The sequence below is a fragment of the Molossus molossus genome, unplaced genomic scaffold, assembly GCF_014108415.1.
Source record: "Molossus molossus isolate mMolMol1 unplaced genomic scaffold, mMolMol1.p scaffold_m16_p_1, whole genome shotgun sequence".
Lineage (NCBI taxonomy): Eukaryota > Metazoa > Chordata > Mammalia > Chiroptera > Molossidae > Molossus > Molossus molossus.
In genome coordinates this window covers 172,537,373-172,781,165 of record NW_023425344.1, presented here as the reverse complement: position 1 = coordinate 172,781,165, position 243,793 = coordinate 172,537,373, and the positions used below count along the sequence as shown (strand labels likewise).

Below are 243,793 nucleotides of genomic sequence, written 5' to 3'. Positions count from 1 at the left end.
AACCACAAAAATTATTTTAACTGCAGCCTAATTTTTCCCATGGTACTTGCTAGTGAATGTATCCAGAATCAGCTTGAAAAGCTTTAAGCAGTTAAAGAAATAGGAAAAAACACACACACACAAAACCAACACTTTGTCGACACTGAAATATCGATAAGTGCCTTAAAACCTCTTTAGATATAGCTATGCAAGTTTTGTACGTTTATGTTCCATTCGATAGCCGTGTTGATCTTCTGTCTTACTTTAAGAAACTGCACTGGGAGGTTATTCACGTAATTTTTTCAGGAACAGCTTGTCAATTGCTGTTATTAGAAGGAAAGTACTGTAATGAAAAAATCTCAATCTCACGCCAAATTGAGTAATGCTTTCTGGTCCCTCGTGAGTAGTGGAGCTGCTCTGTGTAGGTGAATCTTAAATAAGACCAAGTGCCCACTGCAATAAAGTAACCCGTGCCAGTCTGTGCCTCGTGTTCTACGTCTCTCCTGGATCAGCCCACAACCACACTGACCGCGGGGAAGAGGGACAGGAGACAAACGGCTTAAAACCCCCGCACAAAGAAGCAAAAACCTCCGTAGACCAGCATTTCTTTATTTTAGCCAAACGCGTGCCCTGTGCTGTCCTGCGGGTGGCACTGGCTATGCTGAGAACAAGCGCCACACGGCTCCGCCCTCTGGTGTCCGATGACTCAGCTGTGCATATGGTCAAAGGCAGAGGTAGGCGCTGGCTGCGGTCAGCCCGATGGGACGCGCTGGCTGGGGGCATGCATGTGAACCAGCTGTTCTTCCAGGGCATCCTGACTCATGAGGCAACCAAAATTGGCTTCAGGCACTTTTTTTCCATTTTCCTTCTCTTCTCTTGTTAGGAAATCATGCTGTCCAACCAGTCTTCAAGCTCTTCCTCAGTAACGGTTTTTGATGTGCTGGGTTGCTCAGATTCCGCGGTCTCTTCTTCCGTCGCAGGTGGTTTTGCAAGAACTAGAGAAATAAATAAATGCAATGTTACAGCTTCACGTTAGTCCCGAGCCTGAGGGGGAAGCTTCCCTGGGGTTTGTCCTATGACATAATTCAGCCATAATTATAATTACTTTGCTTACAGCAAGGAGAAACATTCTATTACTGTTCCTACTCCCTAAGATACAATCATATCTAAACAAATTAATACATAGGGTAGAAACTGGCTCCTCGATTCTCAAGTTGAATTTCACAGTTCACTCGTTTTTCAAAAAGACCAACAGCTCAGTTTTCCTTTTACTATTGTAACCAGCCTGGAAAGTCATTAAAGGTTCTTGGCTGCAGAACAGGGCGAGCCAGTCACCCTAGGCTGCCCTAGCAAATGGGACCCCTTCTCCCAGAATAGCACAGATGAGGCGTGTTCTTCTCTTGTCTAAAATAAAATCAAAATAGCCAGCAAGACGTAGGCGAGTTAGTTAACTGGGCTGTGCAGACAGTCGATTAAAACATCTACTGCACGTGCCTTTTCGTGGCGCGAGTTCAATCCGCAGCCCCAGGTTGAACCCTGCCACCAGGCAGGGAGCCCCTTGGGAAGCCCAGGGCAGCCAGTGAGAGGAGCCTCGTCAGAAAGGGCCGCTCAGGGCAGCGGAGATGTGAGCACAGATGTCGGTGGACCAGGCCAGGTCGATGGCAGACACCAAGGAGATGTGTCCGGGTCGGGCACTGTTTTCACAAAAGCACCAGGATCGAGGAGGAGGAACACAATGAAAACCATACCTTTTTCTTCTTGAGCCGCCGCCTCCTCTTTCTCAGATTCCAGGTCCTGGGGTGTCTGGTCTGGTAAGATGTTATCTCCCACTTTTACAGGCGCATCTAAATTAAGCAGCAGGTCTAATTCTTCTTCCAAAGGGTCTGCCGCTGAGTGCGGTGGGGAAGCGGGCTTCTGGGAACCCTCTGCAGGGCCCCGTCTTGGGCTGTCTTTACTCGGGTACATGGGGCAGCCAGCAGACCTCAGCTCGGACCCCTTTCCTCCAGGCCCCAGCGGCCCTTGTAACTGCATGCCTAGTCCCTTGCCTTCATCGCTTCTCTTTGGCTTCACCTGAGGAAGCTCTACAGGCAGGGCGGTCTGAAAGAGAAACATAGTAACAGCTGGAAATATGAGTCCTGCCACCTTTGCTTCAGCAGAAACAAAAGCTAAGGAAGCCACCAGCTTCCTTCGAGTTGGAATAGGAAACAGTTCAGACAGGAGTTTACAAAGGGTCTCTGGTTCTGGCCTGAAACGGGGGACTCGGAGCACCCAGCTTCCCGATTGGGGTAAAGGAGGAGAACTCCACAGGGCTGCACCCCCCACTCGACCCACCTCGGCCCTCTGCTAACTCGGAGTTGAAATCAAAAGGGCCATGTCTGCGATCAGGCCTGAGAAATGACAGGGCCATAGGTCTACCTGAATGTGTACATAAAACTGTGATGAGACTTATTTAAACCTCTGCAAAAGGACTGAGAAGTAACTAGCAAATCAGACCTGCTGATATAAAGGTGAAGGGGCAAGTTCACCAAGAAGAAAGGAAAGACGGACTCTCAGCGTTGAGTAAAAAGCACCAGACAGGAAAGAAAATATGCCCTCTGATTGCATCTGTAAACAGGCAAAACCGGAGCGTAGGGTTCGCAGTCCGGACAGTGGTTTTAGGGAAATGGGGACTCGGAGTGGCGGGAGAGGGGTGGCTTCTGTAGTGCTGGCCACCTCCTGACTCGGGTGCCAAGCCCCGGCTGTAACTACTATCTGTGCATGTGCTTTTCTGCAGTTGGGTTATAACTGAACAAAAGGTGGATCTCCCCAGGTGATGGCAACGCAGATCTAGGCTGAGAACCACTGCGCGGGGGGGGGGGCCTGGAGGACCGGCGTGGCATCAGAGTGGACAGGTTTGGAATGAAGTTCAGCTACTGTTGGCGGCACCGCCCCCGACTTGTACAGTTAAGCATCCTGAGCAGGTCCAACTTGCTAATAACTCTTCGGAGCTTTGAAGACAGTACGACCACACACACAGACTCAAATGTTCGCATCGCCCGGGCGGAGCCGGGGTCCTCTCACCTCGTCCTGGAACCCTTTTGTGGCCGGTGTCTGGCATTGGTTTTGTTTCTCACCTCCCCGGGGCGAGGGGGTTCTGTGCAGACGCAGCTGAGAGGAACTGCTGTCTGCCAGGCACAGAGGGCCGCAGGGGACTGTCCCACGGTTTAGCCAGGTGTTCAAAATCACCACAGTCACTACATACACCTTTACCCTGAGGCCTACCGCCAACACAGCCTTCGCTTTCAGATGCTCACACTTCTGGTTCGCTCCTGAGTCCTGGCCCCCATCACCTTCACCTCAGTGGTCCCCTGATGTGTTCGTTAACAATTCTGCACCGAGTGGAACCAAACATGTCAGAACCGTGAACCCCAGGGGCCCAGCAGGGAAGGCAGCACTCTCCCCGCCACTGGGACACCCCAAAGCCCCCCGTTCCTAAAGAAGCCTCGGGAGGGTCCCCGGCAGAGGCCAGCGCCAACCTCCCCACTGCCCTGGCCCCAGCTGTCCTGCAGCCCCGAATTCTACTTGCTACACTAAAGGTGAGACCAGCAAGTGCAGGGAAAACGGCGTCACATTCAACTGCAGGACAAAGTTGATCATTTTGGCTGCTGGGATTCTATTTAAAATTAGTATTGCCCAGGATTTCACTTAAAAAAAAAAAATTTGATCAAGTCACAATTATATTTTGAAGTTCCTTATAGTACAGTCCTTGGGCTGTTTCCTCTCAATTGCCACCTTGCATGAAGAGCTCCCAGATGTCTATTTCCAGCCCTTAATTCTGAACTATAAATTTCTACATCTATTTGACTATATTTTCACTCTGATATCTCAGAAGCACAAACCCATAATGTCCAACCCTCACTCCTCCTGGACCCCCTGCCACTGAGTTGCACACAGGCTGGAAAACCTAGAACACTTCTTTGCCTGCTCTTGCTCCATTTCTGCCGTCCAGCAAGTCCTCTCAGAAAAGCCCAGTTCTGTGCCGTGTCTACTGCCATCGCCCTAGTCCCGCCCACAGCATTACCCACCTGGACTGGAGCCGCAGCGCCCCAGCTTGCATCCCCTCACATCCCCCCTCACTTGCTCTCCTGTCGACAGTGCGGTTTACCAGTAAACCCACCCACCAACCCCACAGCCCACTCTCCACCCAACCCCACAGCCCACTCTCCACCCAAGGCCAGCACGCTCTCACTGTTGTTGGCGGTAGCTGTGTTATTGACACAGATCTGAGTGGGTCCTTCTTGCAATTCCAGCGCTATCTGTCCCTTCTCCAGAAAAGCCATTCCCCACACCCCAGAGCATGTCAGGCTCACCGCTGTCGTCCCATAACACACCGTGCTCCTTCAGAGCAACTGCCACAGTGTCCACACCTGTGTGACAGTCGATCAACGCCCATCCTTCCCAGCAGACTGCGCTCCACGAGGGCAGGGGCCACAGCTGTCCACTCGGCTGCTGTGTCCTTAGCACCCAACGTAAGTACTGGGAGGACTACACCAGGCAGACTTTATACTTTTACATACAAGTCATTCAACTCCATTACATTTGATTCTTTAAAATGTTTCAAATATAATAGGGGAGTGAGGGGGGGACCTTGAAACCAATTCATTCATTCTCCCTTAAAACTTTACAAAATGCTATCTGATACAAAACCCTCAGCTTTATGAAAGGAAAAGCTGAGTCTGAGACATCCTGCCAAGGGTTACTTCTCTGTCTCTCCTCTTCTGCCCTAACCCACACCAGCCTGAAGATGTCTTTAGGGTTTTACCTGGACCAGTTCAGCAGCAACATTGAGTCGGAGTGAGAGAGGCAGTTCTTGAAGGGCTTGAACCAGTGACTCACAGTCCACGTAAAATGCTGAATCCTATAAATAAATAAATGAAATTAGTTAATTAAGAAAGAGACATAGATCATACATACACATATGACATGTATTTCTGGTGATGATTACATGTGACCTAGAAATAAAAGAGCGGAACACAAAAGTAACCATGAATAAATCATCCCCTGGAGTGACATTTAACTGGGAGTAGGTCGGAGCATTAAGCACGCTCGGTACGGTCACATCTACATCTCCGCATTAAGATGAGCCGAACCCAGACCACCTCCTCGAGCCGTAGTTCACGCTGTCAGAGCAGCACGGGAACTGGGAACGGGACACTCTGGGACTTACTGGCAAACTGAAAGAAAAATACAAGCTCAGTGAAATGTAAGCGGACCCCCCCCCCCAAATCCAGGCGGCCAACCTGGGGGAGGAGGGAAGCGCCGTCTGGGCAGTGAGGGGATGGCGCACTGAGGGAGCCTGTGGGTGCCTGCTAACGAGAAGGCAGAGGACAGAAACGTCCCTCCAGCCCGTCCGCTGTGTAAGGCCTGCACTAACAGCGCCCTTGGACTCCCTCCCCGTTCACGGAGGTGGTCATATCCATGCAGTGACCTCCCACATGCAGTGTTGGAAAAAACAGTCCACGTGATCACATGGCTTAACACAGCTGCTCTCGCTGCCCTGGCCACCCAAGAGGAGGAGAAACTAAGAGGTTTCTGTAATGACCTCACATTAGAGAACATTACTGACCACCTCATCCACCAAGGACAGCCACGGGCCCAGCAAGAACCATGTCTTATTCTATAATCACTGGCTTCAAGTTAGAAGAAAATCCAGGGCCCACCTATCGAGTCTCATCTCGACCCCACCGCAGGAATGTCTCGGGCAGATGAGTCCTGGAAAAAAGGAACGTGCATCTAAACAGAAAAGTGTCCAGGGAGGGTAGCCCAGCGCTGTCAGTAAAGTGAGAAGTCCAGCGGGCGGCCGGCCTTTCCTCCGCCCCGCACTCCGCCCTCAGTGCTGTGACCAGGCCCAGCACGGCCAAGGCTTTGTTCTCAAGTTTGGAGAAGCTCTCAACCCCTTCGTCAGGCGTGATCCTGAATGCTCATCACATGGGTGAGTCACCAGATTACAGACAGGAAACCTCACCCTTCCCATGGCCAAGGGGTCTGCAAAGTCAAACATGGAGACCCCTGCAAACGAGCTAGAGCCTGCTCTCTGCGAACTGTTGCTGTCGGCTCTCCAGAGAACCGCTGTGCCGTGTGGGGGTCTAACAGTACCCACCATTCCTCTGTCCTTGTTTGCCTCGTGTGCAACATGACGAGGTACATCATAGACGATGGAGAGTCTGTGAGACTGACCACACAGAGGCTTGGGGAAGGGCCAGGCTGTGCTTGTGAGCTGCGTTCTGAATGACGGGCATCCGGCTGCATTTGCTACTGGGATGTCTCCTTCCCACCATCATCCAAGGCCCGGCTGACACATGGAGCCACCCAGTGCTCCTTGCCTCCTTGCGGGAGTCCCAGAGCCTGCCATCAAATGCCACTTTGTAAGACTTGCCTCTCTTCATCACCAGTCTGCCTCCTCCTACGTGGCTAAAGCTGAAGTCCTCAGATATAAAGGGAGCTGAAGTGAACTGTCTGTAATAGTAAATTGTAAATTTTAAAATAGGTATAATTGGCTCTGGCTGGTTTGGCTCAGCGGTTAGAGAGTCGGCCCGTGGTCCAGAGAGACCCAGGTTCGGTTCCCGCTAAGGGCATATACACCTCGGTTGCAGTTTGTCCCCAGCCCTGGTTGGGGTGGCGTGGGTGGCAGCCACTCCACGCGTCTCTCTCATGTCGATGTTTCTCTCTCTCTCTCTCTCTCTCTTCCTCCCTCTCTCCCTCCCACTCTATCTGAAGATGAATGCAAAAATGTCCTCGGGTGAGGACCAAAAAAAAAAAGTATAATTGGAGTAACAGCCATGAATTAGCTTTTTGCTACATGTCTTTAAAAAACTGACAGGATGCCCTGGCCAGTTTGGCTCAGTGGTTAGAGCGTCAGCCTGCGGTCCGGAGAGACCCGGGTTCGGTTCCCGCTAAGGGCACGTACTTCGGTTGCAGTTTGTCCCCGGCCCTGGTTGGTCGTGCGGGTGGCAGCCATTCGATGTGTCCCTTCATGTCGATGTTTCTCACTCTCTCTCCCTTCCTCTCTCTCCCTCCCACTCTATCTGTACAAAAAATGGAAAAATATCCTCGGGTGAGGATAAAAAAAAAAAAAACTGACAGGTTGTTTTGGCCTGGAGAGCCCAGTCCCCATGTCACTTGGCCCACTGTGATGGTCACTGACCGGTTGCACAGCCCGGTCAGCACGCTGGGCCCCCGAGGCCTCTCTGTGCCACCCTCGCTGGTAGAGGGGAGCCGCCTGAACTGTCGGACACAGCCCCCCACTGCCTCTCTGCCTCCAGGGTGCACAGAGGTCTGGGTGTGAGGGTCTGCCATCCTGCAGGCCCCTCTCTGTCCAGAAACCTCAGCAGGCACTGCATCTCTGAGTCTGCATAAAGGTACACTACTTGGTGAGAAAAGAACCTGCTAGAAACTCCATTTTGCAGCTTCAAAAAGCCCAGAACTGCTCTGTCCCTTTCCGGGGAGCAGCCACTGTAGCCTTTACTCAGGAGCTACAGCACCAGCTTCACTCACGTGGGACTCAGGGCCCACGGCCACTTGCCTGGCCAGGCAACACTTGCAAACAGCGGGGGTGCTTTTCTTTCGTTTCTTTCTTTCTTTCTTTCTTTCTTTTTTGCTATTTATCTTCAGACAGAGTGGGAAGGAGAGAGAGAGAGAAACATCGAGGTGAGAGAGATACATCGACTGGTTGCCTCCTGCATGACCCCGACCAGGGCCATTAATGAACCACAACCGAAGTACATGCCCTTGACCAGAATCAAACCCGAGACTCTTTGGTCCACGGGCCAACACTCTAACCGCTGAGCCAAACCAGCCAGGGCTGGGATGATTTTCAAGACAGAGTCTCGGGCCCCACTCAGAGGTGGACCCGGGAGTCTACACCGTCAGAAGCCAGGCATTCAGACACCACTGCGTCTCACCCAGCACTCGACGCTGCTCAAGGACACTCTGCTGAATAAATAAGTCACCATGCCAACAAAAATGAAAAATGGAATGAAAAATAAAGGCAAGTTTTAAAAAAACTGATCTATTGCCCAGCCAGTATGGCTCAGTGGATTGAGCATCGTCCCATGGACTGAGAGGTCCTGGTTTGATTCCCGGTCAGGGCACATGCCCAGGTTATGGGCTCGACCCCCAGTAGGGGGCGTGCAGGAGGCAGCCGATTGATGTTTCTCTCTCACATCGATGTTTCTCTCTCTCTCTCCCTTCCTCTCACTCTAAAAAACCAATTAAAACATTAAAAAGAATAGATCTATTTTTTTCACCCAAAAAAGTTCTCCTCCTTCCCTCCCCTCCACATACGTCCCTGCACTGTCCAAAGGAAAGATGTGACAAGCCCACAATGGACTTAAGGGCCAACTCCCTGTAGGAACAGGAGCCAACAGGGCTAAAGCCCACACCCTCGCTGCCAGGCTACGCCTCTGTCAGCCGCACGAGGACCACAAAGAGACGAAGGTAGCCAGCGGGACGGCTGGGACCCTCTCCAGAGGATGTCCTCTGAGGACCTGACAAGTCCCACTATCGATTCCTCCTTCTTCCTCTTTCTCTTTATTGTCTGTGTCACTGGTTGCACTGGGGATGGAGGGAGCAGGGGGGCGGGGGGGGTGGACATGTATGTATGTATGTATGTATGTATAAATTCCTGTCTTTTTCTCTCTCTCAAGTATGCAAGAAGAAAGAGGATTTCAGTGGGACAGAAAGCAGTTTTGATGGGGAAATGATAAATTCGGTTTTCGATATGTCCTACTAGTCAGGACCTCCACTCAAAGGTTCAACATCAAACTCGCCCTCTTTCTCCTTCTTTTGCTCTGTTATCGGCATCACTACTCACCTGGTCACCCGCCAGGAAGCTCAGCAGCTACTGCAAACCTCCCCTGTCCTCGTGTCTCACACTTGGTTAGTGACACGCTACACTGTCCCCTGCTGAAGTCCCATCCATCTGAACCCCTTTTCCACCCTCCGCCTCATGTGGCCAGGCCCTCATCCTGCCCCAGCCCCCACATAACCTCCTCCCTAACTTCCCAGCCTCCAGCCCAGCTGAGGGCAAACCCTTTCCCAATGCTGAGGGCAAATCTAGCCATTCCCATTGTCTGACTAAACGAGACTTTCGTTAACAAATAATAGTCATAAGAGTTCATTCTGAGTGTTTCATGCATGTCAGGAACCGTGCTGAAATGCTTTTATTATTGGATTTAATCCTCCATACGGCTCCAAGTCACATTTTATCATCAGTTCCGTTTTACAGATGAGAAAACAAGAGGAGGAAAGGCGTTTTCCCGAGTAGTAGAACGAGGATTCGCACTCAGGTTGGTCTCCCCAGAGGCTATGCTCTCCCCCACAGGCTAAACTGCCGGGAGGAGAAAATGGAGACAGAACTGCTGGTACTAACCAGCCCAGACCTGCCCGAGGCCACCGGCTCCGGCAAAACGATGCTCCAGGTCACCCCTCGGGTCTCCTGTTACTGCTTCCCCCCAACAGGACCGACCAGACCACACTCACCACACAAACCCACTTGGATGCTCTTCCTCCCAGGACACCACTCTCCGCCACGTCCTGCCCACAGCCGGTCTCTCACAGAATTACGTGAATTCATTTATTCCACCCCTTATTGTATGTTGTACTCTTTTTCATTTGTTACATAAATATGCACTGATCATCTACTATATGTTAGCCACTAAGGGGAGGCGTTTAGGGCGATCAACAAGCACGGTCTCTGTCTTACTCATCTTTGAATGAGCTGCATCCAATAAAATACTGAGTAAATAACAGGTGCTCAGTGTTTTGAGGAGTGAAGAACCTTAAAATTTTTTGAAACTCTCATAGGAATTGAAATTTTCTCTGACTGCCAATATGGTTCAAAAGGAGTTGAGCCCCGGTCAGTATGACTCAGCTGGAGCGATGTTCCAGGCACCAAAGGTGTTGGGTTCCATTCCCAGTCAGGGCGCAGACCCAGGTTGTAGGTGTGATCCCGTCAGGGCACATGCGGGAGACAACTGATCGATGTTTCTCTCACCTCTCTCTTCTCTCTCCCCCACCCCTCCTCTCTCTAAAACCAGTTTTTAAAAAACAATAAAGGAGTTGAAATGTGAGTTGCTTGGGTTTCACCCTTTTTGTCAATGACCTCGGTTTGTCTGTTTTCAACATGTCCTAGGATTCTAAACTCTATCTCAGGCATATGCCCAAAGAGATTTGGGCAAAGACAAACATGTTTCATTCCCAACTCTTTGTATCATCCATACTCTTTGTATCATCCATACTCTTTTTTTTTTTTTTTTTTTTTTAATCCTCACCCAAGGACATTTTTCCATTTTTTGTTCAGATAGAGTGGGAGGAAGAGAGAGAGAGAGAGAAACATTGACGTGAAAGGGACACATCGAGTGGCTGCCACCCGCACGACCAACCAGGGCTGGGGACAAACTGCAACTGAGGCACATGCCCTTAGCGGAAACTGAACCCAGGTCTCTCTGGACCGCAGGCCGATGCTCTAACCGCTGAGCCAAACGGGCCAGGGCTGTATCATACATACCCTTTGCAAAGTGACAGGCAGTCCTTTTCAAGTAGCTCCGTCTGCTCAGTTCATATAGGATGATGTTCATCTCAAACAAGTAAATATACCACTACCCAGAGATAAAACAAGTCACCTAGAGTGTGTGTACGGAGCTGGTAGCAGAGTGGGGAGGACGGTGCCTTACCTCTGGGCCAGCTGCTCAGCCGCCTGTCTGAGGCTGCGGGCAGACTGTCTAATCACTGTATCAGACTGTGTGCCCTGGCCCTGGAATCAGGGAGCATATGACAAATCACCAACAATTCTCTGTGCATTTTAAAGGGGTGAAAAATACCTATCATCTCTCATATAAAAAGAATCAGTGATATCGTGCTTGAAAAATAATTAATGCTCTTTAGGAAGAAAATGTGGCATGAACACAAAGCAAATAAAATATGTGGGCTTTATGGCGTCACTGAAAGACATCTATGATACTCGTTCTTGTTTTATAGCTTTATTCTCCTAATTCTGGAAGAAGGGTTACTTAAACCTATAAAGGATTCTTCTTGACACCAAAAGCAATGTGGCAAAAAAATTAATTTTCAACCCTAAGAATTTTCACAGAAATGGAAAAGAGGGAAGTCCAAATGGCAAAGAAATCCACTTGAAACCATGAATCTAAACTTTCTACCTTGCAACCTAGTCTGTGTGAGCGAGTCAGACAGGTGGGCAGGGTCGAAGGTGAAGTTGAGCTACAAGCATCTGTAAACTTAAGCTCCCCGAAAATGTTATGAGCAGTTTAGGCAACTGAGACTAACTAGACATGAATTACTAACCTTTTTTCTAGGCACAGACTCTATCTCAACAATAACATCAGAGCTGTTCGTCTCCGACCTGGAGAGGAGTCAATTCCCCCCGCATTCAAGACGAACCATCTTACCTGCTTTGGACATGAAGCTTCACCATCCCAGTCTTTCTCCTCAGCAAACCGGAACTGTGAGAAGGAGTCCCCTAGAAGCAAGAAATAACACAACTTTATGCAAAAGCCAAAGGAAAACACTCAGTTGTCTAAACTCCCCTTTTGGAAGAAAACTGCCATTTCTCAAGAGCTAGCCATCCTGAATTCAGAGGTATCCTTCAGTGGAAGGTCCCGGTCTCCACATCATTACACAGCCATCTGTCCTGGTGGGCCCCGGAAAATACTGTTGGCAGCCACACTTACTGTCCCAAGCAACTCTCATAAGCCCCCGTCCCACGTGCTCCTTGAGAGACGAGGGAACCGTTCAGGCTATCTACCCATATTTAGCATGTTTTCATCTCCTCCGCTCATGGTGTGCAAGGAAACTAATATTTATGATTCCGGGGGTGGGCACAGCAGAAAAGGAAGAAGAACGGGACCGGCGGAAAACAGTTCTAGCCTGATCCACAGTATGACAGACTTAAAATATCTCGTGGAGGAGAGGTCATGAACCTCTACCATCACTCCGAAAATCATCTGCTTAGAATGTCAAATGCAAGGTAAAACTCAAAGAACGTGTCTTAGGTTAGTTCATGTGACCCATGCATGGTACACCGCTCTGAGCCCTGGGAATCAAGGAACATGATCATGTATGATCAATAAAAGGAGGCATGAAAGACAATCCTGTACAGCAAGTTATGATACAGGCTTGTTTTGTGTGTATACTTATCTGATTATCCGCATTAATAACAGCTCATTTATAAATGAAGAATTATTTCTCTGCCTAGCTTTCAGAATCCTCCAAAATGTGATCCTGCCTCATTAACCCACATTTACTTGCTATTTCTTCAGACTTTCTGCTCCACAGTTGGCCTTTTTCACATTGCAATCATACTTCGTATTCCATACTATCCTCATTTCTTTTTTAATCTCTCCCTCTTGTCTGGAAACCCACACACTTCCACCCAATTCTATTCTATTTATATTTCGAGAGCTCAGGTACAGCCCACTTCTCCTGTGATACCTCTCAGGTGATTTAACCATATATCTACTCTTTATTTCTACATTAAAGGAGGGGTAAAGAACTCAAAATTAAAGAGACAAAGATAAATTTAAAGATAAAACCTATACCGCCCTGGCTGGAAGACTCAGTTGGTTGGAGCATCATCCTATACACCAAAAAAAGGTTGCAGGTTTGATTCCTGGTCAGGGCAAATGCCTAGGTTGCAGGTTCAATCCCTGGTCGGAGCGTGTAAGGGAGGCAATCAATTGATGTTTCTCTCACATCAACATTTCTGTCTCTCTCTTTCTCTGTCGCCCCCTTTCTCTCCCTAAAAATTAATAGAAACATATCCTTGGGTGAGGATTTAAAAAAAAGCCCTGGCCAGTTTGGCTCAGCGGTTGGAGCGTCGGCCTACAGACCAGAGAGTCCTGGGTTCGGTTGCCACTAGGAGCACGTACCAAAAAAAAAACAAAAAACCTACACCTGTCTCACTAATTTCAAAACACGTGGATCACAACATTAACAGTTGACAAGATCAAATTCAAGGCAACAAAGATAAAGAACAATATTCTTTATTACGAAAAGAAGTAAAATCACTACTCTTAGTCATTGGTAAATCGATCTGATCCATCAAAAATTATGATATGAAGATTCTGAATAATATAATTAATACGGTCTTGTATATGGATGGGGATGTATGTGCATGTGTGTGTGTGTGTGTGTTGTGACAATACTATGTACTTTATAAAAACCTCAATAAATCCTAAACTGTAACAGTCATACAAATCATACTCACTGCTGAAAAACATCTGTGCCACACACTAGCAAAGAGCGTCTCTTACATACAAAGAGCTTTTGTAAATCAATCAGAATAAAATCACCTAATAGAAAAACAACAAAGAGGTGAGAATAAGAAATATGAATAGCTAATAGATATGAAATAAATAATGAATGAATCAATTAAAAATCAGTCTGGCTACCTGATATCAAACCATATTACAAGGCTACAATAATAAAAACAGCATGGTACTGGCATAAAAACAGACGCATAGATCAATGGAACAAAATAGAGATCCCAGAAATAAACACACATCTTTATGGTCAATTACTTAAGGCAAAGGAAGCAAGAACATACAATGGAGTAAAGATAGTCAATTCAATGGTGTTGGCAAAACTGGACAGATACATGCAGAAAAATGAAATTAGACCACCTTCTTACACCATAAGCAAGAAGAAACTCAAAATGAATGAAAGACTTAAAGGTAAGATTCAAAACCATAAAACTCCTAGCAGAAGACACAGGCAGCAAAATGTCTGACATTTCTTTTAGCAATTTTTTTCTACTATATCTCCTCAGACAAGGGAAACAAAAGAAAAAAACAAAACAAATGGGACTACATTAAATTTAAAATATTTTGCATAGCAAAGAAAACCATCAACAAAATGAAAAGACAACCCCCTGAATGGGAGAACATATTTGCCAATGATACATCCAATAAGGGATTAATATCCAAAATGTATAAAGAACTCAAACTACTCAACACCAAAAAATCCAATTAAAAATGGACAGAGGACCTGAACAGACACTTCTTCAAAGAGAACATACGGTTGGCAATAGACATATGAAAAGATGCTCAACGTCGCTAAGGATCAGAGAAATGCAAGCAAGTAAAACCACAGTGAGATATCACCTCACACTTGTTAGAATGGCTGCATCAGTGAACAAGTGTTGGCGAGGATGTGGAGAAGAGAGAACCCTCGTGCACTCACTGTTAGTGGGAAGGCAGATTGGTGCAGCTACTGTGAAAAACTGTATGGAGGGTCCTCAATAAATTAAAAATGGAACTGCCTTATGACCCAGAGATTCCACTTCTACTATATCTGAAGTGACCCAAAACATTGATTCAAAAAGATATATGCACCCCCATGTTCACTGCAGCACTGTTTATGATAGCCAAGATCTAGAAGCAACCCAAGCGCCCATCAGTAGATGAGTGGATAAAGTTGTGGTACATATACACAATGAAATATTACTCAGCCAAACAAAAAGAATTAAATCATACGGTTTTTGATAACATAGACCTAGAGGGCATTATGTTAATAAATTATACAGAAAAAGGCAAATACCATATGATTTCACTTATGTGTGGAATCTAAAGAATAAAATAAACAAAATAGATGCAGACTCATAGATGAGGAGAAAAGACTGATCGTTGCCAGAGGGTAGGAGGGTTGGGGGATTGGGTGAAAAAGATAAAAGGATTAAGAAGTACAAACTGATAGTTACAAAATAGTCACAGGATGCAAAGTATAGCAAAGGGAATGTAGTCAATAATATTGTAATTAACTACATATGGTGCCAGGTGGGTACTTGAAATATCAAGCAGAGATTACTTCATAGAGTTCTGCTTTTCTAACAACTATACTGTATACCTGAAACTAATACAAATAATATTGAATGTAAATCATATTTGAAAAATGAATTTAAAAAAAAATTGAAAATGGCAATAAAATCAGACATATTCTTAAAAAAATAAATAGGCAGAGGTATGGATGCATGGAACAGAATAACAGAGTTGGGGGGAGGCAGGAAGAGATTAACCAAAGAATATATATATATATATATATATGCGCATAACCCATGGACACAGACAATAGTATGGGGCAGGCTGGGGGGGGGGGGGTTGGGTGGAGAGGGGCAAAAAGGGAGAAAATGGGAGACATCTGTAATACTGTCAACAATCAAATAACATCAATCTGGTAAATTTGTAAAACTTAACCAAGTAGCTGAATGCCTTATTCAGTGTTATCTCTGGCATTCCTGAACTTCTATATTATAAATAATCCTATGACTGCACAAATTAATATTATACATAGTCAGCACAAGATAACAGTAATGCAAACAAGGCATGCTGTACGTATTTAGTACCTGAATATTTACTTTCAGATACAGGTAAGATTCCAACAATGGCTAACTAGCTTGTTGCAAACTAATCCTCTTGCTGCGAACTAGGAACACTAGGCCAAAAAAACCAAACTAAAACAAAAACAAAAAACCCACTATCTTAAGACATTAGAGAACTACCACAGCAGTGGGGGCATGCGGGACAAAGGTCCAGAGAGAGAAGAGAAGAGCAAGGTTAGTCTAACATTCAGAACTGCTTTTCCCTTTGAGGCGTTTGTTAATTTCCAAAGGCGGGGGATGAGAGATGAACAAGTGAACATGAAATAACAAGCAGGTAGGTTGTGAAGCTGCAGAGAACGTGTGCTAGTCTTATGCCTGGATGAACAAAAACTGGAGTTCAGGGCTCGTGGATGAGAAAGAGTCTCAAAAAGTGAGGGCTTTCACGTGGGACCCTTGACACTACATCTTGGAGTAGAAACCATGTAGGAACCGGCCAGCCTCACAAAGTCGGCAGCAAAGCTGTCAATCGGCTCGGTTTCTAATGCTGCCTACAGGGAGCAAAATCCTTCTTAGAGAAAAATGACATTATCCACATCCTAGAATGATCTCTCTCTTTTTTTATACACAGTATCCAAAAGTCATTGAAAACCAGCAGGAGTATCAGGAGATGAGAACAAGTTACTATGAGAAAGGGAAGAAAAACAAGCTCCACAGAAGTTCAGGTATTGGCGTGATCAGACTTGCATTTTGCAATGTAAAAATTTTAAGACTAAGAAAAACTATAAAATCATACACAGTGAGAGCCATGAAATCATCTTTAATTCATAAAGTGCCACATAAAAACACACAAAGAAATAAATCTTTGAGAAAAACGAGATACCTAAAACACATTTGTTTACAGTTATCAAACAACCCTAATAAACACAGCCTCAAGTGGCTGATTTTGAAAAATAAGCTTGTTAAAAGGACTCCTGAGGAACGTCAGCCCCTCCAGTCCTCTCCCTGAACATGAAGGAGTGTTCAGACCCGTCAGAATGATGAATCCGGGAATCAAGAGTGCTCGGGAAATCATGTTACCAGAATTCTTCTTCCTGAACGGTATCACGACTTGCACAAGGACGAACGGTGGCCGCGTTACCAGATGTGCCGCTCCCACGTCTTGTACACCAGACACGTGCACATGCGGACACAGGGGACACATTCTTGAAGTGCGACAGCACAGGACACTAACCCTGCTTCCAACCCTGCTCCTGCTTCACGCCCTTGCTGAGAGTTCTGCTCTCGCACGCCACCGCTGCAGCCGGCAGGGGTGGAGAACAGTGACGGCCAGCTGTTACTGACCACGGAACAAACGGTGACGGGAGTGTGTCTTAGGGGTCATAAGCATTCCAAGTTTTGGTCACACTCGCCAGCTGTATATTCAGAAAGTGATAACAACACAGTGGGTTGAACAGCACCAGGAATCATAAAAGAAATACAGCACTTTCTCCCTTCTTCTTCAGCCGAAGACGAATTCCATGACGTATGAGAGGCTGCAGAAGGGCCTCGCTGTGTCCTATACCATCCTCAGTCAACATGGAGGGGCAGCTAGTGCCTGTGGACAGCTGCCTGAACAACAGCAGTACAAACCCCATAATATTCTACTTTGCAAGTAAGAATACCAAAGTAGCAGGCCTACTAAATCCAATGATTGCTTATTAAGAACATAATTTGCCCGGCCTTTGCGGCTCAGTGGTTGAGTGTCAACCCATGCACCAACAGGTCACCGGTTCAATTCCAGTCAGGGCACATGCCCAGGCTGTGGGCCCGATCCCCATTGGGGGGTTGGGGGGGCATGCAGGAGGAAGCCAATCAGTGTTCTCTCTCATCGATGTTTCTATCTCTCCCTCCCTTTTCCTCTCTCTCTAAAATCAACAAAGAGCCCTGGCCAGTTTGGTTCAGCGGTTAGAGCGTCGGCCCACAGACTGGAGAGACCTGGGTTCGGTTCCTGCTAAGGGCACGTACCTGGGTTTTGGTTCGTCCCCAGCCTCAGTTGTGGTCATGCAGGTGGCAACCACTTGATGTGTCTCTCTCACATCGATGTTTCTCTCTCTCTCTCTCTTCCTCCCTCTCTCCCTCCCACTCTGTCTGAAGATACATGCAAAAAAAAAAGTCCTCAGGTGAGAATATAAATAAATCAATAAAGAAAAAAAAATTTTTGAAGAATATAATTTGTTCACTAGAATATACTAAAAATATAAAATAAAAAGGAAACTGATGTACCATGAGAGTTCACAGTTTTCTTACGCAATAAAAAGTCTCACGTAATCCTATTCCACCACAGTGCTGGGGCAGGTGTGCACGCAATGCACTGAGGTACAGGTACACAGTAACAATGTTGCTCTCTCTTGGAAATCCACCACATTGCTCTAAAGCTACATTTCTAGAGCCAAAATTAATGACAGATTTTTTTTCACTCAACTAACTGTGTGACGCAGCAAAAATGTCCAAAAATGAGATATGTAGGATGGCAGCAGTCTTAAGTGTGCTTCAGAAAATATTCCGAAAGAATGTCTCAAATGGTGCCCAATGCTTCTATTTCTGGGAACCCTTCCACAAAACTCCTGATCCGCAAACAAATCTCCAAGTCTAGGGTTTAGTGAAGAGGTAAGTCTTTACCTGGTCAATGACCTGGTCTTCCCCTCGTTACTACTGGGGGAAGTTTAACTGCGGAGTTCCGCCAGCCGCCCTCTGGCAGAGCTGGGCAAGCATCTCCCTGCCCCCACCTCAGCGCAAAGCCGCTGTTCACTAGCACCGCAGACGGACAGTGGAGCGGCGTGACAGAGTGACAGCAGGAACAGCCCTACAGGTGACCGTGGTGAGAAACGAGAGCGCCTGCACCGCATCAAAATCGAATCTGGCTCCTAAAGGCTTCCCCTTGTATTTCGGATGTTCATTCTACGACAGTAATATTTCACCCTGGCTTCAGCTAAATATGATTTAATGCCTGACCATTTGGCCAAAGTTTGTGTTTGGTGCACCTCGAATTTTCAGTTACTGACATTCTATCAGGCCATTTTAAACATCAGGTAGCTTTATATGTACTGACATGAATACCCTTTATCAACTGCTACATGGAAATAAAATCTAGTTTTAGTACAGTATGAATAAGATATACAGATATATATATATAAACACACACACAAAACAGAAATCACAAAAATACTAATATCTGCATAGAAATAAGATAATTACATACCTATTTTAAGGATTCTCTCTCAAGAGGGTGGAATTAAGGGAGACTTTTCCTTTCTGCTCGTTACATGTCCCAGTTGTTCCTTTCTGAACAATAAGCACCTATCACTTTTGGAACTGAGCCAAACAGAAGGAACTCTAGAAAAAAGCTAAGTTTCCTGAGGGCAGGGACCCTCTCAGAAGGCACTGAAGGCGAAGACCAGAAGATCTCAGAGCTGCAACCACAGATGCCGCCTTCTCTTTCTAGAGCAGTAAGGAACCCGGGTCTGGGGAGGCTCAATGGCCCGAACAAGGCCTCAGCCAGTTAATGGCTAGACACCGAGACCCCTCGGCTCCTGGCACTTATTATATCTACAACTTAATATAGCTCTTTCTACTATTTCCACTAGGCTTCTAGCTCTCTGAATTCCTCAGAACAAAAGCAGATACTCAATAAATAGTTTGTGACATTTGGTATACTAATATTTGATATATTGACAATGTTTGAAGACAGCAAAATTCAAACTCAAAAATAAAGAATTCCTCATTTCAGAAAAAGACTCACTCAGGGTTCCTTTAAATAACTGCTATAGCACTTTTTAGAGCGAGTGTTTTTATAGAATTCTAGGTATTCTAATAACAACAGCATCCGAGAAGTAAATACACTGTCACTGTATTGATAATACCCAGGAGTCTTACTCTGCCTAACTTCTTAAACTGGTCTAACACATGTCTTATGATCAGTGGGCAAAGCAGACCTAAACTTGTCAGAATTCTGCAGTACTGTGCTTTCTAAAAGCTTAGTCATAGATAACACATCTTTGACTTTTAAGCTTACCCTTTTAGCCCCATCAGCAAAAAAGGGCTTTCCGGCCCTGGCCGGTTTGGCTCAGCGGTTAGAGCGCCCGCCTGCGGTCCGGAGAGACCCGGGTTCGGTTCCCGCTAAGGGCATGTACCTTGGTTGCAGTTTGTCCCCGGCCCTGGTTGGTCGTGTGGGTGGCAGCCACTCGATGTGTCCCTTTCACATCGATGTTTCTCTCTCTCTCTCTCCTTCCTCTCTCTTCCTCCCACTCTGTCTGTACAAAAAATGGAAAAATGTCCTCAGGTGAGGATAAAAAAAAGGGGGGGGGGCTTTCCGCCAAGCAAAAGTACTTAACGTGGCCAAACACTCCGGTGGAAGTTCAGGTGGGCTTATAAGGAATAATCTCTATCTGGGCAATTAGAAGCCTGCAAAGACTTTCAGTTTCAATAGTACAGATGTTAGGTCTATCTGAAGAGTGAGGGTGAAAGATGAAAAATGTGGCCCAGCCTACTAATACCTTGTTCCAATAACTGACATCTGTCCCAGGTAATTGGATCTTTTTCTCGTAAAACTGGCCCAGGCCTTTGTGGTGCATTCTTTTGGAAACCAACTCTAGAAAGCAGGAGGAATGTGTCACTAGATCTGGATGAGTACTTCATTTTCCTGGCTTTTTTTTTTTTTTTTCATGATCACCTTCCTTTATTTCCCCCACAGCCCTCAGAAGATGCCCTCAACCAGGACACTGTGTCTCTGGGAAAACACAAACAAACTTCACAGGTTGACAAGTTCACCATCTTCATTAAAAAAGAATATACCCAGTAGTCACCACAATGACTGCTACAGAAAATGAAACATACCCTTGCTTCTCTCTGAATGTCTCAATTGTCATCTGTGAAAGATGGCACAGCTGGAAGGTCAAGGTGGATCCTAAACCCACGGGCTGACACAGACCAATTCAGAGATGATCCCAGTTCTGCCTACAGGACATAAAAAAATTCTTGCCACCCCAACTTCTAGCTTCCATGGGGGGGGGGGGGCGGCTATCTAGATGCAGATGTCAAACACTCCAATATTCACCCTAAAACAAAGTAACAGCTAGTACTTTGTCTTTGTGAGGAAGACTATACAAGCCACTACAGTGATTAATTTAAAAAAAAAAAAAAAAAAAAAGTCAGTTTGAGCCAAAAGAACAAGATAAGTAAGGAAAATCTCTCCTGCTCAACAGTGACTTAGAATTAGCTTTCTCACCAGGCGTGGGGCCCCCAGAGCCCCTGAGCATCAAATATCCACATTGAGCACTACGTAATGGATGTGCCTATCTTCCAAATGTCCCTAAAAAGCTGCTTCCCCATCTGCAAGGATTCTGTAGAAGGAAAAGCCAAACACATCCAGGTACCATGAGAGGGTTCTAGGCTTTATGATAGAAGGTGATGCTGACATTCTAGAATTTAGAATCTAGCTGTTTTCCTCAACATCATTGAATATTCTATGTTAATGCTGTACCCTGTAGACAATCTAGTACAATTTATCAGGTCAATTCTTTCCAGAAACAAGGACAACTCCAAGATGAGAGTAAATGATTAGATAAAGGTGAATAAATAAGATCAATCCTTTCATGGACAATGAAGTCATAAGAGTTAGAACTGGCCTGAAGTAAAATAGAATGTCAGTTAGGATTAGATCTGGCAGCATGAAATGAAGACCTGAAAAATTATGGCTTAAACAAGATAAAAGTTATAGCTCTATCAACTATAAATGTCAGACTTAGGCAGTCTAAGGCTGGTATGGTGGCCCAGGCTCCTCCCAAGTCATTGCTCTGCCATTCCTATGGAGTCATGATCCAAGATGATGACCAGATCTCCTGCTACCCCATCAAAATTCCAGACAGTGAGATAGAAAAAGAGTTGAAGAAAAAGGGGCAAAAGACATGCACCATCTATCTGCATAGTTTTCCCAGAAACTATCATAGAACATTCCCATCCACCTCTCTTTTGGCCAGAGTTGTATCATATCATTCTATCAAGCTACAAGGAATTCAAAATAGTTCATTTCTTCCTAGGAGGCCATATGCCCAGCTAAGAATCAGAAGTTTGAGGAGAAAAAGGATAATAAATATGGGTTGGGGAAGCAACTGCTCTCTATGACATTATCAGAAGGTGCCAGTCAAGAGGTAGTTAATAAAAGCCAGTTTCAAGTGCCCTGGTTGTGCTCACTGAAGTATGAGTTCTCTCCAATTACTTCAATGAAGTACTTGCAACATTCAAACTTCTCAAATTATACTGAAAATTAATTTTAGAGAATATATGCCTTTCAATTTTTCCCCCAATTCTGTTAAGAGGTAAGTGTGGAATAAAATTCTAGGTTCCAGCATAATGCAAGACCGTTTTACCAAAATAAATACTGGTGACTACCTTTCTGAGGTAAAATAGGCACAATGTGAACAGACATACAAGTCCAGGAAGCACAGAGAGTCCCAAGCAAGATGAACTCCAAGAGGCCCACACCAAGACACATCATCATCAAAATGCAAAAGGTTCAAGACAAAGAGAGAATCTTCAAAGCAGCAAGAGAAAAGCAGTTAGTTACCTATAAGGGAGTTCCCATAAGACTGTCAGCTGATTTCTCAAAAGAAACTTTGCAGGCCAGAGGGAGTGGCAAGAAATATTCAGAGTGATGAAAAGCAAGAACCTATAACCAAGATTACTCTATCCTGCAAAGCTGTCATTTAGAATCAAAGGCCATATAAAGAGTTTCCCAGACAAGGAAAAACTAAAGGAGTTCATCACCACCAAACCATTATTATATGAAATGTTGAAGGGTCTCCTTGAAGAAAAAGATCAAAAATATGAATAAACAAAATGGTAATGAATATATATCTATTGACAATTGAATCTACAAACAAAATGAACAAGAAGAACAGAAACATTCTCATAGATACAGAGAACATTTTATTGGCTGCCAGATGGGAGGGGGTTTGGGAGAATGGGTGAAAAAGGTGAAGGGATTAAGAAGTACAAATTAGTTGCTAGACTAACAAACCTCAAGGGAAGGGGGGTTGGGGGGTGGGAAGAAATAAACCAAAGAACTTATATGCATAACCAATGGACACAGACAACAGTGTAGGGAATGGCAGGAGGGGGACGGGAGTGGGGAGGAGGGGGTCAATGGGGGAAAAATGATGAACATTTGTAATACATTCAACAATAAAGATTTAAAAAAATAAAACAGGTACAATGTGAAGATAAATGATAATGACTGCAGGAGTAACCATTCATTTAATTATTAATTTTTACATTCTTTCATACATTTTTCAGCACTAATTGTGCCAAACACTATTGGGTGCTAATAATATAAATAGAAGAGACATTCCCTGTTCTCCTTGCTCTCAGATCCTGAGGTGAATAAGATATGAGACTGAGAGAGAGAGAACAGGCCAACAGCTCGGGTGGGGATGGGGGTGGGGGGTTTTGGTGGGGTGGGTGGAGGGATTGAACAAAAAACAGAGAGAACTCATGGACATGGACAACAGTGTGGTGATTGCGGGTGGGGAGAGGTAGAAGAGGGCAGAGAGGATAAATGGTGATGGGAAAACAATTTAGAAAGAAACAGAAAACTATGGAAAAAAAATTTTTTTTTATCCTCACCCGAGGACATTTTTGCATTTATCTTCAGATAGAGCGGGAGAGAAGAGAGGGAGGGAGAGAGAGAGAAACATCAATGTGAGAGAGACACATCGACTGGTTGCCACCCACACAACCGCAACTGGGACCGGGGACAAATTGCAACTGAGGTACATGCCCTTAGTGGGAACCGAACCCGGGACTCTCTGGTCTGTGGGCTAACCGCTCTAACCACTGAGCCAAACCAGCCAGGGCTGAAATTTTTTTTTTAATTTTAATTCCTTCCCCAAAGCTTCAGAAGGGTTTGTAATCTCTCCCTTTCTGTTTTACACATACATATACACATAATGAGATGCTCGTGGTGTTAATTTATCTAAAACATATTTAGTCCATCTAATAGCTTATTTGTATTTTATTTTTAAGCAATCTATAGCCAAAATGTTGACGTTGCTGGTTATCTCAGTTGCTGAAAACCATCACACAGATAATCAAAGGTTCCAGATCTAACACCTGAAGTAGACTGCCCTCCAACCCCATGGCATCCTGCAGTGATTTACGATTCACTTCCAGAGAGGAGAAAGTCTGATCAAGGTCAACCCGCCACCACCTGGAAAACAGCCTGATATCGGTAGGGTGAAGTTCTCTCCCTCTCTCCCTCTCTCCCTCTCTCTCTCCCTCTCTCTCTCCCTCTCTCTCTCCCTCTCTCTCTCTCTCTCTCTCTCTCACACACACACACACACACACACACACTCTTCAGTGCAGTCCCACTAGAACACTAGCACTGTCTTTTCCAAAGATCACTGGAAAACCCAGCGTCTTGGAACCATGGCAGTCAAACCTGACTGTTCTGGCCTGTCATCCATTCCTCCGCATTATTTCGTTTTCTTTCCTACACTGATTATTTTTTTTGAAAGTCAATCTATCCCTATTACTACTTATGTCTCTCAAACATGGTATTTTCTACCTTAACCTGCCCAATTTTTCTTCTTGCAATTAAAAGGTCTCCATCAGGTTAATGTTAAATAATTAAAATCTCCAAAGGCTGTAATCTCACGAAGAGAAAAACGGCCTGAAGAATGCCCTCCAATTTAGAGAATACTGTGGCGTTTGCTAGAGAAAATCTCTGAACCCCTTTCTATCAGGAATATGAAAATGCTTTCAATTTGTTGTTGACTGGATAACTGTACGCCAGAGTCTCCAAAACTAACGAGTTAAGAAGTCTAACCTGTTGTCTTATCTCTGACTTGTCTCCTTATTTTCTTACTGCACTTTAGCCCAGTTCACCGAAATCCCCTCTCTGATACTTCAGGTCTTCTTCGCATAAAATGCAAATTCACATGCTCGCCGGTAGCTGCTGGCAGCTCTTCTCCCAGCTTCACTCTCACGCCTCAGGTCCTATAAAGCCTCTTTTTCAGAACCACATAAGGATGTTCCTATACTCTTTTTTTTTTTTTATCCTCACCCGAGGACATTTTTCCATTTTTTGTTCAGATAGAGCGGGAGGGAGAGAGAGGAAGAGAGAGAGAGAGAGGAACATCGATGTGAAAGGAACACATCGAGTGGCTGCCACCCGCACGACCAACCAGGGCCGGGGACAAACTGCAACCAAGGTACGTGCCCCTAGCGGGAACCGAACCCGGGTCTCTCCGGACCGCAGGCCGACACTCTAACCGCTGAGCCAAACCGGCCAGGGCGGATGTTCCTATACTCTTCATGAAATCTCCCAGTGGGCAGCTCCAGTAGGCACCCGTGATCCCCAAGCTGAAGACAGGAAACCCTCCATCTGTCTCCTTTCACTGAGGTCAACTCACGCAGGCAACAGGGCGTGCAGACGTAGGTCTTGGTTAACTTCTTCACTTCCCAAAGCCTGCTTGTCTTTGTACAACTCTTGCTTCTAGCTTTTGAGTCCGCCTGGAATTAGCTGGGTAGGGCAGCATGTCTCCACAGAAACCAATGAGCAGAGGCCTCAAGAGCTCCTGGCCCTTCGGGGAGCAGAGGGGCCAGGGCGGCTCAGCACGGTGAGGGGTGAAGGCAAGGTGTGGCTGATGACAAGGCTGGGTCGGATTCAGTGTCACTCAGTGTCCTCATTTAGTTCCCTGCTTACCACCACCTTCCACAATAACATCCGGGCTTAGTGAGACCCATGAGGGCTGGTTCTTATCTGTCAGACACAGTTTGCACGAGTGCCCACACACACTCTAAGTGACGATTACCCCTAAGCTGTTTACAGATTAAATGAGACAACATAAAACAGTAAAAAATAAAACATGAACTCGAGGGGTGCTGTCAAACCGGCACCTTCAAAAACCACGAGGCTGGGAGAGTCAGAAGTCTGTCTGCACACGGGAACGGAGCGCTGCAAACACGTTGCTGTGGCCACGGGCTGTCTGCCCAAGCCATTCTTTTTCTTTTCTTCCTTTCTTTGGGCTGTGAAACAAGAGCCTAAGATAGAAGACGCGACAGGAGAGACTGGGTGGGGAAGGGAGCAGAGGCGGGGCTGCCTGAGAAGCCAGAGGAAAGGGGCCCTGGGGACAGGGTCAGGAGGTTAGCCCAGGACAAGCTGCCGCTGCCCACTGCTCCCTGGTTGCAAGTCTCGTGGGGTCCCGTAGAGTTTAGGAGACACACCCCCATGGGAATGAGGGGGAAGGGAAAGGCGAGGGTGTGCTCCTTAGAGGGAGGGCAAGCCCGTTCTTTTTTTCTTTTCTGGTCTTCCAAATGGGTAAGATTTTGCAATAAAATAACACGGACAATACAACAAACATATTTCCGAGAAGATGATCAGATGCTACAACAGTGACTAGAGTCTCTTACGTAAGAGAGTTAGGCATCAGTGACATACTTGTGTTTTCTAGAATAAGAGTATCCACAAAAATGATATTCTCAAACTAAACCAAGTCTTACCATACCATCCAGCAATCGCACTCCTAGGTATTGACCCATTTAAGCTGCACAAAAACAGCTATGCTACACACGTACAATGGAATATTATTACTCAGCAGTAAAAAGAAATAAGCTACTGAGGCACTACAAGACGCAGATGAGTAAGCGAAAGAAGCTGGTCTGAGAAGGCGACATATTGTCTGATTCCAAACGTACGACATCTGGACAAGGCAAAACTACAGAGATGGGAGCAGTAAAATACCAGCTGTTTCCAGGGGTTTGGAGAGGGAGTAAAAGTAGGTAGAGGTGGAGCACAGGGCATTTTTAACAGTGAAACTATTCTGATGATACTGTGATAGTAAACACAAAACATCATACATTTGTCAAAACCTAGAGAACCTACAACATGAAGAGTGAATTGTAGTGTAGGCAAATTTAAAAGCCAATTTGGATTCTGGCCGGTTTGGCTCAGCAGTTAGAGTGTCGGCCCGTGGACCAGAGAGTCCTGGGTTTGGTCCCCGCTAAGGGCACGTACCTCAGTTGCAGTTTGTCCCTGGCCCCAGCTGGGGTCGTGCAGGTGGCAGTCGACGTGTCTCTCTCACATCCATGTTTTTCTCTCTCTCCTCCTCCCATTCTATCTGAAGATAAATGCAAAAATGTCTTTGGGTGAGGGTACCAGGAAAAACTACAGACTCTGACAAGAGAATCTAACTGTGTTTACAAATGTGTGAAGCAACCTTGCCGAAGGGAGTGGGTGGGAGGGCGGTTGTTGACCTCAGTCACCTTGGAAATGAATGGAGTCTGTAAGACAAAGGCCCCAGAAACCACGCACAGTACTGCACTCTAGACAATGAAACCTTTCCTCGGGGATGGGAATTCTGATACTGCCATCCATGTCTACTGGACTTGAACGTAAAGTAAACCGATGACAGATGTGGGGGCCAGGTTTTTCCCTGTTGAAGTGGGAACTTTAAGGATCAGCAAGGGTGGGAGGCTAGAGGCTAGAACAATCCGCATGGTACTGAGTTAGAGTTGGAGACAGCAGTCAGAACTCACGTTTCACTTAACGTGGACACAGATGGTTACATACAGAAACATTTACACCGGTATGTATGCACATAGGTGATTTCGTTTGCTGTGGCTGCATAACAAATTACCGCAACTGAAACACCAGTGAAACTCTGGAGGCCAGACGTCTGAAATCAGTATGTGGGCTGGGTGGCACTCTGTCCGGAGGCTCCGGAGGAGAGTCCGTTCCCTGCCTCTTCCAGCTTCTGGTGGCTCCAGGTGTCCTTGGCTTGTGGCCGCATCACTCTGATCTCTGCTCCACGGTCACACTGCCTCCTTCTCATTGTATGTCTCTCCTCTGTGTGTCTCTTTACTGAGGACACATGTGATGGTATTTAGGGCCCACCCAGATAATCTAGACTTACCTCCTCATCACAAGATCCTTAAGCATTTCCCCAAATAATGCACACTGACAGGTTCCAGGGATTGGAGGGGAATATCTTTTGCGGGAGAAGGAGGGGCACTTTTGGCTTAGGACACACAGGTTAGTATATACACATATTTCTTTGCTGTCGGCTGAGACGGCCTAAGAGAAACAACACCCTGCTAGCAATATGTATAGCATTGCCTCTTTTTTTTTTTTCTTTTACTTTTTTCAATTAAATTTATAAGGGTGACATTAGTTAATAAAACCATACAGGTTTCAAGTGTACAATGCAATAAAACATCATCTGCACACTGCATTGTGCACTTACCACCCAAAGTCAAGTCTCTTTCATCCCCATTTATCCCCCCATTGCCCACTCCCACCTCCCCCACCCCCTTTCCCTCGGCTTTCACCACACTGTTGTGTCTCTGTGTCATACACACGCATATACACAGGGGTGGGCAAAAGTAGGTACAGTGTGAGTACATGAAACACAGAGTTTATTCTTGTATTATTATGTATTAATATTGTATTTTCCATATGAACTGTAAACCTACTTTTGCCCACCCATGTATATTTTTGCTTAATTCCTTCACCTTTTTCACACAGCCCCCAACCCCCTCCCCTCTGACAGATGTCAGTCTGTTCTATGTATCCACGCTTCTGTTCCTATTTGTTAAATTTCTTTGTTCACTAGATTCCACCTGTGAGATTATACGGTATTTGTCTCTCTGGCTGGCTCATTTCACTTAGCATAATAATCTCCAGGTCTACCCATGCTGTCGCAAAAGGCAGGATTTCCTTCTTTTTTATAGCCTAGTAGTATTCTGGTGGGCACTTGGGATGATATAAATAATGCTGCAATGAACATGGGGGTGAGTATATTCTTTTGAATTAGTGTTTCAGGTTTGCTCGAATATATTCCCAGAAGTGGGATTGCTGAGTCAAAAGGCAATTTTTAATTTTTTTGAAGTAACTCGATATTGTTTTCCACAGTGGCTGCACCAATCTGCATTCCCACCAACAGTGCATGAGGGTTCTTTCTCTCCACATCCTCGTTAACACTTGTTGCTTGTAGATTTATTGATGACAGCCATTTTGACAGGTGTGAGGTGCTATCTCACTGTGGTTTTAATTTGCACTTCCTGATGAATAGAGGTTGGGCATCTTTTGATATGTCTGTTGGCCATCTGTTTGTCCTCTCTGCAGAAGTGTCTATTCAGGTCCTTTGTCCATTTTTTAATTGGGTGGTCTTCTTGGTGTTGAGTTCTATAAATTCTTTATCAGAAGTATCATTGGCAAATATGTTCTCATACAGAGGGTTCCCTCTTCTACCCAAGCCATTCTTCAGAACCTGGAATCCAAATACGAAGCTAAGGAATTTGGGAAGCTATCCTGACAGGTGCTTCGCTCAGGGAAAACTCTCGTGGGAAATCTATGACAAGTTGGACACAGAAATTTCTCTGTGCCTGAGAACTGGCCACTTCCCTAATGAGTTTCCAGAATCAGTCATCTGTACTCTGAAACAGTCCCTGTAGAAGGGCGTGGACAGTGAGAGACAGAATGAAACTGGGGAGACGTATACACCTCCCCTGGTAATGTGATCGGTCCCCATCGCCTGGTTCCAAATGAGTCGAGATCATGTCCAGCCTCCTGATTCTCTGTTCCTCCTCAGAGCTGCCCCCAGACTCAAGCCTCGGGGTCTGGCATCACTCATGCAACTGAACCCCTTCTCATAGACGGTGGCTACTTAAGACACAGTTACGGTGAGCGGCTCCTTTCCTAATCCAGTCCCTAAATATGAACCTGGGCCTGTTCTGACCACATTTACCTTCCAGCCTTCCCAGGTCTGCCATTTTATTTTTTTATTTTTTTTTTAATCCTCACCCGAGGATATTTTTCCATTTTTTGTACAGATAGAGTGGGAGGGGGAGAGAGAGAGAGAGAGAGAGAGAAACATCGACGTGAAGGGACACATCGAGTGGCCGCCACCCGCACGACCAACCAGGGCCGGGGACAAACTGCAACCGAAGTACGTGCCCTTAGCGGGAACCGAACCCGGGTCTCTCCGGACCGCAGGCCGACGCTCTAACCGCTGAGCCAAACCGGCCAGGGCCAGGTCTGCCATTTTATGTTGGCATCTATTCCGTGGCTATCCTCCTCTTCGTGTGGGTGGGCCAGTCTGTATTTTGATGATAGCTTATGAGTGTTCAATGCTTAGATGCAGCTCGATAAAGGAGAAATGCAACGCACATTCAGAAGCCCTAGTATGTGTTATTACTCAACACAATTTGATGAGCACCGTTTGGGTCCTGGCATTACTCATGTGAACGATACATGCTGCTTTCATTGGAAAGTTACAAGTGGCCTAGTACTTGAGAGATCTGTTAGAGAATGTCAGTAGTAAGGATGTTGATTCTCATAATTTACCACTGCCTTAGAGTATGCTTGGCTTTCTAAAGTTTCCATCCCGTCTCTAAAACAGAGTGGTGACTTTTAACAAAATCTAATATACAAAAACACAAGATTGTAAGACAGTAACTTGATAAACTGAACAATAATTTACCAATTTACCAAAAGATTCATTTAGATATTGAGATTCTGTGACATATTTAAAATGTGGCTGAGTTTTCAAAAGCTTTCCTTAGAACTTTTCAGAAGACATTCATTGTTAAATGGTAGGAATGTCAGTGGCTTAGCTATAAAGAAACACCTGTTTGGATGCTCACTCTCAAGTGTACCACCTTTGATGAGCATGTTTGTGTTTTACTGTAAATATTCCCAAAAGAAATATGATGATTTTCATGGGTATTGTCAAAAGTGGCAACATTTGCCCTGGCCAGTTTGGCTCAGCGGTTAGAGTGTCCACCCGCAAACCAGAGGCCTGGGTTCGGTTCCCGCTAAGGGCATGTACCTCAGTTGCAGTTTGTCCGTGGCCCCGGATGGGGTCGTGTGGGTGACAACCAATCGATGTCTCTCTCTCACATTGATGTTTCTCTATCTCTCTCTTTCCCTCCCTCCAGTTCTATCTGAAGATAAATGAAAAAAAAAAAAAAAAAAAATCCTCGAGTGAGGATAAAAAAAGTGGCAACATTTGTCTGGCCGGTGTGGCTCAGTGGTTGAGCATCGACCCATGCACCAAGATGTCACCAGTTTGATTCCTGGTCAGGGCACATGCACAGGTTGGTGGCCCGATCCCCAGTGGGGAGCATGCAGGAGGCGGCCAATCGATGTTTTTTCTCATTGATGTTTCTATCTCTCTCTCCCTCTCCCTTCCTCTCTCTCTAAAATCAATAAAGGGGGAAAAAATTAAAGAAAAAAAAAGTGGCAACATTTTTTTCAAGATTTCCAAGCTCAAAGTAGAATTTGTGCAAGTGAATTATCAAATTAATTGGTGCATCTCTAAGTCTCTGGTGCATCTCTCATGTTTTAGTAGGATGAGGGTAATGTTGGGTTTGCTTTTGCTATTTCAAAGGAAGAATTATCTTTGAAACCTTTTGCCACTATGAGAAACATTGGCTAGGCAAGGTGCCAGTGGAATCTGTTTACCAAATTTCATTTGACAAGTTTTAGCAATCATTTTTTTTTTTTTATCCTCACCCGAGGACACTTTTTCACTTTTTGTTCAGATAGAGAGGGAGGGAGAGGGAGAGAGAGAGAGAGAAACATCGACGTGAAAGGGACACATCGAGTGGCTGCCACCCACACGACCCAACCAGGGCCGGGGACAAACTGCAACCGAGGTACGTGCCCTTAGCGGGAACCGAACCCGGGTCTCTCTGGACTGCAGGCTGACGCTCTAACCGCTGAGCCAAACCGGCCAAGGCAGCGATAATTTTTTTTTTATTATTTTTTTTTTATCCTCACCCGAGGACATTTTTCGATATTTTGTTCAGATAGAGTGAGAGGGATAGAGAGAGAGAGAAACATCGACGTGAAAGCAACACATCGAGTGGTTGCCACCCACACGACCCAACCAGGGCTGGGGACAAACTGCAACCAAGGTACGTGCCCTTAGCGGGAACCGAACCCGGGTCTCTCCGGACCGCAGGCCGACGCTCTAACCGCTGAACTAAACCGGCCAGGGCAATAATTTTTTATATAATTAACCAGTTTTGTTCAGTTTCAGGTTTACTGTGTTTCTGGGAGATGCCACTGGGCAGAATTCAGGAAGTCTACTTTTTTTCTTTTTTTATAATCACTCACCTCTGCAAATTTAGTTCCATCTGAGGCTTTCTGGGTATTAACCAAATAGTGTGTCTTTTTTTTTTTTTTTAAACTTTGGTTTAAGGTCTCTTTTTAATACTATAACAATAATAGTACTATATGTAAAAATGACAGTAATTAAATATTATAAATTAAACAGACTGACAGCTGTCAAAGGGAAGGGGGTTGTGGGGCTGGGTGAAAAAGGTTGAGGGGATTAAGCAAAAACAAAACAAAATTTTTAAAAACCTCACAGACACAGACAACAGCACGGTGACTACCAGAGGGAAGGGGATGGGGGAGGTAAAAGAGGGTAAAGGGGGATAAATGGTGATGGAAGGAGACCTGACTTCGGGTGATGAACACACAATACAATATACAGATGATGTATTATAGAACTGTATGCTTGAAACCTATATAATTTTATTAACCACCGACACCCCAATACAATGTTAAAAAATAAAATAAAATAATAAATGAATATTATCAAATATGCAACTAATATTTAAGTATCTCCATAAAATGTTTTGGGTTTCTCTTGGGGGAGAAGAGGATTGTTTTTTTATAGTTGATGTATTCAAATCATGACCCAAACAAACAGTCCACAGTGCATTTAGTGGGTGTGCCCCTTAAATCTCTTCAGTAGTCACATGTTAAGGAAACTAGGTCATTTAACCATCAGTTTTGCACTTTTTGGATTTTGCTGACTTGCACTCTCATACTGTTGTCTAATCTGTTCTCCCCCCACCCCCACCTCATCCCCCTACGTTTCCTATAAACTGGTAGTTACATCTGGAGGTTTGATCAGATTGAAATTCAATTTTTTGGCTGAATGCTTTTTAAATTAATGAAAATTTATAAGGACAGAATTCAATTTTAGATAAGGTGTAATGCTGACCTTTAGAGTTATCTGGACAGGGGGAAGTATCCCAGACCCAATGTCTGCCTGACATTTTTAGGAAATGAATAGATCCTAAAGTTGCTCATCATCAATATCACTTAGTAGTGAAATTAAAATAAGCTTAAATTATAACAGAGGAAAGTTTTATAAAAGGTGAAGTATTGATAATAATGCACAACCTGTGTGGTCATCAATAATGACATCATATAAAATCCAGGATGGTAACTGAGAAGCTTTTGTAGAATGAGAAAGATTAGATCATGATTACCCAGGAAAATGGTTGTACATATCCAGTTTTGAACCCCTTTTTTTTTCGGGGAAAGGAGATAGCAAGGAAAAGAGATGACAGTCCCTTTCCAAGACATTTTCCTATCTTGGTAATTTAGAAATGGGTACAAAGAAAAGCAGACTCATGTCCAGGGTAAATTTGGAAGAATTCTGTTCTAGGAAATTTCAAAAAGTAGTGCATAATTAAATTGCAGTTTCTCCAGGAGGAATTATAAGACACGTGGGGTTCTTCAGCCCATGCTCTGGGCTGGCTGCTTTGTGGGGCTTATGGAAAGACATGACCCTTGTCCCTGCAAAGCTCACATGCTGAAGGGAAAGGAAGAGAGCACGCACCCACTACACACGGGTCCTCCCAATACACATACAACCCAATGTCTACAGGTTGGGTCCATTCATTTCCTCTGCTGAATACGGGCAGACTCCTTTTCTCCTTCTAATCCAGGGCTTCCAGCCCTAAGGGAGGGGAACCTCAACTCCCTCTACTCCTCGCACCTATTATCTCCAGTGAACTAGACAAAGCGTTCTCTTGTGTTCGCAAGTTCAATTTTCGTGAATGATACTTATTAAGCTTATTTATTTATAGCTGTTGTGATGATGCAGTATTGCTAAAATTGCCTTTAAGCCAGGATTATAACTGAATTGTAAAGTCGTATTTTGTTACAAAATAAAATTTCAATTTTTTTAAACACGTTTTTATTGATTTTTTTGGAGAGGAAGGGAGATAGATAGAAACATCATAGAAACATGTGAGAGAGATACATCAATTGGCTGCCTCCTGCACACTCCCTACTGGGGATTGAGCCAGAAACTTGGGCATGTGCCCTGACCAGGGATCAAACCTGGGACCTAAAATTTCAATTTCTTATCACCCCCTTTTCATGAGTAGATGCTAAGGATTTCTCTTTTCTGGTAGAGAATGAGGAAAAAAATAACTCTTTGAAATGTCAATGTTTCTAAACCCAATATATATTAAACTGTTTAAATATAATAAAGTCTGGCATTGCTTTCCTTTGGCTTCTTTTCTGCAGAGGGCTGTCCTCCTGCCAAATGAGATGCACATCTTTTTTTTTTTAACAGTTGTGACATTCAAAAGTTGATCATTCTATTCATAGATGTAAAGTACTTCAAGGTAACTTACTGTCTCTAGAGGAGATTGGATTATGTAGTTTAGATATATATGTTATTTCTAACTTTAACGTTTTTGGTAAGTCGTGTGATTAATAGGGTTAGCTTTCTCCATTCCTTGGATGGGTTGCTGGGCCTGTGACCAGCTAGTAGCATGAAGACCATAGGAGGTTGGCTTCATAGTGCTGCATCTAAGCAAATACTCATAAACTGCCACAAACGTGTACTAGCCATCTATGCGAAGAAACAAAAAAGCCCTAGACCAAATAAAATGGCAGAGATCAACATTATGCAGAGGGCCACCCATGTAAAGGGAGAGATCCCACATTTAGACTTTCTGAAGTTCTCAACGCAGCTCTACTCATCCGTGGGCGTCACAAAAGGCCACGTGATCTTGCACAGCAAGATCCACGATGACGTGTTTGCTCTGTATCAAGACTATGAAACAAAGCCCAGGGCTCACGTTCAACTGCTCCTGCAACCCAGTCCGGGCAAGAACCCACAGGGACCAGAGTCACTTTCAGCCTTAGAGTCTTTCATGGACACTGTTATTAGCCCCAGGTAACTAGCTGCATAAGTCTTTCCTAAATCAAGAGTGTCAGATCCACAAACCTCAGAGGGAAGTGGGGTGAAGGGGGGAGAGATAAACCAAAGAACTTATGTGCATATATGCATAACCAGTGGACACAGTCAACAGTGCGGTGAAAGGGGAAGGGAGGAGGGGAGGAAAAGGAGGGCATTTGTAATACTTTCAACAATAAAGATCTATTTTTTAAAAAACAGAGAGTGAGATCCAGTGATCACATAATGCTAACACCACTGACAAGGAATAGAGCTACTGGATATAAGAGGAAATTCACGCCCCTGGCCAGTTTGGCTCAGCAGTTAGAGCATCGGCCTACGGTCCAGAGAGACCCGGGTTTGGTTCCCGCTAAGGGTACGTACCTCGGTTGCAGTTTGTCCCCGGCCCTGGTTGGGTCGTGTGGGTGACAGCCACTCAGCGTCCCTTTCACGTCCATGTTTCTCTCTCTCTCTCCCTCCCACTCTACCTGAACAAAAAATGGAAAAATGTCCTCGGGTGAGGATAAAAAAAAAAAAGGAAATTCACAGACTCTACATATAAGACTTTAAGATCCACTTACTTATAATGTTTTAAAAAAACAACAAAGGTTCCCTGACAGATTCAATGACACTGCACTGTGTCACTGAATATACCATGGCACTTTGAAAGGTGAAGGGCTGGGTTTTCTCAAGCATAATCAGGGGTACCAAGGGCAGAAATAAGACAGCCGGAAAGATACCAAATCAGATTCTCAGGCCTAATTTCCAAAGAAAGGGGGAAAAGAGAGGAAAGAAGTGAAGTGAGCCACTGGAGCAAAACTGGGGTCTTTAATTTACAGATAATTATTTTGATAAATTAAAGTATAAGTAGCACTTGTGCTTTTGTGGTGGTTAAATGATCAGGCTCTGAAGCCAAACTACCTGAGTTTGACTCTTGACCCCACTATTAAGTAACTGTGTGTTTTAAAATTGCTTGAACTTTCTGTCAAATGGAGATAAAAACAGTCCCTAGCTTTGCAGGATTATGAGGAGTACATAGATTGCTTTAACAAGTCATTGGCAGGTAGCAAATACTTAGTAATATTTAGCCGTTAACATAACCACCAAGCAAACCGGAAGTAGAAATGACGGTGCCAAAAACTAGTCATGCCAAGGCTCTCCAAAATAAATGTCACTTCATCGAACACTCAGGCTGAGTTCCCTGTACCAATTTTGGAAAGGTATCATAGTGAAGGAAAAAACCTTTTGCCACGGGACCACAGGATTAAATGAAACAGAAAGAGTGATAGTCACGTATTGTGATGAACTGTTTGAAAGCTCACATTTGCTTTTTACTGTAATACATTTCTACTGTAATCTTGAATGAGTAAAAAGATTCAAGTTAGAAATTCTTCCTGAGTAATTAATTGCCTGCAAAGACCAATAATCTACTGCCAAACATCAAGTGCCGGTCTAAATTATGAGGACCATAGAAAGAACTGTCATTCTAAGGCATTCAAAATATTTTTCAAAGCAAAGTAAGCCAGTCAGAGAAAGACAAGTAGCACATGATCTCGCTTATTTATGGAATATAATGAACAAAATAAAATGACGATCAAAATAGATCCAGAGACATGGAAATAGGGAACAGACTGACAAACCTCAGGTAAAGGGGGGTGGGGGTGGGGGGAGATAAATCAGAGAACTTATATACATATATGCGCAATCAATGGACACAGACAATGAGGTGAAGGCAAGAAGTGGGTGGGAGCGTGGAGGAGGGGATGAATGAGGGGAAAAAGGGGGAAACATCTGCAATACTTACAACAATAAAGATTTTTAAAATGTCCAAGAGAACAAAATACTTTTCAGAGTTTGATGTTTAAAATAATCCCTATAAATTGTTCCTTTATCATAAAAAATAAAAATATATAAATACTAAATATTAAATTTCTTCCTAAAAATGTTTTTTCTTTATTGACTTAGAGAAAGAGGAAGAGAGAGGGAGAGATAGAAACATCGATGAGAGAGAACATCGACTGGTCCCCTTCTGCATGCCTCCCACTGGGGATCGGGCCCACAACCTGGGCATGTGCCCTGACTGGGAATTGAACCAGTGATCTCTTGGTGCATGGGTTAGTGCTCAACCACCGAACCACATCAGCTGGGCAACTTCTTTTACTTAGAAATAATTCTACACTAAACAGCAGTATATAATTTATTATCATAAAACATTCTGGAGTAAGAGGGAAAAGACAATCTCAAAATTCACACCCATTAATGTATCAGATGTTCCAATGACCAAATCAACCTCATGTTCACCTTGTTCACCTGTATAGCTCATTGATATTAATAAAACCAAATTTGCCTCAAAATCACATTTTTTTAATGGTACTTAATCATTTGGCTCAGATTTGCTGGGAGTGAGTAGGGGTGACGACCTCAAATAATATAAGGTAACCAAATCTGAATTTAGTTTACTTCTTATTTAGATAAAACTTAATTGATTTAATACGTAGGAAAACTAAAATATCTTCTAAAATAACATATCTAATCTTCCTTCAACAGGAAAGCATTCTTTTTTTTTAATCCTCACCCAAGGATATTTTTCCATTTATCTTCAGATAGAGTAGGAAAGAGGGAGGGAGGAAGAGAGTGTGAGAAACATCAATAGGTTGCCACACGACCCCAACCAGGACCAGGGACAAACCACAACCGAGGTACGTGCCCTTGGCCAGAATCAAACCCAGGACTCTTTGGTCTGCAGGCCGATGTTCTAACCGCTGAGCCAAACCGGCCAGGGCCAGGAAAGCATTTTTAAGTAGAGAATAATTTTTTATAACTTATCTCAGTCACTTCCAGCTACCCCTTCTCAAGCTATAATATCAAGAATGTAACAACAGAAACACGAGAAATTCAGTAGAGGGCTGATTACAAACAAATGAAAACAAAAATTCTTCCACATACTAACAAAAAACAATTAAACAATGGTTGGGGCGGCGGGCAAGAACCCCTTTGTGGCAGCAACAAAAACTTAGAAATGTTGAGACCTATATGAAGAAAACTGTAAAACTATAAAGAAATATTCTTGTTTATTCATTTAACAAACTTTACAAAGAATAAGAATGTATTAAGTGCTGGAAGTATAAAATTATATAGGCATCACTTCTTGGCCTTTTGGCTAAGATCAAGTGTAAAATTATGCCCTTGATGAGTTCACAGTCACATAAATCAGCAATTACACAACATACATAAGTTTGTGTGTGGGGTGGGGGCCGGGGATACTCCCTTCAGGCTGGGGTCCTGTCAGACGAAGGCTCCTGGAAGAGGCGACGCCTGACCTGCGGATGACAAGGAGTTGGCCGGGCAGAGAGCTAGGAGGCTGTAATTAAAGGCAGAGCCAAAGTCAGAAAGTGAGAAAGTGCAGGTATGGTGGGTACCAACCTGCATGCAGTTTGGTGTTACTAGAGCATAAAATTTGAGGACGGAGTATTAAAAGATAAGGAAAAGGTATAAATGGGAAAATATAACATTCCTGGATGAAATCTCACAACTGTAAAAATGTCAATTCTCCCCAAATAAATATTTATATTCAATGCAATTCCAATCACAATCTCAATTTGGGGGAGAGGGGATTTGTGAATTATTCTGTATTTCACCTGCAGGAGTAAATGTGTAAGAACAAACAAGACTTTTCTGAAATACTTTCAATAAAAAGGTAGAACAAGCCCTACCTCCCAAATCAAAATGTCAGACTATAAAGCTGGAATCATTAAACAGTGCAGTCCTGGCAAAGGGATAGGAAAACAGGGCACACATGTCAGAAAGCAACCCAGGCATGCAGCCTGGTATGTGAGGAGGCTGACATTTCAGACCAGTGGGAGAGGAACATCACGGCCAATGGGTGGTCTCGGTGCTACCCATATAGAAGAAAACTTACATTAGGTTTTCACATTTTTTGCTAGACACACACACACACACACACACACACACACACAAAATTTCAGATAAATTTAAAATGTAAATGTAATAATTGAAACTACAAAAATACTAAAACAAACCAGAAGGGAATAGTTTTATTATCCAGAATGAGGTAAGACTTTTCAAAGCAAGACTTTATTGATACTCAGAAAATCAATAAAGAAAAAGATTTAACAGCCCTGGCCAGTTTGGTTCAGTAGTTAGAGCATCAACCTGCGATCCCAAGAGACCCAGGTTCGGTTCCCACTAAGGGCATGTACCTCGGTTGCAGTTTGTCCCCAGCCCTGGTTGGTCGTGTGGGTGGCAGCCACTCGATGTGTCCCTTTCACATCGATATTTCTCTCTCTCTTTCTCTCTCTCTCTCTCTCTCTCTCTCTCTCTCTCTCTCTCTCTCTTCCTCTCTCTCCCTCCCACTCTACCTGAACAAAAAATGGAAAAATGTCCTCGGGTAAGGATTAAAAAAAAGAAAAGAAAAAGATTAACAGATTTTATGACCTAAAATTGAAAATTTTTCTAATCAAAAGACACTACAAAGTTTACAAGAAGACTGACTTGAATTTTTCAAAAGCAACATGGAAAAGACAAAGGGCCAATAGCCTTAATATATCAAGAGCACCGATCAACAACCCAGAGAAGACACCCAACAGAAGAGAACCGAGGACAAAAGATAAGAATAGACAAAGTAAGCTATCAGGAAAATATACTCAAATTTACTAGGTGTCAGAACACTCAAATTTAAGCAATCGTAAGAGACCACTCCACTTTTTGGCCATGAGACACAAAAATTTTAAAGAATGGTAAGTCCAGAGCTAATAAAAATGTAGACAGATGGAACATTAATATATTGTTAGTGGAAATATATATTGAAACAGCTTTTTTGAAATTTTTTCAATTATAGTTTGCATTCAATATTATTTTATATTAGTTTCAGGTGGACAGCATAAGGGCACCGCCTTTTTGGAAAGATAATTGAGCAGTACCTCTCAAAATTGACCAAAGCAAATCTACTTTTAGAACTCAAGGTACATATGCAAGCATTGATTATAAAAATGAAAAACTGGAAATATCCTAAATATTCATTAATAGGAAAAGAGTTAAATAGCTCACAGTATATTCTTAACATAGAATACTACACGGCTATTTAAAAAAGTGAGACCTGTTGTGTAACTAATACAGAGGATGCCTGCATGCCCCTCATTGGGGATCGGGCCCACAACCTGGGCATGTGCCCTGACAGGGAATCAAACCGCCAACCTCTTGGTGCATGGGTCAATGCTCAACCACTGAGCCACACCAGCCAGGCTGCTCTTGCTACTAATGAGCAAGTTTTAGAAATTCATCTCCAAGAAAACTTCAATATATAGGAAGAGGTTCATACAAAACACCAGCCTTGTTTGTATTAGAAAACAGTATTTTCCTGAGGGTTCTATGCGTGTAAACAATTTTTTGCAACAAGAATGATCCGATATACATTCTTTAGAAAACATGTTTTTGTTCTTTGATCACTTCATCTTTCCTGAATAAAAACTGTGGTCACTACCACAAGGAAAACGAAACCGCCAGGAGATGTCCTGGGCATGATGACAGGAAGAGCAGAAAGGGCATGCCCTCCATGGGGTCCTTCCCTCGCTTACGCAGCGCCTCTGACCATCTACCTGCAGCTCACACCAAATGCGCAATGAATTCGAGAGGGAGAAAGTATGGTCACAGTGCTCCATCAGCGACACCAAGGGCTTTCTCAAGGTTTCTCAAACAGAAGAGAGTGGGAAGAAAGAACCACCCTGATGCCCAGAATGTTAAATAGCTCTTCACCAGCTCCTACACACGGAGCACTGGGAAGCGGCTGCTGGATCCTGTCCGATATCCCAAGGCGCTGGCTATGGCAGTGTCCACAGAGCGCCAGGCACCCACAGGTCTTGGCAGGGTCTCACTGCTCTTTGCTCGTAAGCGCTTCCACTCAGGAGAGCTGCAGGCAATCAACTGACACGACCTTCCTCCCAGGGGCAGCCAACACCAAATATCTAACTGAGAGCGAAAGAACACACACAGCTGAATGATGGGGTTTTCCCCCTTGGAAACATTTTTTAAAAAAACAGCAAACCTTCTCCCCCTCTCTTCCTCGGTGCTGCCTACGGAGTTGGCAAAAATCTTCTACTCGGCACCATGGCTGCCCTCAGACCCCTCATGGAACGCAAGATTGTCAAAAAGAGGACCAAGAAGTTCATCCGGCACCAGTCAGACCGATATGTCAAAATTAAGCAGAACTGGTGGAAACCTAGAGGTACTGGCAATAGGGCGCACAGATCTCAATGCCCAACATGGGTTATGGGAGCAACAAGAAAACAAAACACATGCTGCCCAGGGGCTTCCATAAGTTTCTGGTCCACAACGTCAAGGAGCTTGAAGTGCTGCTGATGTGCAACAGACCTCACTGTGCGGAGACTGCTCAGAGCGTCTCCTCAAAGACCCGCAAACCACTGCGGAGAGAGCAGCCCAGCTGTCATCAGAGTCACCAATCCCAATGCCAAGCTGTGCAGCAAAGGAAATGAATAGACAGATTGTGTACACATTGTATTTGTGTTACTAAAACCATAAAATTCTGCCCAAAGAAAAAAAAAACAGCTAATTTGTCAAACGCGAATCCTTCCCTATAGCTGATTCTTCAAGGTTCACACTTCAACATAACACTAAGGTTTCTGCCCCTTTTAATTCTTGATTTATATTTTGGAAACTAAATTACTGGGCTCAAGGATAAAATAAATATACTTTGATACTTTTTGTGTATGCTGTTCTAGTGATCTACTGACTCCAACAGGCAAGTTCATTTGCAATGTGTTCATTCACTTTTTTTTATTCCTCACCAGAGGATATTTTTCTCTTTACCATCAGATAGAGTGGGAGGGAGAGAGAGAGACAGAGACAGAGAGAAATGTCGATAGGATAGAGCCACATTGACTGGCTGCCTGTGTGTCACACGACCCGACCAGGGTCGGGGACAAACCGCAACTGAGGTACATGCCCTTGTCCAGAATCAAACCCACGACTCATTGATCTGTGGGCCTACATTCTAACCGCTCAGCCAAACTGGCCAGAGCTATTCATTCACTTTTACATAAATATTTATTAAGTGCCTACAATGTGCCAGACTAGAAGATGGAGATACAGAAGACTAGACAATGTGGTCTCTTAGAATATATTTTCTACTACTTGTATGTCTATTAAACAGAAAGGGGCACCTATTCCCAAAAGCCCTCTCAATAATTTTTGTACTTAGATTCACAATTTAATAAGAAGTATAAGGCTTCTTATTAAGTATATTTAATTTTTTTCCCTTTATTGATTTTAGAGAGAGAGGAAGGGAGAGGAAGAGAGAGAGAGAAACAGCAATGAGAGAGAATATCAATTGGCCGCCTCCTGCATACCCCCACTGGGGATCGGGTCCACAACCTGGGCATGTGCCCTGACGGAACTGAACTAGTGACCTCTTGGTGCATGGGTTGATGCTCAACAACGGAGCCACATCGGCCAGGCTATTAAGTATATTTAGTAAATATGTATTAAGTATATTAAGTATAAGATTGCTTATTAAAATAGCATAATGGTATTTTGATTTACATTAATTTTTTTTTTATCCTCACCCAAGGACATTTATTTTTGCACTTATCTTTAGATAGAGCAGGAGGAAGAGAGAGAGATACATCGACTGGTTGCTACCCACACAACCCCAACCGGGGCCGGGGACAAACTGCAACCGAGGTGCATGCCCTTAGCGGGAACCGAACCCGGGACTCTCTGGTCTGCAGGCCGACACTCTAATTGCTGAGCCAAACTGGCCATGGCTCAATTTACATTTAATTGCTTATAACTGTCTCCTTTTTCCCACATAATTTTTTCCTAACTGGTATTTCCTCAGATGCTGGTAAGTCCAGTCTGTGTGGCTGAAAGGGGATATCAAGGACTAAACATCTTGGCCGCCGGGTCCTGCAGCACAGCGAGATCCGGAAGCATGCTTTCTTCATTGAAGGCGTGGCTTCATCCTCTCGAACATTTCCAAGGGTTTCAGTGTCACAGCTCTTTCACATTGTATCCAAGTTCTCAGATTCTGCCTCTGGTGGGCAGCCTCTCTGAGTTCATACTTTTTTTTTTAAGTCAGACATGGGTTGTTATAGATGTGTTGTCTTTGAAGCTTAACCTACTGATTTTCCACTGTTGTCCTCCTTTTGCTCATGTTTTCTACCTGACAGACGTTTCTTACACGATACACTATTGTCAAACCATACTGATGATTCCCTGGTGTTGGTCACCATTCTCTCTTAACTGAATGATTGCAACAGTGTCCTAACTGGTTTACCTTCCTCCAGTTTCGTTGTCTCAGGTCCCCAGCAAGTCCCCTAGGTAAGCAGGACAATCCATTCTCTATAGAATATTCAAAGTGATCTTTCAAAAATGCAAATCTGATCCTGTCGCCCCATTATGTAAACCTCTCCTCAACTGCCCTCCACCGATTTTAGACACAGTTTAACATGTATTTCCAGCTAAGCTGGAGTATCAAAAACCCAACTTATCCTCCCACCGGAAACAACAGGAACATCTGGGAGAAGCTAGGCATAGTCCAGCAGACACCCCATGATAAGAAGATAGAACTAAGAACCAAGGAAAGTGAAGGCAAATACAGTCTTCAGGAGAAAATTCCAGAAAGGAGGGAACTTTAGACAGAGGGAACTCTGGAGATCAGAGAGGGTGCCCTCAAGTATTCAGCAGACTCTGATCACTACATACATGTGAGGAACTGAAAAGAACCAAGAAGAGAACCCAAAAGGATTATAGGAACCAGTACCGCGTACTCAAACCAGGGCCAGGAAAGTGTGGTTCCCTCCGGTCAGACTAGAAAACCTCATAATCCATGGAGCCTCATGTACTATTCAAAAGGGTCTCGCTGCAATAGTAGGAATAATGAACTTGAGGCTAAACATTGCTCTGGTCCCTCCCAAGGAATCTCAAAAACAAGACCCCAAAGGATCAAACTGTTTCCAAAAAAAACTTAACTGTATTCCAGAATAAAACTACCAAAGATTTATAGGAATAAAAGAGTATGAAATACCCAAGAAGGTCAAGTTCACAATTTCTGACATGCAATAAAAAAATCACCTGACATGTCAAGATGCAGGAGAATGGTTCTCCCTGGTGAGGGGAATAATCAATTGAAACCAATCCAGAACTGACAGAAATATTAAAATTAGCAGAAAAGGACATTATGGCTTATTAACACAGCTTACATTCCCCCAATACAATCTGGTCCCCAGCTGATGCTGTGGCCCTCGGTTCTCCCCTCAACACTCTATGCTTTGACTCTACTGAATTTGTCTTAGATCTTCAAAAACACCATGCTCTTTCTTGATTTCATTGTTAACTATCTCCCCTGCTTGTCCATCCAGTATGGTATACAGGAAATCTCTCAGGGAAAAAAGTCCTGATTTGATGTGCTTAACAATATCTATAGTGTAAATACTCCCACCATAGCCAATTTCAAGCTAGCAATGGTTTAACAATCACTTGCAAAGTTCCTAAATTTTTAACAATCAACTCTCATGAGTTGCTATAAGCCTGCATTCATTCCTCCCATCACCTGCTTGGACTTCAATCATTCATCGTCGGGTCTCAAGTTCAACATCAATTCTTCTGGGAATCCTTCCATGATCCTTCAAATCTAAGTCAAATGTTCTTGCACTGTGCTCCCATAATATACTGCACTTTTGCCACTAGAGCACTTAAGATATTCTTTATTCTTTTGTTTTGTACCTGTCTGACCCATAAACCCCAAGAAGGTGGGTATTCATTATTGTATCTGCAGAGCATTAGCACAATAGCTAGCACATAACAACCCTCAATGAAAATCAGCTGAATGAACAATAAAAAGGAACATAATGATATACGCAATAACACAGGTGAACCTCAAATGCATTGTACAATGTGAAAGAAGCCAAACACAAAAGACTACGTACTATGAAAATGACAAAACCCACAAATCCGTGGTTGTCAGAGGCTGGGGTAGGGAGGAGAGATTACAATCGGACACAAGGAAACGTTTTGGGATGATGGAAATGTTCTATGTCTTGATATTGTAGAGATGGCCACAAACTGAACACATTTATAAAAACTGTATGCCTAAGAAGGATAACTGCTACTATATATAAGTTATACCTCAAAGACATGAATTTATTTTAAAAACTAGCTGAAGGAATCTGCCAATGCTGAGGAGGTAATGATGAGTCAAATACAGCCCAAACTCAATCAATTCTAGAGCTGCCTTTAACAAAGTACCACAAACTCAGGGGAGCCTACAGCAACAGAAATGTACCCTCTCACTGAACTGGAGGCTAAAATGTCCATATTAAGGTGTAGGCGGGGCCATGCTCTCTGTGGAGGCTCTGGGAGAGGATCCCTCCTGGCCTCTTCCTAGCTTCTGGTGTAGTCACACCACTCCAATCTCTGTCTCTGTGGTCACATGGCCTTCCTCCCCCTATGTCTCTCCTCTGTGTCTCTATGTCCAAATCTCCCTCTTCTTCTAAGGATACCAGTAATTGGATTAGTGTCCACTCTAATCTAGCATGACCTCTTAACTTGATTATATTAGTAAAGACATTGTTTCCAAATAAGGTCATATTCATAAGTACTGGGGGTTAAGGCCCACACATACCCTTTGAAGGAACATAATTCAATCCATAACACACACACACAGAGCCATGAAACAAGGCAAAGACATGACAACACAAAATGAAGCAGAAAGTGCTGTGGTTCAGAAGTTCTAGAGGACTTGAGAGAGGGCTTCATAGTATTTATTTAATCAAAAAACTTTTTCTTCTTTATTGATTTTAGAAAAAGAGAGATAGAAACATTGATGAGCAAGAACATTGCATGCCCCCTACTGGGGATCAGGCCCACAACCTGGGCATGTGCCCTGACCAGGAATCGAACCAGCCACCTCTTGGTGCATGGGTCAGCGCTCAATCACTGAGCCACACCGGCCAAAGTGTTATTTATAAAACAGTATTTGAAATGGTCCTGAATAGACAAGTAGGATTTCGGCCAGTAGATATGAAGAATAGTAGGACATTCTAAGTCGAGGGAAGGGATGTTATAATGTTTGGAGACAGAGGCCAGCAAGAATGGTAAGAGGAAGGAGTCCGATCTGATGAAAGTATTTGCTCTAGGCATGATATACTGGAAATACAGGTGGGAACCAGGTCCAGGAAGCAAGTGGTAAATGTCTACATAAGGAGTCTGTACCTTTGATAGATGTTTTGGGGCCACTGAGAAGGTAACAGTGGTAAAAATTGATCTTTTCTCGCCTCTGCCCAGAAAACACAGTGAAGAGGTTCACATAATATGACAAGGACTTTGCAAATGTAATTCTCCGGACTGTTCACATCACCCAGGTTGCAATCTTCCCTACTGCTCCTGCTAACACGCAGCATCAGAACTGGAAACAGCCCTGGCCAGTTTGGCTCAGCGGTTAAAGCGTCGGCCTGAGGTCCGGAGAGACCCGGGTTCGGTTCCCGCTAAGGGCACGTACTTCGGTTGCAGTTTGTCCCCGGCCCTGGTTGGTCGTGCGGGTGGCAGCCACTCGATGTGTCCCTTCACGTCGATGTTTCTCTCTCTCTCTCCCTTCCTCTCTCTCCCTCCCGCTCTATCTGTACAAAAAATGGAAAAATATCCTCAGGTGAGGATTAAAAAAAAAAAAAAAAAAAAAAAAAAAAAAAAAAAAAAAAGAACTGGAAACAGCTGGAGGGCCCCAAACACCCTGCTACTACGTGGAATCTATGTTATTCATCTGCTGAAATGGTTCCCTCTCAAAAAAGCAATAGTAATTCAAAAGTGTTTATATTTATTTGCTTCAGTAAAAGACTTTTCTATTGTTAAATTGCAAGCTAGAGTACAAAATTTAGGAAGATTCCCAACGTGTAAAGAAACTATTTTCTTAGGTAATGCCTCTCTCCAAAACAGTGTTCCCAGGGTGCAAACCAACACATCCTTTTAGGTTATAAAGCTGAGAATCCTCAAGCTTGAGTTTGGATTATTTCTTACAAATAAGCACACAGAAGAGAGACTCCATCTGCCAGCAATTCTGCTGAAACTCCTGAGAATGCCAAGGCCACAATTACTGCATGTATTCTTGTCCTAGCATCTACGCCCGTGTTTAAGAACCTTCATCCCCATCCACCCCCTTTTTCTTCTCTCTAAGCCCTGTTCTAGGGCTGTGCGATTGTAACTGCTCTATGGAAACGAGTCCTTGAAACCCTTTGGGATCTAGAAGGACACCTCTCCCACAAAGCTACATTGTGTCTGAATGGGCTCACCTGTCTGAGATTACAACTCTAGTGTGGAAAAAGTGGAGTTTCAGAAAAACCTTTCTTTTTTGAACACAAAAAATCAGATTGTGCCCTGGCCGGTTTGGCTCAGCGGTTGGAGCGTCCGCCTGCGGTCCGGAGAGACCCGGGTTCGGTTCCCTCTAAAGGCATGTACCTCGGTTGCAGTTTGTCCCTGACCCTGGTTGGTCGTGCAGGTGGCAGCCACTCAATGTGTCCCTTTCACATCGATGTTTCCCTCTCTCTCTTCCTCTCTCTCCCTCCCACTCTGTCTGTACAAAAAATGGAAAAATGTCCTTGGGTGAGGATTAAAAAAAAAAAATCAGATTGTATAGCCAGATAAGTCCATTAAAATATCATCTTGGTAACATACCACACTATAATTTCCTTAAGGTCTACAACTTGACATTCAACAAGTTTCAATCAGATTCTTTCTAACTCCTGATTGTTCAATTTCATAAGCAGACACCAATCAGCTAATAATCTCCAGTGAGTAGCTCACTGTCTCTTCCTCAGCAGGACCAGGAGATCCCTCGCCTCCCTCTCCCACACAGCCTCCCGGGGTCAGGGCAGAGAGGAGAAGGGAACGGCAAGATGAATGAGTCTGCGCACTGTCCCTCTAACTGTATCTCAAAAGCAAATGTAAATCGTGTAAGGGGAGCCCTCTGTGCTGACACACTACCTAGACTATCCACGATATCTGGGGGGCTTCGGGGATTATCAGATTCAACTGCCTCATTTTACGGACTTAAAAACTGAAGCCCAAATTGGGGAACTGGTTTTCCAATGTCAAACAACTAGTTAGCGGCAAAGAAGAATAAGGACCAAGTTCTTCCAGGTGATGGTCCACAACTTTACCACTGAACCATGGAGGAAAGAAAAACTGGTTATGGACTTGGAATGTCTCCCCAGCGTGGCATCTGGACCACACTGGTCTGGCGCTCCAATAGTCCACGTATCACCGGGATACGCCCCTGCTCGCCCAATGCCAGTTCTCTACTAGACACGAGACTTCGAATGGTGAAACTCGGGGCTGTCACATTCCTCCATTCTCAGAAGCTACTCTGTCTCAAAAGCAGCTACCTGAGGCCAGCCGGCGCGACATGCTCTGGGAATTTTAAGGGGTATCTCAGAGGAAAGCCTGGGGTACCAAGGTCAGTTATTTTGCTTCCAAACTGGACTATGCTTTGTAAATAACATGTTGTTTAAGGGACAGTGTCAACCCTCAGGTTCCATGTTTTTTCATACATTGAAAAACAAAACAAAACTGTTGCTAAGTCAACTCATCAAGAAGGAAGGAAATGTGACCTCACTGGGGCCAGCACACGATACAAGTACTGGTAATCTTTCAAGTAGCTGCCTTGGAGGCACAAATGTCATGTGGCTGGTGGCCTTCATTCCCTCACCTCCATCCCAACAGCCATACACATGTTAAAATTCAGTCTTTCAGAAGAATCAAACAGAGCACAGCTGTTTCTCTGAAAATAATCACACACTAGAAACATCCCCACAGCTGAGTCCTGTGCTACAATGTTGCCAACATCCAAATCAACTCCATAGGGAGCAAAGACAAAGTTACCAAAGGGTGAAAGTGCTAGAAGAAAACATGGGCAAAGCTTACAGTTTATCATCTTGGGGGTGAGGGAGACCTTTATAAAAAACAATACAAACTCCTATAACTGCATAAAATGTCAAGTGTCTGTAGAGCCAAAAACTATGAAGTCGAAAGACAAATGGCACGTAGGAGAAATATTTGCAACCAACAGATAAAGGACTATTGTTTCTCTACCACAATGTACACTTTACAAATCAATATTTTAAAATACGTGTGGTAAATAAAACTTATATAACAAAATTTACCACTTCAATCTCTCTTTTTTTAATCCTCACTGAGGACATTTTTGTATTTATCTTCAGACAGAGCAGCAGGGAGAGAGGGGTAAAGAGAGAAACATCGATGTGAGACACATCAAGTGGTTGTCACCCACAACGGCCCCAATCGGGGCTGGGGACAAACTGCAACCAAAGTACGTGCCCTTAGCGGGAACCAACCCGGGACGCTCTGGTCCATGGGCCGACACTCTAACCGCTGAGCCAAACCAGCCAGGACCACTTCAATCATATTTAAGTGTACAGCTCAGTAGCATTAAGTACGCTCACAACGGGATACAACCACCACCATCATCCATCTCCAGAACTTTTTCATCTCCCCCACATGGAAACTCTGTACCATGAAGCAACCCTCAGCCCGTGGCAACCACCCCTCTACTTTCTGTCTCTCTGAATTTGACTACTCTGCACCGCAGGCCGACGCTCCAACCACTGAGCCAAACCGGCCAGGGCTGAATTTGACTACTCCAGGAACCTCACACTCAGAAATGTATCGTACAAGTGATTTTTTGTGACTGGCTCATTTCCTTTGACATAGTGTCCTCAAGGCTCATCCATCTGTCATATGTGTCAGAACTTGCTTCCTTTTCAAAGCTGAATAATATTCCACTATATGTATAAACCACATAGTGTTGATCCATTCATCCATCAATGAGCGTTGCTGTTTCCTCCTTCTGGCTACTGTAAACAAATCAGTGTTTTAAAAGAGATGTCATCCAGTTAATGGACGAAAGTACAGAAGATCTGAGTTGAGTCTTGGTTCGTGCAGGGGGTTGCTGCTGGGGAAAGGAGAAACCACCCAAGACGACCGGAGTCATGTGGGCCTGAAGTGACAAAATTGGGGATTTGAAGCATGACCAATTGTTTTCCTCACATAATCCTTGCTGAGTTCTAAAGCTGCTTCAGGAAGAAAAGTGTTCCTGTACATTTTTCATATCCCCTGCAGCAGCCTTCTGCCGCTCTGAGCAGCCTGCCCCGGCTGTCCCTCAAATGCTCTCCCTAATTACTAGTTAGTGTTTTGGTGCTTGTGTTTGTTAGTGATCTGGTTACAAAGTTACACAGGTTCTTTTGTGTGTTTTTTTTAAATATTTTTTCTTTATTGATTTGAGAGAGAGAGGGAGAGGGAGAGAGAGATAGAAACATCGATGAGAAAGAACAAGAACATCGACTGGCTGCCTCCTGCATGCCCCCCACTGGGGATCAGGCACACAACCTGGGCATGTGCCCTGACTGGGAATCAAACCAGCGACCTCTTAGTGCATGGGTCAACACTCAACCACTGAGCCACACCAGCTGGGCAACAAAGTTACATAGGTTCTGAAGAGCCAGCTTCAACCCCTATTTTCCCCTTAAAGCCCTATTATTTTACAGTTTGATTCTGCAGAAACCCAGGCTTCTTGGGAAGGCATGTAGTAGAAGCAGCTTTCCTTCCATATGCAGGAACAAAGGTGACATTCTGCGCCCACTACCTTGGAGAGGGTAAGAACTAGGTAAAAGGCTGGCAATTCACAGAATAAGATGAAAATAAAATGTGCAGGGAAAAAAAGAAACATAAGAGCTCTTGTGAATGAACGATTTGCCCATTTGTGATTATAAACTGGTTTTATGCTATATTGATGCATTAAGAGTAACATGGATAAACTGATATGTTACCCTTTCAAGGTTTGAACAAGAAAGCGGGACTTATTCCTGTTAATAATACTGCTTGCTGTAAGATACAAAAATGTCGTGTGCAAAGGTGAGGTCTTAATGGTGAGCACTGCCAACACACGGCTCCCTGGAATCAGCGATTGAGTTTTGGAAGGAAAAGAATTTTGATTGGATGCTAAAGGTGTCAGCTCTATTCCTAACCCTTATCAAGCCACCAGTTAATAAACATCTATGTATTTCATTTTTCAAATGTTCGAAATCAAACCAATTTTGGAATGACTCAAATGACTAAATTCACCAGGTATATAAAACTACAAACACCACAACTGTGCATTTATCTAGGACTTTTTTTACACATTCAAAACATCTACTTGGTAAGCAAGGTGCTGCCTGTTAAAATGAGCCTGTTTTCGGGGTCCCTGTGGCACCTGTGGAAGGCACACATTCATTTCCTGTCTCCCAGATCTGTCAGCGGGGAGCTGGAGGGGGTGTTAAAAACAGACACAGTGGGCAGCTGTGAGGTGTCTCTGAACTCTGCCAGACAATTATTTAGGTACCTACTTAGAAAACACCAGCAGGAAAGAATAAGAGAGAAAGGAAAACAATACAAAGCCCAACCCATTTCTACAGACCCAGCACCTGCAAGGCACTGTCCCTGGTGCTGGAAGAACAGTGGCCACAGAGGCAAAATGTGGGCTAAGTCATTGGGACCTGATGATAGCTCTTCCCGTATTCAAGTACCTCCCATTAGCCCAGGGCTGGAGCGATGGTGGGCACAGGCTTCCTCTCTCACAGAGCACCAGTGGAATTTCTGCTCTGGGATCTAGAAGTGACAGGGAGAAAGACTGCAGCTCATAAAAAACTCGTTATGCCAAGAAGTCTGTCTAATGGGACATGCTGGGGAGGTTGGAACAACAGGCACATTCTGCAGCTGGACCAAGGGTTTACTCCTGCAGGGACAGGCTGCCAAGGGAATCGGAGTTTTCCGAAGTCCAGTTGATAAAAAAGGCAGCTCTGACCTTGAGGCCGGAGACACACTAGTCCACTGCAGACTACTCGCCCCCTCAGCTCTCCCTCTGCCCACTGCTGGGCGACACCAAGGCCATAAACATTCCCTATTAAAATGCTGGGAGCTCTTTGGGAGAAAAGCAACTTTCAACCAACTAATCATTGTGATTCAACAATTAATTAGAAGGGAGAAACTAGCCTGGCCAATGTGGCTCAGTGGTTGAGCATCCACCCATGTAACAAGAGGTTGCCGGTTCAAATCCCAGTCAGGGCGCATGCCCAGATTGTGGGCCAAATCCCCAGTGGGGGGCATGCAGGAGGCAGCCAATTGATATTCTCTCTCCTCGATGTTTCTAGCTCTCTCTCTCCCTCCCCCTTCCTCTCTCTCTAAAATCAATGAAGAAAAAAAATTTTTTTTTAAAGAAAGGAGAAGCTAAAACAATGAGAACAGTTCCAAAACTAAACTGCACTGACTCTAACTCCTTAAAATCTTCTCAAAAATATTTATAAATATTAAATAAATGTTCCTTATTCTTCTCGGGACACACTCCAGCACCTCGACTTTTCTCATCATGCTCAGTATCAAAACCACCAATGTGCCAACGCCACACGGGTTGAACCAATTCCATGGTTACGACTGCTCACCGACCAGCCGGCACCGTGAAGGTCGCAGCAGGCGGGAACAAAGGAGAGAACGCCCACAGCTAGCCAACAAAATCAACAGCACCCCCAGCTATCCCACCAGTGCTTTCATTTCCTTCCTTTTCTTTTTGATGAGTTACATTTAAACGAGAAAATATTTTACATAGCCTTTCACACGGCACTACACACCATTCGTTAAACGTGACTTTTAGAAATAATGCAATGTCTGGAAAAAGAGGTAACGTTTTATTCATTACAACCAGACCAGGTAGGAGGAGAGCTCTTTGTTAAATGCATAAGTTACATTTGAAATCTAAGGCACTTCCAGGGCAAGGGTTTTAACATAAGAATTTCTGAGCCATAAACGGAGAGAGTCGAAAAGCTAAACACAATGGTTAATACTACCATTATTAAGCATATATTATGTAAACATTGACAAGTCACTGTGTATCCATCTAGTTGGCAATATGAAAAAATGGAAATCTAATATGTTATAAATTACACACACCATCGGAATAACAATTAAGATACTTCTTAGCAAACTTCATGTTGTTTACAACTAGCTAGCGACTTACGGTTCCTGTGTTTCTTCTCAGCTACGCACCTAGAGAGAGAGGTTAGCTCAAGGTGTACAAGAACGTTCAGAGAGAGAGAGGAGAGACGAAAGGCAAGTCAGTTCACTATTTTTACCTTGGCCCTTCCAATAACAGAATTTGATGAGGGGAAAGGGAAGAGACTCTAGCCTTCGAGAAAGATGTGTGTCACCTACAGACTCCCTGCATGACGTCAATTCTCTGTGGGTCTTTGGAACAGGCGTGAGGTAACAGAAATCAAAGAGGCATGTTTAAAACATATTTCTACAACTCATTAGCTCTGTGACTTTAGTATAAAGCTACTTAATCTCTCCTTTCTCATATGCAAACTAAGATTTAATACTATCTCCTTCATAGAGCTACTGTTAAGTTTAAGTGAAAGAAGACATGTAAGGCTTTTAGAAGAGGCATAATAAATATTCATGTTCCCTCTGTGTTCTCCCTGTATTACAAAGTCAATACATCATAGTTGGAAGGTATCCTACATCATATGGTAGTTTTTGCTTAATATTAAAAACTATCATTTATGGAACAGTAGTCATTAAAATTAGGTTTATGAGAAGATTTTTTTTAAATGGAGAAATGTAAAAATATTCGTAGAAAAAATTATTTAAATATGGACATCTAAATGAGATTCCTCACAAAACTATTATCTACACTGCCACGGACAAATCTTGGTATAAGGGCAAAAGTACAATCTAAAACATCACCAAGTACAGATTTCCATCATCATGCAACCTAATCCCTCTCAAACAGGGCACTGGGGTGAAGTCCTGCCATGTGAAATGCTTGGCTGTTCTAACCTTAGCTCTCTCCTGGTCTCTATCAAGGAATGAGCTTGCCTTTCACTGCTAACTGAGCAAATCAATCACCACGACCAGACTGCTGACACACGACACTCCCACTGGTGGCAAACGGGGAAAACTGAGTCTCTCCAGGCCATGACTAAAATCCATACTTGGCGAGAACTTTCTAAAATTCATTAGTGAAAATTAATCAGACACTTTCTTATAGACAGGGATATATTATTTAAAGACTATCATGTAAAAGACATCATTTAAAAAAAAAAAAAACCGATAACCTGGCCAGTGTGGCTCAGTGGTTGAGCATCGACCCATGCACCAAGAGATCGCACGTTCAATTGCCAGTCAGGGCACATGCCCAGGTTGTGGGCCTAATCCCCAGTGGGGAGCATGCAGGAGGCAGCCAATTGATATTCTTTCTCATTGATGTTTCTCTCTCTCTCTCTCCCTTCCTCTCTTTCTAAAATCAATAAAGAAAAAAAATTTTTTTAAGCAATATAAAGAGGCTTTAACAAACAATATAACCAGAGAGGGACCAGGCCCAGAGTGGATCTGCCTCAGGCCAGCTGGTAGTGTGTGCGTTCTTGCCCTCAGGCAGGAAAGATTTCACAATGCGAGTCCAGGTGATTTTGAGAGTACGGTTATTAAAGGCGGGGACAGTGAAACAAGGAAGGGCTTAGGGTAGAAGCATCAGCAGGAAAGAGACTAGGTGGAGAGTCAGAGAAAAGGGGGCCTTGGGGACAGGTTCAGGGGGTTAAGCCCCACATGAGCTGCCTCTGCCCATTGCTCTGCTGACTGGAAGTCTCACGGGGACCCTTAGAGGTTAGGAGATACACCCCTGTTGGGGGAGAAGAAGGGGAAGGCAAAGGCAAAGGTGCTGGGTGCTCCCAGGAGGGAAAGCACATGCTGGGTCCTTTGTCTTGATGGTTTTAAAGGCTGGAAGTTTAGGGAAGAATGTCAATAGAATATTCATCAGCTTTTCCAGGTGTGCCCTTTCAGGGTTGTGTTCTCCACTGATTGGTCAGCGCCAGGGTCACTAGTCATTGCAGCTGGTCCTGGCATCACCCACCTGGTTTTGCTGCTTTTCTGGGTCGGAGCTGAAATACAGCTGAGGCCTAGATGGTATCTCTAGGGAGAAAAGGTCAGGGTGTCCAAACCGCATGACCAGCAATGTGAAAGGTCAGGGGGTCTGAAAAAAACCTGCATAACCAGCGATATGCCAAGGGAGGAAAGAGCACCCTGGGGGTGAGGTCCAGCATGAGTTTTGCCCATTGCTAGGCACCCGGGGCTTTCTGTGACTTTCTGTATCTGCCTATAAACTGCTCAGCCAGTCTGTTCACCAGTCTGTTCAACTATCTGTCTCAGTCTCCATTCCACTTGCCAAGGAATTTCCTAGCTTCTTTTTCTTAATTTTTTTTTTTCTTTATTGATTTTAGAAAGGAAAGAAGAAGGAGAGAGGGAAGGGGAGAGAGAGAGAGAGAAACATCGATGAGAGAGAACATCGATTGGCCGCCTCCTGTATGTCCCCCACTGGGGATCGGGCCCACAACCTGGGCATGTGTCCTGACAGGGAATCGAACCAGTGACCTCTTGGTGCATGGGTCGATGCTCAACCACTGAGCCACACTGGCCAGGCTTTCCTAGCTTCTTTTTTTTTTTTTTTAATCCTCACCCAAGGACATTTTTGCATTTATCTTCAGATAGAGCGGGAGGGAGAGAGGGGGGAAGAAAGAGAGAGAGAGAAACATTGATGTGAGAGACACATCAAGTGGTTGCCACCCACATGACCCAAACCAGGACCGGGGACAAACTGCAACCGAGGTACGTGCCCTTAGCGGGAACCGAACCCAAGTCTCTCTGGTCCGCAGGCCGACACTCTTAACCGCTGAGCCAAACCGGCCAGGGCATTTCCTATCTTCTTACTATCCTGTCTCAACAGTAGCCATGGCTACTTTTAAACAAAGTCTGAAACCAAATGTTAGACTTTTAAACTGATTTGGTTTTAAAGAGAGTAGAAATATACATACAAGTTCCAAATAAGACTAATTCTCAAATATTTAACACCACAATTGTTCTCTTAATGAAGAAGATAATAGAGACAACCAAAACATCATTAATTTGGGATTGTGCAGCATATTATGGAACATCAGGGAATTTGGGCAGACTTATAGTCCTAATTATGTTTTGCTTCACCTACTATTAAAATTATCTTGCAGTAAAAAACATTACCCTGCAGTATTTCCTAAGCCTTACGATAGGGTGACTAGCAATACACTGAGTGGCAAATACAATGAACCTGGAATGAGATCTAACGTGGGGGTAACTCTCTCGTATACAAATTACTTACATCCTTAAAGTTTATACATTTCCTGTAAAACTGAAAACCAGCCCACTGAGCCATATTACAATGATCGAGAATAGAATTAGTCTTCATATTTTGAGTGCTTTCTCCATACAATCAGCAACAAAGCAAGAATGCCCTTTCCCCCCCGCTGCTAGAGCACTCACGATGACTAGGACCAGGGGAAGGTATCCCTGGCTCCGGTGAGGGCATCTCAACATCCCAGGCACCGGACAGAAGCTCAGATCTACAGAAATCAAGGAAGAGAGCTGGAAAAGGTAAATATGTGACTAGATCGTAAAGACCACTTTTCCTCTTCCCTCTTAATGTCCTGAGAAGATAGCTGATGTTTAAAGCAAAAATAACAACATTGTGGGGGGGGGGGGGGGGGGCGGGCACAGCATAAGCGGAAGTAAACCATGGCATGCAGAGTGGGGAGGAGGTGAATGAAATTATACTTACATTGAGGAGTGGGAAGGAAATGTCAATTCTCCCTAAGTTAAGTAAGCTTTAATGAAATTCCCCAAGACAGCAATAAGCTCTTTTAGGGTACTTTTATAGCCATTCTTTTTTTTTTTTTTAATTGCATTCACGGGGGTTACACTGGTTAATAAAATTATGTATGTTTCAGGAGTACAATTCTACAACACACCATCTGTACACTGTATTGTGTGTTCACCACCCCAAGTCAAGTCTCCTTCCATCACCATGTTTACCCCATACCCTCCCCCACCTCCCCCCACAACAGTCCTCACACTGATGTTCATATCCATGCTTTTTTTCTCTTTTTTTCCCCTCAGTCCCTCCACAACCCCACACCCAGCCCAGCAACACCCCTCTCCCCGGACAGCTGTCAGCCTGCTCTCTATCTATGAGTCTGTCTCTATTTTGCTTTAAGTTAGTTCCTTTTGTTCATTAGATTCCACATATGAGTGAAATCATGTAGTATGTGTACTTGTCTTTTCTGACTGGCTTATAGTGGTTCTTTATAAAGTTCAAATGTAAAAATAAACAGCTAAGGACATACTGAAAGAGAAGAACCATGAGAAATATTAAAACATATTAAAAAGCTTCTCTGATTAAAACCATGTATAATAGCACATGCACCAGAGATGCCAATGAAACAGAAAGTCCAGAACTATACCCACATCTAGCATATGCTAGAGATATATCTCAAGCTACTGAGACAAAAACAGCCTTTTTAATAAATAGAATTGATTCAACTGGATAGCTATCCGGAAAAAGATAAAATTAGATTCCTCTAACTATGCAGAATAAACCTCAAAGGCATCAGAGATCTAAATGTAAAATAAGAAACTCAACAAGTACTAGAAGAAAATATTGTATAGGTGAATTCCTCTTTAACTTGAGTACAGTATAAGGAAAAGTTTTTATAGTCTGATTTAAAATCTAGATGTAAAAAAAATGATAATTTGGCTAAAAATAAAAACTTCTGCCTAAGCAAAGTCAAAAGACAAACTGCGAGAAAATATTTGCAACAAAGAGGGTAAATATCCTATGCAAAGAGACTTTTTAAATGGCAGAAGAACAAGAACAAAAATCCTACAAGAAAACAGGAGGGAAAAAAAGAAAAGAAAAAAAAAAGGTTCATAAAAAGAGATAAAAATGGCCCTTAAAATATTTTAAAATATTCAATTTGACACACGATAAGAGAAATGCAAACTTGAACCATAATAAAATACTATTTTCCAGGCATCATACTGACAAAGCTTGATAATATACTCTGTCGGCAAAGTTATGAGAAGACGGACACTCGTTCGCTGTTGGGAATGCAAAAGAAGACCACCTCTATGGAAGAAAATTAGCATTATCTAATAACTATGCATGCAATTTTCCTTTGACTTAGCAATCCCACTTCTAGGGATGCACCTGAATATAACCTCCAACAGCAGGAGAGTACCGGTGTACATGGTTATTCATTGCAGTACCATTTATAATTGAACAAAACTGAAAGCCACCTAAATGTCCAAAACAGGACACCAGTTGAGTAAACTATTTTATATCCACTAAGTACTAAGTAGTTATTAACAAGAGCAAAGACTTCCCAGCTGGTGTGGCTCAGTGGTTGAGCATCAACCCATGCACCAAGAGGTCGCCAATTCGATTCTTGGCCAGGGCACATGCCCAGGTTGTGAACCCAAATCCCCAGTGGGGGGCATGCAGGAGGCAGCCAATCAATGTTCTCTTTCATCGATGTTTCTCCCTCTCCCTTCTTCTCTAACTAACATAATTAAAATGTTCACACTGCCGGTGGGGTGGGTCAGAGATGACGGAACATGGCGCCTCTCTGAGGACCCCTGAGTCAAAGCAAGCCCCACAAGCGAGTACGCCAGTGAAGGGAGGGTGGATTGGGAGCAGGCACGTAGGGGGTCCAGAAGATGAGGGAAGTCCCTCTGGTCCCCAAAGTACCCCCACCTTCACTTTCTGGGTCCAGAGGCTCCAGAGAAGACAGCTCACCCCCAGCGCGTGCCAAGGTGGAGTATGTCTACAGCGACAACAGCCTGGACCCCGTTGACGAGGACAGTGATTACCACCAGGAGTCCTACAAGGACAGGCGGCAGTGAGCACACAGGCCAAACAGAAGAGGAGGGATGCTATCAAGAGAGGCTATGATGACCTTCAGACCATCGTCCCCACCTGCCAGCAGTGGGACTTCTTTCTCCATTGGCTCCCAAAAGCTCAGCAAAGCCATCGTTCTACAGAAGACTATTAACTACATCCAGTTTTTGCACAAGAAGAAAAAGCAGGAGGAGGAGGTGTCCACCCTACACAAGGAGGTCATGGCTCTAAAGATCATGAAAGTAAACTATGAACAGATTGTGAAGGCACACCAAGACAACCCCCATGAAGGGGAGGACCAGGTCTCTAACCAGGTCAAGTTCAACGTGTTTCAAGGCATCATGGGGCTCCCTGTTCCAGCCCTTCAATGCTTCCATTTCCATGGACAGTTTTCAGAAGCTGTCAGCCTGTGTCTACAGCTGGATTGAAGAGCACTGTAAGCCTCAGTCCCTACGGGAGATCGTGATTGGTGTCCTGCACCAGCTAAAGAATCAGCTTTACTGAACAGCCAAATAGCCAGTAAGAGGCCTTGCATCTCCTACTCAGTCACAACCACTGGGCTTATGAGATTGGACTGCAACACCATACACCACTCAGCTGGTTTCTCCTTCACGTTTGGTCCCCTAGTTCCCCTCATCCTTAGTGGGGCTGAGGTGTTTGTGAAAGCTTCTGATTAATTTATTATATTGACCATAGAGCTCAAACCTACCCATTATTCCCCCTACAGAAGTCCTCAAATGGGGGTCTGCTCTGGGTACCACCCCCCTTTCAAAATCTCAGATTTTGGCACATGATCTACACATATTTAAAAACTACTGTTTGGCCCTGGCCGGTTTGGCTCAGCGGTTAGAGCGTCGGCCTGTGGTCCGGAGAGACCCGGGTTCGGTTCCCGCTAAGGGCACGTACTTCGGTTGCAGTTTGTCCCCGGCCCTGGTTGGTCATGTGGGTGGCAGCCACTCGATGTGTCCCTTCACGTCGATGTTTCTCTCGCTCTCTCCCTTCCTCTCTCTCCCTCCCACTCTATCTGTACAAAAAATGGAAAAATATCCTCGGGTGAGGATAAAAAAAAACAAAACAAAAAAAAAACTACTGTTTGCCTGTTTTGGTGTCTTGAATGAAAACTGGCCCAAGTTTGGCCATTTTGGCAGTAGTCAGACAGGAAGAAAGCATTAAGAGAAAATACTTTCACAGCTACGAAGGGTGAAAGGCCACTCATGCCTAGTCTGGAGCTGCCTGGTCAGCCCAGGTAAAGCCATGGCTTTCTGGCCAGCTCAGGGCAAGGCTGCTAGGTTCCTGCTCATGCTGTTTACTCCATCACCTCTTTCTCCTCTGCTCTGGACAACAGAGAGAAGCAACCTTCCCCCTACTTCTGCTCTCTCTGTCCCCACAGGCATTGGCATTGCACAGCAAAGTCAAATGTGACACAGCACCACATATTAAAGTTTTTATTTTTCTACAAAAAAAAAAAAAAAAATGTCTATACTACCCAAAGCAATCTATAGATTCAACGCAATTCCTATCAAGATACCAATGGCATATTTCACAGAATTAGAACAAATGTTTCAAAAATTTAAATGGGACCACAAAAGACCTCAAATAACAACAGTGATCTCAAGAAAGAACAAAGTTGGAGGAATCACAGTACCTGATATCAAACTATATGACAAGGCCATAGTAATAAAAACAGTATGGTACTGCCCTGGCCGGTTTGGCTCAGCGGTTGGAGCATCGGCCTGCGGTCCCGAGAGACCCGGGTTCGGTTCCCGCTAAGGTCACGTACCTCGGTTGCAGTTTGTCCCCGGCCCTGGTTGGTTGTGTGGGTGGCAGCCACTCGATGTGTCCCTTTCACATCGATGTTTCTCTCTCTCTCTCTCTCTTCCTCTCTCTCCCTCCCGCTCTAACTGAACAAAAAATGGAAAAAATGTCCTCGGGTGAGGATAAAAAAAACAAAAAACAAAAAAACAGTATGGTACTGGCATAAGAACAGACATATAGATCAATGGAACAGAATAGAGAGCCCAGAAATAAACTCATACCTTTATAGTCAATTAATATTTGACAAAGGAGGCAAAAAACATTCAATGGACTAAGAACAGTATATTCCATAAATGGTGTTAGGAAAATTGGACAACTACATGCAAAAAAATTAAACTAGACTACCTTCTTATACTATAAACAAGAATAAACTCAAAATGGATTGAAGACTTAAATGTCAGACTTAAAACCATAAAAATCCTACAAGCAAACACAGGCAGTAAAATCTCAGACATTTCTCATAGCAATATTTTTTCTACTTTATCTTCTCGGGCAAGGGAAACAAAAGAAAAAAATGAGCAAATGGGACTATATCAAACTAAAGAGTTTTTGCACAGCAAAGGAAACCATCAACAAAATAAAAAGACAACCCAATGAATGGGAGAACATGTTTACCAATGTTCTGATAAGGGGTTAATATCCAAATTGTATAAAGAATTTATACCACTCAACACCAAAAAAACAATCCAATTAAAAAACGGGCAAAAGTCCATCAGTAGATGAGTGGATAAAAAAGCTGTGGTACAGATGAATGGATAAAAAAGCTGTGGTACATATACACAATGGAGTACTATGCAGCTGTAAGAAAGATCTCTTATCCTTTGAGACAACATGGAGGGACCTGGAAAGTATTATCCTAAGTGAAACAAGCCAAACAGAGAAAGACAAGTATGATACGATCTCACTTATTTGTGAAATATAATAAGCATAACAGTCTGAGAAATGGGGTAGTCCCAGAGATGTGGAAGTGGGGTACAGACTGACAATCCCCAGAAGAGGGGGTGGTGGGAGGAGGGAGGAGATAAACCACAGAACTTAAACACATGTATGCATGAACAATGGACATGGACAACAAAGCTGGGGACAGGGCAGGGAGGGAGAGGGAGGGGGGAATCAGTGAGGGAAAACGGAGAAACATTTGTAACAATAATTAATTAATTAATTAATTAATTAATAAAAAGCTGTGGTACATGTACACAATGGAATACTATGCAGCTGTAAGAAAGAAAGATCTCTTACCCTTTGAGAATGACATGGAGGGACCTGGAGAGTATTATGCTAAGCAAAACAAGCCAGTTGGAGAAAGACAAATATCACATGATCTCACTTATTTGTGGAATATAATGATCAAAATAAGCTGACAAACAAAATAGATCCAGAGACATGGAAGCATCAAATAAACTGTTGAATCTCAGAGGGAAGGAGGTTGGGGAGGGGGAGCAGAAAGAGATAAACCAAAGAAATTACATGCATATATGCAGAACCAATGAACACAGACAACAGTGCAGTGAAGGCGGGGAGGGGGGGGGAGGACGTGGTGGCACAGGAGCAGAAAGGAGGAGTCAATGGAAGGAAAAAGGAGGAACATCTGTACTACTTTCAACAATAAAGATAAATTAAATTATTTTAAATGAGCAAAAGACCTGAATATACTCTTCTCCAAAGATGACATACAGACATATGCAAAGATGCTCAACATCACTAATCATCAGAGAAATACAAATTAAAACCACAATGAGATATATCACATGTCTGTCACCTGTCAGAATGGCTGTCATCAATAAATCAACAAACAAAAAGTGCTGGTGAGGATGTGGTAAAAAGGAAACCCTCGTACACTGTTGGTGGGAATGCACATTGATGCAGCCCCTATGGAAAAGAGTATGGAGTTACCTCAAAAATAAAATATGGAACTGCCTTATAACCCAGCAAATCCAGTTCTAAGAAACCTGAAACACTAATTCAAAAAAATATATGCACCCCTATGTTCACTGCAGCGTTATTTACAATTGCTAAGATTTGGAAGCAGCACAAGTGCCCAAGAGCAGATGAGTAGATTAAAAAAGAAAAAAAAAGTTGTGGTACATTTACACAATGGAATTTTACTCGGCAATAAAAAAGAATAAAATCTTACCATTTGTGGACCCAGCGAGTATTCTAGTAAGTGACATAAGTCAGAGAAAAACAAATACCATATGATTTCACATATATGTAGAATCTAAAGAACAAAATAAATGAATAAACAAAATAGAAACAGACTCATAGATTCAGAGAACAGACTGATGGTTGCCAGACAGGAGTGCGGTTGGGAGAATGGTGAAAAAAGTAAAGGGATTAAGTAGAAACTGGCAGTTAAGAAATAGTCACAGGGATGTAAAGTATGGCATAGGGGATATAGTCAATAATATGGTGATAACTATGTATGGTACCAGGTGGGTACTGGAAATATTGGGGGGAACACTTTGTAAAGTATATGACTATTACCACTATGCTGTACACCTGAAACTAATACAAAGTAATATTGAATATAAACTATAATTTAAAAATTTTAAAACTTACACAGTGATAACTATAAGCTCTGAGAGAGTCCCCATTCCTCACTGATTCTCTTTGTCTAAGTGAATATGGATACCATTATTCACGTATCTATTTCCCTCCACTATTTATTGCTCGCTATACCAGGTCTTTTTTTTTTAATCCTCACCCAAGGATATTTTTCCATTGATTTTTTTTTTTTTTTTTTGAGATAGAGTAGAAGAAAGACACATGCATTGGTTGCCTCCCGCATGACCCTGACCAGGGATCAAACCTGCAACCAAGGCATGTGCCCTTGACCGGAAATTGAACCAGCATCTCTTTGGTCCTCAGGCCAATGCTCTAACCACTGAGAAAAACTGGCCAGGGCTCTATACCAGGTCTTTAAGAAAAAATTCCAGAGCATCTTACTTTGTACTTATACTACTTTGGACATTGCTAGTTATTATTTCAAGATATGCTAGCATCAGCACTTTTTCTTGTTGCCACCTTGCTAAGCCTCCTGGGCTCTGATAGGTTAATGAAGGGAAAATCTGTCCTAGCCAGACGGGATCTCCATTATAGAAAATTTGGCTTTGGAGATCAGTGTTCCCTGAGTATACCTTATATTTAGGAAGGATGAATTCCTCTCGTGTCAGAACTCGTCTTCAAATATAGTCAACACCTCTTCAAGGCATAACTAGCCTCCTAAGTAACTCAACCTCTTTCAGATTGACTTTTATTTTAGGACATTTTAAGAAAAATGCTGGCTTTTACATTTCCTATATCAACAACAATGAAAAAAGAATCATCCTATGGAATTATTCTATCAGGATGTACCTAATCTGCCTAGGATACCTATGGTTAACAAATCTGAAAACTTTAAATATATGAAATATAAGCCCTTGAAAATATGTCATATAAACTGGGTAACCAGTTATTCATAAAGCTTGATGTGGGCTAAGACCGAATTCTTGTGGATCTGATTTAACAATCTAACCCTCTGCTATCTCAAAGGCTTTCTCTTCTGAATGGCTTATGCCATGAAATATGTTTTCTGCTTTATGTCTGATACCTTAATATTACTCTCCATTTTTGTTTCTTTTGTCCTGTAAACAAAGCTTAATCAAAGTTTGGTTGGGAATGAATAAGTAAATTAATGTTGAATCTATATCTGCTTTACAGGTATCCTAGGCAGTATCATATATATGTTTAATAAATATTAATTTAAAATAAATCTTATGCTTTCTGAGTTAACCTATGAACACATTTTAAGAATGTAAATTGTATTTTAAAATTAGAGAGTTTTTACAAGATTATGGCAAACTACATTAGAAAGGGCTAAGGTAAAAAGAGTGGGAATGAATTTGATAATTATCATTCTTTGTTCCATTTCAGTGAAACAATCTTATGAGACAGAAAAAAAGAATTAGTAAGGTAAGATTTAGTCAAACATTGTTTTAGCAATTGAAGGAGTACTTGGGAATTTATTCTACCCCTGAAACATGTGTTTAACTTCCATAATGTTAATGATAATTATATGCAACCTCACAATATAACAGTCAAGCAAATGCATTAATGAAGACTAATCACAGTCACTTCATCCAGGCATATTAATTGGTTAACTCTGGGGCTTCCAATTCTGCGTTGTGCCATGGTGACAGGCTGCAATGTCACAACTGCAGAACAGATTGGGAAACGTATTTGGTAAAAGACCCAACAGTAAATATATTAGACTTTGTGGGTCCCTTATCTCTGCTACAGCTACTCAGCTCACTGCTATAGAACAAAAGCACTTGTAGGCAATAAGTAAATAAATGGATGTGGCTGTGTTTCCAATAAAACTTTATTGGGAACAAAAAACAAAAGCAGGCAATTGGCCAGATTTGGCCCTCAGGTGGTAATTTGTAGACGGTGATATAGTGTCTCCATCTCCAATCACTCACTGAATACCTAAAGCACACGGGGCATTCAGAAGACCCATCCTCCAAAAAGTAACAAAAACTGCTTGACACCTGGAACTAATATAAAATAACACTGAATGGAAACTTGAAAACAATTTAAATATATAAATACCTGCTCAATATACTAAAGCAGCACATACTGAGCATAAGTAAGATGAGATAATGTAGGATTAGACAAGTGGAAAGGGGGGTGAAGCAGGGCTCCAGGTGGGGGGAAACAGCCAGGTGAAAATGCAGAAAAAGTTTCCAAGTGACCATCAAAACATGTCACAAAGCTTGAGAAGTGGGCCAGGTGGGAAAGTTCGGGCTAGATGGCAAGGCCACTGGATCTAATGGCCCCGAGAGCTGCGCTGCCCAGCAGAATGCCCGCAGTGACAGCCGGGGCTCACCTCTGGCTGCCCGAGATCGTGGCCAGACGCAGTCTCGTGGGCGCTCACCACCAGCGGGGGGCCTCTCTGCTCAGCAGTGCGGGGGGACCACGTGAGAGAATGCTCGCTGCCTCACCATAGAGCTACCCCAGGGACAGAACATACTGTCACTAGTGTTGTCCGTTCAAAGATCAGGAAGCTCTGACATCTTACAGCTCTTGTGAAGAAAACTTAGGAGAGATGCCTCTAAATTTGGCAACAGAAACGAGACCAACAAGACGGGGATGTGGAGTTGGCAGAGAAGGGGGCCCTGGAAGAGTCCGAGGTGGGGAGGACTTCCGCCGCATGTCTAGGCTGAATGCATTTTGTTTTTAATCCTCACCTGAGGATATTTTTCCATTTTTGTTCAGATTGAGTGTGAGGGAGGGAGAGAGAGAGAGACATCGATGAGAGACACATCAACTGGATGCCCCCTACACGACCCAACCAGGGCCTGGGACGAACCCAACGCAGGTACTCACTGCTCCGCGGGGACACTCCAACCGCTGGGCCAGACCAGCCAGGGCTAGGCTGGATGCACTTTAAGGACTAATAAGCAACACAGGAGTTTGAAGCTGAAACGGGGAAAAGTAAAACAGGCAGAGCACTCACCAAGAAGCAACTGAGGGGAGAGAGGGAAAGCGTCCTGGGTGGGGCTTCAGAACCAGAGGTGGAGGACTGCACACCTGACCCAGTCAATCCTCCTGCTCCGCATATACAGCGCGTGCTTCATCCCCTCAGCACCTGAGTCTCAACTGTGCTCTGTGGCAGACTGCTTCCTACACACATTTTGTTTCCACCCAGGTCTTTATGTGGACTGCTAGTCACTGAGGCATGGAAATGTTAACCCCAGTCACCCAGGAAGGCTAACATCATACTGCCGATGTCCTGACTTCATCATTTGAGTGACTTCAAGCGAATGGCTCAACCCTCTGAGCTGTAAAGTCTTTCAACAGACAGGCCTGCGCCACCCCCAGGTCACAGGAAAACAAGAAAAATCATGTAGGACTGGAGCTGGAGGCAGCCTTGTGAGCCACCAAAGGAAAAAGGGCTGGTTTTCAAGGCTGCTGAATGTACAAATGCTTCAAGGATTTATCAGATTTTTAAGTTTTTTAACAAACCACAAAACTAAAGCAACAATTCTCTACCACCATTACAAAATTAAAATCTGTTTCGGCAAGCAACCTAAATTTGCACACAAAATAGGGGGGAAAAAGCATTGCTGTGATGAATTACTCCTTACTACCCTTTTCAAAGATAGATCAAAACACCCTCCAACAAATGTCATTTAATCTCACTGCTGAAGATTAGCAGCAGGTGATAAATAGGAAACACAGAATCCCTAAATACACAGGGAAGCAGATATCTGAAGTTTAGTCTTCTCATACCTAAGAAGGGAAATTTATTCAGGACAAACAGGAACATAAGACATTAAACTACTAGGGAAGTGAATTAAAAGTATATCATTATGGACTTATGAAAATAAGTACACTCAGTTATAACTGGCATAATTGCTGATATATATATATATATATATATATATATATATATATATCTCCAGTCCTTTCTTCCTAAGTGCTACAAATCAACTGTCTGTCTGAGACCTACCAAAGGAGTCCCATAAACGTATCGCATCTTGAGGAACAGATTAGAAAACTGACCTAATATGACACAGTAAGTCCCCAAGACAACAGAAAAAATTAACAAATACCTTCCATAATTTTACAAATAATCTGCTATCAAATTTTCACTGATACATCACCTAAGGCAACAGAAACAAAGGAGAAAAAGAACACATGGGACTAGATCAAACTCAAAAGCTTTTGCACAGCAAAAGATACAATCATCAGCCCTGGCCAGTTTGGGTCAGCCTGCGGACCAGATACTCCCGGGTTCGGTTCCTGCTAGGGGCATGTACCAAAAAAAAAAAAAAAAAAGATACAATCATCAAAATGGAAAGGCAACCCACTGTATGGGAGAGCATAATTGCCAATGATGTATCAGATAAAGGGTTAATTTCCAATATATATAGAGTGCTCATACAACTCAATAAAAAGAAGACAAAGAACCCAATTAAAAAATGGGCAGAGGAACTAAATAGACACCTCTCCAAACAGGACATACAAATGGCTAAGAGACATATGAAGAAATGCTCGACATCACTAATCATCAGAGAGATGCAAGTTAAAACAGCAATTAGATATAACCTCACACCTGTCAGAATGGCCGCCATCAACAAATCATCAAACAAGTGTTGGCGAGGGTGTGAAGAAAAGGGGACTCTAGTACACTGCTGGTGGGAATGCAGACTGGTGCAGCCACTATGGAAAACAATATGGTGTTACCTCAAAAAATTAAAAATTGAACTTCCATTTGACCCAGTGATTCCACTTCTAGGAATATACCCTAAGAAGCCTGAAACACCAATCAGAAAGAATATATGTACCCCTATGTTTGTAGCAGCATTATTTACAATAGCTAAGATCTGGAAACAGCCTAAATGTCCATCAGTAGACAAATGGATAAAAAAGCAGTGATACATATACATAATGGAGTACTACGCAGCTGTAAGAAAGAAAGATCTCTTATCCTTTGAAACTACATGGAGGGACCTGGAAAGTATCATCCTAAGTGAAACAAGCCAAACAGAGAAAGACAAGTATCATATGATCTCACTTATTTGTGGAATATAATGAACATAACAGTCTGAGGAATGGGATAGTCCCAGAGACATGGAAGTGGGGTACAGACTGACAAGCCCCAGAAGAGGGGAGGGTGGGGGAGAGACAAACCACAGAACTTATATGCATGTATGCATGAACAAAGGTCATGGACAACAAAGCTGGGGACAGGGTGGATAGGGAGGGGGGCAGGGGAATCAATGGGGGAAAAGGAGAAACATCTGTAACAAAAATTAATTAATTAAAAAATAAATAAAAATAAAATAAATAATAATCTGCTATCATTCTGTCCCTCTGTCTGTAGTTTCCTAATCTTCTGGGGGTGAGCAGAACTACATACTTGAGAATATTTTATTGGAGAATAAAGATCTGACTCAGGATAGCCTCTTGATACCCAGCCAATCAAGACAAGGAAGTGAAGCATGACACTAGTACCTTTTTGGGTCCATCTGCAAAAAAGAACCACTAAAGTAATCCCTAAAGACAATTTATTCACTAAATACTAAATTCAATTTAAGCCAAGTAAAAGTCAGGTCCTAGACATAAAAAGACTTTCTACAAAAGAATGTCAGCATGAATAGAATATGCATAACTTATAATCCATAACCCAAAGACTTTAAGCAAAATGCTCCTTCTTCCTTTCATATCAAACAGCCTATACATACTTTCTTGCTAAATGTAAAATACCATGGAAATAGTCACTGTGAATCCAAAATTAAGATCACATTAAATAGGAAATTCTGAATGAAAAGTAATATGTCATTTAAGAAATACTAAGAACTGACGGCATGATAATCATGATAACCATGATTTCATGATTTTTAAACGTCGAGACTGGTAAGAAGGATGGAGATGCAGGAGGGCTGGCCCTGTTCCCATGGGCAGCAGCTGAGATCCCAAAGGAATACCTCAGCTGCAAAGGCTCCCCTTGAGGTCCAGAGCACCAGAGCCAGAAAGAGGCAACCACATAACAGCTGGCTGTGAAAATCAGCAGGGATTCTGTCTGCCAGGGAGAGACCAGACTCTGCTAGAGATGCAGGTGCCCTTTTTGTTTTTTTATCCTCACCTGAGGACAGTTTTTGATATTTTGTTCAGATAGAGTGGGAGGGGAGAGAGAGAGAGAAACATCGACGTGAAAGGGACACATCGAGTGGTCGCCACCCGCACGACCAACCAGGGCTGGGGACAAACTGCAACCGAGGTACGTGCCCTTAGTGGGAACCGAACCCAGGTCTCTCCAGACCACAGGCCGACGCTCTAACCGCTGAGCCAAACCAGCCAGGGCGCAGGTGTCCTCTTAAAAGGCCAACATACAAGATCTTGTGCTCATCCACTCACTCTGGGCTCCAGCAGAGGAAGAGTAGCGTGGACTAGAGTTGCTTGAGGAGAGACTGGGGTTTGTAGCTCTGGGAGAGAGCTGAAGGGTCAGTCACCAGAATCCCTGTGCTGAGTCCCTCTCCCACACCACAGATGCCATCTGTCTTTGCTGGAAGACTCCCTTCCTTACCGCATCATCCTAGGAGAATGCAATAGCGCCACACACTGGACTTTCTGTCACCCTACCCTCCAGCACTTACACCTTGCTGAGGAGTCATCTGCCTAGGCAGGGGTGTAGAGGTCCAGGCAGATTCAATGGATGTCAGTGTCTGAGTTGTGTGGCTCTGGGGTGAGGGCCATTCCTTCCACTTTCCCCCAAGGCTGACTGGCACTTCCCCCTCACGGAACAACCACTAGCCACACCCTCCCAACGCCCAGTGGCCCCACTCTGCTGAGCTCAGGCTAAGTTGTGTAGCTCTAGGATGGGGGCCATTTTTCACTTGTATGCATAACCAATGCAGAGCCCTCCCGTCACACAGTCAAATCTTGGTCTGATTGGGCCTGACAAACTCTGCTGGCCTCACCCTGACAATTTCCTGGGACTGTCCCACCACAGAGGTCTGTGGGCACACACTGGGTGGCAGCTGGACTTGGTATATCCTGGGACTTTTGCCGAGTGGCCTCAGACCAAGCACTGGGAGTGAAATTAAACCTGTATCAATCTGGTGACCACCACTCATCCATACCTGTTGACTCACTGAGAACTTTCCTCATGCAACTCAAGTACTGCCAGAGGCTCTTTCAGTGACTGAGCCTAACAGGTAGCCCACAGGCGGAGGCAGGTAGAGGCAAGCAGAGGTGGATCTTGGGGTGCCTTGGGCCTTTTGCTGACCTGACCTTAGACTCAGTGCTTACAGAAGCCAGCCTTAGTGCACAGCTTGGTCCTTCCCACACACACCCATGCCCAGTAGAGGCAGCCATAAACTGTGGTTTGCTCTATAGCTCCAAACGGGTTGCCCAGGGCTAGTCACAGGCAGCATCCAACATTGACCTGCACCAGAGTCCCTCCCAAGAGGCATTAGAACCAACATACCCAGTGGCCACCTTCAGACAACATCAGAGCAGGATCCAATTAGCTTCACAAGTGGCATATCCACAGGGAGATCTCAGCAGGCACCAGACCCTGCTGTGGTCAGAACCTATAAAGCAGCTCGTACAATGTGGTCAAGGTCAATCCTTACAGCCAACCTAAGGGTTGAACCCATGCACAAACAAGCCAATAGCCATCAAGACTCAATTACAACAGGAGGGATCACATATACCACAAGGGTCATTCCTGGAGCACCTAGCTTAGTTGATCAAGGAGATTATGCCACTTGATCCCACAGGACACCTACTACATAAGGCTACCCTACCACAACTGGAAGACATACCAGATCTACCTAATAAATACAAACAAAATACAAAAGGCAGGCAATGGAGAGACACAGAAACATGCCCCAAATGAAAGAACAGGAGAAATCTCCGGGAAAAAAGAGTTAAATGAAATGGAGGCAAGCATTTTACCAAATGTAGAGTTCAAAATAATGGTTATACGGATATTCAAGGAACTTAGTGAAAACTACAACAGTATACAAAAATAAAACCACAGAAACTGTAAAAAAGGACCAGTCAGCGATGAAGAATATAATATCTAAAATAAAGAATACACTAGAAAAAATAAACAGCAGGACTGATGAAGTAGAGGATTGAATCAGCAATTTAGAAGACTAAGTAACAGAAACACCCAATCAGAACAGCAAAAAAAATAATAATAATTTTTAAAAATGAGAACAGTTTAGAGTTCATCCAAGATCATCCCCCATCTCAAGGTCTATAACCTTAATTACATCGCAAAGTCCCTTTTGCTTTGTAAGGTAACCTGTTCATAGGTTCCAGAGATTAAGGAGAGCACATCTTTGGGGGAGGGGGGGAGGCACAAAAAATAAAAAATAAATTTTAAAAAAATGAGAACAGTTTAAGGGACCTTTGGAACAACATGAAGTATAACAACATTTGCATCATAAGGGTACCAGAAGGAGAGAGAGACAGCAAGGGTTTGAGAACCTACCTGAACAAATAATGACCAAAAACTTCCCTAACCTGGTGGGGAAAGAAGACACATATGTTCAGGAAGCACAAAGAGTCCCAAACAAGATGAACCCCAAAAGTCTCACACCAAGACACAGCATAATTAAAATGGCAAAGGTTAAAGACAAAGCAACAAGAGAAAGACAGTTAGTTAGTCACCTACAAGTGAGTTCCCATAAGACTGTTAGCTGATTTCTCAACAGAAACAGTTAAGGCCAGAAGGGATCAGCGTAAAATATTCAAAGTGATAAAAAGCAAACACTGAAGACCAAAACTACTTTACCTTGCAAAGTATTCATTTAAAATTGAAGGTGAAATAAAGAGTTTCCCAGACAAGAAAAAGCCAAAAGAGTTGTTACCACCAAACCACTATTACAAGAAATGTTAAAGGGAGAAGGGGGGGAGGGGGAAGAAGGGGAGGAGGAGAAGAAGGAGGAGAAAATACACAGGAACATAGTTAAAAGAACAAAATGGCAATAAGAACGTACTTATCAATGATCACTTTAAATGTAAATGGTTTAAATGTTCCAATCAAAAGACATAGGGTGGCTGAATGGATAAGAAAACAAAACCCATTGTATGCTGTCTACAGGAGACCTACCTTAGAACAACAGACACACACAGACTAAAAGTAAAGGGATAGGAAAAGATATTTTATGCAAATGGAAATTTAAAAAAAAACCTGAGGTAGTAATAGATATATCTGACAAAACAGACTTTAAAACAGGTTATAATAAGAGACAAGAAGGGCACTACATAATGATAAAAGGATTAACCCAACAAGAGGATATCACCCTTGTAAGGATTTATGCACCCAACACAGGAGCACCTAAATATGTAAAGCAAATTTTGATGGATATAAAGGGAGTGATCAACAGTAACACAGTCATTATATGAAATTTTAACACCCCATTGATATCAATGAATAGATCTTCCAGACAGAAAGTCAATAAGGGAATGATGGCTTTAATTGAGGCACTAGATCAGATGGATTCATTTGATATCTTCAAAGCATTACACCCCACAGCAGCAGAATATACCTTCTTTCCAAGTGCACATGGAACATTTTCTAGGACAGACTCCATGTTAGGACACAAAACAAGTCTCAACAAATTTAAGACTGAAATCATATCAAGCATCTTCTCTGACCATAATGCTATAAAACTAGAAATCAGTCACAAGAATAAAAACTGAAAAACACACAAAGACATGAAAGCTAAATAACATGCTACTAAACAATGAATGGGTTAACAGTAAAATCAAGGAAGAAATCAAAAGATACCTTGAAACAAATGAAAATTAAAACACAGAAACTCAAAACCTATGGGACACAACGAAAGCTGTCCTAAGAAAGAAATTCATACCATTACAAGCCTGCCTCAAGAAACAATAAAAATCTCAAATAAACAATCTAACCTTATATAAAAAGGAACCAAAAAAAAAAAAAAAAGAACAACAAAGCCCAAAGTGAGTAGAAGGGAAAAAATGATAAAGATCAAAGCAAAAATAAACAAAACAGAGTATAAAAAACAATATAAAAGATCAATGAAACCAAGAGCTGGTTCTTCAAAAAAATGAACAAAATTGACAAACCTTTAGCCAAACTCATCAAGAAAAAAAGAGAGAGGACCCAAACCAATAAAATCAGAAATGAAAAAGAAGTAACAACTGACACCACAGAAATACAAAGGATAAGAAAGCATTATGAACAACAATATGTGCCAACAAATTGGACAATCTGCATGAAATGGATAAATTCCTAGAAACACACAAAAGTCCTGGACTGGGTGGCTTTACAGGTGAGTTTTACCATATAGTCAAAGAAAAACTAACCCCTTTCCTTCTCAAACCATTTCAAAAAATTCAAGAGAAAATAAGACTCACAAGTTCATTTTATGAGGCCAGCATTATCCTTACTGCAAAACCAGATAAAAACACTACAAAGAAAGAACATTTAGCATCTGATGAACACAGATGCTAAAATCCTCAACCCTAGTAAACCGGATCCAGCAATACATTAAAAAGATCACAAACCATGATCAAGTTGGATATATTCTGGGAATTCAAGGTTGGTACAATATCCACAAATTAATAAATGTGATATATCACATTTTCAAAATGGTGAAGGCCTGGGGAGCAGTGGGAGTGGGGTGAAAGGGTCAATGGGGGAAACAAGGGGGACATCTGTAATACTTTCCAACAATAAAGATACATTTTTTTTAAATGAAGAAAAAATCACATGATCATATTGATAAATGCGGGGAAAGCATCTGATAAAATCAAGCACCCATTTATGATAAAAACTCTTAGCAAAGTGGGAATAAAGGGAGCATACCTCAACATAATAAAGGCCTTATATGACAAAACCATAGCCAACATCTCACAAGTTTTATAGTAGCTCTTACTTTCAGGTCTATGATCCACTGCTTTAATAAATTGTGCAAAGTAATAAAAACATTTTTAGACAGGCCAGTTCCCAGAAGAAAATATTTTCACACGTGTAACCAACAAAATTTAACATCTGTCTCTAGAATATACAACAAACTCCTACAACGCTGAACTACTTGCCACACAATTCTACAGAACCTCTCAGCAGTTAACTTAGTAATCAACCTGCCATACTGTTCACTTTTTTAGATTGAGAAGGTGTAAATTATATTTTCAGAGTAAATGATAAGGTAGCTCTAGATGTCTAACCACAAACATCACATTTACCACCAAACTCACAGCATCAGAGGTGCCTGTTTCTGTTACTGACATTCTCTCTCTCCAGCCACGAAAGAGCCTTGAAACCTCCCAGCAGTCTCACTTCTCCCTCTTCTTGACTAAAGTATCACTGAATTTACAACATGGCCTACAGAATTTGATCAAATTTCATAATCAATTATAATTCCTGAATAGCCAGTGTAAAATTACACTATTTGGGGGGATAGGATCAGAGGCTAGAAATCAGTATCAATTGTTATTTATGGAGTAAGCTGCACAACTGAATAAAATATGCTAAAGACCAAGTCCCTACAGAGGTCAACTCTAAGGGAACAATAATGAGGGGGACAGGGGAGAGGGAGAGAGAGGAAGAGAGGGAGGGGAAGGGAGGGAGAGAGAGAGAGAGAGAATCACTGCCACACTGAGAAGTTACAAAATGCACTAGAATTTTTACTAGAAAACAGGGGGCCTGAATACTTGTCTAAACCCTGCCATAAACTAGCTGTGAATTGAGTTATGTAATATTCCTAGTCTTTAGCTTTCTCATCCTTAAAAATATGATGAAATAATTGTTGAAGGTTCTGAAAGCTCTAAAACTCTGTGATTCTATACATCCCTTCCACATGGGGGAAATGTGGTACAGTGGGCTGAAAATAGTAATTTGGACTTAAATGCAGTGTAAATCAGCATCTCAATTTCCTTTCAATAATTTTGAAAAACCATTAAGGCACTTTTTACCTCTTTTCAATATCAAGTAACACCAAGTATGTCAACAAAATAACCTCCTTTTATTTCCCCCTCTAATCAATCAAGTGGGCTCCTCCCTTCTTTCTGAAAGTTTAAATACAGGAGTTAATGATTAGCAGGACAGCTCATCCCCAGCACTGTGTCCCCAAAGACTTTAGTCATAGCTATGAAACTGGGGGGCAGGAGACACATATAACATCTAGTTCAAATGTCCATGCAATGTGTGGGATTCTTATCTATTTGGATGACCATAGGGATTCAACCTCATTTGGACCATAAATCCTTCCTGTGAGCTACAATAAAACTCTGGCTCTAGTAATTCCTAATCCGTCTTTCTACAATTTGTTCTACAGAATATTAGTCCTGCAAGGTGCTCTAAGAAAAAAGAATGCCACCAATGTCAAAAATGCTGGATGCTATACCTCATTCTTGAGCAATTCCCAGTGAACATGGAAATATTAAAGGCTCTGAGAAGCCCTAGAGTATAGAAATCTGATTTATATTGTTTAATCCAGGGTTTCTTGACCCCAGTAACTACAAAACCCTTTCTTCTTCACAGGACGTATTTCAAAACCCTTTCTTCACAGGATATCATATTAACACCCTATAACATTAGTGCTCCAAGGCAGCCATTTTGAAAGTGCTTGCTTAAACATAATGCGACTTTTTTAAAAAAATGTTTTTATTAATTTTTTAGAGAGAGAGAAACATCTCTGTAAGAGAGAAACATCCATCAGCTGCCTCCTGCACGCCCCCTACTGGAGATCAAGCCTGCAACCCTGGGCATGTGGACCTGACTGGGTATTGAACCAGGACCTCTCAGTCCATGGGGTGATGCTCAAATCCACTGAGCCACACCAGCTGGGCATAATGTGATGATATTTAATTCACACATTGCTAAACTGAAACTGATTTGTTTTTTGTTGTTTGTTTTGTTTTCTTGCTCCTGACATTCTATATTACTCAAAAATCTTTTATTAATTTCTAAATATTAATTTTCCAACATCCAATTGTTCAAGGTTAAACAAACAGTATAGCTTTTCCCCTGACTCAAGCACCTGAAAGCAACCAACCAACAAATATGGTTAAGTGTGATAAAAACCATCCCCAGCTCTCTGGTCCAAGTATATAAATCACTATTACCCCTTCAGAACATAACTGATACCATTCTTGCCTGTTGTATTAGTTTTAGTTTTGGTAACGGCACAGTTTACATTAAAAAAACAAAACAGAACTTTCAAGCAAAAGGTAATTAAAATACAGCCAAAGTGGGAACGATTTAAACCACCAGCAGAAGCGAAATTTAAAAACTGAAAATGGATGTCTTAAGATACACCCTATAAAAGGAGAAAATCTATTTAAAAGTAAATAAATAAATAAGACTTATGGGACAACAGGCTATGTCCAGCATTCATATCGAAAATATAAACACTTGAATTAAGATTGACTTCGAGTCACCCATAATGGGGCAATACTTGCAGAAAGCAGAACACTTTGTTAGGTATCTAAATACTTCAGTTTTTCAGCATTTGCTCTCTTGATAGTAAGTGTTCTTTCTTCCTTTTAGTCATGTCAAAGAAAAATAAAATAAAGGAACAGCCTACCCTAAATCACCATCATCAAAAACACTTGTTCCCAATAGATTAGCAAACAAAATCGTGTTTGTCAAGTCTTTTAAAATCCACTCCAGTGATTTTGTGACCCAAATTAATATGGCACTTGAGGACTTACTGTCAGGTCTCGATGAAAATCACAATGAAAATACTGAAACTTGTTCTCATAAAATAAACTCATGATCACTATATCCAGTCACAGAAAAGCAGCAGCACTGAATACTAGGTCTCAAGGTCAAATTCTATGACTGTAAAATTAGGAGATTGTATTTTTCTTTACATTGATGCGCATTCTTCCTGCCGTCAATTCCTTTTCCATTGTCCTTCAAGCTCACTTCTGGGTATATATCTAAAAGAACTAAAATCCAGAACTCCAAAAGATATTAGCACTCCTGTGTTCATAGCAGCACCATTCACAATTGTCAGGAGGTGGAAGCAACCCAAATGTCTATTGTCAAATGAATGGATAAGTAAAATGTGATATATACATACAATGAAATAATATTCAGTCGTAAGAAGGAAAGAGATCCCGTCACATGCTACAACATGGATGAACCTTAAGGACATTCTGCCAAATGAAATACGCCAATTGCAAAAACACATACTGCATGATTCCAATTATATGAGGTTATCTAAAGCAGTCAAATCCATAGAAACAGAAACTAGAATGGTGGTTACCGGGGTAGAGGAAGGGAGAAAGGGGAGCTGTTGTTGAATGAGTATAAAGTCTCAGAACTGCAAGATGACAAAGTTCTAGAGATGTTTCCAATTTAATTATACTTAACACTACTGAACTATACACTGGAAAATGATTAAGATGGTAAGTTTTATGTTGTGTATTTTTACCACAATTTTTAATAAATGTTGTTAAGCCCTGGCTGGTTTGGCTCAGAGGTTAGAGCGTTGGCCTGCGGTCCAGAGAGACCCGGGTTTGGTTCCCGCTAAGGGCACGTGCCTCGGTTGCAGTTTGTCCCTGGCCCTGGTTGGGTCGTGCGGGTGGCAACCACTCAATGTGTTCCTTTCACATTGATGTTTCTTTCTCTCTCTCTCTCTCTCTCTCTCTCTCTCTCTTAAAAATGTTGTTAAGCCCAGCCAGTGTGGTTCAATGGCTGAGCGTCAATCCACAAACCAACAGGTCGCCAGGTTCGATTCCTGGTCAGGGCACATGCCCAGGTTGTGGGCCCAGTCCCTAGTGGGGGCCATGTAGGAAGCAGCCAATCAATGTCTCTCTCATGGATGTTTCTATCTCACTCTCCCTCTCTCTTCTTCTCTCTCTAAAATCAATAAGAAAAAAATTTTTTAATGTTGTTAATCACTTCATTCACCCCAAATCTTCAAATAAAATTGCTGTTACTATATTTACTCAACACATACAGACACGTGCGGACTGAAGTTGCCTGACAGCCCCGTGCAGCCCTGAATATGGCCCCCAGGACACGATCTTCTGCTGCTCCCACATCCTCTGACAGTTTTCAAGCAAGTGCTCTATGGTAACTTCAGGGAATATAAAGATGAATTAGGCCATGACCCCTGAGCAGATCAGAGAAACCTACCGCGACTCACTCAGTGCTCGGGACCTATTACCAGGGCGATGAACTGACTAGATCCGAAGTTCTTCTCAATTACCTGCTACACTGTATGAGGAAAGTGGGATTCATGTAGGCTGTGTGTCTCTAGACAAAGTTCCCATAACAGTAAGCACAAAGAACAAGACCCACATGTGGGACGGAAGTCGATATACATTTCAAAACATTCAAGCAACCAAAAGTTCTTTTGTTGAAAGAGAAACACTTGATGTAAAATGACAGAAAGGCTCTTCCACTAAAGCAGATATGGCGAGAATCCTTAATGCTCTTTCCAGCCTAGCACAGCAGGGACAGACTCTCCACAGCAATAAGAGTGGGCAAAGGCTGTGCAATGATATGGAAATATGCAACCCAGTGTAACAGGAAATACTTGGCTGAGATAACTTGAAACAACGGGATTGGTACAAATTCCAATGTTTTCTCTATCAGACCAGTTGAATTCAGTTCTGGGCAAGGTCTCGTACGGCCAGCACATGGAGCTGTCCTCTGAACAGGGAACGCCCACCACTTGCTGGTGGGTCTCGTACTCTGCAGAGCCGACTTTGTCATACATCCTAGCACTCCGTCTCTGGGTGCCACCATCAGAGAACCCTAGTCTAGAAGAACAAGCTCAGTTTCCTTAATAATGAGACATTGGTGGGTTATGTTACCACAGAAACAGCTTTAGCTCCCAGGGAAGCCGATAACGCGGGTATTATGGGAAAAGCTGCTTTTGTCCGTCCTCGGTGTCTCGTCTCGGGCCCTCATCATTCCTGGATTACTGCGAAAGCCTCCTGCCTGCTCCCCCTGCCGCCAGCCGCGCATGCCTCGGGCCCCTTCTACCTGACACTCAGAGTCACTAATCTTTCTCAATTCCACAGCTTACAGTGGCGCAGCCCTGCTCTGAACCTTCGACAGTTCACAAAGCCATCGGGATCTCTGACCTGCCGTGGGTAGCTCTTCACCACTTAGTCCCTGCGTGACACATTTTTAAAAAATGTTTATTTTTCAACCATTTCAAACTTACAAAAATATTACAAGAATAGTAAAAAGAACCCCTGATCCTTTTCATCCACTTACTAACCCTAGGACACGACGTCAGTGAAAGCAGGAACTGTATATTTTAGTCATAGTGCCTAGCACAGAGTTGATATTCAATAAACTCATGGGAGAAATGAGTCTGTAAGTGAATGAAGTAGGAATTAATAAAGGGCCCAACTTCTGGTTAGAAAGTGAGCTGAAGACAAATCTCACCTCCACTCCCTCCGGAACTCTCACTTAAGTAACTGTTACAGACATTTTTGAAGCCTAAATCCAGAAGGACAGAGAGAAGAGATGACAGCAGCCAGGAATGGGAGGTAATTGACCTGGCAGCTCCGGTCCTGTGAACCTTCGAAGGGAAGCCCAGATGGGAGCCACGGGTATTTCTGAACGTGTGCATGCAGGGATGGCCGCAAAGCAAAGGGATGGCTGAAAAAGTCTCAGGGCAGCTAGACTGCCCAGATCTCCTGCCCACCACCACATAATCATGTAACCCACCCTCCCCACGCCAGCTGAAACACTTCTGAAATTCATTCAACTGTTAGCAAGCAACTCCTCTGTGCTGGGCTCGGTCTAGATGCCCCCAAATCTCTGAGGGAACAAAGCTAAGGCCTTGCCCCTGGAGCGTCCGTCCTAGTGGGGAGACGTAAGCACGTGAACCTGTGACGTATCTGATGTGACTCTGGAGCAAGGGAAGCAGGGCAGGGGACAAAGCAGAAATCTGAAAGAAGTGGGCCATGCAGGTGTCCAGAGAAAGAACATTCGGGGGGTGGGGAGGTCTATGCAAGACCTTGACATGGAAGCACACTCTGGGGTCAGTCGAAGAGCTGCTGTGGGGGTAGGTGACCTGCAGGGGCAGCTGGGCTCTGAGATGGAATGAGAGCCAGGTGACAGAGGGTCCACTGAAGCAATGAGTCCCCTTCCCGGCTGCACACTGCAGTCACGTGGAAAAAGCTTTTCAAATCTTACGTGAGTCCCACCCCAGTTTCTCATATGAATTTTGATTGGTATGGGGGGGTGGCTGGTTGTAATTTCAAAATCTCTGCAGGTTGTTCTAACGTGCAGATGAGGTTAGAACTCAGAACTGGAAGAACTCTGGACTCTGGGGCTCTAGGCACAGCTGGGGAGCTGGGGGAGGCAGGAGGGGAGCTCCATGGAAATCAGAAAGATTAAGTTTAGATCCAGCCTGCGAGCCCCTCTTCCCAGCTAACTCCAAGAAACCACTACAGAAAATACCAGTGGCCAGACACACATGTATCAGTTGGAGGCTATTGTGGGCAAAAAAACAAATATTTCTCCCAGTGTGAGAAAGGAAAGAGGCAAACAGCTGGGGTGCTCCAAGCTCTTGAAAACTGAGTACTGTATCCCAACTAACAGAATGGGAAAAGTGAGAAAACATCATTAAGAAGGTGAGAGAAAAAAGATAAGAAAAACAGAAATATCTATGATCTGCAGATGCGCTTGGAGACTACTAAATTAAATAAATAATTTACCCACGAAGTACAATCAATTACACTCCCTTGGAAACAATCATTTGGACCATAAATGATAGCTATGCTATGTCTGTCTGGATGGAAACTACTGCAATAATGAGTTTCTACCAGAGAGAAAATACATCAACAATTCCAGCCGTTTTAAAGGTTTTTCATTTCGAGAATGACAAGAAAAATCTTATGAAACTATACATGCAGACATACTCAAGTGTACATATAATCAGATATTAACACAAGGCCACATGCTATTTCTAAAAATATCCAATATATTTATAAGAATATCAAAAAGCCTCTTAATTGCCTATATCAGTTGTCTCAGTTGCTGTACAAATTGATTTAAAGAATAAAGCATTGCCCTGGCCAGTTTGGCTCAGTGGTTAGAGTGTCGGCCTGCAGTCCAGAGAGACCCAGGTTCGGTTCCCGCTGAGGGCGGGTACCTCAGTTGCAGTTTGTCCCCGGCCCTGGTTGGTCGTGCGGGTGGCAGCCACTCGATGTGTCCCTTTTGTGTCGATGTTTCTCTCTCTCTCTCTTCCTCTCTCTCCCTCCCATTGTAGCTGAACAAAAAATGGAAAAATGTCCTTGGGTGAAGATGATTAAAAAAAAAAAAAAAAAGAACAAAGCATCATTCAACTAATAATTTATTTTGTATATTTAAAAAGCAAATTTTCAATTCCTGAATGTCTAAAAAACATCAATATTTTAAAGATGTAGGAGGCATAACAATAAAGAGAGTAACACTTTTAGTATCTTTCAATAAATAGCTAGAGGTGCCAAAAATGTAAGAAAAAAGTACTCACTCACGGACACCGAGGCCGGAGCTAGAGACCCCAAGAATGCTTCTAAAACAAAGTATGTTCTGAAGGTTGTATAAATGTAACAATTCAACTCGTTTCAGTAAACATTCATTCCTGCCCTACTACTCACCATGCACCCTGCACGGTGCTGGGACCCCCAAGATGAAAGGCGCGGCCTCTGCCCCGGAGGAGCTCAGAAGCTGTAAGGGAGACAGGCACCCCAACAAGCCATTACAACCACTGTGAGAACACGGTCCAAGGGAGAAAGAGGACACAGAAAAATTTAAATTTTTTTAAAAATTTACTGATTGATTTGAGAGAGAGAGAGAAAATAAGATTTTCCCATCTACCTCTAGTCTCACAAACTCAACTCTTAATTGAGAGAATAACACCTGAGTTATCAGTGTCACCATTTCTCTGTCATTAGATTTTCTACCTAGACAAGTCCCTGAAAGGACCACTGAAAATTATCAGAGTCGTTTTTCCTTCAGCTTTGCACAGGAAAGAATACAAGACACCTGGAACAGTGACTTCCAAGTATCCAAGAAAAAATAATACCTTTTCTTTCAGATGCCATAGAAGATACTAATTATTTAACATCACAGTCTTTTTTTTTTTTTTTTTTTTAACAGCACCTACAGCCTTGCCTTATCAGAAAAATCCCACAGGGCTCTACACTGATCCGCATTGAAAGTACTCTATTAGGTTTATCTTTTTGCTTAAGCTTTTGCCTTAATAACTCAAAGGAACTATTGAATATACTTGGGCATAGGATTCAATTTTTTTTACGTCTAGATAGCAACTAAATTGTGAGTGAGAAAGCAAATGTAAATTAACTTTTTCTGTTTGAGCATATAATTACATTCTTTGTTGGAAATGTAAGTAGCCAGGAATCTCATTAAATATTGGTGCCCTGTTTGCCCTTAATACTTATAAAAGCTGAAGGCACAATCCACAAAGTACAACGCTTAAAACCATGGAGCACTGCAGAGAATGATAACGTCCCAGGCCAAAAGGCATCTCAAGTGGTTATCTGCTCCAACCTTTGCCTCCAATATGAAACTAGTCACGTAGAGTGACAACAGCCCCGTTTAAAGAGAGCCGTACATTTTAGAATTCTGAGAGAAGGATGAGCCATGATGCAAAAATAATAAAAGGAGGATAAGAAATATGAGGAAGGACAGAGAATTAGAATTAAAAATAAAAGCACCATTCTATTAAATTACACCTATTACTTGCTTTTTCAAACCCAAGCATTGTCGTTCCCCTCCCTCCCAATCTGTAAATGACATCCCCTATTCTTTGGCAACCAAAGAGGGACAGAGGGGTGGGCACTACTGTCCCAAACACTCAGTGATGGGACAGAAGTCACTGTCAGAGAAGCTAAGAACAGCAATAAGCAACTAAAACAGTTGAGATGTATTCCATTTATTCATTATCTTCAAATACAAAGTTTTCCCTAAAAATTAAATTTGAGATAACTGGGGGGGCGGGGGGGGGGTGACTATCTTTAAATTACCGCTTACTGAGTATGCTTAATTTAATTTCAAATTCTACTGTAATGCTTTCTTAAATGGACAATGCTGGGCATACTATAACCTTTTGGGTTGACCCTGATCAATCATTATAAAGTGACACTCTTGGACTACTGATACCTGTAGGGCTATTTGTCTCTACAGTAATGAACATTTTCAGTTATTGCTTTTGATGTGTCTAGTTTCCCTGTGCTCTCCCCTGACAATAGTTTGCTGCTGTTCCTCCTCCCAGTGTCAACACGCATCCCCCGCCTTCCCCTGCCCTGCTCCAATCTGCTGGCCCGACTTTTCAGCCTCCATCTCTCTGCTCCTGCTTTTCCCTCAACCCAAACACCCTCTCCAACGACCCAGCCCCACCTTTACCAGCACAGTCTTATCAAATGCTCTGATCTCTGAGAGTCTGATAGCTGGAAATAATGCATTTCGGTTTAATTTTCATTTGCATTTCTCTTGAGTGGGTTGAGCATTTTTCACATGCTTAAGAGCCATTTGCATTTCATTTTCTGTGAACAGTCTGCTCATCGCCTTTGCCCTTTTTTAATAAGATTGTTAAAACTCATCATATACATTGGAAGCCAGTTCTCTGGTATAAGTGATGCTCCTCCCCACCAGCCCCCACCTCCCACCTGCCCCACCTCCACACACGTCCTCATTTGTCTGTTGGCTTTCGTTATGGTTGTTGCCATGCAGGCATTCCTAATTTTTTTTTTTTTTAATCCCCATCTGAGGATATTCTTTCATTTATCTTCAGATAGAGTAGGAGGGAGGGAGGGAGAGAAAAACATCGATGTGAGAGGGACACATCGACTGGTTACCTCCCGCATGACTCCAACCAGGACTGGGGATGAACCGCACCCGAGGTACATGCCCTTGACCAGAATCGAACCAGCGACTTTTGGGTCCATGGGCTGATGCTCTAACCACTGAGTCAAACTGGCCAGAACATTCCTAATTTTTATGTAATCAAACTTAATGGTCTTTTCTTCCATGGTTCCTGGATTTTGTGTGAAAGACCGTCCTCATTCTGACATTGAAAAGAATTTGTCAGTGATTTGTTCTAACACTTTTATGAGTTTTTAAATTTATACTAAAATTTTAACCCACATAGACTTTGTCCTGTTACATGATATGAGGTTTGAATCCCACCTTTTCCCCAGACGATGACTCCACTTGCACCAACATCACTGATTTACAAATCAATCTTTTCCCAATGAGTTGAAATGCTTTGGAGTTTTTTGTTTAGGGTTTTTTGCTTATGTCATGATTTCCTAGTGATCAGGACTTCTGAGAAAATGACGTTAAAAAAAACTAGAATTAAGAGCAGTTTAGACTTAAGGCATTGTCTCATATCTTCTTAAAATACAAGACTATACTCCAGCAGGGTAGGTATTGGGACTCATGTACTCTTATGTGACCAGCACACTGTAACTGCTTAATAAATGTACTTTGAGTAAGTATGTATATTTTTTAAGACCAAGCACAGATTTAAATTTTTTTAGGGTTTGGAGATGAGTTGCATCACTGTTGACTAACGATGTGTTATGTCCCACAGGGTAATTTTGCCAAGCCACCCTGTCCACCCAGCCCTGTCTTCTTTGACAAAAAGTCCTTCAGTCTAGTCAGTATCTACCAACCTCAGTAGATTCCATGAACATTTAATCACAATCCAACTAGTCATATTTACAACCACAATGGGAAATGATTTGGGAATTTCTTAAAAAATGGAACATAAATCAACCCTATGACCCAGCATTTCTACTTCCAGATATTTACCCAAAGGAAACAAAAATGGCCACAAACAGAGTTGTACATAAAATGGACGTTGTAGTCATAATAGCCCAAAATTGGAACTAAAACAGATGTCTGTGAGTTGATAAATAAACAGTGCTATATTCATTTAACAGAATATTCTTCAGCAATAAAAAGGAACAAACTACATGCAACAACATGAGTGAATCTCAAAATCATTATATCATGTGAAAAAAGCCAGACACAGAAGAATACATACCATATACTTTCATTTGTAACAAGCAAACTAACCATGATGATAGAAATCAAACCATGGTTCCCTGGGACATGGGGAGAGAGGAGAAAAGCCTTTCTCCATGACGGTAATGTTCAGAGACTCTCCAAGTGCTATCCCTGAACCACCAGCACCTGGGATTTGTTAGAAATGTACATTCTCCAGGCCCTGCCCCAGACCAACTGAATCTGCAACTCTGGGGGTGGCTGCAGGTGTCATCTAGGTATCTCTTCGCATTCACAGTTGAGAACCCCTATTCTACATCTTGTTTTAGAGGTGATTAAACAGGTGTATACAACTGACAACATGCATCAAAGTGGTTGCTTTGGATCTGAGCAGTTTATAAGTAAATTATACCTGAATTTTAAAAATTTGGACATAATTCTTTAAATATTATCTTTAACCCAACTCTGTCTCCTCTGCCTGTTTTCCTTGCTTTGATAGATGGGAAAATAATCCACCTAGAAGCTTGAATAAAAAAACTCCCTCCTCGAATCCTTCCCCTCCTTTGCTCTCTGCAGTCAATCACCACATTTGGTAAGTTTACCTCTGAAATGTCTCTGCTCTTCAGTGCTTACCCTCCATTTCTAACCCTTCGAATCCCAGCGCCCTATTTCCACAGACACCTTCACTTCTGATCTGGTCTAGTAGAACCGCATACCTCTACCTCTCTCCTCGCCCAATGCGGTCTCTAAATGACCTGAGTTATTTCTGTGTCTGCTCAACGTCTCGTTCCTTTTTTAAAGACCAAGGTTCCCTTCTAGCTATCTAGAGCATAAAGTCTATGCTCTTCTGTGAAGCACCAAAAGTCTTTAGCGACCAGGCCACAACCCAACATACTCGCTCAGTCTCGTCTCAAGCCATTGACCCCTCAGACATTACACCACACCAACATCGATGCAGTCTGCCAAGCATGTTCTTGCCTCCAATCCTTCATTTAAGCTGCTTCTTATCTCTCAAATGCCATCTCTCCCACTTCCCTGCCTAGTGTAATCCCAGCCACCCATTAAAATCCAGCTGAAACACCACCTCCTTTGTAAAAGTTCCCCATCATCATATCCCAGGCAGAATTCATTGCTCCTCCTGTGTGTTCGTATTTTTCTACTTCGGAGAATGTATATCTATGCCTCACTTTTTTTTATGCACATTTCAGTCTTCGATTCTAGTAGTTTTAGGTAATCCTCCCCTACTTATGACCTCCCAATCGGTCCCCATTACCTACTAGATAAGTTCAAACTTAGCTGGAAGTCCAGTACGAGTACCTTCAGGCCCTGAGTATCTCCGACTCCCACCACTCCCTATGCTCAGTCCAAGCAACAGTCCTCTAAGCACCAGCTCTCTCGAGTTCCCAGACTTCTCCATGTGCTTCTCCCTCTGCCTAGAACACCTCCCTGCTCACTTCCTCTGTCCCCATCGCCTCCTCTCATGCTCTCATGGAAAAGTCAAACTACAACAAAGCGACAGGTCATTCAGTCTAGGAACAGGCACTAAGACCAGAAGCCAAGTGAAATGGAGTCACAGCAAGAAGGAAGAAGCCGAGCTGTCCTTTCCCGGGAAGGGCTGGAGAAATGGGTAACGCATGGTGCCTGACTTTCATACCTCAACTTAGTAGTGATTGGACAGACACACAAACAAATTTCTACAATCCAGACCGTGTATGACAGAGGAATGCTACAAGCCTGGGCCAGGTAGCTCAGTTGGTTAGTGTTGTCTCCATATGGGTTTGATCCCTGGTCAGGGCATATATCAATGTTTCTCTCTCTCTCCCTAAAAAAATAATTTAAAAACCTTTTTTAAAAAAGAATGCTACTAGACAAGAAAGAACACAATAAATATACAAAGAGATATATATCTAAATAAAGGCATGTCATTGCGAGATTTAATCAAAGGTCAAAGGCTGGCTAAGTGCAGGCTGCTGCTGAACACCAGCAGTGTCCTCGCGTGTCCCAAAGTCCTGTGAATTATTTGCCCTCAGGAAAGTCATTTCAACCTTCGGCGCCTCAATTTCCTCATTATAAAAGAAGAGAATTAATCAGATATGGAGATTTATTTTAGTAATAAAATATTCACAAACAAAAGCAGAATCCTGGACACTGACTATATGGACTTTTTCTTTTTTTTTTTTTTTTAATCCTCACCCGAAGACATTTTTCCATTTTTTGTTCAGATACAGTGGATGGGAGGGAAGGGGAGAGAGAGAGCAGAGAGAGAGAGAGAGAGAGAGAAACATCGACGTGAAAGGGACACAACAAGTGGCTGCCACTCGCACAACCCAACCAGGGCCGGGGACAAACTGCAACCGAGGTACGTGACCTTAGCGGGAACCGAACCCGGGTCTCTCTGGACCGCAGGCCGACGCTCTAACCGCTGAGCCAAACCAGTCAGAGCTATATAGACTTTTTCAACAGGAGGGGAACGGAGAATGACTTTCGGGTGTTCAACTGTACTGGAAAATGAAATCAACAGAGAGATGGAACGTCCATATGTCACATCAGCGAACATGACATTGAATTTAAAATCCCGAAAAGTGCAGCTTATAATGGAACTGCTGACACAACCTCAACCACAGTCACAAATGCACTACCATAATCAGGTTGTCATGGTAACCAGAACACAAGGGTTAAAAAGAGGAAGAGAGCCTCTGTGTGCGTGGCAGGTTTTGTTGCCACTCCCATTAGAAATACTGAAATGGTTGATAATATGACTTCCAACCACATTCTTCACTCAGCACACAACAAGCCTCTTGTTAGTGTTTTGAGATCAACAAGAAAAATAAAATGGGCTTCTTAACATTCACTGAGGGGATTCAAAAAGCATCTAGCCAACTCGGCTTAACACACCTCCTCTGGAAAACCTCCCAGTCTCTCCAGGCAAAACCATTTCCTCCTGCTGGCAAGCCCGGTTCATCTCCTCTCCTGCCAGACTAAGGACAACATTGGCCATTCACATGCTTGTCTCCTGTCTCCACATCAGTGGCTTGGGAACAGAGTTTCTCCTTAGTCCCCTTTACACATCTGGTGCCTAGAACAATGCAGATGTTTTAGTTGCTAAACTGTTCAACTAAGGACTAAAATTTCAATCCTATCAATTTATAAATATGAAATCCCTCTACAGAACAATGTAACAATTTTAACTTATTAAAGATATTTCTTGTAAAACATTTTATTTCTCTTATGAGTAAAAGTCAGAAGTAAATAGTATGTCTCGTGAAAAGAACTGTAGGCTGGCACTCCAATTCTTAGGGTTCCACTGTTCTAACTTATCTACTTGTTAACCCATTGCAAGAATGCATCCTTGGGTAAATACCCACCTTGCAGATGCTCAGCAATCTCATCTAGAAAAATGAGGTGTCTAGACCATCTGAGAGGGAAAAGCCCTTCCTGCCTACAAGCTAGTATGGCCAAGAAATTAAAAAACATTAAAGAATTTGGGCAGGTCAAAAAGCATCCATAGAAGTTAAAAAAATTTTTCTCAACCAGGTTAGGGTGCAGGGGCACAGAGGAGTGCCCCCTACTTATTCCTAGAGTGGTTTTTCCAAGCCACAGCCCATAAGGGAAGATTGACTGATCAATTCTATCCTACCTCCCTAGAATACCTGCAGGGAAAGAAGTTATTATGAGTATGAGCCACATGTACATAGTGGAGACAAGAAAAAAACAAAGTAAACTTAAAAACCATAATCTATCCCTGGCCAGTTTTGCTCAGCAGTTAGAGCGTCAGCCCGCGGACCAGAGAGTCCCGAGTTTGGTTCCCACTAAGGGCATGTGCCTCAGTTGTGTTCATCCCTGGCCCCAGTTTGGGTTGGGCAACCAGTCAATGTGTCTCTCTCACAATGATGTTTCTCTCTCTTCCCTCTCTCCTTCCAGCTATATCTGAAGATAAATGCACCAAGTGTCCTCGGGTGAGGATAAAAATTAAAATATATATATATAAAAAAAAAAAAACAACCATCATCTAAAACACAGAAAAAGACCTATTTCCAAGGATAACATACATTAGTATATTGACTCAACATAATCATTGTACAGTCTTCCCCTACATGCCTCAGTATCTGAGAAGGTAAGAATCACCAGATCCACCGCCCATCTTGGTCAATGTTCTCTCTCGTGATCTTCTCCTTCCCAAAGCTGCTCCCCACCCAGCTTCTCCAGTCAGCAAATGGCATCTCCATCCACAGCTACCCAGACACTTGTGAGTCATTCTCACACTTCACCCTCCATCATCCCCAGACACCCAATTCATCAGCAAGTTCTATCTTTTATGCCTCCAAAATATTCCTTTAATCTATTTCTTTCCTTTTTTTTCTGGTATCATCTTAGTCTAAAGAACTGTTATGGACTGCCCTGGCCAGTTTGGCTCAGCGATTAGAGCGTCGGCCTGCAATCCAGAGAGACCTGGGTTCGGTTCCTGCTAGGGGCATGTACCTCGGTTGCAGTTTGTCCCCGGCCCTGGTTGGTCGTGAGGGTGGCAGCCACTCGATGTGTCCCTTTCACGTCGATGTTTCTCTCTCTCTCCCTCCCACTCTATCTGAACAAAAAATGGAAAAATATCCTCGAATGAGGATAAGAAAGAACTGTTATGGACTAAATGTGTGCCCCCCAAATTCAAATGTTGAACCCCTAGCCCCCAATGAGATAGTATTAGGAGGTGGGGCCTTCGGGAGGTAGGTAATTAGGTTCAGATGAGGACCTGAGACTGGAGCCTCCATGATGGGACTAGTCCTTTGACAGCAGAGCTTCCTCTCTCTGCCCTGTGAGGACACAACAAGGAGGAGTCATCTGCAAGGCAGGACAGGGGCCCTCACCGGAACCCAACCATGCCGGCACTCTGAGCTCAGGCTTCCCAGGCTCCAGGACTGTGAGAAACAAATACCTGTTGACTAAGCCACCCAGTCTGGGGACTAAGATAGAAACCACCAGACCCTGCTTACATCATCACAGGAATCTCCTTACTGGTCTACCAATTTCTTAATCTCTTCCCAAGCCACACAGGACTCAGAGAGATCTTCTCAAAAGAGAAAGTCATGTTTAAGGTGTGCCCTGCTTAAGACCTTCCTATAACTTCCCCCTCACTTTACTGCATATCATCACACTGTTATTATATTAAGAGTATTTTCACTTATTCACACCCACACAAAATGCAAATAGCACTTCTCGCTCATCGAGCTCTACCCTAGGATCCATCCCTAATGGCTTTATATATTACTGCTAATCTTAGGGCTTTTCCTCGTACCTCTGCCTTTCAAATAATTTATAAAAATGTTCAATAAGAACTGTCTCTTCCTAGAGGATCCCCCAAACGCCTCCAATTCCAAGAGCTGATGTCTATTCCTATAGTTCTCTTACTGGCTCAGACAATTGCCTATTCACTTAAAGGTCCCCAAGATTACTTATATATTTGGCTATTTATTAAGATTTGCTAAATAGACTTTGCTTATCTAAAAATTAAAAGGCTTTTCAAGTGAGAGGTAACAAGTGTTTACATGAGATCAGTAAGAACAGCTACTCGGGATGCACTGACTCAGGCAGAGGCCCGAACAGTGTTCTGATGAGGAGGCAAAGGCAATCGGGCCTTTATGAGAAAGGGAAGGGGAGCAATTACATCAGTAGAAGGAAGGCATTGCTCTTGGTGCAGGTACATCACAGTGATGTTAATCCCAAACAGTGTTTTTAATTTTCCGTCCGGTGGTCATACCTGCTTTCTTATCTTTGCAATAGTTCTTTGGGCACCATGCTGCTTTAGTCCCAGTCCAAAGGTCCTCTTGCCCTCGTTTAACATTCCAAAGATTTGAGGCATAAGATGTGCAATCTTGAAGCTCCATGACAAAGTGGCTGTGTTAATTATTTTCTGAAAACTTAAAAGTAGCCCTGGCCAGTTTGGCTCAGCGGTTAGAGCGTCAGCCCGTGGACCAGAGAGATCTGGGTTCGGTTCTGCTAAGGGCACGTACCTCGGTTACAGTTCGGCCCTGGTTGGGTCGTGCGGGTGGCAACCAGTCGATGTGTCTCTTACATCGATGTTTCTCTCTCTCTGTTTCTCCCTCTTTCTCTCCCACTCTATCTGAAGATAAAATGCAAAAATGTCCTCAGGTGAGGACTAAAAAAACAAAAACTTAAAATATAAATTTTGTGCAAATATTCTTTAATCTAAAACATAACCCAACAGTTTCTATTTATTCATCTAGTTCTTTATTTCTGAAACCAAGCTACCTTTACTTCAATAATTGTTCACCTCAGTATCCAAGAATTCTACACTTTTAAAAATAGATCTACTCTCCAGAAGGTCACTAACCTGTTATTTTCAGAATTCCCACTGGGATTTCTGTTCCAGACAAAAGACGAACAAATCGCTGGCTTTCTCTATCATCACTCTCTGTGTTGAATTTTGTTTAGTGCTTTCTCAATTTCACCCTTACGTTCTTTTAAAATTCAAAATTGCCATTTCATTCCAAATATTTACCCACATAAAAATTCTTATGAAATCCTGTGATCAAGAAGCTGATGATGACTGAGTCTAAAAAACTGGCCTCCCTGATATGGAATCGATGGCACTAGAGAACAACTACAGGCATGCAGGCTGCGTGAAAAAGGGGGAGAACTCTCAAACCTGTCGCATAAAATGGACTAAAACATCTCTGCAGTCCCCTCCAGCACCAAAAGTAAAGGAGGTTCCGAAATAATCCCAAGGCCCGCGGGCGGTGCGCCGGGCCCTGTGCTGGGCTCCCGTGGCTCCCTCAGAACAAGCCCACAGCGTCTGAGCCTGAGACACTTCTCTGTTTAAACACCCGGACGTACGGGAAGGGCACACAGGATACAGACCTTTTGTAATATAAAATAAAATAGAAGTCTCTCATATAAAGCTGAATGGAAATGAGAGGCCTCAAATGGTGGGGTTTGCCGTGTCCCCTGGCCTTGGGAGAGGCTGACTCCTGTATGAAGTGTTCCCTGAAGACCGGTGCCCGGAGCTGCTGTGAAGGGCCTCGGGAAGCAAAGACCGGGGCCTCGCCAGGCACCAGTTTGCCCGAGGATGGCTCCTTACCGGCCTGCTGAAGATGCAGTGTCGGGCTCACCACGAAAGCACAAGTGACCTCACTGGTGATGAAGGGAGACAGGAAAGGTCGAGATTCTGAGTGAAGCTTTGATAAACCTGAAGTCTCAGGGACCCTGGTAACTGGGACCTTCGAGGGTGGGGGGTGGCCTGCCTAACGCGCTCTATGGCCACGTGCTCACACGTCCGTGTCCTCACTGGACTGCACGCCTCTTACAAGCAGAGACCTTTCCTTTCTTTTTTAATTTATCCCCAGGACATAGCAGAGTCTAGGACTGGAGCATTAAGAAACACTTAAATGTCGAGTGAGAAATATTAGTAACCAATCTCCCAGAGAACAAGTCTGTTCCACTTAGGGCGAGCCTGTCAAGTCAGACCTTCCTAACGTGTGGGCTGGAGACCTCTAGTGGTGTCTGCACCTCGCTAAGAGAAGTGGAAATCTGGGGACAGACTGGAGCGGGCCAAAGGCCAGGACACAAGTAAGGCCCAGATGAGTGAGACAGTAAGTGCTGTGACAGAGCAATGAACTCAGGAAGTTTAAAAAGCAAACACAAACACAAAGAGGAGACTTTTTTTTTCTTCATAAAGCAGTTATAATTTCACAAAGACTCAAAAACAGCTGCAAGCAAACTTCTAGGTATGGAACAAATATTCTTGCAAAAAATAACTTTGGGGGAAGAGGGGGAATCACTTATCTTATACACAAAGTTCTTTAAAAATCTATGATACCTATGAAATTCCTGAAGTTGGTTGATCAACTGTACAGTAGAATTGGGAGAGTTTAAACATGAGAATAATGGGAGTTGACACATCTGAACTAAAGAAAATTGTACTTTATTACATATGTATCAAAGAGAACATGAAGTCCATTTTCCTGAGACATTCCCTCCTCCTCATATAGGGGTTGGGGGTGAGGAGAAAAAGCCAACCACCCCACTAGCTACTAAAGCTTCTAAATTGCGGAATAATTATTATTCACAGAGACAATTCCTTCAGAGCACCAAGTCCATCCTATAGAAAGTAAAAATAAATGTAGCTTTCTTTTTTTTTATACTCACCTGTGGACATTTTTGCATTTATCTTCGGATAGAGTGGGAGGGAGAGAGGGGGGAAGAGAGAGAGAAACATCGACGTGAGAGAGAGAAACATCGACATGAGAGAGACACATCGACTGGCTGCCACCCACACGATCCCAACAGGGCTGGAGACAAACCGCAATCGAGGTAGGTGCCCTTAGCAGGAACTGAACCTAGAACTCTTCAGTCCGCAGGCCAACACTCTAACCACTAACCCAAACTGGCCAGGGCTAAATGTAGCTTTCTAAAAATAAGCTCAACATCAGGAATACCAAGAACAAAATCTTGGAAAAAAGTGATTCTCACAATGGCAGCGGTCACCTCTTTTTGGTTTGGAACCCTGCAGGTCACTGCTTCGCTCAGTATTTTACTACGAATTCAGCGTACAGCTAGTGCACCGGGAGATGCTGATGTGAAAGTGAGTGGGGACTTGCACCCACAGCGTACTCAAGTCCATTACTCTAGTTCCCTCTGGAACCACTCTCACCAACCATACAACACTCTCTAGTAGAACCTGCACATTTGCAAAGTACCCACCTAATGTTGAGGAGAAAAATTACAAAAAAAATGTAAACTGAAACGCCAATCAGAAAGAATATATGCAGCCCTATGTTCATAGCAGTACTATTTACAATTGCTAGGATCTGGAAACAGCTCAAGTGTCCATCAATAGATGAGTGGATAAAAAGCTGTGGTACATATACACAATGGAGTACTATGCAGCTGTAAGAAAGAGAGATCTCTTATCCTTTGAGACAACATGGAGGGACCTAGAGAGTATTATACTAAGTGAAATAAGCCAATCAAAGAAAGACAAGATCACATGATCTCACTTATTTGTGGAATATAATGAACAAAATAAGCTGATGAACAAAACAGATCCAGAGAACAGAAGTAGGGAACAGACTGACAGACTTCAGAGGGAAGGGGGAGAGGGGTTGGGAAGAGATAAATCAAAAGAACTTTATGCATAACCAATACACACAGACGACAGTGCAGTGAAGGGCAGAAGAGGGTGTCCATGAGGAAAAAAGGACACCTGCTATAAAAAAATAATTTAACTAAATAAAAAAGAAATAAACATACACTCTAATCTTAAAAAAAGAAAAGAAAACTTAGAAAAAGTAGCTCACCTTTTTCTATTCAGTTTTTCTATGGTCATAGTAACTATTTACTGAGCTCTCAATAAAGCACATATGCAGATAATAAACACATAACTTATACTCTTGGTTCAGCAAGATATAAGGGACAGGGCATAACATGAGAACATAAAGAGTGCTACACAGAGCTACCCAACAACCATGCCATAACATGACATATGACAGAAAACAGGCATGAACACCTTGGGGAGTGGTATTCTATACCCCCCCCCCCCCCCAGACATGGGAACATAGTCCTCAGCAGTGACTTGGAGCCTAAGTATAATTTCTATCCATGCCCCTGTAAAGACTCCCCGTATTCACCTTCGAATTCTCATTCACCTAGCCAACTCGGAAGATGGAGGGGGTGGGGAGACAGAGAATATGCATGAGAATGAACTTCAACAGGGAAGAGGGCAGCACACAAGTTATCTCAGGACTTCATGTCAATACATTCCTGGAAAAGTTAAGTAACCAGCCAAATGCTTTGCTTTTTCAGAAGGAGCTGGGAGTTCAAATCATATCAGAAAATAGAAATCCACAGGGGAGGGAAAAAACACCTGATATTACTGGGGGGGAAAAAACACACAATAATTTATATAATATATCAATAACATAAAATCATGTATAATTACATAACATTACAGTCATTGGTCCTCATGAACAACATGGTTCCATTTGACTTTTACTTCTCTCTTTTCAGATCTTCACAGAACTCTAAGTAGCTTTCAAATGTTGGAAATGGTTTCATAATCATTTGCTTTAAAACTTGGGAGTATTTGCCCTGGCCGCTGTGGATCAGTTAGTTGAGTGTCGCCCCATGCACCAAGAGGTCACCAGTTCGATTCCCGGTCAGGGCACATGCCCAGGTTGTGCGCTTGGTGCTCAGTAGGGGGCGTGCAGGAGGCAGCAGATTGATGGTTCTCTCTCATTGATGCTTCTCTCTCTCTCTCTCTCTCTCTCCCTTTCTCTCTCTCTAAAATCAATAAAAACAAAATTTTTTTAAAACCTTGGATATCTATTATAGCAATGTTCTATTATTTTTGATCAGGTAAACAAGCAAGATGATCTTTTTCAAGCAATAAAGTTGAACTGGCCCTGGAATGTATTTGATTGAATTTGTCCAACCCAAAAGGGAGTCTCTATAGCTTGGGGCAGAATCATGAACCACATACTCCAGAACAAATCAAGAAAAACTTATAGAAAGCAATGAAACTAACCAATGGCCAATCATCATCGTATAAAAATGACATTCCTTTTCGGTACCATAAATAATGTTAAGTGTAAAAAAGTTCAAGAAAATATTCTAGAGATATGTTCTCTTACATAGATATTCATATTATAAGTGTGTGTAGAAGACCACTATAAAACTTGAGTTTTACTTCTTTCCGATAAGTGACCATCTAAGTCAATTTTTAAAATTCTAAGGCCTAGTAACTAATTATAAAGTGTGGACTATGTCTAGATTCTAATTAAAAAACAAAACAAAACACCTATGATTATATGGCCCCATAGAATGATTAACAATTAACCCCATTGTTAATTATCATTCATTTCCATTATCGTTATTGTTGGGTGTGATAACGGCACAGTGGCCATGTGGGAAAGTGTCCGCACTTTTAAAAATATACATACTAACGTATGCAGGGGTGAAATGAGATCTGCTTTAAAATATTTCAGCTAAAACAAAACAAAAACAAAATTAAGCTAAATGTGGCAAAATCTTAGTAATTACCGAATCTAGGCAATGCATTTATAGAAGTTCATATATTATGTTTCCATAGTTTTGTATATAGTTGACATTTTTCACAATTTTTAAAAAATATTTATAACCATTCTAATGTCCAGAAACATTCCAGATTCTATGGACCAATAGAAAAAACATCTTTTTCTCGGCTGGTGTGGCTTAGTGGTTGAGCATCAACTCCTGCACCAAGAGGTCTCCAGTTCGATTCCCAGTGGCCCAGGTTGTGGGTCTGATCCCCAGTGGGGGGCATGCAGGAGGAAGCCAATCAATGTTCTATCTCATCCATGTTTTATCTCTCCCTCTCTTTTCTTCTCTCTCTCTAACATCAATAAAGACATAAAAAAATTTTTTAAAGAAAAAAATGAAGCTGCCCCATTACCAGCCTGTGATTATGTGGGGTGTGCGCCTTTAAAAAAAATAATAACAACATCTTTTGATATTTAAAAAATGAAATACAAAAATTATGAAGTTGACATTTTCAGATCTAGTCTTTTATATGGCTACTCAGAATCCCATCTAATTTAAGAAAATTTTTAAATGAAGACCCTACTAAAATGTTGTACCCAGTGATGAGTCATAATGCTTTATTCCAAAGCAACAAAACACATGCACCCAAAAGATATGTAAAGACAGGTATACCTTTCACAGAAAGCAGCCTTTTCCCTACCACAAATCTTTAAAACTCACAGTATACTTTCCCATCTCAAAGACTTTTTAGAAATTATTTCCCCCCTGTAGGGAAAACTATATCATGAGGAAAGAGCTGAGCAAAATTACTGCAAATAACACAGAGGTTAAATCCAGAGTCCTTTCTTCCAGCCAAAAGGACTACCAGGAGAAAACAAACATTTTCAAAAGCATTTTGGAACCTGTGCTGGGCTCTCTTTTTCCTCCCAAGATACGTCACTTAACTGTCTGCCAAAACAACTCGAGCCCATTCTACCTGATCGCATTCCAAAGAGGCAGCTTTCCCTGGACTCACTTCTCAGTGACAAGCTGCTCAGAGAGCACCTATCAAACCAAATCATCTGCTCCCTCCTCCTTTCCTTTCAGGGCACCCTGCTGTCCATCAGGAGAAGTGATTAATGGGTTTATTATGTATGAAAGCGCATCTCATCCGTGTGCTGTCTGGTTTGAATAGCTCACATCAGCTCTTCATTCATGCCAAGTATGCTCACTGTCCGGAGATACGATAAAGCTATACTTCCTTTCGGATTTTTCCCTCCCTATTCAAAAACAGAGCTGTGTGTTACAGAAGCAGGAGGAAGACAGAAGACGAAATCCCTTCATCCTCTACAGAAAGGAAGCTAACGGACTGAAAAGTTGGTAAAGGGAAGAACAAGGGATGCTTCTGTCCGGATCATTTCTTAAGCGACTTGATTCGGGAGTGTGTATGATTCTGAAATATAGACAGAACTTTTCCAGAAGGCAAACCGTCTATAGAAAGAATCAGGATTTCTCGTTGCTGAAACACTCAATGAATCTTTAATAAGTTCTGAACACTCAAGTTGTCCAGAGTCAGAACAACTGCTGCTGTCAGATAAAGGCAAAATTCACCCTCTCGTTCTATAATCCTATCCAAACGGAACCTTCACCTGCTGTGTGCTGTCCTAAAGCCTCAGGACTACCGGGAACACAGCTACAGAGACTCTGCAAAAATCAAACACAGTGGAGAAAGAAAGCACGAACGGTATGGAAGCTTACAATATCCAGCCGGAGTTCAAATTACTGAGCTTCAAATGAACCAGGTAAGATTTAATCTTATAACATTAAATGATATCCTGACTAAACCTGCTGATGCTGTGAATGAATGAGCCAGGAGATTTCAATTTCATGCGATCCTTATGCAGACCTAAGCCTTCTGAAGTAGTCTTGTTTTTCCTTATGCTACATAAATGAATCCCTCATAAATGGGCAATAAAACACCCAAAGAATCCCATTTCATTTTCACTGGATTTGTCCTATCTTTGTCTTCATTTTTAAAACCCCAATTTTGTGTTATTTAATAGCTTGCAAAAAAATGCATGGAGAGAGCCTGAATGAAGTACAAGAGACATTCACAGATGCTATTAACTGAACGTATTAAAATGGAATTTGTTTCCCAGGGCACTTGGTAAAACAGGAAAAAAATTAATGCATTTTTTTAATGTTACTTCTATTAATGCAAAGGAACAAAGCGCAATGACTGATTATTATCACGATAAAAATAATAATAAAGCAGGCTGTGATGTCACTCTCATTCATACCAAAGAAAAACAATCTCTAGGAAACTAGGTATAACTGAAGGGGTTTAATTTACCCTGAAGGTACTGGGCATATTTTTCTAAGAGACTAAATAAGGACATTTTCTGATTTAACAATAGAACAAAAGATGTCTGATATTAAAACAGCTTTAACTCAGATCAATGGTCCAAACTGTAAAATGCAAAGAACTACTGAAGCCATCAAAAATTTTACAGGGTACAGTGCCTCTTAGAAACTCCCTAGGATCACCCCATAAAGGGACTTCTAGATAGACACACACACACACACACACACACAGGACTGTCAGAATTTTGATTTTCTATATAGATTTTTAGCTAAAATCCAACCATATTAGTTTCCACATAACTTCAATAGGAAAAGTTCAAAGCCTAATATTTCCATAAAGAAGCCCTATAACAAATACTATGTGTCCATTATCTTAAAAGACAGGAGATAAGGGAAACAAAAGCAAATCACACCTAACTACAGAGATCTGATAATACAAGGACACTGATCAGAATTATTTAGTACTTGTATAAAAAAACAGTAAATTTTGAAATTATTCTCTGCCATTTCATGGAATTCTTCCCTTTTTTACAAATGTTAATAGAGTGAATTACATGATCCTGTCACTTTTCAAAGCAATCTATAAATAACCTTACATAGCATGTCTTTTGCATCTGAATTCATTACAGAAATTCACCAATCATTTCCCAGTACCAAAGGAAAGCAGCAATTTAAATATAAGCAGTGATAGTGTAACATACCAATTTGTTGCAGAGAAAAATGTTTATTTAGAAATTTCAAGATAGTGACTTTGTATTATCAGCCCTAACCAAAAGTAAAATCTTGTTTTTTCACCTACATTGAGATTTTCCTGAACCCTTAAGGAGTCTTTTTATCTTTTCCTCCTTATTATGATATATTTTGTAAACTGACATGCTTCGAAAGTATGCATGTATATATTTTGTAAGTGAAAACATTAATCAATATTTCAACTCATGATGGAAGAATTTAACTTTAGCAAAAAAAAAATGAGGGTAACAATATTATGCTCAATTTGTTTCCAATGAATAGAATTGAAGGGGGTGTAAACTATATTTCTGAAGTCTTCTGGATTTTACTTATTCATTGTAATGTACACGGCGACTCATGTCCCACTAGCTGGGGACTTCGCTTCTGTGACTTATCTTCTAATGAAAATGGATGGGCAGTGTCGGTCCAGTGAGCCTTCATTTCCTTTCCCATCTAAGTTAAGGTTTTTCTCTATAAAAATCCATTCTGAAAAGTGATTAGTGAAGTTTAAAAATAGTTTTTAAAACACTATGGTAATGTGGAATAATCTACATCTTCCTCTTCATTTTAGTGAAAAATAGAAAATATTAGCTAATTGTATCAATTGGCTAACCTTATCAATGATGTATTAACAAGTTGAAAATTGCTTAGTATCTCATGGGTACAGATGGATAAGGAATGTTATGCTAGTATCTGAAGATCTGGTTCATTTTTGGGAGCTTTCCCCTTGGGTTGATAGATTTAACAATTTAAAATATTTTAACATTCTTGGGAAGTAGTCAATGACTGCCAATTTATGTCTATAATTTAAAATGTATTTTATGCATATATTATATAAAAGTATTATATTATAAAAGTAATAGGATTGTGTACCATTGGATTCTTCATAGAAATGGAGCAAATATTTTGGCTACCCTATCCTTGCAATGATATTTCTTACTATATACTTAGTTTTTGCACATTTTAAAACATCCAAAAGCTATAAACTTTTTATTTAAACCATGAGAAAATAAAAGTAGGTACCACTCAGGTCAAAATAAAATACTTCCATTTAATGTCTTTGTTGACTTTATATGTTTTCTTTGAAATAGCAAGCAATATAGTTTTGTATATAAAATTAGAAATATACCTAAAATTCATTTTTAATTTTTTCTTTATTGATTTTAGAGTGAGAAGAAAGGGGAGGGAGAGAGAGAGAGAAACATCAATGAGAGAGAACATCAACTGGCTGCCTCCTACATGCCCCCCACTGGGGATCAGGCCAACAACTTGGGCATGAGCCCTGACCGGGAATGGAACTGGTGACCTCTTAGTGCACGGGTCAACCACTGAACCACACCAGCCGGGCTGAAATTCATTTTTAAATGTTAACATTTAATTTAAAGGAACTGGCACTACTTAATATTTTTAAATTCAATAAATAAATATTTACTGAAAATCTGCATTACTGTTACTTTCCCATTTTCCTTAAAATTTTTGAAAGACTTTCATTCCAGTATCATGGAACAGTTTTTCAAGCTCAATTCAACTGGATATTTCAACTAGCTGGTATATCTATTTATTCCTTATTATGGTTACTTTTCTTCATGAATTGACCAGAGCTGAATAAGGATGATGGTTCATCATGGAGATTCAGCTTCTTCCTACTGACAGAGAGTAATCTTCAGTTTGTGACATCACACTTGGTAGCTGGGGAAGTAGCTGTGACACCAAACAGATGACTATGCCCCTTCAGTGTGAACTGGCTGCGAAAGGCGTGAGCACTACCATTTCAGTCGTATCACAGAGACACTCCAGAGACTCAGGACAGGAACCGAATTAGAGAAAGATGCTTTCATTGCAGCTGACATTTTTACAGCATCAATTCTTAAAGCTACAAGTGCCCTCTCACACTTTTCTTCACTAATAGTTTTTAAAAGGCAGTACACATCATGTTCATAAAATTCACAGAGGATGATAAAATGGGACCGAGGAAGCACCAGCAAGCAGCCAGACCACAACAAAAGGGGAACCCAGAGAACTGAGGAACAGGAGCAACATCTCACCTGGGCTCCAACAGTAACACTGATGCCACTCAGGAAACAGAAAATTATCCACACACTCAAAATGGGAACGAATCTCTCTGAATGAGAGACTCCTAAAGATAGATTATGAAGTGATCCCAAGACATAGACTAATTAGTATGTGGCACATACACTAGTATTATAAAATAGAGGGTGGAGGGAAGCTGGTGAGCATCCTTTTAAGAAAATATGAATTCATAAAAGAGGAGGAATCTAATAAGCAAAACTACTGTGTTCTAGGAAAGTCTTCAACAAAAATTTGCAAAAGATCATGGAAACAGTTAGGGAGCAGGAGCACTTACACACACGTGCACCACCTCTCCTCTTTCTCATCTTTATGCAGCTCGAGCTGCAGAGGACAAAGCAGAACCACCGAGCCTGCCGCATGAGCACAGGTGCAGTTTATCCTTTGATTAGATTCAGGAGCCTCGACTCAAAACAACAGTCATTTGTGTCTTAGCCTCCCAGATTCAGAGCCTATATAGATGATGTATAAAATAAAAAGACTAACAATTCCACAAATAGCTACAAGGAAAGCTGAAGTCTTGTTATCTATAGTTACAGTTGGCTTGAAGAAATGGTATTTAAGGGAATTCTTAAAGCATTTTTCCAGTCCCGTGTACTGTTTAATTACTACCACTGTGTTATTCAACAGTTGTTTGAAGATCCTGCCCAAACTCCCTTTTTCACATGGTATTGGAGGTGTGAGTAAAATAACTCAATAATGCAGATCAATCAGAAAACATTAGCACTTTTATAGACCCATAGTTTGAGGTCACACTTTGTCATCAGTATACATGAGCTTCCTGCTTACTGATTATCATCATATGAATGCATAATGTGCTCTTTGGGTAGCAATAGTCAAAGACAGATTCTAGTTCAGTTATCCCCATATCTTTAGCTGTTTACAGAATTTTCTGGGTGCAATAATCTAACTATGCTAGGGGTACATAGCGTGGTGCCACTCCAATGTTTCATCCTTCATCAGCTGCGTGTCTTCCTCACATGTGTTGCAAGGACACCGTCCTCTGCATGCAGTAATTGCTGGGTAACCTGTAGTAAGACCGACAGAAGAGTGTGTCATGCCAAGGAGCTTCCAGAGCACTTGGATCACACTTCTTTCATGGCTCCTTGTTATATTGCAATGGAAGCCTATTTCTACACTTATCTTGCCAACACACTCTGCATCCTCCTGGGTGAGGGCCTCAAGAATGAGGACCACATCTCATTAATTTGTCTATTCCCAAGGTAAGCACATAACTGGTTCACCAATAGATGTGTTAAATGAATGTGGAAATGTACCCTAATACATTCCCAAGGGCAATCTCATCAAACAAGCAGAATAGTGCTCCTAAAAAATACCTCAGCTTCAACTCACCAGTAATGAGCAAATAGGGCAAGCACAGAAAAGTCTAAGATAAGGAACCCTCTGGGGCAGTCATACTGAAATGATGGCCACAAAGATGTTGGATCTGCAAAGCATGTTATATGATACTATGCAGTGTATAAATACAGAGAACGAATGTATCCCATATTTGCTGTATCTGACATGTGGAAATCACATTTGCCATAACATTGTGATCTAGAACTTCATCAATAGTCTACCAAGAGCTAAATTGTCCCTGCTATTAAAAAGTGATTACAGGAGAATTTGGAGAAGCATTTTGCAAAAGAAACCGAAGTGACACTACAGTCAGCTCTCTACTCAAAGGTGAAAGTGGGGAAGCGAGAGACTTAAACATCTTAGTTATTCTAGGCTCTCTCCCTGTGTGTGAGGAAAGAATCTGTACAAGTATCTAAGTTGAATCTCCTTTCTGAGTTTCTCAGCTGCAGTATTGGATTTCTCTGTTAAATCTATGCCAACAATGGTGATCTCTTTCAAAGTAGAGGCAAAGACTAAAGCTTATGCCAGACCTCACCCTCTCTGATAGAAATGAAGGTAAGAAGAGCGCTGAAGGAAGCCAGCATTCACTCTAGAATTCATCAACATGTGTGTTGGGATGCAGGCCACTCCAGTCTCTAGAGAGGCTCGGGGCAGGTGGGTGATGAATTCACTAAGTCCCCACAAAAATCTGGGGTTTGAGGGTGGTGTGCACAACTCAAGGTTTTTAACCTTTGATATTCCATTATTTTAGGCAGTATTTCATTCTTTCAAACAAGATCTTAGATAAAACATCAAGACACATAGAGCATATAAAAGCAGACTGACCCTGGGTGGGTTGGGATGGAAAGCCTAGAGCCCTGCTAGATAGAAGGTCCCATCGTCACCCATCTCTCCTTGCTCTCCCCTCCCCATGCTTCTTGGACTGGCGTTAAGGTACATGCGTTGTAACTGTTCTGCCATGTAGAGGATCTACAAAGGTATTCTGCATTTTAACATATGCATTTGATTCTATATAGACACTGCCAAATACTCTAAAGTTCCTGGAGTGAGCTGTGTGAAGCAACAATTTTGCCAGCCCTCCTGGACACAGGTGGCAGAACAGTGCTGCTGAGACCTGCGGAATACGACTTAGTTATTCTGCTGTCTCAACAATGATCAAGCAACCAAGACCTAGAATTCAAATAAGTCACAAGTTGGTAAACAGGGACTAACCATCTATAATTTGGGTTAGAATATCCCAGAAGTAACTAAAATCAGTAAAAATCTCAGAAAATTGCATCATTTGTAATCAAGAAGGCATAGAAATGAAACAGTGAGAATTTGTCATAATAGGAGTCAGAATTCAGTATAAAAAAATCAACAGAATTCAATGGTTGGAAATACCATGAAGCCCCCTTTATAATATTTTTTCACCTGTAACATTGTGCCAAACATTTTAGTTGCCTTTAGTTGATTCTAGGTTTGTGGGCTCTGCAATTTACTTGACTTTGAGAGTGAGATAGAGCTTAAGTATTTAAACAAACCACATATAACTAAATTTTATATCTAGCAGGATATATTGAAGAAAAACAACCCTTTTTTTTCCAAGAGGAAATATCATTTTCCACCCCCAAAAAAGATGTTTCAAATATGGTAACATAATTATGTCATAATTTATTAGGTAATATTTTATTATGATTCATTTCCATTCATTGATCACCTCCAGCCTTATTTCCTGTTTGTTAAGGAAGTCTCATAACTATCATTCCAAAATCTCAAATGATTCCCATTTTGAACTGAATCTCCTAAATAAGCAATGTCTTTTTCCCCCTAAAATGCTTTAAAATATTTTGAAATATATTCTAGACATTCTATTTATTGTAAATATTCTATTATGAATTATTTCCAACATGATCAACACTCATGTACTTACCACTCAGCTTTAACAAACACCAATTTTTGCCATTTTTGCATCAGATTGTTTTCATGGTCCCTCCATAAACAGGACTAGGAAGAAAAACTCCAGCAGGCAATACTTGAGATAGTGTGTTAGGAGCTAGTTATAATTTATACATCTGTATTAAGGTTTTCAAGTATCAGAAGAAGTAACCATAATATACAATTATCTTCATTACAAATACTTTAAATAAATGTAAATACCAAGACAAGAAACAAAGATATTTTTTATTGATTTGAAAGAAAAAGAAAGAAATAATAATTTGCTGTTCCATTTATTTATGCATTCATTGGTTGCTTCTTGTATGTGCCCTGGCCGGGGATCAAACCAGCAACCTTGGCGTATCAGGATGACGCTCTAACCAACTGAGCTACTGGCCATGGCTTAGACAAAGATTTTTTTTTGAAAATGCATTTATTGACCCTGGAAAGGTAGCTCAGTTGGTTAGAGTGTCGCCAGGAAAACCAAAAGGTTGCAGGTTCTATTCCCAGTCAGGGCACATACCTAGGTTGTGGGTTCAATCCCTAGTCAGGGTGCATATGGGAGGCAACCAATCTATGTTTCTCTCTCACATCAATGCTTTTCTATCTCTCTCCCTCCCTCTCTCCTTCCCTCTCTCCCCCTTCCTCTCTCTCTAAAAATCTATTTTTTGTTGTTGTTGTTAATTCTCACCCGAGGATATAGTTTCCTCTGATTTTTAGAGAGGAAGAAAGGGAGGGGGAGAAGGAAGAGGGAGAGAAGGGGAGAGGGCGAATGAGAGAGAAAGAGGGGGGAAGAGAGAAAGACACTTCGATGTGAGAGAGACACATCAATTGACTGCCTCCTGCATGCACCCGGACTGGGGCCAGGGATCGAACCTGCAACCCAGGTATGTGCCGTTGACTGGGAATCAAACCTAAGACCCTTCAGTGCACTGGTCGATGCTCTAAGTACTGAGCCACACTGGCCAGGGCTATGAATCAATTAAAAAAAAATATATATATATATATATACACACACACACACACACACACACACACACACACATATACTCGGGTGAGGATTTAAAAAAAAACAAAAACACCCATTTATTGTACCTTTCCTTTCTTGGATGCCCAGATAGACTTTTAAAAAAATGTCCTAGGCAACAACATCACAGGCCAGCTTCTTTTCTCTTCCCCGTGTCAGCTTCCTGTGGCGTGGTGACATCCTGGGTAGAAGGAGAGCAGTCGATACTACAGGGTCCCTTGGGTAGGAAATCAACTCTCAATAGTGATTTCTTTCATAGAAAAGAGATGCCTGAACTTGTGGTCACAAAGGCACAAGCTAATTGTAGCAAGGTCACTACCTTGCTTTAAAACAATGTGTTCTCGGCTCAAGTCAGCACCAAAGAAGTCTGGACCTGTGCATCTCCTTACTTTGACGATAGTCAGAAAACCCATCCATTCCCTTTTGAAAACAAAATAAACAAAACACCAACAATACACGCTGGACTTCTAACGGTGAGACAGGGAAGCCTGCCTTCAGGATAACAAAGAAGAGTGAGCGCCAGGCCCCTCACCTTGGAAGACTCTGTGTCTCGCAGACTGTGCCACAGAGCGATCACCTGACCAACACTTCCGCAAATGCTGAAGATGGGACAGAGTCAAACCAGTCCTGCTGCTACTCTCCCCGCCTTTATTCACAAGCACGTAAAATACTGCATAGCACAATGACCTCCAATTTCATACACTCACATTCTCTCTTGTTAGGAGGCTATGAGAGCAGACTTAAGAGCCAGGCTGCTGTATCCTAACCCCGTGGCTTGACCACACACAAGTCATATGTTCTCTCTCCCTCAAGGACGCTTTGAAAGAAAGGATGGTCCAAGCATATGTTCCTTTTCATTTATCTCTATTTCTACGTCTGTAAGATGTGGAACTTTGAAACTCTTCTTCTACAAACAGATCATCACAGGTTCTCTGTTATACTCTAAAATATGATCATCCAAAAATATGATCTCCGGGTAAATTAATCCCCCGTTAAAGCAGCCAGGCTTATATGGGAAAGACTATTTCAAAATGCACTGGTCTTGTGTAAGAGGAAAATGTGGAGATTAGAGTAGACAATGAGAGAAGAACATCTCTGTCTAGGCAGAAACCACTGCAGAATGGCAATTCTGAACAAGGTGGTACTTTTGTATTATTAATATTTCCCAAGCATACTCTAAACATGCTGTGGTACTAGACCATAGTGTGGTACTAGACTATGGCAAATCCATGTGGACAGAGGAGGAAAAAGGAAAAGAAGGAAAAGAAGTCCATTAAAAAACAAAACAAAACAAAACTATCAAAAGAAAATTAAATTGGTCCCAGAAGGTTCTGGTAAAAATAGAAATCAGCCTCAGTCTTTGCCCTTCCCAGGGTTCCCAAAAAAAACATGAGAAGGATATGAATTACAAACATGGAAACCAGTGAGTAATAACCTGAATCCCATTAGCCAAGAGTAGGGAGCAAGGGTATTGGAACAAGATAGATCAAAAATAGACAATACATAGGACTTTTCACTTCTATAATACTCCAGGTTCCTTTCTCTGTTTAGCAAAGTCTATACACTTGAGACTATTCCTAATTTTTAACTCTGGGGGAAAAAAAGGTCTCTACTTACTTTCTATGTACCAATCTGATCATAGTTTACCCCAAAGGAATCAACTCAAATTCCTCTCCAAAATAAAAACTGGAATTCAGTGAGATCTCTACTGCTATCATTTAGAAACCACACTATCTGTGAACCTACAGAAAAGACATTTATCTGAGCAATACATCTCCAACAAACATCTATATGGCCTTAGGTTGAACCCCAACCTACAGGGAATCTCAGTTTCCCCATCTGAAAAGTGAAAGATATAGACCAAATGATATCTGAGACCATTTTGTTTCTGGGTGTACATTCTATGATGCTCCTTGAAGAATGAGGAAAAAAGACACCAAAAGTTCAAAATACAGCTACTTCACTCAATTAAGAGAAGTTAGTTCGGCACTCATGGGAATCTAAAGGGCACTTGCAGGGAAGCCATAGAGCCCTTAAATGGTCAAGAAAAGAGCAACTTATGTGTGGCTGTCTATTTTTCTGAAGTCAGCTGCTGGTTACTGGAATAACAGGAGCAATGCAAGAGACTGAAGACTGGTATTCGAGAAACCATTCAGGTGAACACTAACTTGTTCTAGCTATGAATTCAGCATGAAATGAGAGTTCTTAATTATCTGTCTTCTGGGTTTCAAAGCAAGAAACAACTCACTCTTTCACTCTGGTTTTGAGTTTTAAAGAAAATAAAAAGCATAAAGATAACGAGGGAGAAGACTTAAAATATTACAGCTGAATTAGTGTTGTTTTGTTAAATGATCCCATTGTGAAGCAGTATGGCTCATAGCAACCAGGCACAGCGATGATTAGGTACAAGAAAATCAAATCTGTAGCGCTGAAGGCATTATTTTAAGTTCCATCAGGAGCGGCAGATTCTTATTTAGAAATTGCACTGTATAGCTGACAGACATGCCCACTCCTACACAGACCAGATTTAATAATATCTTGTTAGCAGCATACCTTTCAAAAAAGCACATACCCGTGCACTGGGAACATCGCAACTTGACAAGACCTCACCAAGCAGCCTCCTCGCAAATGATTTCTCTTTACCTGTTGCTTTACTTATATAAGGGTGTCCTAGTACTGCCCCACTCACGAGCCCTCCAGATGGACTGCCCCTCCAGCAACACTCCCTCCAATTTCTCCAGCTGTGGCCAGCAGGCCACATACAATATGAGCATCAAGTATGACTATTAAACATACACGCATGCATGGGTTTCTTGGGAGAGAGCACTTGAGAGCAGGCAAAGCATACCTGAGTGCATGAAAGCCTCGGGCACTAAAATAGGTAGTCAAGTACCTAAATGGGTACTTCCACAGAGGACAAAAGAGGTGGAGGTCTGAAGATAAAATCTGCCCCACAAGGGGGTCCATTTATCATTATCAGCTTTACAGAGAGAGAGCCCCCAAATTACTTTGCTCTAAGGACAGGTATATAAGTGAGTACCTTAACTAATTTCAAAATCCCATTCACACCCTATGCAAATTAAAGCATTACTAACTTGCAATACCATTCTGATTTCAAAATGTAAGGGGAATATAGCTCTTATATAGTTAAAACTAACCTACACGAAAAATGACATCACTCGAGCCTTCAAATCAAAACTAAAAAAGATTAACCCAGGATTCAGAAACACTTTGCAAATAAGTACTCTATCACTTTAAAATAGGGATCATCTCTGTAAACAATCCCAGTGTCCATCAGTAGATGAATGGATAAAAAAGCTGTGGTGCGTTTATATAATGGAATACTATGCAGCTGTAAGAAAGATCTCTTACCCTTTGAGACGACATGGAGGGACCTAGAGAGTATTATGCTAAGTGAAATAAGCCAGTCAGAGAAAGACATGTACCACATGATCTCACTTATTTATGGAATATCATGAACAAAATAAGCTGTCGATCAAAATAGATCCAGAAACATGGAAGTAAGGAATAGACTGACAAACCTCAGAGAGAAGGGGAGTAGGGGCGTTGAGAAGAGATAAACCAAAGAACTTATATGCATATATGCACAACCAATAGACACAGACAATAGTTTGGAGAAAATGGGAAGCAGGTGGGAGTGGGAAGAAGTTGGTCAATGGGTGGTTAAGGGAGGGACATCTGTAATACTTTCAACAATAAAGATAAAAAATTGGCACACACCAAAAAAATTATAATAAAATAGGGATCAAGTTGCAAAAATGCTCAATGGTCTACTGAGGTTAAACTGAGTTTATGTATAAATATTACAATCACATTTTTCCCCAGATTCCGCCAAGCCCTCACAACAATCTTTTTAAATGTTCTCTCAAAATAATGGGAAAAAGATACCTAAATAAGAAATCTTAGACATAATATGAAAAATATTAACAATAGTGTCTTGTCAATTTTCCTAATAAGCAGTTGATGAATTTCATTTGTACATACACAGCATACGTAATTTAACACATAATTATCTTTTTGCTTGAGTTAATAATTATCAGCAGTGAAGAAAAACTCATTTCCATCTTAGAGCTCCCGAGTAACTGTCATAATAACACAAATCAGAGAGATGAAATAACCCCATATTTTGTCTTCTATCTTTTTCAGTATAAATGAAACAAGTAGTAAGTCAGAAGAGTAATGTTCCCATTGTCATGACCAGATCAAAAGGCACCAAACTGTCCAACAGAGATAATTTTTTCAAAGTAGCCAAATGTTTGTTTTGTTTCTACTACAAGGGGCAGGGGCATAACTATTCCAAACCATTTACTGACTCATTTTCTATACAATATCCCCAAAGGGCCCATCACTGCACAACCAGCTGTAAGCCCTTCTGCGATAGTTCTGTGTAAGCAGCAAACAGGTTTTGGAAAGAAACAGGAAGGAAATCATATAGTTATGTGACATTAGGCAAGTCGTCTAACTTCCTGGAGCTTAATTTGCCTCATTTATAAAATAACCCAATACTGACCTTGCAGGGTCATCTTGATCAAATAAAACATTGTACATAACATACCAACTACCTAGCCAGGTGCCCTGTAAATAAGAACTATTTCAACACATTTATTTATGCTTATACCTCATCTACCCCCTCCACCCCAAATTAAAGTAGTTACTGTTATTCAACCTAATACAGAAGTGGGCCCCAATACATATCACATAATGCTGCCTTCCCCATTGCAAATTCCTGCAAGGCCACGCCCTCCCCCAACCCTCATCCCTCCCCACCAAACCCTTCCCTCATGACCCCAAGAATTAGAAATGCTGTCCTCTGGAAAACATAAAAAAGGGACAATAAATGAAAATACTTTTTGATGATAGCTCATTACTAAAATCTGCTCTGGAGCAAAGCAGTAACATGGTTAGGAGGCCAAATCTCAATACAGTAGTCAAATTCAATTGGACGGCTATTAAACCACCACTGCCAAATCTTGATCATCTTTTTTTTTTTAAAGACTTTACAACATTTTTAAGTGCTACGTTAGAATTCTCCCAACTTCTGAGGGAGGTCAGCCAAATGGTGTGTGCTGCTGGCACCCTGAAACATGCCTCCCCACCTATCAGCTCCCACTGGGTAACTCTTAGAGGCTGCCCCTGCTCCTTCCACAGGACACCATGACTCTCTCTTGCGTAAAAAAGCACAACATTAGGATTTTCTGATCAATGGATTTTAGACATGTGAAACAAGCCATTTGGAATGTGCTAATAATATATATGTATACATGTGATCATATATATTTGTATATGCACACACATATATACACAAATATGTACATATATATAATGTACACATATATACAGGGGTGGGCAAAAATAGCTTTACAGCCCTGGCCGGTTTGGGTCAGCAGCTGGAGCATCGGCCTGCAGACCAGAGAGTCCCGGGTTCGGCTCCCGCGAAGGGCAGGTACCAAAAAAAAAAAAAATTGCTTTACAGTTGCTTCTCGTGCTATTATTTATTAATTTGTATTATTTATTTATTATTTTCTCATCTGAACCAATGTAAACATACTTTTGCCAACCCCTGTATATATATAGCTTCTTACTTGATAGCCACAAATGCTGAGAGATAAAATAAGCATTCTGTCACTGATTAATGAGGAAGAAATTAAAATCAATTACTGATGTTTTACCTTTTCACAAATTTACCCTTATTAACTCCATTCAGTTAATATAAATGAATCCACTCTTTTAAAAAAATTGAGAGAAGAGTCAACACAAGAACGCACCATTTATAATATAGACAGCTCTGCAATAAAGCTTAAAAAGAAAGGTCAAGTATTCAGTCATCACGATTTAACTTTCTTTTCTTATTAAATAATTTTTTATTTTTCAATTATAGGTGTAGAACCCCATGATTAGACATTTATAAATAACTTATGAAGTAATCACCTTGATAAATTTGGTACCCATCTGACATCACAGTTATTACAATATTATTGACTATATTCCCTATACCTAACTTTACACTTCCATGACTATTCTGTAACTATCAATTTGTACTTTTTTAAAATATTTTTTATTGATTTTTTTAGAGAAAGATAGAAACATTAATTAGCTGCCTCCTGCATGCCCCCCCACCCCACCCTACCCACTGGGGATTGAGCCCACAACCCAGGTATGTGTCCTGACTGGGAATCGAACCGGGACCTTTCAGTCCATGGGACGACGCTCAATCCACTGAGCCACCTGGCTGGGCAAATTTGTACATCTTAATCCATTCACCTTTTTCACCCATCCCCCTCAACCCTACTCCCCTCTGGCAACCACCAGTCCACTCTCGGTGTCTATGAGTCAGTTCCTGTTCTGCTTGTTCATTTATTTTGTTTTATTTTTTAGAATTCCACATACAAATGAAATCATCTGGCATTTGTGTTTCTCTGTCTGACTTACTTCACCCAGCACAATACCCTCTAGGTCCATCCACGTTGTTGCAGATGACAAGGTTTCATTCTTTTTCATGGCTGAGTCATATTCCACTGTGTGTAAATAGACAGATAGATGATAGATAGATAGATAGATAGATAGATAGATAGATAGATAGATAGACAGACAGACAGACAGACACCATCTCTTCTTTATCCATTCATCTACAATCCGACCTTTCATCTGAGGCAATTCTCTACCTCATTCTGAAAGAACTGGTTCCCCTGGGCGGGCTTTAAGGAGAACCAGGGTATTTGCATGGCGTCAAACTACTTCCTCAAAGGTACTTATTATTTACTGTCATTGTTTTAACATATGCCCACAAATTCCTTGATACCCCTCCTTCTAGTAGGTAAAGTTAATTCCCATCCCAGTGAGTGTGAGTAGCAATTAGTCACTCACCTAGTGAACAGATAATGGAAAGTAACTTCACAATGGAGAAGCCTGACAGATATCATCTTAACCAAGTGATCAAAGTTAACATTATCAGTAATGTCATGTTGGTATCATGTGTCCACTAATAAGATCCAACAAGAAAGGTACATCATGTCTGTGGTTTTCTCCCCCAAAATCCATAGCCACAGTCCAATCATGAGAAAATATCAGAAAAACCCAAGTTTAGGAGCATTTTACAAAACACCTACCTAACCACTATTCTTCAACAGTGTCAAGTCCAGAAAAGACTGAGAAACTGTCACAAACTAAAGGAGACCAAGGAGACAAGTAAATATAACTTAGTATCCCGGTTTGGAACAGGAAAAGGACATCACCCTAGGTGACAGGTATATGGAAATTCTCTGTATCTTTGCAACTCCTCAGAAAAAAGTATTAAAAATTAAAAAGTCCAAAAAATAAATAACTAGGCCATAATGTCACTCAGTTAAATGGATCCACATGCAAGATATTCTGTGATTCAACAGCTTTCCTTATTTGTCAAGAATGAAAATGGTGATAGTAAAAAAAATAGCTACTCAGGGACCAAAATCTGTCATCAAATTAAGTATTATTTTAGTGACTAATTTGCCATGAGACCAATTTTAAAGGAACCAATCAAACTGGACAAAAACTAGATACCCTCTAGAGATAGTAATAAAATTCAACATGTTAAACTGCCTAAGAGACTTTAATAGCAGCATTAAGAAAATCAAAGACAGAGCTCATGGAAACAAATGAAGGTAAAGCTAAAAATAAGAAGCTCTCCATGCAAACCTCTCTCGTGAATATAAAAGGTCTTTCTGATGACTGATAAATATAAAAAATTATTTGAAAACAGCCCTGGCCAGTTTGAGTGTCGGCCTGGGGACCAAAGGGTCGAACATTTGACTCCTGGTCAAGGGCACTTACCTGGGTTGCAGGTTTGATCCCCGGCCCTGGTCGGGGTCATGCAGAAGGCAACCAGTCCATGTGTCTCTCACATCGATGCCCCGTCCCCAGCCCTTCCACTCCGTCTAAAAGTCAATGAAAAACTATCCTCAGGTGAGAATTAACAAAAAAATAATAATAACAATAATAATAATTTTTAAATTATGTAAAAACAGACCTATTTATGTGAAATGCTTCCCAATTGGCATAAACCTTGGTGATGTAAAAGAAAGATTAGAAGATAAAGGTTAGGTACAACAATCTTCAAATGAAGAAAACATTACACAAAGCATTTTATTTCTTTATTTTAGAGAGAGAGGAAGAGAGAGGGAAAGAGAGAGAGAAACATCAATGAGAGAGAACATCGATTGTCCAGAGAACTGGCCGCTTCCTGCATACCCCCAATGGGGATGGGGCCCACAACTTGGACATGTATCCTGACCGGGAATCGAACGAGCAACTTCTTGGTGCATGGGTCGACGCTCAAAGACTGAGCCATACTGGCAGGGTACACAAAGCATTTAAGGGATGAATATTTGAAGAGTCCAATAGCACAGAATTTGCTAAAAAGTTTACAAAAACACCTGCCCAAAAGCATAAAGCCACATGCCTTCTAATACTTTTCCAGGAAGATTACTTTACAGAAAACAAATGAGGAAAGCAAAACAAAGTGTAAGCTAAATTAAGAGCTAAAGGTACTAGATGCGGACATGAAAACTCTAGAAGAAAAGACTGGATGGTTACTGAAATTTGGGGATAGATAATCAGACCTGTAGAGAAGATCCACACTTCCTTTTCTCAAATTGTGGAGAAACAAAATGGATAGATTTATTACAGAAACAAAAGAGGGAATAACTCTATTTAAAGAAAAAGCCACAGAAGCACTGGAGAAAGACAAAGAAGCCACCAACGGTAATTTACAATTCAGGAACAAAGAAGAGGCGTGGGTGCCCTAGGAGAGATGGGAAAAGCAGAACTGAAACAAGAATCCCTAAACAAATGGAAATCAGAAGGTCACAGATGAAAAGGAAAAGGAATTAAAACTGCCAAGGCTGGATCTGTTCAAAGAAAAGTACAGGGCGAGAGAATGCAAGTTGATGATGATGATGAACAAGATGAGGAAAATGGTGCCGTTGGACCTGTAAAAACAGACAAAGAAGAACCTGCCTCAACACAACAGAAACACAAAACGGTGCAGGACACCAGTAGTTTAGCAAATACATTTCTACATATTCAGCTGGAGGTTTGAAAAAAGAAGAGCAAATTAGGCCCGCGTCAATGTCCAGCTGTAAGAAAGGAAAGATTGTTCTGCGTGGTTTAATCTTTTTTTGTTATTTTCCAAATAAAGATTTATTTACTATCTAGTTCTCTCTGTTATATCAAGTGCTTCAAATGTCAAAGGAAGGTTCTTTCACTGAATTGTCATTGTATTATGAGAATATATTAGTAAAACTAATAAAATACATACCATTTAAAAAGAGAAAATATGAACTGAATCCATGGAGGCAATACAACTCTCCTGCTGCTTCATGGCAAGAAAAAGTCCACAGTTTAATTTAAAAGTACAGGCTGCTAGACTGATACGCTCTCTTCCTTTCCAGTGTAATTGCTGGCCAAAGGACACGGAGCCTGCCAAATTACTTTTCATGAAAATATGCATAGACAATTCTGCTGACCAAACTATAGTCTAATCATGTCATTTCTGTGTGTCCCACTTAAACAGAGCTTATAGACTTGCTCAGAGACTTTTCACATGATTATCTTCACTATTGCTGCAGTACATTCTGCTCATGATGTAAACACTTTCCTCACTCTAGTTATCTGTGACATCTTGAAACGAAGTAGAGGAAGCATATGGCATTAGTTCAATGACTCATCATTTGAGAAAAAAATAGTGCGGGTGGGGGGTGGGGAAATTGCTTAAAGATCTAACATTTTCTGCCTGAATATTAAGTGACAGTAGGATACGATTCTCAAAGCTTGTGAACTTGTAACTTAGAACTGCAAGAAAGACTGTTCAAAAAGAAAAGCTGAAGGCATGATTATGTTTCAGAGGCTTATAGAAAGAGTCCTAAGAAAACAGCTGAAGTATAATTTCAGACAAACTAGCCCCCTTCCCATATCCTCCACTTAGAAGCTGCCACTGCCCGTGGCCAGGAACTGACCACAGGCGGCACCTGCATGCTGGCGGCACAAGCTGCAGGATGCTGGGAGGACCCCATCTCCAAAAGTGGTTCCCATGGTTTGCAGTGGTAACTAAAAATCTATCAATTTTAGATGTTTTTCCTTGTATAGAGAGATACATAAATAAAGTAGGTAATACACACACATTTAATTTAAAGAATTATTAAACAAACATAAGTAACCATCATTCAGGTCAAGAAATAGAATACTGCCAACATCACAGAAGTCTCCCCCACCCCTTTGACACCTGCTATATGTCCCTCCCCAATATTACCCCTCATCTCTCCCCTAGGTGACAATAATCCTGATTTTGTGATAATCACTTCATTGATTTTCATCCTACCATTTAAAGAGGTGTGTCTTGCCCTGGCCGGTTTGGCTCAGTGGTTAGAGCGTTGGCCTGCGGTCCAGAGAGACCTGGGTTCAGTTCCCGCTAAGGGCACGTACCTCGGTTGCAATTTGTCCCTGACCCTGGTTGGGTCGTGTGGGTGGCAACCACTTGATGTGTCCCTTTCACGTCGATGTTTCTCTCTCTCTCTCTCTCACCACCTCCCTCCGTCCTTCCCTCCCTCCCACTCTATCTGAACAAAAAACGAAAAAATGTCCTTGGGTGAGGATAAAAAATAAATAAATAAATAAATAGGCATGTCTTAATAGCATCTCTTAATAACTTCTTTCTCAAGTTTCATATTTACATAAAATAGAATCTTACTAAGGAATTGTGTGGGTATGTAGGTTTCTTTTACTTCACATTATGTTTGAGAGGTTCATCCACCTATCCAGCTATTTGTCTCACTGCTCATAGGCATCTGAGCTGCGTCCATCTGCGGCTTTTCTGAAGCAATGCTATGAACATTTGTGCACATGTCTAGAATTTCTCTAGAGCACCTTCCAAGAGTGGAAGGGCCGGATCTTCAACTTTACTGAAAAATGACAAACTATTTTCCAAATTGAATATACCAGTATGCATATACACCAACAGTGTGTACAATAGAAGTTTACTCTTTCAATTTATTATTGTTTGCAAAAATTCACTGTTACAGTGGAAATCCCACTAGGAAGAAAAACAACACATTAAACTAGATGTACTCTCAGCAAAAGGTCTGCTTTGAAAACGGCATTTGAGAATTGGACCAGAGGTGTGTGCATAGCACAGCTAATTCTGGAATTAAAAATAATGTATAAAGAACAGTTCAAAATGCAGAGTCCTTATCTGAGAAACCAAGTCTGAATTACACATTACAGTGACAATGGCCATCCTCATGGCACATGGCACACACTGAGAATGAGGAGAAAAACAGATGAACAAATATAGGTGGCAAAGTGGGAGAAAGAGGAAAAGACTTTACTTTATGACTTAACCTAAGATCACTAACTTTTAAATGCTCAGAGACTCAGACCGCTTCCACTGGTTATTCAATAAATAGACTCAATAACCAGTTATAGAAATTAGAAAAATAACATAATTTCTTAGAAAAATGGGGATATATAAATTCTATTGGCAACTATTGCTGTATTTCTAACATTCAAGGAAAAAATGATGTACTTTGTTTGACTTTACAGGACACAGTTAATTAAGCTATCAACAAAAAAAGAATCAGATAACTACTAAATCCAGACACCATGGTTACATTTAAAGCAGAACTAAAATCAATGGTAAATTTCAGATAAGATGCTGACATCATCAAATCACTTCTTTCCATTCTTACATTTCCTGAGAGAAACAGGGTTGCCTCAGGTTAGACAGAAACATGATAGAATCGCATTCAAATCCAGATCTGTTCAACTTAGAGGCCTGTGCTCCTTATGTTAAACCACACTGACAAAGGCAAGACTGTAACATCATAGCTGAACTTAAATGTCCAATATCAAAAATCAAAAGGTTCAATGTTGATAAGTCACTTCAATTTTGGTTACTTTTGTATGTAGTAAAGACATTATATACTAACAAAAAAAACAGAAAATTGAATCCAAAACATGATGTACTCTTTAGGAGACTGAAATGCAAAGTGGAGTAATTATGCCACTAATATAAAATGGGAGGTAAAAGTTTCATTATGCAAGGTAAGTTCTAGATTTCCACTATACAGCATAGTGCCTACAGCGAACAGTACATACTGCATACTGAGAATATGCTACAGGGTAGGTTTTATGTTATGGGGTCTTACCACATGCACACACACACGCACACACACACTAATAATGATGATGATGATGATAATGTGGCAGGAGGGAAGTCTGGCCTCCATGGTGATGATGATTTCACAGGTGTATGTATATTATCCCAAAACTCATCAAGTTGTACAGCCTTTTAATGTCAATCATACATCAATAAAGTGGTGGGGGTTTTTTTTAAATAAAATGGTTGTGAAAAAATGCAGCAACCAATAAAGTTTAACACACTTCAGAAAACAAAGCAAAATTTGAACTTTTAGGAGAACATCTTCATGATCTGAAGAAAAAGTGGATTTATCAAACAAGGCAAAAAAAAAAGCATAAACCATAAGGTACAAAGACAAATTCAATTACATTAAAATGTAAAACTATTCACAAAAAGTCACTATTACTAAAGTGAAGGTGAATCTCATATTAGAAGAAATGTGTAATTATAAATCAAAAGATAAGTATCAAGAATATATTAAAAGTATCTATAAGTAATAAGAAACAAACAAGCCCTGGCCAGTTTGGCTCAGCGGTTAGAGTGTCAGCCTGCGGTCCCAAGAGACCCGGGTTCGGTTCCCGCTAAGGGCACGTACCTCTGTTGCAGTTTGTCCCCGGCCCTGGTTGGTTGTGTGGGTGGCAGTCCCTTTCACGTCAATGTTTCTCTCTCTCTCTCTCTCTTCCTCTCTCTCCCTCCCACTCTATCTGAACAAAAAAATGGAAAAATGCCCTCGGGTGAGGATTAAAAAAAAAGAAACAAACAAGCCAAATGGTCAAAGAATGTGTGCAGACCATTTAAAGAAGAAAGGCAAAACAGCAAATAAAAATGCTTAACCAGCCTTGACTGACCAAGTTCTTCACACAGTTCAGAGCTAGTCACTCATGCTTTTTTATATATATATATATTTTTTTTTTTCATTGATTTTTTAGGGAGAGAGAAACATCAATTGAGAGGGAAACATCAACTGGCTGCCTCCTGCACGCCCCTCTGGGGATCAAGCCCACAACCCAAGCATGTGCCCTGCCTGGGAATCAAACCGGTGCCTCTCAGTCCATGGGAGGACGCTCAATCCACTGAGCCACACCGGCCAGGCTCAGTGTCAGTCTTTCTAATCACCCTTGTTTCTGTCTCTCATTTCACTGCGTTTGATTGGCTGAACAGTTATCTTGATTACATCCTACTGCCCACCCCTCTATGTGCACCCACACAGCAGAAAGTGAATGAGGACAAAAACACCCGTTCTCACCTTAAATTCCTGAACACTAACCTCCAGTGGTCCTCTTTTACCACCCGGCAGTCACACCATACTTTCCTATTTCATTCACTCTCCCATTCCCTACACAGTATTTCTTACCTTCTATCTCTCCTCCTTCCTGGCCCTCACTCACAGCTTTCTTTTTTCTAAGAAAATAGAAGCGATTAGAAGAGAACTTCCTCAAGCCCCAATCACATCTACCCTCTTATCCACATCCATGCCATATATTCTGCCTTTCCTCCAAGTACAGGTGAAAATCTGTCCACACACCTAGCAATGGGCAATCTCCCACCTGTACAATAAATTCCAACAGTTCATGTGTACCCAAGAAGGTAAACCAGCAATTCTCACTTCACCCTCAATTATTTTTGCCCTCTTTTCTGGATCCTCCCATCAACGAGTAAGCATGCAGTGACTTCTCCCATCTTTAAAAAATGTGTCTTAACCCACTTTCCCCACCTGTCAACTATTACTCTCCTTCCCATTGTAATAAAACTCCTTAAAATGAAGAGTTGTTAATAATTACTGTCTCAAATGTCTCTCCTCCCATGTTGTTTATAAATCCAAGAAAGAATTTATCCCACCACTCCAACAAAATGCTCTAGCCAAGATCACAGTAGCCTCATGTTTTTCAATTCAACTGTCAATTCTTGGTTGTCATCAGCTGCGTTTGACACGGGCCCTCTATCTTCCTGGGAGCATCTGAAGACACCACAGTCTCCTGGTTTTTCCTTCTGCCACTCGTCAAGCTCCTTTCCTGGCTTCTTCTCAACTCCCTAACCTCTAGGCACTGTGGTGTCCAGGGCTCAGTTCTTTTCTAGCTAACAACTCCCTTGGTCCTCTCATGCATTCTCATGACTTTCAATGTCATCTCAGGCTAGCACTGCTCAAATGTGTATCTCCACTCCAGACCCAGGTCCTGAACCCCGGTGCCTTTATCCACTAGTTTGCTTGGTACTTCTTGGTGGATGCTCTTCCGCTTACCACTCCAGACTCACCCTCCAACCTTCTCCTCCCTGCTCCGCCCTAGGAATTGATCTATATGATGACAGTTAACAGGATTCCCTTGCCTTCTGGCCTCCAACAGGCTAAGCTATGGGAAGCCCTGGCAGGAGAATGGAGGAGAAAAAGAGCTAAAGACCAGAGTATTTATTCTCCTCTGTGGAGTCACCTTCACTGGCTAGATCTCTTGACCAAAGGTGATTCATCCTCTCAAAGTAAACTGCTCTCCATGAATCTCTCCTTCAGAGTTCCAGCAGCTAGGGCTGGTAACATCTCTGCTCCCCCCACTGTGCTATCTCCGTGCTTCCCCTACATCCTACCCACACCTTCGTAAAGGATTCCTTTGTTCACACTTCTTCTCATGATATTGAATGTGCCATCTATTCCTACAGAACTCTGACAATACAGAGGTCTAACTGGCATCTCAGTTTTAACACATGCAAAAGTGAACACCTCTGATAGTTTTCCCCATCTCAAATAATGGCAACCCCCTTCTTCTAGCTGTTCTGGCCAAACAGCTGGTGTCATACCTGTCCACAGTTTTATGTTATTCGCCACAGTCGCAAGACCTCCATGCAGTCCCCTCAGAGCAGACCCGGGACCCAACCATCCCGCACCAGCTCTCCTGCTACCACCCTGGCCACGGCCACCTGAACAAATACTTGTCTGGATTGTTGCAATAATCCAACCAGTCTACCGGCTCCCTCCCTCACCTGTCTTCAGGTTACTCCAACACTACAGCCAGAGCGATCCTGTTAAAATATGAATTAGCTATAGTTCTCTTCTTTTTTCTTTTTTTTGTTACACATCACCAGAGGATATTTTTTCCATTGATTTGTTTTTTTTTGGTGGGGGGGGTTGATGTTAGAGAGACACATCGATTGGTTGACTCCTGCACAACCCTGACTAGAGCCAGGAATTGAACCTGCAACCCAGGTATGTGCCCTTGACCGGAAATCAAACCCAAGACCACCTGGTACATGGGTTGATGCTCTAACCACTGAGCAATCTGACAAGGGCTCCTCCTCTCTTCAAAACCCTCCGGTGGCTACTCATCACAGAGACTCAAAGCCTCTGAACATGCTATCCCCTTTGTCTGGAAAACTCTTCCCACAGACCCTCAGTGCTGCTCCCTCACCTTCCTCAAGTCTTTATTCAAAATGTCATCTTCTCAGTGACACCTTCTGTCACCCTTTCTAAATTTGTAACAGCCCCTTCCCACTTTATTTCTACCCTGAACAATCACCACCATTTAATATCTTACGTCCTTTTCTTTTCTTTATTGTGTCTTCCAACCTCTAGAATGTTAACTCTGTATTGCAGGTGTTTTCGTCTGTTCTGTGCACGGCCGTATACTCAGCTTTTAAAACAGTACCTGGAAATAGTGGGCACTCAAATAATTTTTAAACAAACCATAACTAGATACCATTAAATCAACTGGCTACAACTAAAAAGTCTAACAGTGCTATGTGTTGGAAAAGAGAGTGAACATGAAGGATTCTAGCTCATCTCCGCTTTGGAGAGCAATCTGGAGATATCTAGAAAGTTTGTATGTGCATATCTATCAAACCAGCGAGCCCTGGCCAGGTGGCTCAGCTGGCTGGAGCATCATCCTATGCACCGAAAGGTTTCGGATTTAATTCTCTCACATCAGCCCTGGCCGGTTTGGCTCAGCGGTTAGAGCATCGGCCTGCGGTTCGGAGAGACCCGGGTTCGGTTCCCGCTAAGGGCACGTACTTCGGTTGCAGTTTGTCCCTGGCCCTGGTTGGTCGTGCGGTGGCAGCCACTCGATGTGTCCCTTCACGTCGATGTTTCTCTCTCTCTGTCTCTTCCTCTCTCTCCCTCACACTCTATCTGTACAAAAAATGGAAAAATGTCCTCGGGTGAGGATAAAAAATAATAATAATAATAATAATAATAATAATTCTCTCACATCAATGTTTCTGTCTGTCTCTCCTTCCCCCTTCCCCTCACTCTGAAAAAAAAAAAAAAAAAAAATCAATAAAAGCATATCCTCAAGTGAGGATTTAAAAAAAAAAAAAAGTAAGCCAAGATAGCCCACTCCAACATGAAGAAAGCCTGCAGCTCTTCTCAGGCTTATGCAATGTGAAAAGAAAACAATAAACCAGTGGCAGAAGGGGGAAATGGAGTACATATCAAAAGATGTGATTGTTGTGATCTCCCAAGAAACCACTCACCGAAAAGCAAGCCACTAAGAAATTAGTAAGCAAGGAGACTACAAAAAAAAAAAGAAAAAGAAAAATACCTATGAGACCCAAACCATGCCAGGTTTTAAGTTATAAATAAATGCTAAAATAAATAACCAAAATCATAAGCCAATGTGCATAACTGCTGGGTTAAACTAGAATTCTGAATCATCTTCAAACATGTATGCAGTATCTTTTTTTTCCCAGTTACAGTTGACATTCAAAACTATAAAATGCTTCACACATTCGCATGTCCTCCTTGCCCAGGGGCCATGCTCATCCTCTCTGCATCGTTCCACTTTTGGTGTCTGTGCTGTTGGAGCCAGTGCTCTGCACTCTCTCTTACTGCCAGAGCCTGTCGTGGTAACTGACCACACAATCGATTCAATTAAATCCACAGGGAGTCCACATGTTAATTTTATTGCATTACTTTAATGTTCCCTGTAAATCTTCCAGCAGAACAGCTGATAAAAATGGAAGCTAACCAGCACACATTTTACATTTCTCCAACCTTGAATAAAAGTGCTCTTAGACCCTTAATTGGCCAAAATGCAGGTAATGAGAGAAAAATACTCAACTGACTGGCAAAAAGATGAGTCACCAGTCCCTGAATAGTCAATGAGTTGGCTGCCATCAGCAAACCTTTACCTAAGGTGGTTACACCGTGTGCCCCATAAAAATAATGACACCAGATTGAATCTGCTCTTCTGACTCACACTCTAATACTTGCTCCACTTAACTCTCTCTTTCCAACTAATAAGCTGGGAGAGAATTCATCACTTTATGACTCTCAAAAATACAGGCAGAGAGGGGAAAAACCGGAGAACTCAAAAGCAACATAAAAGTCAGGGGAGAAGAAATTCAAAACAAACTAAAATATTATTTTCATTTTATTTCAGTGCTTCTTAAATCTTAATCCTTTAAATTTTTGTAACCTGGAAAATTTTTTTAATTGAGGTCATTTAAGAAACAATTGAGAACTCTCATCTACTTGGTCCAGTTTCCTTGGTAAAACTACAGTGTACTATCACAACCAGGATATTGACATTCTGAATCTGACACAATCCGCCTATCATACTGAGACTTCCCTGGGCTTACAGGCACTCATTTGTGTGTGTGTCTGTGTGTGGAAGTCCTACACAATTTTATCACTTGCATAGGTTTGTGCACCCAGAATCACAAGGCTCCATCATGTTGCCTTCTATAACCACATCCACCTCCCAGTCTCCCATCCCTAACCCCTGAAAACATAGTCTGTCCATTCATCTTTCAAATTCATATGTCCCACCCAACAGGGAGCAGCCCTGCCCTGTTATTTCCTGTAACTACCCTCCAGTTTCACTTTGCCGCACAACCCTCAAGGTGAAGTCGATGTTAAAAACACAGCTGGTCATAGAAGGACTGAGTTTTCCGTCCCCACAGAAAGAGAAGACTGTCCAAAGCAAAAAAGGAAAGTTTGGTATTCAGGCACACGTCTCCAATATTCACTAAGTACCGATTCCTCAGAAATCAAAGAAAACCTGCTGCTTCTCAGTGTGCCCACTTGAGAGGGGCTCAGTTCAGCATTTTTCATTTCTACGAAGACTTTTACCCATTTCATCCATGACTTAAGTCATTTACATCAGTACATGGAAACCTGGACTTCAACTTAAAGAAACGACCTTTGTTCCTTGCAAACCATTAGACACACTGTCCTTTACTTGGATTTAAAATCCATACGGCAAGTGATAAATTGCCAGTTACTAAGATACAATTTAAAAAGGAACATCGATGTCTCTGCAACTTTCATAGCACGAACCAGTATGCGAGCAGTTGGAATTCATACCTGCAGAGCTGAGAAGAACACTGAAATCTGTCCCCCTCTGTGATTCTCCACTTTCATTATCAACTTCTTTTTCAGTATCTTGATATCGATCCCAGTTAGAGACTATCTTTCTTTTAGAATAATTTCCCTGTTCATCACTCTCTTCTCCATAGGTCTCTACAGCACTGCGATCTTCAACCTGCAATCGTTAGAGAAAATCAATCAACAGTCGATGTAAATCCTGACTTTAGTAGCCTTAGCAGTCGAATAAACCCTCTCCCGAAAAAATAGTACATAGGAATCACATTAGAAAGCACATTTACAGACCAAGCTCTCTGAGGATATTAAATAATATTTCAAGATAACCCTGTTACACCAAAGTATACTTTCAGGGTAAATTTCCATTTAGGTTTCTGGCAAGTCCCTACCTAAAAACTTGTGTAACTGCTATCTCTCATGTCCACCACAGTGTGTCCTATTTCAGTAGTTGTTTCCTCCTGTTGATATAATCAAGGCTATAACAGTCTTAAACTCAAAAGACTTCAGAATAGAAATCGACCCTGTCAATTTGCAGACTTTACAAATCCACATAAATACGTTATATTGTAAGCTTTAAATGGGAACCCTGCTCAGGTGCCTTCTACACAGCAGTTTCCTGTCTTAGGCATTCAAAGGTTGAGAGAGCATGCAGGAAAATGCAGAATGTGAGAAATTACAAAAAATAAAGGGCCTAGTCTGGCCGGTTTGGCTCAGTAGTTGAGCGTCGACCCATGGCCCAAGAGGTTGCTGCTTCAGTTCTCGGGTCAGGGCACATGCCCAGGTTGTGGGCCAGATCCCCAGTGGGGACATGCACGAGGTGGCCAATCGGTGTTCTCTCTCATTAATGTTTCTTTTTTTTATTAATTCATTTTTATTTTTTTCATTAATTTATTTTTGTTACAGATATTTCTTTTTCCCCCACTGATTTCCCCCCCTCCCTACCCTGTCCCCAGCTTTGTTGTCCATGTCCACTGTTCATGCATACATGCATTTAAGTTCTGTGGTTTATCTTTCTCCCACCATCCCCTCTTCTGGGGATTGTGAGTCTGTACCCCACTTCCACCTCTCTGGGACTACCCCATTCCTCAGACTGTTGTGTTCATTATATTCCACAAATAAGTGAGATCATATACTTGTTTTCTGTTTGGCTTGTTTTGCTTAGGATAATACTTTCCAGGTCCCTCCATGTTGCCTCGAAAAAAAAACAGATCTTTCTTTCTTACAGCTGCATAATACTCCATTATGTATATGTACCACAGATTTTTTATCTGTTCCTCTACTGATAGACACTTGGGCTATTTACAGATCTTAGCTATTGTAAATAGTGCTGCTACGAACATATATTCCTTCTGATGGGTGTTTCAGGCTTCTTAGGGTATATTCCTAGAAGTGGAATCACTGGGTCAAATGGAAGTTCAATTTTTAATTTTTTGAGGTAACACCATATTGTTTTCCATAGTGGCTGCACCAGTCTGCATTCCCACCAGCAGTGTACTAGAGTCTCCTTTTCTCCACACCCTCGCCAACACTTGTTGTTTGGTGATTTGTTGATGGCGGCCATTCTGACAGCTGTGAGGTGATACCTCATTGTTGTTTTAATTTGCATCTCCCTGATGATTAGTGATGTTGAGCATTTCTTCATATGTCTCTTAGCCATTTGTATGTCCTGTTTGGAGAGGTGTCTATTCAGCTCCTCTGCCCATTTTTTAATTGGGTTCATTGTCTTCCTTTTGTTGAGTTGTATGGGCACTCTCTATATATTGGAAATTAACCCCTTATCTGATATATCATTGGCAATTATGCTCTCCCATACAGTGGGTAGCCTTTCCATTTTGATGATTGTATATTTTGCTGTGCAGAAGTTTTTTACTTTGATGTAGTCCCATGTGTTCATTTTCTCCTTTGTTTATGTTGCCTTAGGTGATGTATCAGTGAAAATTCTGCTGCATATGATGTCTGAAATTTTGTTGCCTACAGTTTCTTCTAGGATTTTTATGGATTCATGAGTTACATTTAAGTCTTTCATCTATTTTGAGTTTATTATTGTGTAGGGTGTAAGTTGATGGTCTAGTTTCATTTTTTGCATGTAGCTTTCCAATTTTTCCAACACCATTTATTAAAGAGGCTGTCTTTACTACACTGTATGCTCTTGCTACCTTTGTCAAATATTAATTGAGCATATTGCCTTGGGTTCATTTCTGGGTTCTCTGTTCTGTTCCACTGGTGTATATGCCTGTTCTTGTGCCAGTACCAGGCTGTTTTGATTACAGTGGCTTTGAGGTATAACCTGAAATCTGGTAACGTGATCCCCCCAACTTTGTTCTTCTTTTTCAAGATTGCCGTGGCTATTCGAGGTCTTTTTTGGTTCCATATGAACTTTTGAAGTATTTGTTCTAGTTGTGTGAAGTATGTCATTGATATTTTGATGGGCATTGCATTGAATCTGTAGATTGCTTTGGGTAGTATGGACATTTTAATGATGTTAATTCTTCCAATCCATGAACAAGGTATGTGTTTCTACTTTTTTATATCTTCGTCTATTTCTTTTTTCAATGACCTGTAGTTTTCTGCAAATAGGTCCTTTATTTCTTTGGTTAAGTTTATTCCTAGGTATCTTAATTTTTTTGCCGTGATAGTAAATGGGATTGTTTTTTTAGTTTCTCTTTCTGTGACTTCATCATTGGTGTATAAGAATGCCATTGATTTCTTGATGTTAATTTTGTATCCTGCTACTTTGCCAAATTCATTTATTAAGTCTAGTAAATTTCTAATTGGAGTCTTTGAGGTTTTCTACGTATAATATCATGTAATCTGCGAATAATGACAGTTTCACTTCCTCCTTTCCCATTTGGATCCCTTTTATTTTTTCCTCCTGGATGCTGTGGCTAAGACTTCCAGTACTCTGTTAAATAAGAGTGGCGAAACTGCGCATCCTTGTCTTGTTCCTGTTCTTAAGGGAAATGCTTTTAATTTTTACCCACTGAGTATGATGTTAGCTGTAGGTCTTTCATATATGGCCTTTATTATGTTGAGATATGATCCCTGTGTTCCAAGATTGCTGGACAATTTTATCAGAAATGGGTGCTGTATTTTTTCTAATGCTTTTTCAGCATCTATTGATATGATCATGTGGTTTTTATTCTTCATTTTGTTTATGTGGTATATCACATTTATTGATTTGTGAATATTGTACCAGCCTTGCATTTCTGGGATGAATCACACTTGGTCATGGTGAATAATTTTTTTGATGTATTGCTGGATCCGATTTGCTAGTATTTTGTTCAGGATTTTGAAATCTATGTTCATCAGGGATGTTGGTCTGTTGTGTTCTTTCTTTGTAATGTCTTTTTCTGGTTTTGGAATTATAATTATACTGGCTTCATAAAACAAGTTTGGAAGTCTTCCTTCTTCTTGAATTTTTTGAAATAGTTTAAGGAGAATGGGTATTAGTTCTTCTTTGAATGTTCGGTAAAATTCCCCCGTGAAGCTGTCCAGACCTGGGCTTTTTGCTGGGAGAGTCCTGATTACATCTTCAATTTCTTTTGTTGTTATTGATCTGTTCAAATTTTCTATCTCTTCCCGGTTCAGTTTTGGGAGACTACGTTTCTAGAAATTTGTCCATTTAGCTTAGATTGTTGAATTTGTTGCCATGTAATTGTTCATAATATCTATTAACAATCCTTTATATTTCTGTGGTATCAGTTATTATTTCTCCTCTTTCATTTCTGATTTTTTGTATTTGGATTCTTTCTGTTTCTTGGTGAGTCTAGCTAAAGGTCCAACAATCTTGTTTATATTTAAAAAGAAACAGCTCTTTGTTTCATTGATCCTTTGAATTTTATTTTTCGTCTCCATGTCATTTATGTCTGCTCTGATCTTTACTATTTCCTACCTTCTACTTGCTCTGGGGTTTTCTTTTTGTTTGATTTCTAGTTCTTTAAGTTCTGAGGTTAGATAGTCTATTAGAAATTTTTCTTGCTTCTTGAGGTAAACCTGTAGTGCGTTGAACTTCCCTCTCAGAACTGCTTTTGCTGCATCCCATAGATATTGTGTTATTGTATATTCATTGTCATTGGTTTCCAGGAATTTTTTAATTTCTTCCTTGATCTCCATGGTAACCCATTCATTGCTCAATAACATGCTATTTATTTAGCCTCCATGTTTTCAAGTGTCTTTGCATGTTCTTGTTGCAATTGATTTCTAGTTGCATGCCATTGTGATCTGAGAAGATGCCTGATATGATTTCAACCTTATTGAACTTGTAGAGACTTAGTTTGTGCCCTAACATGTGGTCTATCTTTGAGAATGTCCCATGTGCACTTGAGAAGAATGTGAATTCTGCGGTTTTGGGGTATAATTCTCTGTAGATATCTATTAAATCCATTTGATCTAGCACTTCCTTTAGAGTCTCTGATTCCTTGCTAATTTTTTATCTAGAGAATCTATCCATAGATGTCAGCGGGGTATTGAAGTCCCCTGCTATGATTGTATTGCTGATTTCTCCTTTGAAGTCCTCCAAAAGATTTTTAATATATGTTGATGTTCCTTAATTGGGTGCATATATGTTTACCAAGGTTATATCTTCCTGTTGCATAGATCCTTTCAATATTATATAGTGGCCTTCTTTGTCTCTAGTTATGGCCTTCATTTTGAAATCTACTTTATCAGATATGAGTCTTACTACCCCAGCTTTTTTCTGCTTTCCGTTTGCTTGAAAGATTTTTTTCCATCCCTTCACTTTCAACCTATGTGAGTCTTTTGTTGTGAGGTGGGTCTTGTAAACAACATATATGTGAGACATGCTTTCTTATTCAGTCAGCTACTCTGTCTTTTTATCAGAACATTCAAACCATTCACATTTAAGGTGATAATTGATATGTACTTATTTATTGCCATTTTTGTTTAGTGTGTTTCTATTTTTCTTTCTATTTCTTCTACTAATTACAGCAGTCCTTTTAGCATAGTTTGCTGTGCTGGTTTGGTGTTAATGTATTCCCTTAGCCTTTTTTTTGTCTGAGAAGCTCTTTATTTGACCTTCTGTTTTGAATGACAGCCTTCCTGGGTAGAGTAGTCTTGGATTCAGACACTTGTTTTTCATGACCTTGATTACTTCATGCCACTCCCTTCTGACCTGTAGTGTTTCTGTTGAGAAGTCAGCTGAGAGCCTTACGGGGTTTCCTTTGTAGGTAACCTGTTGCTTTTCTCTTGCTGCCTTTAGGATACTCTCTTTGTCTTTAACTTTTGGCATTTTAATTACTATGTGTCTTGGTGTGGGCCTGTTTGGGTTCTTCTTACTTGGGGCTCTCTGTGCTTCTTGAACTTGAATGCCTTCTTCCTTCACCAAGTTAGGAAAGTTTTCTGTCACTATTTCTTCAAATATATTCTCTAACCCTTGACCATTTTCTTCCTCTTGTGGGACTCCTAGGATGCGGATGTTATTATGTTTCCAGTTGTCCCACAGTTCTCTTAAGCTGTCTTCCTGTATTTCAATTGTTTTTTCCTTTTGGTTTTCTGATTGGTTAATATTTTTTCTACCCTGTCTTCTAATTCACTGATCTGGTCCTCAGCTTCCTCTACTCTGCTGCTTAGTCCTTCCAATGTGTTCTTCATTTCTGCTATGTCATTCTTCATTTTCACTTGGTTGGTTTTCAGTGTTTCTATATCTTTACTCATGGTGCTGATGTCCTTACTCATGCTGTTGAGCTTCCTCAAGATCATGGCTCTGAACTCTACCTCTGATAATTTGCTTAGCTACATTTCATTGATTTCATCTTCGATAAAGTTCTCTTGTTCTTTCATTTGGGATTTGTTTCTTTGTTTGACCATTTTGGCTATCTCTGTGGGTTTTGGAGCCTGCCAAAATTTTCCTATGGGTGTTGGTGTTCTGCTGTTTGTGGCTCCCTCTACTGGGTTTGGATGAGTCTGGGTGGTTTCATGTTAAACACCACTATCAAGTCTTACTTTCCTGGGTAGATTTGCAAGCCCAGGAAAGGTTCAATTATCCTCTAGCTTTTTCCTAGTGGCTAGTAGTCTCAGTTACTCAGGGCCTTGGAATGTAGCCCTAGCGTTCTGCATAAAAGGATTTCCAGAGGGTGGGATAGATGCTGGTTATTAATGAGCCTCAATTTCCATTTCTTTGCCTCACTTGGGAAAGGCTGAATCTCGGGGGGGGGGGGGGGGAGGGTGCTGATTTTCCCCACAGCTCAGGGAAAGAGCATACTGGCCACTATCCTTTGTGGCCATGGCTCAGCAAAAACTCTGAGTGCCCTCCAAATTCCAGGTGTTCCCAAAGAGCTCCAGCCCCGTCTGTGCTCCCTCTGCCACAGCCCCCAGGTGAGTGTCTGTGGCTATTTTAGCACTCTGTCTTGGCTCTCTGCACTGTGGAGTGGGCTTGGTCTTTATTCCCCAAGGGCGCTGCTCACAACTAAGACTGCCGCTCTCCATGGGCTCCCAGCCTGCCCCTCTCTCGTGCCTCCGCAGGTCCTATCAGTGTCCCTGGTTATATGGTCCTGTCCTGTTCCTTTTCTGCTGTTTTGTTCTGAGGATTTGTCTTTATTTTAGTTGTAATTCCCGTTTGGTCCTGGGAGATCATCTGAGTAGCTTCTATTCACTCCGCCTCCATTTTCACATCCTCTCTGCCTGTGTTGTGTTCAGCTGGGTCACACAGGCCTTCCTGGTGCCCAAGTACCCTGCAGGTCCTGCGGGTAATTGGATCGCACAGTCCCTTTGGGGACCTGGCTCTATGCCTATGTTATGGGCTGCTGGGTCACACAGGCCTCTCTGGTGCTTCAGCACACCACAGGTCCTGCAGGTAACTGAATGGCACAGTCCCTGCTGGGTCACGCAGGCCTCTCTGGTGCTTCAGCACCCCACAGGTCCCACAGGTAACTGGATGGCACAGTCCCTGCTGGGTCATGCAGGCCTCTCTGGTGCTTCAACACCCCACAGGCCCCGTGGGCGGGCAGCTGGATCGCACCAGTCTCTCTAGGGCTCGGGCTTCCCACTGCTCTTGTGAGCTACTGGACCACACAGGCCTCTGTGGAGCCCCAGGTGGCGGCTGGGGAGTGCTGCTGCCCTATGGGGCTCAACTCCTGCTAACCTTTTGTTGTAGTACTTGGGGATGGGTCTTAGCTGCTGGTCAGTGCTTCTGTTGCCTGGGGATAAATGTCTGCTCCCCAACCTCTGTTGCTGGGGGTATATCTCGACTCTGATCAGGCTGCTACTATGGGGGATGGTGCTGGGCTTCTTGCTGTCTGAGCCTTTCATGATCAGCACCTTGGGAGCTCCACTACTGTGCACCTGTCTATGTTGACACAGAGTGTCCACTGGTCCGATGGTACCAGGTGTGCTGGTGGGCTCAGGTTGCTGGGCCCTAGCCGCTCCCACTGCCTCCTCCCAGGGAAGACCTGGGATATTTCAAAATGCTCCCTCATCAATGTTTCTCTCTCTCTCTCTCCCTCTCCCTTTCTCTTTCTAAATTCAATAAAGAAAAAAAAATTTTTTTAATGAAAAAAATAAAGGGCCTAGTTTCTTAAACCAATAAATTAAAAGAGGGAAAAAATAGTAGAGGAGAAGGAAGAAACCTGTAAATTAAAAGGGCTTAATGGGCATAACAAGTTGTGATGTCGGGAACTTATTTGTACTCTGACCAAACAATACAATTAGAGAAAATCACTTATGAGACAATTGGAGAAAGGTGAGCAATGACTGCATATTTGATTATATTAAGGATATTATTTTATTTGTTGTTTGGTCTGATACCAAAATGTGTTTATATATATTTATTTGTTGTTTGGTATGATATAAATTGTGTTTATATTTTTATGTTTTTATCTCTCAGAAATAAATAGTGAACTATTTATGAATGAGAAGATATGACATGTAGGATCTGTTTCAAAATAATGGGTGGAAAAGAATGGTGGGTAGAGATTAAATAAACTAGGCATAATTGATTGTTGCTGAAACTGGACGATGTGCACGTGAAATTCATGTTACTCTATCTACTTTTGTATGTGTTTAATATTTTCCATAATAAAAAAAATTAGGTTTCAGAAAAGAGATGAATATACAAACTAAAGACACAGTTCAAAAAAAGTATCCTAAAAATTATAAAATCATTATCGAGGAAAAAACTTGTGAAATATACTAGAACAACCCATCTGTATAGGATAGACTGGTATAGACATTTTTAAAAAAATAAGTTTGTATTAACACACAAGCAGGACATGCATTGTAAAAAAAATCAGGAGGAAAAAACAAGCAAAAAATAATACATGAAAACCCCACCTTTCCCATCACCTGAAAGTACCACTAGCAACAACTTATTGCATATACTTCCAGATTTTTTTCTATTTACATATACTTTTTTTTTTTTTGGTAACCAGATTTTTCTCATCAATATTCTCCACCTCTCCATTTCAGTACATTTTATTTTCTATGGCACCCAGACTATTTCCAAATTTCCCTAACCCCAAAAATGTCCTTTACAGCTTGTTTATGCAAGCCAGTATTCTATTCAAGACCATGCATTGTATCAAACTGTTTGTCCCTTAAATCTCTTTGAATCTAACACAATCTCTATTTTTATGACATTGATTTATAGAAGAGACCAGTACCAGTATAGTGCAGAAGGACTCATCTTCTGTCTCACTGCTTCTTTGTAGTGCTTGTTTATAGATTAGTTTATAGACAATATCAGATTTTTAAAATCTAAAATATCTAAATGCCCAATATGGTCAAGTTGAATATTTTGGGGTTAAAATACATCATAGATGGTGCTCTAAACTTTATGTCACATCACATCAAATGACAGATGATAAAAGGCGGAGCCAACATTAAGTAATGCTAAGATTTACCAATGGGTTTGGGTGATGCAAACTGACCCGCCCACTATATTTTCTCCCTTGCATCTAGGAATTTCTCTGTGTGGTGGTGTTTTGGTTCACTACAAATTTCTAGTTCCCCATCAACCATTCACCAAACAGATTTAACATTAGTCAGTAAGCCTCACCTGAATCAAATTTCATAAGTTTTCATGAAACACTGGAGTAACTGACCACAAGATCACTCTCAGCCCTCAAATATCATCATAAGCCTCCTTGATGGCAAAAAAAACAACAAAAGCAATCTACATTATAATCTAGGCATTGCCAAGGCTGCCTGAACCCTAGAGGTTTCCTGCCATTACTGAAAGTTGCTAGCAGATGAAAAGCATGTGACTGAATTAGATCTGCTATATAAATAACAAATACCAGCAACATTCTAAAGAAAATAGCTTTGCAACTAATAAAAATTTGGGGGCTAGAACAAGAGCTGAAAATACTACAAAGGTTTAATCTGGGAAAATCCAATATTCTTTTGTTGGCGCACTGTGTAATCAGAGTTCAGAGACTTCCCCAGTTAATTCAAAACTTCTGAATATAGATATAACACATGGCAAAAGTGTAAACCTGGGCAAACTAATTAGTTTGATATGTAAGAGGGCTATGGTCTGAAACACCTGAGGAACTATTAACTCAATGAAACAAGCACTGGTATAGGAGGCAGGAGACCTAGACAGAATTAACGGCCCTGCCATCATTATCATTTAATATTTACAAAGTGTTTATAGTAGGCTGGGCTTCACAGAGCTGAAAGACTCATTAATCCCCAACTTAGAAAACAGCACTGAACAAGGATCTCATTACCCCCACCGACTGCAGAAACAAGGACAGTTGTCATTAGCCTCCATCACAAGAGGGTAGTAAGAAGTAATAAAGTTTAGAAGACACTTGATGCAACTTAGAGAAAGGTGTATCTTAAAAACTCCTAAAGATTTTATGTTTAGTTCATTTTGCAAAGATTTAAGACAAAATACTGATGAAGGCAATGTGAAAGATATAAATATACAGAGCATTATTATATTAACATCATCATTCCAAAATGTGTCTGGTATACACTAAAAACTATAAGACATTAAAGAAAGAAATTAAAGAAGACACAAATGGAAAGATAGTCTGTGCTCATGGATTGGAAGAATTAATACTGTTAAAATAGCCATATACTTAAAGCAATCTACAGATTCAATGCAATACCTATCAAAATCCCAAAGGCATTTTTCACAGAAATAGAACAATCTTAAAATTTGTATGGAATCACAAAAGACCCCCAAATAGCCAAAGCAATCTTGAGAAAGAAAAACATCAAACTACATTACAAAGCTACAGTAATAAAAACAGTAAGATATTGGCATAAAAACACATAAATCAATGGAACAGAAATAAACACACACTTATATGGTCAACTAGTTTATGACAAAGGAGCCAAGAATATACAATGGGAAAAGAACAGTCTTCCAATAAATAGTGCTAGGAAAACTGGACAGCACAACATATACAAAAATCAACTCAAAATGAATTAAAGACTTGAAAGTAAGACCTGAAACCACAAAACTTCTGGAAGAAAACATAGCTCATAGGCTCCCTGACATCAGTTTTGGCAATGATGCTTTGGATTTGACAATAAAAGCAAAGACAACAAAGCAAAAATAAGCAAACTAAAAAGCTGCTACACGGCAAAGGAAACCATCAACAAAATGAAAAGGGAACCTGAAAAAATAGGAAAAAATATTTGCAAATCATATATCTGATATGGCGTTTCTTTCCATAACTGATTTTAAAAGCAATTTTATAAAACAATGTGTGCATAATTGTATTTCTATATGTTATAGGCCGAACAATAGATTTGCAAATACCCGCTCAAGGGAGGTAGGTGGGAGCAAAACTATATTGGACTAAAGTGACTCCATATGGTAACTCAAATACACAGAAACAAATTAACAAAACTAGAAATAGGAAATAAAAAGGCTATAATAACAAAAGCTATAAGTATATGCTTACTCTTCTTGTTTCTCTCTAGCCTTTAAAAGATATAAAATTACATTAAGGTATGAATTATGACAATGTATTGTTGCTTTTATAACACACAGATGTAATGTGTATAACAATACCATAAAAAAGAGGAAACAGAAATAGTCTGTATAGGAATAATGTTTCTATATCTCATTGGATTTAAGTTAGTATAAATCTAAAGCAGATTCTGATAAGTTAAAAATGTATACAGTACATTTTATACATGTCTATAGAGCAACCACTAAGGAAATGACTAAAAAGTGAAAAAAATAATTCAAGAAATTAAAATATTATATTAAAAATATTCACTTCCTGCAAAAGAAAGCAGTAAACGAGGAATAGAGGAACAAAATATACATGGGACATATGGAAAACAAAAAGGTGCTCGGCCAGTTTGGCTCAGCGGTTAGAGCGTCGGCCCGCGGACCAGAGAGTCCCGGGTTCAGTTCCCGCTAAGAGCATGTACCTCAGTTGCAGTTCATCCCCGGCCCTGGTTGGGGTCCTGCGAGAGGCATGTGTCTCTCTCACATCAATGTTTCTCTCTCTCTCTCTCTCTCTCTCTCTCTCTCTCTCTCTCTTTCTCTCTCTCTCTCTCTCTCTCACCCCCTTCCCTCCTTCTCTCCCTCCCACTCTATCTAAAACAAAAAAATATATGAATGGAAAAATATCCTCGGCTGAGGATTAAAAAAAAAAGAAAAATGTGTCTCTTTAATAGAAAAATTAATAAACCATTAAAATTAAAGAATTCAATGACAGATTTTGGTATCAGAAAAATGTTCTAGCAAACACAGCTTTACATATTATTTCAAGAGGCTAAATTTCAATAAAAAAAACTAATAAAAATATATACACTATATATAATACACAGGTGTACTAAGAAGAATGTTTCCATTTGTCATTGTGTATTAAATAAAATACACATTAGAGCATGATCATATTTGAAAAAATAATACACGCAGCATTGGCATATATCTAAATTATCTACTGAGCCTGGGACAATGTACATAGTATTTGAGCTCCAAGATACTGTGGCCATTAAGAATGGGGGAAAAGCCCTGGCCAGTTTGGCTCAGCAGTTGGAGCATTGGCCTGTGGACCAGAGAGTCCTGGGTTCAGTTCCCACTAGGGGCACGTACCAAAAAAAAAAGAATGGGGGAAAGGTGATGCAGACTATAGTCTACCTCGTTTATTGAGGTTAATCAGTTCCAGACTCTACCGCGGTAAATGAATTTTTGCGAAGTAGGATTCTTTATATACAGTCGTCCCTCGCCACTTCGCGCTTCGACTGTCACAGATTCGCTCTATGGTGGTGTTTTTATTTATTTGCTTGTTTTATCCTCACCCGAGGATATTTTTCCATTTTTTGTACAGATAGAGTAGGAGGGAGAGAGAGGAAGGGAGAGAGAGAGAGAAACATCGACGTGAAGGGACACATCGAGTGGCTGCCACCCGCACGACCAACCAGGGCTGGGGACAAACTGCAACCGAAGTACGTGCCCTTAGCGGGAACCGAACCCGGGTCTCTCCAGACCGCAGGCCAACGCTCTAACCGCTGAGCCAAACTGGCCAGGGCTATGGTGGTGTTTTTAAAAAGCCGCGATAGAGTGAAGCTGTGACAGTCGATGCGCGAAGTGGTGAGGGACGACTGTATGCTCAAATTCCACTGATAGCAGCTTCTTTTCTTGTCCCTCCTTGGGATCAGTACATGGAAGAAAGGAGAGGACAGAGGGACCTGAGACCACAGAAAATGGTGCCCCAATCCTCCAAGCAGCCGTTCAGTGACACTGCTCACAGGCTTCTTCACTCACCCTGAACCCTTGTCTTCTTTCTCCAAGGCCTTACATCTTTCTCACGTGGGTAATTTTGTTTCAGAGAGTTGGCTGAAAATAGGTGACACAGAAAGGTAATTACCCTTTGCTGGCTAGACTTACTCTACAGACCTTCAGAGTTGTATGCTTCCATGGTTTACGGGTAGTTTGAGAAATTAAACTGCAGTAATTGGACTAATTGTAGATTTTAAACTATACTTCATGGAAGTCCCCTCTTTTGTTGTTGTCAATTCTCACCCAAGGATATTTTTCCATTGATTTTTAGAGAGAGTGGAAGGGAGGAAGGGAGGGGACAAGAGAGAGAGAAACATCAATGTGAGAAACATCAACTGGCTGCTTCCTGCACATGTCTCGATGGGGGCCAGGGATCGAACCTGCAACACAGGTACGTGCCCTTGACTGGGAATCAAACCCAAGACCCTTCAGTGTATAGGCTCTAACCACTGCGCACACTGGCCAGGGTAGTGGAAGTCCTTTTACATGGAGTTTCTGTGGGAAGAAGGAGAGTGGCCACAGAATGAAGTTCATTTTATCTGCTTTACAACTTGAACTTCATGAGAATTAAAAAAAAAACATACTCTCCCTGGCCGGTTGGTGTGGCTCAGTTTGTTGGAGTGCTGTCTACTACACTGTACACCAAAAGATGTCCAATCAGGACATATACCTAGGTTGCGGGTTTGATCCCCAGTTGTGGAGCATATGAGAGGCAAGCGATCCATGTTTCTCTCTCATATGGATTTTTTTCTCTCCCTCTGTCTCTCTCCTTTCCTCTCTCTCTCTAAAATCAATAAACAGGGGGCAGGACTGGCCGGTGTGGCTCAGTGGTTGAGCGTCCACCCTTGCACCAAGGGGTCGTCAGCTCGATTCCCCGTCAGGGCACATGCCCAGGTTGTGGGCCAATCCCCAGTGGGGGACAAGCGGGAGGCAGCCAATCAATGTTCTGTCACTTTGATTTTTCTGTCTCTCTCCTTCTCTCCCTTCTTCTCTCTCTCTCAAATCAATAAAGAAAAAAAAAAATTTTTAAATAAAGGGGGGTGGGGGGGAGGTGAAAAAGGGAATATAGGGGATAAATGATGATGGGGGAAAAAAATCACACCAGAAAAAGAAAAAAAATCAATAAACATATCCTCGGGTGAGGATAAAGAAAAAAAAATCAGGTTTAAAAACTACCAAATTAATCAGTCTTGTGAGTCCCAACTACCAGGTAAAATTCTATAACTAGATTAATGTCAACAGATTTTATAGTAAAGAAGGAACCATAATTAAGACAACGTGATGCTTGGTGTGGTTATGATCTAAGAGAAATGACAGTGTTTGCTTTATTGATCTTATAAAATCAGAGAAATACCCAATAACTAGAGATACAACTAAAAGGCCTTCAAGTAAAAGCTTTCCCTTGTTAAATAATTTAATTAAAAGGTTCGATATACACAAAAATAATCAGCCTTTATAGGAAGGCCACATGTAGGACTCGAAGCATTCCTGGGTAAGCTTAGTGTACGGAACATACTCTCCCTTGCCCTAACCGGTGTTGCTCCATTGGTTGGAGTGCTGTCCCGTACACCAAAAGGCTGCAGGTTTGATTCCTGGTCAGGACACATGCCCAGGTTTCAGGCTCAATCCCCAGTAGGGGTATGTGCGAGAGGCAAATGATCGATGGTTCTCTCTCACATCAATCTCTCTCTCTCTCTCTTTCTCTCTCCCTTCCCCTCTCTCTAAAATCAGTAAAATCATATCCTCGGGTGAGGATAAAAAAACACTCTCCCCAACCAGAGCACTGACAGTCTACTCTTCCTCCTGAGGGGGCACATGATAGTTCAGGTGCACCTCCCTCATCCATCCTCCCTGGGATAGCACTGCACGGGCTTAATGATGGAAATGGCCAGATTTTCTTTGGACTCTGTCTCAGTTAAATTTTCATCTCTCTTATCCACCAGCATAGGACTGGTTTCCTTCTTACTGAGATGATGACCTTCCGTTTTCCAGAAAAATCACAGGCTACTAAATAGCTATTCATCTGGCCAACTTTAACTCTCCCTCAAATCCTCAAGTCACCAGAGGAAGAGAACTTAATGAACAAGTAAAGAATTATGGAACGGGAAGGAACCTGGGTAACCCTGGTCCAGCCCTCAAACTCAATTATGTAGACATCGCATTGGGCTGGTCCACCCTACACCTTCATCTGTGACTGTGTGTTCTCTACCCAAACTGACCATACTGCTTCCTTCGTCAGCACAGACTTCCAATTCCTTAATCATCATCATTGTTTGTTCTACATTTCTTCAATTCCTGTGACCTTTACTAGAGGTCATAATCAAAATGGACTCAGTAGATGTGACTTGGCCAGGGCCACCTCCTCCCTACCACACAGTTTGAGAATACAGTCACCTTTATAGTTCCTTCTCCAGACACATTTCTTTCTTTAAATAGAACACGAAGGGGCACTCATCATTCCTCCTGTCTGTCCTACAACACGTCCAAAGAGGGCTGCTTTTGTTCCTTGACCACGCACTTCCCAACACTTCTCCAGCGAGCATTTCTTGAGCAGTTACTGAGTGCCGGGTACCAGGCCAGGCAGTGAGGGTACAAAAGTAAGACGAGGTCCCTCGCTTTCAGAATCCGCCGTCCTGTGAGGGAATCAGAGAGGTGAGCATACACCTGAAGCAGTGGGCTATGTGCTGTGACCACACTTTCAGAAGATGTCAGAGGAGCAGAGGAAAAGCACCGGCAGTGAAGGAGAGAGGATGTAGTGAGCCTTCAGGACCAGCCTTGTGAGCCAGGGAGGAGGGAGGCATTCCAGGCTGAGGGCACAGGACCATTCAGCTCCAGCTGTGGACACATGGCCTGAGATCAGTCTGTGAAGGAAGCAGCTGCGATCTCCTGCTGGAATGAGGTCCCAGGCTCAGAGAGAATTAGCAAAGAACACGCTTCTAACCAAGGGATAACAGCTGTTCAAAACAAAACGCAGGGAGGCCAATGATGGGAAAGTTCGAAAACAGATGTGTAGAGATTCTGGGAAGAGGGTGGCAGCAGTAGTCCAGTATTCCCCCTGAACACCGCACAGAGCAAGGGAGACAGCAAAACCGAACCTCCATGGAAAACACCCACAAAATCTAGGTGGCAAGGTGTCTGAACCAAGCCCCAAATACGAGCAGGTAGAACAAATCACCACCAGTCACGAGATCTGCACAGTCCCAGCACCTCGAGAGGAAGTGGAGGGAAGCCTCGGGCCTCTGAGAGACCTGAGCATCCCAAAATAATCAACAGCTGCTCAGTAGAAACTTTCTAGTTCGGCAGGCAGGCCCACTGTGAACTGCAGCTGAAAATGCTGGTTCTGGGGCTCTCTGACAGCTGGTGAGTACAAGTTCACAGAAAACACTGAAGGGGCTGAGTCTGGGCCCTGAGGAGTCCCAGACATAACAGGGCAAAGCTCCTTTGGGAGACAAAACTCCACTTTGCCACAGTGCAGTATTTTCACAACAAGAGGTGTGTTTCTTCTGTACACCCAAGTTCTAAATCACTGCCTTCTCAATTGTCTCTTGGGCATATCAAAATAATAAAACTTTCTAAGTGTCTTTTCACTGGCCACGAACCCACCCACTCACCCCCAGATTCACCAACTCAGTCCACTTGCTAGGAGTTCATCAGAAAGCCTAGAATGAAGTGCTCACCTCTCCCTACAAAATGAGACTGCTGAGTAACCACCGCCATGTGCCATTCTAAGCAGCATGGAGATCTCGTCCTTGTTCCAATAAATTAACAGTTTCCTCAAAGATGTCCCTTATCAGCTATTTGGAAACGTTTATCACTTAAGATTTTTCATGCAATGTCCCTTCTACCATGCAGCTAACAATTCTAATAAGATGCCAACGACGAAGTGATTTCAGTAAGTCTTAGTCAGAGGTTCCAAAAGGACTGAAAACTCTGTTGCCCGGCAACAGTTTATTCTAGCAACACTCAGAGGAATTGCTATACCGTATCAAGTACCTTTGTAAGCTCTTGTACTTCATCCAATGCACCCAACGGGTTCAATAAATTCTAGATTTTTTTATGAAGTCATCTGCTCTTTGCCATGCCTCAAAATAAAGATTTTACTGCTAGACAACACCCTTTTCCACCTTTAGAAGAAACCTTCTTGCCAATACCTTTACAAACTTAGTCCACAATATTAATCCAAGGAGGCAAAATGGAAATTTGCTTGAAACAATACTCTCTCCCTTGAAGTATCCTTGTAGATCATCTGGCTTAAGCCCCAAGGCTCTGAGATGAGGTAGGTTCAGTAGAGAACTTGGCCAAGGTCTTTATGGCACAGGAAGAAGAGAAATCTGCCTATAATGCAATCCCGTGTTTTTGCAAATAGGTCTCTTCACTGAGCAAAGTCTTAGCAAAATAAATAATGTTCTCTAATGTTTTAAGTCTTTGCTTCTAATGCCTGGGTAAAGGTTCTACTCAAAACTTCTACCAGTAGAGAAAAATAATGAGACTGTTTAAGGGGCAGAAGAGAGGTAGCGAGACAGAAACTGATGATTCAAGGATCATCTTCTGAGCTGCAGAACTGACCTTCTCCAGAGCATTTTCTCAGTCCTTCAAGATTTTGCTTCCTGGCAATTGTCATTTTGGCTCAAATAAATTATTATAAGACAAAAGGAGGAAGGAAGGAAGGAAGGAAGGAAGGAAGGAAGGAAGGAAGGAAGGAAGGAAGGAAGGAAGGAAGGGAGGGAGGGAGGGAGGGAGGGAGGGAGGGAGGGAGGGAGGGAGGGAGGGAGGGAGGGAGGGAGGGAGGGAGGGAGGGAGGGAGGAGGGAGGAAGGAAGGGTCCTCTAATGTGTGCAACGACCTTCCCTTCATCAATGACACTGACTTGCATCTCTCAAATTCATTCTCCTTCAATTATCTTCTTTAACCTCACAGAAGCCCTGGATGGTAGGCATATCTTCCTCACACATAGTCAATTACACATGCACTGGTGAAATGCAGTTGCAAGAGGCCACGCACCCACTCCAAAACTTACCAACCACACGAGAGAACAAATCTGACGCAAAAACTTATTCAGGGCCACCCGTTCATAACAATCATTGAAAACAGCAAAGTTCACCACATGGGGAAATGTCTTGATAGTAAGAACTCACTAACAAAAGACATAAATATAATCAGAGAGTGGAGGGGGGAGAGGGACACACATCATCACTGACAATACAGAAAATGTGCAGCCCTGGGCAGTTAGGCTCAGCGGTTGGAGCGCTGGCCTGCAGACCAGAGAGTCCCGGGTTGGGTTCCCGCTAAGGGCACGCACCTCGGTTGCGGTTTGTCCCTGGCCCTGGGGGGGGGGTCGTGTGGGTGGCAGTCAGGGAATGTGTCTCTCTCACATCGATGTTTCTCTCTCTTCCCCCCTCTCCCTCCCACTCAATCAGAAGATAAATGCAAAAAATGTCCTCAGGTGAGGATTTCTTTTTAAAATGTGCAATTAAAAAAAGGGAGTTCATGAGAATTTTTGCAAAAACTGTCGAAAATACCTCAGAGCAAACTATAACAGATGATGTCATCCAGACACCAACTGGTGAAATGCGAAGGGAGGAAACCAAACCAAACAGGTGTAATGTTCGCCCCGACCTGGTCGCCCGGATTAAGGCCACCATCGGGCCCCACCTCTCCCGCCTCGCAGCGGTCGGGCGACTGCAAGCGTCCCGCTTCCACGAGGGCTGAGGGCCTCACAGCTGTGCAGCGAGAGTTCGTGGGCCCTGGCGAGAGCTCCATGCGTGACTTCCTTCAGGCCCCCTGACTACATCACAGCCTGACTCTCCTCATGGCAAAAAGCTGTACGTTGAACAACGTCCAATTTCAGAGGACGCAAGCTAACACCTCCACATATTCTAGTCCTGCTGTCTTCAGACAAGAGCCAGCGCGGGCCTGGCGGTGAAAGCTGCTCCCCTGCCCTTCGGCCTGAAGGACAGCTGGGCCGGGATCTCTTCCCGGGGCGCTACGGTGGGCCGGCCCCTAGGCACGCAGTGCCCAGGTGATGCGCACTGACCCTCCGGCCAATCGCCTGAACACCCCTCCTCTGTCCCGCCTCACTGACACTTGCGAGCCAACGGGAGGCCGCTTCCTTTCTCCCGCGCTAGTCGGAAGCTCCTCTGAATGGACCCTCCTTGTCCCTGACGAACAGCACCGTGTCAAACCGCGCGTCCCTCTCGGGGGCTGGCTCTCGGGGGCTGGCTCTCGGGGGCTGGCTCTCGGGGGCTGGCTCCCGTGGGCTGGCTCTCGTGGGTCGGCTTCCGTGGGCTGGCTCCCGTGGGCTGGCTCCCGTGGGTCGGCTCTCGTGGGTCGGCTTCCGTGGGCTGGCTCCCGTGGGTCGGCTCTAGTGGGCTGGCTCCCGTGGGTCGGCTCCCGTGGGCTGGCTCCCGTGGGTCGGCTCTCGGGGGCTGGCTCCCGTGGGCTGGCTCCCGTGGGCTGGCTCTCGTGGGTCGGCTTCCGTGGGCTGGCTCCCGTGGGTCGGCTCCCGTGGGCTGGCTCTCGTGGGCTGGCTCCCGTGGGTCGGCTCCCGTGGGCTGGCTCTCGGGGGCTGGCTCCCGTGGGCTGGCTCCCGTGGGTCGGCTCTCGGGGGCTGGCTCCCGTGGGCTGGCTCTCGTGGGTCGGCTTCCGTGGGCTGGCTCCCGTGGGTCGGCTCTCGGGGGCTGGCTCCCGGGGGCTGGCTCCCGGGGGCTGGCTCTCGGGGCCTGGCTCCCGTGGGCTGGCTCCCGTGGGTCGGCTCTCGGGGGCTGGCTCCCGTGGGCTGGCTCTCGTGGGTCGGCTTCCGTGGGCTGGCACCCGTGGGTCGGCTCCCGTGGGCTGGCTCTCGGGGGCTGGCTCCCGTGGGTCGGCTCTCGGGGGCTGGCGTGGACTGGCTCCCGTGGGTCGGCTCCCGTGGGCTGGCTCTCGGGGTCTGGCTCCCGTGGGCTGGCTCCCGTGGGTCGGCTCTAGTGGGCTGGCTCTGGTGGGCTGGCTCCCGTGGGTCGGCTCCCGTGGGCTGGCTCCCGTGGGTCGGCTCTCGGGGGCTGGCTCCCGTGGGCTGGCTCCCGTGGGTTGGCTCTCGGGGGCTGGCTCCCGGGGGCTGGCTCCCATGGGTCGGCTCCCGTGGGCTGTCTCTGGTGGGCTGGCTCCCATGGGTCAGCTCTCGGGGGCTGGCTCTAGTAGGCTGGCTCTGGTGGGCTGGCTCCCGTGGGTCGGCTCCCGTGGGCTGGCTCCCGTGGGTCGGCTCTCGGGGGCTGGCTCCCGTGGGTTGGCTCTCGGGGGCTGGCTCCAGTGGGCTGGCTCCCGTGGGTCGGCTCTCAGGGGCTGGCTCCCGGGGGCTGGCTCCCATGGGAAGGTTCCATGCGTCGCGATCCTTTCTCTCAGAGGGCACTTACCCAGACAACTGAACGTGAAGAGAAAGGAGCGGGAGCTCTCCCGGCGCCCACAAAGTCCACAGAAATCAAATACGTGACTGCAAAACCCACACTTAGGGATTTCAAGTGCAAACATGTTGTGGCTGGAACAAGACAGCTTGTTCGGGCGAAGACAGGCGCGTGCGTCCGAGCGGAGCCCCCTCTGCCCCAGCGCAGGAGGCTGCCGGGCGCTCGGCGGGCGCGCTCCTGGCTGCCCCGAGGCCTCTTGTCCCTCTGCCACCGGCTGGAGGGCATCATGGCCACGTGTTAGCAAAAAATGCCACCTTCCTTCCAAGCCACACTATTTTAACCAAAATTGAGAATTTTTTTTTAATGCACTTTTCAGACACAGAGCGATCCGAGAGAAATTTTCCCCATAAAAGGACAAAATAGTATAATCTGCATTTTTCTTCAGCAGCCCTTTTCAAGTGTGACCTTTAGGAAGCTCTCCCAACACCGGGGAGGAAAAGAACTTTAATTAAAAGAAAGGGCAGCAAAGACGCCTAAGGAAGGGAGAAGGGTTTTACCTTGCATTGGAGCAAGGTGGATTTTCTCAACGCTCCCGGTCCACCAGGACAGAATGCAAATCCCGGGCCCAGGATTAGACAGAGCACACAAGCTGAGGGCCCTGAGGCCGGGCACAGCCGAGACACCTGCGTGTTGGTAGAACTCCCTCGGACTGCCAGTGCCAGCATGACCGGTGCCTTATCTTTGCCAGAGCGTGAGGCTCTCTCTGCTTCCCGGAAATTTAAAGCAACACTTTATTCCACCTTCTCTAGCTCCCACCAACAGTGTCCGAATACTCTTTTGTGGAAAAGCACAAATTAAACTAAACTCTAGCCTTGCTTCCCTCCAATAAGGAGGCTCTATTCAAAATCATAATCGAAACGCTCAGGAGGATTAAACTTGGAAAAGCTAATGCATATTAGGACATGAACTCAAGCTTTGGCGGAATGAAAATGCTGTATCTCCCTGTAATGTGCTTAGCAGGAAAAGGCTCATCTGCCCCCACACTGTGCCCCACTGGGATTTCTATGCAGATAACACTGACTAGATGAAAGTAACCTGAAATGTAAAGCTCTTTCCTGAGAGTAACACACTGTCATCACAATTTTGACAAGGAGAGAAGAAAAGAAAAGGTCCAGGGTGCAATGTATCAAGATAATTCAGAATGGGATGTCTCAGACAGCCCTGGAGAATAAAGGGGACAGGAAGAGTCCCCTAGGAAACAGAGTGTATCCCAAAGGAAATGTCACCAGCAAGATAAGCCTTGCTTCCTTCTACACAATCCCCAAGCCCAGTCTTCAGGCTTTATCCACAGCGTTCAAGGTTAGAAAGAAAAAGGGAATATCCAGTGGTCCTGAAACCACTCAAAGAGCAGTGAGAGTGAGTTCCTATAGGAACAGAGTTCTGATCCGGAGGGGAAGATGTCATTAGCTGAAGCACACACGTGCTTTAAAAATCACAGATTTGCAAGTGCTCCAATGGACAGGCTCTTCTCTTTCACCTCTGAGGAGGGTGATGACCCACAACCTAACTGCCAAAGTATTTCATGTGAAAAGTAACAGTCCTCTGGGTCTAGAATACTTCCCTTTTGGGAGCTGATAAAAAGCATAACTGGATGGCTCCTCAATGACTATTTCCTTTTTCCAATTTACAGACAATAAAACACAAAGTTCTGGGAGTTTAAACAAATGGAGATGTAAGCACCACCACGGTCAAATTACAGAACAGTCCCATCACCCTGAAATCTCCATCACCTGAAACCTGTCCATCCCCCTAGACTTCTTTCACTTCCCGTAGTACTTTCACTAAGTCCATCCAAGCTGCTGTAATTCAGCGAGGTCCATCCCTTTGCATGGCCTAGTTGCAGTCATGATATTAATACACCTAAGTTTGTGTATCCACTCACCAGCTAAAGAATCTTTGGGTCGCTCATAGCTTTTAGCAATTATGAAAAAAAAAAAGCTTTATCATTTTTGGCATGTCTTCCACATACTAGTTTTCATTTCTTTTGGGTAAATACACATCTGAGTGGGACTCCTGAATCGTATGATAAGTGTGTTTAACTTGGAAAGAAACTGCCGAGATATAGTATTGGCAGGTTTTTTAAGCCATTCCAATTGACAGAGAGTGGTTTTTCATTGTGGTTTCAATTTGGATTTCCTTAGTAACAAATGATGTTCAGCACCTTAGGCTACTTGCCATCAATATATCTTCTTGGGTGAATTATCTGTTTAAATCTTTTCCCCATTTTTTTTAATGGATTGTTTCCTTTCTTATTACTGAGTTCTGAGAGTTCTATATATTTCCTTTCTGGGTATGTGACTTAAAAATATACCATCCTGGTCTGTGGCTTATTTTTTTAATAGATTTATTTTTTAGAGTAGTTTTAGGTTCACAGCAAAATTGAAGGGAAAGTCCAGAAATCTTCCAAATCTTCAATGTGATGGATTATCTTCTCATTTTCTTTCTTTTTTCTTTACTTGAGAGAGGGAAGGGGTACAGGGAGGGAAGGGAAAGAGAAAAGAGAGAGAGACTTGTTCCACTTATTTATGCATTCACTGGTTGACTCTTATATGTGCTGTGACTGGGATTGAACCCACAACCTTGGTGTATCAGGACAAGACTCTAACCAAAAAAGCTATTCGGTCGGGGCTCTTATTTTCTGAACAGTGTCTTTCCTTTCATGAAGTCCAATCTATCTTTTTTTTTTTTTGGCATATCATGCTTTTGATACTATATACCTCAGAAATTTTTGCCTAAACCACAGTCACAAACATTTTCTCCTATGTTTTCATCTAAAGGAAGAACAGCTAATGTGCCATTCCTTTCAGGACAGTTTTACTTGTGAAGCAGTTATATAAGTGCTTCAGTGTCTGATAATTCCAATATCTGGGTCATCCCAGGGCTGGCATTTGTTGATTGCCTTTTGCATCAAGAATTCATCACATTTTTCTGCTACATTGTGAAATTTTAGGTACAGAATAAAATTCTGAATATGAAGTTGCTTAGAGTCTTACAAAGTTGTTTGAACTCTGTTAGAGATCCTCTAGTGGACATTTTATGGTTCCACTTCTTTGTTCCAGTTTATCGGGCAATCAGTCTGGTTAGGTTTCATCTTCTGTGGGTCATGGTTCCAATGTCACCTCAACTCTCCAGCTCTGGCGGCTTGGTCTGTGTCCTCCGTGCTCAGCTCAGGCCACTTCACACACAGGACAGGACCCCTTCAGCTCTTTGCTCTCTAGGACCCTCCCAATCCCCTGGACCAAAGGCAGGGTTTCTCCTGGGGTTCCAGGTGCCCATGTTGCCCTGAGGGCCAAGCAGAGACAGAAAAAGAGCAATAAAAAGGAGCATTCTCCTACAACTCTTGGGACAGCAGGGCCACTTTTCCCCCAGTCCCCAGGCCAGAAAGATGGGATTTCTACAGCTACTTCAGCTGCTGACGCTGCCAGCTACCCTGGCTCTCCAAGGAGGTTGCCCCTGGGCCCCGTGACTAAAAGAAAGAAAAAATAATAATAACAGAGGGACACCCCTATACTTTCCAGTCTGCATTTTCCTGGTTTTCTGGCCAGAAAGATGGGATTTCTCTAGGATTTTAGCTGCAGCTCTGCTGAGAGCCTGCCCTTGGCCCCAGGCCAGAGAGAAAAGCAAAACAATGAGAAACTCGTCCCACGGTCCACTTACAGGTTACTTCTCTGGGTTTTCACTCCTTCTCAATTTGCCAACTTTTCCTTACTTTTCTGAGCCCTCAAGTAATCACTCCGTCCAGTTTCCCGTTGCAGTCAGCAGGAGAAACCGCCATAGTGGGCCACCTTCCTCCTGGTCGTGGCCTCCCAGTCATTTCGGGGTTACTGGCCAAGGCTGCGTCTCTTGACCACTTCGCATCAGGAGAGGATCTGCACACCTGAGCCCCCTCGAGGGCCACCTGATGATATTCCCGGGGTAGAGAAAACCCCACCACTGACTCTTGTAAAACCATGATAGTCAGAGCGCATTTTATCTTCCTCATAGGTCAGTAGCGACTTAGGTCAGACCCTTGCAAAAGAGGCAGGATAGAAAAACAAAACACCCCAAACCTCTAAGCATCCATACTTCACCTTCCCTCCCAATCGCACCGGACTTAAAAGGCCAGGAGGGTGGCTAAGCACTCGTGGAAAAGAGCTGCCCGTCAGGTTTGGCAATCAAGGCTAAGCTACTAATCTACACATGGTCAGGCTTTTAAGGCATCAGAGAAAGAAACCAGGTTAGGAATTCTGGAAGATGCTTCTTTCTTTGGCAGAGGCATTTACACTCATTCTGACTCTTTTTGTTGATGGCGAAATAGAGGACAGTGTCCAGGGAGGAGCCCTGAGGGTGGGTTTGGTTCCAGAGGTATAACTAAACTACCCTCCCTTCACTGCTTTTAGTTGTAATGGGAAAAGCATAAAGCTGCTAACAGGAAATGAATCTGAGTGTCTCCAGAATACCGGAAGTTACACCAGACTTCAACACGGAACCCCTTCCCACTCACAGCAACGGCTACACTGCACCCGCCTCGGTTCGATGCGGGTGGAAAACGACAGTGAACAAGGCAAACTCCCTGCCCTCGTGGAGCTCACTGGAGGAGTCGAACAACAATCAGATGAACAAATACATACATAACGTTTGTATAAATACAAAAGACAGCGATTTCAGTAGTGACAAATACTACAAAGATAAAGTAGGGTAAGTGGCCGGACAATAACGAGGGCACTGCTTTACATAGAAGAGTCAGGGAAACCTCTTCCAAGACAACATTTAAGCAGAGAGCCAGACTGGACAAGGGAGCAGCCATGCCGGGTTCCGGGGGGAGAAAGCAGAATGTTCCAGGCAGCAGGTGCACGAGCCCTCAGAAGAGAACAACCCTGCCACATTGGAGAATTAGACATGAAGCACGTATGCTACATGGGATTGAACTTGGAGGAAAGAGCAAAGTAATGCAGCCTAAGAGGCAAGCAACCATCAGATCACGAAGGGCCTTGTAGGGCATGGCAAGGAACTCAGATTGTATCCTAAATGGTGGGAAAGCAGACCTACAGAGATATAAACACGCAAGGATTTATCTCACTATCTTTTTCAGTCTCCATCCCAGCCAAAAAAAATTACTTTCAAATTCAGACCTAAACCCAATGTTCAAATCCACTTCAAACTCAGTCTTAATAGATCAAGAAGTCAAAAAAAAAAGAGTCAAATCACAAATTTAAAGATGAATAAAGCAAAACCAACTATTTTTTAAAAACCCTCATAGACAGACAACAGTGTGGTGATTACCAGAGGGAAAGGGATGGAGGGGTAGAAGAGGGTAAGGGGGGGATAAATAGTGATGGAAGGAGACTTGACTTGGGGTGGTGAACACAGTACAACAGACAGATGATGTATCGTAGAACTGTACACCTGAAACCTATATAATTTTATTAACCAATGTCACCCAATAAATTCAATTAAAAAGTTAAAAAATAATAATAATAAAGATAAAATAAAGGATAATCCATTCCCAAAATAACATTATATATTTCATAAATGATCATCTCAAATGCCAAATAATTCCTTTTCTACTAAAAAGGAAAACTGAAAAGCTACAGTTAGCTGTTTAACTTGTAGTTTTATTATAAAATTCTTCAAACACAGTACACTAAATCCCCAGGTACCCATAATTCAGCTTCAACAATTACAAATAATCTGCAAATCTTGTTTTTAATCTATCACCTCCTACTTTCTTCATGCAAACACACACACACACACACACACACTCTTTTCAATGTATTTTTCTTCTTTATTGGTTTTTTTTTTTTTTTTTTTTTTTTTTAGAGATAGAGGAAGGGAGAGGAAATAGAGAGAAACATAGATCAGAGAGAACATCAACTGGCTGCCTCCTGCATGCCCCCCACTGGGGGTTTAGCCCACAACCTAGGCATGTGCCCTGGCCAGGAATCAACCAGCGACCTCTTGGTGCATGGGTCGGCGCTCAACCACTGAGCCACACTGGCTGGGCTCAATGTATTTTTTTATGTTTTTTAAATCTCACACATCTATCATTTCACCCATGGTATTTCATATATTAAAAACTTCTTTAAATACAAACACAACACTTTTATCATACCTAACAAAAAAAACAATCCTTTAATATTATCTAATACCTAGTCCATGTTCAAATGTCCTCCAAATGTCTCAAATCTTTCCTTTTACACTTGGTTTGTAAGAACCAGGACCCGAACATGGCCGACATGTCGAACATGCTCAGTATGTCTAAGTTTCCTTTCATCTATTTCTGTCCCATAGAATTTCCCACATTCTGGGTTTGACTAAGTACATCTTTGTTATGTCCTTGAACTCGTCCTTCTATCCCATTATTTCCACACACTAGTAACTGGATCCCGGGGCTTGATTACAGTCCAGTTTAGCATCTATTGGTGATTATTGTTTAGATTCACTAGGAGCTGAAAATGGCAGTTTTCTAATTCTATCATTTCTTCTGCATTTACTAGGCACAATTTGTCTATTTTTTTATAACAGTTTTTTTTTTCTTTTCTTTTTTTAATCCTCACCCAAGGATATTTTCATATTTATCTTCAGACAAAGAGGGAGGGAGAAACAGACATCAATGTGAGAGAGGCACATCAATTGGTTGCCATCCGCCAAGACCCCAACTGGGGCCAGGGACGAACCGCAACCGAGGTACGTACCCTTGGCCGGAATCGAACCCGGGACTCCCTACTTAGGCCAATGCTCTAACTGCTGAACCAAACAGGCTAGGGCCTGTCTATTTTTTTTTAACTTTCATTATCAACTATTTGATTATCCTCAAGTACAAGTCATTCAGAAAAGGATAACTGCTAAATCATTTCCCTTAATGTATCAGTATTCAGAATTCCACATTGATACCTAAGAAGCCTCCAAAAGTAACCAATGGGGGAGGGAGTATCACTAAAAACTCATATTTAATGTATTTCAATCCACTGCATTCATTATTCTCATTAATGCTCACACAGTCCGGTCCCATCTAGTGGGAGCGCCAGTAACCTTGAATAGCGTCCTTGCTTTCTGCCCCGAGCCTGGAAACAGCCTTTTCCTTTAAGTGGGAAGCAGTGTTAGAAACGATCAGAGAGCTAAGAGTACTCACAGTGACTGAGTTGTCTTTGCTTCTCTCCCTTCTCAGTGGAAAATACACACTTAACCAGATAAAAGTAAATTTAAATTCATACAGATATTTCAATCCAAATGGAAAATTACAGGGTTGCCCTGGACAGTTTGGCTCAGCGGTTAAGAGCATCGGCCTACCCAATGAAGGATCTCGGGTTCGATTCCTGGTCAAGGGCACACACCTGGTTGCAGGTTCGATCCCCATCTCTGGTTGGGGTCGTGTGGGAGGCAACTAATCAATGTGTCTCTCTCACATCCATGTTTCTCTCTTTCTCTCCTTCCCTCCCTCCCATCTAAAAATCAGTGGAAAAATATCCTCGAGTGAGGATTAACCAAAAAAGTTTTAAAAAGCCTTAAAGATACTACTGAGTTTTAGAATGCCATCATTATAGTTTGTAATCAATTAAACCATCCTCATAGATTCTTTTTTAAAAATTAAGTGTTAGATTCAGATGTACTCTGAGCCAACATTTTCATCTAAACACACCTTTGTTAAGGATAAAATATTAAATGGGATATTATACAAAGCTAAAATTAAAATTAATTAATCCTGGTTTTCTCATATTACAATGTTTCATCCCATAATTGTATATTCACAGACAGGAAAAAAAATCAAGCAAACTTCAAGGCAACTGATAGAAATGTGAAGGATTCTTCTGATGTTTTTAAAATACTATATGGAAAGTATACTGACAAAGTGTGTGATGCTCTTCATGTGAGAATCCTACTCTTCAGAAATGAGAAGTTTAAAAGTTAAATAAATAAATAAATAAATAAATAAATATTAAATTCACACATTTACTGCCCTAGCCGGTTCGGCTCAGCAGTTAGAGCGTTGGCCCGTTGGACCAATGAGTCTCAGGTTCGATTCTGGTCAAGGGCATGTACCTCGGTTGTGATGGGTCCCCGGCCCTGGTCAGGGGTGTGCAGGAGGCAACCAATCAATGTGTCTCTTCTTTTTTCTTTTTTTTTTATCCTCACCCAAGGACATTTTTCCATTTTTTGTGCAGATAGAGCAGGAGGGAGAGAGAGAGAGAGAAACATCAATATGAAGGGACACATCGAGTGGCCGCCACCCGCACGACCAACCAGGGCCGGGGACAAACTGCAACCGAGGTACATGCCCTTAGCGGGAACCGAACCCGGGTCTCTCTGTACCGCAGGCCGACGCTCCAACCACTGAGCCAAACCAGCCAGGGCAGTCAATGTGTCTCTTTCACATCGATGTCTCTCTGTCTCTCTCTCTCTCCCCCTCTTCTCTTTCCTCCCAGTATATCTGAAGATAAACAGAAAAATATTCTTGGGTGAAAATTTAAAAAAAAAAAAACACACGCATTTACTAAGTATCCTTGCCTGAATTACTCTTGTCCATGACACACACACTGATGATCAGAGATAATACCCACACATCCAAAAGTTAGAAACCCCATCAACAAAGGATGACTTTCTTCTGTATCTTGGTTCTCGGATTCCTACTCTTCTTTTTCCCAATGAGTAAGACTGTACTATTCTAACAAGATAAGGAGAGGAGAAACACAAAAGAGAATGATGAGTATACATTGCTTCTCAGATTTTCCAGTGTGGTTTGAAATAATATTAACAATCTCGGAAGCCATCAAAATGGAGGAGTAAAGAATTATAATCACTGTCAAGATATCACTGTTGTTGTTTTAACCTTCGCAGCTAAGGTTTGAACATACTCAGCTCTGCATGCATTCCATGGTTGTTCCCTGGATGACTCAAGTACCAAGTGAATGTTACTTCCATTTGGAAAAATGTTAGACTTCTTACCCCACCTGCTGTTCACTGCTAAAACTGTGCTTTCGTAGCAAATCTCAGCTGTGAGCAGACACATCGTCTGTGCAACAGATAGTGCCTGGGAGTGGCCCAAAATGTTCTTTTATTTTATCCTCACCCGAGGACATTTTTTGATATTTTGTTCAGATAGAGTAGGAGGGGGAGAGAGAGAGAGAGAGAGAGAGAGAGAGAGAGAGAGAAACATCGATGTGAGAGAGACACATCGAGTGGTTGCCACCCACATGACCCAACCCACACGACCCAACCAGGGCCGGGGACAAACTGCAGCTAAGGTACGTGCCCTTAGCAGGAACCAAACCCGGGTTTCTCCAACTGCAGGCCAACACTCTAACCGCTGAGCCAAGCCGGCCAGGGCCAGAAATGTTCTTTCCATCGTTGTTTTGGGGCTGGACAAGGGCTTCAGAGTTCAAACACCTAGTTCAACCCTCATTTCACAGATGGCCCAATGGTCCTTTATTTGAAGGGCCCAAAACAGTTACACATTTGCTTTTAACTCTACTATTCACTTCTTGTTATTAAAAACTCCTTTCAGCAGAACTTCTATAAAGGGAAATGACAAGATGGATGGACCCTGAGAATATCATTCTAAGCAAAATAAGTCAGACAGAAAAAATCAAGAACCATATAACTTCACTCATGTGGGATATAAAACTGAAAGCAAATGAACAAACAAGAAAAACAAACAAACAAAAACTCATAGACACAGACAACAGCATGGTGGTTACCAGAGGGAAGGGGCTTGAAGAGACAGGAAAAGGGGCAAATATATGGTGACGGAAGATTTGACTTTGGGTGGTAGGTACACAATGCAATGCAATATACAGATAATGTATCATAGAAATGTACACTTGAAAGCTATATAATTTTATTACCTAATGTCACCCCAATAAATTTAGTTTTAAAAAGGGGGAAATGAAGCATCACTATCACAGTCATTTTTAAGCAATTTGCACTTACAGACGTACACTTACAGAGCACATCCCAACCTAACACTTAAGTTTTGTAATCTACAAGGATGACTTAATTGATTATAAACTATAGTGATGACATTCTAAAACTGAGTAGTGTCGCCCAGCCAGTGTGGCTCAGTGGTTGAGCATCGCCCCATGCACCCGGAGGTCACCGGTTCGATTCCTGGTCAGGGTACATGCCCAGGTTGTGGGCCAAATCCCCAGTAGAGAGCATGCAGGAGGCGGCCAATCAATGTTCTCTCTCATCAATGTTTCTCTCTCTCCCTCTTCTTCCTCTATCTCTAAAATCAATAAAGGAAAAATATTTAAAATAAATAAATAAAACTGAGTAGTCTCTTAAAGGCATTTTACATTCAAACATTTTATAAGTGGTAGAACGAGAATGAATTCATGCTTGTTATAAATGTCCCAAATTTAGAAAGAAAACAGAAATTGAAATGGAATGCAAAAGTGTCCCAGTCTTTTTAATGTCACATATTACAGCAGCCCACTTAGAACTTATGTTTAAGGAACTGGAATTTGGGGGGTGGAGTATGACTTTTACAGCCAGGAATGTACAGTGTGGTGAAGTCACACACCTAGACTTTAGGGTATTGGGCAGAAGCCTCAATTCCTAAGTCATTTGGTGGAAAACTTAAAGTCCCTTCTCCATATTTTACTACTGTACTAGTTGTTATCTCAAAGATTAATAAGATACATTTTAAACAAACTAGAAAAGTTTAACAGATCTAAAAAACAAACTACAATTAAATACAGCCTACCCATTTGCTGTATTAGAAAGAGAAAGATATATGCTTGATAGGAAAGCATGAAAAGTACATAATTGTTCTGGGAGAGGAAAAAAACAATTCAGAATTAGTTGTTCTGCTCGTTCATAAACAAAATAATAAATAAATAAATCTCATCCTAGAAGTCAGAAACCTCCAGTTTTAGTATCAATCCCACCACCAACTACTTGGCTCTACCCTTAAAAATGCCTAAATCCACCCAATTATTATTTCTTTTTCTATAAAACTACATTTAATACTTTCTGCCTCTTTCACAGGGAGGTTCTGATAGTCTTTTGAATGGGAGGGCTTATTTCAGATACTACCATGAAGAAGCGCTTTCAGTTCATTTAAGTTATGTTGTTTAATTTATTTCCTCAACATATGAGTAATACATGCTCATAGTAACAAAATAAAAATTGAAAAAAAGTACAAAAGATATAAAAAAAGAAGTTTCCATATAAATTTTTGGAGTGTTCATTCTAGATCTGTGAAATATGTCATTGGTATTTTATTTATTTATTTTTTTTATCCTCACCCAAGGACATTTTTTTTTTTTTTTTTTTTTGACATTTTGTTCAAATAGAGTGGGAGGGGGAGAGAGAGGGAGAAAAATATTGACATGAAAGGGACACATCGAGTGGTTGCCACCCACATGACCCAACCAGGGCTGGGGACAAACTGCAACCGAGGTACGTGCCCTTAGCGGGAACCGAACCCGGGTCCCCTCTCCAGACCTCAGACCAATGCTCTAACCGCTGAGCCAAACTGACCAGGGCTATCATTGGTATTTGAATAGAAATTGCAATCAATCTATAGCTAGCTTTGGGTAGTATGGACATTTAATGATGTCATTTCTTCCAATCCATAAACATGGTACATTCTTCCACTTGTTCCACTTCCTCTATCTCTTTTTTCAACATCCTGTAGTTTTCCAAGTACAGGTCTTTTACCTCCTTGGTTAAGTTTATTCCAAGATATCTATTTTTTGCTGTTGCAATGGCAAAAGGGATTGTTTTTTCAGTTTCTCTTTCAGAGAGATCATTACTGGTGTATAAAAATGCCATCAATTTCTGGATGTTAACTTTGTATCCTGCTACTTTGTTAAATTCATTTAGCAGCTCTAGTAGTTTTTTGGTAGATCCTGTAGGGTATTCTATGTATAATATCATGTCACTTACAAATAGTGACAGTTTTACTGTCTCCTTTCCAATTTGGATGCCTTTTATTTTTTTCTTCTTGTCTGATCACTGTGGCTAGGCCTTCCAGTACTATGTTGAATAAGAGTGGCGAAAGCAGCCCTGGCCAGTTTGGCTCAGTGGTTGGAGCATCAGCTTGTGGACCAAAGAGTTGCAGGTTTGATTCTGGGCAAGGGCACATACCTCGGTTGTGGTTCGGTCCCTGGCCCTGGTCGGGGTCATGTGGGAGGCAGCTAATTGATGTGTCTCTCTCACGTCAATGTTTCTCTCTCTCCCTCCCTCTCACTCTACCTGAAGACAAATGGAAAAATATCCTTTGGTGAGGATTATTTTTTTTTTAAGAGTGATGAAAGTAGACATTCCTGTCTTGTTCCTGTTCTTAAAGGAAATGCTTTTAGTTTTTGCCCATTGAGTATGATATTGGCTTTAGGTTTGTCATATATGGTGTTTATTATTTTGAGGTATAATCCCTCTACTCCCACTTTGCTAAGAATTTTTATCAAAAATGGGTGATTTTGTCAAATGCTTTTTCTGCATCTATTGGTATGATCATGTGATTTTTATCCTTCATTTTGTTAATGTGATGAATCACATTTATTAATTTGCAAATATTGTACCAGCCTTGCATCCCCAGAATAAATCCCACTTGGTCATGGTATATGATCTTTTTCATGTATTGCTGGATCCTATTTGCTAATGTTTTATTGAGGATTTTAGCATCTACGTTCATCAGGGATATTGGCCTATAACTTTCTTTCTTTGTAGTGTCTTTATCTGGTTTTGGAATTAGAATAATGTTGGCCTCGTAAAAAGAGCATGGAAGTCTTCCTTTCTCTTGAATTTTTTTAATAGTTTGAAGAGGACAGGTGTTAATTCTTCTTTGAATGTTTAGTAAAATTCCCCTGTGAAGCCGGCTGGTCCAGGACTTTTGTTTGCTGGGAGTTTTTTGTTTATTGCTTCAATTTCATTAGTTGGTATTTGTCTATTCAGGTTTTCTGATTCTTCCTGATTAAGTTTTGGAAAATTTAAAAAGCTGTGGTATATTTACACAATGGAATACTATGCAGCTATAAAAAAGAAGGCTCTGTTATCCTTTAAGACAGCATGGAGGGACCTGGAGATTATTATGCTAAGTAAAATAAGCCAGTCAGAGAAAGACAAATATCATGACCTCACTTATATCAGGAATCTAATGAACAAAATAAACTCATGAAAAAACTAGAACCAGGGGCATGGAAACACAGAACAGACTGACAAATCTCAGAGGGAAGGAGGGAGGGGGGCGAGATTAACCAAAGAACCTATATGCATATATACATTGCCCATGAACACAGACAATAGGGTGAAGACCTGGGGCAGGGTGGGAACCAGGTGGATGGGGGCAATGGGGGGAAAAAAAGACAGAGACATCTGTAATACTCTCAACAATAAAGATTTTTTTAAAAATAAGAAGTTTCCTTATCCTCATCTCCAAATGTAACCACTACATATGTTTCCTATACAGATCTTCCAGAAATATTCTATGCATAGAGATGAGTATCTTCTTTCCACACAAATGGAATGATACTATACTAACTTTTCTGAAATGTTTCCCTCACTATTGGAAATTTTCCATATCTGCCCCATTCTTTAACAGCTGCATGGTATTCCTCCTCAAGACATATCATCATTTATTTAACCAGTGTTTCTTTTTTCTTAACAGATAAAATGTAGTTTTAAAAAAATCTTTATTGTTGAATGTATTACAGATGTTCCTCATTTTTCCCCCACTGACCCCCTCCTCCCCACTCCCAACTCCCTCCCGCCTTTTACCACACTATTGTCTGTGTCCACTGGTTATGCATATAAGTTCTTTCGTTTATTTCTTCCCACCCTCCAACCCCTTTCCCTTTGAGGTTTGTCAGTCTAGCAATGAATTGGTACTTCTTAATCCCTTCATCTTTTTCACCCATTCCCCCAACACCCCTCCCATCAGGCAGCCAACAAAGTGTTCTCTGTATCTATGAGAATGTTTCTGTTCTGCCTGTTCATTTTGTTTGTAGATTCCATTGTTGATAGATATGTATTCATTGCCATTTTGTTTGTTCATATATTTTATCTTTTTCTTCAAAAAAAACCCTTCATCATTTCATATAATAACGGTTTGGTGGTGATGAACTCCTTTAGTTTTTTCTTGTCTGGGAAACTCTTTATATGGTCATCGATTCTAAATGACAGCTTTGCAGGATAGAGTAATCTTGGTTGTAGGTTCTTCACTCTGAATATTTCTTGCCACTCCCTTCTGGCCTGCAAAGTGTCTTTTGAGAAATCAACTGACAGCCTTATGGGAACTCCCTTGTAGGTAACTAATTGCTTTTCTCTTGCTGCTTTTAAGATTCTCTCTGTCTTAAACCTTTTGCATTTTGATGATGATGTGTTTTGGTGTGGGCTTCTTGGCGTTCATCTTGTTTGGGACTCTCTGTGCTTCCTGGACTTGTATGTCTATTTCCTTCACCAAGTTAGGGAAGTTTTCTACCATTATTGTTTCAAACAGGTTTTCAATTTCTTGTCCTCTCTCTTCTCCTTCTGGCACCCCAAGATGCGAATGTTGGCACGCTTGAAATTGTCCCAGAGGCTCCTTACACTATCCTCATTTTTTTGGATTCTTTTTTCTTTTTGCTGTTCTGATTGGGCGTTTTTTGCTTCCTTATATTCCAATCAATGGTTTGCTTTTTGGATTTACATACTCTACTATTGAATCTGTATAAATTGTTCTTTATTTCAGTTAATGCCTCCTTCATTTCTGACTGTGCATCCATGATTTCTGACTGGTCCTTTTTTATGCTCTTGAGGCCCTCACTAAGTTCACTGAGGTTCTCACTAAGTTCAATGAGCATCCTTATAAGCAGGATTTTGAACTCAGCACCTGTTAGGTTGCTTATCTCCATTTCGCTTAGTTCTTTTCCTAGGGTTTTGTTCTGTTCTTTCATTTGGGACCTGTTTTTTGTCTCCTCATTTTGGCTGCCTCCCCGTGTTTGTTTCTGTGTATTACTTAATGAGAGGTATGGGGCTCGCTGAGACCAGATGCTACTCATTTGAAAGAATTTAGGAAAAACCTGAAGCAGGATCCAAGACAGGCCAATCCTATGGTTAAGCAAGTGGCAACAGCTTGGGTGGGCCTGAAAGTTGGGTGGGGCGGGGCCTCAGGGAATCACCAGGGCGGGGCTACCAATGTGAGCCAGGTTGCTGGAGTCCCAGATATGGGGACTGTCTGCCGCCCCAGGGAAGGGCTCACCGAAGGAACAAAGGCCTCTGACAACAGGTTTGTCCAGGAGAAAGCCCCCTCTCCAGGCCTCGCTCCAGTGCCAAACAGCTCAGTTCTTCCCTGTATGTCTCTGGTGTCCCTCGAGCTGCCTCCCCTCCGAGCTTAGAGGGAGAGAGTCCGATAAGTCCGTGCGCGGGCCCTTTAAGGAGCTGCCTGGGGCTCCAGCCGCTTCAGCTTCCCTGAGCCTCAGTTCCCACTGGTTTTTCCAGCCAGAAGTTATGGGGACTTCTCTTCCTGGCACTGGAACCCTGAGCGGGGCACCTGGTGTGGGACGGGGACCCCTCAGTCCTCAGGAAGGGCCTTCCCAGCCGAGGTATCCTCCTGATTTTTATCCGCCCACGTGGGTGTGGGACCAGCTTCTCGCGCCTCCGCCCCTCCTACTGGTCTCGATGTGGCTGATTCTTTAATTCCGTAGTTGTAGGACTTCCATTCAGCTGGATTTCAGGCAGTTTTGAATGATGGTTGTTCAGTAGTTTAGTTGTAACTTTGATGTGGTTGTGGGAGGGTGGGATGCCACGTTTACCTATGTCTCCATCTTGACCGGAAGTCCCTTAACCAGTGTTTCTTGATAGAGATTTAGGAAATTGTTTCCAAGTTTTCCTTATTTTAAACAACACTGCAATGAACAATTGTCTATGACCAATCATCTACTTGTATTTGCTAGTGTTCAGTAAGATAAACCGCTAAGTATAGAATTGTTGGGCCACAGGCTAAATTTTGGTGTCAAATTGCTTTATTTATTAGTTGTATCAAACCCCACCAAGAGTATTTAAGTTCAGCCAATACTAAATATGATCAATACTTTTTTAAAGAAACATAGGCTTAAAGGTTTTTTTCCTGAATATAGTCTCATTAGAAATTTTTTTTTTTTTTTTTTTTTTGCATTTATCTTCAGATAGAGTGGAGGAAAAGAAGGAAGAGAGAGAGAAACATCAATATGAGAGAGACACATCGAGTGGCTGCCACCCGCATGACCCTAACCAGGGCCGGGGACAAATTGCAACCGAAGTACGTGCCCTTAGCGGGAACCAAAACCGGGTGTCTCTGGTCCACAGGCCGACACTCTAACCGCTGAGCCAAATCGGCTAGGACTAGTCTCATTAGGAAATTTATCACCAAGAAAATTAGTAGGGATTTCTAAATATTTGTAAGCAACCTAATTTATGTTTCTACGGTCTCTTTGAAGCAATAGAGCATATAATTTTCATTCATCAGAAGAAACAAAATTAATAATAATTTTAATACTGAGGCACAAGACATTCTAGAAAGGACAGTACAGGTTGCCACAAACTGAATAACGTTAGCCATCATCACAATGAAGGGCCTTGAAATCATTGCTGTTATTAGCCTAGAATTTCACCATTATGCTAAAAATTTAAATGTCTCTAACTGGATACTTGTCTATGTTCCCCATGGTTTTAAAGATGTTCCTATGATGCTAATATCTTTTACCTAGAATGATGTGTGTAACAATAAAAACATTATGTATAAGAAAAAAAAAAATTAGGCACTGGATATGCCCTGTCCTGAGTTAGTCCTGACCTTCTTTTACAGCATCAAGGAGTACTACTAAAAAGCTGGTGTACTTTAATTTTCCCTGCTAGGTTAAAAAAAGAGAAGAAAAAAGAAAAGGACATTTTCCCAATCCCATTATTCTATACATAGAATAAACACAGCACATTTTTATAAATAAATTCTGGTTTACATTGAACAAAAATCTACTCTTGCCAACTCATCACTAACAGTTTAAGAAATAGTTAAGACAAAAATAAACACTAAAATTACCTATGGAGTCCAACATTTCAAATATCATAATAAAAACACAGAATTATATAATCGGTTTTTTTAAAAAACTATATAATAATTGACAAAATATTCAAAAGTAAAAAGTGGCAAAGGATCCAAAGTATAGACAAAATAATCGAGCTTGAATAATATATAAAACAAATGAGTTTAAAACAGAAAGGAGAATAAAATAGTGAAAAGATTCTATAAATATAAGGCTCTGGGTACCATAATTCCTGTTTCAACTCACAGTTTAGAATATCTGTTGTTTGCATTAAATCAGAAAGTTTAATAGACTTCAAACAAGGATAATATAAAATCTACTGTGAATTAAAGCTCTTGTATAAATCTGGCCCTTGGGAGAGCAATCATGTTTTAGTTACTGAGCTTTCAACCACCAAAAGAAAGATATTTCAACTAATGCAACAGAGGCAAATGAAACAGAAAGGGCTTTCCTGGCCCGAACTCCCAAAATGGTACTGCCTAAAAACAGACTCTCTCTAGCTTGCCCCATCTACCTGCTAAATGCCTTTTAAATGTTCTCTCTCATTCAACAAATAGTTATTGAACTCTACGGAAATCACAGAGCTGTATCACGTATGGGCCTTCAAGTAGCTTACAATTAATGAAGGAGACAGGTAAGAAGTTAAGTAATTAACTATAATAAAATGAGGAATGAAAATAAGTGCTGCATTTATAAAATGCAACATCGCTAACTGAGGAAAACCAGGAGCTTCACAGAGAAAGGTGGCCCGTGAAGACAAGGTTTTGAAAAAATGGAAACTATAAAAAATGTAACAGTAGAGTTTGGGTTGCAATCTAGGGAATTATGGCTAACTTAGGCAGAAAAGGAATTTACTAAAAGAATTTCAGGTAGTTCATAAAATTGATGAGAATTCTAGAAGGCTGGAGGTTGGGGGATGGGAACAAGCAGGAAATGGGAATCTGAGAACTCAGCCACAGTAACATAAGAGAAATACACTAATTAGGATGCCATGGTAACTGCCATAATGAATCTCTAATTCTCTACATCTATATGTCATTGCCTCGAGATTCAAAGCCTAATAAAGGATGTTACTGGGTCAATGAGCAAAATTTCAATAAGGTCAGATAAGAATATTGTATTAATGTCAATTTCCTGATTTTGACAATTGTGCTATGGTTATGTAAGAGATTTCCTTTTTGGGGGGAAATACATACCTAAATGTTTAGGGGTAAGTTGAAATCATGTCTACCATTTCCTCTTAAAGATTTTTTAAATTTTTATTTAAAAAATAATAGTGTGGCCTTGGCCGGTTTGGCTCAGCGGTTAGAGCGTCAGCCCACAGACCAGAGAGTCCTGGGTTCGGTTTCTCTTAAGGTCACGTACCTCGGTTGCGGTTCGTCATCACGTCCCCGGCCACAGTTGGGGTTGTGTGGGTGGCAACCAGTCGATGTGTCTCTCTCATGTAGATGTTTCTCTCTCTCTCTCTCTTCCTTCCTCTTTCCTCCCACTCTATCTGAGGATAAACGCAAAAATGTCCTCAGGTGAGGATAAAAAAATAAAAATGAAAGTAATAGTGTGCACCCGGCCAATGTGGCTCAGTGGTTGAGGGTCAACCATGCACCAAGAGGTCACTGGTTCGATTCCTGGTCAGGGTACATGCCCAGGTTGTGGGATGATCCCCAGTGCGGGGCATGCAGGAGGCAGCTGATCGATATTCTCTCTCGTCAGTATTTCTATCTCTCTCTCCCTCTCCCTTTCTCTCTCTCTCTCCCTCCCTTCCTTCCTCTCTCTCTAAAATCAATAAAGAAAGAAAATTTTTAAATAAAGAAAATAAATAATAATAGTGTGTGTGTATGTGGAAAGAGAGACGGAAGAAGGGACAGGTACTTGGCCTGTGCAAACTAAAATGATCATCTGAGGAACTGGAAGGTAGGATTCTAATCAGTGTGTTAGACTCCAAAATACGCATTATTGACCATCGTGTGAAATCTCCCCCTGAAAGAAAGATTTTTAAAAACACAGGTGGGTGGAAAAGATGAGAGAAAAAAAAGGCAGACAGACAGGCAAAAAGTAGAATACTTAGTAGGTTTGGGAAGTTATACCCTAATTATTCACTTGTCTGTAAACTTATATGATTGACCACCTTGACCATGATTCTCCAACTCTAAGACAGGCTTTCGGATCTCCCACTCCACATGCATCGCCATGGTGCCCCCACCAGGCAGACGCTCACCCTCAAGCTTCCACAGCACTTGCCTCCTCCCCACCCTGCCCACCAAGAAGCCAAGTGGAAAACAGGTGAGGTGCAGACCTCAGCCCCTCTCCCTACCACCTCTATCTAATTTCAGTCTACTTCCACATTGTTAAATGAAAAACAAATCAGCTTGTCTGCTCAATGTCTCCTTCCAATGTGTGAAAAATACGTGCTCTTCAAACAATGTTTTCTGGTCACCTCTTAATTCAATGATTCTCTTGGCTGTAAAGAAGAGAAAAACACTTTTTAAAACTTAATAGGAATTGTTCTACAAAATCATTGACATTAAAAAGCAGCAGCAAACCAAAACATAACCTGGAACTAGGTGGAGAACAGTAAGGAATCAATGTAATGCCCCAGTAAGTTAATTGATAGCTTCTATAGACTAGAAATAATTGTGTCAGTATGGTCTTTATTTCTCCCTTTGATGTGTCAAAGTGCATCTGGAAATAGTGACATCTAAATAGAAAACACCTTTACAATCCTCTTTTTTTTTGTTTTAATTTTTTTTTCCTTTATTGATCCTAGAGAGAGAGGAAGGAAGAGGGAGAGAGAGATAGAACCATCGACGAGAGAGAACATCAACTGGTCACCTCCTGCATGCCCCCCACTGAGGATTTGGCCCACAACCTGGGCATATGCCCTGACCAGGAATCAAACCAGTGACCTCTTGGTACATGGGTCAATGCTCAACCATTAGCCACACCAGCCAGGAGCCATATCGGCCAGGCATTACAACTTTATTTTATTTATTTATTTATTTATTTTTAAATCCTCACCTGAAGATATATCTTCAGATAGAGTGGGGGAGAGAGAGGAAAACATTGACGTGAGGGAGACACATTGATTGGTTGTCTCTGCACGACCCTAACCAGGGCTGGGGACCAAACCGCAAGCAAGGTACATGCCCTTGACCAGAATCAAACCCGTGACTCTTTGGTGTGCGGGTGGACGCTCTAACCACTAAGCCAAACTGGCCAGGGCCAAAGGGGTAATTTTAAATATAGGTACACATGTTGACCAAGTATAATTCTAAAGACCAAGTAACAAGTCTTTTTGCAAATCTGGTTAAGTTCCAATTCCTTGCTCGCAACAAAACTGAAGGAGGGCCTAATCTGGTTGTCAGCTCACACATCATTAAAATGTCTTATAATAATGACTTTGGCATATAATTAGAAAGATATTCAAAGAACTGAGTGACACATATAATGAAACTCCAACCACTGCCATCTACCAATGTTCGTCAGTGCTTACATCTATGAAAACAAAAAGGAGGGAAAGAACTGATGCTGAACCCTGCCTCATTCAGGCATAAGTCATACTCATCTATGGAGACCTAACCGAACTCATTAGGGAAAGTGAGAGCATTTACAATAAAACTACCTTTGTGTGGTAACTGCTTTTCAAAATAAATTGTATATTAATCAATGCGATCTTAATTCAACGTAAAGAAAAAATTATACTACGGTAATGTTTGTAATCAAATTTGTTACAGGGAAGCAGAAAAGGTGATCACGAAAATATTTTCAAGTTTGAAAAGACAGGGAGGGGCAAAAGTAGGTTTACAGTTTTTTAAATGAAAAAATAATTACTAAATAATATAAGAATAAACTGTTTCGCATACTCACAACTGTAAGCCTCTTTTTGCCTCAGCCTGCATATTATACTGAATTAAGTTCTGTGGTAGATATAGAATTAAAACACAAGTTAAAAAGAATAAGGGATAATGTGAATCTTCTCACTGCTGAAGAGTTTATTTTATGTGATTCTTAAATGAATGATGGTGAATATGAAATCACTAGAGTACTTAGACTCTATCCAGGTATAACAATGATGTGACCGTTATATTTAATATGTCAATATGTACAACATGCTGGAAATTTTATATTCAGAAACTATCTGAACCAATGATTTTGTTTTATTAATTTCTCTTGTTGTTATTATTAACCCTCACTTGAGGATATTTTTCCATTGATTTTTAGATAGAGTGGAAGGGAGGGAGATAAACATCGATGTGAGAGACACATTGATTGGCTGCCTCCCACATGACCCTGACCAGACCGGGATCAAACTTGCAACCTAGGCACGTGCCCTTGACCAGGAATCGAACCCGAGACCCTTCAGTCCAAGGGCCGACACTCTAACCACTGAACAAAACAGCCAGGGCTGAACCAGTGATTTTAAAATGTTAGATATAAACATTAAAGTACAACATCATACATAATTTATCAAATATATTTCAGGCAGAAAACGAGCAGAAAGTTTTTTTTTTATCCTCACCCGAGGACATTTTTCCATTTTTTGTTCAGGTAGAGTGGGAGGGAGAGAGAGGAACAGAGAGAGAGAGAGAAACATCGATGTGAAAGGAACACATCGAGTGGCTGCCACCCGCACAACCGACCAGGGCCGGGGACAAACTGCAACCAAGGTACGCGCCCTTAGCGGGAACCGAACCCGGGTCTCTCCGGACCGCAGGCCGACGCTCTAACCGCTGAACCAAACCGGCCAGGGCGAGCAGAAAGTTTTAAGAATCAGTTAGCTGTGTCGATAATGGAACTCTGTATATGAAATGACGGTCAGTAGGAAAAGCAAACCTCAAAACAGTACCCATTAGAAAGGATAAGGATGCCAAACAGTGACAGTGTCTGAGCAGTGGTTTGCAAGGGCAGGGGAGATGGTCAATTCCATGGACTTTGAAGAGGTAATCTTAAAAATCTTTTGGGACACTTAAGCACATTCAACTTCTAACCAAAAAAGCTTCCGTCTTTCTTTAAAGAAACAAAAGAAATATAGTCTAGAGGCTTCTTTTACTGAGTGAAACAGTAGCAATAGAAATGTCAAATGTCCAATCCTCAGGCAAAGGATTTACACTGTTGTTTGTAAAGCAAAAATATGATCAGGAAAAAATGCCTCCAACTTCTACCCTCCTTAATGCAGCTATAAACAGCTACCTTATCTTATATTAGACATAAATTCTTAAAACAACCCACCATATAAACATGGAGCGAGAAGCAAAGATCTGCCCGCATCCACAGTAGCTAACTGTGGCATCAGTACTACCTTAAGCCTTACTACCATATTGAAAGAGCAGGAAAAAACAGATATGTGAAAAGCATCCCTCAACAGTCCCCCACACATCCCCTTTTCAAATCCCAAAGTCCCTCCAGAGGCAGTTGAGGGTAGTCCTTGAAAGAACAGGTCCTGGAGCCAAAATGTCTGAGTTGAATCCAGGCTTTGCAATTTTCTGGCTGAGTGATCAATCATAACTCCTCCTAAGTGTAGGCTGTCTCACTGTGCCTCAGTTTTCTCATCTCCTATCAAGTGCTCAATAATTATGAGTTACTATCATTAACTACAGGGAGGAAGGGGGAGGGTGGGCAAAGAAAGCCATTAGGCCTTGGCTTTCTCTTCGCTAATAGCTCATCAAAAAGATGACTATCATACTAACAAACCCTAGCATTTTGGATTTATTTTTAAGTTACTGATTGCATCAAGTACATCATGCTTCCAGCAGGTACTCAATGAAGATAATTAACTTTATGATAAGCTTACCCACACTCTGCAGACTTGGTGTTCAGACCATCTGCAGGAGGACTGGTTTAAGAGCAAGAGACTCACAGATGCTATGTACTCAACTAAGTTACCTTGGAGTATTATGTATCTAAAAGTTGTTTTATCTAGTTTTATTTTGTCTTGTTTTCCATTTATAAGCCACTATACATCATGGTCTAAAGTAGAAAGCAAAGGCTATAAACAGTATTAAATTCCAGAGTTAGGCAACTGGTCCTAACACAGCTAAAATTCTATTATGAATTTTTTTTTTCTTTCTGGTCATTTCGATTAATCTCCATTTGGGGCACAAATGCACCATGGGATAGGAGAATAAAGAGGCAATCAATTTTGTCCCATTTACCAATAATACTATTCTTAACAAGCCTAAACATAAGCAGTACTTCAGAATCTGAAAGTGGAAGGGATTTGAGAGGTCACCCACCCAAACCAAAAGGAGGAAATAATCTTTCCCACATCTCTTCATCCAGCTTTGCCTACAAATGCAGTGGTGGTGGTAACAGTGGTGGTGGCTGCAGCTGTTTCTACGTGCCCGGCTCTGTGCCACGCACTCATCTGCACTGATACATTGAATCAAACTGAAGTGAGAAAATCCTAAAAGAAAATATAAGATGGAATTTTAAAAACCATTCCGAAAAAGATAAAAGCCTAAAATTTTGATGGAATGGGTTACAACATTAGCACAAATAAAAAGAATTATTGTTCGTCCTCTAAATGATAGACCATCATTTTACTCAATTTAGTTCAACAGAGGTAAATAAAACAGAAGCACCTTCATTCACTCACTTCAACAAGTTAAAGACTCTTGTTATTAAAGTCTTTTGTGCCAGACACTTTAGTACGTCCCAAAGTACCATTACTATTATTAGTAGTAGAACGTGATCCCTGCAGCAAAGCAGTGTCTACTTTGTTCTCAGTAAATCGGTGACTGATTCACAAAAATGTAAGAGAGAGAACTTAGTGGAGTTAAGGGCAGCTTGGTGTAAATTCCACCTCTGCCACTAGCTGAGACAGCTTAGGCAAGTCACTTAACCTGTAAAACTGAAGATGTTACATATATTTGTACATATAAAATAAAGTTGTTTAAATAACTTTAAGTTGTTTAAATAACGTTAAGCTGTTTTATCTTGCCCTGGCCAGTTTGGCTCAGCGGTTAGAGCGTCGGCCTGCGGTCCGGAGAGACCCGGGTTCGGTTCCCGCTAAGGGCACGTACTTCGGTTGCAGTTTGTCCCCGGCCCTGGTTGGTCGTGCGGGTGGCAGCCACTCGATGTGTCCCTTCACGTTGATGTTTCTCTCTCTCTCTCCTTCCTCTCTCTCCCTCCCACTCTATCTGTACAAAAAATGGAAAAATATCCTCGGGTGAGGATAAAAAATAAATAAAAATAAAAATAATAAAATAAAATATAAAATAAAATAAAATAAAAAATAAATGAAAAAATATCCTCCAGTGAGGATTAATAAAACAAAAGTTGTTATAAAGTTTTATATATAAATAATGTTGTTATAAAGGTAAAATGTGATATATAGTGCACGCTAGATTGGTCTGAGTGTCCTTCATTTCCTGATAAGCTGACCCTAAGAATTTCTGCATATCTCACTCAAATTTAACCTGTTACCTACTTTGATCCTAACAAGGTTAAGTATGTTACCCTTTAAATTTTTTTTCCCAATTCTGTACGTCTATATACAACTACTATCTTCAAGAACGTCTTACCTACTGAGCCCTTAAGATATTGCAAATATTTGTTACAGAAAATGTTGCCTCAATCCAAAAAAAATGTTTAGCCTGTGCACAGAATAATTCAAATCATAAAGAATTTTTTACTGTAAATGTTAAAATAACAGCAGAACAGCTCATAAAAAGACAATAATCTAATTCCTTTAGCTGGGTTATCACTGGGATATCATTCCCTGCTGCCATCTCTAAGAAATTTCCTTATAAATATGTAACAATGACCGATTCATCATATTGCTCCTGAAATTCAGATCTGATTACTGAAACATTTACCGATGGAAAATTCAAAACGACGAAGGCCAATGATCTGATTCCTACACATATACAATTAAAGAAAACTGTACTATTTAGAGAGAGAGAGAGAGAGAGAGAACTATGCATCTGATCCCATCCCCAAGTACTATGAGCCCAGTCCATCGGGGGCATTCTTTCATTCAATAAACATTTATTATGCGCCTACACGTGCCAGGCATTGCACAGTGAACACAACAAAGATCCCCCCAAAAGAGAGTCCCTTCTCTCCCAATACAGGAATGTCTCCCCGTGATGTAAGGCTGCCCAAGTCCTAACTACTGAAGAGCAAGCCCTGGCCTCACCCCCACCCCACCGGGACCCCACCCGAACCCAGCGGCCCCAGGCTTGCAGCCCGGACACAGCCTCGGCCCCTGGGTTCTTCACCGCCACAGTCCTGGACCCTCGGACTTGACAGTCGGGCTCCACCCGGCCAGGAGGGGCGAGGGGCGCACCCCGGGCCGCGACACGTGCACAGCCGGCGCGCGCCCCCGCCCCCGCCCCTTCGCCCGTCCTGCGCAGGCGCCGTCGTGCGGCTCGCCCGCGCCCCGTACTCGTACGCCGCTGGCGGCCGGGACCCTACTAGCCCCGGCTCCGCGCGGTCCCGGCACCACCAACCATCGCCTCTTACCGGCGCTGTGGCTCCGGCGTCCCGGCCTCCCGGCTCCCGGCGGCCGCCCCGCTGGGCGCCTCCTCCTCGGCCTCCGCGGCCCCCACGAAAGCCCCGACCGCGGCCCCGGCGTCCGCCTCCGTCCCCGCCGCCTCTCGCCACCGCCGCTGCGGCTCCCGCCCTCTCGCGGTCACGGTCGCGATCCCCGCCGGGCCGGTCATGGCTGGGCCGGCGTCCGCGGCCGCCCCGAGCTCCGCGGTCCGCCTGCATCTGGCCGCTGCCGGCGGTGCTGAGCGAGCAGGAGCCGGCGCGGAGACGCCCTGGCCCCACCGGAAACGGGTCGCTCGGCGGGGCCGCGAGCGCGGGCCTCAGGTGGCTGCAGCGCGGCCTGCGGGCCGGGTGGAGGCCGGGGGCGGGGCGGCCGGGCCGCAGGTGGGGCCGGAACCGGCTGGGGAGGGCTGCGGGCCCAGATGAGGGCCCGACCGGTGCGGACCGGCTGGGCGGGGGTGGTCGGGGAAAGGACAGGCGTTAGAACGGCTTGTATAGTATAAACTCGTTTTCGTTAGGAAGGGAGGAAAGTGAAAGAAAGAAATATGGGTATATTTGCGTAAAAAAGTGTATGCCAAAATGTTAGGTGGTTAACTGGGGGGTGAGACTTAGATCGAGTTAATTTTTCGAATGTGATTACTAAGGATAAATATAATTTTTTAAATGGTGCTGAACTCGGGGTTCAAGAGGAGGCATCGCGGAAAGGCGGGGTGCGGGTGGACTGCAGCAAGCCGCTGGGAGGAGCGAGACCCGTTCAACACTGGTAGATGAATAGACCGGGCTTCGAAGCCCTCGAGAGAATTTTCGTAGAAGTGACTAGTGTAGTTCACTCTTACTGAGCACATACATGAGCACTCAGTTCTCTAACAGCCCTGTTACCCTGTTCGGCAGATGAGGAAACAACCCTAGAGGAGTGAAGGCATCTCATCAGAGGGTAGTGATGGAGCTAGCATTCCAACTCACTGCAGCCTATTCGTGTCTCACCCCCTAGAAAGCTTTTGAGACTCATCCATGTTTTATTATTTCAGGTTTTGTTTATTTTTATGCCTAAATAGTAGTCCATGTTATGGATCAGTCTATATTTTTAATCAAGGGGAAGAAGAGCAATTAGTTATATAGACACGTTGGAACCATTTTTAACTTTGTATTACAGAAACCACATCAAAAATAAAAACAAAACCCAAGGGTTTAAACATCCATCATCCAATCAGCTTTGCAAAACAAGTGTTTTCTGCCTTCTATCTTTTCTGGCCTTTAACATTTGTGTGTGTGTGTGTGTGTGTGTGTGTGTGTGTTTACACACTTCATTGCTTCAGTTCTCTGTCAGGCACAGTGTTAGGTCCTGAAGATTCAAAACAAAAACAAAAAATTATCTCTGCTCACTTCCCACAAGATACTCCTGTAAACACATGATTGCAGTAGTGTGCTGAGTACAGCGAGAGGTTCAAGGTGAAGGTCCAGGGGAAGAAAATTTAAACTTAAGTGAGTAGTTGCCCAAAGCTTCATGAGAAAGAGACCCTTAAAGCCAGGGCCTGAGGGTTGAGCAGGAGTTTGTCTGGTTAATATGTGGAAATAGGGGAGCTTTCCAAGCAGAGAGAACCTCTGAGAAAGGTGTGTAAACTGGAGAGAAATTCAGTCTTAAACGTAGTAATACAGCACTTACTATGCACCAAAGGCCATTCTAAGTTCTTCCCACAAAGCACTTCATTTAAACCTCACAGGAGGCCGATATAAGGTTGCACTAGTGTCCCTACTTTACAGATGAAGGCTCTAAGACAAATATTGACTTTAAAAAAATCACACAACTGGTAATGGGATGATTGGAACCCAGGGCAGTCTGGCTTCAGTCTTGCTCTTATTCTGTGGAAGACAATTAGAATTATAGGCAGAGCTGTTTGGAAACCACTGGAATAATCTAGGCCACAAATTGTTGGGGCCTGAATTAAGTTGAGAGCCAAGGAGGCCGATAAAATGACAGAGAATGACAGAATTAGCAGGACTTCATGTCCAGTTGTAAGTGCAGGGGGTTGAGAAGTTAGGGTTGATGCCCAGGTTTCTTATTTGGCCGACCAGGTAGTTGATGCCATTAGTCAAAGAGGGAATGCAGAGTTAGAGGAGACAATGATGTCAGGATACTAGTATTTTTTAACATTGTATTCTGTATTTTAATGTGTTGCTTTTTTGTCTTAATAACATTTTGGTCAGTAGACATTTATTTTTCACACATTTCTTCCATGTTTCTTATCCTTTCCCTCTCTACTCTTCTCTGGCCTTTCATTTTTATTCCTCCAGGCCCTACTTTCCTCCCCACATAGTCTTTTTTCTTCATTGTCTCTACTTGTAAAATTAAGACTCACTGTGGCATTCATGATTAAATTATTCATCCCATGCTAATAATTCCACTGCTAGAGAAACACTAAACAACAGAAAGATGGGAGGAGTAGAGAAGATTGTATCCTTTTCTCTGCACACTATAAAGGAGCTAACAGAAGATACAGACAGATATGAATAGTATTTTTAAGAATGCAGTGGACAACCTGGCCCCCCAGTCCTGTGAGGCCAGGAATGATAATGGTTTGGTACATCGTTTCATCCTAATTCTATAGTCAGTGACAAAGTTAATAACTTGAAATGGGCCATGGTGGAAACTGTTACACCATAGAAATTGGCAAACTTCTGCCAAGCAGGGCTTTGTTGGGAATGGGGGGCAGGAACAGGTTGTTAAATTTCAAGCACCCCTTTGATTTGGGCTTTCATCAAGATGAACATCCACATATTCACCTCATGCCAGACATTTGCACAAATCAAGAGTTTCTCATCTTTGGTACACTTAGGGCTGGATAATTTTGGGAGGTGGTAGCTTGTCTTGTGCATTAATGTTTAAGAGGATCCCAGCCTCTACCAGGCAGTAGTCCCCCCTTATCCACAGCGAGTATGTTACAAACCCCCAGTGAAAGCCTGAAACTGGAGAGTACTGAACCCTATATATACTGGGGTTGTTTCTGTACATACATACCTATGATAAAGTTTTAATTTATAAATTAGACAACAATAATAATAAAGCAATTATGATAATATACGGTAATAAAAGTTATTTGAATGTGTCTCTCAAAATACCTTATTGTACTATACTCACCTTTTCTCGTAAAGGAAGCACTTTCCGGCTTACTTGGCATATCCGAATTGCCAGCATCACTATTGTGCTTTGGGGCCATCATTAAGTAAAACTAGGGTTACTCAAATACAAGCACTGCACTACCACAATAGCCAGTCTGATAACTCGGCTCCTAAGTGACAAGGGGCTGGTAGCATATACAGCAAAGACACCTGAACAAGGACGATTCGTGTCCTGGGTGGGAAGGAGCCGGATGATGAGTGATTTATCATGCTACTTAGAATGGCATGAAATTTAAAACTTATGAATTGTTTATTCCCGGAGTTTCCCATTTAGTATTTTCGGACTGCAGTTGACAGTGGTTAACTGAAAGCAGAACTGCAGATAAAAGGGACTTCTGTAGTTGCTACCCACCAGCAACCCTGCCTCCTCTAGTTGTGACGAAGGTGTCTTCAGACATTGCCAAAAGTCCTGAGCAGCAAAATCACCCTGGATAAGAACCACTAGCACAGATGGATTTAATATGTAGCTGTTCTTTCTTTTTTTTTTTTTTTTTTTTTTGATATTTTGTTCAGATAGAGTGGGAGGGAGAGAGAGAGAGAGAAACATCGATGTGAAAGGGACACATCGAATGGTTGCCACCCACACAACCCAACCAGGGCCGGGGACAAACTGCAACCGAGGTACATGCCCCTAGCGGAAACCGAACCCAGGTCTCTCGGGACCGCAGGCCGATGCTCTAACCGCTTAACCAAACCGGCCAGGGCTAATATGTAGCTGTTCTTAAAGAAGCCTCCAAAATTGTGAGGTTACAAAGATCAGTGGGTTTCAGATTAAGCCAACTTTATTAAGACACATTCACTCTGCTTGATACTTTTCACTTAGTCAATTTAAGACTCATCAGTTTGAAAGGTATTATATGCTTGTTTTACAGGTGGCCTTCTTTGTGGATAGTGAGAGCTAACATTTAACATTTAACATTTAACATTTACTTTGTGCCTGGTGCTATTCTAAGCACTTTATTCATACTAACTCATTTAATCTTCATAATATTCATGAGGTAAATTTTGTGTGTGTATATATATATTCATATACATATATATATGTGTATACATATATACACACACACACATATTGTTGTTAATCCTTACTTGAGGATGTTTTTCCATTGATTTTTAGATAGAGTGGAAGGGAGAGAGAGAGAAAAAAACATCGATGTGAGAGAGACACAGTGATTGGTTTCCTCCTGCATGACCCTGACCAGGGCCAGGATTAAACCTGCAGCCCTTTGGTCTGAGGGCCAATACTCTTAACTCCTGAGCCAAACTGGCCAGGGCAATTATTACTATACCTATTTTACAGATAAGAAAACTGAGTCACAATGGAGTTAAATAATTAGCTCAAGCTAATAAGTAATATAACTGGGATTCACACCCAGACACTCTGGTTTCAGAATCTGCGTCCTTAAGTTTATGCTGTAGATGCCATCAGAAGTTCAGGAACTATGTTATTTCCCCTCCCCCATTCTATTAATTCAAGGTTTCTTTCCATTCAACCAGTAATGTTTATGGTATGGAGGATCTGTGGTCCCCTGCTAACACTTCCTAATTGGAGGACAACACTAGTGGAAGTTCTCTTAACCAGATGTTAAGTATGCTCCCTCATTTGATTCTGATCTACGTGGAAAAGATGTCTGTCATCAGGGATGAAAACGCCATACAGGTACCTCCTGCATTGGAGAAACCAGAGACTTTTTGATTTGGTAAATGACAAAGAAAAGGAAGATTATCTGCTTTTGCTGTTACTCCATAGTCCTGATTTTAAACATATGCCATTGCACGAATAAAAAATTCGATTTTCCCTTAGGTAGTATTTATGAGATAACAAAACAAAGTCCTGAATTACATAGGTAGCTCCTTAATAAACTAAACTATGCTTTTTGCATTTTTAAAATATATATGACCTAATTTTTGTTTAAAAGAAGCCAATTATTTAAGGCAATATTTCTCAAAATATGACCCAGCAACATGATAGCATCTGGGAACTGATAGAAATGCAGAAGCTCAGGCCTCACCCAGACAGAAACTCTGGGGATGAGGCCCAGCAGTCAGCGGCTGAACAAACCATCCGTCAGGCAATTCCAAAGCTGCCCAAGTTTGAGGTCCTCTGTCTCAAGGTAGTTTTTGAGCCTTGAAGCAACACAAGAAAACTCATAATCCTAGTCCAAGGCCACAGATTTTATAAACTCTCACTGTTTGATAAAAGTAGATGTTAATATAGGACTTAAGGCATTGGCAGTGTGCTCAGTTGGTTAGTGTCATCTAAGTTGTGGGTTTGACCCCCAGTCAGGGCACATATAAAAATCAACCAGTGAATGAATAAATAAGTGAAACAACAACTTGATGTTTATCTTTCTCTGTCTCTAAAATCAATAAATTTCAAATTTTTTTATTTCTTCATTGATTTTAGAGAGAGGAAGGGAGAGGAAAAGAGAGAAACATCGATGAGAGAGAACATGGATTGTCCACCTTTTGCATGCTCCCCACTGGGTGTTTGGCCCACAATGGGGGCATGTGTTCTGACTGGGAATCAAACTGGTGACCTCTTGGTGCATGGGTCAATGCTCAACCACTGAGCCACACCGGCCGGGCTCAATAAATTTTTTTAAAAAGGACTTAAGCATTGTTCCCTACAAATATAATTTTCATGTAACAAGTTCATCTTCCTGGTTTTTCTCTTGGTAGACAAGCAGACTGTCTACAGTTTAGTTGATTTCTGATGCTTAGAATATTAGCAATTCAAACTCAAAAACTCTGATATGGTTCTCTAAAAGATATGTTTTTATTCGCTATGTTTTTGAATGGCCGCATCCACTGTGGAGGGGTGCTCCCCAGCTCCAGGGGAGGGACTTTGGCAGAAGTGATTGTATTGGCCAGAATCCCAGCCTATAACCTGGTAAAGATGCAAGTGAACCACCTGTCAGGTCACAGGTGCTTCGGCCTCTAGATCTGGGGTCAGGCGGAGAACTCCCAAAAATGACAGAGCAAACATCTAAGATACAAAATTCACAACTTGATCCCTTCTCTCTGCTTCCATATTCATGCTCCTGTGCTGACCTTGGCTTTGATTTCACGGAGACCAGAAGCAATCTAAAAAGAATTTCCACCACTGTCATTACCACAGCTCACAGCCTACCCCCATGTGTACCCTTATTCTCTGCTCCTCTCCTGTTACTACAGAGGGCTCTGCTCCAGGGCGAGGCCAGTGCCTCTGTCACTGCACTAGGTCCTGTGCCTGCTCACCACCCCCCCCCCCCCAGGACATCTCTGCCGCAGCTGCCCCTACCATCAGGTTGTACCTTCCAATGGACCATTCACATTAGCATACAAACATGTTATATTTCCACATCCCAATCCACTTTCTGCCCCATCTCTCCACTCCCTTTTATAGCCAAGCTCCTCAGAAGAGTCATCAATAGCACTGGCTCCAATTCTCCCATTCACTCTTCAATCCACACGCCAAGGTTTTCATGCTACCCCTTCACCACAGTGGCTTAGGGTTCACTCTGATCTCCATATAACTAACCAATAGGCAGATCTAACTCCTAGTTCTTGTTTTATCAGCCCCTTTGATGCAGCTGATCACTCCATCCTCCTTGAAACATTCTCTTATTGTCACTTCCAGTAAAACATGCTATCCTTAGGAATTCAAATATGAATATATAATGCACGCCAGTAAGCCTGTTGGGAAGACTTGGACAATACCGTCAAAAGTTCTGGACTTCCAGATTCTCACATAAACCCAATTGTGGCAGTACTTTCCAGACGGTTTCATAGCATGATGCCTGCAGAAAATGATAATATTTCCCCAGTACTCTGGGATAAGACAAGACTGACCTCACAGAAGGCTCCAGGGCTGAGGGCACGGTGCACCCATCGAGTGTCTCCAGCTCATGCCCTCACGCAAAGCAGTCCCACCTCTGTTTCCTATACTGCACTAAAAACACAAGCTTTGATGTCCTCAGTAACAAACTTCTGTCACATAAATGTAGTGTAAAGGCTCAACTTAATACTTATACCCTCTTTTTATTAGAACTGTAAAAGAGTAATTCCTTAGATCAAGAACTGTTTCTCTCTTTTATACACCCCACAGCATATAGCACAGCAGTGAACACAGGGCATGCTTTTGTTTTTCTTTAATGTCACATCAGAATTCTGCTCCAGATATTATTGCTTCAGCAACATTGAGAAGTCATTTCTTAATCACAATGTATCTTTGGACAGCATTTCTACGCTATCAATCAAAAAACTTAAGATAGAGCTTGCTTTAAAACAGAAGCCAAAATAGGCAAGTCCAGAACCTCCCTAACACATTGGAATTTCTTTCTGATATCTAACCCGAAGTTACCACATGAGCTTAAAGTACTTTCTCACTTTTTGTCTTTTTTTTTTAATTGAGATATAACATTGTGTAAGTTGAAGGTATACAATAAGCCTAAGTTCTCTTGATTTGTCTCTGAAAAGGAAGGACAGAAAATAGCAAACAGACATTTGGGCATAAAGCTTCTCAAAGGAAAGGTATTTCAGAAAAGAAAGGTATTTCAACTCATGCAAAGCCTAGAAGTTGCGGAGGCCACTGCACAAGGGGATGTGTTAGGTACAGTGTACCCTTTTTCTGGCTAATGTGTTGTTTTGCTTCTTTTGTAATTTATTGACAACAAAGCAGTAATCAGCCTGCCAAGGTTGGGAACAGGGAGACTTATTACTCTGGGATTCTTTGTCTTGTGCTCAATGGTAGAAAATAAATCTTGGGTGATTATGTGTTCTCTGCTCAAGCTGGCTCCCTGGAGGTAAACATACTCTCAACAATGTGGTGGAAAATGGGAACTTTGAAAGTATGAATAACCAAATAAGAACTTAGGATTCTCACCCTCCCAGATCACCACTTACATTTCATTTGCCTTTGTGACCCCTCTCCCCACCCTCAAAAAAAGTTATCTCTCCAAAAACATTTTTTCTCAAAAAACTTTTTTAGTATGATCTTTTATTTATTTATTTCTAATTAATTTTTGTTACAGATGTTTCCCCTTCTCCCCCCACTGACACCCTCCTCTTGTCAAAAACATTTTAATAATTCAAAAAATTTATTGTGGAGGACTATCATGCCTGAAATTCAGTTTTCACATTCAACTATCACCCACAACAAGAACCTTTTACTACAGCATGGATGGACCTGGAAAGTATTATGCTTAAGTGAAATAAGCTAGTCAAAGAAAGACAAGTGCCATATGATTTCACTTATATGTGGAAGCTAATGAACAAAATAAACTGACAAACAAAATAGAAAAAGAATAAAAGAAATCAATCCTTCCTCCATAGAACCTACCTCATGTCTTTGTAGGAAGATCTGTTCATTTCCAGCAGCTCAGGAATCACAAAAAATTATTCTCTCAAAAATGAGACAGAAAAAATGCAAAGGACAGACGGAAGCAACGCTGGACAGAAAATATGTATTAATTCTAAATAGGAGAAACAAAATGTACTCAGATGTCCTTGGAAGGCAGAGAGGAATCCAAATGTTACTGCACATTTTAACTTGAAAATTCTAGTTTCAACAGCAACTTTTGTCAGCTGTGGTTCCTCTTCCCCAGGAAGCTCGAAAATTACCCTCAACCTTTTCGTTTAAAGCATGGCTCCCGGATCAGCAGCATAGAGCACACCTGGGAGGTACTGAGAAATGTGGAATTGCAAGCCCCACCCTTCTGCAATTCAACAGGATCCTCCATGTAATTCATTAGCATGTTACATTCTGAGAAGCACTAATTCTTCATTTCCAACATGCGCCCCGATGATGCCAATACTGCCCATCTGTCAGCTGCAGTTTGAGTAGCAGGGCTGCATGGGAGAACCCCTGAGGGCTCTCAACGTGATGGGATTGCATGTCCTTCCCACATAGATTCTGAGTTAACGGGTCAGGGGTGGGATCCAGACATTAGTACTTGTCTAAAGCTCCAGATACTTCTAATTGCCACCTGTGATCTGATCCACTTACCTAAACTAACCCTTCATTGAATAATTAAAACCCCAACCTGACATTGGAATTAGACTTGGTGGTTTCTCTACATTATTTCTTTTGTGGCTTCTCACAACAACCCTGTGAGGTAAATAGAGCTGATACTGTTATACCATTTAACAGATGAGAAAACAGGACGCAAAATTGGCTGAGCTGCTTTCACTATGCTAACTTTCAGAGCAGCTAAATAACTGCTATTTCCCCAGCTGAGAACAGAGGAAAGTGGAGGTCTATTGATACAGATGCTTTCTATCATGAGTCTATAGGAAAAGCCCGAAAGCATCTCAAAGGATAAATCATCAAGTCCAATCTCTTAATTTTATAGATGAGGAAACCGAGGCCTGGAGACCTACCTCAAATCACAAGATTTTAGCCAAAATGTGAACTCAAACCTCCATACTCCTAGTTCATATGTTTCCTATTAAAGTGAATTTCCCAAGTGTGATCCATGGACTCCACAGAATATTAACAGATGTTCCTCTGAAAAAGGTTAGCTACGCTAAGCCACCTCGGGGTTAAACCTAGGTAAATAGTGTCCTTGACTGCAGGACCTCCCAGCCTTCACTAGGCTAAGGTGTCTTCTATATCTGAGAGCTTTATATATGATATATGGCATTTTCTCAACTTATTTGAACATGGAGCCATTTTTTTCAGCCAAGCATCTTGAAGTAGTCCCATTCTAATGAGCAGACTTTGAGGAGACTGTTAGCCTTGGCTCTCTTCAAGGTTACCCGGCTTCACTGGTTGAGAACAAGTTGTTCTGCCCCTAGAGGTAGAACACCAGGTATGCAAACTAAAGAGGAAAATGCCATTGGCACCACAAAATATCTCAAACAGCCTGCTCAGGGTAGCAAAAGTATCACCTCATTGTTTTATCCCACTTTGTCCTATAATAGACCACGCCTCAGATCCGTTCCCACACTAGAAGGCATTCTGATGTTCTTCTTGCCCAATTGCTTGCTACTTTGTCATGAATATTCCCGTGTCAGGCACTTTGAGAAACACTTAAAGTGGATTGTCTCATGTAATCCTTAAAACATTCCTATGAGCATGGCTGATATGGCTCAGTGGTTGAGCGTCGACCCATGCATCTAGAGGTCACCGGTTCGATCCCTGGTCAGGGCACATGCCCAGGTTGTGGGCCTGATCCCCAGTGGGGGGCATGCAGGAGGCAGCCATTAGATGTTCTCTCTCATTGATGTTTCTCTCTCTCTCTCTCCCTCTCCCTTCCTCTCTCTCTAAAAAATCAATAAAGAAACAAAATTCCTATGAGGTAAGGACTCTCATTATCCCCATTTTAAAAGTTGTGGGTTAAAAAAGAAAAAATAATAATAAAAAAAATAAAAGTTGAAGAGTCTGAAATTTAGAGAGGTTAGGTAATATTCCGAAAGTCATAGTTCAAAACTATGTTTTGAACCTGAAGCTGCCCAATGTCAGATTCAGCTGTATAATTATGAGATGATGTTGCCACTATAAATGAGCTGCTTTTCCATGTATCAAAGTGTTTATTCTGTTTGGGCGGGGGGTTAAAGAATTGGTTCATGCAGTTGTGGGGCCTAGCAGTCTGGAATGTGCAGTGCTTGCCAGAGAGCTAGCCGTTCCAGCAGGAGTCAGTGGCATAGTCTTGAGCCCGCAGGCAGAATTCCTTCCTGTTTGGCAGACCTGTCTCTTCCCTTATGGCCTTCAACTGACTGCAAGAGTCTCGCCCACATTACAATGGGTAATCTGCTTTACTTGAAGTCTACTGGTGTAAATGGTATTCATATCTAAAAAAATACCTTCATAGCAACCTTCACAGATTTTGTTTGACCAAGCACGGGGTACCATAGCCTAATCAAGTCGACACATAAAATTACCCATTGCATTATGTAAAATACATAGTCCAATTTCCTTATTTTTGCAAATAATCAAGTCAGAGAGACTAAGCACCCAGTTTATACACATGCATTCACAGGTAAATGTGTACACCTAAATTCTCAAACCTTTCATAAATTACTTACTAAAATTAAATCCTTCCAAAACACCAATTATTTCTCTTTTGAAAACTTAATTAGAGAAACTCAGCAGAGTGACCATTTTATCATGTCTCTCCAAACCACTGCCCTAATGCCCTGGATGTTTGGACCACCTTCAGAGCAGATGGGGAGTCTGGAAATAGCTGACACAGTTCTCCCAGGAAACAGACTTTTCTCTCAAGTCCACTCCTATCCCTCCTCCCCCCATCCTCAACCTCTCTAGGCTCAGTTTTCCTCGTGCTTGATGCCTCCTTCTGCCTCTGGGCTTACAAACAAGCTCTTCCCTTCTGGGGCTGAAACACTCTTCCCCAACTCTACTCCACACCTTTTGCCTAGCTAAAGCTCATTCATGTTTCAAATCTTGGCTTAGAAGTTTTTTCCTTAGGGCATGCTTCCCATACCCTCACTTGACTGGGTTAGATGCCCTTCACATGTGCCCTATGGCATGCAGTACCAACCCCCAGATATTTATCTATGTCCCCACTAGGGTCTTGGTCCATAGTATCACCAGCATTAGTCCATCACATAATAGACAGTAAATATTGACGGGAGGGAAAGAAGGAAGGAAGGAGGAAGGGAGGGAGGGAGGAAGAAAAGAATTCTGTAGGCCCTTATACAGCTTAGATCTGACAACTCAGACGGTCTGTGATGGCATCTGCTCAGATAATTGTAGGGTATAAAGCAACTTTGGTCTTTTCAGGTTCTGGTGAGTCTGTCTCTAGTGACCTGGCATTCTTGGGATTTACTTTGCCAGCTTTTGGATATTGATTGATACCAAGGAGTTATTGGTATAAGGTAACAGGAGACTGAACCAGTATGGTAGCAGCAGAAATGAAAAAGAACCAATAAGAGATCTATTTCATAGGTAAATTGGACCGCACTTGTTGGGATGTGAAAGAGAAGGGTGCAGGGTGGGGAAGGTGGGGGAATCTGGTTTTCGTTACAAGACAATATCTTCAATGCCATATTGAATTTCATTTGATGTATTTAAATGTTAGTTATGCATAGGGAAAAGCTGTAAAAATACACACTAATTGTTAGCATTGATTACCTCTGCAAGACAGAACTAGAGGGGACTTTTGTTTTCTAAGTTACCATTTTGACATTGCTTCAACTTTTAGAAGGAGCATATTACTTTATAGTCAGATTTTAAAAAGATATTTGGGTGGTGAACACACAATACCATAAACAGATGATGCATTAGAGACTTGTACACCTGAAACCCGTATACGTTTTTTGTTAATTCTCACCCAAGGATATTTTTAGATAGAGTGAAAGGGAGGAAGGGAGGGGAGGAGAGAGAAAGAGAGAGAGAAACATCGATGTGAGACATATCAATTGGTTGCCTCTGGCACGACCACATCCAGGGCTGGGGATCAAACCTGCAACCCAGGTACATGCCCTGAACCAGAAATCGAACCTGTGACCCTTTGGTCTGCAGGCCAATGCTTCCGCTGAGCCAAATTGGCCAGAGCAAACCTATATAATTTTATTAACCAATGTCACTCCAATAAATTCAAATAACAATTTTTTAAATCATGTGAATATAAAGAAATAAATATAGCATAGGGAACATAGTCAATATTATTGTAATAACTATGTATGGTGTTAAATGGGTACTTTCATAGTAAATGGGAAATGGGCCCCTTCCTATGCTCCATCTCCGCCTCCCACCCTGTGGGAAATATAATGAAGCCCATCAGTAAGTGGACTGTGAGAACTTGGGAGCCCGGCCTGCTCCTCAGTTAATAAAACAGTGTTTTGATCTCATGCAGCTTTCGTACTTCCCCCTCCCCCTGCGTGTCCTGTTTTTCCATAAAACCTTGTGTTGGGCAAGTCTGTGTGGTGGTGAAACAATAGCACTGGCCACCGCCCCCAGTTGGGCCCGGCCTGCTGTCTGCAGGCCAGATGCGGTTTAGCCGTTCAGCTTCCCTGGTGGCAGCCCGTGTGGCGGTCAGCTTCACCAGTCGGCCACCACTGGTGCGCATGTAAGTCCTAATAAACCTATATCTTTCACAGCCAATCCTCTGGGTTATTTCTTTGGGAATCCAAGAACAATATGCTGAAGTTTTCTGGGACCTCAGCACTTTACATAATACTAGATTTATCGGGGTGATCACTTCATAAGTTCTATAAATGTCTTATCACTATGTTGTCCACCTGAAACTAATATAATATTGTATGTCAACTATAATGGAAAATTTTTTGAATTATTTTTAAATTAAAATTTTTTTAAAGAAAGACATTTTATATAGCCCAAAATATGACATTACATATAGCCCAAAGGAGGGTCATCCTCTTCAGCAGCTGGGGCAAACTTCAAACCCTCTAAATGAAAACCAGGTGCCCACGGGGAGTCTGTACATTAAGTCAGGGTGAAGTTTTGTAAGACAGTCCTGGCTCACAGCAGTGCCTCGATAATGTTTAACAGCTGAATTTATCATTAAACTCAGTAATGTTAATAACTGGACTACAGATTTAATTCAACTTGTCTTTTTCTCCAGTGCATGACAAAGTACTTATCACCAGGAGCTTAAAAAGTGTCTGCCCTTAAGGGCATGGCTGTCTAAAGTAACAACGGCACCTGCTTTCCCCTCCTTACTACTGCCCAACAATCCCATTCTTCTCTTTCCTTTGCTCTCATCTTCCCAGACCTTTTTAAAATTGCCTTTGGGAACCACAAGAGGGCAGCATCCTCATGTATAAGAAAGGGGCTCAGGCATTATTCATCATAAAAAGCAAAGGGATGACGCCCTTATAAATGTTATCAAAATATTAGAGAGTTCAGCATCTTGCCCCAAATGTGTGTGGGACCACATTTAATATTTTGTTAGAAATTATAAACAATGAGTGGAAAAGAAATGCATGCTGGCAAGTGAAGATAATGTATTTCCCTCTCTTCCAGATCCTGTCCCAGAGGAGGTGTTAGACAAAAAAGAGACCAGCATAGAACCCAAGTTACTCCTAATGCAAATTCTTGCACCAGGATGGAAGGAGAATCTTACCACAATGCAACCACTGTCAACGGCACCCCAGTAAACCACCAGCCTTTGGAACGCCACAGGTTGTGGGAGGTGATCACCATTGCAGCTGTGACTGCTGTGGTCAGCCTGATCACCATTGTGGGCAACGTCTTAGTCATGATCTCCTTCAAAGTCAATAGTCAGCTGAAGACAGTTAACAACTACTACCTGCTCAGCTTAGCCTGTGCGGATCTCATCATCGGGGTCTTCTCCATGAACCTCTATACCACCTACATCCTCATGGGGCGCTGGGCTCTTGGAAGTCTGGCTTGTGACCTCTGGCTTGCAGTGGACTACGTGGCCAGCAACGCTTCCGTCATGAACCTTCTGGTGATCAGTTTTGACCGTTACTTTTCTATCACAAGACCCCTGACATATCGGGCCAAGCGCACCCCAAAGAGGGCTGGCATCATGATCGGCTTGGCCTGGCTGATCTCCTTCATCCTCTGGGCCCCAGCGATCCTCTGCTGGCAGTACTTGGTTGGGGAGCGGACGGTGCCCCCAGACGAGTGCCAGATCCAATTCCTGTCTGAGCCCACCATCACCTTCGGCACCGCCATTGCTGCCTTCTACATTCCCGTTTCTGTCATGACGATCCTCTACTGCCGAATCTACCGGGAAACAGAGAAGCGGACCAAGGACCTTGCTGACCTCCAGGGCTCTGACTCTGTAGCTGAAACTGAGCAGAGAAAGCCAGCTCACAAGGCTCTGCTCAGGTCCTGCTTCAACTGCCCTCGGCCCACGCTGGCCCAGAGGGAAAGGAACCAGGCTTCCTGGTCCTCCCGCAGGAGCACTTCCACCACTGGGAAGCCATCCCAAGCCACTGGCCCGAACACTGAGTGGGACAGAGCTGAGCAGCTCACCACGTGTAGCAGCTACCCCTCCTCAGAGGACGAGGACAAGCCCACCACTGACCCCGTCTTCCAGGTGGTCTACAAGAGTCAGGCCATGGAAAGCCCAAGGGAAGAATTCAGTGCTGAAGAGACGAAGGAAACTTTTGTGAAAGGTCAAACTGAAAAAAATGACTATGACACCCCAAAATTCTTCCTGTCTCCGGCAGCTGCTCATAGACCCAGGAGTCAGAAATGTGTGGCCTATAAGTTCCGATTGGTGGTAAAAGCTGATGGGACCCAGGAGACCAACAACGGCTGTCGCAAGGTGAAAATCATGCCCTGCTCCTCCCCAGTGTCTAAGGACCCTTCAACGAAAGGCCTGGATCCCAACCTCAGCCATCAAATAACCAAACGAAAGAGAATGGTCCTCGTCAAAGAGAGGAAAGCAGCCCAGACCTTGAGTGCCATTCTCCTGGCCTTCATCATCACGTGGACCCCTTATAACATCATGGTCCTGGTTTCCACCTTCTGTGACAAGTGTGTCCCAGTCACCCTGTGGCACTTGGGCTACTGGTTGTGCTACGTCAATAGCACTGTCAACCCCATTTGCTATGCCCTCTGCAACAGAACCTTCAGGAAGACCTTTAAGATGTTGCTTCTCTGCCGGTGGAAAAAGAAAAAAGCGGAAGAGAAGTTGTACTGGCAGGGGAATAGCAAGCTCCCCTGAAGTTAACAACGCCTCTCAAAAGAATGACCATCATCCACTTTCTCTGAGGATGGGCAAGCTGATTCTAGTTTGTTGATTTTCAAAAAAGACACCTGTCATTTTGAGTCCCGGAGGACTTTGTAAAGGCTTGAGGTCCGTCACCCAAAGGAATGAGCCACACCTGCCACAACTGCTGCCATAATGAATGATTCTCGTCTGTGACTACGGCCGCCTGATGCCACTGGAGTTTGCCCTTGAAGTAAATAGACTCGTGGCACCTCAGGAGGGGAGACATGCTGGGTTGGGATGGACAATGACTGAGGGAACTTTTGTGGGGAACCACAGGGACCAGTTGGAGACCTCTCCCTGTGGAAGCCTGTCATAGACTTTTGTGCAGCGTGTATTTGTCAATGTCTTGTGCCAGTGAGAACCAGGGGAATGTAAGTCAGTGTTACTTATTAGCAAGAGTGTTATTCAACTGGCTTCTAAGACTTTCTTTATACACCAATCAGTATTTATTTGCAAAGTATTTATTATACAGCTACTATGTGTTCTGCACTGTGGTATGTTTTCCTGTCCCTACACCTGAGCAAAGCTCTTGCTAATCCTGTTCACAACTGATGCCAGTTCCTGGTACCCACTGAAACCATGCTGGTCCCCATCCTTCCTTTCAGAATCCTGCGTCTGGAAGGACCTGAAACCTGATCACGCCCAGTCCTAGAGAAGGCCTCTGTTCTGCCAGTAAAGATGATCCCATCTCCACAGTTACTTTAGGTTTCACCAGTGGGGAGTTCTTTCCTTTTTTTCTAAACAAATATTGTGCATTCTATTTTGTGTCCAGTTAAACCCATTCACTCATGCTCTGCTCTTGGGAAGACTAGTTGTGACGAGGCCTTCATGAGTAAAGATCTCCAGAATATTTCACCAGGGTTCTCGTACATTGTTGCGGGGGTCTTCCTTTCCTGAGCAAAGCAAACCTGAGGCAAAATGTGGAAAACAAATTGGTTTCACTCTGTGCTTTTAACTTATCCCAGGGACCTTCAGCAGGCCCCCAATTTCCCTCATTGGGACCCCAGTTCACACCCAGGCACAAGCAGGTCCCTGTGGAGCCTCCAGCCAAAAATGGACAGTGGGGCAAAGGTTTCATTATTTTTTTATAGGTCCTTCAGTCGTGGTTCAGAAATGATTTACTTATTCATTCCTCTCCAACTTCATGGTAAGTCCAGAAAAGTACAGCTGAGATCCAGTGAAGCTGGATATGGTCATTAAAAATGAAAGATGAGGCTTTGAAAACAAAATATAGGTCAAATGACGTATGAAAATAAAGCAGTTATAGCAATATAACAGAGCATCAGGTTTACTAAAAACCAAATGGAATTGAAATCTGTGTACATAAACTGAATCTATGCTGTTTCTTTGATAATTTTGAAAATAAACCCATGTGCAAGAAATTAAAACTATAAAATAGCGCAAGCAGTTAATGACAGACCCACAAAGAAGGCAGCAGTATAGAACTCATGGAGAAATTTAAAGATGAAACACTGCTGCCAGACAGGGCCCCTCATTTAACCTGTTGACTATATCTGCAGTGTGTTTAAAAATCTCCAGACTAGTCCTGGCCAGTGTGGCTCAGTAGTTGGAGTGTTGGCCTGCACCCAAAGGGTCAAAGGTTCAATTCCTGGTCAAGGACACGTACCTGGATTGCAGGTTTGATCTTTGGCCGCGGTTGGAACACATGGGGGGTGGGGGGGAGCAACCAATTGATGTGTCTCTCTCACATCGATGTTTCTCTCTCTCTCTTCCCCTTCCCCACTCCCTCCTTTCCACTCTAAGAATCAATGGAAAAAATATCCTCAAGTGAGGATTAACAACAACAACAATCTCCAGACTTCATTTCACTTAATATAGGCCGATTACGTACTTGCGTATGGGACAGTTTCGCCCTGCCCCTGAAGAGCAAACCAGCCTCTTACAAAGTCCCGAGAATGCTTCAGGGCAGTAGAAACCCAGGGCGCTCCTCCAGCCCTATAGGGACTCAATGTTAAGATGTAACATCTTGGAAGCAATGTAGCTACTGAGCCTCTGTGAAGGGCAGGTTGACACCTGCCAAGAATTTGGTTGAAAGTATTAATTAATTGGCTCAGTTCTCCAGGACAGAGGCTCCCAGGCCTGTGTGATGCCAACAGGGTGTGACTTCGTGAGCAAACCTGCTCCACCAGCTCTAGATGAACAGTTGGGTTTTTTAGTTTAAGGCTTTGGATCCTGAGAAAAGTGAAAATCCCTCCAAGAGGGTAACAGCACTTTGAACCCACACTGGGCATTCACTGTTCAGAGAGAGAAGAGAAACAAGCTCATTCAAACAAAAGAAGGAAGAACCTGAGGCAGGGACGGGGGGCGATGGAGGTACACGTTCACACTGCACAGTTGCCTAGGACTTTTTGTTTATCCTATGTGAAATTAATGGAGAGGCCTACGCTTCCGTATCACTGGCTTTTGGAGACAGTTTTGCAGACTACCTTTGCCCTTTGACATAAACCAAAAAAAAAAAATTTTTTTTTTAAATGCCCAAACTGCTAGGAGAGACACATCAGGCCTCTAGTGGGGTCCTCAGAATGAAGATCCAATTGTAAGCAGCAGGGACCTGGCGGGCAGGTGGGTGAGGTGTGGGCTGACCTTAGATCTTAGACTTCTATGCCCCAGCCTCCCAAGCTCCGTCTGGGGTACGCTAGTTACCTATTAGATGCTGCTATGTTGCTAACGTGATGTTTCTCCTTGGCTGTGAACTTGATGGTTTGTTGAGGAATCTCTTTTCAGTACACTTTTTGGTTAAAGCATTTTGTCAATATTCCTGTCCTCTGCGTTGCTCCTTTGAGAGAGATGCTGATGTTGGGCTCTTTGTCATTGTGAAATCTGCACCCAGTCTCTGATTGGAATCCATTTGTCTATTATGAATACTGGAATTATAGCAAAGGATGTGGGGACTGGGCTGTTTTTCTGTATTGTACAAGCATCATTCTGGAAATTAAAGAAATTTAAACACAGAGTAGTCCAATGCAAAGCATTTAAATAAGAACATGGTCTCAGGTTAGCTTGATAGATCCATCTGTATTGGAAATCCTACAGACATTTTCATGGCCTGGCCTTTTAAGAAGGGAGAGGTTGATTCACAATATAGATACACGTCCCTTTTGCTACCTTTGTGATTTCCCCCTTTCCTCTGTTACCAATGACTAAATTAAGATGAAAGAATGATGACAAGATTCCTATGACTAAAATGCTTCTCTTGCCCTCCTTGACAAGGGAGGCGGGGCAGACCTCCAGCCCCAGCCCTTCAGCTGGTACAGACCCCGCACAGACAGCGGCATTCCCTCTTTAACTGCTCCGAAGGCTGCAGCCCTGGTCATCTCATCCCCCATGCCATTTCACCAGTGAAGTTTGAGATTATACACTCTTACCCAATAAGGACCTCAGATTGAGAGCAGGAGGGGGAAAGGAAATACATTTTTGTAAGTATCAAGGAAGGAACCAGAAGGACATGAAAAAACAAAACTTTTTTTTCAAAATAATTTTTTTTTTTATCCTTACCCGAGGACACTTTTTCCTTTTTAGTTCAGATAGAGTGGGAGGGAGAAAGAGGAAGCGAGAGAGAAACATCGACGCGAAAGGGACACATCGAGTGGTTGCCACCCGCACAACCCAACCAGGGCCGGGGACAAACTGCAACCGAGGTACGTGCTCTTAGCGGGAACCGAACCCGGGTCTCTCTGGACCGCAGGCCGACACTCTAACCACTGAGCCAAACAGGCCAGGGCTCAAAATAATTTTAAACTTAGAGAAAAGCTGCAAGAATAGTATACAGAACTCCCGTATCTTTCACCCACATCCCCCAATTGTTAACATTTTGCCACATTTGTATGCTCGTGTGTGTGTGTGTGTACTCACATATATTTTTCTCAACCATCTGGAGTAAGTTGCAGACATTGTGTTCATTGACCTCTAAATATTCCAGTGGGTATTTCTTAAGAAAAGGAGCTTATATTACATAACCACAATACAAGAATAACAATCAAGAAATTTTACATTGCTACAATATTATGTAATAAAGTCTGTACTCAAATTTTACCTGTAGTAAAACGATGCACAGGAATGTCCTGTCCAGTTCAGGAGCTAAGCCAGGATCACACGTGCATGTAACTGTCATGTCTCATGAGCTGCTTTGCGTCTAGAAGAGCTCTTCAGCTTTCCCTTGTCTCTCATGACATGGTCATGTTTTAAGAGTACATACAATCCAATTTAGAAAAATAATTTCCATCATTCATGAGTTTGTCCGACTTTTCCTCATTAGGTTCAGTTTAATTTGTTTTGATTTGGGCAGGAGTATCACGGGTGATACTGTGACCTAGATGTGTCACATCAGGAGGACATGATGTAAAATCCCATCGTTGGTGATGTAAACATCGATCACTTGGTTTAAGTTCCCACCACCTTCCTCCCCAGGTTTCTCCACTATAAATTTACTATTTTTCCCTCTGCAATTAATACTTTGGGAAAAGAGACTTTGAGCCTATATAAATTTACTATAAGTTATCAGGTTTTCACCCAATAATGATAGCATCTATTTATTATTCTCACCCAAGTATGTTATTACTATGATGATTACCAAGTGGTTGGCATTCTACTGTGGGAATGCTTTTTCCTTCTGATTTATTTATGTACTTATTATCATTATGGACTCATTAATTCTTATTTTAGTAATTGGTTAAAAATCCACTGCTGTCAAGCCCTGGCTACTGTGGCTCAGAGATCAGAGTGTCAGGCCGCCTACTGAAGGGTCTTGGGTTTGATTCCCAGTCAGGGGCATGTACCTGGGTTGCAGGTTCGATCCCTGGACCTGATCAGGGCACATTGGGGAGGCAACCAATCAATGTGTCTCTCTCACATCAGCGTTTCTCTCTCTCCCTCCCTCCCCTTCCACTCTCTGAAAATCAATGAATTAACAAAAACAAACAAAAAAAACTATTGCTGTCATTATTTCAATGCTCAAATTGTTACCAATTTAAGCAGTGAGAGCTTCAAGATGTGACCCTCTGATGTGTCCTATTTTTTTGAGTACTCCCTTACTTTCTGGTACAACAGAAAGTTCCAGGCTCAGCTTTACTCTCCCTACCCCAGCCCATTAATCAGCCATGTCTTCAAGGAGCCCTGGTTTCATTCGTAGAGAATGGTACCTTACTCAGATCTGGACTCAGAATATATTCATTGCTCTTAGGCCCTTTTAGTGGATGAAACTAAGAAATACATATATATGGATACTTACTAAAAGCAATGAATTCATACTGACACCTGCAATTCCAATCCTATACCATTGGATTCTTCCTTTTCCATATTTGTATCTCCCTTCTCCAATAGTGAAAGTCATCATTTGCTCAATTTGCTCAATCCTTGAAGAGTTTCAGAACTGCAACACCCATATCACTGTGAAAAAACTAACCTTTTAGTAAAGTTCCAGTATTTGTTTTCACTTCTTTTCAGATTAAGATTGAAGAGATACCATCAAATTGCTATGTTTAAAAATTGTTTCAGTTAATGAGGACACAAGAACAAGTTGGACAACTCTGGAGACATTAAGTAATAATAAGCAAAAGACTGACACTCAAATAAATATGTATATTAAAATCAAAGAGCACTTCCCACTGGGCAAATTATCCTCCCGATGAACTGCACTGTCCCCCGTCTCCCTTGATGAATTAATGTGTGTGGAGTGGGAGGGAGGGGCAACCACCTTATCTACGATTATGCAAAAAAGACCAAGACCCAGTGCTGCTCGCTGGCCTTGACCATCATCCAGACTTATCTACACGAGTGTGCCTGATGGCAATCTATTTGTCCAAAAACTCCGATTCTTCTTATTTCACATGGCCCTCAAATAAGCCTCATACCATCAGACGCCCCCACAAATACCCTTATGCTCCTGCTAAGAGCAGTCCTCCAAAGAGTTTTATAGCAATGATTTTCTAGAGAGTTATCCTGCATAAGTGCATCCCTGGTGGTGTCCTAGTAAAGAAATGGGCACTCTTACCTTTAAAAAACAGCAGCCCATACTCCGCCCCCTTGTCCCCGATATCATTAGCTGGGAACTGGTAGTTATGCATAAACCTAGATGTGAACATGAGGATTGCCAAACAGTATTTAGCAGTTCTATATGTTTTTTAAAGTATATGTTTGTACTTTTCTCCCTGAAAAACTAGACTGCTGTGGGAAATCTTTTGACAGGCCCTCTGTACCCAGAAGTTGGGCCTTTCCAGCAAAGTCAGAAATAAAAAAATATACTAGGTTTTGTTTTAGTCACTATCATATATTTTATAAGACAGTGGTTGACAAAATAATATATATTTGCTTAGAATACCTGGAAAATAAATAAGCAAATAAAAACTACCAGTAATTCTACCATGCAGAGATATCCTCTGCTAAATCTCCCAGGGACTATCCTTGTAATCTTTTTCTTTTTAGTACAAACATACACTTTTTGAAACATATAGAACTGCTAACTACTGTTTGGCAATCCTGCTGTTCATATCTTGCAGACTGATTACTCAAGCTCTTCTAAAGCAGTAAATCATAAGGCTTCAATTAAAGGGCAGCTCTTATCCATAACTGAATATAGACTAGAGAGATGTTACTTCTGTCCTTTTGATCTCTGTTAGACACACCCAATACAGCTTAGTCCACAGGGATCATTGCCCTCTTCGTTCTGAACTTGAGAAGAACCATCATTACCTAGAGAGATATTTTTAAAGACTTATAAGGTCTCATTTTTAAAATAACTGTTTTTGTTCCCTAGGGCTGCCATAACACAGTACCACAAATTGGATGGTTTAGAAAAACAGAAATTTATTATCTCACAGTTCTGAAAACTAGAAGTTTAATAGCTCCTGGTAGCCTCGGGCATTCCCTGGTTTGCAGACAACCACCTTCTCCCTGTGTCTCTTCACATTATCATTCACCTGTGCATGTCTGTCTGTCCAAATTGCCCCCTCTTACAACAGGACCAGTCATATTACATTGCGTTACCCTAATAATCTCATTTTAACTTGATTACCTCTATAAACACCCCATTTCCAAATAAGGTCACATCCTGAAGTACTGGGATTTAGGACTCTGTATTTTGAAGGACACAATTCAAACCATAACAATAACCAAGCAAGGAAAACATTTTCTATTTTATAGATGAACAAATTGTAGACCAATGCTGGGCAGTATCAAATGGGAAGGATTTCAGAGCCACCACGAAGACACACAGTGTCAACGCCATCACAGAGACCTGGCAGGACAAGGCCATCTCAACTGGCATGGGAGTTAGCCTCTTCTCTCCTGGCCTGAGAAAATACAGGAAGCCAAAGGAATGGAACCAGATTTGTAAAGCTCCCTCTATGTTTGTGAGGACACCTCTGGAAGCTTTAGTCCCACACATCTGGAATCTAGTTTCAACTAAACTCTCTGAGAATGCAACTTGGAAATTATTCAAGGGAGTTTCCTTCCTAAATTCCCACACCATGTCTCCAGGGTCCCAAGGGTTTAAATCTCAGAACATATAAAAAAAAATACCATAGGCTATTCACTATCCATAACCAACTTATTAAAGGTGTTAATGAAAGTACTTGGTTTTTTTTTTTTTATCTCCACAATGAATAGGTTCTATTAAAAATCAGTAACCCTTGTTTCGTTTATAATCAGTCTTTTCCTTTTTCTTTTCTTTTTTACTTTGTTGATGCTTTTATTTTCAATTAAGAAATTAAATGTTAATAAATGATAATTAATTGACATTTTTTAAAATTAATTTTGTTTGTTTGTTTTTGGTACGTGCCCCTAGCAGGAACCGAACCCGGGACTCTCTGGTCCGCAAGCCGATGCTCCAACCGCTGAGCCAAACCGGCCAGGGCTTTTTCTTTTTCTTTCCTCTACCAGTCATTGGGGTCACTCCTCCAAATGCCCCAAACATTTGCACCCTTTCCTTCACTGTCTTCTTCGATCCAAGAACCACTATCCATCCAGGCAACCTAATTACTCCTTTGTTTGGTCACTCGTTTGATCAGCAAATAATTATTGATCTATGTGGGAACCTTAGGGATGCAAATGGAAGTAAGACACTGTCCCTGCCTTTCAGGAATAGAGACTAACAGGATGAGGGACAGCACTACATTCAGAGAATCGCCCCAGTGATGGCTGAAGGCTCTCCTCCACTCTGAGCACAAAGATGTCCCTCCTCCAGGCCTCTTCTCACCATGTTCTTTGGCACAGCAGGGCACACTAGCACCAAAGTCCGAACTGCAAAGGGTAGAGCCCTTACATGATTGAAGAGACAGGGTGAGTGGAGTAACAAAATGAATATGGATTCCATCCAACATGCCATTTAGCTCTTAGAAGCACAGTCCTTTGGTCTTTTTTCCCAACTGGTTCCCAGTTCCTGGGCCACATGCCAAGATGCTATGCCTTTCAGAAAGGAGTCTTGCCCTGTCTGGATATAGCCTAACTTTCCTATGCCATAATCCAAACCCTTCTCAAGGGTAGAGGTCAGGTGGGAATGCAGAAATCAGAGTTGTCAGTAGAACATTGAAAATCAAATACATATAATTACACATGTATTTATATACATACAACCTGAAGCAGTGAAGACCAAAAAGAGCCTCAAGTCCATTAGCTAGTTCAGAGTCAGAGGACTGAGAGCCTGCCAGAAGCTAAGAGCCGGCTGAGAGCCTTGAAGAAGAGCAGGAACCAATCCCCATCAGCCCCAAAAAGGATAGGAGGGAAAAGAAGCCATCTTTATGCCACAGACTTCTGCTGGGCCACACAATTTAAATAAAGATCTGAGGTTGAACCAGAGGTGGGTAGGGAGCAAGGAAAGAGGAAGGCAAGGCTTATTCTTCTTCCAATTACTATATCACCTCAAAGTTTCTGGGGCCCTGAGATTCTACTCGAGTCTAGGCTTTTGGTGATGATTTTCACATAAGTTTGCTCAGACACTGATTGGCAGCAGTTACTGCCAGGTGACCACGGGACTCCACCCACAATGCTATCCCTTATGGTTTGTTCTGAGCAGAGCCAGGCGCATTCTTGGGAAGATCAGGTGAATTCAGGCCAGCAACACATCCAGGAAGGCCTCTGCCTACCTCCCCGGGTACACTTCCCTCTTCTGCAGTGCTCCAGCTACTCTGTTCTTTCGGTGTAGCTGCTTTCTTTCACCTTACCTCACTTTACAGCACTCCGACTTCTCCCTAGAGCACTTGTTGAGGTTTCCATTACACATCTGTATGCCTTTGGTCCATTTCTCCCACAAAACTCTAAGCTCTGGGGCCCGAGTTCATGCTGTTTTGCTCATCATTGTGTCATCTCACCTAATAGCCCTTGGCACACATAACAGTATAGGTATTTCACAATGTGTTCTTTACTTTAATAAGCATGTGCATACCTGAGGCAGGTTGCAAGGCAAGATTCCTGGGTTTTGTGGTGTGTGTTTTTTTGGGTTGTTTTTTCTGGCAAGGCTAGTATCTTTCTGGTTCCCTGTGAAATAGAAGCATAATTCACCACAGGTCTCTGATCTCTATCTTTGTCTAATAATTTTAGTTGGGATCCCAACAATACATTATGAAGCTCTATTTGGCAGCCACTCCAGAACTGTTTTACAGGAGAAACTGATGTTCCTCTACCCTTCCTTGAGGACAGTGCCTCAGAGTCCAGGCAACTTAGGGTCCAGAGAGGGAAGTCAGAGAAGTAAACCAGTAACCCGATATAATGAAGTGTTCCAATGGTATTAAGTACAGCATAAAGGCGAACAGAAAAAAGGCTCTTATCCAAGCCTTGGGGTCACTGGGAAGATTTTTGTTGAAGGTGTTTCTACACTAAGCCCTGAATAAGATGTAAGAGGTAGACAGGGAAAAGGATAGTCGGGGAAAAGGGGTAGAGCGTTGAGAGGAAGACATAATCAAAAAGGTTCAGAGGTGAATGTGCGTACAGAGCTTAAAGAGGGGAAATGCGAAAAATTCAGGATGTATGTGGGAAAAGGTGACTCTGGAGGGACTGTAGTCAAAGAGTTTATCTTGTAGTCTACAGAGGGTTTTAAGAAGGGAATGACCCCATCAGATTTGCCTTTTAGAAAGATCTTGTTTTACAGTGTCTGCAGCTCTAGGTACAAGCTAGGATCAGAATTGCTTTCTCTTAGAAGTCAATTTCTCTCGACTAGACCACCTTCTCTCAGGAGAGCTTGGAAAGAGAGGCAATCCCTGGATCATGCCAATAAAGGCAGGCAAAGGGTGCGGTAAATGTATGGCTACGTATTGAACATGGGTATGTGAATGTTGGTGGTGTGAGAGAAGCACTACAGGAAGGAGTGAACAGGATCCAGTCCTAGGTTACCATGGTGATCTTGGGAAAATTTTAACCTGTTTCCTCATCCAAAAGGTAAGAATATCAATAATCACAAACTTTTACTGAGAACTTAAATGCACAGGGTTAATGTGCCCTGGCTAGTTTTGCTCAGCATTTAGAGCATCAGCCCGCGGACCAGAGAAGCCCGGGTTCAGTTCCCGCTAAGGGCACGTACCTCGGTTGCAGTTTGTCCCTGGCCCTGGTTGGGGTCGTGTGGGTGGCAGCCACTCGATGTGTCCCTTTCACGTTGATGTTTCTCTCTCTCTCTCTCTTCCTCCCTCTCTCCTTCCCACTCTATCGGAAGATAAATGCAAAGATAAATGCAAAAATGTCCTCGGGTGAGGATAAAAAAATAAAAATTAAAAAATTTTTGTAATAATTAGATAATGCATGTAAAGTGTTCTGAACAGTTCTACTCATGAAGGAGATATTTCCTCCATTTCACACATGATGAAACAGGCTCAGAAAGGTTTCCCAAGATCATACAATTAGTAAGTGATGGAGCCTGTGTTCACCCACTCTCTCCCGTAAGTCAGAAAGTCCCTTTGGACCCATTCATTCAAGATGAATATGGAGGCAACAAAGCCAATTCTGTAGACTAAAGGAAATGGAGGAATCTTTCAGCAGGTTGGACAACATTTTGCTCAGTTCTGGAAGAGTGTGTAAGTTTGGACACTTGGATCCAAGTGACAGAAACCTACTGGAGTTAGCTTACATAAAACACGTCAACACTATACTGTAGGATACAGCAGTGTTCCATGGAACCCAAGGGCAAGAACGCAGTCACCTCAGGAAAGGATTTAAGGTACAGTTCTCAAATTCATCCCCCCTTTCAGTTTCTCTCTATGCATCTGCTTCATTCTGTATTTTCTCTCTGGAACCTGTTCTCCCTTCTTTGTAGTTTACTTGACAGAATATATAGCCATGAACATCTTACAAATTTATGTTGCCATCTACTCCTCTAGTCTCTCAGTTTTAATTTCAAATTCCCTAGGAAAGCCTTCAGCCCAGCCTGGGTTAGATGCCCCTCCTGGAACAGTCAGCTATGCCTAGAAAAGCAGGGACAAATTCAGGGGCTACGAGAGCACTCCTTTGAGTTGCACCCACTTCTTAGGGGAGAACTAGATACAAAGGATAAACTGGGTGACAATCAATAGATGTTGCATTAAAAAAAGGAAATCTCTTGTCAGAGTTTAGCTTTTCCTCTCCTTTTCCCCACAGTACAATTCTGTTGCTCCTTCACTAATAATTTTTTCCATCCTACCATTCTTCACATTCTGGTAATAAAATGATGTACTTTGGGGATAGAAGGAAATTTGAGACACCATCAAGTAGCTGCATATATAAACCATCCTAAACAGTGACTTTTTGCCCCATTTTTTAAGAACTCCAAGAAAAGTAAATCTCAGAATGGCATTTCACAATTTCATTTACCATTTCAAGAACTTCACAACAAACTAACTGATCCCAGAACTTGGAGGTTAGTGGTGCTGACCTCCCCTGCAAGGATCCACATAACTAGACAGCCCTTTGCATACATGGATTCCCAACTGTGGAGCTGACCCTTGAACAATAGTTTTTTTTCTGTCTTTGTTTTTGTTTTTTAGAGTGGAAGGAATTGCAGTTGACCTTTGAACATGAATTTGAACTGTACAGGCACACTTATACATGGATTTTTCACTTGACCCACACAGTTCAAACCTGTGCTGTTCGCCCGACCGGTTTGGCTCAGTGGATTGAGCACTGTCCCATGCACCACGAGGTCACTGGTTCAATTCTCAGTCAGGGCACATGCCCAGGTTTCAGGCTCAACCCCCATGAGGGGGCATGCAAGAGGCATCAATGTTTCTCTTTCCCTCTCCCTTCCTCTCTAAAAAAAATCAGTAAAAATATATTTTTGCCTAGCCAGTTTAGATCCATGGTTGAGCATCACCTGATGGACCAAGAGGTCACTGATTCGTTTCCCAGATGGGGCACGTGTCCGGGTTGTGGGTTTGATCCTTGGTAGGGGGCGTGTGGGAGGCAGCCAATTGATGTTTCTCAGTGATATTTCTCTCTCTCTCCCTTTCCCTCTCTCTCAAAATAAAGTTTAAAAAAATCAAAATATATTTTTAAAAACAAAACAGAACTAGCCAGTTATGCTCAGTGGTTAGAGCATTGGCCCTCAGACCAAAGGGTCGCAGGTTCGATTCCAGTCAAGAGCATGTATCTGGATTGCAGGTTCAATCCCTGGGTCTGGTTGGGGTCCTGTGGGAGGCAACCAATTCGTGTCTCTCTCTCAACTGCAATTCCTTCTGCTGCAATTTAAGTCCATTTCCTTTCTCAGACTTCATGGAGTGGTACATAGCTAATCAGAATTTACTTTAAAGGGATTATCAAGTATTTAAAAAATCCCTTCAGCATTCTCTTTACCAAACTGAAAAAGTATACCCTTTAATCCATCCTTAATTATATCTAATTAATATAATACTCATGCCCTGGCCGGTTTGGCTCAGCGGTTGGAGCGTTGGCCTGCGGTCCAGAGAGACCTGGGTTCAGTTCCCACTAAGGGCACGTACCTTGGTTGCAGTTTGTCCCCGGCCCTGGTTGGTCGTGGCAGCCACTCAATGTGTCCCTTTCACGTTGATGTTTCTCTCTCTCTCTCCCTCCCGCTCTAGCTGAACAAAAGGAAAAACGTCCTCGGGTGAGGATAAAAATATATATATATATATCTCATTCATGAAGTCAATAGTATCGTTTGTACAGAAAAACATGAATACCCATCACTGGCAGCTTTTCTCTAAACCTCTGTGTATCCTCTTAGAGAGGCTAAAACTGAACACAGTACACACCTGGTCAGGATAGATGATAATAGGGGTGAGGGTGGAGATGGTAGGGGGAGACATTCAAGAGGTTTTCACAGAACCCACGGTAAGAAGAGTAGCTGAGCCTCCATGGAACTGGACTGGTATCTGGCAGCTACTCTCTCTGTCCCCCTGTGGAGTGCCCATGGTCTTCCACCTGGGCATTTGCCACACTCTCTTTGCTGGCCAGAATCTTTAGACTTGTAGATTCCACTGTTGCTTGTGCTTACCTGTGGTGCAGTATCAGCATACTGCCTTCTCTGATCCAGTACCACCCAACTGACTGGCTCAAGTCCCACCCACGGTCCAACCAGCTGTGGGTAGAAAGGCATGTCCATCCAGTCCTGTGGAGAGACAAGAGCAAATGGTATTTTTCTTTCTTTCTTGTGTGTCATGGACAAGATTCCATGACAGTTATTGCAGGGAAGCTTTTCTTACACATCTTCTCACGGTCCTTCATGAATCATCTCATCACACTTAGAGAATGATTCCATTTCTTAATCTTCATGTAAATTATCATGATCATTTAATTCTAAATATTCCTAGTCTTTGTACTAGTTATTTAGAAATGTTTTACAATATCCAAATATATGTCACAGGAGCTCATTAATAGTGAGAACAAATGACTTACATTAGCTAGGCTAATATTTGGTGGTACTTGGGTGGGGGGAATTTTTCTAAAATAACTCTTTCAATATTTTATCTTTTTTTCAAGAATATTAAAACAATGTTTATAGTTCATAAGCAACATCTAAATCTTGCAAAACCTATCTTCAATCTCCCCTGAATAATACACTTTTACTAATTGGATATTCTCATACACCTTAAAAATGAACAAATAGTGCTGACAATATTCACACTTAAAGTGCTAAAAGAAAGACACAGTACAACTAGGTCCTGACTCAACATACTTGAATTAAACTAAAGGACTCCGCCACTAACTTTTACTGTTCCCTAAGATTAGTAATTAGCAGAATTTCTGTTGAGTTTAAATACAAAATGGTTCATACATAATTGTAAACATGCAAATATGTCTATATGTGACCTAGAAGGCAATAAATAAAAATGAAAATACTTGTCTTAATTCTTAAAAGATATTTAATATATTTTAAATAATTTTTAACTTGGCTGAGCACTAAAAAACCCCAAACTTCCTGAAAGTCTGAGTGACTACTTAAATGAAAGTATCCTCCTTTATCATTATTGATATTCCTCCATACTCGACTACTGAAAAGTTGCTGAGTAGTTGCTTCTTCCCTCCTGTCAGAGGAAACATAAGGGGAAATAAGATACTTTACTACTCTGGGAAGGTTAGGTAAAATCCTGGATCTTATAAATGTAAACCAGACTTGAGGTGAAGTCCTAAGATTTGATTCCTTAAAAAAGTACTTAAAAACTTGGGTGCTACGAATACATCCTGGGTACTCAGAACTTCCTTGCAAGAATGGGAGGAAAAGATTTGTTTTGTGCAAAGTCACTACCCAGGTTTAATTTAGTAGATTTAAAATATTTTAAAACATGGTCCTGGCCAGTGTGGCTCAATTGGTTGAGCATTGTCCCATGCACCAAAATGCTGCTGGTTTGATTCCGTCAGGGTACATGCCCAGGTTGTAGGATCAATCCCCAGTGGGGAGCGTGCAGGAGGCAGCTGATCAATGTTTCTCTCTCCCTTTCCCTTCCTCTCTCTTAAAAAAATCAATAAAAACATTAAAAAAAATTTAAAACACAAAGCTTACATTTCAAAGAAGATACTACATGTAAACTGAATCTAAGAAAGGCCCTAAAGAAGAGCAAAATAATATTCTGTCTCCAAATGGGGAATAGCAGAAAGAACTCAAGGAAGTAAGAAAAGAGAAAGTTGGCACTGATCACTGATCATATAATTCTTAAGGGCAGGAAATAATAGGACTCAGTTAAAAGGATAGTGGAATTTTAGCTCTGAAAAGGAATTTACAGGTCTAATTCAAATCCTCAATTTACAGATGAGGAAACTTGAGGCCCATTTATTTATTCATTGAACAAACATTTATTGTGTGTCTACATGCTCAGTGCTGGAAATACAATGAACAAGACATGGTGCAAAGAGGGAAAGTGACTTGCCCAAAGTCACAAAGCAATTTATTTAGCAGGCAAACCAGGACTCTTTGCACTAAACCCCTATTTTCTAATAATATACAATCATTTCTGCACCTGTAAGCACATTAAGCATTTGATGAAGGTTCTATGCAAAGGTAAAATTTGCAATATGCAAGTGATGTAATAGCATTCTGCAATATAAGGGATATATAAATATATTACATTCAGATGGTGTTAGAATCTATGTAAAATAACCACACATAGTTTCTTAACACTTGAAATGGTAATTTTCTTGGCAGTGCTTTCTAACTTCTTTTTCATTAGGTATTTCATATACAAATTTTGACAATCCAGATTTTGAAATTTTTCATGATTTCTGGATATACAACTATGACTCTTATTATACATATTGTCTCCTTTAAATTATAACTTTCATTTAATTGCCGTTCTAATATTTTATTTTCAATAAATTACTCTATTTTAAAAGATCCAGTTCTCACATTAACCAGTTTTCCCACCTTAATCACTTGTAAAGTAACCAGTTTGGTAATTTTAGCGTTACCAAAGATATAGTGTTACAGAGATATAGTTCTTCCTTTATATGATACAAATGTCCTGCATTGGAACTTATTTCTTCAAAAGAAAACCTACGTACCTCATTTCAAAGTGAACAATGGCACCTATTACAAAAGGGAAAATAAGAGTTTGGAACCAGTCTTTTTTGCTGTTGTCTTTTTGCTGATTTAGTAACCTGAAGAAAAGCAACAGGGGAGTTCTTTAACACAGGAAAGGATAGGAGCCCTCTACTAGAAGCAATACTATAGCCTCAGAGTTCCTCTTTAATTAGAACAACCCATAAGACAAGGTGTGAAAATTTTATAACTATTTAAATAAAAGTTTTGAGACACCCCTGACTGGAGAGTAGTGATTTATATTCCAACTGTGAGAACCAGTGATGGGAGAGATGAGGGGATTGAAAAGCTACCTGAGCTATATCACCAGTATCACACGAAGCTCTAAGGTTGATTTTCTATCCTCAGACTCTGAAGGCTCTCCTACTGCTGCACTTCCTCCCCCTGGCCATTCATTCCCTATTATTGTTTGTGCTCCCTCTCTTTATGGTATGCTGTATTGAGGACAGGCACTGGACATTATCTCTGTATCCTACCTTGAATCACAGGACACAGCCAATACTCAATAATGAATACCATAGCTGGTAAGCAGAATTTAAAAACTGGTAACATCTACTGTAATTCATATACTCATACTCTTAAACTAACTGTAATAAAAAAAAATTGAAAGTACATCAGCAATGTGTGGTTCTGCCTCAATCATCAGGATATCTTAAATGGCAGGTCAGGGCTGAGAATTTTGAATGATCTGACTAAAAAACCATGGTTCATGCTGCTCTAAAAACATCGATCACTTGTGTTTAAACAGGAAGGATCAATTTCAAGCCTCAGATAATCAAAGACAGAATAAACCTTTCAGGAATAAAAGAAACATCAAGTGGAAAAAAATGACAAGATGATTTTATCTCTGGGTTAAGACATTTTAATATACATAATGTATAGTACTTCATATAATTTATTATTGTCATTTACTATAGGACACTGTAATTAATTCAGTGACATCAATATTGACCTCACACAGAATGAAAGCTGGGTTTTCTTGTGTACCAAGTTCAAAACATGTACTGAAGAGTTATTACACACAACAGTTAGAAGAGATCAACTTTAAGGATGACTCAAGTTTACAGTAGTTGCTTCACAAGGTTTTCCCTCACCACTTGAATGCCATCCAGTGTTGCTGTGTTTGTGCAAACGCCAGCTCTGGACCACCCAACTACCTCCTTTTACCAGCCCCACTTTTGCCCGTTTTACTGCTGCCGCTGCTAGACTTGCCAGATGACTTTGAAGAGAAGAGTCTTGTCATGAACTCAGAAACATCAGGCAATTCGTGGTTGGAATTCAGCATATTCATTGATTGCTCCATCTCCTGCAAAAAGAGAAAACATAATGGCATGAAAGGCACCTGATCCTTTGGGTCACTGAACAGGTTATACTTCCCTTAAGAAAGGAGAGGAGTAGAAGTAAAAGGCACTGGTTCTAAGCAATGATGCAACAGCACTTCAGAAACCATGTTTCTCACCTCCTTTATCCCACTAAGCATTTTGATCCTTAGTAAATGTCCAATAAATGCTTGCCCAGGGTTTGATTCAGCTTGTTTATATAAAAGGCATTTCCTCTGACAGTGGACATATATAATCATATTCCTACCATCTTATGTTTTCTGAGAGGGAGGAGGTCAGAGAAACATCGATGTGAGAGAGACACATCGACTGGTTGCCACCCACACAACCCCAACTGGGGCCAGGGACAAACCGCAACCGAGGTATGTGCTCCTAGCAGGAACCAAACCCAGGTCTCTCTGGTCCCGAGGCCGACGCTATAACCGCTGAGCCAAACCAGCCAGGGCGATGAGTGTTTTTTTAAATTCATGCTTTCTTTAGATACATATATCCAGAATATCAAGGTATCAGAGTAATTTGGAAGATAACAGCAGTATTTCTAAGACTTGATTCCTAAGGCCCTTAGTAATAAATCTATGCTGTATAACCTGGGTGACCTCAACTACAGCATCTAAAGCAAGCAACATAAATGTTACAAACAAGTTACTGGCAGGACAGGATAAGGATCTGGCACTTTTATTTTGAGGTTTTGTCCTCCCCCTTATTGAGCCAACAATCCATAAAGTACTGTTCCACTTTCACAATATTAATGTAATGTCTGCTTCATTTTAATTTTATGTGACATTCCAAAAGTAAACTTAAAATTGTATTTGTTCAGATATTTAAAAATAGCAAATACTATATTATCTATCACTTAAAACTGAACACCGTTTGAGTATTAGCTTGGGCTTTCTCCCCAAAGGCAGAATTTATACATGGGTTTTGAAGGAGAAAGCACTTTTACAAATAAGGCCAGGAGAAACATTATAAATATAAATCAAATATGTTAATGTGCCCTAATAATAAAAAATTAAACATATAGGGTAACAGGTCTTAAGTCCCTGCAAAAATATATCTCAACTCTATTTTTTTTCAATCCTCACCAGAGGATATTTTTCCATTTATCTTCAGGTAGAGAGGGAGGGAGGGAGGGAGAAACATTGATGTGAGAGAGACACACTGATTGGTTGCCTTCCGCACGACCCCGACCAGGGCCTGGGACGAACCACAACCAAACTACGTTGTGCCCTTGGCCTAAATCAAATCCTCGACTCTTGGGTTGGGGGCCGACACTCTAACCACTGAGCAAAACCAACCAGGGCAATCAACTCTATTTTTTAATCTGTTCAATTCTGAAGCTCTCTTTTTTTTTGAGAGTATGTTTATTAAAGCTGGGGACCATGACACAGGGAAGGGCTTAGGATAGAAGCAGCAATAGGAGAGCACCTCGGCAGGGCTACTTTGGTTCAATGAAAAGTCAGAGAAAAGAGGGCGTTGGAGACAGGTTCCAGGGGTTAGCCTGGGATAAGCTACCACTGACCACTGCTCCCCTGGATGCAAGTTTCCTGGGGTCCCTTAGAGTTTAGAAGATGCATGCCTGAGAGAGAAGAGGGGGAAGGGAAAGACACAGGCATGCTCCCTGAAGCTCTTAAATGAGTAACTTTTTATACTGCTTAACATGTGCAAAGTACTTTGCAAGTAATGAACTTTTAATCCAATGTGACTACTAATGCTGCCTCTGTTGATTCCACAGAGAGTTAATTGGCTTAATAGATACAAGAATTGTACAGGATGTATACTTTCTGGTCAACACTGAAGCAGAAATGCCAAAATTTATTATGAAACATCATAAAAGCTTTCATTTTTCATGAAGCTTTTTCTGCCTGTCTAGCTTGGCATAAAATGCCCCACCTTCTACAAAACTTAATCTCCTACTATATCACCAAACATTTGTATTTATTTTATGTTTATCTTATTGTCCTATTAAAACACACACACATACACACATTCCCCTGATGGCAAGAAGAATTTTTTATAAATCCATTCTATTTCCTACACTTAACTGGATTATGAGTTTGTTGATGACAGGGATGATATAATAATTCACTTGCATACTCCCCAATAACGAGAACCTAGAAATTGATTAGTAAATGTTTTTCAGCAACAAATAAGATGTCAACACATCAATACATTAATTATAATAGAGAAACTTGAAACTAAGAAGGTATTTGTTAATGGGTTTGGATGGAAGAAAGAACAATGGTTTTTAAAAAACTGAAGATCTGCTCAGTCGGTATGGCTCAGTGGTTGAGTGTCGACCCATGCACCAAGAGGTCGACAGTTTGATTCCTGGTCAAGGCACATGCCCAGGTTGTGGGCCCAATCCCTAGTGGGGGGCATGCAGGAAGCAGCCAATCGATGTTCTCTCTCATCCATGTTTCTCTCTCTCCCCCTCCCTTCCTCTCTCTCTAAAATCAATAAAGAAAAAAATAAATAAAAAATGTGAGTATTTTATATGGAAATCAATATTTAGTGTGGTGGCACTAAATTTGAAGCATCCTACTTGGCAACTACTGCCCCTATGCCAAACTAGTCTAGTTTTATAGTACAAAATCTGAAAGCCACTATTCTATGTTTCTCCCTTTGTCTATTCAAATTTCTTTTATGTGTCTAAACACATAAACTAAATGTGTGATCTGAAGAGTTTGGCAAAGTAAAAATAGATTATAAGAAGTTATCATTTTGCAAAACATTTGTGTTAGGTTTATCAGGATTACTATGCATTACAACTATTTAACAAGTGAGGCACAAAGAGTCTAGTACTAAGTAGAATGTTTTAACTATGTGAAGAGACTCAGGCCTTTATCAAGCAGAAACAACTGAATGTATCTGGTCCATTGGAAATGACTATCTAAATGCCAGGAGCATAATACTGTATTAACACAACCTTTAGATGAATCTGGCTTGAGATAAGGATAAAACTGAAAGATCAAACCACAACAGATGGACCAGGCATCAGAATATGGTTAAAAAATTCACTGCTGCGCAATCATTTTACCCGTCTCATGTCAGGATCACTTGTGTTGACCACTTTGGGCAGAAGTACAAATATCAACAATGGAAGAACCATCATCATAACCTGTGGGGGGAAGAAGAAATTTAGAAAATGTTTTTTTCCACTTAACAGTAGAATAAAATCTACACTAACAACCAATGATAAAAGTAAAGATTTAAATGTTGTATATAGAATAAAACTAGCAGCAACCACCTCAATTCTACTGAACTAGTCCTGTTGATGGCAAGGTGCTCCTCAATGTCTGACTGTTGCAGAACATAAAAGGCTTATTATCTATATGTGTTTGGACTTTATAGACACTTTACTTTGTATTTGTGCCACCTACCAGTTTTCAGTTTTATTTAACATGAATAGTTTTCAAACAGAACTATCTATTCACTCTCTTCAATCTGCAATCTGGCATTGGGATTGGTGATTCTGATAGTCAGCTGAGCTGCTCTTTCCAGATGACTTTCTGGTGGTTGGAGAAAACAGTATATTGCACCTCTCACTCATGTACATCATCTAGAGCCTGCAATATAACACTAGGCACCTACTTTAGCAGATCAGTTCAAAAGATGACCTAGAAGCTTAGAGCTCTGAATATGCTTCCATAAACTTCAGAAATTAGAACATGGCCCTACTTGGGTAGCTCAGATGGTTGGAGCATCATCTCAATACTCCTAGAGTGTGGGTTTGATTCCCTGTCAGGGCACATACAAGAATCAACCAATGAATGCATCAATGAATGGAACAACAGATCAAACAGATCTCTCTCTCTCTCTTGCAAATCAATAAATAAAATTAAAAAATATATATTAGAACATGGTATCACATGATCTCACTTATTTGTGGAATATAAAGAACTAAACAAACTGATGAACAAAACTGATCCAGAGACACAGAGGTGGGGTACAGACTGACAAAGCTCAGAGAAGGGGGTGTTGAGGGGGGAGATAAACCACAGAACTTATATGCATGTATGCATGACCAATGGACAGAGACAACAAAGCTGGGGCTGGGGTTGGGGCAGGGGAGATGGGGGAGGAGAGTGTCAATGGGGGAAAAAGGAGAAACATCTGTAACAAAAACAAATTATTTAAAAAAAAATTAAAACATGGAAGCTATTTCTTAGTAAGTTTTGAAGTCTCACTACTCACTTCTATCCACTCTACCTTTCTGCTTCTTTATCCCTGACAGGAGATTCTAGATACTAATTTATTCCTCTCTAGAGGATGTACAGCCCCAAACATTCCTAATTGTAATCTAAATAGCTATCAGCAAGGAATATGATCAAAACTTAGACAATTCTAACATCATATTCAACTTTCAGAAGCAGCAGAAAAAAGTTAATTTATTTCTAAAGAATACATTTTATTAGTTTTTTTTTAATTAGTGGAGAGCATCACATCAGTTTCATGATAATACTAAATACTTGAATTACCACAGAATAAGTTCTCTCTGCTCATTATACTTGCCAAAAAAGGAGTAAAAAAAAAAAACTTACCTATGCCATCAATAATGGGCTGGCTAATAAATGATGACACACTCATCACTGGACTAATGTAAAGTAGTACAAAAGAGGAGACAGCTCCCGTGTGACTTGGCACATATTCTTACTCCATTAGAATTTTAAAACATTTCATCATAAATAAGTATTTATCCAAATTCTGTTGCACATTTCAATGTCAAATCTACCATGCAATTCTCACTATATTCTTTTCATTTTATATTCCCAAGCCACTGTTTTCCTGAAATCTACAAATTAATCATAATTATCCTTTCATCCAACAATCTGACTTCAGCTTTCTATCTCATAGGGATTAACTGACTAGAAGCAAATTAGGGATTAGTAAAGATACTTTATTGTAACCTGATACATACCATTGGGTTCATCAGAAAGTCTGTCCAGCCCCATGATTCCCTTTTAATAAAATAAGAAGGTGGACCTGAAGATTTCATTTGGAGAGGATAGGGTAATCTGACCACTTCTGATGTTTTGATATAATTCACGTATCTCGCTCTAATAAAGTAACATAAAAAAAAAAAGCATCAGTAATTCTACTAAAAACATTACTAGTTAAAATAACTGCCTATAACATATTAGCAATGCCTTATGTTTTTCCCAAATACTTAGGTATCTAAACTTTTGATACTGAAAATCTGATCAAAGTACCTTTACCTGTATGTTTAAAATATTTACCAAAATGTACAGAAAGAACACAAGACTTGGAATTAAGCTACACATTTAAAAGAAATAGCTATCCATATTTTATCCAGTATTTCTAAGATTTTACATTCTGCCAAAATGTCAGAAATGGAAGTCCCACATATACTTGATACTAACTTACCAACTATGCTTATAAAACATTGGTCAAGAATATTAGGATCTTATATGAACCTCACTTTGTTCTCTACTCTATCCCACCCCCAATTATTAAAATGCTAAGGGCCTCGATTTTGTTTTTTGGTGTGTTTTTTTACCTATGCTTCAGGCATCCAATCATCAGGAATGAATCTGAGAATATGAATCCCACTGCTGCAACCAGTCCTTAACTGCTAAAGCAGGAAGTACTCTCTACCCAAGGTAAAAAAGCAAATAAAACTTTATATTTAGAAAAATATTCCTATTTGCTTAGACTACAAAATTCAAAATTCAAACAGAGTAAAAAGAACAAATAAATAATAATTTAGTTTTTCACAGACAAGTATCCCCTTTTAACAATTCTCATTCCCTCCAGTATTCAGTGTTTGCAATTTTAAAAAAATTTTAACCTGTATATAATGTATAATGTATACTGTAATCTACATATCCCTCCCCCATCTGCAAGCCTGCAATTCAAAATGTAGAGAAAGTCATAAGTCCTTTAAGGTTTAGATTTACATACTAGAATTTTACCTGTACATAAAAATTAAAATCTTTATGTCTCTAAAAAGCATGAGAAAGCCCTGGCCAGTTTGGCTCAGCAGTTGAGCATCGGCCTGCGTACCAGAGAATCCCGGGTTCAGTTCCTGCTAGGGGCACGTACCATCAAAAAAAAAATTAAATTAAATTAAAAATGAAACAATAAATAAATAAATAAATAAATAGCATGAGAAAGTTGATATGTAATGAGGTTCACATACTGTGAAGCAATCCATTTATCATTTATTCTATTACATCAAAGATTATTTATAAACATATGTCCAAGGTATTAGCTTCAATTCATGCTTTACCCTTGCTTAAATACCCAACAGCAAGAAATATGATTAGAATTTAGACAAAGTAGAATAATCTAAGACAAGAACTGGACTTCAAAAAGAGGAGAAAAAAAGAGGGGAAAGTAATATTTCTAAAGAATTTTCCATTTTATTTTCAGATAGAGTGGGAGGGAGAGGGAGGGAAGAAGAAAAAGAGAGAGAGAGAGAGAGAGAGAAACATCAATGTGAGAGAGACACATCGATTGGTTGCCTCCCGCACAACCCCAACCAGGGCCAGGGACCAAACCGCAACTGAGGTATGTGCCCTTGACCAGAATCAAACCCACAACTCTTTGGTCCTCAGGCTGACACTCCAACCACTGAGCCAAACCAGATAGGGCTAAAGAATGTATTTTTAGTGACATGATGGTATTGGTTTCATGGTAACAATAAGAACTTAAATTACTACAGAATAACCATCTCTATTCACTATACATGCTAAAAGAGGAAGCAGAAAATCCTACATGTCCATCAGTAGGAGTTGGTTATATAAATGATGGCAAATCCGTCAATGGACTAATATGCAGCTGATATAAAGGATAAGACAGCTCTCTGTGTTACTCTATTTGAATTATAGCATATTTACATATTATACTTTATAAACTTTCAATAAAAATAAGCAAAAAAAGAGAAAAACATTTTAGAAATAAACACTATCTCAACATAAATATTATGGTACCAAATGAACATACCTCTTACTATGTCAGCTCAATCTGTGGTAACTACAAATCAACCTAAACAGGCTTAGCATATACTGAAAAGATCAGTTATAAAACACAGCTCCTCCAACCCCAAAATTATTTTTGCCACTGCATGACTCATACTTTATTACAGCAACATGGAGTAATTTTGTAGTAGTGCAAACAAAGAGATATTAACATTTGAAACTGTTTCTTATTTGTTAATTATACCTCAATAAAGTTAGAAAAAAATAAATATATAAAATTGCTTCACATACTTCCTGATGAGATTAGACTAAAAAGAATATCACTGGTGCCCCAGCTGGTTTGGCTCAGCGATTACAGCATTGACCCTGGGACCCAAAGGTCTTGGGTTCAATTCCCGGTCAAGGGCACGTGTCTGGGTTTCAAGCTCAATCCCCAGACCTGGTTGGGGACGTGTGGGAGGTGGCTGGTCCATGCGTCTCACTCATATCGATGTTTCTCTCTCTCCCTCCCTCCCTCCCACTCTATCTGAAAAAAAAAAATCAATGGAAAAAAATATCCTCATGTGAGGATTAAAAAAATGAAAAATATATCCTTGAGTGAGGATTAACAAACAAATAATACCACTGGCAGAAGACAGTAATAAAATAAACAAATAAATAACCTGGAGATTGTAACAGAAGGCTGAATCTGAACACTGTGGACCTCTATACTACTGAATCCAACTGCAAATGTTTGTGGTATTCCACATTCAGTCTGAATTGGTACAAAACTCTTTTCACCTCAAATTCTAATCACTTATCCATCTACTTAGAAATTCTGAATTTTTTCCTAGTCTGTCTGCCTCTAATGCTGGCTTTTCTTTTTCTTATCATGGTCCTCACTTCGAGATAAACTCTACAATGTAATCTATTATTTTCCCAAGAAATAGTAAATTTCCATTGCACATTAAATACTCCAAAAAGGAAGCACTATAGAAATTTCTAGATCAACATACTATCAAATAGGTACTAAGATATTATCAAACTATCCCAATGAAGAAAAGGTAATGAATAACATTCCCAATTTAGAAAAATTAAATTATTTCTAACTTTAATCACATTTCAATTTTAACTTTCACAGTGCTTTTACTGTATAGTAGGTAATTTTATCTCTTCTCTGTATAATCATATTTGGAGTTTTAAAATAAGTTTTAAGCCACAGCAGAAGTTCAACTTTACATTATCATCAATCCTCAGAATAACACAATGTAAATGTGTTTTAAATGTTATTTTAAGGAATACCTATAGTCTAAATAAGAAAATTTTCAATCTTAACTATAATTCTAAAAGTAATATATAATGAGGTATTCAGTAACCCAGACTACAATAAAAATGAAATTAGTTGCTCTCACCTCATTTTCCCTTTTGAAGTAATATCCACTCGGATGGGATCAAACCTGTAAGCAGGAGATATAACTTCCACTACATAAGATCCAGAGGGTATATCATGAACCACAAAACTCCCATCTGTCCTGGAAAAATGAAAATCATATTTAGTCACTTTTGATTAATAGTTACTCTTTTCTGATGTTTTAGATCACCTGTTAACCCTCAAATCAACTCCCCCAAGAATGACATTCAGAGCAATTAGAAAAAAAAATATACCCCCAAACTAGCAAGAGTTGTCCCAGGCTTCAGCTTCCATAATTACACTGAATGGGCTCTGAAAATCCCCTAGACACTCCACAGCAGCAGAGAACCCTGACACAGAAAGTACTTCTATTCCCTCTGTGGGATAGAGATAACAGCTGACAGAAGCACAGTTCCTACTCTGAAGCCATGTCTTCATTCCAGGAAAACTATCAATATATATTATTCCTACAGTATTAGTAGTTCCAATTTCGCCAATCCCCTCCAACAATTTTTTAATTAAAATGGCTTTTTTTCACCTGGCCAGTGTGGCTCAGTGGTTGAGCATCAACCCATGCATCAAGAGGTTGCCGGTTCGTTTCCCAGTCAGGGCACATGCCCAGGTTGTGGGCCTGATCCCCAGTGGGGAGGCATGCAGGAGGTGGTCAATTGATGTTCTCTCTCATTGATGTTTCTATCTCTCTCTCCCTCTCCCTTCCTCTCTCTCTAAAAATCAATAAAGAAAAAAATTTTAATGGCTTTTTTTTCTAGTGTTAATTTTCACTTGTTGTTGTTCTTTCTTTTTTGTACTTAAAACCATCTACCTTTTCCTAACTGATTTCTTCTAAACTTTCTGGGTCTAGAAAATCATCCCATTAAGGGCTAATTTCATGTTCACAGATCAAAATTAATGTGTTTTGATGAGAAACTGCCATCCTGAGGAAAAAGAAGCTTCTATTTCAGGAAAACAAATGATTTATTCTAAAAGAACCAACATTATCAGAGAATTCCCAGTACCAAAATAATATTTTTAAATAATGCTTATCACTGGGTTCTTTCACAATAATTGATTCCTTCCACATCCACAATGTCTACTAACAGTATAGAAAAAGGTATTCCTTGCTACTTCAAAGTACTCACTAATCTAAAACAGAATTGAAATGTAAACATCGAGTTAATTTTATTCCTGAGCTAGATGTCTTCCATTTGCCTTTCAGATCCACTCTCTACGATTCTACTCTCTGTACACAGAAGGAAGGGAAGAAAATGAGCTTAGTATCACCTCCCAACCCCCAGACCACCTCTGATTGGCTGTGTCAAGACACACAGCTTCTCTTAAAGCAGTCCTTTCTCCCCATATAGCTTCCAGTAACCTTTATTTCCCTTTCTCCCTTCAGGCTTAGAGGTGATAATAGCCTTGAGGTTGTAAACTTTAGGGTACTGTACAATCTGGTCGTTAACCTACACCTCCAGTACAGTTTAATCTCTTCATTAAACTTTCCTTGAATTATCTAATGTGAGTGTATCTTCTGTTTCTTGATGGGGCCCTTAACTGAATGAATTTCAAAACATTTTTCTAAGTCCAGGAAAAAAAAAAGATCTGATGGCTGTGTAACACAAATAATAGAACTAACTGCCTAAAGAAAATACAAATAGATTTTTCATCCTAAATTAAATATTTTACCTTAGAAAGATAGCATATATTTTATAATGAAATGTTAAAATTTGGCTTTAAAACTGTAGTCTACAATATGTAGGCCTTGTTGGATCATGAATTGAAAGAACAAATACATAAAAGTATTTTTAAGATAAATAGGGGAACATAAAAATGGACTGGGTATTATTAGATGATGTTACAGCATTATTAATTTTGTTGAATCAATAATGGTACTGTGTTATTTTTTTAAGACTTATCTTCTAGAGATACAGAATAATGTTTTTACAAGTGAAATTACATCATCTTTAGGATCATATTTAAATAGTCTAGAAAAAATAAATAAGGTGTAGAGGAGACATAAAAACAAAACAGTAGCTTATGATGGGTACCTAAGAATTCACTAAGCTATTGTTTATTTTAGTTCATGTCTGTAATTTTCCATAATAAAAAGTTCACAAAAGTACAGTACATAATCTTCCTATGTCAAAAATTGAAAACTACCTTAATATCTAATAACAGAGAACTGGTTAAGTAAATTATGATTTATTTTCATAGTGATAAAAGTGGAAAATGGCATAGGGAGTTCTCAAGCCAAACTCCTTTTATTTCCATTAACCAAGTCCCAAGCAACCTCCAATAAGCATGAATAGAAATCAGAATTGCATGCTAGTTATGCATAACAGGTCTGAGACAAATTATCTATCCCTCTTCTAACAAGTTTGCTAGGATAAGCTCCTTATACTAATTCTTAATCAACCTTTCTACACACAAATGGAAAAACATGGAATGGTATCAGGCGCTGCTCACAAAATATTAAGAAAAAAAAAAGCAGTTACAAAGTGTATATATTGCATTTTATTATTAAAAATATAGGTCGTTGCCCTGGCCGGTTTGGCTCAGTGGTTAGAGCGTCGGCCTGCGGTCCTGAGAGACCCGGGTTCGGTTCCCGCTAGGGGCACGTACCTCGGTTGCAGTTTGTCCCCGGCCCTGGTCGGTTGTGCGGGTGGCAACCACTCGATGTGTCCCTTCACATCGATGTTTCTCTCTCTCTGTTCCTCTCTCTCCCTCCCACTCTACCTGAACAAAGAATGGAAAAATGTCCTCAGGTGAGGATAAAAAATATATATATATATAGGTCGTAGGCCCTGGCCAGTTTTGCTCAGCGGTTAGAGCATCGGCCTGTGGTTCCGAGAGACTAGGGTTCAGTTCCCGCTAAGGGTGCGTACCTCGGTTTCAGTTTGTCCCCGGCCCTGGTTGGTTGTGCAGGTGGCAGCCACTCGATGTGATCCTTTCACGTCAATGTTTCTCTCTCTCTCCCTGTTCCTCTCTCTCCCTCCCACTCTACCTGAACAAAAAATGGAAAAATGTCCTCGGGTGAGGATAAAATATATATACATATATATATGTCGCAGGATTCCCAAAAGGCTGGAAAAGACATAATAAAATATTAAGGGTTGTTATCTCTACTATATTATTTATATTTTCTTCAACACGTTACTTATATTTTATTTTAAAATAAGAATAATAAATGCTTTTTAAAAGAATTGTGTACTACAGAGAAGAGAGGTCAACTGGCCAAGTAAGGCTAATTTCCCAAAGCTTAATTAAGCTTTATCATTAAAACATCATTAATTAGGGTAAACCTAAAGAATGCTCTAATGCCAGATCTTTAATGACAAATAGCATTAAAATAATGGTTGTACTCTTCTTTTCATTATTTATTAATCTAAGGCTGAAACTCTCATTCAAAGACATCTGGATGATCTGAATATTTGCAAGTCAACTTTAGAATTAAATGTCCATATTTAAGTGGTCTGATTTTCAGATACCACTTGCTGGTGTACAAACCCACCAGAGAAACACTTCTTTTCCTAAATATTTTCTTTCAGTTCGAAGTTTCACCTTCCAAGTAGTGACTGAAAGATTTAAAACATTGCACTTGTCTAGCCATCCGAAAAGCAAGCTGCTGCAAAACGAGAATACTAATCAATTTAACACGTTTTTTCATGTAGACTGAAATCCCGTTTCTACTCATCGCTCGAGAGGACTGAAGCATGAGAAACTCTAGTCTTACATAAATGCCAAGTGTAATGTTGCAAATCCCTCGATGAATTCAAGTGTGAAAAAGAACAACAGTCCCACCTCCAGGCGAAGAAGGTGCTTTGATTAGGGACTTCAGGGCCTATTAATTTTAGAAGTAGCACCAGCCTCCCAATCTATGTCATCACTAGAAGCCCTTGGGCTTTCAGAATTCCCACTTGCTTAGCATCTTTCCACACAACAGCAAGCTACAAAAAGACTGACATAAATGAAAGAAAAAGAGAAAGAGAGAAAAAAAGAAAGAGAGAAAAAAAGAAAGAGAGAAAGAAAGAAAGAGAGAAAGAAAGAAATTAAGAAAGAAAGAAATTAAGAATAAGAAAGAAAGAAAGAAAGAAAGAAAGAAAGAAAGAAAGAAAGAAAGAAAGAAAGAAAGAAAGATAAAGAAAGACGGGAAACCAGATGAGATGCGAAAGAAAGAATTCAGCAAGAGACAAATAAGGGGTCCATCTGTCTCCAGGGCCGAGGAGTGGTCGTCCCCATACAGGGCCAAAATGGAGTTGAAGATAACTGACCCCACTGCTCCGGCCCTGGGGCAAGCACCTGCCGTCCTCATTTCTGAGCTACCGGGCTGGGAAGGGGACAGTGTCCAACTGCCCCCCAGTCTCCGGGCGCAGACCGCCAGCGGCGCCCGCCCCTACACCCTCCCACAGCGTTGTCGTCGGGTCTTGACACTTAGCTCTCCCAGGGGTACTTCCCCTCCGGTTGCCATCCCAACCGCTCCCCCACCGCTCACTTAAGGAAGCCGACATGCTCCTCTCCGTCTACCAGCACTCGGGCCGCCGAGATCCAGTCCTGAGGCTTCACTCCTGGAACTACCGCACGCCCCTCAATCTTGAAGCGATCTCCTATGCCGACCCCAACCCCTGCGGACCCCTCGGCAGAGGCCCCGGGGACCTCCGAGCTCCGGGCTTTCCCTGCTAGCAGCAGCAGCAGCAGCTGGACCGAGAAGAAGCCCCACTGAGCGGCCGCCATGACAGCAGCTCGCAGCGGTCAGGCCGGCACCCCCGGAAGCCCTCCCCGTCTCCCAGGCGCCGCCGCCGCCGCCGGATGACGTCATCACAGCGCGCTCGGCTCTGGCGACTCTGGCGCGAGCTGGGGCTCACAAGCTTTGGCCAATCGACTTGCGAGGCGGAAACGAGGCGAAGGTACCGGTGCTCGGGGCTGGAAGGCGGCCTGAGGAGCTTGTCAAGAGAAAGGGACCGCCTACAAAACGAGAGAGAAGTGTGTGTTGCTGTGGCAACCACCGGGGCCGAGGACCTCACGGGAGAAAAAGATGATAAGACCGAGTGGGACGAGGAGGAGCTGCAGTAGTGTCTGCAAGGGAAGCTAAGGCTTACAGAGCTGCGGTCCCGAAGAACACGTTTAACAGAGCTTCTGGAAATGCCCGAAGGCATATGAGATGAAAAGGCCCCGTTTGTGTGCTCAAAGGAGATAATGTCTCTGCAGAGAAAATAGCTGGAAAAATACGTCAACTATTTACCGAGGGTTGCCTCTGGTGGAAAGGGAGAGTCGAGGGGCAGCTGACAGGACCCCATTCGTTCTATTTTGAATGATTTATGGTGAGCATAACAACAACTTTGGGGGGAGGGGGTAAACCTGCCAATGTTGACTATGGGGCTAAGCCGAGATTTCCGAGATCTCCACTCCTTTAATTTTAGTTTCTTTTTTTTTCTTTTTTTCTTTTCTCCTTTTAATTGAATTTATTGGGGTGACACGGGTTAACAGAATTATGCAGGTTTCTGATGCACAGTTCAACAACACATCATCTGCACATCATCACCACCCCAAGTCAAGTCTCTTGCCCATCACCATGTATCTCCTTCTGTGCCCTCTCCTTTCATTTTCTTGATGATAAAAAAGAAAATTAGTTGCCCAAGGTTTCTGTTGGCCTGAAACATTGCGCTGTCTACCACAAATCCCTGATCAAGATTATCAAGGGAAATGCGTTTTGCTCTGTGCACTGGTAGAGTTAGCCTCTCATAAAAGAGTAATAAACACTGAAAAAATCTGCTGTAAAAAGAATACAATAAATATCATGTGCTACAGCCCTCCCCACCACCACAAATTGTCAAAACTGTGCTAAAATAACATAAAATTTCACTTTTCTAAAACAAAATTTACAAATATGCTGAAATAAAATTAGCTTCATCCCCCAATTTTTAAATTTTCTTTCACAGATTTTTGGTGACCCTGCTTTGCTGGTGTCTTAGACACATGTTTAGTCTAATAATCAGTGTTGGTCTCAATATCCCAAGTAGGAGCTGAGAAGTTTTCTTTTCATGTGGGGCAAAGGGTGGAAGAGGACCAGCAGCAAACAGAAACTGAGTTCTCTATATCCCCATTTCTGCCTTTCTGTTTTTTCCCCTACCTATTCTCACTCTCATCAAACTTAAAATGCCAGACTATACCTCCATAGTCATTAGATGGAGGAGAGAAGCCTAAGCAATGTTTTCAGGTAGTTTGAAGTTTTGTTATCTCTGGATTTTTTCCAGATAGATCCCAAGAATTGCAGTTATTCAACACCAAATTATACAAGAGTTATTCCAGAATGTGTTCTTTGGACTTGTAACTTATAAAAGAATCTATAATTGTAATGAAATACGTATGTTAGAAAGATTTTGTACTGGAATTGCTCTGTTTGCCCAGCCAGATCCACTTTCTACATTTCACTGCTTTGTACCCTGGGAGGCTGGACAGTGAAGGATTGCAAAAACTTGGTTCCTTTGCCCTCTGGGTGCTTCCAGTTGGGTTCAGCCAATAGGAGGTATCAGTAGGACATTCCTTTCTGAAGGGATAATTTACAATCACCTTTTAAGTCTCCCATGTATTTCCTGCCAAGACCCTGACACACACAGATTTCAAGCAGATCTATTTATCTTAATTATGGAAAATACTGTTAAAGTGAGAGGTGACCTGCTTATTATCCAGGTCCTTTGCTTTTTCTCTCCGTTTTTTGCTGTTTGGCTCTTGGCTTTTTCATACCATGGCCACAAGGGGGTGAACAAGGATAGGAACAGAGACAACACTCAAGAAACAATACAAGGAATTTTTATAAATGTTGGATTATACCAACAGAGGTTCACTCCGAGTTCTGGAGGTAATATTTATTTTGTTTTTTATGACTTGATGATTTTTGCAATGTTTTTATAAATATAAATTATACAAATATAAGGCTATTTTTAAAAATAAAGGGAGAAGCTAAAATTGATAAAAATATTTAATAGAATTTACTTTGAACTCTTAAAATTTAAATTAGCCAGAAAACAATTGCCATTCATATTTAGAATTTGCATGATCACTTAAAGTGGCATCTTTGATTACAATTTTGGTCTTCCCGTCTCAGTATTCTGCTTGTCAGCATGTCTCAGTGTCAAGGTGCTTTTTAGGCTATTCTTACATTGGCTATTATAGAAGAGATAGTTGGTTATAAGGTGTGACTACAAAGTAATGGGGATCATACCCTTAACTACTTCTCTTATACTAAATCAATGAGTTTGTTTTTTTAAAATAGAGTACAGGCATACCTTGCAGATATAATGGGTTCGATTTCAGATTACCAAAATAAAGCTAGTATTACAATAAAATTAGTCATAATCTTTATTTTAAAATGCAACATCTATGAAGAGCAATAAAGTGAGGTATGCCTATAACATTAGCACAGTGCTTGGGAAACCTCAGCTGTGCTAATCCCCAAATACTCTGCTTTTTACTTGTGATTTTTGCCGTTTGAATTTTTGAACCTCATTTATTTCTTTTCTCTTTTTAAATGTTTGTATTGGCCCTGGCCAGTTTGGCTCAGCAGTTAGAGCGTCGGCCCGTGGACCAAAGAGTTGCGGGTTTGATTCCGGTCAAGGGCACGGACCTTGCTTGCGGTTCATCCCCGGCCCTGGTCGGGGTCGTGCGGGAGGTAACCAGTAGATGTGTCTGTCTCACATTTTTGTTTCTCTCTCTCTCTCTACCTCACTCTTCCTCTTTCTTCCTCTCTCTCCCTTTCTACCACTCTATCTGAAGGTAAATGGAAAAATATCCTCGGGTGAGGATTTAAAAAAAGGAAAAGAAGAAACAAAGGAGAAAATGAACACATGGGAATACATCAAACTCAAAAGCTTCTGCACAGCAAAAGATACAATCATCAAAATGGAAAGGCAACCCACTGTATGGGAGAGCATCATTGCCAATGATATATCAGATAAGGGGTTAATTTTCAATATATAGAGAGTGCTCATACAACTCAACAAAAGGAAAACAAAGAACCCAATTAAAAAATGGGCAGAGGAACTAAATAGACACCTCTCCAAACAGAATATACAAATGCCTTAGAGACATATGAAAAAATGTTTAACATCACTAATCATCAGAGAGATGCAAAGTAAAACAACAGTGAGGTATCACCTCACACCTGTCAGTATGGCCGCCATCAACAAGTCATCAAACAACAAGTGTTGGCGATGGTGTGGAGAAAAGGGGACTCTAGTACACTGCTGGTGGGAATGGAGACTGGTGCAGCCAATATGGAAAACAATATGGTGCTACCTCAAAAAATTAAAAATTGAACTTCCATTTGACCCAGTGATTGCACTTCTAGGAATATACCCTAAGAAGCTTGAAACACAAATCAGAAAGAATATATGTACCCCCACGTTTGTAGCAGCACTATTTACAATACCTAAGATCTGGAAACAGCCCAGGTGTCCATCAGTAGATGAAGGGATAAAAATGCTGTGGTACATATACACAATGGAGTACTATTCAGCTGTAAGAAAGAAATATCTCTCATCCTTTGAGATGACATGGAGGGACCTGGAAAGTATTATCCTAAGTGAAAGAAACCAAACAGAGAAAGACAAGTATTATATGATCTCACTTATCTGTGGAATATAATGAACATAACAGTGTGAGGAATGGGGCAGTCCCAGAGATGTGGAAGTGGGGTACAGACTGACAATCCCCAGAAGAGGGGGTGGTTCGGGGAGAGATAAACCACAGAACTTATATGCATGTATGCATGAACAATGGATCTGGACAACAAAGCTGGGGACAGGGTGGGTAGGGACGGGGAGGGGGGAATCAGTGGGGGGAAAAGGAGAAACATCTGTAACAAAAATAAATTAATAAAAAAAATAAAGTAAAATTAAAAAATGTTTTTATTGATTTTAGAGCAAGAGAAAGGGAGAGGGAGAGAGAGAGAAACATCGATGTGAGAGGGATACATGGATCACTTGTCTCCCATTGAACCTGAAACCTGGGCATGTGCCCTGACCAGGAATCAAACCAGTGACCTTTCAGTGCATGGAATGACACTTAACCAACTGAGCCACACTGGCCAGGGCAAACCTCATTTATTTCAAATAAATTAGCTAATCTTTTTTACTCAAATAAACTGGAGCCATTTCCCTTAATATTTAAAAACACCTTTCATCCTCTAGGATCCCTGGTTTGGCTTTCTGAAGTTTCCTATGGAAGTCTCCTGAACTGGGATATGTCATCCACCTATTCAAAGTGAGTATAGGAAGCATCTAATTTGCCTTCATATCCTGCAAAAATAAATTACAATGGAAAGATTTCACTTTCTTCAATTTAAGTTCTCATCTCTTCTACTAAATTCTGTGAAAAACTTAGTAAAGTAAATTTGGAAAGTGTGAAGATATGCTAAACAAATTATAAACATGAGGAGAAAACAATCAGCATTGATAAGAGGCAAAGTTCTAATCATCCCAGGATATGATAGCAAAAGTGCTTTGTAAACAGTAAAATATGAGTATTGTTAATTACCGTATTTGAACAATAGCGAATAAGAAACCAACGTGTTAGAATGAAGGAGTCATGTAACACTATTCCGTGTGCTTTTGGGCTCGTCTGGCCTGGTGGACCCAGGTTCTCCCAGGCCTATGATGACAGTATAGGATGTTCAATGCACCACAGGGACCTAAGCTGAAGGACTGGTGCTGAGACCAGTCACAGAACCTGAGAAGTGCAATACTGGTTGGACTCCAGCTTCACACAAGGCATCCCTAAGCCCTCCTTTCGCCATCCCTGTGTCGATTGCCTCACATGTCAGCCTTTATAAAGCATTAGCGCGTTCTCTCTCTCTCTCTCTCTCTCTCTCTCTCTCTCTCTCTCTCTCTTTAATCCTCACCCAAGGACATTTTTTCCATTAGAGAGAGTGGAACAGATTGGGGTGTGTGTGTGTGAGAGAGAGAAACATCCCCAACAGGAGGTAATTCTGTGTTTAATTCTTTGATCAATCAGTGTACCGTTTTCCACAGCAGCAGCAGCATTTTACATTCCCACTAGCAAAGCATTCAGTGTCTCTACATCTTCACCAACACTTATTTTCTGTTTGTTTGTTTGTTTGTTTGTTTGTTTTTATAATAGCTATCCTAATGGGTGAGAAGCAGTATTTCATGGTTTTGATTTGTATTTCCCTAATGACTAGTGCTATGGACTGAATGTTTGTGTCCCCTCAAAATTCATATGTTGAAATCCTCATTCCCAAAGGCCACAGTATTGTGAGATGGGCCTTTAGGAGGTGATTAGGTTGTGAGGATAGAGCCATCATGATTGAGATTAGTGTCCTTATAAAAGAGACCCCACAGAGATCTCTAGCCCCTCCTACCATATGAGGACAGAAAAGATAGCCATCTGTGAACCAGGAAGCAGGTCTCAGCAGAACAAAACCATACCGGTGCCTTGATGTTGGACTTGCCAGCCTCCAGATCTGTGAGAACTAAATTTCTCATAGTTTATAAGCTACGCAGTCTGTACTGTTTTGTTATAGCAGCCCAAAGGAACTAAAACAACTAGTGATGTTCAGTATCTTTCCATGTGCTTACTAGCCATTTGCATATATTTTCATTCGAGAAATGTCTATTCAAGTTCTTTGCTCATTTTTTAAAGACTTGTTTTGAGGTTGTTATTGTTGTTTAGTTATAGGAGTTCCTTATATATTCTGAATATTAACTCCTTATTACATTTATAATTTGAAAATATTTTCTCCCATTGTATGGGTTGCCTTTTCACTTTGTTGATAGTGTCCTTTGATGGCAAAAGTTTTTACATTTTGATGTGATCTAATATGTCTATTTTTACTTTTGTTGACTGTACTTTTGGTGTCATATCCTAGAAATCATTACCAATCCAACATCATGAAACTTTTTCCTGTATTTTCTTCTAAATTTATAGTTTTCTTACTATTTCTCTATGAGCACATTTCCCACATTTGTTGGAAGATTCCTCTGCTTCTTGTGGGATCTGTACTACTCATTTTGGGGGGGGGGGGGTAGAGTTGTTGATAAGGATTTTTTTTTCTTAATCATATCATTTATGGAGAAGTCCTCTCTATTAGAATGCAGAGTACTTCCTATAGATTCTTCTAAAACTGACAGTGCTTCTCAATTTTTCCACGTGCACATATCCTTTGAGGATTTTGTAAAAATGTAAATTTTGATTAGGAAGTTCTGGGTAGATCCTAAGGGACTGATTTTCTAACAAATTCATGTATACTGCTAGCCCATGGACTATACTTTAAGCAGGGATGAGTGGGGGAGAGCTGTGATCTTCAAAGTATGGCCCTCTGTTCATGGGTGGACTATGAGGAGCCTCCAGTCCAGACCAAAACACAAGTTCTCTCTTTAGTTCTTATGATCACACACAACTAATTCCATGGAGTTTCATATAACACTAAGTGCTATATTTTGTGAATTATTAAGAACCATTAAAATGTGGTATCCACAAGCTACATTAGCAGAGTATTAGAGTTCACCACAGGGCCTTACATGATTTTAGGAGACCCTAGGCACTTCTGCCTTTGTAGACTCCATCCTTCACAATCACAAAAAAATTCTATTCTATTTTATGTCTGCATTGGTATAAAGACAAATATAATCCAGGCTGATTAATTATTATATAGTGATTATTGTTTTATTTATTTTCTTTTATTTTTAAAAGAAATTAAAGCATATTTGTGGGCTCCTAAAAGTATCCTGGGCCTCCTGAGCCCCCTGGGCCTCATACATAAGTTGGCCTTGGTATACTGGAGACTCTAAATAAGAATTCCATGAGGAGAACTGGCAGCTATACTATACTTAGCAGGTTGCCGAGCTTCCACAGTTAATGAGCAGAGGCAGATAATTAGAATTCCTACAATTTTCAGACAGTTTGCTGTCTGAAACACTGCATCAGCTATATTGTGAGTTGGTCATACTTTTCAGTTGCTGTTCTTCCTACTCTTAATTATGAGTCACTGTTAATGCACTTAATCTGTTAATTTATGTGGGTATTAACCCCAGAGAGTTTAGTGATACAAATCAATATATTTGCCTATAAGTTTCCAAAAATCAGACTTTAAGACATGTATTATTGCGGTTCAAATGTCATTCAGTTCCTTAATATTAAAGCAGATATATAATTTCCCACAGTGTTTTTTAGTTGTCAGAATATGTCTATAAGTTCAGTTTCTTCTCTTATAAAATAAATACAAATGGCTCATAAAAGGGTGTTGTTTGTTTGTTTTTGTACTTTGCTTTACATCTGAAGAATCAACTTGAATGTTGAAGATGTCATCAGTGAGTGTAGCTAGAACCTGATGCTAATGAAGTGGTGGCAAAATATTGTGAATATGCTGTGACAAAAATTATAACAATAATTTCAGGAAAGATGATCCATAATGGAAGAGCAAAAGTCTGGAAGCATCAGGGGAGATAGAAGAGAATGCTCATCTTTCATTCCAGCCCCAGGAAAATCACATCAGAGAAGGGACCTTCTCTTGGATGCATAGCTAATCTTTGCCATAAATTATAATCAAACTGTAATTTTTCTTTTATGTTACTAGTCAGTGTCATTTCCATCCGAAATGAGTGTTTTAAAGCTTCTTTTACCCAGAACAGCCTATCTGAATGGTCATCGTAGTATCTAACTTTTGTCTGGTTTATCCTCTAAACTTTGGACCTTATATTCGGAAGTAGCTACAGCCAGGAAAATATTTCTTCCCAACAGTGACCTGACTGGTTATCTTAGCTTCTGCCTGCATTTGACTCTCACTGTACCCAGAACATTGAAAGTTAACATTGGTGGCAACTGGACCACTGGTTAGTGATGCATTTGCTGTTTTTCTCTTGGGCTCCAGATCAAGTCCTGCTCTGTGAGGAAGAATGGTGGAAAGGAAACGCATACCTCAGGAAAAACAGCATTAGAACCAGCAGTTCTTTGGGAATGAGGACACAAATGTTCTTTTTCTTTTGAGCCTCAAAAAAGCAAATGAATCACAGGAAGCAGAGGTACATTATTAGAAGAGACGTATTAACAACCACCAGGTTTTCAGAAGACTCTGAACAGCTCACAGAGAAAGTAGACAGTGCTTAAAACTCTTAATCTGGTTGTTACATGCAACATCATGCTAATAAAATGAATGTAAAAAGGAACATTTAGAATGCTTTGACAAAATGTAAGACCACATTCATTTGTTTTTTGTCATTTGGGCCTATTTATTTATTTATTTATTTATTTATTTTCCTTTATTGATTTTTATAGAGAAAGGAAGGGAGAGGGAGAGAGAGATAGAAATATTGATGAGAGAGAACATCGATTGGCTGCCTCTGGCATGCCCACAGCCTGGGCATGTGTCCTGACTGGGAATTGAACTGGCGACTTATTGATGAATGGGTCAACACTCAACCTCTGAGCCACACCAGCCCGATTGGGCCTCTATATTTAAACATCCCAAATAAATCTCTTTATATAGAATTACTAAAATTTATTTTTTTAAAAAACATTTATGAATTTAGTGTAAGTCATATAATTTTAAGTTCATCTATATAGAAAATAGCCTGAATGCCCATGGAGCACACAGCTTACATCAGACAGTGAGGCGTCCTGTGAACTTCCAGAACACAGCGATCAGGGTTACTTTCTTGAGTGAAGGTTTTAGCTGATTTGAGTAAGAAGTTCTGATAAGGGGTTAGAACCAGGACCAATGTATGGAAGCTCTAGAGAAATCGATTTTAGCTTATTGTAGGGAAGAACTTTCTAAGTGAGACAGAATGGACTGTTGCCAGGAAGTGCCAGTTATCTAGCAAAAATAGGTCAGTCAGCCACTTAGTGGAGATGCCATAAAGTAACATATGGCTGGACATGACGACTTTAATCTTGGGATTTTGTGATTCTTTATTTGGAATCTGAACAGTTGTTTTAAACTCCTTGAGGTCTTATTAATAGTGGTGACAGGAAATACAACCATCATTTCTCACATGCCAAGTGAAAAAGACTCAACATATACAAAACAGAGTGCTAGCTATTATCATTAATAATCTTTCAAAAGGAAAAAAGAAAAATAAGATCATCAGTTCTATTACATTAGATCATACCACTGATGTTGCCAATTGATAATCATTCTATACATTTAGACAGGATGATGTTTTGGAATTTATGCGTTGTAATTTAGTCACTCTCAAGTTTCCTGTGAGGTCCTAACTAAAACTACAAACCTAAGAACTATCATTCGTAAAAAAAAAAAACCTCCTACCGTTCATAGACCTCAATGATGCTCAAACTTCTATGTGTGTCAGAATCACGTGAGAAGCTTATTAAACATCAGATACTTGGTCCCCACCCACAGGGAATGTGACTCAGTGGGTCTGGGATGGGGCCCTGGGTATTCCCATGTTTACAAGCTCCCTGGGTGATCCTGATGCACCAAATTGAAATGCTACTGACCAATCTCAGGAGTAAGCATTTTTAAATAAGTAGCTTAGTAAAGCTCTTAGAAAACAAAGTATAATATGAATGTTGAGCTTTATTTTTAAGCAGAATGTTTTCTGTGTAACTATTAGTAGCAAATATCCAGAAGTCAAATTATTATGTCCTTATATCAATGTCTATCTGGTTCCAACTCAATGCTTAAAACAGTGTAGGGATGAAGAATACACACATAGGCTTTTAGGTCAAACCAGAGTTTGAACCTTGACTGTGTCCATTACTGACTGTGAGACCTCGGCCAAGTGGCTTCACTTTGCTGAGCCTCAATTTCCTCATATGAAAAAACTAGAATTAGAGTGCTTACCTCACAGGGTTGTTATGAAGATTAAATGAGATAATGTAATGGGGCATGTAGCACAGCTACAGGTATGTGAAAAGCACTCGGTAAATGGAAGTATTATTATGGTGACTAATTACTAGATTATTTCAGTGTGACCTTGTTATGATTAATACAGAATTAGAAATAACAATTTAATAAGCTTTCCGTGACCATATATTTGTTCCAGGAGAGGGTGAAATGTATATGTGTTTCTGTTATACACACTACAATAAGATGTTTTATCCATCTTAAAGTAATTTTATCTAGTCCCTTCCACTCTTCATTTGTTTATATCATTTAGAAATAAACTCCCCTATCATTACACAGGGAGATCATTTTGCAAAAAGACATTAATGGCTTGAAATGGACATGTGTCATATTCCAGGCCACACAGCAGAAACAACTATGGAAAGTCAAGATTTGGGAGACTGATTTTATATCTCTGACCAAACTGCTCTCTCAAAACCAGCATGCTTTCCTAAGACAAAAAATAAATTAGTCTTATAGTGGTGAGAGGCATGTACCCTGATATCAGACAGAAAAGCAGTAACAGTGAATCAGCAAACAGCATTAATCATTGTGCTTTTAGCCAGATTGCTCTGACCCATTAAACTAAAATGAATATGAACAATTTTCAGATAAAGAATCTTCAGCAACTATATTTCCAATAGAGCAGTTCAATTTCCCTATCCTGGACTTACCCAATTCTGGTTCTCAAAGATCCCTCATCTTTTTGTATGAGAATAACTTCATTTTCCAAACACTTTGTAATCAGTAGAGGGTAAGGGGGTGAGGTGAGGCAGAAAAAGGCCCAGAAGCTGACAGTGAAGTCCCCAAACAGAACTGGATGGTGCTGACAATAGACCTACTGAGCCTCTATTCACATGCCTCCCTGGGAACCAGCCAGAGGAAAGAAACCAATATGGTGTGGGCATCGACCTTCACAGTACATCTCTAGCAGAGATCCCGATGAGCTTCTGGAGGTCCCATGGGTTTTATCATAATTATCAGCACACATCTATCAAACAATGACACTGTAAAGGGTACAGCTGGGTGTCTTATTGTAACAACCATTGTCTATTTGTTACATTCATTCTGCAACAATTAATGACCCATGTGTTAAGGCAGCAAGTCCCAATGGCAGTAACAGAGGGTTTGCAGATGTGCTCATCGACAGCATGGCAGCGTCCTGTTACAAGAGCTCTATTATTGAGTGAACCTCCCCTTCACAGAAAGACAGGTGCCAGTTGGTGGCTACAGCCAAGAAGAATGAGAGACAGATAAGTGCAGGCACCTGGGTCTTATCTGAATATTCTGGTTGGGTAAAACACCCAGTAGCCCTTTGTTCCTTTGTTTACTCATTTATTCAACAAATTTGTATTGAACATTTTTTTATTTAGGATGCACAGTGCTGGGAGCTGGGGATACAGTGGTGATTTAAACAGACTGACCCTACCTCAGAAGCTACTGACAAATAGGTACTGTGATGGAGGAGTGCAGAGCACCCTCAGAGCACAAAGGTGGCACACGTAATGGAAACAAAAATTGGAAGGGAAGAATAAGCTCAGACTCAAAGATTCAAGGAAGAGTCATTTTAGGAGGAGGTAGGGAGGGTGGTTGGAGGGAAAAGGCAAAGGGAGGGAGGAGTATTCTTGGCAGAAGTTTGAAAACTTAGAATTGAAATTGCAGGGTGTGTCAGACAAACTGGCAGAAGAGTACACTGGCACCCAGTGGTGTGTGTATGTGTGTGATGGTGGTGGTGGTGGTGGTATGTGTGATGTCAAGATGAGACGAGCAAAGCCAAGAACATGAAGGGCCTAGTAAGCCAAGGTACTTTATCCTGAGGCAATGCACTGCCACTGAAGTATTTTAAATCAGGAAATGACTTGATTTTCTTTTAAGGTAGAAAGATCCCTCTAGCTATTTGTTACAAAAGATGAGGGAGAAAACATAATAATTCTGTTAAACTCCTGCCTCGGACAACATGCCAAACAGGTTCATAAAAATATTACCATCCCAAATAGTAGCCTATAATATTTCCTAAATGTATTAAAATCATATTAAGGTGCAAGGAGGGTCCAATTAGGTCACTAGCAGCAGAGAGTTGAAGTGATTAAATCAGACAGATTCTGAGCAAATTGAAAAGGGTTGGGCTTTTCTGTTTCTATTATCACTGTGGGAGCTTTCAACCTTTATCTTTCTAAAGCATATCTAATCCAAACCAACTATAAAGTAGGAAGAACACAGCAGTTTGGTCTACATCAGTAATAAAACTATTCCAATTAGAAGAAAAAGATAAAGAAATTTTACACACAGTAAGCTGATAAAGTGTTTCTCTGAACAAACTTGTTACTTGATCTATACCAGTGATTTTTAACCAGTGTGCTGCAATAATTTTAAAACATGCAACACCTACAACAGTTGTCATGAGAGTGTCAGGGTTGAGATTCACAGTCAACAACCCTGAGGGCTGAGCCCACCCACAAATGGACAACAGCAATCAAGACCCAAATTCAATAGGACAGCCCACATAACCCACACAAGGGTCATTCCTAGAGCACCCAGCTCAGAAGATCAAGGAGACTACTTCACTGGGTCCCAGAAATAGGCCACCACAAGACTGGGAGGCATAGCAGTCTTATCTGATACACACTGACCTGCCTACGCATCCCATTGTGCCTCACCTATCCTGGAACTACCAGACTATTAAAATGGTGAGATAAAGAAACAACCCACAAATGAAAGAAAAGAATCCCAGAAAAGGAACTACATGAAAAGGAGGCAAGCAGTTTTGTCAGATAAATAATTCAAAACAATGGTTTCCAGTGTGCTAAAACAACTTAGTGAGAATTACAAGCAACTTATTGAGAATTATAAAGAGCTCAGTGGGAACTACACCAGCATAAAAATAGAGGTAGAAGCTATAAATAAAAATCAAGTGGAAATGAAGAATGACATAGCAGATATAAAAACTACCCTGGAAGCATTTAATAGTAAATTAGAAGAAGGTGAAGACTGAATAAGTGAGTTAGAAGACAAAGTAGAAAAAACCCACACCCAATTACAGCAGCAAATGGGAAAAAAATTTTTTTTAACAGGAAGAGAATTTAAAAGAGCTTTGGAACAATATGAAATGTAACAACATTTGCATCATAGGGGTAGCAGAAGGAGAAGAATCGAAGAAAGGAATAGAGAAACTGTTTGAAGAAATAATGTCATAAAATTTCCCTAACATGATGAAGGAAAAAGTTACACAAGACCAGGATACACAATCAAGATGAACCAAAAGAAACCTACACCTAGCCCAGGACAGTTTTGCTCAGTGGTTAGAGTGTTAGCCTGTGGTCCAGAAAGACCCGGGTTTGGTGTCTGCTAAGGGCACGTACCTCAGTTGCAGTTTGTCCCCAACCCTGGTTGGGTCGTGTGGGTGACAACCACTCGATGTGTCCCTTTCACATTGATGTTTCTCTCTCTCTCTCTCTCTCTCTCTCTCTCTCTCTCTCTCTCTCTCTCTTCCACCCTCCCTCCCTCCCTTCCTCCCTTCCACTCTATCTAAATAAAAAATAAAAAATTTTCTCGGGTGAGGATAAAAAGAAAAAAGAAAGAAACCTACACCTAGACACATCATAATTACAATGGCAAACATTAAAGACAAAGAAAGAATTATAAAGACAGCAAGAGAGAGACAGAAAGTTACCTACAAGGGAGATCCCATTAGAATGTCAGCTAATTTCTCAATAGAAACACTTCAGACCAGAAGGGAGTGGCATGAAGTATACAGCATAATACAACACAAGGGATTGAATCCAAGACTACTCTATCCAGCAAGGCTATCATTCCAAATTGAATAAAGAGCTTCACAGACAAAAAAGGCTAAAGAAATTTACTATCACCAAACCAGCACTGCAGGAAATGCTAAAGTGCCTGGCTGGTGTGGCCCAGTGGTTGAGCATCGACCCATGCACCAAGAAAGGTTGCTGGTTTGATTCCCAGTCAGGGTACATGCCAGGTTGTGGGCCAAATCCCCAGTAGGGGGCATGCAGGAGGCAGCCAATCAATGTTCTCTCTCATTGATGTTCCTCTCTCTCTCCCCCTCTCCCGTTCTCTCTTTCTCAAATCAATAAAGAAAAAAAATTTTTTTAAAGAAATGTTAAAGTGACTGCTGTAAGAAGAAGAAGAAACAGAGATAGAGAGAGAACACAGGCATAAAGAATAAAAATGGGAGCCCTGGCCAGTTTGGCTCAGCGGTTAGAGCGTCCGCCTGCAGTCCGAAGAGACCCGGGTTCGGTTCCCACTAAGGGCACGTACCTCGGTTGCAGTTTGTCCCCGGCCCTGGTTGGTCATGCGGGTGGCAGCCACTCGATGTGTCCCTTTCGCATCGATGTTTCTCTCTCTCTCGCTCTCTCTTCCTCTCTCTCCCTCCCACTCTGTACAAAAAATGGAAAAGTGTCCTCGGATGAGGATTAAAAAAAAAAAAAAGAATAAAAATGGGAACAAAAAACTACTTATAAATAATAACCTTAAATGTCAATGGCTGAAATGCTCTAATCAAGAGAAATAGGGTAGTTGAATAAATAAGAAAACATGACCATATATATGCTGTTTACAAGAGACCCACCTCAGAACAAAAAATTCACATAGGATGAAAGTGAAGGGATGAAAAAAAATTTCCCATGCAAATGGAATTTATAAAATGCTGGTGTAGCAATAATCATATCCGATAAAATAGACTTCAAATTAAGGACATAATAAGAGATAGAGAAGGTCACTAAATAATATTAAAGGAATTGATCCAACAAGAGAATATAACATTGGTAAAAGTATATGCACTGACTATAGGAGTACCAAAATATATATTTTAAAAGTCTGGAGGGGCCTGACTGGTTTGGCTCAGCAGTTAGAATGTCAGCTCATGAACCAAAGAATCCCAGATTTTATTCTGGCCAAGGGCATGTACCTAGGTTGAAGTTCTTCCCCATCCCTGGTTGGGGTCATGTGGGAGGCAACCAGTTTATGTGTCTCACATTGATGGTTCTCTCTCTCTCTCTCTTTCTTTCTCCCTCTCTCCCTCCTGCTCTATCTGAAGATATATGAAAAAATATCCTTGGGTGAGGATTAAAAAAAAAAAAAAAATCTGGAGGACTTCAAGGGAGAGATAGACAGCAATACACTCAAAGTAGGGAATTTTAATACCCTATTGACATCACTAGATAGACCTTCTAGACTAAAAATTAACAAAGAAACAGAGATCCTAAATGACACACTAGATCAGATGGATTTAATTGATATTTACAGAACATTTTACCCCAAAGCTACAGAATATACATTCTTCTCAAGTACACACTGGACATTATTAAAAATAGACCACATGTTAGGACACAAACTAAGTCTCTACAAGTTCAAGAAGATTGAAATCATGTCAAGCATCTTCTTATATCACAGAGACATGAAACTAGACATCAATTACAATAAAAACATGCAAAAACATTCAAACACATGGAGGCCAAATAGCATGTCATTAAACAATAAATGGGTTACTAATGAGATTAAGAAGGAAATTTTAAAAAGCTTTCTGGAAACTAATGAAAATGAACACATGACAACACAACATCTATGGGACACAGCTAAAGCAGTCCTGAGAGGGAAGTTCATAGCATTACAGGCCTACCTCAAGAAACAAGAAAAATTTATAATAAACTATCTAACATTACAATTTAAAGAATTAGAAAGAGAACAAAAAGAAAAATGCAGAGTTAGTAGAGGGAAAGAAATAATAATGGTTAGAGTGGAAATAAATGACATAGAGGGGAAAAAAAAACCAAATGATCAATGAAACCAAAAGCTGGTTCTTTGACAAGGTATTCAAAATTGGTCAGCCTTTAGCCAGACTCACCAAGAAACAGAGAGAAAGGACTCAAATTAATAAAATCAGAAATGAAAGAGGAGAAGTAACAACTGACTTCATAGTATTTGTAAGAAAATACTATGAACAATTATATGCCAACAAATTGGACAATTTAGGAGAAATGGACAAACTCCTAGAATCATACAGTGTTCCAAAACTCAATCAGGAAGACTCAGAAAACCCAAACAGACCAATAATAATCAAGGAAATTGAAGCAGTAATCAATAAACTCCCAGCAAACAAAAGCTCTGATCTAGGCTTAACAGAGCAGTTTTACTGAACATTCAAAGAATTAACACCTATTCTCCTTAAACTATTCCAGAAAATTTAAGAGGAAGGAAGACTTCCAAGCTCTTTTTATAAGGTAACCATAATCCTAATCCCAAAACCAGATAAAGACATTAAAAGAAAGAAAATTACAGGCCAATATCCCCGATGAACATAGATGCCAAAATCCTCAACAACATAGTAGCAAATTGGATCCAGCAATATATTTAAAAAATTATTCACCATGACCAAGTGGAATTTATCCCAGGGATACAAGGCTGATACAATATTTGCAAATCAATAAATGTGATATACTACATAAACAAAATGAAAGATAAAAATTATATGATCATATCAATAGATGTTGCAAAACCATTCGACAAAATCCAGTGCCCACTTTTTATAAAAACTTTGCAAAGTGGGCATAAAAGGATCATGCCTCAACATAATAAAGGCCATATATGACAAACTTACAGCCAACATCATACTCAACGGGAAAAATCTAAAAGCATTTCCCTTAAGAACAGGAACAACACAAGGATGTCTGCTTTCACCACTCTTATTCAGCATAGTACTGGAAAACTTAGCCACAGCAATCAGACAAGAAGAAATAACAAAAGGCATCCAAATTGGAAAGGAGGAAGTGAAACTGTCATTATTCGTAGATGACATGATATTATACATAGAAAATCCTAAAGACTCCACCAAAAAACAACAAATTTAATAAATGAATTTGGCAAAGTAGCAGGATACAAAATTAACATCTAGAAATTGTTGGCATTTTTATACACCAATAATGAACACAGAGAAAGAGAAACTAAAAAACAATCCCATTTACCATTGCAACAAAAAAATTAAGATACCTAGGAGTAAACTTAACCAAGGAGATAAAAAAAAAAAACACCTGTTTTCAAAAAACTACAGGACATTGAAAAAAAATAGAGAAACATATAAAAAGGGAAAGCATATACCATGTTCATGGATTGGAAGCATCAACATCATTAAAATGTCTATACTACCCAAAGCAATCTATAGACTCAATGCAATCCCCATTAAAATACCAATGACACATTTCACAGGTCTAGAAAAAATACTCCAAAAGTTTATAAGAAACTGAATAGACACAGCAATCTTGAAAAAGAAGAACAAGGTTGGAGGGATCTCAATTCTGGATATCGGGTTATATTACAAAGCCACTGTAATCAAAACAGCCAGGTATTGGCACAAGAACAGATATATAAACCAATGGAACAGAACAGAGAACACAGAAATCAACCCAAGACATTATGCTCAATTAATATTTGACAAAGAGGCAAGAGTATACAATGGAGTAAAGATAGTTCTTCAATAAATGATGTTGAGAGAAGTGGACAGGTACATGCAAAAAAATAAAACTAGACTACCAACTTACACCATGCACAAGAATAAATTCAAAATGGATAAGAGTCGTGAAACCATAAAATTCCTAGAAGAAAATGTAGGCAGAAAAATCTCAGACATCACATGTAGCATGATACATCACCTAGGGCAAGAGAAACAAAAGAAAAAATTAATAAATGGCACTATACCAAACTAAAAGGCTTCTGCACAGCAAAAGAAACCAGCATCAGAATGAAAAGGGAACCCATGGGAGAACATGTTTGCCAATGATACATCAGATAGGGGGTTAATTTCCAAAATACATAGAGTACTCATACAACTCAACAAAAGGAAGACAAACAATCCAATTAAAAAATGGGCAGAGGACCAGAAGTGACACTTGTTCAAGGAGGACATACAAATGGCCAAGAGACATATGAAAAAATGCTCAACATCACTAATCATCAGAGAAATGCAAGTTAAAATGACTATCACCTCACACCTGCCAGAATGGCTGCCATCAACAAATCATCAAACAAAAAGTGCTCTGAGGGTGTGGAGAAAAGGGGACTTTAGTACACTGCTGGTGGGAATGCAGACTGGTGCAGCCACTATGGAAAACAATATGGTGTTTTCTCAAAAAATTAAAAATTGAACTCCAATTTTACCCAGTGATTCCACTCCCAGGAATATACCCTAAGACGCCTGAAACACCAATCAGAAAGAATATATGTACCTCGATGTTCATAGCAGCACTACTTACAATAGCTAAGATCTGGAAACAGCCCAAGTGTCCATCAATAGATGAGTGGATAAAAAAAGCTGTGGTACATGTACACAATGGAACACTATGCAGCTGTAAGGAAGAAAGATCGTTTAACCTTTGAGATGACATGGAGGTACCTGGAGAGTATTATGCTGAGCAAAGTAAGCCGGTCAGAGAAAGACAAGTACCACATGATCTCACTTACTTGTGGAATATAATGAACAAAATAAGCTGATGAACAAAATAGATCGAGAGACATGGAAGTACGGAACAAACTGACCAACCTCAGAGGGAAGAGGGGTGGGAAGAGATAAACCAAAGAATTTATATGCATATATGCACAATCAATGGACACGGACAACAGTGTGGTGAAGGAGAAGGGTGGGGGGACAGGGAAGAGCAGGTCAATGGGGGAATACAAAGTGACATCTGTAATTTAAAAAATAAAAACAAGCAAACAAAAAGAACCTGCAACACCTGTCTGTTTAGTAGGGGGCACTGATCTCTTTTCCCTTAGACTGTCAAATAAAAAAAAATGATAGCATTGTCAACAATAGATACATTTTTTAAAAAATGACAACTGCCGACACAACAGTAGCCACCTAGTGTGAATGAATCAAAATTATACCTATTTTTTGTCAGATTTGACAAAAATATATTTTTTGGTGTGCCATAGAATTTTAGTAATTAGTTTATATGTGTCATGAGATGAAAAAGGTTGGAGATCACTGATCTGCACTGCCTGAAAGTGCTATTTGATTGTAGAGAACTTCTTTTCTAGACTCCTTCATACTAAAATAATCAACCTGTATCCAACTACACCTACCAAAAAGGAAAACATAAACAAAACAACAACACACACAACCACACTTCCTCCCCGTGCTTTATGCCACTCATTTCATTTAGTTTTTCATGTGTGTACCTCCTTACAAAGTCCACAAAAGCTAGTACACAGCAGGTACATATTACAGGGTCTTTTTCCAATGAGGGTATGGTTTTAAATCTCTGTGTTTACATGCATAACCATCTGTTGGCCAGAACACACTTGAAAGTGTAGCTCACAGTTCATATTCTCCCAATCTTTTGTATTGAAACAGAGAGGGAAAATGAAGTCATAGGAAATTTTAAAAAGATCAACTCAAAATATTTAATTGTCAACATGGACAAAAGGATTATCTAAGGGATCCAAATTGTCTGATTTCATGCACCCCTCCCATTGCAATATCTTGATATAAAAAATATTTGAGCCCTGGCTAGTTTGGCTCAGCGGTTGAGCGTCGGCCTGTGGACCAGAGAGTCTGGGGTTCGGTTCCTGCTAGGGGCATGTACCATAAAAAAAAAAAAAAATTTGAAACTATAATTGCTGTCCTTGAAGAATAAATGACAGATTCCCAGGCTTTCCACAGTGGCCCGTGGTACTCCCAACCTATGCTATCATCCCTTATTCTTCTGAAAGAGCAGGTCACCTGGTGATAGTCACTTGGCAAACCTAACACACAGGCTGGTAGAGAGCTGACTGACTTTAGCATGAGAATGTTCTAGTCTTAACTTTTATTCTGCCATCTTTTTAATGTCTCCTTCATATTAAAATCTCAGTTGAAAACAAACCAAAACCACAAAGCACAACACAACTCTAGGCTTCTTTTAGAGAGGCTTCTGAAATCATGCTTTTATTTTTTTCTTCGTACTTTGTTCTAATACTCCAATCAGGAAATCTTGATCTGTAGCATTTCCAATTTACCCGGTGTAAATAGTTCTACCATGACCAATTACAGCTGTCAGGTCATGCCACTTAAGGCGGAATGGGGAAGTGCACAGTTGGTTTTTCCAGAAGTTGGTACAAGCCAGTTCCAGCATACTGGTGCCTATGCCCTGAGCTGAGCCATACCAGACAACTCTAGCCAGTCGAGTCACTCTGGCTTAGGATCCCGTCATGGGGGAGTAGCTAGGAACTGCTCCTGCTGTGCCCTGCCCAGACTCCTGACTCCAAAAATTGCGAGCATAATAAAATAGTTGTTTTTTTACTTCACTAAGTTTAAAAAAAAAAACAGTTTCATTGAACTATGCATCCATTTAAAGGTAAAATGCAATGGCTTTTAGTATATTCATAGAGTTGTGTGTCCATCACCATGATCTATTTTTTTAATTTTTGAAAATTGATTTTAGAGAGAGAGAGAAGCATCAATGTGAGAGAGAAATGTTGATCAGTTGCCTCCCATGCACACCCCAACTGGGGACCAAACCTGAAAGTTTGGCATGTGCCCTGACCAGGAATCGAATTGGCAACCTTTTAGTGCACAGGATGACGCTCAACCAATAGAGCCACACTGGCCATGGCACTGTAGTTGAATTTAGATCATCCTTCTTATTCCATTTAACTTTCACTTCCCAATCTCTAACCCCCAAGACACCCATTCCCTAGGCAGCCAAGGATATATTTTCTGTCTCAATTTTTTTTTTTTTTTTTGGTACGTGCCCCTAGCGGGAATCAAACCCAGGACTCTCTGGTTCGCAGGCCGACGCTCCCAACTGCTGAGCCAAACTGGCCAGGGTTTTTCTGTCTCTATTGATTTTCCTGTTTTGGACATTTCATATAAATGGGATCATTCGACGTGGTCATTTGTGACTGACTTCATTGACTTAGCATGTTTTCAAGGTTCATCCACGTTTTAGTCATATATCAATACTTCATTCCTTTTTATTATCAAATAATGTTCCATTGTATGGATCTACTGCATTTATGATAGCATTATTTATCCATTTATTGTTCGATGGACATTTGGGTTGTTTACCCTTCGTCTTCAGTCATTCAGGCTTCTATAAGAAAAATACCATAGAATGGGTCGTTTAAACAACAAACATTTGGAGCCTGGGATGTCCAAAATCAAGGCCCCAGCAGATGCGATATTTGGTGAGAGCCTGCTTCCTGGATCAGAGACGCTCTCTTCTCACTATGCCCTTACATATCAGAAGGGGCAAGAAAGCTCTCTAGGGTCTCTTGTATAAAGCCACTAATACCACTCATGATGGCTCCACCCTTAGGACCCAATCACCTCCCAAAGGCCCCTAACTCCTAATATCATCACTTTTTGGGTTAGGATTCCAACATGAATTGGAGGGGGATGGGGACACAAACGTTCAATTCATAAGGCACTTTTGGGCTATTATGAATTATGCTGCTACGGACATTCATGTACAAATTTTTTGTGTGTGTGGGTTTGTTTTCATTTCTTTTGAGTGTATACCTAGGAGCTGAATTTAAGATCATATGGTAACTCTGTTTCACTATTTGAGGAACTACCAGGCTGTTCCCAAGTGATTGCACCATTTTATATTCCCACCTGCAGTGTATGAGGGTTCCGATTTCTCCACATCCTTACCAATACCTGTTATTATTTGTCTTCTTTTCATCCCAGTGAATTTGAAGTGGTTTTTCATAGTGAAGTTGATTTGCATTTCCCCATTGAGCAACTTTCTATGTGCTTGTCATGTATATCTTCCTTGGAGATCTATTTAGATTCTTTGCCCATATTTTAATTGGGTCTTTGCATTATAATAGTTTAAAATATATATTTTAGATATGTCTCTTATCAAATATATGATTTACATAAATTTTCTCTCATTCGGTGGGTTTTCTTTTCACTTTTTTGATAGTGTTTCTTGAAACTCAAAAGTTTTTTATTTGATGAAGTCCAACTTGTCTGATTTTTTTCTTTTGTTGTTTGTGCTTTTGGTGTCATATGTAATAAAAATATTGACTTATCCAAGGCCGATGACTTATACATAGACTTTTATAGTTTTTGCTCGTATATTTAAGTCTTTGAATCATTTTAAGTTAATTTTTGTGGATGGTGTGAGCAGTCCAAATTCATTCTTTTGCATGTAGATAAGCATCATTTCTTGAAAAAAATTATTCTCTTCCCATTTGTTTTTGTGGAAAATCAATTGACCATAAATCTAAACATATTTTTTCCCTAGAATCTCAATTCTATTCCATTGATCTCTATATCTATTCACAAGCCAATATCACCTGTCCAGATTACTGTAGCTTTATAGTAAGTTTTGACACCACAAAGTACACGTCCTCCAATTTTGTTCTTCATTCGTAAGATTTTTTGGCTCTTCGAATTCCTTTGCATTTCCATATGAATTTTAGGATCAGCTTATCAATTTTTGCAAAGTTAGCTGGGAATTTGATAGTGATTACGCTGACTATGTAGATCAATTTCAGAAGTACTGCTGTCTTAACAATTTGTTCCAAACATTTAAGAGGGGATGTCTTTCCCTTTATCTAAGTCTTCTTTCATTTCTTTCAACATGTTTTATAGTTTTCAGTATATGAAACTCCTTTTGTTAAATTTATTTCTCAGTACCCTATTCTTTTAGGTGCTATTGTAAATCAAAGTTTTCTGAATTTCATTTTCAATGTTCTCATTGTTACTGTATAGAAATATAACAGACTTTTCTATGTTGATCTTGTATTCTGCAATCTTGTTGATATGCCAGTAAATTTTAGGGCAATGGACAATTGGAACACCAACTTCACTTATTCCTACAATGTCCACTTGAACCTCCTTCTAATCTTATTCTTTATTCCATTGCTTCTGCTTTATTTCAGGGCCTCTCCCCTACCAGCTTGGATCATCCCCACAGCCTTCTAACAGAGCATCTTCCTTCCATTGAGCCCCCTGCAATTCTTTTTCCACACTATTGAGAGAATAAGTTGTCTAAGACATAAACTTGCACCCAGCGGGTGGGGCTCACTGGTTGAATGTCGACCCATGCACCAAGGGATCTTAGGTTTGATTCCTAATCAGGGCACATGCCCAGGTTTTGGGCCTGATCCCCGGTGCGGGGCATGCAGGAGGCGGCCAATAGATGTTCTCTCTCATCGATGTTTCTATCTCTCCCTCTCCCTACCTCTTTCTCTAAAAACCAATAAAGAAAAAAAATTTAAAAAGAAACAAAACTTAAACTTGCATGCGATTTACTTGCTTTGAATGATTAAATATTGACTCAAATGTAAGGACTTGGAATATTATTATCAAAGCTCACAGAGTCTTATTATCCGGCCCCTCGTATAAATCTCCTGTCACTTTCCACAGCGTACCTTTTGCTTCACCCACAATGCCTTCAGCACAGTGGTTGCTTCGCCTCCACTGCCATTCCTCAACTAGCGAACTCTACTCACTTGCCTTCAACTTGGGATACTTCTGTGAATCCTTTCTTATGATCTCCTTTCCTATGGTCTGTTTAGATGTTCTTCCTCCTACAGCCCACCGAGTCCTGTATTTCCCTCCACTACTGAGCCAAACACACTCTGCTGAAGCTGGAACCTGCTTGTGGGCAGAGCCTAGTCTGACTGATCTTTGTATTTCTAACACCTAGCACACCGGTTGACAGTGTTCAAAGGAAAGGAGAGGGCAAGAACTTGAAGCTTGAAAAGGGTTGGTTTAACTTCAGAATTGAGTCTCCAAATTCACTTTTGGGGGAACAGGAAGAAAATGTAAGCATTTATTCCTCATCCTTAAGCTTCCCATAATCAAAGGAGGCAGCTCTTTGTGAAACTGACTCTCACTCATGTAACTTGTATCCTTGGCAGTAGATTTCCCAGGAAAATTAGCCTCCTGTTCATTTTAAGAATACTATGGTTGGGGGTGGGGGAAATAGCCAGAATGCAAGCCTTCCAATTTAAGGAATTAAAGTTAGAAAGGAAGCCAGTATCATTGTTTAACTTTACCTTCAGATTAGAAGTCTAATTTTTATTTTGTGACTCTTACTATAGGGTGCCCTAGTTACAAATATAATGAATGAGGAAAGGGCTTTCCATATTACTCTTCTTACAGATGTTCTGCCCTATGGTTATATTTGAATAGTGAATAGTTTTCACATATGCAGAGAATGTACAATGAGACAAATTAAACTGTGGTTTAAAAAAAAAACTGCTTTATTTATTTATTTATTTATTTATTTTATTAATTGATTTTTAGAGAGAGAGGGAGAGACAGATAGAAACATCGATGAGAGAGAACATCGACTGGCTGCCTCCTGCATGCCCCCCACTGGGGACTGGGCCCACAACCTGGGCATGTGCCCTGACCGGGAATCAAACTGGCGACACCTTGGTGCATGGGTTAATGCTCAACCACTGAGCCACACCAGCCAGGCAAAAACAAACTGCTTTAGATATAATAGCAGCATAATTTTTTCCCTGCTTTAATTTAAAGCAGTCTTAATAGAGTTATTATAGTGTCTATTTTCTTAGTTTTGCTTATCTCCATTAAGATACTGGTGGATTATAATTTAGTCACGGACTAGACCGGATATTGCCAATTTTGATGCAAAAGAGGTTTTGATATCTACTAAAACTTCCACAGTAAAGGAAAAATATGAGCAGAAACACCTTTGATTTCTTGCTATATTAGCACAGTTCATTTTAAATGAACCTTTTCTTTCCTGGCTGAATGATTTTGTATGCTGCTGTAGTAGTGAAGACACTTTGTTAAAACTATATATAAAATAGGTATAAACATGAAGATATATTTCAGACCTTAAAGAGAAATGATGGCTATGAAAAACAATGGGAATCTCACAGAAATGAATCAAACATCCACATAAGATTTAAGATGTATAATACAAAAGAAAAATATTAGAGACATATCCTTAAAGAATAAAATAGATTCTTTGAAGAATTAGAAAATTCACATAACTGTCAAGGATGATAGTAATGCCTATGTAATTAAATGCCATTTTCAAAGGTCAAATTTTGCCTAGATTGCCCCATGTATATCCCTTTTCCACCTCCTTTCTCTTAGTATTCTGGAAGAGGAATAGACCTTGATGGTTAAGAGCACAGACGCTAGAGTCTGGTTGCCTGCTTTGCCACTTAGGAGCTGAGTGCCCTCGGTAAGTCAGTTAAATTCTCTCTACTCCCATTTACTCATGAGGACGATGAGAGTAACCCATGGTTTTTGTGAGGACAAAATGAGTGAATCCATGTGAAGTGCTCAGAATACTGCCAGGCACACAGCAGTGTTAGCTGTTACCCTCCCCAGAAAGGTTTTCTTCCGAGGGCCTTCCATTACAGCAAGGGCTCTGAGGTTTCTGAGAAGGATGGCATAGCCCTGGCCGGTTTGGCTCAGCAGTTAAAGCATCAGCCTGCGGACCAGAGAGTCCCGGGTTTGGTTCCTGCTAAGGGCATGTACCTCAGTTGCAGTTTGTCCCTGGCCCCGGTTGGGGTCATGTGGGTGGCAACCAGTCGATGTGTCTCTCTCACATCGATGTTTTTCTCTCTTCTCCCATCTCTCCCTCCCGCTCCATCTGAAGATAAATCCAAAAATGTCTTCGGGTGAAGATGAAAAAAAAATGAAAAGGGTGGAATATTTGTCTTCTTAAGCATTATCTTTGATCAGAAGGAACTTATACACAATATCAATAAGTCAAATGATTAGAAAAATGGTTATTCATGTAAAACTTCAATCAAATCCCAACAATTCTTGGGAGAAAAATAAGGGGGTGGGGTGAGAATTACCTGATTTTCATAAACCTGACATGGGCAAGCTGTCTTGGGTAAATAGGTATAAAATGTTAGAAGAGTTCACGAGTGAAAATTAAGAATTGAATGTAGGAATCAAAAATATGCTTGTGGGACAATTACAGCTCTGTGGCGCTTCACAGAAATAATGTGTAAGTTCTCCAAATGGAATCCAGTGACTCAGCAAATCCTCGCAGAAGGTAATGAATGCATGTACGGAGTGCTCTTCCAAATCCAGTGTTGTCATGTTTCTATAAATACAGATATTCAAAGTGTATAATCAACTGCTATTGTATATTTATTGAGATCTTTGCAATCTTAAGTATACAATGGGCAGGGCAGGCCATAGTGAAGGAGCTAAGCTTATGAAGCATGATGGATTTAGCTCAGCTTCTTAAACAAGTTTCAGAAATACAAAAAAAGTTTTCTTTTGATATAAAATAATGTCTAAATCTACCTTCCCAAGACTTATCACGAACCAGAGTTAATTATTATTTGGGGGCATTGAGCTGAAGTCAGATTCATGTCTCCTAATCTACATAAATTAAACCCATTTCATCTGATAATCCCTGAGCCTCAGTTCTCTGCAGTGCTTAAAACTCGGGTTCCCTGGTCCTAGCCCAGTGCTCTGACACAGCTTGTCACTCTGCATGTGCTAAGGGACAGCTTCCTTCTGAATCCTTAAAAGGGAAAACTCAAATTCCCCAGAATTTAAGCAACGTTGGAATGGAAAGTTCAGCAATGTCATCTGAGACAGTTCACAGAACACACTTATTCTAGGTTAGCCACACCCTTACACAGGGAGTGCTTTTGGAACATGGCTTTATCTTCTGCATGAAGAATGCAATCTGCAGCCATTGCATAACCACTGCACAGTGCCAATTTCCCCTGGCAATGATACTTGAGCTAAAATGGTATCTCAGGGAGGTGGTGAAGGACAGGTACATTTAAAGGCTATGATTTTACATAGTATATACATTTTTTCCTATGAAAGATAATGGCATCACAAATCCAAAGGAGATCTACAGCTTTGCTTTTGCATATGATTTATAATTAAAATGTGACTTTTTTTATGAAGAGCCCAAAGTAGCAATTTAGAAAGGATGTTTCTGTAACAACTCATGAAAGAAAACATGAAAAATAGCCCTGGCAGGTGTGGCTCAGTAATGAGAGCATCGGCCCACAAACTGAAGGGTCATGGGTTTCATTCTTTGGCCCTGGTAAGGGCATGTGGGAGGCAACCAATCAATGTGTCTCCCTCACATTAATGTTTCTCTCTTTTTCCCTCTCTTCCACTCTCTCTAAAAATCAATGGAAAAAAATATCCTTGGGTGAGGATTAACCAAAAAAGAAAAAGTGAAAAATGGATACTTAGAATTTACAAAGCAGACGTTACCCAATATGACGAAGGACTTCAGTGAGGCAGGAGACTTAGAACAGGGAACAAAAGCCTCACTCTCTACTTCTCTCCTTTTCCGTCCTGGCTGGAACATTGTCCAATGTGACTTCTACTGACCACCTCATCCCCCCGCCCCATCTCTGCCCCTCCTTCCTTCCCCTTCTCCAGTTTTCTGTAGTTGAGATGAACAAAAACTGGTCTCAGCCAGATTCAACAGCCACATTGACCTAAAAGTGATCAACAGGGCCATGGTAATATCTTGATAATGAATTTGCACTGCAGTGTCGGGACCACTCCGCCTCTGGAATCACCATGACATTCTGGGAAGACCAAAAACAGAATCACTCCCTGGAAAGAAGGGAAGAGGACAGGCTGTGTCTGCAGTCACCCTACCAATGTCAGAAGCCGGGGACCCCCCTATGCTCCCTCCTTGCCTACACGTAATAACAATCTTCTGCCCAGACCCCACTGAGGGCATCTCATTCTCCAAACTCGTCTTCTCTCACTTCTTGAGTGTGTACTTTCACTTTATACAATCTACTGTGCTGTGCTAAATCTTTCCCTCTCAATGTTGAATCCTTCCTTGTGCAGTGACAAGAACTTGGACCCCAGTATCCATATCTGGTCGGGGCCTCCCTTGGCCTCCCTGGGTGCTGCCTGGCATCACAGTCCCTGATGGCATGTGTAGCCTAGCACATTTATAATCTAACTGAAGTATGAACAAGGATGTGTTGCTGGCGGAAATAGGATTCTTCCATGGAGTCGTGAGAAAAGCATTTCAGGGACTCACACATAGGAGAATGTGAGCGATAGTGGCAAGGTTTATCGGAGCAAAAAAAAGAACTGACCCCAGGTGCCCGATGTGTCATCCAGGGCCAGGTGACCCTGGGTCCAGGAGTCCAGCATAGTCTGCTCCTGGCCGCGCTCTGGCCCAATCTGCTCTGCACTTCAGCCCCCACAGCTGCTGTGGGGAGAGAGATGCATGAACTCACAAGGCTTTATTAAGTTCTGATTATATCAACTTGGGTTTGGAAAGGGGTCAACTTTCTTTCAAACTAACCAATCTTCTTCCTAATTCTTTCTGGGCTTGTGCTGGGTCCTTCCCCTAACTAAGCCCTTTCCTGGATTTTCCAGTGTTCCAGGCTCTTATCCTATCTGGCC

At 41.5% G+C, this 243,793-nt stretch overlaps 3 protein-coding genes, 1 non-coding gene and 2 pseudogenes across 15 annotated transcripts; 3 read left to right on the top strand and 3 right to left on the bottom strand.

Moving 5' to 3' along the window:
* Positions 1–575: 575 nt before the first annotated feature.
* On the bottom strand, positions 576–169,329 carry AVEN (apoptosis and caspase activation inhibitor). 8 transcript variants are annotated; one of them, XM_036245644.1, is made up of 6 exons: positions 169,081–169,329; positions 123,474–123,651; positions 11,424–11,494; positions 4,781–4,876; positions 1,728–2,076; positions 576–974 (listed from the first exon to the last, which is right to left on the bottom strand). In XM_036245644.1, exons 1-6 carry the CDS (start codon positions 169,327–169,329, stop codon positions 859–861), a joined length of 1,059 nt encoding a protein of 352 aa, XP_036101537.1. In that variant the 3' UTR covers positions 576–858. The 8 variants fall into 8 exon arrangements, 1 of the variants encoding a protein (XP_036101537.1); XR_004957125.1 differs by lacking the exons at positions 576–974; positions 1,728–2,076; positions 4,781–4,876; positions 11,424–11,494; positions 169,081–169,329 and adding exons at positions 118,558–118,585; positions 120,155–120,193; positions 120,706–120,816; positions 136,189–136,260; positions 138,598–138,833; XR_004957126.1 differs by lacking the exons at positions 576–974; positions 1,728–2,076; positions 4,781–4,876; positions 11,424–11,494; positions 169,081–169,329 and adding exons at positions 118,546–118,585; positions 120,155–120,193; positions 136,189–136,260; positions 138,598–138,833.
* LOC118619035 lies at positions 40,504–40,893 on the top strand (annotated as a pseudogene).
* Positions 57,921–58,717, top strand: LOC118619027 (annotated as a pseudogene).
* On the bottom strand, positions 121,871–121,977 carry LOC118621771. Its single transcript, XR_004957785.1, has one exon. It is a non-coding gene; the product is annotated as a U6 spliceosomal RNA (small nuclear RNA).
* A 13,891-nt stretch (positions 169,330–183,220) lies between the features above and the next one.
* CHRM5 (cholinergic receptor muscarinic 5) lies at positions 183,221–185,278 on the top strand. Its single transcript, XM_036278235.1, has one exon. It carries the CDS (start codon positions 183,297–183,299, stop codon positions 184,890–184,892), a length of 1,596 nt encoding a protein of 531 aa, XP_036134128.1. The 5' UTR covers positions 183,221–183,296; the 3' UTR covers positions 184,893–185,278.
* A 9,047-nt stretch (positions 185,279–194,325) lies between these two features.
* On the bottom strand, positions 194,326–215,389 carry EMC7 (ER membrane protein complex subunit 7). 5 transcript variants are annotated; one of them, XR_004962044.1, is made up of 7 exons: positions 215,065–215,323; positions 210,577–210,696; positions 207,163–207,301; positions 205,282–205,362; positions 202,117–202,210; positions 198,367–198,480; positions 194,326–194,429 (listed from the first exon to the last, which is right to left on the bottom strand). XR_004962044.1 is itself a non-coding variant. In XM_036282310.1 (6 exons), exons 1-6 carry the CDS (start codon positions 215,301–215,303, stop codon positions 200,956–200,958), a joined length of 681 nt encoding a protein of 226 aa, XP_036138203.1. In that variant the 5' UTR covers positions 215,304–215,323; the 3' UTR covers positions 200,173–200,955. The 5 variants fall into 5 exon arrangements, 2 of the variants coding, with proteins under 2 accessions (XP_036138203.1, XP_036138184.1); XR_004962045.1 differs by lacking the exon at positions 194,326–194,429 and adding an exon at positions 200,868–200,963 and having other exon boundaries at positions 198,371–198,480; XR_004962043.1 differs by lacking the exon at positions 194,326–194,429 and having other exon boundaries at positions 198,371–198,480; positions 201,999–202,210; positions 215,065–215,389.
* Positions 215,390–243,793: the final 28,404 nt, after the last annotated feature.

Bases quoted from the DNA above. Each gene is read 5' to 3' on its own strand.
- AVEN (XM_036245644.1), bottom strand. From the start codon at position 169,329: ATGCAGGCGGACCGCGGAGCTCGGGGCGGCCGCGGACGCCGGCCCAGC. The intron at 123,652-169,080 runs GTAAGAGGCGAT...TAACGATTGCAG, and splicing joins ACGCCGGAGCCACAGCGCCG to GTTGAAGATCGCAGTGCTGT. The intron at 11,495-123,473 runs GTATGAATTCCA...TCTTGCTTCTAG, and splicing joins TGTTCTTCTCAGCTCTGCAG to GGGACTCCTTCTCACAGTTC.
- CHRM5 (XM_036278235.1), top strand. From the start codon at position 183,297: ATGGAAGGAGAATCTTACCACAATGCAACCACTGTCAACGGCACCCCA.
- EMC7 (XM_036282291.1), bottom strand. From the start codon at position 215,303: ATGGCGGCCGCTCAGTGGGGCTTCTTCTCGGTCCAGCTGCTGCTGCTG. The intron at 210,697-215,064 runs GTGAGCGGTGGG...TCATTTTTCCAG, and splicing joins GAGCATGTCGGCTTCCTTAA to GACAGATGGGAGTTTTGTGG. The intron at 207,302-210,576 runs GTGAGAGCAACT...TTACTTTATTAG, and splicing joins ACTTCAAAAGGGAAAATGAG to AGCGAGATACGTGAATTATA.